We start from the raw sequence: 248,424 nt of genomic DNA, 5'->3' as shown, positions 1-248,424 counted from the left end.
CAATCGATCGAGAACAACTATGGCAGATTATGCACGAATACGGATTCCCGGATAAACTGATACGATTGATCAAGGCGACGATGGATCGAGTGATGTGCGTAGTTCGAGTATCAGGGACACTCTCGAGTCCCTTCAAATCTCGCAGTAGGTTACTGCAAGGTGATGGTTTTTCGTGCTGCATTGCTTGCTTTGCTGCATTGCTTTAGAGGATGTAATTTGGAGAGCGGGATAAACACGAGTGGGACGATTTTCACGATTCCGTTCAGCTGCTTGGTTCGCTGATGATGTTGATACTATTGCTCGTAAATTTGAGACGATGGCGGAAACGCTATAGTCTAGGACTGTGACATTTATAATTTCATGCGACTTCAATGCTAATTCTTAAAGTCATGAGTTTTTCTTTCATTTTAACAACTTCTTATTTTAACATTTGAGATTTACTGGTTTATCCCACTGTTCCAATTCAACAGCTCAATTTTCCACTCTCAGCCTATAAGAACCCAGACGCCTGCTATCTGTCGTCTTCATTGTTATTCTCAAACTGATTTCCACTTCGCACTGCTGCTACCTACCGACTTCGAAACCGGAGAGCCTCCAGCTACCGATCTCCCAGTTTCCATTCTGCCGGCAACGAAAATGAAAAATTATAAAACAATAAAGACTATAAATTAACGTGATTGTTTCGCACTCGTTCAGAATTTCCCGGAGTATGTGCTCGGTATCCTTGACGGTGATGATGACGGTAGCAACGAGCAGAGACACGTCGTCGTTTCCTCCTCCACACATACCATACATCCACCGAATGGGAAAATTTCCTCACGAGATTCCCACCACACACTACCCACCAGACTACCAACCCCCGTGTATCTAGTTGTCGTTTGACTGCTTGTATCATCATCAGCCCGGAGAGGCCTTGATAGCAGGCAGTAAATTATGCAAATTTCTATACCGTGCCTCTTCCGCTTTTCTCATCACTCACCTACCGAGTTATTCTCCCGGGAAAACAACGGCTCACGGTTGAATATTCTGCTGAACATTATATCTAGCCTACGATATGGAGGGCGCAGCAGAGTGTGACACGCCGTCGTCGTCGTCGTCATGATATTCTGAGGATCTGTGGTGATCACATTGAAAATGACGACATGCTTCCCGTTCACGTATTGTTTCCTATAGTGGGGAAGCTTTTCACACACATGCCCGGGAAAATGTGGAAAATTTTCAATATTAGACGCTGGAGACAAGGCAAAGCACTTTCAAATATGGGCAAATCACACGTGCTTTCCCCTTTTGTGCTGGTGGTGATGCTATTTACCTATTAATTCGCTTATAGTGCTCATGATACTTTTGAGATGAGAAAGTTTGTCCGGAGTTCGAGATATTGAGCTGCTGAACGACGGGCTTGATGGTCCACCGCTTCTGATTCGTATGCAGAAAGTCCTGGGTTCAATCACTGGCCCGTCCCTTTCCTCCTACTTTGTATTTTTCTATTCACAATTCAGTTGAAAATCGGAGTTTTCGACTAGCGAAGTTGGATTTTACTCCAAATCTGTGCGTCGGACCTAACTTCGGAAGTGGTGCGCTGTATAGTTAACCTGGTCCGCTATACAGCGCATCACTTTCGAAGTTGGGTCCGCTGCGCTGTCAAACATCAGGATTGCCAACTGTCCGACGACTGCTGTCATATTTCTTTGTCGCCGGATCTGGCGCTGGGTCTTCGGCGCGGAAACCCAAAGGTGGGAATAAAATTTTGGTGTTTGCGCGCAATACCACCTTAACTGAACAGGCGGCGCTGCCTAACTGTGTCGCATTATCGTCAGAGTGATAAATATACTGGCATTTACGCGCCAATGTGTGAACCCATTGCCAAACATGTCCAACCAACACTCCAGCATCCGCTTGAATTTGTGCAGACCAGGGTTATTAACGTTAATCAACGATTAACGCCGTTTCGCTAATTCGTTATTGTAAATTGTAACGATCAACGATTATTCCGTTGATTTCTTGGAAGCGTTGGTTAACGTTAACGAATCTGTTAATTTAACGCTAATTGTAGTACATATTTAATTGATTCTAGACTGTAAATTTGTCGGAATGGTGTGCACTAATCAAATTATTCACATTGTTCTGTGAGACTATTTTTATTTTAATAATTAGAATGAAATAAGGCAGTGATTTCCAGTAAATATCTTCAGGGATTTAATATTTACCTACAACATAGAAGAACCTGGGCTACTTAAATTACTTTGTTGACATTCGGATAGATTTGGCTGAAGTGGAACATAAAGTGAAACAACTCAGACTGGCTCAAATATGAAAGAAGTAAACATTTAAGTATAAATTTAAAAACACTTTTTATCATTTTCTCGGCATTTCTACATAGAATTCTTAAAGTAACTTTTAAGGATTATATTAAGGATTTCTTCAGAACATCCACCAAGGGCTCTTTCAGAGATTTGTAAGCATTTTAATATTCTACAAAACAAAAATAAGAGGCTTCTTCTTTTCTTCAATTATACCTGCAATAATTATTTCATGAATTCTTACACAAATTCCTCTATAAAATCCTAATTTCTTTCAGGTATTTCTTATAGGAATTCTACAGCAATTGGTACAAGAATGCTTTTAAGAGGATTTTCCAAATAATCCTTTAGCGGGTTTTCCAAGTATTTCTCCAAGTTTTTCTTCGGGAATTCATCCAAAAATTTCTACATGAATTTCTGAAACATTTTTTGCAAGATTTCAACGTTTTTCTTTTCTTTAAAAATTCTTACTCAAGAACCCCTTCAAGGTTTTTTTACAATTTTTTTTAAAGGAATTCCTTGAAATATTTTTTAAAGGATTACTCTAAAAATTCTTCAGAAATTCTTCCAAGGATTACTTCGAGAGGTTCCTTCATAAATATATTTGAGCATTTATTCAGGAATTCTTTCCATAAATCCTTTGGATACCCCTCAAGGGAATTCTTAACCAGTTCCATTAAGAATTCCTGAAGAAATTTCATTATGGATTCTTCAAAGAGTTCCTCTTTGAAATCCTTCAGAAATACCTCCAAAAATTCCTTAGGCAGTTTCTCAAATCTATAGAAACTACATGCTTGATTTATTGAGTTTTTTCTAAAGGTTGAACTCCTAAATCAAAAATATCCTTTTGAGATTTTTGCATATATTGGCTAGAATTCGTATTTGTAAGTATTGTAAGTATTTGTTCGAGTATTCCTTAAGTAATTTTTGTCTAGTTCCTCCAGGAATACCTCAAGAACTCCGTACGAAAACTCTCCAACAGTTAATCTGGAAGTTCATACAAGGATATCAACAGACATTTTTTCAAGAATTTATTCTGACAAAGATGTTTTTCAGCACATCCTCCGAGGATTTTTTCCAAAGGTTCCTTTAGCGATATCTTCAACGATTCTTTTAAAACTTCTTCCAGAAATTCCTGCAAAGTTATATTGAAGTTTTTTCTTTTTTTTTTCAATTATCCCTTCAGATTTTTTTTCATGGGGTTTGCTTATGATTCCTCCAAGCATTCCTTGAAGGATTTCTTATCACAAAGGAGTGCTTTTAAGAATTACTCGAGAAATTCGTTAAGGAAATTCTTTAAGGAATTTCTCCACATAATCTTCTAGAAGTTTTCCATCGACAACATTAGAAACTCCTCCAAGAAGTTCTACGAGAATAGCGATTGTACGACATTTCCCCGAAAACCAGTTCCCCGAATGAAGTTTCCCCGAAAGTTATTTCCCCGAAAAACGATTACCCGAACGAACCGTTTCCCCGAATGGACCGTTTCCCCGAAATATTTATGGTAATATTTTTAGTACTGGTTTCTGAACATTTTCTTGAATAATTCCATTGTCTGCACTAGTTATTGAAACGAAATAGCGGAAAGCTAGCCTGAGTACAAAGTGTGCCGATGTGTAGTCTTTAGAAAGATGTCAAGATCATGGAAACTTTCACACCTCATTGATGTTGTGCATTTCCTCTTATCATGATTTTTTCGAGATATAATGTTCTTCATGATGCTTCAATGAGGTTTGCTCTTCTTTTAACCCTAATAGGGATACCTTCATGGCCTCAGTTTCGTCACCTCGCTGAGTGTGTTCCATCAAAGACGAGCTCTGAAAGGCGCCTGGGGCCCAATGGACCCCAGGTATCCCTTTTAGGGTTAAATATGGATCGTTCTTTACTGTTGTACTGATTGAAAATGATATGGCACTCAACTAAGATCACGCTCATCATTATTTTCCCTTCTTTTATTCATAGGCTGTTCTTTCTATTTATTTTTGAATATTCAATCGATGAAAACGCCCTTTAAACGCATAATACCTTTAAAACGATTCATCGTGATTGTGGTAGTAATCTGCTAAAGTACATTGTCATTGTAAAACACATGATCCAGATAAGTTAAACTTTAAGTCTTAAAGTATTCTTGCTTGCAAAGGAAGTGTATGAGCACAAGTTTAATGTGCTTTAAAACGAAAAGTCAATGGATATCAATTTGTTTGACAAATAGATCTGAAGGTAAGCTCTCTTCAGTTTTTTTTTGTAAATCAATGGATCAATCATGACCGAAGTAGCATTTGGAATTGAAATTTCTACAGAACATATTAGTAGTTAGACTGCCAACAATATTTTGAAAGAACAATGTATGATGAAAGAAGGGAGAATCTTTGATACAGATTTCTACTATAACGCCTATAGATACTAGAACAGTTGGTCACAAAAACAAAAAATAAATAAATAAATATAGCAGCAGTCAAATTACTGATGATTAATTGAGCAGTTCAACTTGAAAGAACAGCCTATGTTTGAAAGAAGGAAAATTTTAATAAGTGAAAGGTTATCAATTTAGCCAAAAAGACGGTGTTGGATCTTCAGGCAGAAGTATGTAAGGCCGAAGTACGTTAGTTCATTAGGCCGAAAGTGTCATTACGCTGGACGGGCATCAGTCCGGTTGAGTTGAAAGCCATAAAAAACTCAGTTTGATCATATATAAAACCTCATATTCAAAAGAATAGCCGACTTCTCAAAGAAGGTAAATCTGTCCTGGGACAGTTAGTGGTTTAATAAATTACTACCGTCAATAAGGTGTACAATATTACTACTAAAAACGACTGCGTGTTTTAAAAAGAAGCGAAATTTTCAGATGGAATGTTGGCAGAGTGATCAATTAATCATCAGTACTTCGGTATGTGAGAAAAGGGAAAGGATAAAAGAATATTGTTAAATCATGGAAATATATCCCAGTATCCATAGAATGCCCTAGATTCGAGGACTGTAAAAAAACTCAAGGGACCTAAATGAACTGGTTGTCTAGGACTTCGAAAACATATTTTAACTTTGTTGATGGAGAAAATGAGAAAGACGGCCTACTGATCCATTCTACCCTATGAACTTCAGCTGAGCAACCCATTCGGCTTAACGTACTTCAGTCTGACGTACTTTGGCTAAGTGTACTTCGTCCTAAAGACCGGATCCCCCTAGTTGCGCATTGGGTCAATGCTAAATGGCATATGCAATAATCTTTTCGGGGAAACGGTACATTCGGGGAAACATTTTTCGGGGAAATGGTACATTCGGGGAAAAAACTTTCGGGGAAACTTCATTCGGGGAACTGGTTTTCGGGGAAATGTCGTACAATCAGAATAGCATCAAAGCTTTCATAAGGATTATCTCAGAAAATCTTCCGTGGGTATTTTTTATTCTTCAATCACTTAACCTAGTTTACAGCTCTTTTGTCCTCTAGGGCACTTCGCGATCGATTCCAATTGGGAGCTGTACTTACACTTTGTACAGCGCCGAAATGTATTCTATTCTTATTCTACTATTTCGAACTGGTTGCCGTTGCGCTGCTTTCGCTTTCTACCCCTATCATGGTAGAATGGTGTGGTGAGTACTCGGATATGTGGCTGTAGGTTGTTTCTTTTTCCAGTCCGATTGGGGGTCCATTATGAATTGCCGTTTGCCGATGTCCAAGTATGGGGCTGTCCATAAACCACGTGGTCATTTTTTTGGGACTTTTCAAACCCCCCCCCCCCCCCCGCGTGGTCATTAGTCCATACAAAAAATTTTATTTGTCCATACAAAATGGTCATTGGCTGAACCCCCCCCCCCCCTCTAATGACCACGTGGTTTATGGACAGCCCCTATCCGGGTCCATTTGAGCCATGGGGCTCAGAAGAGGGTCAGTGTCAGCTGCTCTCAGGGGGGCAAAGAGCAACTGACGAAAGTGCCGGAGCTGGGATCGAACCCATGACCATCTGCTTATGAGGCAAATGTGTGACCAATAGGACAGATCGGTGAAGTACTAGATTTGCAGTAATGAGCTGAATTTTTGTATGGTGAGAAGGTCAGTTCTCTGTTTCTGCAATGAAATGGTACAAAAACGTGGGTATTATGATTTCTTGTCTAATTTGATGCTGTTTGAGCAAAACTTTGGTTGACTGTGTTGTTGTTTTCTCCATTTCTTGCAACATAAACAACATAGTTATCCAAAGTTTTGCTCAAACAGCATCAAATTAGACAAGAAATCATAATACCCACGTTTTTTGCACCATTTCATTGCAGAAACGGAGAATGGACCTTCTCACCATACTAAAATTCAGCTCATTACTGCAAATCTAGTACTACACCGAACGTGCCTCATTGCGTTACGGTCCCAGCCTTCCGTTTTTTTTTCTAGGAGCTCTTCTACAGATACTTTTTGTTGTCAAGTTATATGTTTTTAAATATTTCTCCTGGACTTCCTTCAAGGTCAAAGATTTTTCAAGAATTAAGAACTTTTTCAAAAGTCTCTCTAAGTAATCATTAAAAGATTAATCTCAACCCGGGTAGACGGGAATATCTAAATCATATCTCAAATCGAACATTTTTGCTGTCATAGCTCGATGCGATTTTTGTGTGTTATTCAAAAATCTAATGAATATCGCACGAATAGCTTAATGTGATATGATATCAGTTTTTAGTTTTTGTCGAAATAACTGAAAATTTTTACATAAGAACAAGTTTAGCTCTTCTGCACGAAATGGAACACATACACCCATAGAGATAGCTCAATGTAAGTGAAATGCCATGTGTCCCTTTCTGAGCTATGGAAACGAAGAGCCTCATGCTTTTATTACCATGTTATTTACAACAGCGAGCCACAGTTGCGTGATAAGCATCATCGACTGTGAATCCTAAGGTCATAGGATCGATGCTGGATGTTGGCATTTTTTTTTTCAAGAAAAAAGGCGACATATCTTGTCTGCTATTGTTTTAATCTTGTTATATCTTAACGAACTATTATTGAGTAGTTTACCATATTAGATTTTGCAATTATTTCTGATCTTTTACCTATTATATCAATCAAACCAATATCAGTTTTTGCTCTTCAGTAATTCAATCAATAATAACTGAATATGCTATTAATCAGATTTTTTCACCTTCTCGGGAAGATTTCATTACCGTTTTCTACAAGAACCCTCTAAATAGTAAATGTAAGAATGCTCACAGGTAAAATGCCGTTGAAAGTATTTTATAAGACTCCTAAATAGATTTGTTGAAGTATTTCTCCGTACAGTTTGACCCATAAAAAATGCGAAATTACATTTTTTGCGGTATTTGATGATTTTAATGAAATAATCCTAATGAATCAAACTTTTTTGGATTAGGATACAATATGGAGGTCATTGTCATAAAGGATCTCTAAATTTTTTGTCAAAATATTCATTGGTTACGTATATGGGATACCTTATAATTGTTAACAATTTCTAAATAAAATCAAGTTTTCCTCTAATTTTCAGAGCAAAATGAACTAAGATTAAAACTTTTTTTTTTTTTGCTGAGAGCAAACTTAGGGAAGATCAGATAACCAACTCCAATGGGAACTTTGGTGGTGGGCTGACAGGGAAAGAGAGCTTTTCTTCTGGACACTTGACATTTTTTTCTCCGGGAGGAGCGACTCACAACAGCGTCTGTTCTCCATGTTAGAGGCGGCTGATCAATGTCCGGGTGCCAGTGAAGGACTCTTAGCACAATTGTGCACTCTGGTCCTTCGGCTATTCAGAGGATTGGTATCAGGCCCTGCGTGCCAGGCGTAAAACCAACAAGCAGCGAAAGGGAAACTACATTAACACATGTCAATTGATTAGTAGCATTTTATTAATTTCTCTATTGGAAACCGGAAATTTGAACTAGGTTCTTCGCTTGGTTCAATAGTAGTAGTTAAACGGTTCGAACAAATACGCCATTATTGTTGTGATTCTGTTGGTTAAGTGTGCAAAAATCCGCACGGGGGTGCAATCCTTGGCTCAAACTCAGATGCATTTGCCCAATATAAATCCGCTGGATCAAGGCCCTGGTATTTTTCGTCCTTTTCCTGAAAAGTAATCAAGCAATGTTACAAAAAACACTATCAGCAACAATGTCGTAAAACAGCAACTTACGCATCTTCAAATCCTAGCCTGGAACCTTGTCTGAAACCTGATTTTTGCGTTTACTGTGGTTGAACGAGCTGACGTGATAAAACTAAATAACAAAGTACGCTTGACAACCGTCGTTGGCAACGTTGCTTTGATTGGGGAATACTTATTTAAAATACTACAAATACTAGTCGTGTACTATTAGTAGAGTTTAGTAAAAGTTGAGAGTTGCAGGCCCCTTGTTTAAACACATGAAAACCATGAAGAAATATGAACTCTTTAATACGATCATGTTTGAAGAATATTTTAAAAATAATTTCAAATGTTTAGGAAACAAAAACTAAAAAAGGTGCTTACATAATTTAAACCGTATTTAAGATAAATTAATAAAAAAACTTAACACTGTTTGAACATTTTTCAAAACAATTTTTTGTCGATGAAGGCATATAAACCTACCTTTATGATAGGTACAAATACTAAGTACTTAAAAACTATTTCATGCTTAAAACATAATATTTTCTAAAAATTATCATTTGTCAAATAATTCAATTTTCAGAAAATGTCTCTTAATTTATAAGTTAATATTTTTTTCGCCTTTGTCCGACGAACCAACGAACTCCTGAAGACCTTATTCAGCCATAAAAGTCCTATATTGAAAATAAAATTTGATTGAATGTGATTGAAAGCAATTGAAAGAAAATTATATCCTTAAAAACGGCCTCTGGCGCGTGGACGATTTCGACATCCACATGTTCAACGTTATATTTCCTAAGGTATGTGCATGAAATCAGTCTATGTTCCTTTGCCACTATCAGATAAGTGGCTCACTATACTATCCAATAGATACATACAAGCAGGCTTGTCCGCACTGAGCGCATGAAAATTCTGCTCTTTGGATTTACACCATCAAGCACATCATATATTAGAAATCTTTTCATCTTATCAGATAGAAGGATGTTAAAATATTGTAAATGTCATTTCAAACTGTAAAAAAACCGCACCGCAGAGCCACACGGAGCGCGCAAAGAGATTTTCACCCGGGTGAAAACACTCTAGTGAATTTCACTTTGAACGGCCCGTGCGGCGCTGCGGTGCGGTTTTTTGACAGTTCGAAATGACATTTACAATATTTCAACATCCTTCTATCTGATAAGATGAAAAGATTTCTAATTTATGATGTGCTTGATGGTGTAAATCCAAAGAGCAGAATTTTCATGCGCTCAGTGCGGACAAGCCTGCATACAAGGTTAATCAGTTCGAAGTAGGGGAACGATGACTTTGAAAACTTTCGCATTTTTTATGGGTCATACTGTATCTCCGTCTTTTTAAAAAAAAAATCAATATGGATAAATTTTACAAAATTTCCACTGATTTGTTTCGGAAATTTCATCATATTATTAAAGATACGTGTCCAAAATATTCCATTGCATTTCCAACTGAGGATGAAATTTCTTCACGGTGTGTTTCATAAGATGTTTCATTAGAAACTTTTAAAAACTTCATCAACTAATCCTCCAAAGAGTTCCCAGGAATTTCTTAATGAGTTCCCCCAAGGATTTCTTCAAATATTTCTCCAAAGGTTCACCTAGGTGCTTCTTCAAAGGTTTCTTAAGCACTTCTTCCAGTTATTCTTTTAGAAATTTCTCTCAGAATTCCATCTTGTTTTTAAGGAATGCTTAAAAAAATCCTTTATAATTCCATCAAGGATTCTTGAAGGATTCTCATTAAAAACTTCTAAAACAATTACTCCAAATTTTCTTTTAGAAACTCCTAATAGATTCTGCTAAAAAAATCAAAGGAACTCTTTGAAAATGAATTTTATTGGGAGTTCTTTCATGAATTCCTTCAGGAATTTCAAAGATGCTTTCGGACATTCCTTCAAAAATTCGTCCAAGGATTTCCACAGACATACTTCTCAGCAAGTCTGTGGGAGTTCTTTCTTTCGAAAAAGCATTCTGGAGTTTCCCTGAAAAAAAAAACCCAGATTAATCCACCTAGTGGTGATAGTGCCTTTCTCGTCGAATATGTACTCAAGAGCCATAAGCCGAAGTGTTCCTGAATTCTGAGAATACTCTAGAACGGAACAAATCTCATTTTCTTCTTTTGTCACAGTGCTCGTTGACTTATCAATGGGGGAGTAGAGTTGATAAATAATTAATGTATTTGATGAAAAAATACCCAAACAATGAGCAAATCCGCTTAACTCATCGGATTTGGTAATAAATTTTCTGGAGGACTCTAATTTCACTTTAAAATTTAAAAAAATATTGGTTAAGGGGGATAAGGGGCATAATGGACACCCTAAGCAAATGAGTACATTAACGTTAGGCCTGTATAACAAAGAAAACCTTAACATATTATCAGTTGGCTTACAACTTTAGTATGATTCCTACGTATTTCAATCTTATGCTAATTCTTTGAATACATTGATCAGTTAAGCAATTTGTCCACGGAGATCGATACCACAGATAAAATACTCCATCATAGACGAGTTTACAAAACATCAAAGTTAATTAAATAAACTTTAGGCTAAAATAATCCAATTGATTTTTTCCAAACACTCTTAAACGCCTAACAGTATGCAATGCGCGTACATCCATTCGTAATTGCCAGTGTTCATTTCGCCCCAAATCGACTACAATATTGAAATTTCTATTTTGAGTAAATTCTAATCACAAATAAAATATTTAAACCATCCATTGCTAAATCTACGTATACATGCAGATAAGGTAGCAATTCACTTGTTTTTATGGTGGACACACTCAAACACTCGTAATACCTTATTTGCTGCTGCGTTGAAATTATAAGAATTTCACCATATGGAAAACATATTTCAATTTCATTGATATTTAGGTTATTTTGGAGGCATATGAATGGTACTTTTGAAAAATAGAACGATGACTTGTTCCTTTATACTTATGCTTTAAAAGTTTAGCATAAAAGTCAACGGTTGCGGCAAAAATAGGGGTGTCCATTTCGCCCCAGGTGTCCATTACCCAAGCAACACACATGTTATAATAGAGTTATGACAGCGCAAGTTTTGGTTGTATAGAACTTTATTTTACGTAATTCTAACATTGTGTTGAAATAACGTAAAATAAACTTCTATACAACCAAAACTTGCGCTGTCGTAACTTTTATATAACATGTGTGTTACTTGGGTATGCCCCGATCTCCCTTATTTATTTGTTCCCATCCTCAAAATGATGAATTACGGATAATATTTCCAAGGAAGGCCCCTCTTGACTTAAGAGAAAATCGAAATTTGTATCAGCCTTATTCAGAAAAGCAACAATTATATCAAAGCCATAATCGAATTTGGCAACTTATTGATGGCTCATAATCCGAAGTTATGTATTTTGTTAAACGTATAAACAGAGCTGAAAATATCAAACCTCTCAGTTGACTGCTTCACCACCTTCACTAGCACTGGATGCCGATCATTATCAAGATGTTTCGGCAATTTTTTTCTGCACACTTTAGCCTTTATTTCATTATCATTGGTTATAAGATTTATTTAAAATTTGACAAAAAAAAGTTAGTGAAATTTTTCATAATAAAACTCATTTATATTTCAACCGTGTTACAGATCGCGAGGGCTCAACCAGTTGCATCAAAATTGTGCGTAGTAATTTTAACCGTAAAAGGGGATTGATGCTATAAAATTAAAATTTCCCCATACAACGTTGATTCATCCTACTGTATAATTACGTCTCAGGAATCTAAAATGGTGTGATTTGACAAGATCGATTTATTTTTTATTAAGATTGTGTTCTTTTACGCATATTTATCGCTTGCATTGATGTTGTTCACCTTCGTAATTTCAGCGATGCATTCAATCCTGATTCTGCAACACTACTGGTAATCTTAGGTGTGGTCAGAGACTATTTTCTTGCTGCCCGTTTATCTGGTTATCCAACATTTTTGATGATTTGATGTTTCACTTGTTTAACGGCAGCTATATTATCGCGCAATTAAAAATTAGAAATAGGCAATAAATTTGATCAAAATCGCCTAACATTTTGTATGGGCGAAGCAATAAAAATTCAGGTTTTTGTTGAATTACTGGGAATTCTATGAATATTTTTCAGTAGTTTTTCGTGCAGATGATAAAAAGAAGGAACATCTCTCTGTTAACAAAGACTTGGGAAATTTTCATCAAAGTTTTTATGAGATATGGGCTATTGCTAGTTTTTGCCGTTTCAGTACGCGTTAATATTTTAGTCCTTTTTTAACTGGCCACTTCCGGCGGGACACCTGGAACCGGTTCCGGAACACAACCGGTTCAGATATGTTATTTGTGGATTGATTGGTAATTATCGGTGACAAATATCGGAAACAGTTTGTTAAGCATTACGCGTTTCGACCTTCTCTTATTCGGTCATCGCATTCAGTTGGATTCACCCGTTCAACCTTCGTCAGTTTAAAGCGGTTCAGATATGGTCTGAAACTTTTTTCCCGCTTGCCGTTTATCTGATTATCAATAAAGCCACTATTTGGTGTATCACAAGCATAGGTTTGGTTCAGTTTTTTAATTGGTCACTTCCGACGGGATACCTGGAACCGGTTCCGGAACATAACCGGTTCAAATATGGTATGAAACTATTTTCCTGCTAACCATTCATCTGATTATCGAAAAAGCTGCTCTTTGATGTGTCGGTCGCATGCATGGGTTTGGTTCATTTTTTTAATTGGCCACTTCCGGCGGGAGACCTGGAACCGGTTTCGGAACACAACCGGTTCAGATAAGGTATGAAACTATTTTCCTGCTTACCGTTCATCTGGTTACCGAAAAAGCCGCTCTTTTATGCGTCGCATGCATGGGTTTGGTTCAATTTTTTTATTGGCCACTTCCGGCAGGACACCCGGAACCGGTTCCTTAACACTACCGGTTCAAATATGGTCTGAAACTACTTTCCTGCTTACCATTCAACTGGTTATCGAAAAAGCCGCTCTTTGATGTGCCGCATGCATGTGTAATGTTCACTTTCATATTTGACCACTTTCAGCAGGACACCCGGAACCGGTTCCGGAACACTACCGGTTCAGATATAGTCTGAGACAATCTTCCTACCTCCCTTTCATCAGATAATCGAAAATGCCGTGGTTTGATGGGTCGCATGCATGGGTTTGTTGCATTTTCATATCTAGCTCCTTCCTGGGGTACCGATCCGGAACACCTAAATGGCCATAACTCCGGAACGGCTGGACCGATCCGAACCATTTTCAATAGGAAACAATGGGACCAGATTCCGCGTCGAATGAACCGTCGGTTGATAAAATCGGTTGATGTTTACTATCTAAAAGTTAGGTGACCTTTTTTGTACACACACACACACACACACACACACACACACACACACATACGCACACACATACATACACACACACACACATACACACACACAGACATCATCTCAACTCGTCGAGCTGAGTCGATTGGTATATAACACTTGACCCCTCCGGAGGCTCTATCCAATTTTCGTTTTTGGAGTGAACATATAGCCTTTCGGTACACCTTGGTGTACGAGAAAGGCAAAAACCATTGAATTCATCTGAAGAATTCTACAGAAATTCCCTCAAAGATTGGGGATTTTTTTAAAGATACCTTTGAGATTTATTTTCCTTAAATTCCTATTGCGATTTCATTCTTAATTATTTTAAGAAACTATTTTAAAATTATTCTCAGATTTTTTTTTAGAAATTTCTGCAACTATTACCCTAGGAGTTGCTTCAAAAGTATCTTGAAAAGCTTAAAAAGTTTCCCCAAAAATTCTTCCACGTATTGGGTAAAATATTCCTTCGGGAATTCCTTTAACCTTTCAGGACCCGCGCCTGTATGATGCTAAAACTGCATATACGACGAACGCGGTTTTTTGTACTGTTGTACTATTTACAACGGCGCCCGTTCTGATGGTTTAAATAATCCTGTAGTGATTTGTTGAAGGATTTATTCAGAATTTCTTTAGCACTACTTTAGAAGATTCCGGCATGGAAATCATCAAACATTTCTCCAATTATTCATTCAGCAATTTTGAAATTTGAAAATAATAAATGTCTCATTTCGAGAATGTCCTCATAGGTTGTTTTCATTAATCCCATCAAGGATTCCTGTATGAATTTCTTGAAATTCCTCAGAAAATCCTACGAAAATGTTTATACATTTTTTTTAGAAGTCGATCATGTATTTTATCAAGAATCCCTCCAAGGATTCCTACAGAAACTCCTCTAAGGAATACAGTAGAAATGTCTTTGCATCTGTCAGGTTGGGCAAAATCAAGCCCAAAGGTGGGAAAATTAATAAGTTTCTTAATACAAGACAATATGTACGTGCAACTACTCTGGAGCGAGTTATAGAACCCGTTTTACCCCAGTTCCCCCTAAAATTTGAGAATTTCTACTATTTCACGGTATTTGTTATGATTTTAATGATTTTTTCGCTGGGATACCATCGCCTCAACTCCATTGAGTAACGTTACATACAAAAAGTCATTAAAATGTTGGAATTTTAGGGTAATGTGGGGTAAATTAAGCAATGGTATATTTTCAAGGTAAAATTTCATTTTTTATTTTTATTTATGATTTTTTTACGTGACAATAACTAAATAAATGATCGAATACACATGGATTATTCCTCCCTCCCCCTGGATATTCAATCTTGACGCGATGGGAGGGCTTAACCCATTAGCATTTTAGCGCCAGTTTATTCTCCACTGCTTGGACTTTGAGCTAGATATATCTGGTTTACGAGTTGAGCGCAAGTGAAGGAATCGGCCGTAAGGGGCTGTCCATAAACCACGTGGTCATGAGGGGGGGGGGGGTTTCGGCCAAAGACCATTTCGTATGGACAAATAAAATATTTTGTATGGACTAATGACCATGCGGGGGGAGGGGGGGGGAGGTTGGAAAGTCCCAAAAAAATGACCACGTGGTTTATGGACAGCCCCTAAGTGCTAATGGGAACCAAGGAGTATCCGTAGTGCATTTATCACAAGTTATAATTCAGCTTGCATAGACCTAATCTTTGCATTCTTTAAATTTTCTCAAATTTAACAATAATTGTTGAATTTAACGTAACGCAAGAGTGGGTAGGGGAGGTCTCTGCGTTACACTCATCATTCATCACTTGAATTCGAAAGTACACAGGACAGGGGACGCTAGGATAAGTTGACTTACAGCCTTACAGATTAGGTAACGTTAACAATTAAATTTATTACCTTTAGAAAATTCTGGACCCTAATCAGTCAAAACTGCTGTAGAAATGAGTTTATATTTGTATTTCCTCTTTTTATAGGTTTTGTAGGGATGAATATATAGAAGTTGACTAGTAATCTTAATCATTTAAATTTTTGACACAAAAATCAGCTGACTGAACTTTTTTGTTTTATATTCTAGACGGTATTATAACACTGACCAAAAAAGCAGGAATTTTGTTACATGTTTCTTTAGGACTTAGGACGGTTGACAATCTAAAGGGTTACGGTGGATGTAATAATACTTCGGACTTAGATGATCACAGATATGCAGAAGACGACTAGACGAAATTAAGAACACAATTTGACACATTATAGACTATATTTCGACTCGACGTATAGGGTTTGACTGATTGGGCCCATATAGCCGAGGCGGTAAACGCACGGGTATTCAGCATGACCATGCTGAGGGTGACGGGTTCGATTCCCGGTCGGTCCAGAATCTTTTCGTAAGGGAAATTTCCTTGACTTCCTTGGGCATAGAGTATCTTCGTGCCTGCCACACGATATACACATGCAAAATGGTCATTGGCAGAGGAAGCTCTCAGTTAATAACTGTGGAAGTGCTCATAGAACACTAAGCTGAGAAGCAGGCTTTGTCCCAGTGAGGACGTTACGCCAAGAAGAGAAGAGGAGGAGGTTTGACTGATTTCATTACAACATCGAATGGAAGCTCAAAAAGTGTTACCTAACACTAATATGAGAGTTATTTGGGGATGATGCTGGTGCTGTCAATGACCAACATCGGTTATTGACACTATTGGTAATCAGCTTGAAATAATTTTCAGAATGTATTGTAAAAAACTTAGGTTATTATTTGATTTATTGTTTAGAGATGCTAGTTGCCCATATCGGCTAAAAACGCTAGCTCTGGCAGCTGTCTCCGAATAATTTTCAAAAATATCAAACCTGTAAACATTAGCTATGACAAATTTTTTGCTCTTCTTTGTAATATTTCTCAGGAATAGTGCCTTGAAGGCGTTAACATGTACAGCTTTTTTTCTCTCTGAATGTTGTCCAGTGATCTCGGAGATTTTCGATTATTGGAATATTGTTCAATTATCATATCATCTTTGGAGCTTCCATTGGGTCAAAACAATAGTGCGATGGGAATAGTTAAAACACAGTAATTTTAAAAACTACTACGACCCAATACTAATTACTACACACTTTGCTCAAGTTGACGACATCGTCTAGTCCATCGTGGGTATTGGTACTAGTAGGGGGAAAGTTGGGAAAGGGTCCAGGCTTTGCTATCAGCTGTCATGCAGCTCCACCTGATCACTCTACAAAAAAAAAGAATACACATGGATTATTCCTGAAGAAACCATTTCTGGCGAGTTTGATCTCAAAGTATCGGTAATATTTGAGTTTTCACGCATACAAATATGAGTAGTTCTCATCCTAATACCACCGATTCCAAACATTTCCAAACGATGGGCCATTGCTTATGTACTCCAAAAAGCCTCATAGACGGGAGGTGGCGGCAGCATATAGTTTTAGAGCTTAGTTTACCCAAGCTCCTCTATAAACTTATTTTCTATTGTTCTTAAACAAAAAAAAAACTTTTTCCTTATAATGTATATGCATGATATGAGTTAATATTGATGAAGAGTTAACCAGTAATATTTTGCTTCCTATAAAATTTGGAAATTTAGGGTAAAATAGGGTTAAATGAAAAAAAATCCTAGAGCTTGAATGACCATATAAGTTGGCAAATAACTTGTTTGATAGATAATTTCCAAACAAATGATTTTTGTACTTATGACATCTCTTTTGCGAGGTGTAAAGCCTGTTTCACCCCAATTCCCCTAAAAGTATAATCAAGTTGTGCTGTCATATGCTGTTGCTTGATGAGGAAATTTAGAATCAATTCGTGAAATAATATTATTAGTCCATGTCGCACACTTCCATTATTCACCATTCGGAGTGTTTCATGATGAAGAGCTGTAGCGTGTAACACGCCAGCCTGCGATGTTGTCGGGATTAAAGTAAGGTGGCTTATGCGCCACTCCTTTCGGAGACCACCTACCAGTTTATGGATTGCCCGGCCGTTGAGACCCCCAGGGAATGGGTCTAATTACTCCCGATCAAAGATACAAACGAGTCGGCTGACGTCAGACTTCGGGAGACAATAGGGTTTTTAAATTAAGAAAAATGTAATGATTTTTTGATTTTATACGAAAGAGCACATTTTTCTGAACCACCATGATTTTTTTCAGATTTTTAGAACTTTATTTTGGTACCTAAAATCGCTTTCGAAGAGATTTTTCGAAATCACCTTTTGACAGCTGGCCAACTGCTTGACAGCTCCGCCCAGTACAAAATGCGACGAGGGGTGATTCGACAAATCGCTCCCATACAAATTTCAAACTGATTTTTAAATAGGTTCCCGGGCACCAAAACTCATGAAAATTTGGATTTCGGCTCAGTTTTGCATGCAGATTCTGAATATGGAATTATCTCAACACCGCTAAAGAAGCCAAATTGGAAGGAAAAAAGAAAAAGGGATCTTATTTCTTGAGACGAGGAAACGAGACGGTAATAATATAATAAGTTCGCTAAGTTTTCATCACTGGCTGACTTAACCAACCCTCGAACCATCCAGTAGGAAATTAGGGAGTAGTCTCGGTTGTTTCGGGGAGCCGCCCCAGTAAAATAAAATATGAACAAGAAATTAAATTACGAACGGAAAAACATGCTAAACCTTCATGTCACTTTATTGACGACTCTTCCTTATAGTTTTATCCAAGGCTACGCCTAAAAGTATTCCCACCTCAAAACGTCAGTACGGCATGGACACAAAACATTCATTTGTGCGGGGTACTCTTACGTGCAAGAAGTGCTGTTCATCCGGGACGGTGTGCGTGTGTGTGCGTGCGTGCTCAAGAGGTGGCCACCGGCGCGAAAGCGGGTACTACGGTGGGCCACGTGATTCGAAAATTACGCTATCTACTTTAGTAGCTTCAATAGCGGGGAAAAACGAGCCATGCGCATGGACTTATCTACTATCATGCATGATTTTTGTTACTCACGGTTTGACTTGTACGTACGCTTGGAGGCCTGCTTACGATGATCTACCCACGGCGGTCACTCATCGAGCATGAACTCGCCGCTGGGGATCGCGCGTCGAGGGGTGTCGAGATGGACGCTGCTGCAGAAAACCTCCGGTCTGTGTGTTGGCCGACGGGGGCGGCCGTCGCGGCGCTGCCGATGAACTGCTTCGACGGTTGGCGCAATTTGCTGATGAACTTGGGTGTCTCTAACCTTCGCCTAGGGCGCGATTGACGGACGCTGGCCCTCTTCCGGTTTCCGCACCTCCGGGAAAAACCTCGTAGCTGACGGTGGGGTCAGAAGCGATCTTAGCTTGGGGGTGTGACGTGTCGGTACTGCAGACGGCCACAGACCTAGTTGGGGAGCACGTGGTGTCATACGACGACCAAATTAACACACATAAAATACACGCAATTGCACACACGGTTTACCTGCACAAATCCAATTCAACGCACAATCTCCTTCTTTGCAACAATTTCGCACAAACTTAACAGCACTACTAGCTAAAGGGAAAGACTTAATTAGTTACAATGAAGACAAAGCATGTTCACAAGAAAGACCTTCAAATACACGTCACGGCGCGACACTTAAAAACGATCACTCCTGCCTCTTCCACTAGTCAGAACGAAGTGGTTGATCAAAGTCCTAGATGCCTCAGATAAGTCGCGAAATGCAATTACCACCATCAGGTCTGAAATATTTCCCGAGAGAATACCGCAGATTTTCGTTTCCACGCTCGCGAAATTCAAGGTCAGGGGGAGGAGGGTGGTCTGCATCGAAAGTCTTTCGTCATACGACTCGTCTATATCTCCGACCCAAGAGAGAGTCAACCCATTCGGCAAAGTTCAACATCCTTTGAATGCAACTTAGGGGGGTCAATGCACAGCGCCGAGCGCGCAATTTCGCAAAAAGTGTTAGCACTATGCCTTTTGGACTGCAGGTCACATGTGCGTGTTGGCTATAGTGGGAACTCATTTAACTTGTCCATCTTAAGAGGTGCCACTCGTGAACTCGGAAGAATGTTCATGCGGAAAGTTTGATAATGTCTTTTAGACTGGTTCAATATTTAGTCTATATCTATGGGAATAATTTTATTGAAGATTACGAAAAACATTTAGAGAACAAAAAACTACATATGTATACCCGTTACAAGCGTGAATCGGAGAATATCCAAACTGCTGCTTGCCGATAGACTTTATGGGGGAGTAACAGCCTCAATTCAAACATCAAATAGGTATTTATTTTGTTTTTCTATATGCTAATAATTTGACAGTCTAATTCCACTTAGCCAAGTATGTATATCTTTTACTATTACTCGATACTAGATTTCCTGAGTACATCTGATCATAATTGGAATCACTCTCATCTGGCGTTGCGTTCATTGTAGTAGAATCTTTCCGTTTTTGGCGATAGTACAGTTTGATCGTTTTTATAGAGACATACTGCCATGTTCAGCAAAGTTGTCTCACATTAATGTGGATTACCATAGATAATGGGACAGCAATGCTACATATGGTTGCATAGTCCTTAGATTTTGAGCTAGCAGCTCTGAAGCGGTATGTGAATGATGATAGTTATGGGTCAGACCAGGATAATGCATTTGGGGACGATTTCCTTAACAGATGCTCTCGCGCAAACTTATGTCGTTTATGCAGTCTTTCGCCTTCTTACAAAACAAGGAATACAAACAAATACAAAAGAAAAGTTTAGTAATTAATCAAGTTCAATTTAACAAATGACAAAACTCTTCAGGTTAGATATAATTTCCACAAGATGTTTATATTGACTTGATTTTGTGTATTCGGCTTGGTAGTTTACTGTATGCACTGTGTACAAAAACTTACTCGATTTGTATCAAATTGAATAAGTTATAGAAAATAACCTTGGAAATATACCATTGCCTAATTGACCCCACAATACCCTAAAATTCCAACGTTTTAATGACTCAATGGAGAAAAAAAATCATTCAAATCATAACAAATGCCATGAAATAGTACAAATTCTCAAATTTTAGGGGGAACTGGGGTAAAACGGGTTCAATAACTCGCTTCAGAGCAGTGGCCCGTACATGAATCATCCACCAATAAATTCTTGAGAAAATTTGCTTTCAAATAACCATCGTTGGTTACATAGGGTCCTGTATTAAGAAAGTTAATTTTTTTCCTCCTTTGGGCTTGATTTTGCCCAATGTGCACTGTGTCAGGATTACTGATTCCTTCCAGAATAATTAAAGGTGTACGGCTTCTGAGTAAACTCAATCATTTCCCCAAATATTCCATAAGAAATTCTTGTGAAATTCTTCGGGAAATCCTTTGAGAGTTTCTCCAAGAATTAATAGGGGGTTCGTACTATTATGTCCGTAGACATTTTTTAAGATTTTCTTCAGAATGTTATCCAAATTTTTCTTCCAGAAAGACCTGCCAAGAATTTCTTCACAAATGTCCACAATAATTCAACAACTACTTAACGTATTCCGTTGCGGATTTAACTAAACATTTTTCTAGGAGTTCCTTCAAAAATATCTTAAGACTTTCACCAGAAATTCCTTCAGAAATATCTTCGACAATTTTTCCAATATCCTCTCCCGTAGAAAGTATTTCAAAAATGCCTTTTCTAATTCCTGCGAGGTTTCCTTCTGGCATTTCTACAAGTATGTACTTTTCTGGACGTTTCAAAACAGATAGTATTAAATGTTCCTCTAATAAGCTTTATTCGAAAATCAACTTATAGTTAGATTTTGACATCTTTCGATGCATTTCTCGTAAAGTTGACCATTTTTAAAACATGAAAATTTTGAAAGTTCTAACGATTTTTTGCATTTTCTAATTACTTTGTTGATCCTCATATGTCTGAAGCGGACACGAATGCCACAGGATTATTAAAGTGTCGTTAATAAATATTAATAATAATAATAATATGTCTGCGGATAAGTTATAAGAAAGACAGCAATCAACAATTTATAAAATACGAAGCCGTTTAACAACTCTCGCTTCACAATATAATAAATTCAGTAGCTGTAAGACATTGGGGTCTCCAGTTAGCCTAGCAGTTAAGGCTATGGATCGCCAATCCGGTGACGGCGGGCTCAATTCCCGTTCCAGCCGGGAACATTTTCTCGACTCCCTGGGCATTAGAGCTGTTCACTTTTTTTGACCTACCCGTGTCACATCAAATTATCAATTCACATGCAAAAACAAGTCTTCAGTCCAAAATTGAGCCAAATTGATAAAGGTTTAGAGGTGTATCAAATCGATTTTGTGTGTTTTCGAGCATTTTCACAAAAATGTACTCCAATATCCAGAAAATTGCACCGTAAAGGTACAGAAAACATCGTTAAAATATAGTTGGAACAATACTCTACAACTTTGCCGAAGACACTACGGTGTTTAAATTGCTTATTTCAAAGTTATTCAACAATTTTCGTTAAAAAATCGCGAAAAAATACAATATTTTTACGGTTTTTCATGTAAAAATCATGTAATTTTACATTGTTTTAAATGACTAATTTATTTAGCTATTTCTCCTATATGTTACGAACATTTCATCCTTACATCATTTTATTGTAGGAATTCGTTTTCATTGACTAATTATCAAAAGTATGTCACGTTGATACTAAAAATCGCATAGAGTTGCCAGCAAAATTAAACAAAGTTACCCATGATTAAAACGTCATTACATTTCTTTGTCGCATCTGCATCAGTTTCAATTTGGTGTAGATGGTTGAGCATGAGACTGCCGATTCGAAGATTCAAGGTTCGAGCCCTGGAATAGGATTTTTTGCGTCTCGATCCTGCTATAAGTTAATGAGACTACACTCTGCATCACATTGCAATTTGGCATCATAACCTTGTTTCGAAACCGTAGAGTGCATAGTAAGAATGAAGTTTTCCTTCATCGTGTAGTTGTGTAGCTTGTGGGGGGTCATTCAAATATGACGTCCATCGTTTAGGGGGGGTCTGAGAAAGTGTGACACTCCATGTATAAGGTATACAAAATAGCGTGACAGAGGGGGGAGAGAGGGGTCTAAAATTCCCGAAAAATGATGGACGTCATATTTGAATCGGCCCTGGCTAGATAGATGCAAGTAATCTCCACAGTTGTATGATAAATTTTGCATCCAGAAGCAGTTCCATCATCGTATTGAATTGTTTTAGCTATATTAATCGGTATCAAACAGATGTCCAATAGGTATTTCGTCCAGCTGATCTCGTCGACACGATTTCTTGTCAACAAGTAAACTAAATATCTAGCTAGTCCTGGAATGGGCTTAATTGGCAGGTTCCGATCATCATTATTTGGGAGATTGCGTGTAAGTCATGGGGCATGGCTCATGGCAGATTCATCATCTTAACTGCTATAAAGAAAGAAAAAAAGTTTATTATGAATTTGAGTTTGAACCTGGGACCTTCTGATCCGCAGGCTCGAGCCTTATCATCTGCGCTATTTCTGATACTTAAATCGAAAGACATTAGAATACGATGGCATGACGTCTAAATCATGGGTAACTTTGTTTTAATTCGTGCTGGCAACTCTACGCGATTTTTAGTATCAACGTGACATACTTTTGATAATTAGTCATTGAAAACGAATTCCAACACAAAAACGATGTATGGACGAAATGTTTATTACACAAAGGAGAAATAGCTAATTAATTTAGTCACGTAAAATAATGTAAAATTTGTTACTACCGATGACGCCCACGCGTCTGTGGCATGGACGTCCGTACGCCCTAGCCAGCTCACCTCTTATTAGCCTCTCAGGGTCGGCTCACGTGCTTGGGAGTACTCACCTGTAACAGACCTGTAAAGTTCTCAACCTGAAACAACTTTCTTTCAGCGCTCGCACAGAACCAAATAGCAAAATTCTAATAGGAACACCAACCCAAGAAATTTATTAAAACTGCTTCTTTTCGCTACTTAACCTCACTCTGTATATTAAAAGGCTCTAGACTCACTCACTAGTTGTAGGGTGTTCGCTTCGACACCGATGTCCTCGTCGTATGGTCCTCCACGTGACACAGGATCGCCTCACTGTTGGGCACTGGAACGCTGCTACTCCGGATCGCTTCACCCTTTCAGGGCCACGTGACAAAATGCTACGCCGTGTGATAACGTACGGCTCGGTCGTATGGTAACGGACGACCGTTCAGAACATCTGGGAGCGGAAACACTTCACTAATCGGTCTATTCGAGAGGAATTACACTTAGCTCGCCATGCGACACCTTATCTACGCGGTTCACTAAGCTTTCGGACAGTGTTCTTCTGCTATGTCGACTTCTAACGTAGAACCGGAAGACGACCTCTTCATTCACGAACTGGCCTCAGCGTTGGCGATTAGGAGTACCAGAATTGCCGCAAAGCGGCCACTAAAAGCACTAACTATCACTTTTAATGTTCGGACGAGCTAAGATTAAGGAGACTCTACTCCTAAAAATGTCTATTAAACTTCAACGTGATATAAATCACTACTGGCACTGCCAGAACTAGAACTTCCGGTTTAGATTCGTGGGTAATAATCACTTACTAAACTTCACGCACCGATATTATTCGCTTCCCAGGATCAAAAGAGACCCGATGCAGGGCCTGGGCATGCTTATATATCTCATAGGTAGAAATTTTGGGAGCATCAGCTGATAATCATCCGATTTTACTTATTGCACTTATATCATTCCGGGGATGGTATGATGGTATGGTCGAATTTTTGGTCCCACAAATACTCCCATGTCGTCGAGCAGTTGGATGATGAGTGTGTTTCGAGCAGCAGAGCCTACCTTCGTGAGTAACTGATTTCGAAATGCCCTATCGACAATTTCTATTCTACTACTTCATTATAGGGGAAATGGTGTATTGTGGACTTCAATTATGATTGGTTATTACATTTAATATAATCCAAATTAGGTTCGTGCGTAAAATTTACATTTACTTTCAGTCATAATATTCTTTGGGCAAATCTAACACTGAAATGAAGAAATCTTAGTTTGAAACATTAGTCAAATGTTACAATGTTCCCTCCTTCGGAATAAAAATTAGACAATAAAATTTTTATTGGGTAATTTTTTTCTTGGTAACTGATTATTGATTTCAAAATTACGTTCTTTCACTTTGGGCAGTAGGTCCGGATCGTTCATTTAATTGATTATTGTTGACGAGTATTTAACGAGACTCCTTTTTGACGTAGGACTACGTCTCTCTTTTCTATACCGGGTGTCATTCTAAATTTTCAGAAATCAGCCGCGTTACGTTTAAAGTGGAGATTTTGAGCGGTAATAGCTCAGTCATTTCTTGTTGAATTTTCAAAATTTTGGCACCAATCGATTGCAAATCTTTACACCAATTATGTCCAATAATAATATTTGCTGTTTTTCAATAACAAACTATTGAAAAATTGGGAAAAGTGAACCCATGTTTATTCCAGCCAATCACGATCGAGCACATTTTGGAGCACATTTTGGATGCTCCCGTCGAATATAAAAGCTACTGCTTCTTCGCATCTTCCCTCATTTGCCTTTGTCGTCTCGAGGTGAACGCATCGAACGAGAGCTGCCCACTTTCTTCGTTTGCGTTTTCGCTCATTATTCTTTGACGGCCGTGTTGGCTCGGCGTCGGTGGTTGTCGGCAAGGGTGCTGTTGCACATTCGCCTTCTAACCGTCTAACGCGGCAGACGAAGGAAAGAATACGTTTCATCGATTGCTCGGCGGTGGTGGCAGAGGCAGCAAAATCCACAGAAAGATCAGCGACATACGAATTTGCGAGTTGCGTCGCTGTCCTCGGGGCTCGGTCCTTTCGCCGATTGATTGGCGGTGGCGCATTGATGATAGCATCAGGAACATCCAGGGCAACAAGCGGCGGGCCAATTTTCGACGGCGTTCAGCATTCAGCACGGAGGAATCCAACACGCATTGCGTGGCATGATAAATTCATGTCATTTTTTGTCTAAAATCTTTCAATATTCAATCGGTTCTTTTCAGGACCAAAATTATTCATCAAGAGTTGTGAATCAGATAATTATTTCATTCCATCATGGATCGGTAAAAGTGTGGTGCAACCGAAAAGTGAAAGATTGAATGCTTGGTGGCCCCGCAAGAATGATGATGCCGGCCACTAATGGTTCCATCCGGAATTTATCAACCCTATCCGAACCATTTTTCGTGAAACATCGATGAATTATAACGTTGTTCGAGTTAAAATGATCTTAACCTTACAATATTTTGATTACTTTATTCGTTAAATGGAAATTTTCTCATTTCTCGGTTGATTAACCGTTTCAAGCGTCTGGTGCATGCGGGGCGGGTCATGCAAATAAAATATACTGAAAAGCCAGCCGAATGGGAGGAGCTTCATCTGCTAATCTAGGGCATAAAAGCTGCTCCCTCTGATTTCTTTCGTCATTTTCGTTGGATCAGTCAAGCAGGGTGGATGTCACCTCCACACCTGAGCACTACCCATCGGCGACTCTCGGCTATCGTGCTGATAGCGTCATGAATCTTATCCACGGCAGAAAGCGACCTACCAATTTTCGGTGGCATCCTGCAGGATTAGCACGGAGAAAACCAACACGCATTGCGTGGCAAGGCGGTTTCATGCCATTTTCTTCCTGAAATCGTTACTTTATCAAACGGTCCTTATCAGGATCACCAAAAAATGATTCTTCAAGAGTTGTAAATCAGATAATTTTACTCCATCAATCGAGAAAAGTGTGGTTCACCCGAAAAATGAATGATTGAATTCCGGCCACTAATGGTTCCACCCAGAATTCAGCAACGCATTACCTTATCAGAACTATTTTCCGTAAAACATTGTTTAACTCTAACAATTTTCGAATTAAAATGATCTAAATCATCCAATATTTTGTTTACTTTAACGCTTAATGATTTTTTTTTCCATTTCTGGGTTGATTAATCGTTTGAAGCGTCTGAAGCAGGCGGGGCGGGCCATGCAAATGAAATATTCTGGAAAGCCAGCCGAATGGGAGGAGCTGCATCTGCCAATCTAGGGGTATAAAAGCTGTTCCCTCTGATTTCTTTCTGGATTCCGCCAGACTGAAAAAATGTCGAATGTCGGGTTAAAGTCGGGTCAATTTTTATCGAATGTTGGGCCACTGTTGGACCAACATCGATCAACTATTGGGTCTATGTTAGGTTTGGTGGCTAAAATCAAAATAGGTGAATGATAGGTTGATGTCGGGTTTGACGTCATCAACTATGGTAAAAGCTTTAAACCTACAACACCACAAATTTATGCTTCCTAGCTGGGGCTCAATTGAATGATGTGCCTTGACTGAGGCTGGAGCTGAACATTAGTAAAAGCTCGAGATCAGTCTTACCCAACCAATCACAATCAAGCATAGTTCTGTGAGGCGACACGACGAAACTTATATAAGTGGTGCACACACTCATTTCGATCATTTCATCGGCACACACAGCAGCGGACGGACAGCACCGAGCGGCAGCAAGATCCCAAAAAAGATCCGCTTCAACGGATGAGCAAGCGGGTGGCACCGCCCTCTGTCCAATGAAGCCTCGATTCTTTTCGGATCCATCGGCAGTGGAGGCAGCAGCGGAAGCAACATCCAAAGAAAAATCCGCCTCGGCAAACGAAAATTCGATTGGCGTCACTTTTCGTTTGCCGGGGCCCCGATTCTTTCATGGATTGCCGGCGGCAGCAGCAGCGAGATCCCAAAAAAGATCCGCTTCAACGGATGAGCAAGCGGGTGGCACCGCCCTCTGTCCAATGAAGCCTCGATTCTTTTCGGATCCATCGGCAGTGGAGGCAGCAGCGGAAGCAACATCCAAAGAAAAATCCGCCTCGGCAAACGAAAATTCGATTGGCGTCACTTTTTGTTTGCCGGGGCCCCGATTCTTTCATGGATTGTCGGTGGCAGCAGCAGCAAGATCCCAAAAAAGATCCGCTTCAACGGATGAGCAAGCGGGTGGCACCGCCCTCTGTCCAATGAAGCCTCGATTCTTTTCGGATCCATCGGCAGTGGAGGCAGTAGCGGAAGCAACATCCAAAGAAAAATCCGCCTCGGCAAACGAAAATTCGATTGGCGTCACTTTTTGTTTGCCGGGGCCCCGATTCTTTCATGGATTGTCGGCGGCAGCAGCAGCAAGATCCCAAAAAAGATCCGCTTCAACGGATGAGCAAGCGGGTGGCACCGCCCTCTGTCCAATGAAGCCTCGATTCTTTTCGGATCAATCGGTGGTGGCGGCATGGGTGGCAATGAATTATACCAAAATGGTTCTTTTAAGGGCCCCAAAGCTCCCGAAAGAGTAATTTGGAGCATTATTCAATTATTTCTAAAAATTCAACTAATTCTAATTTTAATAGTTTAGTTTATCGATAAAGTTTAATTTTTATACTAAATATACACCGCTGTATATTTGGTATTTGAAATTCCAAATTTACTGTCAATGTCATTCCAATCGAGTAGGATACCTGTCAAATGCGCTTTAAGGTTGAAGGATTCGTCATTGACATAATCGTCATCATTGAAAGTTCGAAAGCAGTTTTCTCATTCTAAACTGAAATTTCTGCAGTGAAAATAAGTTCACTGTACTCCAATCTTCAGCCGCAATACAGTGAATACATTTTCACTGCGGAAATTTCAGCTTTGTACGAGAAAACTGCTTTCGAATTTTCAATGATGACGATTATTTCAATGACGAATCCTTCAACTTTAAAGGCATTGCTCGGCAGCATCATCGTCATGATACGGGAATCATCACAGAGCGTTAATGATTAATCATAAATTTAATCATGATTAATGATTAATGATTAAGATTAATCAAAAATCAGTAATCATAATCACCAAAATTTCTCATTTAATCATTAATCATTAATCTTAATCACACTGATTTCGCAATTTAATCATTAATCAGTAATCATAATCATAAGAAAAAAAATTGATCAATCATTAATCATTCATCACCAAAAATTTTTCACCATATAAAATATATGATCCAATTTGAATTGGTTCAAATGCTGTTCTTCTTGATTATTTTTTCAATAATCTCCCAGACAGAGTTACCTTTTACTTTTGGAACTTCAAAAATATTTTCAACAATAATTATATTTTAATCATTTCCTGTTTTTTGTGATTGATTAATCATGATTAATCATGATTTTTAATCAATGAGCCATTTTTAATCATTAATCATAATCAATAATCACAGATAAAATCAATTTTAATCATTAATCATAATCATTAATCATCCCAAAAATCAAATTAATTATTAATCATAATCAATAATCACCGAAATTTGAATTTTAATCACCAATGATTAATCATGATTAAAATATTTGTTAATCATGAACGCTCTGAATCATCATTACCAGCAACAATCGCCAGATTTCGAGTCTTTAGCATATAGTGATTTTACTCTGGCCGTTATTTTTGCTGAATAGATACACGTTTACTTCATCTGTGAGCCCCAAATTCTTTATTATGCGTTAAAAATTAGTCCTACGTCAACATTGCGGTTATGTCTCAGACATTACACACTCCTAGTTTTTTTTTAAAGTCATCGTGGTTTACGATATGATATGCTCATTTTCATTCTCTCTTCCGAGAAAACATCTCTCTCATTATGGAAATAATTCTACTCCCTCAACCTGTGGGGGACATTTATAACTTTGATGGGTTTCTAGATTGCCTACCATCCGATATAACTCTAAATTTCATTCACATTACATTCATTCGGGATCCCTCTATTTTCGCATCCATTCCACTCATTCATCCAACTCATTCATTCACTAATCTAAGAATTATCACTAACTGTACAGATGAAAGAGTTTTTTACAAACATTACTTTTAAACTAACCAAACTAACTTCTCCTCATCATAGGTACTTTTAGACGCGATGGTCTAAAGGCAGAACTCAATTAATGTTCCAGTTGAGTTTCTAATCAAGTTTTCCGTGTGAACTTATCTAATCTTTCTTCTATAGCCTCTATGAGCGTGGTGAATTCACTTGAATGCCATAATACGAAGAGGTGAGATCGAAGCTCATGTTTCGAACTCACTTCTCAATGCAAACTTAATTTTCAAATCATAGACTGATTTAGACACCAAGACATCGCCACTAACTTTAAGGAGGAAAATCGTGAAAATTCTTATGTTTTAAGGCATGGACCAAATTGTCCATGGTCAAAACCACTGATTACAAAACTTTACGCCGGCTTTAAGTGGGAGCCATGCCATATTCCCAAAGACTTCCCATTGGAGTCTTCGATTTCGTATGACGAAGATCCAAGTTTAGATTTGATGCGACCAGGCAAATACATTGGGCCATACTTCGCATTATAATTTTGCACTGCGCTGGATTGTTTCATATTTTTATAATATATTTGTTGTCCTATATCGTACCCTTTAGCATGCTGTCGATGCCTAAGATTATAGCGATGCTTACATGATTCATGAGCAAGTTTTAAGTTGTGCTCAACGACACCGTAGATTTTGTCAAACAGTTCTCTCTGTTTTTCTGAACGTTGTTCCAGAGTTTGATCTTGCTCCACCGGGAGATCCTTGTGATCAGAACCCTTAATGAACAGCTCATGGCCGTGGGTTATAAAGTATGGGGTCATTTTTGTAACGGAATGTACAGAAGAGTTCAATATGGTTTCGATTTCCGAAAGTTTGGAATCCCACAATCTTTGGTCTTCCTTGACGTAAGTCCTTATAGCAGCATTCACAGTGCGGTTAACCCGCTCTACTGGGTTCGCTTGTGAATGGTACTTGGCATTCAACCAGTGCCGTATGTTAAAACGTTCTAGAAGGGATTTGAATTCTTTTGAAAGAAAACATGAGGCGTTATCTGTAATGATAACTTCCGGAGTGGAATTTCTAAAGAACCATTGATCACGCACAATGGTACATAAGGAAGTGCTGTCGATCTTGCGCACAGGAGTTATCATTATCCACTTGCTAAAAAGGTCCAGAATCACAAGTATGTATTGGAATCCTTTCTTGCTGCGAGGCAAAGGTCCAATAAAATCCATGGCAATAATTTGCCATGGGTGTTTTGTAATTCGCTGATCACCCATTAAAGGGATCACCGGTACCGATGCACCCTTAACTTCTTTGCACGTCTTGCAATCTTGGATGTATTCGCGCACCTCAGCCGCTAATCGAGGCCAAAAGTAGCGTTGCTTAATTCGGTCAATGGTTTTGTCCACACCGAGATGCATTGCTTCATCGTGATTTTCACGGATAATCTCACTCCTATCTAAGACTGGCGGGACAAATTTCCATTCGTACCTGTGGTCGTACGGTAAATTTGGAACAGATACAAATTTGAAAAGGTTGTCATTTTCAATTTTAAAATCGACGAAATCATCAGGACTGTTTTTCACTTCTTCCATCATTTTATCGTACCATACGGAAGAGGATCGAGTTTCCACCACAGCGGTGCTCCTGGAAAGAGCATCCGGGACAATGTTGTCCTTACCCTTTCGATGTATCATGCTCATGTCGTATTGCTGAAGTGTTAAGCACCACCGGCTGCAGCGTGAGGCAGTTTTCCATTTGGTGGTCATAATGTGGGATAAAGCTGACGAATCTGTTATCAAAGTAAAGTGGGCTCCTTCAATATACCCACGAAATGCTTCGATAGCCAAAAGCGCCGCCAGGGTTTCTTTCTCACACGCGTGGTAATTGCGTTGAGGGGTCGTGAGTTTGTGGGAAAAATATGAGATGACTCTTTCAGAGCCATCCTGTACCTGCGTGAGGACGCCGGCTACAGCGACGTCGCTCGCGTCGGTTTGAATGCAGAACTCCTTAGAGAAGTCTGGACTCATGAGAATCGGAGCGGAAATGAGTTTCTCTTTTATGTTGCAGAAAGCTTCTTCTGCGAGATCACTCCATCCTAAAATTTTACTTTTAGTTTTGAGGAGATCTGTCAGTGGTGCGGTAGCGCCACTAAAATCTTCTATAAACCTCCGGTAATAATTACACATACCTAAGAAGCGGCGAAGTTTGGTTACCGTCGTTGGACGCTCGTACTCTACCACGGCTTTGACTTTTTCGGGGTTCGGTCGTAGACCTTGGGTAGATAGTAAATAACCCAAAAATGGTAGTTCATCAACTCCAAATTTAGATTTTTCTAAATTGATTGCGAGATTCGCCGCGCGCAGGCGACGGGCGACTTCTTGCAGTAGCTTGACATGCTCTTCAAATGTCTCACTAACGATGACAATGTCATCTAAATATACAAAAACTCGGAGTACCAGTTCACCGAGCCCTAAGACTTGGTCCATCAGACGGGACAATGTCGCCGGACTGTTAACCAAGCCGAAGGGCAAACGAGTGAACTGGAACATTCCTTTGCCTTGTACACTAAAAGCCGTGTATCGGCGAGAGGAAGCTTCGAGGGGAATTTGTAAAAATGCTTCCGAGAGGTCTATCGTACTGAGGTATTTAGCTTTGGGTAACTGGGTTAAGATTCTCCCAGGGTGGGGTAAGGGATACGCGTCCCGCACAGTACGCTCGTTTATTTTACGTGCGTCGAGACACAATCGCACTTTTCCGGTGGGTTTTATTACCGGGACGACATTGAGTGACCAGTCGGAATTGCATCTTTCAATGATTCCTATGCGAAGCATTCTTTCCAGTTCGTCAGATACTTTCTGTTGAACTTTGGGAGAGACTGTGTAAGGATACTGTCGTATGGCAGGTTTACTCTTCCACTTGTCTTGAATTTCAATTCGATGTGTGATAAGTGGAGTGGATGAAATTTCGTCAGACACTGCCACTTTGAAAAGTTGTTTGACGTTTTCTAACTGTTTTATTTCGGTCTTGGTCAATGGAGACCTTGACACCTCCGGGATAGGGTTCTGATCATCCTCAATCAAGTCACATCGCTCAATGGATGGAGATATCTTAAACTTTCTCCAAAAATCCATTCCGAGCAGACAATCTTGAATCAAATTTTCAATCACCAGTGTTGATATAATTTTAATTCGACTATCAAAAGTGATAGGTATGTACAATTTACCTAGTACAGTCAAATTCGTCCCACTAGCAGATCGAATGTCTAGGGGATTCTTCAAATCGTGCAACTTAGGTTTGTTCAACTGTTGATAAATGCGATCACTGATTAAGGTTAAATTGCTCCCTGAATCTAGCAATCCTTTTACTACCTGACCATATAGTTTAACTCTCGCATAAGGTCGGTTGTCGTTGGGGATTGAATTCAAAATGACTTGAACGTCGGGGCTTCCTTTAGAATACATCTCATCTAAAGTGGGTTCCCAAAATTCAAATGGAGTGTTGAAATTATGGAACGTGTTCACGCGGATGACGTCGACGACCGGCGACTTTTGGTCGTCTGAAATCCGTTTTTTAAACAGAATGGACAGTTCTGGGTATCGAACCCTTTAAAACCACACATTCGACAAAAGAGTCCGCTGATAGATCTGCACTGATCAACAGTGTGATTAGTGAATCTGCAAAAGAGGCATTGATCCATTTGAGGGGGCTTATGAGCGGATACCAAACGGTCCAACGAACGAATATTATTGTTGTTCCCCTCCTGAGGATCTTCTTTGCCCACTTGAGGCTTAGAACTCTGGTCTTTAGAAAGAACTTTCTTAGAATCTGGTTGTGGTTTGGTCTGTTCTTTGATTGGTTTGTTGGGGCTCTTATCGAAAGCTTTTGGTTTGGATTTATCAAACCATTTCTTGTCGTTTGGACGTGGGTTCTGAGACTTGGTCTCCTGTTTCCCTAGTTTAATTTCATTTACAACGTTGGCTGATTTTTCCGAGCCAAACATCTTGTTGTAAAGAGAAAAGTTCGAAGCATCAATTTGACGACCAGCGTCTACTAATTGCTGTAGCGTCGTCGTGGGTTTCCAAAGGAGATACTTCTTATAGTCACCACGCATATTACGCTTGACCACGTCTAATTTCTCTGCGTTACTCATTTGTGCCGTCATCGATCTGAACAATTTCTCCATATCGTAATAGTAGTCTTGGAACGACTCGTTCCTTTGTTGACGACTCTGATAAATTTTTGAACGCACCAGAGAATCTAGCTCTGGATGCACGAATGATTTTCTCAATTCCGCCACCATGTGATCCCAGTCTCTCAATAAACCCTGCGAACTCATTGACATAAACCAATTCAACGCAGGTCCAGTGAATAGATGGAAAGCCGAGTCAAACAATTCTTGCTCTGAGATTCTCTCAGCGAGCGATAATTGATGAACCAGTACCAAAAATTCGTTTAACGTACTACCTTGATCAGTACCCGCATATTTGTCCAGTTTCCATTTGGAAACGGGCAGTGATTTGTGACTGTACGACGCATGAGGTGGGACAGGCGGGAGAAGCGGTGGTTGTACGGGAAGAGAGACTACCTGCGGCATCAACGATAACGATGCGGCAGGGTTCGAATATGAAACTGCTGGTGTGATCGACGCCGGTGGAGTGACCGTGGTATTAAACATCGGTGCAGAATATGAAACTTGGTTCGGAAAATGAGAAATTTCTGGATAGTTTGAATATCCCGGTACGTTTGTACCATAAACATTAGAACCCCATGCTGTAGAAACCATAGGATTGCTATTCGCACCGAAGAATGTGCTCGAATACGGTGTCGAGTAGCCATGTGCTGACGTCACTTGAAGAATATTGCTGTGGGGCTGTCCATAAACCACGTGGTCATTTTTTTGGGACTTTTCAACCCTCCCCCCCCCCCCACGTGGTCATTTTTCCATACAAAATTTTTTAAATGTCCATACAAAATGGTTATTGGCCGATCCCCCCCCCCCCCCTCATGACCACGTGGTTTATGGACAGCCCCTGTAGGGATATGGTGTTGAATAAGGAATCGAAACATTCGGCCTAGTGAAAACTGTACTATACTGCTCCGCTGAGCTTGCCGTGAGCGACCTAGGTACTCCAATCGAAGTCGTAACTCTAGGCGAAACAAGTGAATTCACCACTGTCGTAGACGGGTTAGAAATTCGAGTAGTTGAGGTTACCTCAATCGATGGCGTCACAGGGGTAGTAAGAAAAGATTTTGTACTACACTGCGTTTGTGACGACTGTTTGTATTTTCGCAACATGTACAACTCATGTTCAAATGTTAGTAAGGCATCGCGAACATCCTTCTTCAGATCACCTGAGCTACTAGACGGGTCCATGCAACCTAACCTTTTCAAACACTGAATCATATCGTCATCATCCGGGTCTAAAACTGAAATGGAACCCTTTTCCTTGTCTTCTTGAACGTTTGAGGGAGAAATTGGAACTAAATTTACACTCGTTGGAATTTGTGGGACTGATAGCAAATCTGCGATAAAAAAGTCACTTCCTACGCTGTCCGTTCGTGGTCTATCCCGCTTTTGATAATAGAACCGATTCAACAAGTCAATAACCTTTTCGAGGAACGTTTGTAAATTACGTCTTTTCCCCTCGTCTATGTACTTCATCAATCTCCCCATCCTAACCCCTAAATGTAGCAGCGTTGACTGACCACGTGGTGAACATGTTTTCGCGCCAACTAAGCTATCGATCAATCCGTTATACTTCTCAACACAAAAGGCATAATCTACTTCTGGATCTAGCTCGTACCTAAACTGAAATCTGAAATCTACATCACGCTCTCGCTTGAGAGCTTCTCTGAGATTACCGCGCTTGCGCACTATTTGAGCGCCTTCTTCGCAAACGATACCTCTGATGTGTAACTCATAATCGAGTTCCTCTTCGTTCAAAAAATCCACTCGAAGGTCACCGAAATGTTCCTCTAAATCCTCTAGGTTTGTAATCATATTACTACCACCAGTTGCCATTATCATATAACTTTCCTATATAAAAGAACCTAAAAATTTGATAGTGTGATCTAGAAACGCACCGAAGTGTCCAAAAATCGTGCCACTTTGCGATAAACAACTCTAACCAGAGATATTGTGGACATAATTATGATTGGTTATTACATTTAATATAATCCAAATTAGGTTCGTGCGTAAAATTTACATTTACTTTCAGTCATAATATTCTTTGGGCAAATCTAACACTGAAATGAAGAAATCTTAGTTTGAAACATTAGTCAAATGTTACAAATTACATGACTTTTATGTGTAAAATCGTAAAAACATCGTGTTTTTTCGTGATTTTTCAACTAAAATTATTGAATAGCTTCGAAATAAGTAATTTAAACACCGTAGTATCTTCGGCAAAGTTGTAGAGTTTTGTACTAACTGTATCCTAACGGTATTTTTGGCACCCTTTCGGAGCAATTTTCTGGATTTAGGAGTAAAATTCTAAGAAAACGGTTTAAAAAACACAAAATCGATTTGATACACCTCTAAATCTTTATCAATTTGGCTCAATTTTGGACTGAAGACTTGTTTTTGCATGTGGGTTGATAATTTGATGTGTCACGGAGAATCGGAGAAAAAAAGTTTCAAAGTGAACAGGTCTACTGGGCATAGTGTATCATTGTGCTTGCCTCGCAATATACAAATTCATGCAATGGTAGGCAAAGAAAGCCCCTTAACTATAATAAGCTCTGGTAGTGCTCAAAGAACACGAACTTTAAGCGAGGCAGGCCAAGTCCCAGTGGGGACGTAGAACCATAAAGGAGAAGAAAAAGATGAAACCATGATCTGTCTACCAACTTAAAGAACTCACATCAAGAGTTCAATTTTCTAATTTGATGTCTACTTTTATCATCGTAGATGATGCCTATCATGAAAACCTTACTCTACATAAATAGACCACAATAAAACAGCTCTCGTCATCAAACATTTAGATATAATAAAAAGCAATTTTATTGCCCCGTAAATCGACTTATCACGTATCACTTAAAAGAAATAATAAAAATAAAAAAAAGTCCAATCTCACTAGAAGACACCTCTGACCGACGACGACGGCGAGCCAAAAGCAAAGCACCTAAATCTAATTACGACGATTGCTGCAACAGTTCCAGCTGCTGATCCAGCTTATCCAACTCGTCTTCGATCCAACTTCGGTAGGTGGTCACGTTGGTGAACAGATGGGGCGCCCGGTTGATGTCCGTCGACCAGGTCAGTAAACCGCGTAGCTCCACCCGGGCCGTTCCGTCGTCACCCCGCTCGGTACAAATCAGTGGCGATCCGGTTAGGTCCTGGAAGAAAATAGCAAAATGGGGTTGAATTTCCAATATTGTCAACTCTGAGTTAAATGAATCCTAGAAACGACCATTGCATTACCTACATTAGCGTGGCCCACACTTATATGAAAAACAAAAACTTCGAAAAATACCAAGTCTTACCTCCTAAATCAGTTGTTTTGGACTCCCAGAAGCTACGTTCAAAATTTGAGCAAAATCGGTTGAGCCTAAGGGGGCGCTCAAAACGCTCAAAGTTTGTATGGGAAAACTTGGCCAAATGTATGCAGAAATTTTAAGTTTTCGAATTTTGTCGCTAGGTGGCGCTGTAAGCGTTCAATAATCAAACCCTTTGGTATTATTGTAGATGACTATATGCCAGAGAACTTTGTCGAAGACAGCGAAGTGATCCGACGGCTGTGAAAAAAGTTATACCCTAGGTAAAGTGAGGTAAAGTATTGAGATTTCATTATTGATATTATTCCTTTACATGTATTGGAAAAATAATAATAAAGTTTATCCTCACTTTTCTTAGACTATAACTTTTTCCACAGACGTTGGATCACTTTGCGGTCTTCGACAAAGTTGTTTGGCATATAGTCACCTACAATAATACCAAAGGGTTTGATTATTGGGCGCTTACAGCGTCACCTAGCGGCAAAATTCGAAAACTAAACATTTCTGCATACATTTGGCCAAGTTTTCCCATACAAACTTCAAGCGTTTTGAGCGCCCCCTTAGGCTCAACCGATTTTGCTCAAATTTTGAACGTAGCTTCTGAGAGTCCAAAACAACTGATTGAGGGGGTAAGACTTGGCATTTTTCGAAATTTTTGTTTTTCATATAAGTGTGGGCCACCTTAACCTACATCCTTCCCATGTAAACACTACCCCACCGACTTAGATTTGCCAAATAAGCACCCAATCCCAACAATCCTTACCACATGCAAGCTGCGACTTTTGTCCACCGGTCCGGCACACAGATTTCCCTGGTGCTGCAGATAGTCCCGGTGTTCCCGCCGGCACTCGCTCCCGTTGTTGGCCGGAAAAATGCTAATATTTGCCGTTATGTAATTAGTGCCATCGTCACCACCACCGCCGTGACGGCCGTTGTTGCTTCGGTTTTGTCGCACCATGGGTCGGCTTCGTTGTCGTTGGTTTTGCCGCTGCCTCCGGTGGCTTCCAGTGCTTCCAGTTGGCGACCTGTGATTTCACGGACGGAGAAAAACAGCCACCGGAAAAAGATAAATGTGATAATTGAATAAATAATGCTCTTTCGCTAAAACTATTTAATTTCACTTAAGCAAATACTGGCAATAGGTACTATCAACGCGAGCTATGCGGTTCTATGGCCGGGGATGTCGTTGGCTGATGCCAAGTCGCGTCCCAGATTTGGTGGATTGCACACGGTGGCCAAGGAACAGAACGGGTGAGATTGTTTGTCTGGGCAACAGAGTCGGTAAAGTGGTAATGCAGTTAAATGTTTCGTTGGACGAGGACCAAATTTCAGCGGAGATCAAAAAGTGGTCGTAAATGTGCCAGCACGTGTCGGTTGTCGGTGAAAGTGTTCTTGATTTAACTAATTTAACGACGGTATCGTGACTTTTCAGTGTAGATACAACGTAGAGTCTACACAAATGTCATTAATGTTGCAAGCAGATTTCTCTGAAAAGTATGTAGGTAAGCCAGACCAAGGAAAAAATCACGGAAGCTTTTTAATCGAGCAAAACTTTCTGGACAATGGGATCAATATAAAATGGCCCTTACAACTTATAATAAAGAACTAAGAAAATCACGTAGAATCACCTGGAGGTCCTATTGCGGAGAACATAGAAAAAACCCCAGATGTTGCAAAATTGCAAAAAGTTCTTTCCAAGGACCATTCAAATGGTCTGGGAAATTAGAAGAAAACAAACGGTAGTTTTACTATTGACACAAACGAAACACTAAAAATAATGATGGAAACACATTTCCCGGGTTCAAAATTAGTTTTGGAAGATGATGTAAAAGATGCAGAAGTTGTGGAAAATCATAGGCGTTTCAGGACTATGAATGACTATTTATCCGTACCGGATACTATCTTCACCCAATCGAAAGTTGAATGGGCAGTAAATTCTTTCGAACCTTTTCAATCTCCTGGTAAAGATGGTATTTTTCCTGCACTTCTGCAGAAGGGTGGAAAGGTGCTTCTTAATTCTCTTACCAGAATATTTAAAGCTAGTCTGTCACAAGGTTACATACCTACAATATGGACTCAAGTTCGTGTTGTATTCATTCCTAAAGCAGGAAAAAGAGACAAAACAAATCCAAAATCTTTTAGGCCTATTAGTCTCACATCGACCATACTTAAAATTATGGAAAAGATTCTAGACGAATACATAAAATCAAAATATCTACGAAACAGTCCTCTCAACAGAAATCAATTTGCTTATCAACCCAACAAATCAACGGTGACTGCTCTTCATGAGCTAGTTACAAAAATTGAAAGCACACTTGACAGAAAAGAAATAGCTCTTGTAGCATTTCTTGATATTGAGGGTGCTTTTGATAATGCATCATACAATTCTATTGAAAACTCAATGGTAAAGAGAAATTTCGAGCCTTGGGTCAAAAAATGGGTTATGGAAATGCTTAATAGTCGAAAAGTATCTGCTGAATTGGGAGAATCATCTATTACAGTAAAGACCACAAGGGGTTGTCCTCAAGGAGGTGTACTTTCACCCTTGATATGGTCGCTTGTTGTAGATGATCTTCTCAATAAATTAGTGGGAAAAGGCTTCGAAGTTATAGGCTTTGCAAATGACCTAGTTATAATATGTCGTGGAAAATTCGATAATATCATCACAGATAGAATGCAATCTGCATTGAATTACACTTGGCGGTGGTGTCAAAACGAGGGGTTAAACATCAACCCTTCAAAAACAGTTTTGATACCGTTCACTCGCAAAAGAAAAATCACTATGAAAGCTTTAACAATAAACGGAACTGTCTTACAATATTCGTCGAATGTAAAATTTCTAGGAGTAATTCTAGATGACAAACTAAATTGGAACTTACACTTAGAGAAGGTAATTAACAAAGCCACAGCTGCTCTGTGGATAAATAAGAAAACTTTTGGAAGAAAATGGGGACTTAAACCAAAAATGATACATTGGATTTATACAGTTATAGTCAGACCTAGGATAGTTTATGCGTCATTTGTATGGTGGCCGAAAACTAAACAGCTTACTGCACAAAAAAAGCTTGAGAAATTACAACGTTTGGCTTGTATAGCTATAACAGGAGCAATGCATAATACACCGTCAAAAGCCTTGGAGGCGGCTATTAATAAGCTTCCACTGCATCAATATGTTAAAATGGAAGCTGGAAAGAGTGCACTTAGGATAAGGAAAACTACTATCTCATTAGAAGGTAATCTTTTCGGGCATCTGAGTATACTGAAAGATTTTCCAATCAATCCATTACTAGTGATGAACGAAGACTGGATGGATAAAAAGCTGAACTTAGATATATCGTTCGAAGTGGTTGTTACTGACCACCAAGTATGGGAATCAGGGGGGGCCAAATATCTCACCAGGATCGGTTATATTCTATACAGATGGATCAAAAATGAATGAAGGCACTGGAGCTGGAATTACAGGCCCAGGGCTTAATATTTCAATACCAATGGGGAAATGTTTTCCTTGCAGAAATATATGCTATTTTAGAATGTGCATCTGTATGTCTAAAACGAGGATACATGCATACACGAATATGCATATTCTCAGATAGTCAAGCGGCTTTGAATGCGTCATTCATATGCCAGTCCAAACTGGTGTGGGAATGTATAGGACTGTTGAAAAAGTTGTCCGCTATGAACCAGGTTAATCTGTACTGGGTTCCAGGTCATTGTGAAATAGATGGTAATGAAAAAGCTGATTCACTTGCTAGATAAGGTTCAGGTGTTCAATTCATGGGGCCTGAACCTTTCTGTGGCGTTTCTAAATGTGAAATACAGTTGGAAATAAAAAAAATGGGAACATCAAATGATACAGTCGAATTGGATTGCAACGAAAAATGCAAGGCAGTCAAAACTGTTTATAAAGCCAAATAGTAAAATTACAGAAAAATTACTAAATCTAAATAAAAAAATCTCTGAGCATAATCATTGGACTCTTCACAGGACATTGCCCGGCCAGATATCATTTGAAAAAGATTAACCGGTGTCAAACTGATATCTGTCGTTTTTGTAACTGTGAAATTGAGACCTCAAAACATTTATTATGTTACTGTCCAGTATTAATTGTGCGTAGAAGACAATATTTCAACAAGGAAGTCGTAAGTCCTTTCGAAATTTGGCTGGAAAATCCCAATTTAGTTGTAGAGTTCATTCTTAGAATTATACCAGATTGGGCAACTTTGTATCCTCAGCAAACGACGGTTACCCTAAATGGTGACTCGTCATCTATATGAATGCAAAATTAGACAGGGGTATACCACAATAGATCACAATAATGGTCGCATTGGTTCAAATCCCAACAAAAAAAAAAGCCAGACCATAAAAACATCATAGCACCAGAAATGTTAGATACTAGAAAGACTGCGAGTTTACAAAAAAAAAACATGAGTTTCATAACTGACACAGCTATACATCTGAATATTTGAACAATTTTTGAACATAAATAAACCAAATAAGGACTAAAAGACTAGTAAGCAAGGCAATAAATAATCCGATAACTTTTTTACCCGAAGGGGTACCTGCACATTATCATGAAAACATACACGAGAGTGCAGTGTACGGAGTTCAAGAATTTCAAGAATTTTCCTCTATATGGGTAAAAATTTCAACCCGGTATAGCTTAATTCGCCGAGAGAAAATATTACATTTTATAACGTCGTATTAAGTATCAATATATTGAGCATTGAGCATGAGCATGAGCATAGATGACCGCACAATTCGTAGTTGCTACTCCGTGATTGACCAGAGCAATCGAAATTGCACAAGGAACCAATGAATAGGACTTGGGACTAGCTTACTATTCTCAATGTACACAGGTCGAGAGCTCTCAACTTTAATAAGGTCAATAACGGCGCCGGCCACGTCCTTACGGTCATCGAGGATGGAAGGGAATGTTAGTAAGACAAACGTTGTTAAAAAGACCGCGAATCGCTGCATCTCCACGTTTGTCTCAGGAAGGAATTTTTGTTAGTAGGGTAAGGTACATTGTCAGTCCGGGAGTCACCTATGGTTGGTGATATGATTTGACAATGGATCAATATACACAAACCGCCGTTAACAACCGACCACTTTTCGACGCAAGAACTAGCCAAAAAGAAAATTCTATCGCGCGTCTCCACTCCACTAGGGAGCAGAAACCTTTAGTCTATTCCACACAGAAATACACTGAACGCGACTCACTTGTCGGCGCCCGGATTTTTTCTCGACAGGCGAACCCGAACTAACATTTTTTCACTCTTTTGTGTAAATGCAAAAAATGAAAGAAAATATTTATTATCAACTAAAAGTGTATTGGAAACTAGCGCCGAAGGGAAGCGAAAAATTCGGAACCGACTCAACCACGGCGCGCGCACACTCGTCCCGTCGTCGGAGCCCCGCAGAGGGAAGAGAAAAAAAAATCGCAAAAATCTAGCAAAGCGAGCGCGCGAAACTTTGCTGCTGCCGAACTACCGCACACTGACACTACTGACTGCTTGGCGTCCCGTCGTCGATGCCCCGCAGAGAAGAAAAACAAATCGCAAAAATCTAGCAAAGCGAGCGCGCGAAACTTTGCTACTGCCGAACTACCGCACACTACTGACTGCTTGGCGTCCCGTCGTCGACGCCCCGCAGAGAAGAAAAACAAATCGCAAAAATCTAGCAGAGCGAGCGCGCGAAACTTTGCTGCTGCCGAACTACCGCACACTACTGACTGCTTGGCGTCCCGTCGTCGACGCCCCGCAGAGAAGAAAAACAAATCGCAAAAATCTTGCAAAGCAAGCGCGCGAAACTTTGCTGCTGCCGAACTACCGCACACTGACACTACTGACTGCTTGGCGTCCCGTCGTCGATGCCCCGCAGAGAAGAAAAACAAATCGCAAAAATCTAGCAGAGCGAGCGCGCGAAACTTTGCTGCTGCCGAACTACCGCACACTACTGACTGCTTGGCGTCCCGTCGTCGACGCCCCGCAGAGAAGAAAAACAAATCGCAAAAATCTAGCAAAGCGAGCGCGCGAAGCTTTGCTGCTGCCGAACTACCGCACACTACTGACTGCTTGGCGTCCCGTCGTCGACGCCCCGCAGAGAAGAAAAACAAATCGCAAAAATCTAGCAGAGCGAGCGCGCGAAACTTTGCTGCTGCCGAACTACCGCACACTACTGACTGCTTGGCTTCCCGTCGTCGATGCCCCGCAGAGAAGAAAAACAAATCGCAAAAATCTAGCAAAGCGAGCGCGCGAAACTTTGCTGCTGCCGAACTACCGCACACTACTGACTGCTTGGCGTCCCGTCGTCGACGCCCCGCAGAGAAGAAAAACAAATCGCAAAAATCTAGCAGAGCGAGCGCGCGAAACTTTGCTGCTGCCGAACTACCGCACACTACTGACTGCTTGGCTTCCCGTCGTCGATGCCCCGCAGAGAAGAAAAACAAATCGCAAAAATCTAGCAAAGCGAGCGCGCGAAACTTTGCTGCTGCCGAACTACCGCACACTACTGACTGCTTGGCTTCCCGTCGTCGGTGCCCCGCAGAAAAGAAAAACAAATCGCAAAAATCTAGCAAAGCGAGCGCGCGAAGCTTTGCTGCTGCCGAACTACCGCACACTGACACTACTTACTGACTCGTCGTATTAAGTATTAAGTATCAATATATTGATGATAAACTTTAAAAAATTCATTCAATTTGATTCACTGGTTTCCGAGATATGACACCTCAAAAATGAGTTGTCTGAAAAATAGTGTTTTGCTCGAACGGTTCTAACTTTGCGAAACATTAATCAATCGCGCCCAAATTTGTACCAATGATGCACACATAATAGGATGACAAACAGTCAAAATTTGAGATTTTTTGATGCGCTCTATGAAAAGTTATAGCTTGTTGAACTTTTTTGTGAGAGAAAAAAAGTTGCCTATCCCAAACATTTTGGCCATGCCCTGTATGTATACACTCCTGATCAAAAGTTTGGGGTCACCCCCTCAAAAATATTCAAAAGATTAATAAGTCAAAGAAAGTTTGAACATGATTGAAATGAAAAATTTTCAAAAATATTTGTAAACTTGCTAAAGTTGTCAAATTTTCTAAAAAATGAATATAAATGTATGGCAGTGTCGCTGGAAATTGAGTCGACCAAATTTTAAAATGAGAGCGATAATATAACCTGTTTTCTATTAGCTAACAACTGCTTATTACCGAACTAAAAAAATCTAGTAAAAAAGTTATTAAGCAAATTAACTCTTGATGTCATTGACCAAAAGTTTGGGGTCACTATCGTAAAACATGGAAAAGTGATTTGTTAATATTATTGTTTTCTTTCATTCAATTTTAACTCTTCTTGGCTTACTTGAAACATAATAAATGGTACTTACTGTATAAATATTAAATCACACGTATTTGTTAAAATTTACATACTAAAAATTAACGTAAAATTGCCTCATTTTTTGAAATGTGGTAAAATGTGTTAACTTTACCGTATGCGTGATAATGTTTGCACCATCGTCCAAAAAAGATTCCCATATCACCTGCACACACAATGTCTTGGTTTTCTTTGCATCCACGTAAGCTCTAACTCATATCATAGTAGGCTGCGGGTAAAAAAAAAACCGTTTTCTTCAGATTAAAATTTGCACCATGAAGAAATGGCAGCGGTAGTCGGGATTTGTCCACACGCAAGAGTTAAAGAAGACATTTCAGGAGTGTTCAGCTGGACCGTAAAACGGAAAAAAAGCAAAGGCAACTATTCCCGAAGGTGTTCACTGGTCGTCCAAGGTTAACATGGATAAGGTAGGCTATCGCTACCACCAAAAAAAAGATTTGGGCGAATTATGAGCGCTCAATTAGAAAAATGGCAAAGAAACGCGAAATCAGCGACTTAACGGTACGCAGATCAAAAAGGAAAATTACGGTGGCCTTGATGATCTTTCGACCATAGAAAAAAAAAATCAGATAAATACCACTTGCATCCGGTAGCTACGAGTAGTACCATATAAAAAAGTCTTGAATTTGTCCGAACGCAAATCCGTTTTTTTCATTCTCCGACGAAATATCGATCCCGTACCAAATTCCAGAATCAATAGTTATATTAAATTTTGTTTTGTGTTAATCTCTACTCCATTAGGCAATGTCAAAATAAAAAAATTAACTCAATTTTAATTCTTGACTGTGGCACTACCACGAACACTTTTCGACATTTGCGCGTGGACAAATCACGAACTAGGTTGCCACTTAGTCATTATGCAAGTGTTAAACTAAGAAAATCAACACTTTTTATTCACAGCCTACTATGATATGAGTTACAGCTTAAATGCCTGCAAATAAAACCAATATATTGTATTCACAAGTAAAACTGGAACGTTATTTAATGATGGTGCAAACATTATCACGCATACGGTACATAACATTTTTATATGTATAAAAATCGTTGAGTACGTTAAATTAAAGACATCAAACGTAAATTTAGTTAATTATCTTTGAAATGTGCCAAAAAGAATTAAAATTGAACTATAGATGACCAAAATATCACCAAATCGCTTTTCCATGTTTTTCGATAGTGACCCCAAACTTTTGGCCGATACATCATTTTGAGGTTTGATCCCAAACTTTTGGTCGATGACATCAAGAGTTAATTTGCCTAATAACTTTTTTCCTAAATTTTTTAACTTAGTTCGGTAATAAGCAGTTGAAAGCTGATAGAAAATAGGTTTTATTACCAAACTCATCTTAAAATTTGGTCGACCCAATTTCCAGAGACACTGCTATAAGTTTACATTCATTTTTTTAGAAAATTTGGCAACTTTAGCTTATGTTTACATACAAATATTTTTGAATTTTTTTTCATTCATATCATGTTCAAAGTTTCTTTGGTTTATTATCTTTTGAATATGACCTAGGGGTTTGAAATCAGACGCAAATTGGCGGAGGTATTGAAACGATTTGGTTCCATTTAAAACTTTTACTTTTTATTTAACAATTCAGGGGATTACAATAAACAGTAGAACTGTATAGTGCTTATATAAAAGGCGACCGAATAAGCTGCGGTTCAAACCAACACTGATCTGTAACTCGTCCAAATGATCGTTCGATATTATACAGTTGATATGCTCGGTTTGTCTCGTTACAATATGGACCTAAAAAAATGACATGTTTTTGAGTGGGTGACCCCAAACTTTTGATCGGGAGTGTATATGAACAAAAACTAAATTGAAAAAATCAGGGTCGCCTGATTTTTCGGAAAACTCCAGTGGAAAACAAACATTTTCCACAGAAACCACCTACTTTGAAAAATTATAACTCAAGATCGAAGCATCGTAGACACATTTTTTTTTGTAAAGCACATTTTCGCAACAATTGAAAAAAAAATACAAAATGAAAATTGATTTGCACAAAATTTTACATTGTTGAGGAAAATCAGTTGGAAAAGTCGCAAAAAACTATTAGGAAGTCCGGGAAAATTCCCAAAAAAAAATATTTTTGGAAGGAAATTTCATAAGCTATATTCTGTGAAATTTCCAAGTTGTGGTTTTTCTCCGTTCCTGAATTATCATCAATTTTGTGGCAATAGTTCAGATGTACTATATGAGCCATTTGTTTAAAAAATTATAACCAAAGAACAAAGCATCATAGACACAATGTTTATCGTAAGCAAATTTTCTCAGTAATCAAAAAAAATACAAAATGAAAATTGTTATCCACGAAATTTGCCAATGTTTAGGAAAATCGGTTGAAAAAGTCAGCAAAACTATTTACGAAGTCCGAAAAAAATCTTAAAAATAAATATTTTTGGAAGGAAATTTCATAAGCTATATTCTATAAAATTTTCAAAATCTCCTTCGAATGGGATTAGAGAACATCTCACACGCAATTCATTGTTAGAAAAAAAATCGTCAGCTTTCCATAAATGGTTTGAATAAGCTCAAAATGTGAGATTCGTGTTCGTGGGAAAGTGTGCTGATTTATGACTTGCTGGTGACATCCCTTCTGTAATTCCTCCAGGAATCCCTTCCGCGGTTTCTCTACAATTTTGCCTAAGTTCTGGGTGTTGCTGGAAATGGAAGATTATTGAGAATTCCTTCAGAAGTTCGCTCTGGGAGGAATTTCCAGGAATTCCTACTGATAGCAATCTCAGGCAAACAGGTTCCATCTGATATTCATCCAGAAAGAACTAATGGGATTCCTCCAGAGATTCCTTCCGGAATTTCATAGGTAATTCTTTCTGAAGTTCTTCTCAAGGTCAAACGCTTCACCTCATCTCCATCCCAGATATTCTTACGTGCTCTTTTTGGAATTCCTCAAGCATTTTATTATGATAGGAAAGTGGAACCATCTCGGCAGGGGCCCTATTTTGGGCACTTTTCGGCTATAACTCAGCCAATTCTGAGCCAATTGACACAATTTTTGGAACGCGATGAGATACGTATAGTATATAGCCGCGTACACGTCAATTGGCTTGGAATTACCTGAGTTATAGCGAAGAGTTCCCAAAATATCGGCCGCTGCCCAAGTGATTCGCTACCCTATACATACCAAGAGTTTCTCCTGGGATTCTTCCAGGAATTTCACCAGAGATTTCTTCCGGGATTCCTCCAGAAGCTTGTCACACGGGGAAAAATCCACTGGCATGAGACAAAAATTGAAAAATTCCTATTTGGAAGAACACGTGCAGAAGTGCTGTTCTATCAGAAAACAGCCTGAACAGGTTCGCGGCTTGGCTCAAAAGTTTGCTTAACGATTCTAATCCGTGAATCACCAGATGAATAAAAGAATATTGAAATTTTACATGCAAAAACCCTTTTATTTCCCCCCAAATTAACTTAAATCTAAATGGTTGTACTTATCTGCTAGTGTTGTAAATGTGTAGAAGTATATAAGTGTATCCCAACGGCGAAGTCATTGGGCCCCGGACGGTGTCCACCGGAGCTACCCACGTGACGCCACGGTACGACTGCGGTCCGCACATGCAGTTTGTCGACCTTGGCCTTCACCGGATCTTCCTCGACGACACTTTCGGTGGCATTAACAAATAGGCCTAGGGTGGGATCAATGCGTATATAAGTTTCTTGGCCATTTCACTATAATCCAACTTCTTACCGATCTCATTTCAAGCACTTTTAAACTACTCCAAGCTACGCATGCTATGCATGCAAAGTTCCGATAGAAAAAATGATCTAACAACCCCAGAGGGGACTTAATCTTGTTCACTGCACTTGTTAAAAGAAATACTAATAGGCACAATACTGTGTTCTTTGGTGCAGCACGGGTCGGTCGGAACTGATCGTAGAAAAATTGGTTTAGAGGATTGAACTCAGATCTCATACGGATCGATATGCACCACTGCACGATGGAAATGTTGTTCGGCAATTGAGTGGTATCAGTTTTAGTACAAAACGATCGATACTGAGTTCTGTGCTTGAATATCGGGTTTTCAGGTAGCCAGAATTCTGAGACCGGCCTAATGGTCTGTTGTCCCACCGCCTAGACAGGTAGTTACTCATTTGAGTGTTTCGCCGATCTACGATCGGCTATCGACGATGGGTTCTGTGGTTCTGTTGGTAGGTGTTCTGCGGTACAAAATTGAGAACCCCAACATTCTTTTTGGTCTGGGATCATCCATTCCACGGCTTTATGTATAAAAATCTGTCGCATGCTATTTTGTAGCAGGTGACAAGCTCTATCTTGGATTACTTGAGTGAGGAATTAATTTCGGAGTTCCATCAGGAAGGCCTTCCAAAACGTCTGCAGGAGTACCATTCGAGATTATTGCAGGAGTACCTTCTGAGATTTCTTTGGAAATTTCTTAAGGAATTCTGAGATTGTTCTAGAAATACCTTTCGAGAATCCTCCGAAAACTCCTGGTGGTATAACCAGCCGAATGAACGTTTTACTTAACTCCATAAGCTAGACTTTACAAGCACTGTCGTTAGTGAGAATTGGGCAAAATGTAGTGGAATTTGTTTTTTTTATTTATGTGTATTTTAAAATAACGCTAATTCCACACTCAGTGGAATTTGTGAAAAAGTTACTCATCCTCTTAGTGAAGCTTGAACTCACGACTTCTACGTTACCAATACACCACGAGAAGACTCAAAGATGTAGTGATTATAAATAAAGTTCTTTTGTGGTGTAGTGATAACGCCCATGTCTAGTGAGTACGAGTCGTAAGTTCGAGTCTCACCGAGAGGACAAGTAACTTCTTCGCAAAATCCACTCCAATTTGTCCATTTCCCACTAACGCCAATGTTTGTAAAGTCTAGTTTTTAGAGTCCTTCCGGAATTCATGCAAGAACTTCTTCTGTGATTCTTCCAGGAACTCCTTCCAAAATATTACTTTCAGGATTGCTTCAACAATTCCTCAGAGAATTAATTCCGGAATTCTTCCAGAATCTCCTTCTCGATTTCTCCTAATTCAAGAAATCCTTTCTGAATTCTTCTTGATGCTCCTTTCGGGATTCCTTTGGGTATTTCTTCCGGGAGTCCTCGGAAATCCTACAAAAACTTCTCCCAGTGTTTTCCCAAGCATTTCTTCCAGGATTCCTCCGACAAAAATTCCGGGATTTTTTAGGAAACTACTTCCGGAATTGCATCAAGAACTCATTCCGGGATTCTTCCACGAATTTCTACTGGGATTTCTAAGAAAAAACTTCTTACGAGATTCTTCCAAGAACCTGTTCCAAAATTCCTTCAGGACCTTCTTCCAGGATTCATTCGGGAGCTCCTTCCGGTATTCCTCCATAATCTCCTGCCGTTATTCTTCCGTAAACTTCTACCGAAATTCCTCTAAGAACGTCTTCCGAAAATCCTACTAACGGGGTTCTTTGGCGAACTCTTTCCGGGGTTCTTCCTCGAACTCCTTCCGGAATTCTTTCAGAAACATCTTCCGGTTTTTTTTACATGAACTTCATCCAGACTTCCTCTAGGACATGGTTTCCCAAACTGTGGGTCGCGATCCCCCAGGGGGGTCACCAGCCTTCATCCAGGGGATCGCGAGGGACAGTCGAATATTTTACTGTAACAGACAACAAATGAGGGAATTTCTATGGTGGTTCGCAAGAAACACGTCTGCTGGCAAAAGAGGGTCGCGCACCTGAATGATTGAGAACCTAGGCTCTAGGAACCCTATTCTGGATACCCTTCAGGAATTTCAGTAGATTCTACCGGAAGTCTTTCCGGAATTATGTCAGATGTTCCTAAGATGATAATCCTCCAGCAGTTTATTATTATTCATTGTTGAATGCTTCTTAGAATTACTCAAGTATATATTCATAAACTTCCTTCAGGAGTTGCTTGAGGTATTCCTTCAATAATGTCTTAAAGAATTCCTCCATCAGCATTGTATGAAACTCCGTAGTTCGTTCTGGGTTTTCTCCAATAATTCTTTCCGGGATTCCATTATTCCAGAAGAAAAAAAACTTTTGAAACTATTTCATAAGAAAGTATTAGGAGTATCTCGTTAGAATTTTCTGGAGGAATCTCGGAAACAATTCTCAAAGGATTCCCGAAACTCCGTGAGAAATCTCGAACGCAATCCCTTGAAGTCCCAGAAGGAGCCTCAGAAGTAAACTTGGAAAAGAGGGACCTCAGAAGGAACCTCAAGTAGAATGTCAGATAGAGATTCCTGAGGAATTCCAAAAGTCCTAGAGGAATCCTAGAAAAGCCGGGCCCGTAGCATAGTGGCTACACGTTTACTTCATAAGTGGATGGTCATGGGTTCAATCCCAGCACCGGCACTTGCAATTTTTCGTCAGTTGCTCTTGCTGTTCGGAGGAATCCTGGAATATATTTCTGGAAAAACATCGGAGGAACGCTTGAAGAAATCCTGAGATTCCTTCTGGGACTCCCCTGAGGAAATCTTAAGTCTTTTTACATCAGAGTCCCACGAAGACAACACCTTTAGATTGTTGCTCTGTTCTTCACCAAACTTTGTTCTCTTATTTTATTTTTTTTTTTTTTTTGCATGCTCGATAGGGAAATCTGTGTGGAAAAGTGCCCCACACAATGCATCTGTTTGCGTATGCGTGACAGTAGTTTGACACATTTTCCATGGGAATACTGTCAAAGAAACGCAAACCTCGACGAAACGGGCGCTATGTGTTCCAGCCTTAAGCCTATATGACAGTCCGATAGGTAGATTTGGTTTCATTTTTTGCGGGACTCTGATATAGAGATAGATAGATTCTATCCGAATAGATTCTATCCGAATTAAACACAAGGCCTCGAAACGCCTAAGACTTTGCCTTGAGCAACCGCGGCATGCAGTGCTATTGTTGTAGTGATTTGACAACTTTTGAGTTCATTCTAGGCTCATAAATTGGTTTTATTGCGAATGTGTTAATTTTCTTTCTCGCTCATAATAATTTAAATATTTCCACTCTACTATACATTTCTTTTGTAATTCTCCTAGAAATTTCTAAAAAAAAAATCTTCTGGGAACTCTACTACAAGCTCCAGAGATTTCTTCAGAAATTTAGGATTTTTTTCTGTATTCCTTCGGAAATGTCTCCAGTAATTCCCCCTGGGAAACTCACAAAAATGCATTTAGGAATATTTCTTTGGGATTCCTCAAATATTTTTCTATGAATTTCTTAATAGATCCGCCAAAGAATTCCTCCATGAATTTCTCCAGAGGTTCCTTCAGATATTATTTCAGGGATTCCTTTAAAAAAGCATCTTTTGAGGATTTCCTCCATAGAATCTACCAGAAATGCTTGGAAGGATTCTTCTAGTGATTTCTGCAGGTAGTCCTCCAGAAATTCCCCTGGGGATTCTTACAGGAATTCTTTGAGAAATTCCTCCATAAGTTCAATCTGAAATGCCACTGGGATTCTTAAAAAAAAATCGCCCAGAAATTTTATTTAAAAAAAATTAGAGATTCCTCAAGGTATCCCTCCAAAAATTCTTTATTAATTGAGAAACGCGATTTTTTCTGTGGAAATACTTCAAGGATTCCAATAGTAATTTCTCAAAGACTCTTCTAAGAGTTACTCCAGGGTTTTTTTCCAAAAGTCATTTTAATAGAAATGCATCTAGAAATTTTTCACAAATTTTTTTCCCGTATTTATTTGTTTTAACTCAAATCCGCTTTGAGTTGACTTGTTCTCGAGTTCTTCCAGAAGTATCTTCAGGAATTTATCCAGAGATTATTTGTGGATTTTTTTTTTTCAATAATAAATCTAGGAATTCCTGGGTATTTCTCCACAAATTCATCAAGAAAAATCTGAATGAATTTTTCTTCCTCCTTGAGTTTCTCCAGAAGATCCTGAAGAATTTTCATCGGGGATTTTTTTAAATTACTGAAGGAATCATCCAGGGATTCTTCCAGAGTGTCTCCCAGGAATGCTTCATTTTTACCTAGGATCTCCATTCTGCATTTTCTACATGGATTTAAAAAAAATCGAAGATCCTCCAGGAATTCCTCCACAGATTCTCTCAAGAATACCTTCATAAAAACATGTTTTTGAGAATTTCTTCAAGAATTTTTTGGAAGTTTATGCAGAGTTTCCTTCAGAAATTCTGTCAAAGTTTCTATTGCAAAAACCTTGAAAAATTAATAACACTTTTTTATAAAAGGTTTTTGTTTGAAGTGAAAAATAAAAAAACTGTTTTTTTAAATTACCACAAAAGAGCACCATTTTCTGAGCCACTATATTTTTTTTCAGATTTTTTGAACTTTCATTTGGTTATTAAAATCAATTTTCAAGATCTCTTGATATTACCTTTTGAAAGCTGGGCAACTGCTTGACAGCACGCATCATGAAAAATGCACGCTTGTGGTATACAGCGTGAACGCGGTGTCGCTGCAGGTAGTCACAGCCGCGACTGCTCGAAGGTTAACTGGTCGCAGTGACTTAGATACCCGACACGGATTTGAGAAAAAAAAAAGCGTTTCATATGTCTTTCAGGGACTCTTTAACCCTTCAGGACACGCGCTGTTGTAAAAAGTACAACACTACTAAAAAAAACTCACTCGTCGTATACAACGCGAGCGCGGTGCAGTTTCGATTGCTTGATGGCGCGCGTCCTGAAAGATTAAGGAACTCTTCTTGCGATTTCTACATTAACTCCACCTGTCTTCAGGATTTATATAATAAAATTCCTGAGGGGTGGCTTCGGAAGTTTTTACAAGAACAACTCGCCATGTTTTGTCAGAAACTACTGCAAGAATTACTCCAAAGATTCCTGTAGGAATTTCTCCAGCGGTTCCTACAAGAATTCCTTCAGAGATTCTTATAAAAATTCCAAAGATTTCCTTCTTGTATCCTTCCATGTATTTTCCAAGAAATTCTTCCTTCAAATATTTTTTTACAAATTCGTTCTTGAAATTTTTCAAGGGTCTTTTCTCTGGGATTTCTCTACAGAATCTACTAGGAAACACTCCTGGGATTCCTCCTAAACTTATTTCAGGTATGTATTATCCAAAAGTTATTATTATTATTTCTCCAGGATTACTTGGATCGAATCTGCATTTTCTGGAATTCGAAAGTAATTTCTATTTCTATCCCAATGACTGTTCCTATAAATGCAGCATGTGCACCGCCCATTAGGCAAACTCTTATCACCAGTCTAGTCTAATTGAATACACGACTTTTATTTTTAGCACCATTCAAGAATTGGAAAAGTTTGCAGCATACACCATTAAAATTATGCAAACAGTTTAACCACCTTCAACTACTCTGAGAGACGAAGCTGCGAGCGGCGGCGTTCGACGGTAATAACGTGCACTTGCTCATACGCCACGCCGCCGTTGGAAGTAATCGTTCCCGCCTCAAATTAGAACCAAAAATAAGATGTACCGGAAACTTTGCCAGGTAAAACAATTTCAAAATTGAAATAAAAATGCAAATTCACCTTATTCCCCGGCATCATTATCGTTAAGCCCATCACCGTGGGCGACTTGAGCTTTCTGTACAGCAGCAAAAGCAGCAGCAGCAGCAGCAAGCAAGATAGCCAACCCCCTGCTGCTACTGCTGTCTCAACGGAAACTCCTCATCAGGCCACTTTCTACCAGAAAGTGGAAGCAAAAATTTTGCTGCCAGTCCGTCTCTTCAACTGAAGAAAATTGAATGCCGTCAGCGTGAAGACCAAATATAGAAAGTTTGGTAGTTACGAAGTTAAACATTACTCAGCGGCTGGCGAGAGACCAGATTCCCGCTTCCGGGAAGGGTCGTTCCCGGGAAAGTGCAATGATTGAGAATTTCCCGACTCGACATGGTGAGGGAAGATAATTTAAATTTGGTACGGTAGATGACTCCCAACTTGGCCTTGGGGACGTCCATTGCCATTGCGTTAGTGAATTTCGATGGAAATCCTTCAGTGACTTTTTTTCTGTGCTTAATTTATATCAGCACTCGCACTGCCACGTTTTGAATCCCGTAGTGTTCAAGATGAATATCAAATGTACAAAATATTGTTTGCGTGAATTTTGTATTTTTGAGAACCCAAAAACTCGGAGCAAGTACGGTTTAGGACTGTTTGGACACTTGCTGCAATAACTCAGTCAATTTTGGACCAATTGATTTGAATCCGGTGCATGATCCGGTGTTTGCTACTTTCAGTAAAAATGAAATGGCAAACTCACGTGTCATGCCTCGAGCATGTGTGCTTGTCAATAACGCAATCGTTGCTACACTCATCTCTGAACTAACTACTAGAGATGTATGTGCTATCACAATCGATGTAGGTATCTGTTGGAAACCTCAACAGGAAATACGTAATTCCGCTAATTGGTGGTAGTGATGCTAATGCTTACCATATAATCTGGGCAGCTCAGACATCAATTTGAGAGACTCCAGTTTAATGGAATACTTAAATAGTACAGATCTTAGATTTTCTTAACATAGGCAACCGCCCAACCTTCATGGTATCTGCTAGAGAGGAAGTGTTAGACATAACGCTTTGCTCTAGCAGAAATAGTCACGAGCTGACCAATTGGCATGTGACGGATGAAGAATCTTTATCTGACCATCGCTACATCTTGTTTGAACATGTGAATGTTACTTCGCAAACTTTGCGTTTCAGGAACCCCCGCTCAACCAACTGGGATCTCTTTACCGATTTGCTAGCAGCCAAATTTCATGGATACTCACCATCCATGAACACTCCAAGTGATTTAGATAATGCCGTTGATACTACAACGGCCTTTTGAAGAAGCTTGCCCTCTGCGGTATGTGAAGACCACAAGAGGAACCCCTTGGTGAAACTCTAATCTGGTGAAGCTCAGGAAACAATGTAGAAAGAGTTGGAACAGACGACCCGACTAGATGGACATTACAAAATTATAACAAGCTGTGTTATTTTGTTACAATAAATTTTTATAACAAGGGTTGTTATAAAACATGTACCGTTAGTAGTTAACCTTCCGTAACTCGCGCGGTTGGCTACCTGTGTCAGCACCACACTAAAGCGGAGTACAAAAAGCGAGCTTTTTTCAACGTGTTGTACAAAATACAACAGCGCGATTACTCGAGGGTTAAAATAACAAAAATTATAACAAAGTTCCCACAAGAAAAGATTAAAAATATAATAACTTTTGTTCTGATCATAACAAAAATAGTACAACACTTGTTCCATGAAATATGAAAGAATTTAACAAAATTATAACAAACTGTGTTATAATTTTTTGGCAACCTTTTAGGGTAAAAACTAAATTTTTATACTCATTTTTGGGTAAATATTTTTAAGTGTGTTGTTCTATTTTTAGAAAAAGTAGATAACATAAAAAAATAGTTTCCAGTACGTTATAAAATTTTCGGATCCGTACGGGATTTGAACCAAGACACCTACCATTGGTAGCAATCTGATGCCTTTGCCAATGAGGCCATCACAACACTTGAAGAGGGCGGTGATAGAAGCTTTACTAGTTCTACGTATTTCCAGTTTCCTTATTCAAATCCTTGTTTGTCAGACGCACACGAGCGGGGTAGCATGACGTCACATTGAGCTCGTTGACGTATAATAGACTTGATTTGTCGTTAGTGATTTTGTTTTAATCTATCATAATTATATCACATGCAGATATGGTAACAGCTGTAGATATAATTTAGTTATACTCCACATTTTTTTTTTATTTTAAGCAATGAAATGGAATCTATCACATAAGGGATCATCCATTAACTTTATCAACACTTTTATAGGAGACAGGAAGGGTTGAAAATTTCCAATTTTATCGTGACGTAGGGGTATTAGGGGCATAATGGACACCCTAAGCGAATGAGTATGTTAGGCCTGTATAACAGACAAAAACTTAACATATTATCAGCTAACCTACAACTTTAACTTGTTTCCTACGTATTTCAATCATTTACAGCTGGTAAAATTTCATTATTGTGAAGAAATAATGAATTGAAAACCGTGTGTTTTTTGGGGCTGGCAGCAAAGGCACGGGGCGAAATGGACACCCATCGGGGCATAATGGACACCCCTGCACATTTTATGCTGTATCTTTGAGAATATCGACCAGTTAAGTAATTTGCCTACGAAGATCAATACCACAGATATAATACTCCATCTTAGACAAGTTTACATAACTTCAAAGTTAATTAAATAAATTTTAGGCTAAAATAATCGGATTGTATTTTTTCAAACTCTCTAAAACGCCTAACAGTATGCAATGCGCGTACATCTATTCATAATTGCCAGTGTTCATTTCGCCCCGAATAGACTACAACATTGAAATTGCTATTTTCAGTGTGTTCTGATCAAAAATATAATACTTCATCCATAGCTAAATCTACGTATACATGTAGATAAGCTAACAATTCATTTGTTTGTATGGTGGACACACTCAATCTCTCGTGATACCTTATTTGCAGCTGCTTCGAAATTATAAGAAATCCACCATATGAAAAACATCCTTCAATTTCAATGATATTTTGGTTATTTTAAAGGAATTCAAATGGTGCTTTTGAAATATAGAACAATGGCATGTAGCTTTACACTTATGCATTGAAAGTTTATCATAAAAGTCAACGGTTTCGGCAAAAACAGGGGTGTCCATTTCGCCCTGGGTGTCCATTATGCCCCTAATCCCCCTACTTAAAAGAGGCTCCCTAAGGTCGAAGCAAAATACGTAGAATAAATAAATTCCATGTTATAATTATGGGGGCATCCATTTAGTACGTCACGCGAAATTTGGGAATTTTCGACCCCCCCTCCCCCCTTCGTACGGGATTTTCGTATACCTAATGCATTGCTTGTCACACTTTCCTGGACCCCCCCTCCCCCCTCTGAGCGTGACGTACTTAATGGATGCCCCCTATTTAGTTCCACTTTTGTTTTCTCCATGTTCAATAACATTCGCTACTTGGTATACTTTTTGGCGAAATTAGAACAGCAATACTGTTTTGGTATTTATTGTAATCTAATGTTTTCGCGTGTAAAGATACGCCATTTGTGTAAAATTCTACTCAAAAGTATTGGAAGGCATACAAAACGTAGATCCATGTAACTGAAACATTGTTCCTCCGGTCGCAAATTGCAGTACATGCAATATCCGTCGTTTTAGATAGGATGACTTTGGGTATTATCGACAGGATTGTTCTATTCGTCTTGCGGGTTGTTTTATCGGCCAAATTGCCTGAAACATTCCGGTCAACCAGTGAGAGATTTTCGATATCGATGGATATCGATTTATATTGAATCGATGGCGAACACTATCGTCAAATGAAGCTTTACACTGAACGAACAATGGCTTGCGATGAAAGTTACTATTCTGAGGGTCAATTTAAATACACAACGCCACTAAATTTGTGCAGACTAAGGTTTCGTTTCAATTCAACAGAATTATGTTTTCAATTTTACCATGGGCTCTATTTTCAATTAAAAAAGTTTCCGTTGGCAACCGGATTCGAACTAAGAACCTTGACATCACCCAGGCTCGCACGCTACCCCTCGGTTATCGAACCGGTTGATGTGAGAAGAAACAAAACACACACAAGAAGCATTGATGGGTCAATGATCATGTTTTGCCATGGTAAATTTAAAAGCATTTTTGTGCTTGTCATTACTGTAAGCCCGCCTTTCAGTGTATAAAGGAAATCCGAATCTGGTTAATAAGGATGTTCACGCAAAAATGACGCTTGTTTAAAACAATAAAACGCATGATTGATTTACAAACTGAGAATTCACTTATTCCAAAGTTGTATTTCTTTGTTCTTCCTTAGAGTTTATCGAGAAAAACAACCCATTATCATCATTTCACGTTAGAAACTTCAATTGTTTCTACAAAATGAAGTTCACAATCTTCCTATAACTTTCGAACTGTTCGTCCAATCAAGTGAGTGATTGTTTTTGGGATATACAAATGTGTTGGAAATAACAATGTTGTTGATGGAGCATCGAATAACTTATGAAAATAGCGCATCTTCTTACATATTAAGAGACTCATGAAGTTAAATTCCGAATATCTCGGAAACGGTTACTTTCAGAAAGGTTATTACAGTAGACGTTCGGTCAGTGCAAGCGGTTTAACTGCAACCACCTCGAAATGTCAAAATGGTGCGCCAAGTTAGTCCAAATGAACAGACGGATGAAGTTCACGTTCATTTAACGTCAGTTGATGGTTTGTTGATACTGTCAGGCGTTCCAGTTATCGGATTTTTGTTCGCTAAGTGAAACGTAAACATGTTATCGAACGTCTACTGTATCTTTGATATCCTACTAAAATTTGAAAACGGTCTGATAAAAAGTTCCAAACATTTTTTCACGTTGTTTACCCGACCACCTATCGCGTAAGAATACAAAACTAAGGTAAACAGAGAAGAAAGAAAAGCTAATGATCTGATGAAGAGGAAGGTTGTCATTGTTTACTTGTTTTGTTTCATACCAGACAAGACTTACCAATTGTGCCACAAAACTAACCCAACATCATCTAGATTCTAGAAAATACTGCGTCAACAGGTTCTTCGCCAGAAGAAAGTGTGTTCTTTAAAACGCTACAAAGCACTGCTGGTTTGGGAAGAATTTGCAGATTATAACTAAATGATAACTCTGTTGCAGTTTTTTTTAAACAAATATGACGCCGTCTCCAAATTACGCGTCGCTCAAGGAAGAGGGAAAAGTACAACCGAACGTTTTGGTCCATACAAAAAATTTAGGACTTTCATACAAAAAAGCAAGCGTAACGGCCCCCCTCTTCCGGTGTTGTTAAAACATGACGATTTTGACGGTGTTGTTAAAACATGACGTTTAGCTCTAAGTTTTGTTTTATGGCTTTTGACTCGAGTGATCAATATAACAAAAATGATCACACTATTTCGCGTCAATATAAAAAACCTAACACATTTTGAAATTATTTTGTTACAGAAAATGTAGCAAATACTGCAATAAATGTGTTACGATATTTTGTTATAGGCCATTATTTTGATATGCATTATGTTACAAATGCTGTTATATATCTGTTTGAATAAATGATACAAGTTTTGTTATAGTTTTGTTTTTAAAATAATAACAAATTTTGTTACAATTTTGTTATGGCTATTCACATATACGAATCCTTCCAACAAAATAATATCAAATTGTGTTATTTCCAACAACGGTTGTAATAATTTTGTTATAATCTTGTTAGGAACTTCTGGTCGGGGACGTTCGGCTGGATCGGAGGCTTTCAGGTCGGCTCGCAAGGCCTGCCAGAAAGCTCGTCGGTCTGCTGAACGATTCGGCTGGATAAACCTTTGTAAAAATGTGTCCAGTCTGAGTGAAGGCAGTCGGTTGAACAAAATCCTAGCAAAATCTAAGGATTTTCAAGTGAACGAACTTCGTTTGCCTAATGGTGACAAATCATCCTCTAATGAGGATGTTTTGGAATGTTTATTTAGTACACACTTCCCCGGATGTTTTTTTTGTAATAAGGGGCCGTTCATAAACCACGTAGACTTTTTGGGGGGAGGGGGGTCTGGCCAAAGTCTACGCTCCATACAAATTTCAAAATTTTTGTATGGACGAAAGTCTACGAGGGGGGAAGGGGGGTCTGAGATGGCCAAATTTTGGTCTACGTGGTTTATGAACAGCCCCTAACGTGTATTTTAACTTAAATGTTAATTCTACACGTATTCCTCGGATGTGTGGATATTACATCTTCGGATGAACCTGATGCCTTTTCTTGTAGTTATGATTCTTTAGCTTCAGCTCAGAGTATCATAACTTGAGAATCGATTGAATGGGCACTTAATAGCTTTGCTCCTTTCAAATCACCTAGGGCAAGTGGGATTTATCCTATTTTGCTTCAGAAGGGATTTGATTATTTCAAATCCTGGCGGGATATTACTGTGAAGTTTATTCCGAAAGTGGGTCGTGCGTCGTATGAAGAAGCAAAGAGCTTCAGACCTATCAGTTTGACATCTTTTCTTCTGAAATGCTTAGAACGCATTGTCGATCATCACATTCGTGATGTTCATCTGGCCAATGTGCCTCTTCATGTGAACCAACATGCTTACCAATCTGGCAAGTCCACTGTGACTCTTTTACACAAGGTTGTTTACGATATCGAGAAGGCATTCGCTCAAAAGTAATCCTGCTTGGGTGTTTTCTTAGATATCGAGGATGCCTTTGACAACGTGCCTTTCGATGCCATATTGGAAGCCGCACGGGGTCATGGTATATCTCCAATGATTTCCAATTGGATTCACCAAATGCTCAAAAACCGACATATCGTCGCGTCATTGCGTCAAGCGGCGATTAGGAAATTGAGTGTTAGTGGATGCCCCCAAGGGGGAGTCTTATCACCACTTTTGTGGAATCTCGTAGCAGATACGCTTTGAGGTAACTCAATATGTAATAGCGGTTTTCCTACTCTTGGCTTTGCCGACGACTACCTAACATTGTTAGTCGGTATGTGCATCAGCACCCTTTTCGACCTGATGCAAAACGCTCTTCAGGTAGTTGAGGGTTGGTGTCGCCAATATGGCCTTTCGGTTAATCCGAAACATCTATTATTCTTTTCACGGAAAAGCGAAACTGTAGAGTAGAGTGGGGCAAAAGTTCGAGTGGGGCAAGAGTTTCTATTGAAGTTTTTGTGCTCAATTCAAATTATTTCTTTCTGGTGTCAAGGTTGATCGAAGCCTTTTTGAAAAAGAGTCTTTCACTCCAAAAATTATGAAAATGGATCAATATTGCGAAAAGTTATGACAAAATGTTGGTTTTAGATCAAAAAATTGTAATACACGATGGTCCTTCCAACACATGGATTGGAATTGTAATAAAATCGAATTCGATATTTTATTTTGGGGCGTAACTAGGTATATTTTGAAGATGCTTTACCATGTATAACTTTTTGCAAAAAAGATTTGGAAATCATATTTTACACATATTGGGGCAAAAGTTCGAATTTTGGGGTAAGAGTTCGAGTCATGTGGCCTGGCAACTTTAAGTAAAAACCTAAAATTCTGCTAAATATACATAGGGTATCGCGCCACTTGGGCGGTGGCTTCTATATTCGTCTGTTTTCCACTATAACTCAGTCAATTTTAAACCATTTGACTTGAAATATTGTACACGGGTAGATACTATACCTATCTCACCACATTCCAAAAGTTGTGTCAATTGATTCAAATTTGACTGAGTTATAGTGGAAAACAGACGAATAAAGAAGTCACCGCCCAAGTGGCGCGATTCCCTATGTATTATCTCTAAAAACGATGGAATTAGTGAGAAAATTCGATCAAAGTTGAAAAAAATGTTGTTTTATCTGAATTTGGTGGACAATTACTAATTTTTGGTGTAGTACATTTAACCCTGATTTGGGTAAAATCCAGTTCGAACTTTGAAGTGTATTCCAGTTCCAACATCAAATATTAATTGGTTTTAGGTATTCCTATTACCAAAGTGTCTAAATAGTGTGCTACGGTTAGCGAAATTCCACAAACACTAGATTCGAACTTTTGCCCCAGTGGTGGGTACAAAAAGTTTTGTTACTCATAATTGAAAAGACATTTGGCTTAGCTTTGTTCAGCAAAACTTTAGCCCATGGATGGTAGAATCACCACACGATATTCATTTATTTTTATCAAAAAAAATGAGTTTTCAACTATGGTCGCACTTTTGCCTCACCTTACTCTAATGGTGTTCGACCTTTACGTCTCTTTGATTCTGAAATCAATGTTGCTGAACAGGTGAAATACGTTGGAGTTATTCTTGATTCCAAGCTTTCCTGGACACCTCATGTTGAGTTCAGAATCAAGAAAGCTTGTATGGCCTTTGGGCAATGCCGGCGAACCCTTTGTACAACTTGGGGACTTAAACCCAAGTATATGAAATGGATTTACACAACTGTTGTTCGTCCAATATTGGCCTATGGATGTCTTGTGTGGTGGCAAAAGGGAGAAATGAGAACGGTCCAATCAAAATTAAGCAATCTCCAAAGGATGTGCTTAATGGCGAAGTCTGGGGCGTTCTCTTCAACTCCCACGGCAGCGCTCGAAGTTCTCTTTGACGTTGCTCCACTATTCAAGTATTGAATAGTTTGGAGTAACTCCATACATTTTGTTTGAGATGACAAATTAGTAAAAAAGTTTAAATCACACTTGAAAGTAGGTTTTGTCACTTACACCCCTTTGCTTCTAACCCGCTCATATTGGAAATTTTGATTAATGGCTCAAAGTTTCAAAATTGCAGCCCAATGGGACATCCATTTTGAAACTTGATGAATATAGGTGAATATATTGTTCGGGAGATGAAAACAAACTTTTGATCGGGTGTGCATGCCTAGAAAACGAAACCGACTAAAAGCTCTCATAACTAATTTTCTATGAAAACCCACTTGATTATTACTACACCATGGAACGTACCTGGCAGTTTTCCGTAGTTTCTTCCAAGAGTAAGTTTGACAAATATTGGCCATTGCCGACGGAGGATGATTTATAATTGATGATAAGCAAATATACGAAGACGATTCCGGTTGGTGGCTACCAGAAGGTGCAGAACTCTCCGAAGGGGGGTACTGCGCCGGGGGTGGTGAAGAGTTGTTTCTTCGATTGCCAAGGGCTGCCTGCTGCTGGGTGGTGGACGGAGCATCTACTACAGGGATAGGGTTGGCTATGCCGGCAGTTCTGCTGATGTTGCTGAAGAGAGTCTGTTTGAACACCGAGTTATCTTCCTCATCGGGCTGTGGCTGCTGTTTGCCTTTGTCCTGTTCCAGAACAAGCAGGGCCTGAAAGGACCAATGTATTGTGTATGCGTGAGTGAGTGATTAATAATTCACTCGTTTGGTTTCTGCACGTTTCGATTATTATTACTACAATATTTACATTATGGATCTGTTAAGATGTGGTGCTGCATAAATTTTGCTCCTGTTTGAGGGATTTGTAGAAGCATAAATATTTCATTTGGATGTGTTTCCATCGAGATGACCATTATTGAATATTCACACGTTCATTGCGTAATGGCTTAGAGCCTAATGGAACGAATTTATGATTATTTATTACCAGAACAGGTGGTCAGAATAAAGCAAATGAATTATTTTCCTGGCTGTAAGCTATCTTACGAGCAATCTAATGCAGTTCCTTCAACATACCTGATTTCATCTCAATAAATCAATCACATATCTAATCCTCACATCTTGTGCTGACTGCCATCAGTGTGTTAGTCAATTTCGTTGAAAGGTATTATCATGCTCTGAAATCCCTCTCCCATCAATCAAATTATAGCCCCCAATTGAGCAATTTCGTAGCCATTACCAAGCCTCCAGCGCTATACCTACAACATTGTTTTCCAAACGCTCGAACGTTGTCGCGTACTGGTCCGGTATGACGATCCTCGTAATGGCACGCGACTGTTCATCGCCGGCAGCCATTCGGTTGATTGCGGTTGACTGACGCCGCACAATTAACTGGTCGGGATTTTTGCTAGCGGAGAAAAACAAACGGAAAAGAAGGATATTGTTATCATAATTGTTCTCAGGAGTTAGAAGAAATCGAATGGATGACGGTTCGCGTAAAAGTTCTCCAGTTCAACATAAAACAACCCCCTATATCCAAGAATCCCAAGCGCCAAGCCTATTCACTAAAGTGGAGAGGTTTATTTTTCCAATTATCATTTGGTGTTTAGTGCCCTAGTTGCCTAGTTGGCATCGAACCATATTACCGCAACCGACGACTGAGCGAGCAATCTAAGCTGGTCCTTGATTGCCCCTAAGACGATACACAATCAGAAGAGTACCCTGCTGCAGTGCGTCTCAGTCATCAATGAATTCAAGCTTTCATCAGATAGCACTGCTCCCCAACGCATTCTAAGTAAGACAAACGCCACTCTTATTCTATATAAGACTAACAATGTCGACGGCGCCACTTTTTCCACAAGACGTTTCAGCATCAGCAGTGCAAAGGCGGACGACGGACGGTATTGGAATTCGTAATAAAGCATTGTCCAGTTAGAATCCGGACGCAAAGGATAATTTATTGTGACACTCTCAATGATCATAATCATATTTTTTTACAGCAGTCTGATCATAAACAAGTCCTCTATTGGTGGTGAAAATTTCATCGATTTTTTTTGCTACGAGTGAAAAGTTATTTGAGATTGAAAACAAGTGAAGGAAAAAAATCTTGCACAAACACACTGAAAATTAAGCGTGGTCAGGTACGACAGTCGCGAAAAACGTTAATGTCTCCAAAACCATCATGTGTGATGTGCTCAGATGTTGTTAACCATGCCATGAGGAAGTGTCCAAGGAAGATTGAAGCTTATAATCATGGATAAATCTGCTTGAAATTCCAATATTTGCCAGGAAATTCGATCTCTGGACATCTTTTTTCACATCACGATTTTGACACCAAATGTGTACAAAGATGATAACCTCAAGAATCGCGTGCTGCTTTTCAAAAATGCACATAAGGGATCTGTAGAGGTTTGAACTAATTTGGTGAGCTATCACGACAGCCTGAGATGTGTAGTGGTGTCATCGCTGTTGGATAGTGTTTATTAACGAAAAAACACTCAAATTTCGCTTCTTTGGAATTTCAGTGAATAGCCCTTAATTTCGCAAGAAGATAAATATTTGGCAAAGTTTCTTTGGAATTCTAATCAGACTGGTAGAGGGTCTCAGGGCACTACAGAGATGACCTGATTGTTAAACAAATACGCCGAAGAGGTTGATGTTAAAATTTACTACCATTGTGCAGATTTTTAAGGAAGTTATGACGGAAAAAAATAGAAAATGTATTAAAAATTAAATTAAATGATTTTAATGATATTTTTCCATGAAACTACAGTAAATTATCTTTGTTTTGAGGGCTTCACCTTTTCTGTTTGTTATTCCACCTCTGAGATATAAGTGATTATCTGCGTCCGGATTCTAACTGCACAATGCTTTATGACTCTCCCCCACTAAATAATTAACAGAAATTAAGCGGAAGATTGCTTTCGCTTTACTTAAAGGAAGTATCATCCTGTAGAAGACACAGTGGACTTCGTCGAAACGGATTACAGACTCATTGCATCTGGGAATGTCTTATTGCGGTAAAGAGCCTTGGACTAGCTGGGTACCTTTAACTAGTGAATTATAAGAACTTTAGGGTAATTTTCCAATTGTTGCTCGGCCAAAAATTCGCCAATTATTGCACACCCCGTAAGAATAACATGGAGTGTGCAACAATAAACGAGTTTTTAGCTGTGCAACAATTGGAAAATTATCCTACATCAGATTTGCTTGCTTAACGGTTCCTTACCCCCTTGAAACCGGATTTTTCCCAAGCGTTATTTTATAGTTTTTTTTTCTACATATTTCGGTAGTTATGGTGCTAAACAGTATAAAAAGGGTAGAATATGATGTAGAATATTTTTTATAGATACCCTAGGTCATCCAACCTGTTCTTGAGTTTAGATCCTAAAGTCTACGGGTGTAACGGTAACTACCCTGGGCTGAAAATCTCGTTAATAAAGATAATAATAATAAACGGTAACTACATTCATTATACAAAGCAACAATTTGTAATATATCAAAATACAGTATCAGATCTGTTGGCTGTTTGGGCTCGTTTGGAAGTCGACCATCAATGTTAACTTCTTTTCCCGATCAGTCTAGATAGCTGTGTAGTGTCGGTAGCGGTTGTCTCAATTGGCTAAGAATAACACTACGGAACGCCTGATCCAGTGGTAAGAGTCCACTAAACAGGTGACCCCTAATTCATGGTGTTATGCGGCTTTATGCTTACCGTGCCAAGGAATGAATGGTTAGGGGGGTCTAATAAAAACCTAACTACAAACGGAGCCTGTGGAGTACTAGGGCGTCCTCCACAGTATTTTGCCCTTACTGCGCTAACCGGAGCAATGGTGCAGTTGACCTTGTGTTTCTCCGAGATAATCTGCTATCCTTCTTAAGCCTCAACTGCGAGGCTCAATAAGGGTGGGATTATTAGTATGTTGTTTATTAGCTTTAATTATAACTTATATGGCTCTTCGCATTATGCGTTCTTCACAGTGTCCTCTGTGTATGTTCTTCTCGGACGTTCTCTAATCGATACCGAATTGGTTGTTATCGCTGCTCTTTTTTCATTTGTTGTGATTGTAAGAGTTTAATCGTGCCTAGTTTGGGTAATGGCTATGGTTATGACAGCTCAGATCAATCTTCAGCATGAAAGAACAGCTTTGGTTCAAGAACCTTACTTTCGTAGGGAGGATTTCTATGTAGATGTAATGTTTTAATTAACACCTATATGGTTCCGCATTTTGCGTTTGACCCGATGTTTGCTACTTTCAGTAAAATTGAAATGACAATCTTGCGTGTCATGCCTTGAGCCTCAAAATGTTTTGATAAAACTACTTGTTTGCAGCCTTGCTATTCCCGAATCTTGGTGGGATTATACTGTCAAGTTTATTCCGTAAGTGGATAATGTCTTCGTATGAAGATCAAACCTATCAATTTGACCTCTTTCTTCTGAAATGATTAGAACGCTTTGTCGAGCATCACACCCATGATGTTTTTCTAGCAAACATGCCAAAAACAATTTTGTTTGGGTGTTTTCTCGGATTTCCATGATACTTTTGAACACGCTTTCGATTCCATATTGGAAGCCGCATGCTCAAGTACCAACATTTCTTCTCGGCATTACGTCAAGCAGCGATTAGGAAATTGAGTGTTTGTGGATGCCCCCATGCGGGAGTCTTGGCATGAGTTTTGGAGTCTTGGCATGAGTTTTGAGGAATCTCGTAGCAGAAACGCAATTGAGATAACTCAATGTGGGTTTCCTACTTATGATTTTGTCCATCACAAGCCTCAACAGGCTGCTTCATTTGTATATCTTAGCTGAGAATCCGACTGTGGAACTTTGAATTATTTGATATGTATCCGCAGGTAAACCAACAATGTAGAAAAATATATTACGCCTTAAAACAATTGAATCTAACAACTAGGCATCTCGATATCCAAACTAAGATTAAACTTTTCAAAACGCTTATATTACCTCATTTTATTTTCTGTGATTTTATTTACAGTAATGCGTCCTTGGCTATAATGAACAGATTGAGATTAGCTCTGAATAGATGTGTACGTTATGTTTATAACCTCTCAAGATTTTCAAGAGTTACACATTTGCATAAAACATTACTTGGTTGTTCATTTTGGAGATTCTTTGAATATAGATTATGTCTAAACTTTTATAGGATAATAAGTTCTGAGACTCCAAGCTATTTATTCTCTAAAATAACTCGAATGCAATTACCGCGCACTATGAATTATAGTATTCCTCATCATAACTCTGTGTATTATGGCCAATCGTTTTTTGTGAGAAGCATTGTACATTGGAATGCGTTACCCATCAGTATTAAATTGTGTACTTCTCTTATTGGATTCAAGCGGAATCTTCTCTCCACATTCTGCAACATGAATTAGATAGTGTATAAACGGAACCTTCAGGAACAAGTTAAAGTAGTGTACCATTAAGAAATGAATTATGTAATATTCCATATGAAATCATTTTGTGGCAACAAAAAAAGACGAAGTCTTACGTCACAAGAATTATTATGAATAAATAAATAAATAAATAAATAAATAAATATGTAACTACCCAGTTTTTACGCAACTGCGTTTCCGAGTACTCGGTAAACACTTGACTAAGTGAAACTGACCTAAGAAGCCTGAATCTTCAGGATGTTCTGTTGTTCTGAATCCGTTGTGGCAAATAGACTTACTTTACGCTTTATGCGTTTTTGAACCCGATGTGGTACTCTTATGCGATTATGTCGACCCTATTCCCTTACCTTCCCTTAAAATATGTAGAATTACTCTATGTAGCGAGAAAGAATTGTGATACAAGTGTTAAATCAAAGGCATGACGAAGCCACATCTCGAATTTTCAAGAAGACAAATCTGAAAAGCCAAATAAGGGAAAGTCCATAAATTACGTCACGCTTTGAGGGGGGAGGGGGGTTCAGAAAAGTGTGACGACCTATACAAAAAATTTAGAGATCCCATACAAAAAGTGTGACATAGGGGGGAGGGAGGGTTGAAAATGGTCGATTTAGCTATTAGTCTTAGAAGAATATTAGCAAATATGGCTCTTTGTGTACCATTATTCAGTGTAGCAGGCTAGCATTGCTAGTGTAGATATAAAGTTGGGTACTCCATGGACGATTGGATGACCTTAATTAGCACAAAACTATCATGAAGAGACCCTTGCGAGGTAAGAGGTTAAGGGATCCTATTTGGTTGTGTAACGTTGTGTATCTAAAACAGTGGTCACCAAACTGCGGCCCGCGGGCCGCATGCGGCCCTCGAGAAAGTTTGGTGCGGCCCGAGAACTGATTTTGGAATATATAAAAAAGTGGCCCGCAGAAAGAATGAATAACTTTTGAAAAAGGATTTTTTCAATACTTTTTGACTTATAAGAAAATATAATCACCTTGCAGAGTTATTTTACTCTACAAGGATTTTCTGAATTAGTATCGTTATTTCTTCAATAACTCTGGAATTCACTACATTTTTGCCACGAAAAATTATTGATCCTTCAAATGTTTGGTGTGAATTTGTAAACAAGTTTACTAATTCGGAAAAAAAAACATGGACGTACGTTTAATTCGCAGACTTTTGCATGGGAACTCTAAGAGTGCTTTTAAACTACTACAATACTGTGGTAGTTTTACGCTCTTCTAAATAATCAATTATCTTCATACCAACCGGGAGCTCTCTTAAAAATATTGAAAGCGCCTATAATTCGGCAGCTCATTCTCAAGCAACACACATGTTATAATAGAGTTACAACAGCGCAAGTTTTGGTTGTATAGAAGTTTATTTTACGTAATTCTAACATTGTGTTGAAATAACGTAAAATAAACATCTATACAACCAAAACTTGCGCTGTCGTAACTTTTATATAACATATGTGTTACTTGGGTTATATCATTCTCAATGATAAATTGCTGCGTTCAATAATCAAAACATTTTTTTCCAATAATTGAAAATATATATTTTTTTCAATAGTTTTTCTTTATTTCAATAGTGTCGTGTTTATTTTTATACTGTTGCTTATTGATTGTTTCATCCCACATTTGACTATATTCGGCATTTCCCACAAAACATCAAAGGCTGAATTGCTAAATCAAAATATATATATTTTTTAAATTTAGCCTAAATTTGGTGTTCAAAACATCAAAATGAGGATAAATTAACAAAAAATTATCTTGAAATAAACAAAGGCAATATCCTTTTTTATTGCTGCTTGATCTTGTTAACATCATATACAGTACCTACTGACTAAATTTTGTGGCAAGAGAATCATTAAGAATTATCATTAATTAAAATTCAAGAATGAAAAAAAAAATAAAAAAATGTAGCGAGCGAATACTTTGAACAAAACCGTAATGTATAATCTTTTCGTTGAAATTAATCATACCGAAAATTCTCCTTCAGATAAATGGCCCATTTCAAGATCGATGATTTTTTTATATTTGTCCAAATTGAATTTTTAAATACTTTGCGGCCCGCAGTCTCACTGCAGAATTCAATTTTGGCCCGCATAGACACTAAGCTTGAGGACCACTGATCTAAAACTAAAATCACCTCATGTTACCGTGGTTGTCTTTATCAATTAAGCTCCATAACAGTAAGGATGGCCCATAATATTCCAAAAAATATATTACCACGCTTATAGTTCCTTGAACTTGATTGGTAGTTCATTTGAATATGCAACGTTTCTCGTTAGAGCAGATATGGCTACTGTTACGAGTGTAAACCTAATGTTCAGAACTCCATGGTAGTTTGACCTATCTGGAATATTACTTAAGTGTCTCTAAATGACATTTGAGATTTCAAAAGCTTCACGGATCCCAGCAGATTATGCAATGCCATTTTTATGGCGAAAACACATACAGCTATTCTTGCAGATTTGAAGGACTTCATTGAAGAACAGGTTGGACGACAGTTTAAGGTTCTGGATAATAGGTTTATAATAATATCACAGGTTTATAATAATATCAAGTAAACTTCAGATTGGTCCAGTATCCGCGATTGATTATGCAACGTTACTCAGTGTAACAGATATGGCTACCGTTACGAGTGTATACCTGAAGTTCTGAACTCCAAGTAGTTTGGCTCACCAGGAACATTCCTATAGTGTCTATGAATGACATTGTAGCTTTCAAGAGCTTCTGAACTTCTGAAGAATTTTCAGAAGAAGTTAAGGATTCCCAGAAAAGATTTCATACGGACTCCCATCAATTTTGAAAATAACTCACTAGGAACTCTTGCAGGATTTTGTGAAAGAACGCCAGCAGAATTCCTAGAAGGAACTTCTAAAGGGTTCCCACAAGCAATTTCTTAAGAATACCCACAAGGAAATTCTTGAGTATTTTCAGAAGAAACTTCTGTAGTATACCCAGGAATAACTCCTGCAAGGATCGGTATATTCGCCTCACTCCATTCATATTCACTCCTCTTTGCTGAAGCGAATCGAGAAAGATGCAGCAAACGGATTGTCGTGATCAAACACGCAACCCCATCACCAGTGGGAAGCGAAGCGCAAGTTGGTTGACATGGATATTCGTTGCCGATCGTCGCAGTTTGGATCGCAAGCGAATGAATGAATGGCGTATGGTGACGAATGCTGGTGAGCGATCGAAGCGGCTATTATCATAACTAGAAGAGAATTTCTGCATGTAATGCATACATTTTTAGTGTATTGTTGTTGAAATGCTAGATTAGCAAAGAAAATAATAAACATTTTTTGAAAACTTCAAAAATTCGTATGCGTAATATCATTCACGAATCGCATCACCGCTCGATCGCTTGCGATGCGAATGTGGACGAATGTTTAAATTTCAAGTGTGGCATCCCACCGTTCACCGGAGTTTGTTGTCGTCGCTGACAAGCAAACACACAAACTAAAGCGACAACCGTTCGCTGCTGACTGTATTCGAATGTGGAAGAAGATAAAAAGTGGAAATCAGGAACCCTGACTCCTGGAAAATTAATATAAGCTCCCAAATAGAAATTCTGGAGGGCTTGTAGAAGGAACTCCTGGAAGATTCGCAAAAGCAACTTAGTAGACATAATACAAAATCTCTAGGAAGTATTCAAAACCTATGTTTCAGCGCACAAAATCCTGCAGGAATCCTACATAGAACCTGTGAAGAAAGTTTAGGGTGAGATCCAGTAGGATTTCCTAAAAAATACCAGAAAAAAAACTCTATAACTTCTTGAGATCCCGGAAGAACTCCCGATGAAATTCAAGAAAAAGATTTAAAGAAATTCGAGGAGAACCCTAGAAGGAGCTCCTGGAGGAATTTCTGGAAGGATGACAGAAAATAACCTTGGAAGAATTCCCATACGAAACTATGAAGAATAGGAGGAAATCTTGCGAAAATTTCGGAGAAGAATGGCGAATCTCAACAGCAATTCTTGGATGATTTCCGGTTTCCTGAGGATGATGGTTTAAACCCCATTATTTTCGTAATGAAACCCAATTCCAACAGAAATTCCTGCAAATCCCCGACGGTACTGATGAAGAAATTGAAAAGGAACATCTGAGCAAATCCAATAAGGAACCTCTAGTAATTCACAAAAAGCAAGCAAAGCAAAGCAAAGATAACCGTACACATCGTAGTTGCTACTCCGTGATTGACCAGAACAATCGAAGTTGCACAGAGAGCCAATGAATGTGAAAGCTTGAGACTAGCTAACCATTCTCAATGTGCACAATTCGAGAGTTCAGCTATTTAAAGTCAATAACGGCGCTGGCCACGTCCTTACGGTCATCAGGAAAGGGAAGGAATGTTAGTTCGACAACCGTTGCTACTAGAAACCGTGGAATCCACAGCATCCCCACAGTTGTCACGGGAAGGAATGGTGGTTAGTAGGGTAGGGTAAGGTGTGGATCTAGGAGCCACCTCTGTTAGGTGATATGATCCACTAGTTATATGGAAATACACGTCGCGGTCTTCATCACGATTATGATTTATTTGATCACGATGACCACTGATCCCGGATTTCGTGCTCGCGTTTCCATCGCCCTACCGTGGAAACCGACTGATCTACGATTATTGTAGCGCGATTCTGAACCCGGATTTTTCACTCGCACTTCCATCGCCCTACCGAGAAAACCGACTGACCAACGAATATTGTAGCGCGATTCTGATCCCGGGTTTTTCACTCGCACCCCCATCACTCTTACCTGAAAATTGTCTGCCATTCGAAAATTCTCAAGCTAATCTGATTCCGCATTCCACACTCGCGCTTGCATGGCTCTACCGAGAAAACCGACTGACCAACGAATATTGTAGCGCGATTCTGATCCCGGATTTTTCACTCGCACTTCCATCGCCCTACCGTGGAAACCGACTGTCCTGAAGAGTCAAATAACGGTTTGTGCTGAATAGTTGATCGATTGGTGATCCGCCGGTGGTGAGTTTAGTTATCCTGAAATCTCTTAAAGGTATTTTGGAATTGCTCTGAGTTTCACAGAAGTTCACAGATCTGGGTGGGTTAGACTAGGTAACGTAACTTTTTATAGCACAGCTAATGACTACAACGAAAACAGATTTCAAAAAATCAGTTTCCTAAAAGTTGAACAACCTTAAATGTTTCAGAGGTATAGAACAATACCTACTAATCTTTAAAGAATATTAGTAAATATGGTTCTTTATGTATCATTATTCAGTCTAGCGGGCTAGCATTGCTAGTGTAGAAATAAAGTTCTGTACTCCATGGACGATTGGATGACCTTAATTATCACAAAACTATCATGAAGAGACCCTTGCGAGGTAAGAGGTTAATGGATCCTATTTGGTTGTGTAACGTTACTATCTAAAACGAAAATCACCTCATGTTACCGTGGTTGTCTTTATCAATTAAGCTCCATAACAGTAAGGATGGCCCATAATATCCTAAAAATATATAACAACGCTTATTGTTCCTTGAACTAATTTGGTAGTTTGCTTAAAAATGCAACGTTACTCATTATAGCAGATATGGCTACTGTTACGAGTGTAAGCCTGACGTAAATACATACAGTTATTCTTGCAGAATTGAAGGACTGCCTTGAGGAACAGTTTGGACGACCCTGAATGTCCCAAAGGTTTATAGTAATATCAAATAGACTTCAGATTGGTCCAATATCTGCGGTTGATTATGCAACGTTACTCAGTATAACAGATATGGCTACGTAACAGTAGACCTGACGTTCTGAACTCCAAAGTAGTTTAGCTGGAATATCCCTATACAAAGTATCTATGAATGACATTGTAGATTTCAAGATCTTCTGAACTTCTGAAGGATTTTCAGAAGAAGTTAGGGATTTTTAGAACAGATTTTTTTCGGAATCCCATCAATTTTGAAAATAACTCACCAGGAACTCTTGCAGGATTTCGTGAAAGAACTTCAGCAGAATTCCAAGAAGAAACTTCTAAACGATTCCCATAAGGAATATCTTGAGTATTTTCAGAAGAAACTTCTGTAGTATTCTTAGAAATAATTCCTGGAAAATGTTCATAAGGGACACCAGAAGAGCTCCCAAAAGGAACTTCTGAAGGGCTTGCAGAAGGAACTCCTGAAAGCAACTCGGTAGGAAACTCAGTAAACTTTTAAGACATAGTACAAAATCTCTAGGAAGTATTCACAAAACAAATCCTGCAGGAACCCTGCATCGAACTCGTGAAGAAATTTTAGGATGAGATCCAGAAGGATTTCTTTAAAAAAATACCAGAAGAAACTCTGAGATCCCGGAAGAAATCAAAGAAAAACGTTTACAGAAACTCCTGGAAGAATTTCTGGAGGAATTTCTGTAAAGATGTCAAAAAACGATCTTGGAAGAATTGCCGTACGAATAGTAACTCTTTGATGATTTCCTGAGGATGGTTTGAACCTCATTATTATCTTAATAAATTCTAATTCCAGGATGAATTCCAGACAATCGTTGAAGAAACTCCAGAAGGAATTGAAAAGGAACATCTGGGTTGATACAATAAGGAACCCCGAGAAAATCCCAGAGGTAAAAAACTCTTGAAAACTTCTCATCAAATTCCCGAAGTGCCGGGGCCCGTGGCGTAGTTGGTCACACGTTCGCTTCATATGCGAATGGTCATGGGTTTGATTTCCAGCCCCGGCACTTGCAATTTTTCGTCAGTTGCTTTTCCCCCCGAGAGCGGCTGACACTGACCCTCTTCTGAGCATACAGCTCAAACGGACCCGGATACCTTGACATCGGCGAACTGCAACTCATAATGGACCCCCAATCGTACTGGAAAAAGAACAACAACCACTCATCCACATCCTCGTGCTCTTCATTCTACCATGAATAGAGTAGAATAGTGAAAGAAGCACGAAGGCAACCAGTTCGATATAGAAGAATAGAATAGAATACATTTAAGCGTTGTACAAAGTGTAAGTGCAGCTGTCAATTGTAATCGCTCACGTAGTGCCCAAGTGGACAAAAGAGCTGTAAATTAGGTTAAGTGATTAAGAATAAAAAAAATCCCGAAGAAACTTCAATATGGATTCTATAGGAACCTGACACAGAAGACACTCGTGGAGAATGGCTTTCGGAATGAAGGAAACATATCCTTGTTTCGAAAATTTCTTTAAGTATTTCCCAAGGAGTTACTTTACGTTATATTTTTAAAAGCCGGGGCCCGTGGCACAATTGGTCACACGTTTGCTTCATAAGCAGATGATCATGGGTTCGATCCAAACCCAAGCACTTTCGTCAGTTTCTTTTTCCCCCAGAGTGCAGTTGACACTGACCCTCTTCTGCATGGACTGCAATCGAACTGGAAAAAGGAACAACAGATAGGGTAGAAAGTGAAAGCAGCGCAACGGCAACCAGTTCGATATAGTAGAATAAGAATATGATACATTTAGGCGCTGTACAAAGTGTAAGTACAGCTTCTAATTGGAATCGCTCACGCAGTGCCCTAGTAGACAATAGAGCTATAAATTAGGTTAAGTGTTTGAAGAATAAAAAATATTTAAAAAATCTATCAAGGAATCATTCGGAATTATTCCTCGGAAATTCCTTTAGATATTCCTTTAAAAACGTCTGAAGCTTTTGTTTTAAAAAATCTTATATCTGAAATTCTTCAGCAGTTCTTTCAAAAAATCTTCGAAAGATTTATTTTGAAAACCATTCATGAAAATAAAATAAAAATCCTGCATTGATTTAAAAAAAAATATTCGGAGATTTCCTCAAGCATAACTTCAGTGATTCCATTAAAAGGACTTCCACGGAATCTTTAAGAAATTCTGCCAGAGACTTCTTCTGATACTTCTCTGAAAATTCGCACAAGAATTATTCCAGCGATTTCTATGGAAAATCCACAGCATCATTCATAAATTTCATTGAAGTTCCCAAAAGATTCATGCAGAAACTAAAAACTAAACAAACTAAGATTCCTTTAGAAAATCTTTCAGAAAAGTTCCCCAGGGTATATTTTATAAAAGCATCAATTAATTACTACAAAAATTTCTACAGTTTTCTCGGAAATCGTTTCATGGACTTTTCCGAAATCTTTCGTGAGATACTTTCAGAAAAGTCTTCCGGTGGTTTCTTTATGATAATCAAAAGTGCTGAATTCCTTGGGAAATTTCAGAAAGGATTTCTTTAGAACATCTTCCGAATCTTCCTAAACAAAAATCTATCGCGGATTCCTTGATACAACTCTTAAAAGACTCATTGAGATAACCTCCCAGGGATTTATAAAATAAATTAGAGACGAACCAGCCAAGGGTTGAAAGTCTCTTTAATAAAGATATAAAAAAAAATCAATAAATAAATTACGCGAATTCCATTAAAAGCATCCGCAGGAATATCTCCAACATTAATCCAGAAAATTCAGCCAGAATCGCTTTCGGCATTCTTGCATCATTACTTTTAGAGATTCTAGAAAGACTTAGCAAACATTATTGTCATACCGTCTACCCCCGTTGGTTTGACCGCATCTTATCTGAACACTTTTTAATTTGACCCCCTCTAATCTGCATATCGTTCAAATTAAAAATGGATCAAACGTCATTCTGATAATGGAACGGGGTGAAACGGAACGCAGAATCAAAACAAAACAACAAATAAGGCTGCCAGCAGTGTGTTTTTCCATCGCCCACAGGGTTGCTAGAAGTGCAAACTAAAAATGAACCCCGTTGGTTTGCATGAGGTGTCGTTCAAACCAACGGGGGTAGACGGTACAACAGATGAATAAACTGCTCTTATGCCTAATTTGAGAATGTTTGGCTTGATAAGCTGCTGCAGGCACTCTTTTAAAGTTTACTATTGCATTCTCTGGGAGTTTCACCAAGCGTTTTCCAAGAAGTTTCCTCTGGTATTCCCTCAGGAATAACTGATGAGATTTCTTCACGAATTTCTAAGTGATTCCTTCAAAAATAACTTCAGAAATGTTTACAGAATTTAGACTAGACATTTCTTTACAAATATCTCCGTTGATTATTTTAGTATTTCTTAGAGAGTATGCGATATTGACTACACATCAATGACGATTGCTTAGACCATCCAAATCATTCTGGAGTTAAGGCCTTTATGTCTACACTCGTAACAATGCACCGGTTACATTTCAAACTTTGTACTATACTTTGGTAATCTAAGAATATCATTTGAATCATATGATGCTTGTATATATATCCTAGGGGCATCCTGAATCATCGAAATTATTCTGAAGTTGAGATGTATGGTTTGTATCAGATTTTACCCATTTGAGTCATACATGCAATACATCGAAGAAAGTTTTCCAGAGCGTCAAGGATATCTGGGGTCACCTATAATATTATGTGTTTAAGGCCTCTAGATCTACACTCGTAACAAAGCATTGTGCACACCCGAAACTTAGTACAGTGTATTTTAGTAGACATAAATTATTGGTTTATCCGTGTTTGAGAGCTGGTCCCTTCATTTCCTTTCTGAGTGGACTGTATTAGGAGGTAGTACGCAATGCTCTAGGTTCGTCTGAGACATTCAGTATCTTGATTTCCTCGCACGCGCAGATAATCACAATCCATTAGAGTTTCCTATTACACATTTCTTTTATTAGACACACACTTATTTAAAACAAACTACATTTATTACATACTAACAATTTAATATTTTGGATTGGTTTCACAGAATAAGTTGACTCCTTCTAACCATTGCAGACGAGAATTTACACTAAAGATTGGTTGTACATACTACCGTCTAGTTTCTTTGGATCTCTCATGGGTGACGCATAAACGGGGGGTTCCTTGATGCGGTCTTGCGCTCGAACAATCTGTATATAATATAACTTAGAGTTGTTCCAGATCGTCCAAACCATTCTGAAGCTGAGATATTCGGTTTACATTTGTAATAACTCATCATTAACAGTACACGAATATCAGAATTCATCCCATTCAGTTTGTACATGTAATACAAGTCGTTGGAGATGAATTTCCAGTACGTCAGCGATATCTTCCTTCAGTATCACGTATAATTTTTAGAGTTAAGGCCTCAAGATCTACACTCGTAACAAAGCAACGGCTATATAACTTGACGGTAATTCCGTTTCCCACGACTTGCATTACTCGTATGAATCAAATGGGATAAATTATGATATTCATGCACATTTATAGATAGTAAATAGTAATCTCAGCTTCAAAATAGTTAATATGATCTCTAAGTTATATGATATATAATTAAACTAATCATTTATGTCTACTAAAGTACACAATACTAAGTTTTGGATGTGCATGATGCTTTGTTACGAGTAAAGGCCTTAAACACATAATATCATAGGTGACCTCAGATATCCTTGACACTCTGGATTTTTTCCCATGGCTTGTATTGCATGTATGACTCAAATTGGTAAATTCTGATATTTGTGTACCTCTGTTTAAAGACCATTCTAAATTAAAACCAAATATCTCAACTTCAGAATAGTTTGGATCAGTGGTGCTCATCCTGCGGCCCTTCAAGCCTTAAGATGCGGCCCGCGGAGTACTTTAAGACGAATCGAAATTTTTGGACGATTATTTGAAATAACTCGTTAAATTTATTAAGAAATCAAACAAACAAAAAATTGCTGATCAATTTTCACAGTGTTGAACACAAATTAAATGATAAATAAACAAAAAGAACAATCCGTTCTGGTATGATTCGAAATAGCAACTCCGAAATATTTCGGCATTTCAGCTATGCCACGAAGGTAGCTTATAGTTATGTAAGAGTGGTACGAATCAAATGAAAGTTTGTTAAAAATGTAACCTTGAATCATTTAAAAATTAGTTGCAGTTTATAAGCGCAGTCAATGCAACGCTGAGTAAATTTTTCACTTTTCGCCTTTCCGAAGAACATAAAAACACAAAGCATGAAGTTTTGGACAAAATTCTCAACTTGGTTGCCAATATTATTTAATTTTCACTGTTTGTTTTAATTTCTATTATAAGACTCACACACTTTTCGAAACAAAACTTACAAATCCAATTTGAATTGTCCAAGTGAAAATCCGGAACGAAATCTCAGGCGAGATTCATGAAGCGTCTCCTGTGCCCTTTTGTAGAAACTTTTGGATACATTTTTGGAGAAAAATTTTAAGCAACTCTAAGTGAAATATATGGAGAAACTCAAATCATCCTGGAGGAAATAAACCTGAAGAAACTCAATGAGAAAGTTGTGGCGATACTGCATGGAAATTATAGGAACATCTCCTAGAAAAATGTTCTGGTGCCACTCTAACAGAAATTTCTTAAACAACTTTAGAATAAATTCCTCGAGCAACAGAAACAGAATTTTCAGGAGTAGCTACAAACAAGATTCCAGGACCAACTTCATCAAGACACAAAAGATGCCTGAGGAAAGATTGAACAATAAATTTGAAGCAACTTATGCAGCAACTTTAGAAGATAATTTTGAAGAAATTTCCGGAAACAATTGTTGAAAATCTAATTTTCTGAAGAAAGTTATTGATGAAGTATTTCACCAACTTTAGAAGACTTATGGAAAGAATTTACTAAAATCTTCAAGAAACTCCTGGAAATTTTTCGAAAAAAAAAATACGGAAGCTATTCTAGGAGAAATTCTTGGAAACGAATAATGAGGAATTCCGGAAGTAGCTTCAGGGCAGTTACAAAGGCAAATCTAAGAAGAGTTCTTGGAAGTGTTCCAAGAGAATTCTAGAAAAACTAAAAGAAACTTCAAGAAATTTCTCGAAAATCTTCTGGAGCAGTGGTGCTCATCCTGCGGCCCGCGGGCCGCATGCGGCCCTCCAAGCCTTAAGATGCGGCCCGCGGAGTACTTTAAGACCAATCGAAATTTTTGAACGCTTTTAACTCATTAAATTTATTAAGAAATCAAACAAACAAAAATACTGATCAATTTTCACAGTGTTGAACACAAATTAAATGATAAATAAACAAAAAGAACAATCCGTTTTGGTAGGATTCGAAATCGCAACTCCAAAATATTTCCGCATTTCAGCTAAGTCACGAAGCCAGCTTATAGTGATTTATAAGTGGTACGAATCAAATGAAAGTTTGTTAAAAAAAGTAATCTTGAATCATTTAAAAATTAATTTCAGTTTTTAAGCGCAGTCAATGCAACGCTGAGCAAATATTTCACATTTCGCCTTTCCGAAGAACACAAAACACGAAGTTTTTGACAAAATTCTCAACAAATCTCAACTTGGTTGCCAATATTGTTTAAGGACTGTTCAATTTATAAAACGGACAACTTGCTTGTGCGATATCTTTTTTATTTTTCAATAAAATCATTATCAATTTTTTGCGTAACTTTCTATAGCTATTCTCGAATGTAGGAAAAATATAACATTAAGCAAAATGATCTTTATTGTGTAACTGAAGCGGTTTTCGTAAAACATCAATAAAACCCCATTTCTTAAAATTCGACATAACTTTCCACATACTTAACATGCACATTTTCATGAAGTTTTTAATGGATTGGAAGCTTACACTATTCTACTAAAGGTAAAGCTCAATAGTTGATCAGTAATAATGCACCAAGCAGGCTCCAGCTTGATATAGTGAGTTGCCTTGTTTTCATAGAAATTATTAAAAAATGTTCATTTAAGTCCTGTGTTGCAATAACATCACGGATTCGGCTAAAAATTTGTCCAGAGTAGTAGAATATTGCTCTCTGAATGATACAGAAGAAAAAATAACTTTTAATTGCATTTTTCATCAAAAATTTAATCCATAAAGATGGTCATATTAAAAAATGTCATACTTTTTGCTCCATTGATGCAGATTTTCGACTCTAGCGAATCTTGTTATTATATATTTCCAACAAAGTTGGTCCTATGTTATTGTACATCTTATTTAATATCAATCGGATGCAAAGTTTTTATTTCCAACATCATTGTTATGCAAAATTTGCATTAGGTAGCATTGTTATTTGGAAGAACCATCAAACAACGAAACTGTTTTGATTACTGTATCTGTAATGGCGCACAGTAACCAAACCAGCAATGATATTAAGAAGCGTTTTTCTGCATTTAAAACCACATTATTTCCACTTTCGACTGGATGCATAAAAAAATTGATTATTTAATATTTTCATGACCTTTTTGCTTCACAATTGAATTTTATTCAAAAAATCGAATCTAACTTGTGACTTTAATATCTCAACACTTAATTTTCCAATTGAGTTTAAATTTTGCCAGAATGTTTATAACTCATGCTGCTGCAGCATGGAACATACTTTTCTGGTATTAAAAAAGATATACCATACGTGAACAGTAATTTTATATATATTTTAAATTTTCAGCAATCGAAAAATTCACCTCATTTAACATCTGGCTGATTTTCTATAAAATAAAACTATTTTTATTCGATTTAAAAATGATTACTATAATGAGAGATGATGTTCTGAAAAACGAAGCAAGCGTGGTTAAATTTGAACTATGCGTCTTCTTTTTGTAGCCTTATAAAGTTGTCCGTTTTATAAATTGAACAGTCCTTAATTTTCACTGTTTGTTTAAATTTCTATTATAAGACTCACACATTTTTCGAAACAAAACTTACGAATCCAATTTGAATTGTCCAAGCGAAACTCCTGAACGAACTTAGAGAAAAAAAATCTCAGGAGAGATTTATAAAGCGTCAAGTGTGCCCTTTTGGAGAAACTTTTGGATATATTTTAAAGAAACTCCAGGAAACATTATTGGAGAAAATTTATAAGCAACTCTAAACGAAACATATGGAGAAACTCAAATCATCCTGGAGAAAATAAACCTGAAGATACTCAATGGGAAAGTTGTGGCGAATGGGAATTATAGGAGCATCTCCTAGAAAAATGTACTGGTGCCACTCTAACAGATTTTTTTTTATCTGTATTAACGAGATTTTTAGCCCTAGGTTAGTTCATCTCGGGACCCACGCTTTACTTCCCTTCCGAAGGAAGAACTCACATTTTGCGAGTTTGTCGGGAGTGGGATTCGATCCCAGATCCTCGGCGTGATAGTCAAGTGTTCTAACCATCACATCAGGTCCGCTCCTCTAACAGAAATTTCTTAAACAATTTTAGAAAAAAAAAATTCTCGAGCAACAAAAAGAGAATTTTCAGGAGTAACTACAAACAAGATTCCATGACCAACTGCATCAAGACACAAAAGATGCCTAGAACGCCTGAGGAAAATCAATTTACTAAAATCTTCAAGAAACTCCTGGAAAATTTTCGGAAAAATCCGGAAGCTATTCTAGGAGACATTCTTCGAAACGATTAATGAGGAATTCCTGAAGTAACTTCAGGGCAGTTCCAAAGGCAAATCTAAGAGGAGTTCTTGGAGGTGTTCCAAGAGAATTCTACAAAAACTAAAAGAAACTTAAAGAAATTTCTCGAAAACCATCTGGAGCAACTCCACAAGAAATTTCAGGATAAAATCCAGCAAACCTTTTTGGAGCGATTCAAAAGAAATTCTTATAAAAGCTGCTTGACAAGTTCTTGAAGTGACATCAAGGCAATTCTAGGGGCAACTTCTCAATTGTTTGTTTGAATTTCAATTTGAAGCTCGAACGTTTTTCTCAACCAAACTTATGAATCTAAATTGAACAGTTCAGATTTTTAATAAATATGCTTTAGAATTGTCCTTGTTGTTGTTTTTGTGCATCAATGTTTTATGCGGCCCGCAGGTCGATCTCAAATTGCAAATTTGGCCCGCGGTATCCTCCAGCCTGAGCACCACTGGTCTAGAAAAATGCAAAGAAATAATGTGTGGAGGAATTTCCTAAGAAATCTCTTGAGTATATCTTGATAGTATTTCAGGAGAATATATGGAGAAATACCTGAAAGAACCTCTTTAGGAATATGCAAAGGAATAAGCAGTAATCTCTGAAGGAATGAATTCCTGCTACAATTTCTAAATGTAATTCTGCAATAGGCCGTCCCTTATTTTGCAAAAATTGGAAATGTTAAAAGTTCGTTAGTGGAAAACGATCGTTTTAGCTAAGAAATGATCGTGTCAAAATTTGAAGTTCGTATCTCAAGGCTAAGTGGTCCCTCAAGGGGCCTAAAGTTGTCAAAAATTGTATGAGACCAAAAAAACATGAAATTTTTTTCGTCAAAAAAAATACGCTATTCCACTAAAACCGGTGATTTTAGGACCCTGAAGGGCCAAAAATGTGCTTAGATTTGCGATATCTCAACTCGTTTTTGAGTTATTGAACAAAATAGGATAAGTTTCCTTCGGAATCTACAAAAAATTGTCAAAAATGCTGATTTTTCAGTTGTTTTTTGTCAATATCTTGGAAACGAGTAGAGATATCGCAAATCTAAACACATTTTTGGCCCTTTAGGGTCCTAAAATCACCGGGTTTAGTGGAATAGCGTATTTGTTTTGTCGAAAAAAATTTCATGTTTTTTTGGACCCATACAATTTTTGACAACTTCAGGCCTCTTGAGGGACCACTTAGCCTTGAGATACGGACTTCAAATTTTGACACGATCATTTTTTAGCTAAAACGATCATTTTCCACTAACAAACTTATAACATTTCTAAATTTTGCAAAATAAGGGACGGCCTATTCTGCAAGTAACTATCAAAAAATTTCTACTGGAACGACACGACCTGTAGGAATTCCTTGGAAAACCCCTAGAGGATTTCCAGCAAGAGCATCTCGAGAAATTTCTAGAAGAATTCCTGGAAAAATCTATAAGATGTTATATTAGAATCCCTTAACGAACGCCTTCGGAAATTGATGTAGAAATACATGCACGAATTTCTGAAGCAATCTTTGACGGAAAACTAAGTTCAATTTGAGAGAAATAAGTTTCACAAGGTGGATTTTATTCATTTTTGTTTTAATATCGTCCGTATTAGCAAAAACCTTCTAAATAATGTGCATAACGTGCAATACTGAAGTCATTTCCATGATAGCGTACCAGTATTGGGGACTCTGAAAATTGGAAACCATGAGTAACCAAACAAGCTTGGATTTTACCATGACAGCACTGACTGTGTGTTACGCTACCAAACCACCAATCGTTACCCTGATATCGATAATTATGTACAGCAAAAACGCCAACCAAGAAAAACATGCAGACAGAGAGGCGCTACCCAAGGCAGGATGCCTCGCACATTCTCCAGTTCTCCTAATGGAGCACGACTTTATCATTGTTAAGCAAAAGAGAGCAGGATTTGCTTCTTTGTAACGAAACGAAAGCTACATTCACAGCATCCACAGATTCAACACAAAGACGCTTGACTTGCCTAGTTACAGAATTTGCAGGCAACAAATATTTGTATCCATTTGTGCTTGAAGTGAAACTCTCCATAGAAAATGAACGTCGGTACATTTCAGGCTTCGTTTTTGCATTAATGTTGAAATCAGAAAGGATAAATAGAAACATGAATGAAGATAAGTTAGACCTTGTCGGAGCCGAAAGAGCATGGATACAAAACCACGACTGGCTTTCTTCAGTCATAAAGCATGACATCGGGGAGGAGGAGAATGCCAACAAACGAAGATGTTCTCTGAGATGATTGATTAAAATAAATATGATTTGTGTTGACTGCCTTTGGGGATGGATAGCACTGGTAACAAATGCGATACTGGTGAAATGAGGTACAATGTTTCATTTGAAGCACTGAATAAAAGGATTCTCAGTTCAACTTTTTTTTCAACTCCAGAGCTGCAAGGTCAACGAAATCTCCATATTTTCCTGATGGTCACGGTCAGTGCAAATGAACCAACTTCCTAACATCAAAAAGTAATCCAATTATTGCTCACGGGTAGCTAGAATTTATCGTCTTCCCCAGCGGATATAATTAAAAAAGTTTGAACAGCCCTTTAGAACCGAGTACGAATTCGCAAATCCAAATCCAACTACCTACGAAATATTCAACAAAAAAACTCACAGCCAAATACGCAGAACTCTCAACTGCAGCAGCTCTTCACACAAAACAAACGAACAAAAAACACCAACGATTCGCTCAGCTCTCCAAAATTATATTTACTTTTACTCAACCTGTAAATCGTAGTGCAAAATTGCATACGAAATTGTTTTCCTTTTTACCCCGGTTTCCTATTTTCGCCTCCTTTCGGTTGCTGCTGCTGATGGCGGGGAAAAAAGTGTTATCCTCAACGGTGCACCATCGTCGCCGTTCCCTTCCACGGTTGTGGTGGTGGTATGGTGGAGGGCTATGGGTCCGTTCGGCATTAGGGCAGAAGAGCACCGAAAAGATAATGGGACTAGAGTTGAAATATCCTAGAGCCGCGAGCTGAATTGGCTTTGCGTTGGAACACTGGAGAAGATGGCCCAGAGCATATCGTTTTGTGTTACCTGGACTTAAAGGGAAGATCAGCTCCCATTTTGAAACCGGATCTGTTCAAACAAGCTACAGTGATTATAGAACCTACTATTCAATAAATTTGCAACTCAAATACTTCTGCTTCATTTTTTTCTGAACAGATGTATAACAAGAATCTGAAGATTCTTGGTTCGAATCTATTCTGCTATACTTTTTATTTTGTTGCGAGTTTTTTTTTTTTCATATGGAAAATATGTATTCAAAATTTTCTAAAGGATAAAATACTAGATTTGTTGTTTCTTGCTGCATTATTGAGACCCACGACTTTACTTACTTCCCTTTCGAAGGAAAAACTCACATTTTTGTAAGTATGTCGGGAGTGGGATTCAATCCCAGGTCCTCGACGTAATAGTCACGAGCTTTAACCATCATTTGTCATTTTATGTACTGCCGTTCTACGCCCGATTGTCCCATGTTGTATGGGAATCCCATATAACATGGGACAATTATGCGTAGAAAGGCAGCGTATGTATGGCCTGGAAAACATTTGTTATCAAATTATTCTTATGAAATATTCAAGCCTTAGTGGGCCCATTTCACATCATTCACTCCTACTTTGCTTTTCATTAGTTGCACTCCTAAATTGGCTCCGCTTTTCGAGAGCTGTGCATACACAACACTTCCTCGTTCTACGGGTTATGGTGAGTGAGTGGTGGAGCAAAAGCCGGAAGATTGTTACCGGTGTTTGACTTATGCAGGTTTGGCCGAGAAGAATGAATGATTGTTTTTGTTTTGGTAAAAGTTGAGAGGCTCTAAAACTGAAGAGCTTCCTCGTTGTACCAAGTTTTGAAGAGAGTTTTATGTTTCCTAAGTCCAGAGCTTAGAATGAGGAGACTACGGCAATCGATTCTACTATAAATAAGTAGTGCACTGGAACCTCTCTAAATCCGGTGCTCTAGGGGTGCAGAAACTCATAATGTACTTAAATTAGGTCAGTGTTTTCAATTAGGTAATTTAGTTCACGAGAACACGGTTTTGCTCCGAGGGGCTTGAAATGGCCTCAAGGAGGTTTCCAGGAGTGTCAGGAGCGCATGAAGGAATTGCAAAGCCTTTAAGAAGTTTCAATAAGTTTTATGTGCGTTTCAGGTGAATTCCAGGAGGCTCTCAGAGAGTTTTAAGGGTGTTTCAAAGAGGTACAGCGAGAATGCATGGCATTACCGAGGCTTTTCGTTCTAGCGGAATTAAAACGTTTTTAGAGCGCTTCATGGGATTTATAGGGCGCTTAAAAGGAATTCACATGGGTCTAACCAGAAAACCTTCTAAATCTCTCTAAGACCTCATGAAATGCTCATAAAATGTCCTATAAAACCTACTAAAACTCACTGAAACGACATTCAAACCCCCCAGTAACGGTCAAAAATCTACATAAAAACCAACTAAATTCCACGAAATGTGCTTGATACTCCTTGAGACTTTTAGAAATCCCTTGAACCACTTGATAATCCGCATGAAAACTCCTTAAGGACCACTTAAACGTCGCTGAAACGCTCAGAAACACCCGAAGAATTGTTTCCTAGCGCTCCATGAAAATTGTATTCCCTGAAACGCTACTGAAACTTCCTGAGATACCATAGAACTCTCTGAGATACCCGAGAAACCCCTCAAAACACCTCTAAGGAGCACTGAATCAAAGTTCAACCGTACAACAATAATGAAGCCGGGGCACGTGGCGTAGTGGCTACACGTTTGCTTCATAAGCAGATGATCATGGGTTCGATTCCAGCCCCGGCACATTCGTCAGTTGCTCTTTCCCCCTGACAGTAGCTGACACTGGCCCTCTTCTGAGCCAATGGCTCAAATGGACCCGGATACTTGGACATCGGCGAACGGCGACTCATAATGGACCCCCAATCGGACTGGAAACAGGAACAAGCAACAGCCCCACATCAGCTCCTCGTGCCAACCAGTTGGATATAGTAGAATTAGAATAGAATACATTTAGGCGCTGTACAAATTGTAAGTACAGCTTCCAATTGGAATCGCTCACGCAGTACCCTAGTGGACAAAAGAGCTGTAAATTAGGTTAAGTGATTGAAGAATAAAAAAAACAATAATGACAATATCGCAATCAGCATTTGATGTAACAATCCACCTAATTCGACATAGGTTTGTTTTAACTTGAACAGAATAATGTGAAGAACGATCACCGCGCGTTTACAGTTTTTTTTTCAGGAGTACCTTATTAATTTATTTACGTTTTTTATATCCTTATTAATTTATGTATTTATTCATTAATTTATTTGTTTAATTATTAATTTATTTATTTACTTATTAATTAATTTATTTATTTAGTTCTACGAATTGATAAACCTTGCATCACTGTTAAAAAAGATCTAACAGTTTTGATTTTAGATTCCTGATCATTATTTATTCTCGAATTGAAAAGTACCGAACAGATTTTGCTTCAATTTTGTAACAACCCAAGTAACAATGAATGCTGAACAGTGAGAGTGTTAGCTGAACATTGGCTGGTTAATGATGTCAGTGGCTGAACACAATGACAGCTGAACATTGGTCTGAAGTATGGCTTGTTCAACCTCTTTAATCAGCAGTACATAGATTGCTGAATATCAAGTTGAATTGAATATTATTCAGCTGTGTAACCAGCTTTGAATCATACAACAACAAGTAGTTTTATTCATCTGTTGTTCAACCTTTAATCAATTATTTTTTAACAGCTGATCCAAGTGAGTTTTCGTGTGAAGTCCACATCGCTTCTTCATCCTTGATACAGGTGTAGCTCAACCTATGTTCTTGACTATTCAGACGCAACACGTGATGCTCTTGTTTTCGAGGATACGTACACAATTGTGTGTGGTGTAGGTGCTAGTGTGATTGACTATAAATCAGGAGGTCCGAGTTCAATTCCCAGTTTTCCCACAGATTAATTTTGTATATATTCCGAAACATCTCTTCTGGAAATAGAAGCCGGTAAAGGTAAAAATAGGATCACGAAAGAGTTTTTATTTTTACTTTTACATAACTAATAAATATACATCCCAAGTAACAATCAACATGCGCTAAAGGTTTATTCATGTATATCTTGGTTTTATACGAGCATGTGAAAAAGCTAGTTGTTCTATATTATCAGGTATCAGAAGGCCGGCTCCATAAGCACGTTATCCTCCATTTGGGACATTTGTGCCATCGCCAAAATAATAGCCTATTTCATCATCTACCTGAGGGAAAAGGAAAGAAATAAGGATAGGGATGGGGATAAGGACAGGTAGGGAAATAGAAAAAGTACCCTGGAAGAGGATACTAACGCATAAGCGTACCACAACGGGTTCAAACGCATAAAGCGAAAGAGAGCCTATAGCTTGTTACCACAGCGGGTTAAGAACAACAGAATATAGTTGGAAATAGTTGGAGAAACGTTTTTACAGCATCAAATAACTACCTAAGAAACAAACATTTTCAAAATTACGTCGGTATTTTCTGTACAAGTTACGACAACTCTGTGCCTATATTATCGTTTATTTTGTGCTTCTTTTATTCTACAATTCTCGTATCTGGTACCTTCAGAAAAAAGCTCTCTGTAAGCCTTTGTGATCCCCGAAAAACACCTGAACGCCCCTTAGACCCGCTAAAACCCTCTGAGACACCTCGAATACTAGGGAGCACAAATCTGGAAAATCAAACGATTTGCGCCGAAAAGTTAATCGGTTGGTTACAACCGGAGGGTTAACCATAACCAATCGATCATGGATTCAGTGCATTTGGTTTTTCAGATTTGTGCTTTTGAAGATGTTATATAGTTAAATCTTCACCTGAAACGCTCCAGAACACCTCTTTAATCCCCCTTTTAATGCTTGAAACCATATAAGACCCCCTGTCACGTCCTGAACGATCCCTGAAACTCCCCTGGAAGGTTCTTTAAATCGCCTGAAACACCCTGACATGTCACTGAAAACGCCTATGAATCGCCTGCAACGTCCCTAAAACCCATCTTGCATCCATTGGAAATCCCCTGGAACGTCCTTAATGCCCGCTGAAACTGTTTAAAACCCCATAGAACTACCTGGAATTTCCTGAGCCTCCTCAAATGCCCTTTGAAACGCCTATGTTAGACCCATAGATAACCCCTTCGAAACCTTCTGAAACCTCTAGAACTTGCCACAGAACGTATTTAAAACCCTCCCCAAGTCCCATTGTTGTTCTTCCTTGAGATTTATACCCAGAGTATTTTAAGCGGTTTGTCTCCGAGTTCCTCCTGGAATATTGCCCAGAGGTTCTTATGTGATAACTTTGGGCCTTCTTCCTATTACTTCCACAGGAATTCCTGTAGGTATTTTCTCGGGGTTTTCCCAAGGCTTCTGTTTGAGGTAATTCGGGATTTCTCTTGAGATTTTGTATTCCAGAAACTACTGCGAGATGCTCCGAGAGTTTTTTTAAGAGCCTAACGCGGGTTTTCCTCAGGATTTCCTCCCGGGACATTTCCCAGAAGTTCTCGTAAAATTTCTTCCGGACGTCATCCCAATACTTCCATATGAGTCCCGGCTTGGATTTTCACGAAGCATTTTTTTTTTCAATTTTTCGAGATTTCTGCTGGTGTTTCTCCCCATATTTGTACAAGAGGACCTTCCGAAAAAGCCAAGAAGATGCTCTAGGGAATTCTCCAGCAGTAGCTTCCGGGATTCCCTTGGATTCCTCGCGAAAGTTACTCCATGAGCATCTCCCGGGATTTCTTCCCGAGCTTCTCTCTGGTTGGTTTTCTCCAGAAGTTTCTCCCAGCAGATGTTAACAGCATTTCTTCCTAAGTTATTCTCGGGATTTCTAGAGCAGGCCCATCATCTCCTGAGATTCAATCGACACTTGTTTCGGGAGTTCCGAAAGTTTTGTCAGAGTTCTTCTTGGTGTATTTCTTCAAAGTATATCCCGAGGTTGCTGCAGGAGTTCTCAGAAAGATTTTCCCGCAATTTCTCCTAGAATTTATTGCAGGATTTCCCCCAGAAGTTCTTCCTGAGATTTCTTCAAGAGATTTTTTCGCGGCAGTTCGCTCAGAGTTTTGTCAGGGATTACTAAATGAGTATCTCTCGGGATATTTCCCAGAGGTTTCCCATGTAAGTTTTTTTAACTTCTACACAATACTTCTGCAAGACGATTTTTTTCGGAGTTTTTCCCTAGATTCCTCTTCAAGGTTTTCGGGGTACATATTTTCCAAAATGTCTATCAGTGTTCCTCACGGTTCCTCTAGAAGTCTCTCAGGAGTCTCTCTCTCTCTTCCCCCTGGATTCCTTCTTAAATTTGTTAATGTTTTTTGGACTTCTTTCCGAGACTTCTTCCAGGATTTATCTAGAAGATTGGGAGATTCTGCCTATTTCTCCCAGCAGTGGTTCTCGGATTTTTTTTCCAGGGATTTCTGGGAATTTCTACAGGAGTTTCTTCTGATATTTCTAATGTAGTAACACCCTGTATTTCTTCCAGAATATCTATCGGTAACTCTCTCAGAGTCGACTCTGGTATTTCTTACGGAGTATTTTCTGTGATTATTCTCAGAGGCTTGCTCTTAACTGCTGTCAGGACTCTTTCCGGGATATATCGGAGGTCATCGTCAGATTTCTCCATTAGTATCTCCCAGAATATCTCTAGCTATTCCCTTTCGAGATTTCGTTCGAAGTTCCTTTCATGGTTTACCACGAAACTCCATATAGAATATCTCCCGGAGTAAGAGGAATTTCCATTTTTCTTTAATATTTTTACATTCGTGAATTTCACCATAGGTTGGCTCATCACGCAGGGATTTCCATTAACTATTGTCGAGATGAATTAAAGCACCAAGTTTCTTGAGAAATCTTGAAAGAAAGCGTAGTGAAACCTGGTGAGTAACTCGCTGGAGGATTTCCGGTAAATATTCAGACAAGAACCTCATAGAGAAATCTGGGGAGCAATACCGGAAAAACTTTTGGAAGAGATCCCGGGAGGAACATCGAGAGATATCCCAGTTTCCAGAAGTAAATCTGGAAACATACCCCGAGGAAACTCTAAATAATCCGATGAGGTAATATTGAAGAAATTTTGTGAGTAACATTGAAACCTATCCCACGAAAAACTCTAAAATAAATTTTGGAAAAACCTTTGGCAGAACCCGGAAGGAGCTCTGGTAAATCATGTACAGAGTATGAAAGTAAATCAAGAGATAAAATTTAAAAAAAAAAACCTTGAAAGATCATGCTGGAGTCATCCCGAGATGAACTTTCGAAGAAATACTGGAAGGAAATTCGGAAAATATCTTAAAAAATCTCTGGAAGAAATCGCAGAAGGAATTCATAAGAAGAATTCATTCAGAAACCATGGATGGAACTTTTCAAGAAGACTAGGAGGAACCTTTCGAGCAATCCAGCATAACCCACTGAATAAATTCCTAGAAAAACTCTAGGGCATTTCGAGAAAATTCATGAAAGAGTGTAGAATTAGCTATAGTTTAAATACACAAAAATAAAAATTTAAAAAATCATGAAAAAAACTGGGATGAACTCTGGAAGCAACCCCAGGACTGAAAGAAACCTCGGAAGGAGCTCAGGTTCAAATTCTGCAAAGATCTCCTAGACCTAGAGAAATCCCAAGAAATTCACTGGAAAATGTCCTGGGAGGTATTCTGATAAAAAATGGGAGATTTTTTTTTGTAATAATCTCTAGCAAATTTCGGCAGAATATCTGGGAAAATCTTGTAAGATGTACAAAGTATTCTTTACCGCGACAATATTTGGAAGAAATCCTGGGAGAACCCCTGATTGACATATCGGGTGGAAGCAATTCAGAAAAATTTTGTAGAAAAAAAAAACAAGGAAAAAAAACATTGGAACGAATACTGCTAGTAACTATGAGAGCAATGTCAAGAATGTCTATGGCAGAGTCATCTATGGAACTCCTGTCGAAAATAAAAACCTCCTATAGAAATACTGCAAAAACCTCTGGATAGAGTAGCAACGGGAGAAGGAGAGCTCCAACAAGACCAAGTGGACATACTTGCTGAGCTTGTCCAGATGGTAGAACAAAACCAAGGTATACTTCCATCAAACCCAAATTCAGCCCGATCATGGCTTAGCAGCAGACAGATAGACAACTGGAATGGGGTAGCTGACTGATATGTTTAAACCCCTTTACCCGAAGTAATACCGAAAGGTGGCTCTGAGGAGGATCACGGCTTGTGTCCATCATCTCTTTTTTTATTCCTGTTCGGGTTTATCACTGCGACCAGTTTTTAGATCTATTGTGACATTACCCGTATCCTTAGTGTAGTGCATGTCGCATTACTCAATTGGCATTGAGGGGCAATAGAGTATCAATTTTGATACAGTTTATGTTTTGTTTTGTTTTGTTTTGTTAGAAAACAAAACAAGAGTACTGATATTGGCCATGCATCGGAAACCAAGCATCACCCTTGTTTTACTGCTAAATTCTCCCCAGGTTTAGGACCCGGGTTTTAACATTAGCAGCAATATCATTCCAATAATGGGACATGTGTTCAGTAATAAGGATTCTAGTATGTTCCTTGCGTACTAGCACTTTCCAGTCTTCGGAGAGTTAGTACATACATGGATCCCTAACCCAATTTGATTTCCTTTGCATTGAGTTTAGCCTCAGATGGTGAGGTTTTTAACTATATGCAAAGTAAAGTTGGTAAAGTTTTATTCAAAAACTGGAAGTCTCCAAAACATCAGTAGTAAGGACTAAATACTATAATTCCTTGAATTACCAGAACACATATTCCAAAATTGAAAAATAGCCTGACACCTTGGATTGGGGTTACCTGTTTGATGGACTTTTACCCCCGGAACAGGTGGTCCGTAGTGCTAATCTAAGCCGGCAGCTACACGGGCACCATCATCTCTTAGTAAGGTGGCTCCGGTGAGGATTAGGACATGTGAATCGCGAACATTCCTTGGTCATACGTCTCAATCCTCCCCGGAGCCACCTTTAGTGGATCGACTTTTGAAATCTAACCCTACACTAACGTGATCAATCCTGTAGACAGGTATGGCACACCATTCCATAGGTCGTCGCAAGCGTTTTCCTGTATAACCAGTGAAAATCACATTCAAAACAGGTATGAAAAATTTGTGTTTCAGGTGCATCTATATTTATTTTTGTTTCCTCAATGCAGGTACATAAATTATTCACAGCATCAATTAAGAAAATAATTTCTATATATGCTATGGTTTTGGTAAGCTAACATCCAATGCAGCTTCTCTGAATAAGTTTTCGGGTAAATGATGATGTTTTTCTTTGGAGGTTTGGTACAAAGGGCCCACGTGTGATGGCCTCCGAACCAGTTTCTTGTCAGTTCTTACCATACTGGTACCTAATATCTTCCCGACCTAATATCGTAGCTCCGGTGAGGATTAGGGTGTATGATCCTTGGTATGATCCTCATTACTTAGTAAGGTAGCTTCGGTGAGGATTAAGGCATGCGATCCCCGATCACCCTCTGAATACATGTCAAGATCCTCTCCGGAGCCACCTTTACTGGATCTGTATGTCGAGGAACCTGAAAACTCTCGTAAAAAGAATAATATAAAAACAAAAGAAATGCTGCACGTCAATTAAACCTGATGTGGCTAAAACTAAATGGCTGCTGTTCTTCTTCAACAGATGCTTGCAATGTAGTTCATGCATGACAGCCTCGCAACTGGATCTCTAACGCTGAGCCCCATCGTCAAAATTACCAAAAGCCGATATTTACAAATAGAGAAAAATGAAGATGGTCGAGGCGAAACCTGCAAACCAGCTTTATCGCAGCAGATGCAAGCCCATAAGCTAATACAGAAAATAAAAATTAACAAGCGGAGCTAAATATTTTAAGTCAGATTTCAATGTGTAATCATGAGAGAAAACAATATTACAAAAATTTTATATCTCTTATTTTACGAGCATAACGTGAAGTGGAACAAATATGTGGAAGTTTGTATCTCTGACCTTTCTTAGAATAGGTTATCGCAATTAAACGTATCTTTTGCTCTTACCATCAAGAACAACAAGAACCACCTAGTGCTCAGCAAGCAAGCACAGTCAAATAATTAAAACATCGAAAGAACCTGCTGACAAAAGGTGAACTCCCTTTCCAAACAAAACAAAAAAAAACGATGAGACAAGTTAAATTTTTGATTCCTCGCCCTAGTTAGCTGCCCTATCTATGGTATGAACAGTGAGTGGACAGAAAGCGATAAAACAGCGGAACTGACTCGTTTTGAGCAAATTTCCCGACGACCATCACCGTCCGGCCAAAAAGACACACCACCCACATATGTTTGACTCTGGGACGAACGACCAGGACTCCAGTGACAAAGGTAGTCCTGCAGTCTACTCGAGGAGAGTACATTCCAGGGACCGGAAGATTTGATTGCATTGTTTTGGGCCCTTCCCCGGCAATTATTGCTGTCAGGAGTCTATGTGACTTTGCGGTATTCCATAAATGCACGTATAATGGACCCTTTGTTATATGCCAGCTCTTTCAGCGTTGCTGTTGGGATGGAAATTTAAAACTCACAGCTTCGGGATCCGTTGGGGAAAAAGTTACGAACCGGAAACTAATAATGGCTTTTCTTCCCCTAAAACCCCACACCGCAAGTGCAGTGGAATCCATTTTTCTCCGACCGCTCCGACTGGTAACGATCTTTTGCCCATTTGCACCTTTCTGCACCTCGAGGGAATAACCGAAAGTCTCATTTATTTTGAAATTTAAATTAATGCATTCATATGGTGCACTACTACCGGCGGCGATGGGATCGTTTGCACGTTTGCGAATGGGTGAATCCTTCCCAAATTTGGTAATGTTGCTATCTCTCTACTCCATTCCTCCTCGAAGCTGTCAGGTGAAAAGTTTTCGCAAACAGAACACAGATGTATCGCCTTTTGCTGTGTGTGACCGCACGCAATTGCAAACGAGTGTTTTACTGTATTCGGAATTTTTGGCGAACTCATCTGAACAAAGCCGGTGGCGAAGTGGTTTATAAGCAATAGGTTTCAATTTAAAAGTTCGTCTATGCTCGGGCACAGGTGTGTATGGGGGAGGTGGGGTCAACCGACATGTGGTCGCTGGACTTCGCGAACAATATTGATCTCATCGGCATCGATCGTTGGGCAGTGGAGATAGCTTTTGTCTCCATTCGACTTGGTCCATGGCTGTGCGTCTCCAGTCACGCACTCTGTAAAGGTTCCGCAGATCGTCCTCCACTAGATCGATCCATCTCGCTCGCTCGGATTTTCCTCAAGAACCATTTTTACCGGATTGCGATCTGACATCCTGGTGGCGTGTCCCGCCCACCGTAGCCTCCCGATTTTCACAGCTTGCAAATGCAAATGAAATTCACTCTACATATGACGCTGATTCTTCCGGTTGCCCTCTACGGTCACGAAGCGATCCCTACACGTTCGGGTAACTGGAGGAACATCGCTCAAGACCGACGAAGATGGTGTTCTGCAATACGCTCTGTTGGAGCAAAGTTACTTTGTAGTCAACAAGGCATCAAGGTAGGTAATACATGGTAATACATTACTTGTCACATATTTGAGAGAAACTACGCTGTAGCCATCAAGGTATCAAAGTTCCGAGCTTAAATTCCAAAACAATCAGGACAATCTCGGTCATTTCCATAACTCAACATAACTTGCCGTTTCCGTAAGTTTTCGAAACTTTGCTCATTTTGCCCCGTCTACTCCACTTTATGTTCGACTGTGTCCTGCTGTTTCACGATGTATGACTTTCATCTGAGTAGTAGTTACTTTTTAACTTCAGTGGCCTACCGTATCCACAGGCAACTCCGGTACGAACGAACTTATGTCAATCCACGTAAAAGTTCCTCCTCTCAAAACAGTTAGTCTAACTGTTCAGTCCCCAAACGAACCTCGGTCTTTCAGAAAAGATTGCCCAATTTTAGAGAAGAATGTCCAATAACACTTACTTTATCACGCAAACTGCAGTGGTTAGCAACACGCTCGGATGGATTAACGTGCCAGCGCAAATTGTGAGTCCCTTTTCAATTAAAATCACCCGGTACAACCAGGGAAGATTCTGTTGTTGTTGCTGCTGATGCTGATGCTGGTGCTGATGTGGTTGCCGTACCGGATGAGCTTGGTTGGTTCCGGTTGGGTCTTCGCTGCTGTAGTGCTGCTCAACGCTCGGAATTGCAATTTGCTGGGAATGAAATGAAAAAGAAACAACAGAAAGAACGGATATAAATTAGCATTCCACGTTTATTTCCTCCGGATCAGAGCGCAACCTTCATTACTATTGCTACTTATGCTATACGCTATTCGGGTGGAATACCGAGCGCACTAACTGCGGCCGGCCGGCTACTGTAGGTGTAGGTACTGACGACCTGGACCTGGCTATAGCAGCACAAGGTCCGATGTCATCACTTAGAACGGTTGTATTAAAAAGCATCCTCGTGTGAAGCCATCAGGCTGGATGAGAAGTGTTGGTTGTAGGTATCCGGTGGGGGAGTGGAATTACTGATGAAAACGTTCATATCCTGACTTTTGGCCCTTGGGGCATCATCAGCAGCCAGTCATGGAAGCATCAAAGAGAAAAGTGATTCGACATAACATGCATACTGTATACACAGCCTTCCCGGTGGGGTGTGTTTCTGAGTGTTAAATTGAAATGTTGAATTGTGAGCGCATTGAATTGTCAATATTTGAGTATTTTGGCTTAATACCCTTTTTATTTTATTTCCATTTATTTGATACTTCATAAAGCTACCATTCATTCAGTTATTCACATCCATTTGCACATCGTAACAATTGCATTCATTTTTTGATAGTTTTTTTTTTTTTTGTTCTAATCGACATGCAGGTTGCGTCTTCTTCTTCTCACTCTTCTTTTTGTCATTCTTCTTCTTCTTTTTCTTCTGCTTCTTCTTCTTCTTTTTGATTGCTTAAAAAAATATTTCCATACTTCATAACTTGCAGTCTAAAAAGCCAAAAATCGCATATTTTGCCCTATAAATTGAGGTATAGCTCAAAATTGTGACGTGACACATAAGTTTGCTCTTGAGACAAAAAAATGTTGCGCTGTGTAGTCAATGAACATGAACTTAAACGGGCCTAATTGCAGCCATGAACCATCACATACAAATTGTCACTCTATCACCTTCGTATTCCACAGAGAAGCATCAATTGAACAGCATTTTGTTGGCCATACGAAGCCATTTAAAATATTTCAACTATTTTAATATTTTGCAGAAGAACAACCCATGCTACTCTGCACATACCACCAACTTAGAAATGCATTCCAGCTGCGTGTGCTGCAGGGTAACGCAAATCCGTCGGATATTTTCATGTGCCCTACAGCAGCTGACGTATAGCCTGTGTTACTTGTTTTACGCATATCTGCCCTATGTGGGTAATCGAGTTTCCACAGGACAAATTTAATAAACCTGCGTTGAATCGCTAGTATCCAAGCGTTTTAGTGCTTAGAAAAACCAAAAGCTGAGCCCAGATTTTCCTAGATTTTGTTTTACAAAGGCCAACTATACGAATTATTATTATTATTAGCTTTATTAGGGAGATTTTCAGCCCGAGGCTGGTTCATCTCCAAACTATACGAATAGCTGCGATGCAGTGATTATGATTTTTTTCTCGCGTTTTGTCATACGTACATTAACGGTGCTACCTTCGCATCTCCGCCGTGCAGGTGATTGGCGTGCCACCATAATCGGTTGTTGAGCCAATTGCACTGATGACGACGACGATAAAGAGCTCAAGGATGATGAGGATGTGGCCTGCCCACCACTGACATCGGGTGTGAATTTATCGGTGGGTGGCGACGTAGCGAGTGCCTTGTGGCGGAAGGCGGCAGCCACTGCATTCTGTAGCGAAGGGTCGATCGAACGGTTGAATTTCTTCTTCCGACAACAATAGTCACGACACGTTGTGTGTATTTTTCTGTAAACGAAATGAGAAGAGATGAGCGATCAGAAAGGTGTCCACTGGCTGTATGTGAGGAGCCGCAACGAAGGACATCAATAAGTTAATAGTTATCTTGACGGTGTATCATTTAAAATAATAATCACGCTAATAATGTGGTGGCATTTAACTGTCTTCGACCGTTCATGAACCATTATACAATTATAATTGACTGCTTCTACCGGGGATGAACGTCTGGCTTCACCATCATTGGTTGAAAATGAAGAGTGATGAAACGAAACATAACTTCATTGCCTTGCAAATGACTTTCAAGCGTTTCCACTCTCGTTCATAACAGAGTACCATGATGGATGAGATGCTAACATGCAACGAGTGATTTAGCTGTCACCATTAGCACCCTTAGTTGTTGTTATTACTAATCAGAAGATTTTTGATGTGTTGATAATGATAACAAACACAATCGTTCGACTTAGATTGGTTTGTTTGGATGGGGAATTTGAATTGATTACAGTAAAGACATAATACACACATAGGGTCATGGTGTCATTAAGAATCTTACGCTTGAATCATGATGGGCCTGGGCATGTTAGTCGAGTCAAGTACAAGACACTGAAGACGACCTTACAGTTGAGTTGACCTTACGGTCGAAATACGTATCAATCAAAGGATGCAAATTCTTAGTGGAATTAAAAGGAGCAGTACTTAACCCGATTTTATTTTTACTTAATCTTACGCTTTCCAATTCAAACTGCGCAAAAAACTTTCGGTCATCAACTAGGCAGCATCCATTTATTACGTAACGATAAAATCGGATTTTTTCAGCGGTATCGCCCGCCAAATCGGCGTCGCAGAATCCCGTCAGCAATAGTTCTCGCTCTTATTTCGTTTCTAGCCGTAGCCTGTAGTCGATGATAGAAATCAAGTTACGGATGACTCTCTTGGTTTCCTTCCAATCTACGGTGGTAGGACAGCTCACACAGCGGCTCAGGATACCTACACAAGCTGCGATGTCTGGAAGACTATGTATGGCCAGATATAGCAGACAGCCGATGAGCCTGTGGTACTCGCCGTTATCCTTGAGCTTCTCACTGTTGACTCTTCGCTTGAAATAATTGGTGCCCATGGGATACTTTGAGCTCTTTGCTCCTTCCAGTCCGAAACGTGTCATCTTCTTGAGGAAATGATCCTGCGACAGATTGTAGAACTCATCACTGTTTTTCACGATCCGTATTCCCAAGAACCAGTTGATGTCGCCGAGTGTCGTCACCATCAGTTTGCGTCGAAGAGCTTCTTCTACTTCCTTGATCCTCTCACCGTATTTGCAGACATCCAAGATGTCATCTACATATACAAGTATGTAGAAGTATCCACTGGCCGTCCTCCAGGCGCTTCCGGAACAGACAAGTATCAGATTGGCACGCTTCGAAACCCAAATCCTTCAAAATCGTAGTCATGGTCCTGTGTCACACCCTAGCGGCCTGTTTTAGGACGTACATACTTTTGCGGAGTCTGCAGACCTGATGTTCCTTGCCTGGAACCATAAAACCTTTGGGCTGCCTCATGTGAATCACTTCCTCCAACGTCCAATACAAATATTCGGTTTTGATTTCCAGGTGTTCAACCTGCAGCTTCTGGTGTCCAGCTATGATCAGTAATACACGAAAAGTCCCGAATCCTTGAGCAACGAGTCGAGCCTTGAACCGATCAACGTTGCCGGCAGCATCTAGCTTTTTCTTAAATATTCACCTTAAGACGATTATGTTGCAGCCATCCGGGGGATCTACAAGCTCCCATGTGCTGTTCGAGATGAGAGACTTGTGCTCCTCGTTGATCGCCTCCCACCAATTATCCTTCTCTTAGCATGTTGTAGCTTCTTCGAATGTCGCTGGTTCACCATAGTCCTTGATCCTCTCACCGTATTTGCAGACATCCAAGATGTCATCTACATATACAAGTAGAAATGTCCACTGGCCGTCACGCTTCGAAACCCAAATCCTTCAAAATCGTAGCCATGGTCCTGTGTCACACCCTAGCGGCCTGTTTTAGGCCGTACATACTCTTGCGGAGTCTGCAGACCTGGTGTTCCTTACCTGGAACCATAAATTCTTTGGGCTGCCTCATGTGAATCACTTCCTCCAACGTCCCATACAAATACGCGGTTTTGTTGTCCAGATGTTCAACCTGCAGCCTCTGGTGTCCAGCTATGGTCAGTAATACACGAAAAGTCGACTGCATGACAAAGGCCACCGAAACTTCCTCATAGTCCCATCCGAACTGCTGCCCGAATCCTTGGGCAACGAGTCGATCAACGTTACCGGCAGCATGCAGCTTCTTCTTAAATATCCAGCTACAGCCGATTATGTTGCAGCCATCCGGGGGATCTACAAGCTCCCATGTGTTGTTCGAGATGAGAGACTTGTGCCCCTCGTTGATCGCCTCCAACCAATTTTCCTTCTCTGAGCATTTCGTAGTTTCTTTGAATATCGACTCCTCTGGTCGCCCGCAATCTGCTAGCTCCAGAACCGGACTCATCCTGCTTCTTTTTCGGCACTGTCGTAGTTAGAGGCATTTTCTGCGCCTGCCACTTCGGTTGTTTTTTCCGCAGATTGCACCGGACCTAGCTCTACAACAAACTCATCCTGCTTCGTAGTCGGTTCAGCAACTTTCGTCGGCGGCTCTGTGACTCATATCACATCTTCCAAGATCTTTACATCCCTGCTGATAACTACACGATCGTTCGATTTATCGAGAAAAACGGTAAGCTTCCGTGCCTTGACTTCCATTTTCTTCCGCCGCTCAGCTGGAATCTGAACCCATGCTTCACATCCGAAAATCCGAATGTGTTTATACGATGGCTTTTGCTGGTACCACTTCTCGAACAGCGACATTCCCAGCGCCCGGGTTGGTACACGGTTCTGTATGTACGTGGCTGTAAGGATGGCTTCGCCCCAAAATCTCTCCTCTAATTTAACATCTTGAAGCATGCATAGAACCATTTCCTTCAAATAATGGTTCCTTCTCTCCGACACCCCGTATTGTTGGGGAGAATAAGGTGCTGCCAGCTGGCTCACGATACCTTCCTTCCGCAAGAAGTTCGTGGCTCCCGTTTTCAGTATGCGTGGCCAACAACTTACAGGCACAAAGGTCCTTTCATAGGGGCTATGGCCATAGCCACTACGTCACCATCAGTGTTATGAATTTCACCGCCATGCTCGTTTAACCCTAAAAGGGATACCTTCATGGCCTCAATTTCGTCACCTCGCTGAGTGTGTTCCATCAAAGACGAGCTCTGAAAGGCGCCTCGGGTCCAATGGACCCCAGGTATCCCTTTTAGGGTTAACATCACCCGAAAGTTTTTACTGGTAAGGGTACTCACCGAGATAAGGCAACTCGTCAGTTTGGGTGCGTACAATATATCCGCCATGGTAATGTCAGTGGGATCACCATGCCCGTTGATCGCAACAAGAATACCTCCTCCAATACCAGCCACTTCCGCCTTTTCACCGTCGCCTTCCATATGTTTGGTACAAAGATATTTGTAATGGAGGTAAACAAATATTTCTTATTAGGGTAGGACGGGGCAAGATGGCCACCCGGGGCAAAATGAGCACCCCTCTGTTTTACTACTTTTATGGTGATTTTTATCCAAACAACTTCATAATCCATTAGAATAAAGTTCATCCTGTTTGTAAACCTGATATAAGGTACTTCATAACGAACTAATCGAAAAATATCGTCAAATTAGTCGCTAGCATGGATTTTGAGCATTTTCTTATAAGAAATCATCAGAATGAAATAAGGTTTTTATATCACAATATATTTTTTACCGTAATTCTGGTTATCAGCCAACAGTACTAGCTTACTGCAAAGCATTTTAATTTACATTAGAAAATATTTTCTAAAAACAAACATTAAAATTTATTCAATTTAAGTTATTACCCTACAGTGGGGCAAGTTGAGCACCCCTGATGGGAATATAGAAAATATTTTGAAATTATTGTAATCCAGTTAATAGTGCCGAACTGTGCCGAGCACAAGTTTCCGTATCCTCTACAACTATTTGGTTGCGTAAATTTAAAAAAATAAGCCACTTAATAATCGTTTATTGTTTTTCGGGTCATTTTGTAAAAAGTATTATAACTACATTTTTTTTCAATATTCGAAAAAGAAACTGATCATTTTGGAACATGATACCATAGCTATGAACAAGATTTACTATATCAATCACTGTGTGGCCAATTTATTGTTAAAATATTAAGATTTTAATTAAGTGCTCTTCTTGCCCCGTAGGGGTGCTCGTCTTGCCCCGCAGCATGTTCGGACTGACCATAAAACATCTTTTTTGTTTAGTCAAAAAAATAATCCTTGTTGTGCATTTTGAACCCTGCCATGTTTATGGGTGGCAGAAAACATGATATAGAAAAGAACTACTGAGAGGTACTTTGAAAAATTGTGATCACTTCCAATAAACTCAACGTGATCCTTAGGGTGCTCATCTTGCCCCGCCCTACCCTAGTTCGACTCATACATTTGCAGCACATACTCTCCATGTGCTGATTTTCCTGAAATGGCGGGTATTAGTTGCACATACTTTTCACGTCAAACCACATCGTGCGTGACTTATTAGTGAAAGTTCTACCACTGATCTGTTGATGACCTTTGTCCATATAAAATCTTAAAATTTTCAAACACTGTGGATTTTGCTCAGTGATTAGTCTCACTATAGTTATCTCCTTCATTATCCATTTTATGTATTTATATCTCCATTATGTATGTATATCTCCTTTATTTATCCATTTCATGTACCTCTGGTTGCAGTGGTTGTACATCTCAACACCCCTGCTCAAACGCAGCAACCGTCCAGTCCAATATTGGAACACATTTGCCTAAACGTATTCTTCGGAAGACCCTTGGTCATGATGTCGGCCTGTTGCTCAGTAGTGCGCACGTAGTTGATCTGGATCGTTCCTTGTTGCACCAAATCTCTCAAGAAGTGGAATTTTGTGTCCACATGCTTGAGCCTTCCGTAATCACGAGAATCCTCCGCAATCCTGATGGTCGATTGATTGTCCTCGAACAGTTGAACAGGCACAGTAGGTTTCTTCCCAAGATCACCTAGTAGACGTATCATCCAGATTGCATGGCAGGCAGCCGTGCACAGCGCAGACAGTTCAGCCTCGGTTGATGACAAAGAAACTGTTTGCTGCTTCCTGGTTATCCAGCCAACTGTACAGCCAAACAGCTTGAACACGCATCCTGTGACCGATCGACGATCGACCAAGTCATTGGCCCAGTCTGCGTCGGAGTACACCATCAAAACCGGAACATCTGCATCCACCTGATATACCAGTCCAACCTCCAACGAACCTTTGATGTATCTCAGCACTCGCTTAAGCTGCACCCAGTGGACCTCGTTCGGACAGCTTTGAAATTGGCTGAAATAGTTAACTGTTGCTGATATATCCGGCCTGGTTGTTAGTGAGGCGTACATCAGACAACCGATAAGCTCACGATACGGTTTCGTAGTCCTCAGCTCCTCTACGCCCTTCCGCAGACGTAGCTTGTTCTCCATAGGCGTCGATATTGGCTTGCACTCGAACATCTCAAAACGCCTCAGCAACTCCTCCAAATAGTTTCGCTGGCTTATCTTCATTCGTCCTTCTTTCAGGTTCCGCTCAACTTTCATTCCAAGAAAGTGTTTAATGTCTCCTATGTCCTTCATTTCGTATTCCCTCGACAGGAGCCGCTTCACAGTTTCCAGCACTTTCATTGATGAGCAAGCCAGCAATATATCATCAACATAAAGTACTAGTATCACTTTCTCCAAACCTTTTCCTCGGACGTATAGGCACTGGTCATTGGCACTTCGTACAAATCCCAGTTTCTCAATGAACTTGTGGAATTTATCGTTCCACGCCCTCGACGACTGCTTCAATCCATACAGCGAACGATTGAGACGACAATATAGCTCCTTCCCCTGCTGAAATCCGTCAGGCTGCACCATATAAATCTCTTCCTGCAATTCGCCGTTTAGGAATGCAGTCTTTACATCCATTTGGTGGATGTGCATTCGATCCTGATTAGCAATTGCCAAAACTGCTCTCAGAGTGTCCAGCTTCGCTACAGGCGAGTACGTCTCCGTGTAGTCAAAGCCAGGCTTCTGGCTGAAGCCTCTCGCCACCAGCCTTGCCTTGTACCGGTCAGGCTGCCCGTCAACTCCTCGTTTGATCGAAAACACCCACTTACAGGTAACCGCCGAACGTCCTTTGGGAAGCTTCGCCAATGTCCAAGTGTTGTTCCGCTTCAACGAGTCCATCTCTTCATCGATCGCAATCTTCCACTGCGGCCAATCGTCGCGCTTCTTCAGCTCAGCAATTGTGCTCGGAATATTGTCCACAAAACTCATTGCGTTCAAAGCGAAACCAGCACACTCCATTTCGAAGTCCTTGTGCCATATTGGTGCGGCACGCTTGCGTTGTGGTCTACCTTCACCAGTACGTTCATCCCCAGATTCGTCAGCTTCATCGTCTTCGACAGTACTGTTGTACTCCTCTTCCTCGGATGTCGAATGCCCCAAGTACTCATCATTTTCTTCTTCAGCGGCTTCCGCAGCATCCGTTGCTTCTTCGTGGTCATCTTCCGGTTTTCTCACTCGAAAATAGTCATCCGTAATCCCGCCGTCGATATTCCGTCCGGAACACTCGCCCGTTTCAACAAAATCGACGTCACGAGCAATGATGATACGCTTTTTCACCGGGTCCCAAATGCGATATCCGTTGTGCGAGTATCCAACGAAAATCCCCTTCCAAGTCTTCGCGTCCAATTTCGTCCTGTGCTCCTTCGGTAGATGAACAAACACCTTGCTCCCGAACGCCCGAAGTTTCGACACATCCGGCTTCTTGGACTCCCACAGCTCAAAAGGTGTCTTCTTCACGTCAACTGCGCTCGTCGGACTTCGGTTCGTCAAAAACGCCGCTGTCTGCACTGCTTGACCCCAGAAACGTTTATCGATACCACAATCTTCCAGCATAGCTCTTGTCTTCTCAACCAGTGTACGGTTCATTCTCTCGCTCACCCCGTTCTGCTCCGGGGTGTAAGGAACCGTCCACTCTACCTGGATTCCCTTTTTCTTACAGAAACGCTCAAATTCTTTACTACGGTACTCACCGCCGTTGTCGCATCGCAGGGTTGCGATCTTCACTCCAAACTTGGCGGTAGCCAGCGCTTCATATTGCCGGAAGTATTCCAGCACCTGGTCCTTGGATTCCATGAGATAAACCATCGTGAAATGGCTCCAATCGTCCACGAACGTTACGAAATATTTGGCACCATTCAACCCAACTGGTGTCACGGGCCCACAGACGTCCGTATGCACTCGCTCGAGAACACGCGACGAACGTCTACCCTCACCGACCGAAAAGGGTTTTCTGGTTTGCTTTCCGGCAATACACGGTTCACACGCGACGGTATTGTTCTTCATCGAACTGTTCTTCCTCGGAAGTCCCGACACCATATCGTTTCTCATCAACTCTTCAAGGCTTTTATCGCACAGGTGCCCGAACCGACGATGCCACAGTTCCAGGTCTTTCCGAACACGACCGCACGTCAACAGAGAACTCGCACTATGCCCGACCGATTGAAATTGCAGTTCATACAGTTTATCCCGACGTTCCGCACACGCAACGATTTCGGAGTCACGGTATATCTTCGCTTTTCCCGCTTCGAACACAATCTTCATCCCAGCACGTTCAACTTTTACCACCGAAAACAGATTGCAACGAAGCTTCGGTACGTACAACACCTCTTTGATTGTGCAATCAATCGTTTTATCACCGATCACTGAAACTACTTTCACAGTGCCACTGTGCTTCGCAACGATTGTTTCGCCATCCTTTGCCACTGCGATTTCCACCGGCTCTTCCAGTGGCCGAAGCTCCGTGAACAACTTTCGATCGTTGACCAGATGATCCGATGCCCCGGAATCCAGATACCACCGGACACGATGGCCACTCCGCGATTCCACACCACCACTGACACCAACAAAACAAACACTGTTATCACTTGCTTCCGAGAAATTCGCTTTCGAATTCTGCTGCGGCTTCCGAGACGACTTCTTCTTTTCAGGGCAGTCCACTTGTTTATGGCCCTCTTTCTTGCACCCATAGCACTTAATCTTCTTCTTGAACTGTTGCTTCGATCCGGAAAATGCGGCACCATCGTCCTGGGAGAACGATTCCACACCTATTCCGCGACGCTTAACCTCCTCGTCCAGCAAACGGCATTTAACAAATTCGAGACTGAGATTATCCTCTGGCATAGTCTCCAGAGCCGTTACCACAGTTGAGTACGACGGCCCCAACGTCAGCAACAGATGGCACACGATATCGATTTCCTCCATCGCAGCGCCGGTGTTCCGATAATCTCTGACCAGCCGATCGAAGCGCAGGAAATGCTCCTGCAGAGTGCCACTGCCGAAACGCAAACTCAACATTTCCCGTTTGAGATGCATTCGACTGGCAATGCTCTTCCTCTCAAACACTCGCCGAAGGGCATCCCACACTTCCTTCGGGCTTTTCTTCTCCTGCACATATTCTAGTTGCGAGTCATGGATCCGGGAGATAATTAATGATTTGCACTTCCGATCCTTTTTCTTCCTCTGTTCTCGCAACTTCGTTTTCCCCGCTTTCACATCCGCACTATCACTAGCTAGTTCCTTCAGTTCGTCGACATCGTCAATTTCCACTTCCACACATTCCAGCAGGTCGTGCTCCTCGAGCAACACCTGCATCCGGAACTTCCAAGCGTTGAAATTGCTGCCATCGAACAGCGCCAAATGGTAGCGCTCACTTTGTCCTTCCTCTACCATCGTACCAAGCACTTTCGTCCGTAACACTACCGGAATCGAACTGGGTCCACAACCTAAAGTGGTTTGGTTTCGGATGGACCAAAGAAAAACACAAACACGGATTTAATTCAGACAAAATATAAAAACGTGTATTAACTCTCGCGGGTTTCTTTTAATAATAACAAAACATCATGACAGTTACAGTGAAGTCCCTTGTATAGCGGACAAGATAAAAAACAGTCAAGGCTCCATTTCATGTACCTCTGGTTGCAGTGGTTGTACATCTCAACAGTTACTTATAAAATGATAGCTTTGGGGTACACAGTGGATAGTAGAGAACTTTCCATGTGGCTAAAAAATTTCTACAGATTAGAGTAGTGCGTAGAGCGAGAATCTAAACCACAATTTGAGGCTTGCTGATCCCACGGCCACGAAAGATACTTCGATTGTGAAATCATCAAACAATGAACTACCTGCATCGATTTCCGACACATTTCACCGAAAGAGGCGCTTCAAATATTCTTCAACTCTATCGGAAACTAATGGAAACTATTGAATGTTCCAACAAATTCCAACAGATGGTGACTCTGTAGCGTAAACAAATTTACAGTAGTTGTGCCAGATTAGGGAAGGTTGAATTTTATGTTTTCTCGCTTCTGGTTGAACTTTAAATAACAAATTTGAAACGCCCTTAAGTGCATTGTTTTAAATTTGTATTTTATTTTTCATAAAACGAAGTATTTGTGATATATTTAATTAAAAATGAGTACGGAAAATGATTAATGTTTTTCATTCTGCGCTGAGAACGGTGCAGTACGGTAAACCTACCACAACCACATTTTGACAGTTCCTTTGTGTGGGCAGTTCAGCACCGGAGTCGCGATCGCAGCAGCCAAACAACATAAAAAATATAAACAGTGATATTGAAAACGCAAAGATACTTCGGGCAAGATTATTTCGGGTGATTATTAAGAAACTGACGTGATTGAGTGGATGTATGTGAAGAGCAAATAACCGCGGAGAAAAATAGTCCGATGTAGGCGATTATAAATGTGATTCTGTCGCTGGAGACGGTGGGGCTTCGCAAATACTATCTACTGGTGGTCAAAACGATGCACTTACTGTACTGTAGGAAGATGCCGGAAATCGCCTTTTCCAGAATGAGTACGCAGAGCTATAGCTCTAGAGAAAGCTGCAAATTCAACAGCCTGCCAGCCATGGTAAGTTTGTGGTACCAAAACTATCCACGCCCAATACTGAACTCATTAACGTGTTTTTTTTAGTTTGGTGAACAAGTACCTCCTGGAGTCTAAGGAAGATGAAGGAATCGGCCGAACATAAACTCTGGCGCGGAAGCTGTCCAGGTTCCAGTGTGGCTATGAAGAACCCAAATAAATAATGAGCAGTAATTCAGACATGTTTGCCCGGAGTCTTATACCAGTGGAATCTGTGGGTGGCGAACACGACAAAATATCCGAGCCGGCGCCGCTTGGGCATCGTGAAAACCGACACCCACCTCTACTCGATGACCACCATCTGCTACGGCAATTATACAGAGCAGCCTAATCTGGTTCCGGATGGTCGCCGTAACGTTCACAGTTCCGCCGAATTGCAAATAGTATTATGCCAACCGAGGATTCTTCGAAACGTGGTTCATCGCCCTGCTTGGTTTCATTGAACGGCGACATCGGAAGCAAACTTTTACTCGAGTGTTATTGAATCAAAACATTGATTAAATTTTTACATTTCAATCCATACACCAGCTAATCTGAACCCATATCACAGTCCTACAACTTTTGCTGTACCATTTTCGCTTGCCGTCGAAGTTCCTGTTTTGGGATTTCAGTCCTAGTCACCTCGCAAGTTGGGAGAACTTGGTGAATCAAATTTGATTATGTGGTTAAATGATAGAATCACTTAACCGTTTCAAAGTTTTAGGAGGATGAATCTAGTACCTAAAGCGTCACCTCGCAACTGAGAGAACTTGGTGAATACTAGTCACCTCGTAACTTGGGAGAACTTGGTGAACCAAATTTGATTATGCGGTTAAACGGTAGAATCACTTCAGCGTTTCAAAGTTTAAGGAGGAAGAATCTAGTAATGCGTCACCTCGTAACTGTGGGAACTTGGTGAATACTAGTCACCTCGTAACTTGAAATTTAATTAAGTAATTAAACGAAAGAATCACTTATGAACCGTTTCAAAGTTTTAGAAGGAAGAATCTAGCAATGCGTCACCTCACAACTGAGAGAACTTGGTGAATACTAGTCACCTCGTAACTTGAGAGAACTTGGTGAACCAAATTTGGTTATGTGATTAAACGATATAATCACTTATGAACTGTTTCAAAGTTTTAGGAGGAAGAATATTGTAATGCGTCACCTCGTAACTGAGAGAACTTGGTGAATTTTAGTCACCTCGTAACTTGGGAGAACTTGGTGAACCAAATTTGATTATGTGGTTAAACGATAGAATCACTTAACCGTTTCAAAGTTTTAGGAGGAACAGTCTAGTAATGCGTCACCTTGCAACTGAGAGAACTTGGTGATTACTAGTCACCTCGTCAGTTGGGAGAACTTGGTGAACCAAATTTGATTATGTGATTAAATGATAGAATCACTCACTTATGAACCGTTTCAAAGTTTTAGAAGGAAGAATCTAGCAATGCGTCACCTCGCAACTGAGAGAACTTGGTGAATACTAGCCACCTCGTAACTTGGGAGAACTTGGTGAACCAAATTTAATTATGTAATTAAACGAAAGAATCACTTATGAACCGTTTCAAAGTTTTAGGAGGAACAGTCTAGTAATTCAAAGTTTTAGGAGGAAGAATCTAGTAATGCGTCACCTCGCAACTGAGAGAACTTGGTGAATACTAGTCACCTCGTAACTTGGGAGAACTTGGTGAACCAAATTTGATTATGTGATTAAATGATAGAATCACTCACTTATGAACCGTTTCAAAGTTTTAGAAGGAAGAATCTAGCAATGCGTCACCTCGCAACTGAGAGAACTTGGTGAATACTAGCCACCTCGTAACTTGGGAGAACTTGGTGAACCAAATTTAATTATGTAATTAAACGATGGAATCACTTATGAACCGTTTCAAAGTTTTAGGAGGAACAATCTAGTAATGCGTCACCGCGCAACTGAGAGAACTTGGTGAATACTAGCCACCTCGTAACTTGGGAGAACTTGGTGAACCAAATTTAATTATGTAATTAAACGAAAGAATCACTTATGAACCGTTTCAAAGTTTTAGGAGGAACAATCTAGTAATGCGTCACCGCGCAACTGAGAGAACTTGGTGAATACTAGCCACCTCGTAACTTGGGAGAACTTGGTGAACCAAATTTAATTATGTAATTAAACGAAAGAATCACTTATGAACCGTTTCAAAGTTTTAGGAGGAACAATCTAGTAATGCGTCACCGCGCAACTGAGAGAACTTGGTGAATACTAGCCACCTCGTAACTTGGGAGAACTTGGTGAACCAAATTTAATTATGTAATTAAACGATGGAATCACTTATGAACCGTTTCAAAGTTTTAGGAGGAACAATCTAGTAATGCGTCACCGCGCAACTGAGAGAACTTGGTGAATACTAGCCACCTCGTAACTTGGGAGAACTTGGTGAACCAAATTTAATTATGTAATTAAACGAAAGAATCACTTATGAACCGTTTCAAAGTTTTAGGAGGAACAATCTAGTAATGCGTCACCGCGCAACTGAGAGAACTTGGTGAATACTAGCCACCTCGTAACTTGGGAGAACTTGGTGAACCAAATTTAACTATGTAATTAAACGAAAGAATCACTTATGAACCGTTTCAAAGTTTTAGGAGGAACAGTCTAGTAATTCAAAGTTTTAGGAGGAAGAATCTAGTAATGCGTCACCTCGCAACTGAGAGAACTTGGTGAATACTAGTCACCTCGTCAGTTGGGAGAACTTGGTGAACCAAATTTGATTATGTGATTAAATGATAGAATCACTCACTTATGAACGGTTCCAAAGTTTTAGAAGGAAGAATCTAGCAATGCGTCACCTCGCAACTGAGAGAACTTGGTGAATACTAGCCACCTCGTAACTTGGGAGAACTTGGTGAACCAAATTTAATTATGTAATTAAACGATGGAATCACTTATGAACCGTTTCAAAGTTTTAGGAGGAACAATCTAGTAATGCGTCACCGCGCAACTGAGAGAACTTGGTGAATACTAGTCACCTCGTAACTTGAGAGAACTTGGTGAACCAAATTTGGTTATGTGATTAAACGATATAATCACTTATGAACTGTTTCAAAGTTTTAGGAGGAAGAATATTGTAATGCGTCACCTCGTAACTGAGAGAACTTGGTGAATTTTAGTCACCTCGTAACTTGGGAGAACTTGGTGAACCAAATTTGATTATGTGGTTAAACGATAGAATCACTTAACCGTTTCAAAGTTTTAGGAGGAACAGTCTAGTAATGCGTCACCTTGCAACTGAGAGAACTTGGTGATTACTAGTCACCTCGTCAGTTGGGAGAACTTGGTGAACCAAATTTGATTATGTGATTAAATGATAGAATCACTCACTTATGAACGGTTCCAAAGTTTTAGAAGGAAGAATCTAGTAATGCGTCACCTCGCAACTGAGAGAACTTGGTGAATACTAGCCACCTCGTAACTTGGGAGAACTTGGTGAACCAAATTTAATTATGTAATTAAACGAAAGAATTACTAAAGAACCGTTTCAAAGTTTTAGGAGGAAGAACCTAGTAATGCGTCACCTCGCAACTGAGAGAACTTGGTGAATACTAGTCACCTCGTAACTTGGGAGAACTTGGTGAACCAAATTTAGTTATGTAATTAAACGATGGAATCACTTATGAACCGCTTCAAAGTTTTAGGAGGAACAGTCTAGTAATGCGTCACCTCGCAACTGAGAGAACTTGGTGAATACTAGTCACCTCGTAACTTGGGAGAACTTGGTGAACCAAATTTGATTATGCGATTAAACGGTAGAATCACTTCAGCGTTTCAAAGTTTAAGGAGGAAGAATCTAGTAATGCGTCACCTCGTAACTGTGGGAACTTGGTGAATACTAGTCACCTCGTAACTTGAAATTTAATTATGTAATTAAACGAAAGAATCACTTATGAACCGTTTCAAAGTTTTAGAAGGAAGAATCTAGCAATGCGTCACCTCACAACTGAGAGAACTTGGTGAATACTAGTCACCTCGTAACTTGAGAGAACTTGGTGAACCAAATTTGGTTATGTGATTAAACGATATAATCACTTATGAACTGTTTCAAAGTTTTAGGAGGAAGAATATTGTAATGCGTCACCTCGTAACTGAGAGAACTTGGTGAATTTTAGTCACCTCGTAACTTGGGAGAACTTGGTGAACCAAATTTGATTATGTGGTTAAACGATAGAATCACTTAACCGTTTCAAAGTTTTAGGAGGAACAGTCTAGTAATGCGTCACCTTGCAACTGAGAGAACTTGGTGATTACTAGTCACCTCGTCAGTTGGGAGAACTTGGTGAACCAAATTTGATTATGTGATTAAATGATAGAATCACTCACTTATGAACCGTTTCAAAGTTTTAGAAGGAAGAATCTAGCAATGCGTCACCTCGCAACTGAGAGAACTTGGTGAATACTAGCCACCTCGTAACTTGGGAGAACTTGGTGAACCAAATTTAATTATGTAATTAAACGAAAGAATCACTTATGAACCGTTTCAAAGTTTTAGGAGGAACAGTCTAGTAATTCAAAGTTTTAGGAGGAAGAATCTAGTAATGCGTCACCTCGCAACTGAGAGAACTTGGTGAATACTAGTCACCTCGTAACTTGGGAGAACTTGGTGAACCAAATTTGATTATGTGATTAAATGATAGAATCACTCACTTATGAACGGTTCCAAAGTTTTAGAAGGAAGAATCTAGCAATGCGTCACCTCGCAACTGAGAGAACTTGGTGAATACTAGCCACCTCGTAACTTGGGAGAACTTGGTGAACCAAATTTAATTATGTAATTAAACGATGGAATCACTTATGAACCGTTTCAAAATTTTAGGAGGAACAATCTAGTAATGCATCACCGCGCAACTGAGAGAACTTGGTGAATACTAGCCACCTCGTAACTTGGGAGAACTTGGTGAACCAAATTTAATTATGTAATTAAACGAAAGAATCACTTATGAACCGTTTCAAAGTTTTAGGAGGAACAATCTAGTAATGCGTCACCGCGCAACTGAGAGAACTTGGTGAATACTAGCCACCTCGTAACTTGGGAGAACTTGGTGAACCAAATTTGATTATGTGATTAAATGATAGAATCACTCACTTATGAACGGTTCCAAAGTTTTAGAAGGAAGAATCTAGCAATGCGTCACCTCGCAACTGAGAGAACTTGGTGAATACTAGCCACCTCGTAACTTGGGAGAACTTGGTGAACCAAATTTAATTATGTAATTAAACGATGGAATCACTTATGAACCGTTTCAAAATTTTAGGAGGAACAATCTAGTAATGCATCACCGCGCAACTGAGAGAACTTGGTGAATACTAGCCACCTCGTAACTTGGGAGAACTTGGTGAACCAAATTTAATTATGTAATTAAACGAAAGAATCACTTATGAACCGTTTCAAAGTTTTAGGAGGAACAATCTAGTAATGCGTCACCGCGCAACTGAGAGAACTTGGTGAATACTAGCCACCTCGTAACTTGGGAGAACTTGGTGAACCAAATTTAATTATGTAATTAAACGAAAGAATCACTTATGAACCGTTTCAAAGTTTTAGGAGGAACAATCTAGTAATGCGTCACCGCGCAACTGAGAGAACTTGGTGAATACTAGCCACCTCGTAACTTGGGAGAACTTGGTGAACCAAATTTAATTATGTAATTAAACGATGGAATCACTTATGAACCGTTTCAAAGTTTTAGGAGGAACAATCTAGTAATGCGTCACCGCGCAACTGAGAGAACTTGGTGAATACTAGCCACCTCGTAACTTGGGAGAACTTGGTGAACCAAATTTAATTATGTAATTAAACGAAAGAATCACTTATGAACCGTTTCAAAGTTTTAGGAGGAACAGTCTAGTAATTCAAAGTTTTAGGAGGAAGAATCTAGTAATGCGTCACCTCGCAACTGAGAGAACTTGGTGAATACTAGTCACCTCGTAACTTGGGAGAACTTGGTGAACCAAATTTGATTATGTGATTAAATGATAGAATCACTCACTTATGAACGGTTCCAAAGTTTTAGAAGGAAGAATCTAGCAATGCGTCACCTCGCAACTGAGAGAACTTGGTGAATACTAGCCACCTCGTAACTTGGGAGAACTTGGTGAACCAAATTTAATTATGTAATTAAACGAAAGAATCACTTATGAACGGTTCCAAAGTTTTAGAAGGAAGAATCTAGCAATGCGTCACCTCGCAACTGAGAGAACTCGGTGAATACTAGCCACCTCGTAACTTGGGAGAACTTGGTGAACCAAATTTAATTATGTAATTAAACGAAAGAATCACTTATGAACCGTTTCAAAGTTTTAGGAGGAACAGTCTAGTAATTCAAAGTTTTAGGAGGAAGAATCTAGTAATGCGTCACCTCGCAACTGAGAGAACTTGGTGAATACTAGTCACCTCGTCAGTTGGGAGAACTTGGTGAACCAAATTTGATTATGTGATTAAATGATAGAATCACTCACTTATGAACGGTTCCAAAGTTTTAGAAGGAAGAATCTAGCAATGCGTCACCTCGCAACTGAGAGAACTTGGTGAATACTAGCCACCTCGTAACTTGGGAGAACTTGGTGAACCAAATTTAATTATGTAATTAAACGATGGAATCACTTATGAACCGTTTCAAAGTTTTAGGAGGAACAATCTAGTAATGCGTCACCGCGCAACTGAGAGAACTTGGTGAATACTAGTCACCTCGTAACTTGAGAGAACTTGGTGAACCAAATTTGGTTATGTGATTAAACGATATAATCACTTATGAACTGTTTCAAAGTTTTAGGAGGAAGAATATTGTAATGCGTCACCTCGTAACTGAGAGAACTTGGTGAATTTTAGTCACCTCGTAACTTGGGAGAACTTGGTGAACCAAATTTGATTATGTGGTTAAACGATAGAATCACTTAACCGTTTCAAAGTTTTAGGAGGAACAGTCTAGTAATGCGTCACCTTGCAACTGAGAGAACTTGGTGATTACTAGTCACCTCGTCAGTTGGGAGAACTTGGTGAACCAAATTTGATTATGTGATTAAATGATAGAATCACTCACTTATGAACGGTTCCAAAGTTTTAGAAGGAAGAATCTAGTAATGCGTCACCTCGCAACTGAGAGAACTTGGTGAATACTAGCCACCTCGTAACTTGGGAGAACTTGGTGAACCAAATTTAATTATGTAATTAAACGAAAGAATTACTAAAGAACCGTTTCAAAGTTTTAGGAGGAAGAACCTAGTAATGCGTCACCTCGCAACTGAGAGAACTTGGTGAATACTAGTCACCTCGTAACTTGGGAGAACTTGGTGAACCAAATTTAGTTATGTAATTAAACGATGGAATCACTTATGAACCGCTTCAAAGTTTTAGGAGGAACAGTCTAGTAATGCGTCACCTCGCAACTGAGAGAACTTGGTGAATACTAGTCACCTCGTAACTTGGGAGAACTTGGTGAACCAAATTTGATTATGCGATTAAACGGTAGAATCACTTCAGCGTTTCAAAGTTTAAGGAGGAAGAATCTAGTAATGCGTCACCTCGTAACTGTGGGAACTTGGAGAATACTAGTCACCTCGTAACTTGAAATTTAATTATGTAATTAAACGAAAGAATCACTTATGAACCGTTTCAAAGTTTTAGAAGGAAGAATCTAGCAATGCGTCACCTCGCAACTGAGAGAACTTGGTGAATACTAGTCACCTCGTAACTTGAGAGAACTTGGTGAACCAAATTTGGTTATGTGATTAAACGATATAATCACTTATGAACTGTTTCAAAGTTTTAGGAGGAAGAATATTGTAATGCGTCACCTCGTAACTGAGAGAACTTGGTGAATTTTAGTCACCTCGTAACTTGGGAGAACTTGGTGAACCAAATTTGATTATGTGGTTAAACGATAGAATCACTTAACCGTTTCAAAGTTTTAGGAGGAACAGTCTAGTAATGCGTCACCTTGCAACTGAGAGAACTTGGTGATTACTAGTCACCTCGTCAGTTGGGAGAACTTGGTGAACCAAATTTGATTATGTGATTAAATGATAGAATCACTCACTTATGAACCGTTTCAAAGTTTTAGAAGGAAGAATCTAGCAATGCGTCACCTCGCAACTGAGAGAACTTGGTGAATACTAGCCACCTCGTAACTTGGGAGAACTTGGTGAACCAAATTTAATTATGTAATTAAACGAAAGAATCACTTATGAACCGTTTCAAAGTTTTAGGAGGAACAGTCTAGTAATTCAAAGTTTTAGGAGGAAGAATCTAGTAATGCGTCACCTCGCAACTGAGAGAACTTGGTGAATACTAGTCACCTCGTCAGTTGGGAGAACTTGGTGAACCAAATTTGATTATGTGATTAAATGATAGAATCACTCACTTATGAACGGTTCCAAAGTTTTAGAAGGAAGAATCTAGCAATGCGTCACCTCGCAACTGAGAGAACTTGGTGAATACTAGCCACCTCGTAACTTGGGAGAACTTGGTGAACCAAATTTAATTATGTAATTAAACGAAAGAATCACTTATGAACCGTTTCAAAGTTTTAGGAGGAACAGTCTAGTAATTCAAAGTTTTAGGAGGAAGAATCTAGCAATGCGTCACCTCGCAACTGAGAGAACTTGGTGAATACTAGCCACCTCGTAACTTGGGAGAACTTGGTGAACCAAATTTAATTATGTAATTAAACGAAAGAATCACTTATGAACCGTTTCAAAGTTTTAGGAGGAACAGTCTAGTAATTCAAAGTTTTAGGAGGAAGAATCTAGTAATGCGTCACCTCGCAACTGAGAGAACTTGGTGAATACTAGTCACCTCGTCAGTTGGGAGAACTTGGTGAACCAAATTTGATTATGTGATTAAATGATAGAATCACTCACTTATGAACGGTTCCAAAGTTTTAGAAGGAAGAATCTAGCAATGCGTCACCTCGCAACTGAGAGAACTTGGTGAATACTAGCCACCTCGTAACTTGGGAGAACTTGGTGAACCAAATTTAATTATGTAATTAAACGAAAGAATCACTTATGAACCGTTTCAAAGTTTTAGGAGGAACAGTCTAGTAATGCGTCACCTCACAACTGTGGGAACTTGGTGAATACTAGTCACCTCGTAACTTGGGAGAACTTGGTGAATCAAATTTAGTTATGTAATTAAACGATGGAATCACTTATGAACCGCTTCAAAGTTTTAGGAGGAACAGTCTAGTAATGCGTCACCTCGCAACTGAGAGAACTTGGTGAATACTACCCAAGTAACAGAACTAGCTGAATAACAGTTTCTTAAGCTAAAGTTTGCTTAAGAGTGCTTTATTCCATTCTTGTGCAACAAATATGTTTGTTGGGTAGTCACCTCGTAACTTGGGAGAACTTGGTGAACCAAATTTGATCATGTGATTAAATGATAGAATCACTTATGAACCGTTTCAAAGTTTTAGGAGGAACAATCTAGTAATGCGTCACCTCGCAACTGAGAGAACTTGGTGATTACTAGTCACCTCGTCAGTTGGGAGAACTTGGTGAACCAAATTTGATTATGTGACTAAATGATAGAATCACTCACTTATGAACCGTTTCAAAGTTTTAGAAGGAAGAATCTAGCAATGCGTCACCTCGCAACTGAGAGAACTTGGTGAATACTAGTCACCTCGTAATTTGGGAGAACTTGGTGAACCAAATTTAATTATGTAATTAAACGAAAGAATTACTAAAGAACCGTTTCAATGTTTTAGGAGGAAGAACCTAGTAATGCGTCACCTCGCAACTGAGAGAACTTGGTGAATACTAGTCACCTCGTAACTTGGGAGAACTTGGTGAACCAGATTTAATTATGTAATTAAACGAAAGAATCACTTATGAACCGTTTCAAAGTTTTAGAAGGAAGAATCTAGTAATGCGTCACCTCGCAACTGAGAGAACTTGGTGAATACTAGTCACCTCATAACTTGGTGAACCAAATTTGATTATGTGGTTAAACGATGGAATCACTTACGAACTGTTTCAAAGTTTTAGGAAGAAGAATATGATTAGTGGACTTGCAATGCGTCACAATAATAACAATGGGTCACCTCGCAACTGAGAGAACTTGGTGAACCAGGTGATCAAAATTACGTATGCACTATTACAAATTAGTAGGCGAAAGTGTATGATTAAAAAATAGACATTACTGCATCACATCGAAGCTTCATACTTTAAAAATAGATACATTAATCACTTACCCGCTTTTTGATAGTTTTAACATAGTAAAACCTACCCGTGAATTTTCGGATTTTTTTATACAGCCCAACAAAACACCCCCACCCCTAAGGTTGATTTTATTGGTTATAAAAATAATAATAACAGTAAAATAAGGATGTTTTTTAAACTAGTTCAATGCTGTAGGTGGCCAGGAGGGGGATGCCTATGAGAGTTATTTCCAGACGAAACTGTAAGAAATTAAAAATAGGTGAAAATTACTACTAGAACGAATTCGTAACTGTTGTTAAGTTTAATATACTACAGGGAGTGGCCAAAATGTTTGGGATAGGCAACTTTTTTTCTCTCGCAAAAATGTTCAACATGCTATAACTTTTCATCGAGTGCATCAAAAAATCTCAAATTTTGACTGTTTGTCAACCTATTATATGTGCATCTTTGGTACAAATTTGGGCTCGATTGATTTATGTTTCGCAAAGTTAGAACCGTTCGGGTAAAACACTGTTTTTTAGACAACTCATTTTTGAGTTTGAGCTGTCATATCTCGGAAACAAGTGAACCGAATTAAATGAAATTTTGAACGTACACGAACTGTAAATGTAAATATGTAAATGCTTCACAAACTGTTATAACATAGGTACTTTTTGAACGTTGAAAAAAGTTATCATGGATTGATATTTTTTGGATGTTTTTCAAAAAAAAAAATGTAATTTTTTTACATCATCTATATCTATATGAAAATGAGTTAGAAGTTCCTCTGAGGCAACAAAACTCAAGAACGGATGAACCGATCAGCACGACTCTTGCAAGGCTTGATGCGTATTCGTGGTGGCTGTGTTTATATGTACCTACAAAAAGTTACGTAAATCAACTAGAAAAGTAAGAAAATTGATAAAGTACATATTTTTCATGAGCTGGTAAGAAAATCAACACGATAGAAATAAAACCAATCTAGAGTGCGGTGATGTTATGAGCTCAACAGTTGTCAAACCACACAGCTTGGCACATGGCTTGGCAAGACAACGTTTGCCAGGACAGCTAGTTGTCAATAAATTGTAGTGTTGATATCCAAAAATTTTCCACTCCTGTTCTCAAGTTATCTCTAATCAGATATATTAGAGCCCATACAGATTGAAGAAAGAACACATTTAGTAGTTTTTGTGTGGTATTGTAAATTTGACTTATTTTCCTCTATATGGGTAAAAATTTCAACCCGGTGTAACTTAATTCGCCGTGAGAAAATATTACATTTTATAACGTCGTATTAAGTATCCATATATTGTTGATGAACGTTAAAAAAATCACTCAATTCGGTTCACTGGTTTCCAAGATATGACAGTTCAAAAATTATTTGTCTCAATAATAGTGTTTTACCCGAACGATTCTTACTTCGCGAAAAATTATTCAATCGACTCTAAATTTGTACCCATGATGCACATATAATAGGTCAAAATTTGGGATTTTTTGATGCACTCTATGAAAAGTTACAGCATGTTGAATTTTTTTGTTGGGGAAAAAAAGTTGCCTATCCAAAAAAGTTGCGTTCCAGCTGCAATGGACTTACGGCACAGAAACGATCAGCAAAGAAGGATAAAGGACAATTATTTCCAAAACATATGCTGTATTTGGTCAGTGTTAGTTGGCCTTTCAATAAATAAATTTACTTTAAAATCCTAATTACAGATGTGAAATGAATTCGATTTGATTTTGTATGAGAACTTATTGGACACGGTGTATTGAACATGTTTTCCTTCGAACCTCTCTCGAAATATTCTGAAAAGGCAATATTGACAATCTTAAAACTTTTGATCAAGTGCTTCGTGTGTCCGCTTGTTTCCAAAAAGTGCACCGCGAGACAAAAGGTCTGAAAAAATCCGCAGAAACTCCTGGATTAAACCAGAAGGTACAGAATCGGACAATAAAAATGCACCAAAGCCGTTTTCCCATACAAAAGTCAACTTTGGATTGCCATATCTCAGTTTTTTCTCAACCGATTGTTTTTATTTTTCTGTAACGAACTACAAGTTACAGAGAGGTTGAATTTTAACAATAAAAACGCACCAAGACAAAAAAAAAACAAAAACTAATTGTCATTATGGTGTGTGCGGTAAATATGTTTCTTTTGTGATGACGAATAAATTTGCTGAAGAGACCAACATGATTTGACTTCAGCATTTTTTACTATATTTTTTGTCTTAGTGCATTTTTATAGTCAAAACTCAACCTATCTGTAACTTTTGTATCAATAGTTTTCACCGAACTTCTTCATTAGTTTTTGAAAATTGAAGAGTTTAGTAGTTCGTCAAAGAAAATTTAAAACAATCGATTAAGAAAAAACTAAGACATGGCAATCCAAAGCTGACTAGTTTGTGTAGGAAAACATCTTCGGTGCATTTTTATTGTTAAATACTGTATCTGTGAAAAAAATCCTTCATAAAGTTCTGAAGCAGCTCCTGGAGGAATCCCTGAATGAACTCCTTGAAGATTTTCTAATAGCCTCCCTTGATGAATTCCTAAAGGAAATCCCGAAATAAATTTTGAAGGAACTTCTGGCGGAACGATTTCAGGGTATTCAGGGAATTCCTGAAGAAAAACTCCACGGGGAATACATTAAAGAATTCTAGGAAGATTCTCTGGAGGAACTTCTGGAAGAATCGCTAAGGGAACTCCTTGAGCAATCCCTGAAGGAACTCCTGGATTAAACTCTAAATGTATTCCTGAAGGAATCTATCAAGAAGCTGCTGGATAAAATTCTAAAAAAAAACTCTTGCAAGAATCCCTAAAGGAACTCCTTGAAGGTTTTCTAATTGCATCTAATAGCATTAAGGAATTCCTAAAGGAAATCTCGAAATAAATCTTGAAGGAATGATTTCTGGGTACTTAGGGAATCCCTGAAGAAATTTTCTGTAAAAACTCCACGGGGAATCCATTAAAGAAAGAATCCCTGAGGGAACTCCTTGAGCAATCCCTGAAGGAACTCCTGCATTAAACTCTAAAGATACTCCTGAAGGAATTTGAGAAGAAGTTGCTGGGTAAAGTTCTGAAAAAGAACTTCTGGAGGAATCCCTGAAGGAATTCTTTGAAGAATTTTGAAGAAATTCCATCGAGGAGCTCCCGGAACCAATTTTGTAGGAACTCCTGGAGGAATGCTTGCCGGGAATTCAGGGAATCCCTGAATAAATCTTTTGGAAGAACTTCAGAAGGATTCACTGAAAGAACTCCAAGAGGAATCCATGAAAAAACTCTAAGAGGATTATCTGGAAGAACTCCTGGAAGAATCATAAATGCAACCACTTGAAAAATTCTTGAAGGAACTCCTGCAATAAACATTGAAGAAACTATTGAATGAAACTGTGAAGAAATTCTTGGATAAGTCCTGGAAAAATTCTTGCCGTAACTCCAAGAGGAGTCCCTAAAGGAGGAATTTCTGAATGAACTTTAGGAAGATTCACTGAAGGAACTCCTAGAGACCTAGAGGAATATTGCCAGGAGGAAATCCCTGAAAGATTTCTGGTAGGCTACCTAATGGAACTCCTAGAAAAATCCAAGAACCTCCTGGCATGAAAGTTGAGGGAACTTCTTGATAAAATCCTAAAAGAACTCCTGGAAGCATCCCTACAGATACTCTTTGAGAAATCTTTAAAGAAAATTCTGGAATAAACCAAGAAGGAAATTCTGGAGGAATGCCTAAAAAAACTGAGGAACCGGTGAAGGAATCCTTGGAAGAAGTCCAGGAGGATTCACTGAAGGGATTCCAGTAGGAATCCCTGAAAGAAATCCTGGATGAGTTCGTGTATAAACTTCAGGAGGATTCTCTGAAGAAATCTCTGAGGGAACTCCTGGGACGATCCTAATGGAATTCTTTGAGAAATGCCTCACCAATGGAACTACTTGAGAAATCCCTGAAGGAACTCCTGAAATAAATTTTGAAGGAATTCCTGGAGGAATTCCCAAATAAATACCGGGATAACATGTGAAGGAACCCGCTCGAATCACAGAAAGAACCCATGCACATATCCCGGAATGAGCTCCTGGCTGAAGGAACTGCTAGAAGAATCTCTGAGAAAATTTCAGGAGGAATTCAGTGGGAATCTTCAAATATAATCTAGAAAGATTCCATGATAGATTTCTTAAAGGAACTACAGGAACCTCCTACAAAAGCCCTGGACAAATTCCCAAAGGAACTCCTAAAGGAACCCTGGAAAAAAAAAAATGATTCGCTGAAGGAAGTCCTAGAAGAGTATCTTGCCGAAAGGAACCGAATTGGGAATCCCTGAAGAACTCCTGAACGAAATTAGGAACAGAAAAAGGTGATTTGAACTAGGTGATGTCACGGTAACTTGATTTGTATTCAAATAATTATCAGGATCCATTTTTTCGGAAAACCAACTTACTACCCCGGCTCTTCGTATTTACGTATTCCTCCTACCTTGCTGCTGTGTTGTTGATTTTCTCCGATGTTTGAGCAGATCACTTCCTGGAATTAACACGAAAATACTCAACACCTGGACAATCTGCATCAGCAGACCGCCATCGGAAGTTTGCTCCGTCTCGTCTAACCACGCATGGGTCGGCGTACCAGCATTCAAGCTCTGATGGTTTCCATCAAACACTTCCGGCTCGATCAGACGCACAAAACATTGTTTTCCTACAAAAAAAAGACAAACGTATGGAACTGTATTTGCATCATCCAAAAATAAAGCTTTTTTCACCAATGCTAATCCAAATTTATCTGGATTTCCCAAAAATCTCCACAAGCATAACTAAGGTAAAATACACACCTGATACAAATTGAAACGCCAGCGACAGCCGTGTATCCGCGGACGACGGAGATTTGTTGATCGATACTCCGGAATGCACCGTTTTTACTTTTTCACTCCAAATCTTTCTTTTTTACGTTCCGGGAATAGGCCTTTTCATGTGACGTCTTAAATCAGCTGATTTTTCGGGCGTTTGACAGTTCTTCTATGAAGATGACACGTTCCAATGAGGTACAGATACAGGTGGCGCAGATAAACATTGCAAACCACTGATTGTCTCTTTTGTTCTCCCGCTGATCAAATGCAACTCAATTAGTGACGTCACTAATTGAGTTGCATTTGATCAGCGGGAGAACAAAAGAGACAACCAGTGGTTTGCAATGTTTATCTGCGCCACCTGTATCTGTACCTCATTGGACACGTTCGTGTTAGCAGCTGTTGTTCAAGCTTTGTAAACAAATGCATGCACGGATCTGTCACATGAAAAGGCCTATTGTTGGCGACTGTGGCCGTTGCAAACTTTGCTTTCGTTTTTTTTTTGTTTTCATTTGACAGATGCATAAGTAAACATGTCTCCATGTATATTCGTGATGCCATGGATGCCATGTATAAGAAAAGGAAGAGCAACCAATATCGAGGCAGAAGTTTTCGGCCGACAAAATGTATGGAGATTTGAACATTTTTTCAAATATTTCAAATATTTCGAATTTTTGGCAAAAAATATTTGGTAACGCAGATTGCTATCAAGATAGCCTACAACCTGTACCAAATATTTTTTCTGATAAAATTCTTTATTAGTGAAAAAACTGATTTTTATTATTTTCTTCATACATTTTCAAAGGTGAAAAACTCCTGCTCACTCGCGCCATCTGTTGCAATTTCCGCCGAAGCTGGTAATCCATTATGGTGACTTAGTCATGCTTATTTTCTAATACTCATGTAAACTGTCCAATTGAGCTTTTTGAGCTTAGTTAACAGAAATACTGATAGATTTTCGAATATAATAAGAACTTTTATGTATATTGTGCTCTGATTTTGCTGGGCTCGTTGCTTTACTAACAAGTGAAAAATCATCCAATGAATACATGTTGGACACATAGGGCCGATTTCTTCACCCTGGCTTAAGCGTTAAACCAGGTTATATATGGGTAAGCATGGTTTACCAATTAATCCGAGGTAAAGAAATCGGCTAATAGGGAATAGAGCGATTCCACGAACAAGTGGGAAATTTTTCCAGATTTTATTTTTTGTATTTTTTGATTTGCATGGAACCTTGCATACAAGTTTTTGGGGAACAAAAACGCCGTTTTGCATACTTGGTTCACCATTTTTAATCTAGCCTTACTTATGAGAAGGGCCTATGAAAAATGCACATGATATCTTCAAAAAATTGTATCTCGAAAACGGTTTGTCCGATCGGTTTGGTGTCTTCGGCGAAGTTTTAGACAATTGTTGGTGCTATATGGAGAAAATATGCACGGTAAAAAAATATGTTTGGTTTTTGTGATTTGAACTAAAATATAGATTTTCCCTCAAAAGTGACATGTCAATATTTTTTTTATTATCCTTATGTTATAGCTGACTGAAAATGGTACCTAGTGCACAGTGGGTTGTTCTGGAGAAAAATAGGTTACAATGGAAAAAAAATGTTTTAAAAAATTACGGTTTTCAAAAAAAGCTATTAAGTAAAGTCAAAAAAGTTTGTCGCCCTAATTTTATGAAAGTACATCAAATTTGCAAGAAAAAAGTACTTCGGTAACATTTTTCTAAGATGCACCGTTTAGAAGATATTACTAATTTAATATTGATTTTTTTGATAACTTAATAAGTTTTAGCCCTTTTCGAATGTACTCCGTGTTTCTCCAGTTTCAAAAGTATTTTTTCGGAAAGATTGGAAAATTTTGAGTTAAAATGACGCTGACAGCTTAAAGATTTGAGTGAAATTCTCTGCCTTAAAAGTATTTTGAAAAACAAGTTACAAAATCCCACTATCAGGAACAATGATTTCTTCCAGTGGTTTTTGATGTATTGTGTTGAAAATGAGCATTCAACTCTTGCATATCACAAGCTCCTCAATTAGCAAGATTCAAAAGAGCGAATAAGGCTTATTTTTCAGGGGTGGTATTTGTGCGCAATAAAAAATAACATTATACTTTGTACATCAGTTTATTTTTATTCCTGTATTTTTATCAAATTATTGTTTACACAACTTTCTTAACAATATCGAATATTTTGGCATCATTGTCAGGGCAGTTTGAATAAAGCTTTGCCTTTATTGTATTTTCTGATAGAGGAAGAAATGAGTGGAATTTTTGAGTTCCTTGAATTGTTTTTGCATTATTATATTGATTATTTAGCTGCAAAGACATATTTTCGTATTCTTCTGTAGTAGAATAACAAAATGACAACTTTGTAAGTTCTTCTTCTTTTCGTTTGTTTGCCCAATTAAACACCTCTCTTGCAGTCTTTATCGGGTGTTCGCGTTCTTTGGCTAAACTTGCTCTGGTAGCCATACGTTTTATCGTACCTCCAATAGCATCGCATGGACCTTTTCCGTGCGATGTTGCGAAGAAATGCCATTCAGCGTCAATACCATACTTTGACTTAAACTTACAAAGGCTAGAAAAGTTTTTTCGGTTTTTATACTGTGAAGCAGCACCATCTGACATAAAATAATTTTTTTTCATGTTTTTATTTTGATCAATTTGTTAAAAGTTCATCATTTTATCAATAAACAAATTAACAGCGACTGAATCATGTCTTAGTTCTTCTGAAATTATAATGAAGCTAAAATGTTTAATTTGCCTATTTTCAGTATAATATATTACGAAAGGATGGATTATGGCCTGTTGCACGTTCCAATGGTGTGATTGAACTTCATCCTGCAAAACGAAGCTGTAATTTTCAGAAAAGTCACAAATAGCCAAAAATTCACCATCTTGCAAGTTCTGTTTTGTAGTTTTCAAAAAATTGGATTGTTCGGTTTTTACAAAATCATGCGGAATCAAACTTTCTAATTTTGAGCTGAAAAATGTAACAAAGTCATCGGTTTGCTTTACAATAGTTTCTAAATCACATCTGTCAGTGGTAACCCATTGTTCGAATGAAAGCTTTTCTACAAAGTTTTCTTCCAGTTGTTTCAATAAACTGTCTTCTAAAACTGAGGTATCTGGGCAGTTTTTACATCTTCGTAGATGGCAATGAGTTGTCTTATTTTCGCAAAGTAATCTATTCGTTAATGTTTTTAGATCATTCAAGACATTGTATTTTTTTAAGCTATGTAGAATTAAATTGACATTTTCATGCGTAGTGCAAACGCAAACATTATGTGTTCCTGTGACGGGTTTTGGGTGAGGTGAGCTCTTGAATCAATATGTAGACGGCAAGACGAACAAATACGAAAATCCTTGGTGTTCAGTGTGGATACCTTGGAAAATCCAATTGACTTTAGTTTTTGGATGATACCATCCGTGAGATATCGCAGCTCTTTCGAACACTGAATGTCTTTGAATGGACGAATACATCTGATTTTACTCATTTTGTAATCTGTAACATAGAAAATATTTTCCAATTGTTAGTTTTGAACGAAAATATCACAACACATATAATTAAAATGTGTATTTAAAACTTACCTTTGCACCAAAACGTGTTACACTTTCCTTTACAATTATTATGTTATCAAACAACACTGGATCTAGTTCAAAAACACTGGATTATTAGCTGAAATTACTATGAAATCACTATGCTTCTAGCAACCTTTCTGCATTTACTGTTTGGTTTTCCCTAGTACATACTGGATGAATTCAGAACCGAGTCAGACATTATTATACAGCTCACGGGTATAAATCATAGAATGCTGGGTAAAGACTGCTGGAAGATAGGTAGAGTTGAACGCTCAGGTATCGTCAGGTACGAGTTTGGAGAGTTGGAGCGAGGTAGATTTGCTGGCGTAGGTATATTGTTATTGAAGAAGATTGTAAATTGTATATACCTGGAATGAATAAAGAGTGCGGCGGTTGTTGATTGAGGTATCAGTCGGCAGCCGTCTAGTTTGATGGAAGGTGACTAATATTATACTATTAGCTTTTAATTACTCTTTCGGCACACGCCATTGATACACGTACTTTAAGGTAAGCATATGTAATATTTTTTTTACCATCAATGTTTTGGAAATGTCATAAAATATTAAAAAGCAACAAACAGTGATGCGCAAAGTGTACCAAGATTTACGTAATTTGAGGTTTCAATACAACATTTTAACAACTGTTTAACAACTTTTATTAGTTCTTTTGTGCTTCTTTTCGGAATTATTCGATGATATTGACACATTTTGATTGCTAAATAGTTATAACACATGGAAGATGGTTGAAAGGTATCGAATGTACGAATGACTTTTGTAATTCAACTCTAATGATTAGTTCCCACTTTGTAAGTACAGTGAAGTGGTTTTTCGGTTTTATGACTTAGTCGTTTTAATCACTATTCCTTTTTATTTCGATTTTGTCATACTCCGCAAGGACAAGTGACATTTCTCCTCATACTGAATATGTTGTCAAAAATACTTCGCATAAAATGAAGAATTTTACTCTGTAAAAAGGTGATTTATTTTATGCAGTCATAACATTGGAACCAAAATGCAAGTTTTTATCAAGAGCAAAGTGTCTTATAAAAAAAATTACAGATGGCCCAGACAAATATATGAAAAAAATCACTGCACGAGACTACTATTATTGAAATTTTATCAGATTACTTGCAAATAGATATGTTTCCAATATATTTTAGGCATATACTATAAAATGTCATTCACATTGACATATATGAGGCATCGCATGCGTTACATTCGGTGGGATAAATTCTTAATTGAAACTTGTGATGTTTTGAAAAAGATTTCAATACAATTTCTATAATTAACCTTGTCCAAATGATTGTTCGATTTAAAAAAAAAAGTTATGACATTCAAATTGCTTATCACTTACAAATTGCTTATCAATTTTACTCTGTAAAAAGGTGATTTATTTTATGCAGTCATAACATTGGAACCAAAATGCAAGTTTTTATCAAGAGCAAAGTGTCTTATAAAAAAAATTACAGATGGCCCAGACAAATATATGAAAAAAATCACTGCACGAGACTACTATTATTGAAATTTTATCAGATTACTTGCAAATAGATATGTTTCCAATATATTTTAGGCATATACTATAAAATGTCATTCACATTGACATATATGAGGCATCGCATGCGTTACATTCGGTGGGATAAATTCTTAATTGAAACTTGTGATGTTTTGAAAAAGATTTCAATACAATTTCTATAATTAACCTTGTCCAAATGATTGTTCGATTTAAAAAAAAAAAAGTTATGACATTCAAATTGCTTATCACGACTCTAGATAATCACGTTAATCCACTGTTTCATCTAACTCCACACGTTTCAACTTGACCCGGTGTACCTTATTTTAAACAAAATGTTGAATAATCGTTTTTGAATCCATTAACATAAAATGACAACGCCAATCTTATGTATTTTGTGTAAACTTTTTGTTATAAGAGTCTCAACAACCCACTTAATCCTAAAGGTATCATTTTATATGTAACCAGGAGATAACTCCGGTGAGACTGTTCGCTGAACAAAATCTACAGTTTTTTTTTTAAATTTGATGACTATATGGACAAAAGTCCTCAACAGATCAGAGGCAGATTTTTTACAAATAAGTCACGCACGTTCAGTAAGTCGACTCATACTTTTTGGCAAATATTAATGGGGATGTGGTTTGACATGTAAAGTATATGCAACTAATAAACGCCATTTTAGGCAAATTGACATATGGAGAGTATGTGCTGCAAATGAATGAGTCGCACCAATAAGAAATATTTGTTTACGTCCATTACAAATATCTTTGTACCAAACATATGGAAGGAATGTAGACTTTTATGATTTATTACTTTCGGCAGACTGTAGTGGGCTGGACACATGAAACGTATGCCGAACGAATTTAAACACGTTGTACAGACTTTTACATTCGTTTCTCTCTAAATGGTTATAGATTTATTATTAGAAAGGGGACTCTTTCTGGTGAAGTTTAGTTTGTCAGATTTGTGTAATACCGTATTATATAAGAAAAGTCGTAAAATACTAAAATCGAATTTATTTTAATTTTCCCCGATGAAAGATTTTTTAACCTCCAGAATCTTTTTCTATACAGCTAAGGCTAACTTATAACGAAAAAATATTTTAGGTTCATGAAAGTGCGATAATAATCCTGTTTCAACACACCGTGCGTCGCCCGTTCGTTATTCAAGAACCGTCACTAATGCGTCGAAGGACTCGGGAAGCGAACACAATACCATTGCAACCTGCCACTTCTCGGTAATCTCGTCGTCCCCAATGTCAGCGATGCGCTGCACCAAGTCGGTGAACTCCTGCAGGTACTGCTCCATGTCGCCTTCTTCTGCCAGTTCAAGATGAGTTAACTTTTTAAGCAAATAAACCTCTGACCCCTTGTCGTGGTAGTCTTTGAGGGATTTCCACGCTTCTTTCGCCGAAGTGCATCGCCGCACCAAGCTCCTTTGACCGTCGTCCGAGCACAGACCGATGGTAGCTCGTGCCTTGGTATCCGCCTTCGTCCCTCGATTTGGCCCCTGTAGAGGACTGCTGGAGAACAGTAACAGCAGCCATCAACGACGCAGCCAAGAGCACCATCGGGTATGTGTAAAGAAGTCGTCGAGCGATTTTGAAGAAGAACGCTGCACGGGTGGTAATGTTGCAGTAAGGAACCCGGCAGAACGTTACAAACAGAAGCGGAAGCAGCAGACCCGTCTCTTTCGGGGGAAAAAGCGCCGCCTGGAAGAAGCGGAGTGCGAGGAAATGGTACTGCTGTGCCATTCCAATGAAACACGGAAGTTCTACGAGAAGCTCAACGCATCCCCCAACGGCCTCGTGCCGCGAGCCGAAATATGCTGGGATAAGAACGGAGGCTGTCACCTAGAACGAAGGAGTTCGTGGGGAGTTATCAAACCGGCTTCATCGACCGGCCGGTCGACAACGAACCACATCTTCACCGTACAGCAAATCCTCCAGATATGCCAAGAATACCAGGACCCAACGCATCACCTGTTCATCGACTTCAAAGCGGAATTTGTACGATAGTATCGACCACACACAGCTATGGAAAATCATGGACGAAAACAGCTTTCCTGGGAAGCTGACTAGACTGATTGCAGTAATGATGGACGGTGTGCAAAGCTGCGTAAGAGTTTCGGGTGGATTATCCAGTTCATTCGAATCTTGCCGGGGACTGCGACAAGATGACGGATTCTCATGGCTTTTGAAGGTATAATGCGACGAGCCGGGCTGTTTGCCAGTGGTCTTGAAGGAAAAGTGCTGTTGTTTATAGAGAAATGAGGTACATACAAAGAGTGCGCAAGTTTCACCCCATTCTGATTTGGGATCTAATGGAAGACTCTCGGTGTTTTCTTTTCGCGATTCCTTAATGCGTCAAACATCGAAAGCAGGCAGAAGTTTCGTGTGAAATTTCGATCAAATAGTGCGTGTGATGTGGCCATTCTCAAGTTGTCATTCAAATAGATTCAACTATCAACGTTAGGCCTTGGACGTACGAAAAATCATTTCTTAAGCGGATCTACGGATGGGATATTCGAATTCGGTGAGAGCGTTTCATGCTTCTTGTATTGTGAATTTTCTCAACAAGATTATATATATTATCTCATAGCGGTATGTCCACGCATCGTTCCTCTCCTGTAGATTCTAGAAGTGATTCTGAGCTGAAGTTTATTGAACTCGAATCATTTCAAAGAATCATCTTTGCGGTAAATACTACGCAGTAGGCCTGGCCGCTTTAACGCTTGTGTCATATCTTCGATATGCTGCAAGCATCAATATTGACATCAATATTGAAACGAATTTGCATTACATCAAATTCAAGATTAAACTGAATCAACTATATTTCTCCATAATACATGATTCGAGGCTGCCGCTCTCCATCATCGGGCGCACCCAAGGTTCGCGAAGTCATGCTTCACCTGGTCCACCCATAGTGCTCTCTACGCTCCACGCCTTCTTGTACCAACCGGATGGTTAGTAAACACCAACTTTGCAGGGTTGTTTTCAGGCAATCTTGCAACATGCCCTGCCCACCATATCCTTCCGGCTTTGGTCACCTTCTGGATGCTGGGTTCGCCGTAAAGTGCAGCTCGTGGTTCACCCTTCACTGTTCACCTCGAATCTGAACAGCTTGACTACAGCTTCTATATTTCAATATACTAACGTGGCACACAACCGAATGGATGCATAAAAGCAACAAGAGCTCCCTTTTCAATTAGATTGATCCCTACATCTATATTGAATGCAAACCCTACCAGATGGAAGCTCACTGTATTCAATTTTCTATCGAACATAGAGACAACGCATAAGATGTTGTTCATAAACCCTGTGAACTACATCTACCTAAACGAACCTTCGCCAATGCAGAATATGGAAAATGGAGTATAGAATGTTGTAGACACATGCTCGGTTATCGTTCCTCCCCATAGCTTCACATTGTCGACGAACTTGCCCCAAAAGCCTAGACGAACGTCATCCAGGCATGCTCACTTCAGATTTTGTGTGACAGAGTAAATTGCATCAACTTCCCACGTACACATTGATCTACTGTCGAGGTAAGCTCTGCCATGCCATGAACAACCCGGCAGAACGCACTTGATTTCGTTCAAATATCAATTTAATTAAATCATAAATAATAAATCAGTTCCATTGAACTACGGACAGCGAGCGGCTCCGAGTGCTTTCACTCACATAAGCACGCATAGAAGGCCTCTACAGCCTATGTAGGTACGCAGGAATACGACACAACCGGGAAAACCTCTTTTCATTAGACAAAATGTGCTTTCCATAGCTCGCTCTGGCGGTTCTTTTGTATCGTGTGTCTGTGCGTTTGCTTAATGCCTCTGTATAGACCATTCATCGGATCGGTTCATTCATTCGGAGCGGAGGGCGTAAAACAGGAAGTGTTCCCATCCGTGATGACGGCGCAGTGCAGAGATTGAAGGGGTGGGGATGGTAGAAATTGCATATCCCGGGTAGAGCTTAATAGCAAAAGAATGGCAAATTTTACCATTAAAACAGAATGTTTGAATGGCAAAATATGTTATTTGTTTGTTTGAAATAAGAGTTAAAATAACAAAAATAATAACAAAATTTTGGTAGCAGAAAAACTTAAAAATAACTTATTTTGCCATTGTAATAACAAAGTAATGGTAAAGCATGCGGATTAAATTGAAGAACAAAATAAGTTATTATTGAGATATTGATAACAAAATAAGACCCAAATTAACTGTTATCGGTGAATAACAAAATATGACATTCTTGAGTTATTGATAACAGAATAAGAACAAATTTAGCTGTTTATGTTGCGATCAAAGTAATGGTAGGTTTAGTTGTTCAAATTCAATTTTAAAATAATGGTAGATTCAGTTATTATTTCAAAGTAGCGAAATACGTCGAATTGAAAAGTTATGCTTGAAATATACAATATACAAACATTAAAATATGTAATGGTGCCTAATGTTTATAAATAATTTCTCACAATATCAAAATAATGGCAAATTTAGCTAGGAATGTAAATTATGTTATTGTTTTGATATTTTATACAATTCATTATAAAAGGTGCTAAATTGCAAGTTTTACCATGATAGTAATTTTTGTTATTGATGTGTTATTTAGCATTATTCATGAATAACATATCAATGACAAGATTTGCTATGATTGTATATTTTGCTATTGATTTGCCATTTTAAGTTTTTCATAATAACAGAAGAATGGCAAAACGAGATATGATGGCAAAACCAGTTATTATTTTATCCTTTGTTTGCCATTAGCCTCTATCCGGGATTGGATTTATGTGATGAATTTCCACCAAAGCCGTACGCAAACTTCCGGTGACGATTGAATTTCTGGTAAATTGCGAATGCTGCCGAGCGGAATCTATTGATGAGGATGAGGCTGGAATGGAAATCAACCAACGCCAACGGTATGGGAGTAATTCAAAGCGCGCTGGTTGCCGCGGAGATCCGGTTGTGTTTGATGTAATTTATGTAATGGCACGGATGCGACACAGTTTATTGGATTGCCACCTGTACTCGACGGGCTCTTCTTCCACTATGTACTGCTAAAGCGTTTTCGATCCCATTCAAGGGGTAATGAATCATGATATTAGTTTTCTGTGGCATAAAACTGACTTGCATTCGTTTTGAAACCGTGTTGAACGGGAGTAGTTATATATTTGGTTTTAAATGGTACCACTCCATTGATCTAAGCCAAGTAATGGGCAATATGCAACACCAATTCAATCGACAGATAAGAATGCCGTTCTGAAAGTAAACTTACTATTTGCCTTACGAAATTTTTATTTGAATCAAATTTAGGTTTATTTCTTCTACTTCTTCTTTTCTTCTTCTTACTTACCTTACCGATCAGGCTAAGGCCGGGGTGGCCTCTGCTGTACATAGTAGCCGCCTCCATTCCACTCGGTCCATGGCTGTTTGTCTCCAGTTCCGCACTCTGCGTAGGGTCCGCAGATCGTCCTCCACTTGGTAGACCCACCTAGCTCGCTGCGCTCCACGTCTTCTTGTACCGGTCGGATGACTCTCGAGAACCATTTTAGTCGGGTTGCTATCCGACATCCTGATGACGTAACCCGCCCACCGTAGCCTACCGATTTTCGCGGTATGGACGATGGTTGGTTCTCTCAGCAGCTGATGCAGCTCGTGGTTCATTCGCCTTCTCCAAGTCCCGTCTTCCATCTGCACTCCGCCGTAGATGATACGCAACACCTTCCGTTCGAAAACTCCAAGGGCGCGTTGGTCCTCTGCACGTAGGGTCCATGTTTCGTGCCCATAGAGGACGACCGGTCTAATCAGCGTTTTGTAGATGGTTAACTTCGTGTTACGGCGAACTTTATTCGATCGTAGAGTTCTGCGGAGCCCAAAGTAAGAACGATTTCCTGCCACAATGCGCCTCTGAATTTCTCTGCTGGTGTCGTTGTCAGCGGTCACCAGTGAGCCCAAGTACACGAATTCTTCAACCGCCTCGATTTCATCACCGTCGATATGAATTCGGGGTGGCGGGCGCGGTGATTCCTCCCTGGAGCCCTTTGCCATCATGTACTTTGTTTTCGACACATTAATGACTAATCCGATTCGCCTGGCTTCACTCTTTAGTCGGATGTACGTTTCCGTCATCGTCTCAAATTTACGAGCAATAATATCAATATCATCGGCGAAACCAAGCAGCTGAACGTGAAAATCGTCCCACTCGTGTTTATCCCCGCTCTTCTTATTACACCCTCCAAAGCAATGTTGAACAGCAAGCACGAAAGACCATCACCTTGCCGTAACCCGAGCAAAAGCGAATAACAAAATGATAACAAGTTCTGTTACCTGGTTATCATTAGTTTGATAACTGAGTTTGTTATCATTTAGGTTGAATTAAGAGCCAACATAACAAAAATGATAACTCAAATTTACTTCTCGAATATCAACATGATAAGAAGTTAAGTTATCATTAAGTTCAAATTGATAACTTATTGTGTTATACAATATTTTGCTCAATATTGCATTGAGTTATCAACATGAAAAATACAGCTGATTGATAACTGGTTTTGTTATCAATTAGTTATCATTTAAAGCTATTTTATCGACGAAAATAGTAAAAATCTACTTTACCGACATCATCAGCAATTGAAAAAAGTTTTATATTATTCACAACCCATGTTTGCTACTATTGCGCTCAGCGCTGATCGAGTGATTGCCGGTCGCAGCCGATAGCCCCTATACCAACGGGACTCAGTGAGAGCGAGAGTAATTGAAAGCAACGCTTCCGTACTACAGTCGCATTGAATGTGCAATTAAAGCTTTGGAATATGCGTTTGAAAACTGATAACACATTTTGTTATCATTTAGTATTTTTATGTTATCGCGATAGACCAAAATTATCGATAACCAAATTTGTTATCATCTGGTTATCATCAATTGCAAAAGATGATAACAAAAATAACAAAATGATAACACCGATAATACAATTTATTATCAAAGTGATATCACCTTGTTATCCGCCTTTGCTCGGGAACCCTCTGCGAGATTCGAAGGGACTCGAGAGTGTCCCTGATACTCGAACTACGCACATCACTCGATCCATCGTCGCCTTGATCAACCGTATCAGTTTATCCGGGAATCCGTATTCGTGCATAAACTGCCATAGCTGATCTCGATCGATTGTATCATACGCCGATTTGAAATCGATGAACAACTGATGTGTGGGCACGTTGTATTCGCGGCATTTCTGCAACACCTGGCGGATGGCGAACATCTGGTCCGTTGTAGCGCGTTCACCCATAAATCCAGCCTGGTATTGCCCCACGAACTCTCTTGCAATTCATCTTCTTCTCCCTCTTATTATTATTATTATTATTATTATCGTTATAGAGTTTTGGCACTTCTCAGTAAAAAATGCTGGAAACTTTCATCTACCCCGGGCAATCGGAATGCTAAAGGGAATTAGGCTCTGTGGATCTCATTAGCCGGTTTGTTATGCTTATCCTAATGAGTCTGCTTCGGATGTCAGTTGTGGTGATTCAGGAACCGCCTAACTGTACTACAGATTCCAAGAATCACCGCTTTCAGGATGCTGTTCAGGTCCTTCTTCAGTTCCAGCCCGTCTAGGAACCTTAGGAGAGATTTAGGGACAACTCCTGTTGCCGATAGGACAACCGGAACTATACGGACGTCCTCCAAGTGCCACATCTGCTTCAACTCCTCCGCTAGGTCGTGGTACTTGGTTACCTTGCCGGAGAACGTTGATTGGACATTATGGTCAACGGTACAGCGATGTCGATGAAGGTTACCCGCTTCATCCTTTTGTCGTAAACCACAATGTCGGGCCGGTTGGCACGAATGAGGACGTCCGTAATGATCTCGCGATCCCAGTACAGCTTTATGCAACTATTTTCCAGAACCGAGTCCGGCTGGTACTTGTAGTAGCATACAAATCTGTCGACCAAGTTGTGCTTCAAAGCAAGCTGTTGGTGCACAATCTTGGCAACTTCGTTGTGACGGTCGAGGTAGGCAGATCCAGTGAACACTGAAATATGCCCGCAACTGCTGGATCTGGGAGAAACATAGTGCCTGGATATTGGTGACGCATCTTCCTCCTACTGCGCGTGGCAGGGTGACTCTCTCGATGGACGACTTTGGATGGCGCATGCGGTGCTTGGTGAACGCCACTCGTACTGCTCGTTCTAACGCCTCGAGGTCAGTCTTGGTCCACTTTACCACCCTAAAGCAGTAGGCCAACAGGGACACAGCAAACGTGTTGATCGCCTTCACCTTGTTGCCGGCTGACAGAAAGCTCCTCAGAACACAGTTGACACGATGCAAGAACTTGTCCTGCAGTTCCTTCTTGATCGCTGTGTGGCGAATACCTCTCAGTTGCAGGAAGCCAAGGCATTTGTACGCTTCGCCTTCAATCATATTCCGAATCTCCTCCTGTTCGTTGACGCGGAAACAGCTGGCGTCCACTACTTCATCCCGGCGAAGATGGACTGACCGACATTTGTCAATTCCAAACTCCATCCGGATGTCGTTACTGAACACCGTCACTAGCTGCAACAGTTGATGCAGCCTCTGTACTGATTCCGCAAACAGCTTCAGGTCGTCCATAAAGAAGGTGTGGGTTATTCTTGTACTCCTTCCCCCACTTTTTAGTTGGTAGCCATAGTTGTATTGGTTGAGCGCTCTGCTGAGGGGGTTCATCTCAAGGCAGAACCAAAGCGGACTAAAGGTATCGCCTTGAAATATCCCCCTCTTGATGCTGAGAGCTCTGGACCGCAACACAGCTGTTCCGTCGGTAATTTGTAGGGACGTGCTCCACATCCCCATAGCGTGTTGTATTAGCCTGATGACGTTATCGTCTACCTTGTACAACTGCAGTATCTTATAAGATGGTACGAGTGTGGTACTGAGTCGTACGCCTTCTTGTAGTCGATGTACGCCATGCTCAGGTTCCTCTGCTTTTCGGTGACTTGACCCACAATGACTGCGTCTATGATGACCTGGTCTTTGCAGCCTTGCGTGTTTTTGCGATACCCTTTTTGTTCCTCGGTCATCACGTTGTTGGCATCGCAGTGGGATTGTATCCTCCTCGCTATTATCGACGATAGCACTTTGACCAGATTTGAAAGGCACGTTATTGGTCTGTACTTTGCTGGGTCAGCTGTGTTTTGGTCCTTCGGCAGAAGATAAGTGATACCCCTGGTAATGAACTCTGGTAGCTGCGTGGGGTCTTCTAGCACCATGTTGAAGCATTCCAGCATCCGCCCGTGAATCATCGTGAGTTTTTTATACCAAAAATTGTGCACGAAATCGGGTCCTGGTGCAGCCCAATTTCTGGTATACCGGGTAACCTCACGTATATCCTGGTCGGTTACTACCCGACACAGAGAACAGACATCCAGGCTAGAACAAATTTCATTCAGAAAGTTGTGTGAGGATTTGAATCTTAACTTGAGTGAGGTTGCAAACCAATACACGATGACAACACTTACGCCGCCAAACACCATATTGCCACAGTCAGTGGTGAATTGAAACATTTCAAGTGGTGAATAACATTAGTATGGGAAATTATCCGATTGCAGCGCCATGCTATTGCCACTTGTGTTGCCGATTTCAAATGGCCGTTAAATTCCTTACACAGCTTCGGAACTGGACTTGGATGTCTGTTCTCTGTGTACCCGAGTAGAAGTAAAAATCATAACAATATCATCATTTGATATTCCTCAGTGAAGTACTCAAGATCATAATTAGCTGGATAATTCACCACTTGAAATGTTTCAATTCACCACTGACTGTGGCAATATGGTGTTTGGCGGCGTAAGTGTTGTCATCGTGTATTGGTTTGCAACCTCACTCAAGTTAAGATTCAAATCCTTACACAACTTTCTGAATGAAATTTGTTCTAGCCTGGATGTCTGTTCTCTGTGATTGTAGTAATGAGCTGAATTTTTGTATGGTGAGAAGGTAAATTCTCAATCTCTGCAACGAAATGACGCAAAAAGCCTGGCTGTTATGATACCTTGCCTAACCTAATAGTGTTTGAGCAAAACTTTAGGTAACTGTGTTATTGTTTTCTCCATTTCTTGCAACAAAGTTTTCCAAAGTTTTATTCCAACAGCACCAAATAAGGCAAGGAATCATAATACCCACGCCTCTTGCATAATTTCGTTGTAGAAACGTAGCATTTACCTTCTAGCCATAAAAAATCAGCTAAAAATCTAGTATGTACTTCGCTGAACGTGCGCTATTGTGAACTGTCGCCCAGAAAAGCTTTGGAAACATTTAGAAGATCGTAGTCGTCACGACTATCGTCTGTTCGTATACCTGAGGCAGAATCGCTACGCAATTCGTTGGTTGAAACTCAAAAATCTTGTCGTCTGCAGCGGTATGTTTTGTTGAATCTAGAATTAAACGGTCCGTTTTTCGATATAGGGTGCCTGTACCAGTTATTGCACCACCTAAGAAAAACTATTTCTACAAAAATAAGAAGAAGACCGACGAATGTAAACAATAGGTCAAGTGATTGATTAGTTTTCATACTTTACAGGAAAAATATAAAAACGGAGCCAAAACTGCTTTTAGTATTTATTACGGCGTGTGCCAATGATAGGAACCGTGTACCAGTTATGGACACATTTGTTAATTTGGGTTCCACTTCGCACTATTTACATGCATTCCTTATGGGAGTTGCCATAACTGGTACACTATGGCGAAATAGGGTGCAAGGAGGCCGAAAAGTTAAGGAAAATGATTTATTTCTACCATAATTTGAGCAAATTGTGAAGTTTGAATGATTGCAATCATCTTTTGTGATCGTGATCTGTTGTTCACGATTTTTTTCTTGTTGATTTGTATCTTTAAAGGTTGAAAATCAACTATGGCGAATTTGAGGTACTATAGCCATAACTGGTACACTGAGCCTAGACGTATTTTGCTTAGCGGGCCGATAAAGTCCAATTGTCCGGTGATTGTGCCGATTACTCTGTTTTTTATTTTGTTCAATTGCCGCATCCATAAACCCGCTTATTAAAATGAAGGCCACTTCTACTTCCTTTTTGTCCCAGGCATCGTTTGTAAAATTTGTGGTGTACATAAGGGAACATCTATTTATTATGTAACGCTAAATTCGATATTTTTGAACTCGGTGGTTGGTTCATTAGGATCTGGCGGAATCCATAATGTGCTTTTGTATGATAACTCCAACTTTTTTGTATGGGTCGTAACGCTAGGCTGTATTCACTATTCCCCTGGAGCGTTACGTTATTTGGGGACGGCGCATAATGAAAGTTGAAAACTTAAAATAGTTTTTATGCGAAATGTTGGGAAATTTCTATATTTATACAGCGGGTTGCATTAGGCTTTCCAAAGATCAAATTAAGTACTAATTTTGAAATCATATCACGATGAGATATTGAGCAGATATTTGGCAACTTTTTGAATTTCTCATCAATATCAAATTAAGATATGACATCAAAACTTGATCGTTTTAAGATATGATTATGATATTCACGTCTACCCGGGATACGACCGCGGTCATGTCTCCAACTTCATTACACTGTTGCTCTTCTTCTGCTAAGGCGCCGTCCAAAAAATACGTAACGCTCTAGGGGGAGGGGGAAGTACGATCAAGCGTTACGGTCCATATAAAAAATTTAGGATTTTCATACAAAAAGCGTTACGGAGGGGGGAGAGGAGGTAAAAAATGTCGATTTTAGCGCTACGTAATAAATGGATGCTGCCTAACCACATCCCATCGTCGCTGTGCTGGACAGGGTTCTCCCATAGATTGGCCCAGAACTGTGTGACGTCGCCAATCTCCGGAAGGCCCTGTTCATAATCAGGCTTGTCGTTTCGGATGCAGTTGTAGAACTCCCTTTCGTTAATGTTGAACATCCGGTTTTGTTCTTTCCGCTTCGAACATTCTCCATAACGCCGCAATCGTTTCACAAGAGCACTTAACCGCTGTACATGGGTGTCGAGGATCTCCGTAATGTTGACTTCTGTGGGATCTCGGAGTTCTGCGGGCTTCACACTTTCAGCAACATAACGAACTAGCCTCTTTGATCGATTCCCTTGCTGGTACTGTGTTAATCGACCAATCTTGGTCCGCAATGTAGCGATCCGGTTCTCCAAACGTCGCATCCTCGCGGGTTTATGTGTGCTGGGGCGTGTGCGACCATCACCGTCTCCTTGCGGGCGCGTTCGTAATCCCAGCGTCTTGACAACAGCCACCGCAGCTGAATACACCGTAAATCCTCGAGGTTCTGTACGGCCTCCAAGTACTGTGGCAAAATATCCTGGTTTAGGATGATTACTACACTTGTTAACCGATAGGGATTCTGCAGCTTTGGTATTCGGTGCCGGGACATGGGGTCTGTCCCACGGAACTGTGTGACTGCTGTGGCCATGTGGAGCGCTAGTTCGTCTCAGAGTTGCTGTCGTTGTATATCCGCCGTTGGTCCTGGAGCAGTGGGTGCATTTCATTAGGATTCTTCTTCTTCTTCTTTATGGCTCTACGTCCGCACTAGGACTTGGCCTGCCTCGCTTCAACTTAGTGTTCTTTGAGCATTTCCACTTATTAATTGAAGGTCTTTCTTTGTCTGCCATTGCATGAATTTGTATATTGTGAGTCAAGTACAATGATACACTATGCCCAGGGAGTCGAGAAAATTTTCCCGACCGGGAACGGGAATCGAACCCACCGTCTCCGCATTGGCGATCCATAGCCTGAACCACTGGGCTAAATGGAGACTGAATAATCATTAGGATTATTCTTAGGATTATTTTGAAAATTTTTCAGGGACTTCTCTAAAATTTCCTCCAAAATTTTATTTTGATATTCCGCCAAAAGTCCCTGGGGCATTCCTTCAGAGATTTTTCCTAAGATTCTTCCAGGAATACCTCCAGAATTTTTTTTCATGAATTCCTGCCGAAACTCTTGCTTGAAGCTCTTCCTGCTCCTCGGAGTATATCCTTGGAGTATATTCCTCTGGATTCTTCAAGGGACTTCTCCGCAAATTTTTTTCTTAGTTTTTCTTAACCGTTATGTGTCCGACAAACTTTTTGCTCTTTTCTACACCGTGCTTTTCAAATGGGCGCTGGGTACCCTGGTACCCTGTCGGCCACATAAGGGTTAATGTGTATTTTAACTTAAATGCTAATTCTACACTCATTCTCCGCAAACTCCTACATATACTCCATCAGGATTTTGTACATGAACTCCTTTGGATGTTTCTCAAGATATTTTTACAGAAATCCTCCCCGACCACGAAACAGACTGGGAAAGTGCGTAGCTCGTTAAAACTGTGAGGAAAACTTCCCACTTAAACGCATGGGAGTCAATGTTTATCAGCAATGCCCAAGGACCACTGGTGAATGAGGACGATCTACCCATCATGTAGAGTCTATTCGATCTCATCGACACAAATCACCAGCAATCAGTCGGACATTGACTCTGCTGTACATAGTAGCCGTCTCCATTCCACTCGGTCCATGGCTGTTTGTCTCCAGTTCCGCAGTCTGCGTAGGGTCCGCAGATCGTCCTCCACTTGGTCGACCCACCTAGCTCGCTACGCTCCACGTCTTCTTGTACTGGTCGGATGACTCTCGAGAACCATTTTAGTAGGGTTGCTATCCGACATCCTGATGACGTGACCCGCCCACTGTAGCCTCCCGATTTTCGCGAATCAATCTTTGCAGACTTATGTAAAATGGATCAGCCCAAGTGGCCTTGGTCCAAGAACCTTACTTCCGTAAGGGGAATTTCTATCTAGGAAACCTTGTGAACCCGGTGTTTGCTACTTTCAGTAAACATGAAATGGCTTACTCACGTGTCATGCCTCGAGCCTGTGTGCTTGTCAACAACGCAATAGTTGCTACACTCATCTCTGAACTAATCACCAGTGATGTATGTGCTATCACAATTGATGTATCTGTTGGAAACCTCAACAGGAAATACGTCTATTGGTCGGTTTATTTACCGCATGATGAACCATCCCCTACGGATGCTTTCAAACAAGTCATCGCATACTGTACTTCAAAAGGCCTTCCGCTAATTGTTGGCAGTGATGCTAATGCTCACCATATCATCTGGGGCAGCTCAGACATTAACTTGAGAGGCTCCGGTTTGATGGAGTACTTAAGTAATACAGATCTTGCATTACTTAACACAGGCAACCGCCCAACCTTCATGGTATCTGCTAGAGCGGAAGTGTTAGACATAACGCTTTGCTCTAGTAGAATTAGTCACGAGCTGACCAATTGGCATGTGTCAGATGAATAATCTTTATCTGACCATCGCTACATCTTTTTTGAACATTTAAATGTTACTTCGCAAACATTGCGTTTCAGGAATCCCCGGTCAACAAACTGGGATCTTTTTACTGATTTGATTGCGGCCAAATTTCATGGACACTCACCATCCATTGACACTCCAAGTGATTTAGATGATCCCGTTGATACTATAACGAACTTCATCATGGAAGCTTTTGAAGAAGCATGCCCTCTACGGTCTGTAAAGATCACAAGAGGAACCCCTTGGTGGAACTCTGATCTGGCGAAACTCAGGAAACAATGTAGAAATAGTTGGAACAGACGACGTTCGGCTGGTTCGGAGGCTTTCAAGTCGGCTCGCAAGGCCTACAGGAAAGCTCTCCGGTCTGCTGAACGATCCGGCTGGAAAAACCTTTGTACAAATGTTTCCAGCTTGAGTGAAGTCAGTCGGTTAAACAAAATCCTTGCGAAATCTAAGGATTTCCGGGTGAACGAACTTCGTTTGCCAAATAGCGATCTGACTTCCTCTGATGAGGAAGTTCTGGAATGCTTATTCAGCACACACTTCCCTGGATATGTGGATATTACATCTTCGGATGAACCTGATGTCTTTTGTTGTAGTTACGATTCCCTGGCTTCGGCTCGGAGTATTGTAACTATAGAATCGATTGAGTGGGCACTTAATAGCTTTGCTCCTTTCAAATCTCCTGGGACAGATGGGATTTATCCTATTTTGCTTCAGAAGGGATTTGATCATTTCAAACATGTTTTGAAAAAAATACTTGTTTGCAGTTTTGCTACAGGGTATATTCCCATATCCTGGCGGGATATTACTGTGAAGTTTATTCCGAAAGTGGGTCGTGCGTCGTATGAAGAAGCAAAGAGTTTCAGACCTATCAGTTTGACCTCTTTTCTTCTGAAATGCTTAGAACGCATTGTGGATCATCACATCCGTGATGTTCATCTGGCTAACGTGCCTCTTCGTGTGAACCAACATGCCTACCAATCTGGTAAGTCCACTGTGACTCTTTTACACAAGGTTGTTTACGATATCGAGAAAGCATTCGTTCAAAAGCAATCTTGTTTGGGTGTTTTCTTAGATATCGAGGGTGCCTTTGACAACGTGCCTTTCGATGCCATATTGGAAGCCGCACGGAGTCATGGTATATTTCCAATGATTTCCAATTGGATTCATCAAATGCTCAAAAACCGATATCTCTTCTCGACATTGCGTCTAGCAGGGATTAGGAAATTGAGTGTTTGTGGATGCCCCCAAGGGGGAGTCTTGTCACCGCTTTTGTGGAATCTCGTAGCAGATACGCTATTGAGGCAACTCAATAATATCGGTTTTCCTACTTATGGTTTTGCCGACGACTATCTAGCATTGTTAGTTGGTATGTGTATCACCACCCTTTTCGACCTGATGCAAAGCGCTCTTCAGGTAGTTGAGGGTTGGTGTCGCCAATACGGCCTTTCGGTTAATCCGAGTAAAACATCTATTGTTCTTTTTACGGAAAGGCGAAACCGTAATGGCGTTCGACCTTTGCGTCTCTTTGATTCTGAAATCGATGTGACTGAACAGGTAAAGTACGTTGGAGTCATTCTTGATTCCAAGCTTTCCTGGACACCTCACATTGAGTTCAGAATCAAGAAAGCTTGTATGGCCTTCGGGCAATGTCGGCGAACCTTTGGTACAACTTGGGGTCTAAAACCCAAGTATATCAAATGGATCTACACAACTGTTGTTCGGCCAATATTGGCTAAAATATAAACGACTCATAAAAAAGTGATCATTTTCCGTAACAAAATCAGAAATTGCCAATAAAGAAGTAGGGGTGGGAGCAATAATAAACTATAAAATTTCCATAAACGAATCAAAAAGTGCATAAATAAATCAAAATTTCCCATAAATAATTAATTTTCGAGCAATAAAAAACGTCGGAATTTCCACGAATAATTCAATAATTGCAATAAATAACTACATTTTTTCCACCAAAACAGTTAAAATTTTCCTTAAATAAATCTGATTTTTCCATAAATAATTTAAAAATTCCCAATTGAAAAACATAAAAAAAAGCAATTGAAAATTTAGCAATAAATAGGAACTGATGAGCAAGGTAAAAGTACCGGCTGAGCCATGCGGCGAAGCCGCATAGAGGATTGAGGAACTGAGGCGGCAGAAGGCCGCCGATGTTTCCGAAATCCGATGCGCCGTAACTGCGTCGATTCGGTTCTAGGCAATCTACAGATCCAAGAATTTGCCCGGTATAATGCGAACAGAGATGTTATCCCTTTTTTAAGTCCGACGAGCGTTAGCGAGTTCGGACAGCAAGCGATTGTCTGTTAAATTGCACAATAGTTTCAGTCTTTCTATCATAGTTCTATAATGTAGTATGTTCGAAAATTTTTGTAGGAAAAAATATAGTTTTTTATTGCAATTGTTGATTTATTTGTGGAAATTCTTACATTATTTATTGCTAGAAAATCAATTATTTATGGGAAGTTTCGATTTATTTATGCGCTTTTTGAATTTTTTATGGAACTTTTCTAGTTTATTATTGCTTCCACCCCTAATTATTTATTGGTAATTTTCAAATTATTTATGGAAACTTTTTAATTTATTATGGGACCATTATTTGGCTGCCGGCCAATATTGGCTTATGGATGTCTTGTGTGGTGGCAAAAGGGCGAATTGAGAACGGTCCAATCAAAGTTAGGTCATCTCCAAAGGATGGCGATGTCTGGAGCGTTCTCTTCAACTCCCACAGCAGGGCTCGAAGTTCTCTTTGACGTTTGACCACTACACATTCATCTCAAGCAAAAAGCACTTTCTTGCACTTACCGTCTTCCAGCCATGCGATGGCACAAATGTCCCAAATGGAAGATAACGTGCCTCTGGATCCGGCCTTCTGATACCTGATACCTGATAGTGTCGTGTAATTTTCTAACGAGAAATCTAGTAAGGTTGGAAAATAAATCAATTGCTAGTCATTTAGCACAAAAATCCTGTTGTTGGTGTCGCGCTAGGAATTACATTTTAATTGGTTTAGGTGACAAATCTCTTCTGGTAGCTCAGAGTTTTTAATCCGCACTGCAGAATATAAAACGAATGAATATACGAAACACGAAGACTCTATGCTTAAAAGCAATCAAGTAAAATTCTATTACGAAAAAACCCTTGGCAATATGTTATAATCCTGTATTTCTAATATACGTTTAAAAAGAGTATATTAAATTGATTTGTTAAAAAAAAATACATTACTCCATGTTAAAAAAAAGTACATTTTTTCACAAAAGATCATCATGAAAAGCCACTAAAACAGGGCCTTTATCTTCTCACACAAAAACTTTGTTTCAAAAAAAAAAAATCACCAAAATGAATTTTATTTTTATCCCTCAGTTGAGAATTTTCAAAATTCACGTTAATTTCACTCATTGAAAATGAAAATTTTAAATTCTGGTTCAAGTAAAAATGAACAAGTTCTAAGAACATTTTTTTTTGCTCAGCCCTGATCCCTAAATAGTAACGAAAAGAAATATAAAAGTGGTTTTACTACTCACATGATAAAAAGAAAATATGCACCGAAACTCACTGTAATTGTCACTAACCAAATGTCTTTCCGCGAATACCTAAAAAGATTTGCAATTACAAAAAGAAATAAAACTCAAAGAATGATACTTCTCTTAATAAATTAACCGTGGGTACTCCTCCACGTTTTGCATCGTATTCAAACTACCGTCGGACGAAAAGCACAGCACATACCACTTTGCTGAAACAGCAGCTTGGCCGTCGCTCGCTCGCGGTCGCGATTGAAAGCCAACATAACGGTGGAGAGATGGCAATAAAATTAAAGCAGGGTTTCAAAAAGTGCGAATAATGGCAATTCTACACAATGCAAAATGTATTGCTGAATACGTTTTTTTTAGTCAATAATTTCTGACCAACAGTTATTTCATCTGAATTGTTTTTTTTTTTGTACCGTAAAACGGGGTAACTTTGATAGTTTTTCAGCGAATTTGCAATTATCAATTGCAGTTGGAGGATCCGATAATTTTAAATGTTTGGATTGCCAACAATTTTGCATATGAGAGAGAATCACACTTTTTTATTTTGGGGTAACTTTGATAGTGCCCTGAAAAACAATTCGAATCTTAAATATTAGTCACAGATTGAAATCTTAGGAGTATGAACATGATGGAAGAAGCCGTGTATCATATTTATTAAATATCAAAATATGGATTTTTATAAAATTCCACTAATAAAGGTGAGACTTTGGAGTACTGAGTGGAAAACACAGTTAATTTAGCTATCAAAAATTATTATTTATGCGAGAATAGTTTTCTTTACGGTACTGATAATTTGAAAATTAAAATGGCAGCGTTTTCACAAATAACAGCCCTCCAATGTATTCCACAATTTGATGGGAATCCATATGAATTGGAAGTTTTTATTAGACAAATTGAGCTGTTTGCAGAACAATTGGAAGGAGAAGATCATACTCCGCTTCTGAATGTGGTTTATTTGAAACTTACAGGTAAAGCGCTAAAGTTGATTTCGAAAATTGAGGCAAATACTTGGCCCGAAGTTAAACGCAATCTAGAGGATGAGTTTAAATTCGAAAAGAGTGCCGCTACTCTTATGAAGGAAATTGAAACATTACTACAAAGGGAAAATGAATCGTTCGATGATTACAGAATCAGAGTAGAAGATTTACACAAGTGGGTAGCTAACCAGGGAAGATATGCGACGAATTCGTTACGCAAACATTTCTTGGGAGGATTACGCGATCGAAGTTTAGCTCATGCTGGGAAATCACAAAGAGAAAAAACACTTCCTGAATTCCTAACTTGGATAAAAAAAAGAGATCGATGAGGGAAATGAAATCGATGAAATCTTTGCAAGAGTAACAACCTTAGACTTGTTAGAAACGAAGAAAAATAACAAAATCAATTACAACCAAAACAATAAATTTCTACCAGCACAAAACCTCAGCTTGCGAAATAACTGGTATTCCAATGGCTATGTTGAAAGTCAGCATTATAAGAAAACATACTCAAAAAACGTGATTCCAGGGGGTTCGTACATGTTGTGCGAACACCCCGCACAAATTATTACAGAGAGCGCAACCAAACTAATAATATCAATGGAAAACAGAATTTATCTCGGAATGCAAATTTTGAGAAAAATAATTTTCAAGAACTACCGGAAAGCATTGTAAATGGAATTAAAAATTGTATGCCGGCCCATGAAAGATTGTACATCGAACATTCAGGCAACAATTTATTTTTACTAAATATTGCATCTGTTGCAAAGCCGAAAACAGTGATAAAATATTTACTTGATTCTGGGTCATGCTTCAACTTATTAAGATGGGATACTGCTTTTAGGATTGGAGTAGAAAACATCAACTATAATGATAAAGAAACACTTCTGGGATTTGCTAATTCTCAAACAAAATCAATTGGATCGACGGTAGTGAAACTTAAAATAGGAAACTCTCATTATAATATTAAGTTTTACATTATTAAGAACTTATGTGTTCCAGGCATTATTGGAGCTGATTTTCTGAAGCAAAACACATTGTATGTTGGACCACGGTTCAAATATATTGCTTTAAGAAAAACTGATGAATGTACAAAATTATTAAATATGAATGAAAACTCCTCTCATACTATGAATACATATAATATCAATAAACGTTTAATTAAGTCAGAAAAAGAATGTCAAACCGATTCAGTTAACTACAGCAATGCTGTAAGCCAACAACATGGGAAATAAGATTTAGCACACAGGGTGCATGAAAACAATTATAATAACCGCACAAGGATGGTTACAGAAAATAGTGTTTCATTCCAGAATAAATCTCAACAAAGCATAAGAAATGCAACAAATATTTTTAAAGATACCACAATGGGAAATACGAAACATTTTCCACATAACAAGTGCAACGTCGAAGACAAAAGAGATAATGCAAACAACATTAATATAATACATGATCAGAGAACAAATTTTACTGATAAAAATTTCAATGACGACTCCGCAAATCGGGAAGCGAAAGCAGAAGGACAATCTTCAGATAATAATGTTAACAAATATCTCGTAGAAACAACGACGGATATTGATAAAGTTTTCCTCGAAGATTTGGATTCAGACCAAGACCTCAGCTTATTAGATAACAGAAGTCAACCACAAATGGAAGGTAAAAACCGTCTCACAAAATTAGTGGAAACGATTAACGATTAACGATACAGCGATGTCTTTTATCTGAAAGGAGATCAACTAACGATTACAAATGCAGCAGTACATGAAATTGAGACTACAACTAACGTACCGCTTAACAAACGACAGTAACAGACTTCGAAAGTATAATGATTAATAGACAGATACAACTGTATGTAAATATGTAAGTTTTAAAATATATCTAACTGATTAAAGAAATATAAACGTGAACATATATATACATAAATATCTTTTATTTTGACAGAAGTTGGTCAAGCTATACGGTTTCACATTTTTTTTTCAATCAATTCAATATATTTTCCATGAAGACCATTAACCAAATTATTTTTTAATCCTATGTACATTATATAATATTCTTTAGATTATGATTGATGCTATTTTTAAGTTAATATACAATAATTGCAATTAATTTAATTTAGCGTGGTAAAATAATAATAGTGTATATTAAGAATTAACACTGCAGTGACAAGCAGGGCGCGGAGGCTGAAACTTGCCGCATTTCGTAGTTCCCGCGTTTTCGTATTTTTCTTTGTGTTTTTTGTTCACACTTTGTGTAAACGATCGACGATGGCTCGGTGGCAAGAGACCACATTGCCCGCATCGTGATGCTCGTGTCCGTCGTTATTCCGAGTTCGGAAATGCTGAGACCAAAGCCAAACATAGAAAACCAGCTGGTCAGGATTACCCGGTGAGTTCGTTCCTTATTATTACTTTTTATATTTGAACATGACATATATGGGGATTTCGGAGGGGTAGCCTAAGGAAGTTAAATGAACTGGTTTCCGGGCAAATGTTCGTGGGGTGGCCAGACTTTGTCACGAGATAACAATTATCATGTTGTTTTCCGAAGGTCTCCAGTGAATTTAGCTTACCCTGCTACAACAAACCATCAGGTAGATCATTCCGTTCCGGTATGACTCTGCAGCCATAGGTAATCCTTGCGCTGATGGTGGGTACACAATCATCATCATCATCATCATATTAAGAATTAACACTGTAAGTAACAGATTACTTTTAAGAAAAAAGTAATCTATGCTAGAATAAGACAAAAAAATATAATATTTTAAATATTTAAATCAATACTTCGATAAGCTATTATTTAATTAACAATTAAATATACTACAATATGATACTATAGTAGTGTTTAAGTGACCTACCCAAATATTTAAGCTAAATATCTAGATAATAAAATGAGAGTTTCCATAATAACAAAGAATTTGAGAATATTCAACGGTTTTTATATACTAGTTTAATTATATTGCAGTAAATATGCATATACTGGTGTACATATATTTTTTGATTAATAAGTAATTTAAAGAATTTAAATGTATGTTTTAAATTAATAAAAACATTAAAAAGATTGCGCAAAAGCAATGAAATATAAAACTTATATTTTTTTCCACAAATCTCAATTATAATCAAGCAGAGACTTTCAAAATAAGACCGAGCAACGGTAATGGGAATATTAATATACAAATGGGAAGCATACTATATTTTTTGGGAACTATAATTTCTTTGGGAAGATCCAATTACAAAATGTGGGATAAACAGACTTGAGGGGATAAAGCCAACGCAAGAGATAAATTGAAAATAAAATCTATACAATCAATGAAATTCTAATATTTAAATGCTGGACATACGTGGAAAAATGTGAACTACGGAAGTTCATTATCTAGGACATAATGATCCTTCATATTTTTGTTATAAACAAATACATTATACATTGAAAGTTAACGATATGACTTAAAAGATTATGTGATGAATTATTTTTAGAACAAATTATCGAATATCTGAGAAAACAATGAAACATGGGCCCATATACAAATTCATATGCATATTCAAAACAAAAGACACAACACACTACAAAACAATGACAATAAAATGTTTGAGTGCGGATTAGTGTTGGTAAACTCATGAAAAACTAACTTACGAAGAAATATCACTCACACTCAATGAATACATAGAAATTTCATGTAGAACCACGCAAAATATTAAAAAAAAACAACAAAGAAAATTGAATGAATATATAAAAGTAAATACAAATTATTATATTATTTTTATAACAATCTTTTGAGTCTTGCCAACACTAGTGCTGAAGAGAGTACAAGGGGATCGCGACCCCGGAATGTATTTGTATGTATGCGAAAGAATGTATAACTCACTGACAATACACACACGACAAACTCAACAAATGAATTAGCTTTTAAATATAAAGGAAAAAAAGATAAACAATAATAATTTTCAAGAACGGTATTTATCTATGCAGTTCACCAATGAAATTCAAACTTGTAAGACCGATAATGGAAGTTGGGGGAAATCGGCAGCAAAATTCAAAAACAAATACAAAATGGCATGTAAGCCCAGTGCGAAAAGGGGATACTGGCAATAACCATAAAAAGAAAATAAATGGGGTAATTCAAGCATAATACACTATGTCAATAAAAAAATACGCAGATTATTTTAATACTGTCAAAATAATAATAATAATTATAATAATAATTAAACGTTTTGAAAAACGAGTGAAAATTTGTACTGTATTCCTTAATGGAAAAATTTGAAACATAAATAATGTATTAAATACAAGATCTAAGTCTCATTACAGGATTAAATCATAGTCGGAGAAATGAGAAGCTACAGCATGGAAAGACGATTGGAAGACAGAAAATGATGAAAGCAAGAAATTGTCTTACAGGCTTAGACAATGGATATCCTACACCACCCATGAAAAAGCTGTGGAAAAGGGGGAGTATCCATCCAGATAAGCCCGATAAAACCGAAAAAGTGTAAGTATAATTCTAACGGAAAAGATGCATTTCTATTTTGGACGAGAAATGTTACATTCCATTGGAATTTCATTTTTGGAAATCGTGAATACTACTCAAAATTTGAATCAAAATTGCTTTACAAATGTACATTTTGTACAGATTTGAAACTCAAACATTAATTTCAACGCATTTCAAAATAGTGAAACAACAATCAATAATGGTCAATATCCCAACTAGAATGATTAAAAATTTAAGAGACAAATAGACACATAAAGAGTCAGTAAGGGTCATAAGGGACCACATTAACCAATAAGAGATAAATAATCAGGGAAAAATAAGAAATACATTTTTATACAATACAAAAGCGATCACTAATTAGGGAAAATAAGGAATAGGTATTACCGCGCAAAAGTGACATTACATACACCTTGAGAGCTAGTGATTCGAGAAGACATCATCATTCGTAGCCGGCATATCGCGGAATCGAAGGCAAGCAACATATCAGTCAATCATATAAAATAGCAGTCAACGGAAGGTAGAGGATATGGGATATTCTTTGGAAGAACGAGACCATCACACACGAGAAGGTGCACATATGGAAAGCGAGTCAAAACAATATTCATCATTCAAAAAAATCAAATCGTCAAAAGACGTTTATTGAAGCCAAGTTATGTGCTTAAAGAGAATTAAGGAAGTTCTCAAACCATAGCGGAAATTTTCTGCACTGTAGGTTATTCGATCTATCATTTTTTTTGGAAAGCATTCAACGATTTAAAACCACGAACCTGTTTCACGAACGATTTTGAAACAAAAAGTTTTTTTTAACAAGAAAACAATATTTGCATCAGAAAATTCAATTTTCATGACCAACTGGGAGAAGTGAACGAGAGATGAGCGGGAAATACTCAGAAGAAGGCAACACCTGGAAAGTCGCGATGGATCAGCAGGAACGGAGTAACAGTAAAACTCATTTTTCGAGTAGAGCGGAAGTACATCTTACCCAACTGAGGAACGATTGCAGCATTGATATTGCGACGAAGGAAGTCCATACCTAACACCCAACGTAAGATATTCTATCTGACTGGACAAGTTTAAGTATGTGAACGTGATAAGCAGAACTGTGATGGAAACTTGAGGAACGAGAGGATGACCAATGAGGCGAAGGCGAAGGACAACATGCTCTCAAGCGTATCATACAACATGAATGGTAGAAAGGAAATTGTTTCAAAGTAAATTCCGAGTAAATTTGCAGAATTATTATTTCAGGAGTACATTGGTTACGATAAATTGATCAGGAAAATTGCGTCGTGGATAAAATACTACCAACTTTGTTAAGAAGAATTGTCTCCAAAGATATACAGTGTCGGACAAAACAATAAGACCACCGGTCCTATTTCATACAAAATGGCCAAGTTTGACGATATGGTACTCGGTTTCTAGTAAACCGATTTGGCTGAAATTTTGACAGTCGACTTGAAATTACGGGAATTTTGATTTATATTGAATTGATTGAGTTCTGTTCACTACTTCCGAAGTTACGGATATACGGTGCGACAAAATTCTAACACCAGATTTTCATGATGGTTATTTGTGGTCAATTCAACAAAAATGTTCCTAAATTTAAATGGCATCCTTAATTTTAGTACTTGTTTATCAATAATCAAGTATCAGATACTCCCATATATCCTTCGATCATGGCAATCTGAAAGTGGTCCTATTATTTTGTCGTTTCGTATATCCGTAACTCTTGATGTAGTGAACAGAACTGGATCAATTAAATACAAATCGAAATTCACGTAACTCCATGGGCACTGCCAAAATTTCAGCCAAATCGATACACTAGAAACCGAGCATCATATCGCCAAACTTGACCATTTTGTATGAAAAATGGCTGGTGGTCTTATTGTTTTGTCCGACACTGTACATATTTCATTTCATTTTATAACCTATATCATTTTATAAATTCATGAATAATAATAACCAACGCTAACCGTTTGTATCTTCAATTAAAGATATCAAACAGCTAATTAACGAAGGGGATATTGAACCAACCATAGCCTAATTGATTAATTAATCATTCATTCTTCATTAGTTATTTGCTTTCATTAACTGATCATTTGCATCATCATGAGCAAGACTCAAGCTAGGATGGTGGCTACCTACATACGGTACATTTAAATTATTGCATCATCATATGTGACATGCGCGAAAGCGAAATAAACAAATCATACGCGGTAGTTGATCAGCGGGTGACCTAGTTTGCTTCAGCAGGTCTCTACCTGTTCTAGTTGGCATACGGTAAGCCAAAAAGAATGCATAACTACCGGAGTATAACATAATAAAACATGTGACTCATATAAGGAAGCATTCTAGCCGCTTCCAATTAGATACTAAGTAAGAGACGCGAGCTTTCTCTCTCGCGCTTTAATTTCGCGTTTCGAAGTACTAGAGTGTTGGTACTTTAGTAAAGAGAGCGAGAGCGGAGAATGTGACGCTAGGCGCTTAAGTTAAGTTATGTGGGGGGAGAAAAATAACCAAAAAATTGTAATTATATATAAGGTTTAAAAATTTGAATAAAGGGTTGAGTTGTAGTTTTAACTATGAAAAAGTGAGTCGTCTTCTATATCGGATGACAATTCCCGGTGACCGCACGGTCAACGCGTGCACTATCATTCTCATATCAAAGACTATCATTACAGAATACGTCGCTCAAACAACTTCAAATGCTCGCAGGTCATCCTCAAGTATGACAGCATGACTTCCAGTGATGATGCGTTTTTGTCTTCACCAGTTGTTAATAACCGTTAGCCGGCATCTGAAGGGTATTTCATGGACTGGATGAAAAATATACAATAAATGCTGATATGAAGTCATTAAAAACTATTCACACATTTACTGATTGCCACCGTCAAATGAAGCCTAACCAGTTGAAGCACCACTCTACAGAGCAATTAATCTGCTCGTAAAAGTAATAAAGCTAATGGTTTCGCAAAAGATCAATGGCCCCAGCTTACCAAAGGATTTAACTCCAATTACTTCTAACTCATTAACTTGTAAATGCAGCGTAGATTTACACAAACATGATGTTAATGGGGTGGTGTACGTGTTCCTGATGCGTGTCTAATAGCGCATACAGCATGCGTATTTACTTATGGGCCCCTGCCGCCCAGTGCATATATTCATAACCAACAACGGGTCAATCTCTCACCCACCATGCTGCAAGCTAGCTGGAACTGATCCGGACGAGGTGGTCGTGTCGGATGCTAGTAGCTACCGACCAATGCTCTTGACACCAGAAGCAAAGCTTTGCACACCTTTCTCCGGGTCGGTCGGTCGAATCGGTCCGGTACCGTGTTTTTCTCTAATCCGGCGCTATAATTCACTCTCAGAAGGCTCCCGTTTGGTGATAGATTTCCAACAACTGACTGATGATTTCCACTTGCTTGCTCGCCATCTTCGTTCGTGCTGCTGTTGCGATGCACTCACAGACACACACAAGTCATGATTCTGGTTCCGAAAGGATGTTTCTAGCCTGCTCTCCGTATCTAGTGGACCAGTATCAGCAACGGCTGGACGAGTCAGTCTTTTAGCCTTTCTGCCTGACTATATTAGCATTACCATAAATCACTTTAAAACCATTCCGAGGAGAAGGCTCTCACCTAACCTATAGTCTACTAGCAGTGGTTTTCAACTTGGTCGTGCTTTTTTTAGTTCGATGAAACTTGATTGACTACCTGAAGTTGAACCTCCAGTATTTTCAGATCAGCTACACTGACACAATAAATCTAATGAAAGGTGAGTATGGCGACTATCACGTCAGATTCATGTAACTATGGAGAAATGGGAGGAAGTGATGATGCATTCGCTCGCCCAATGGATAATGGCTACATATTTGACACATGTTCACGTTGATGTGTGGACTGATCCTTGGTTGGCAAATGGTGATAGAATGTGTGTTGAGATTACAGTAAACATGATGCGGCACTGCACGTCGGTTGCTAATTTACAACTATGTAATATGTAAGATTGACTGTAATATGAAGGTGATCAGAACTCAACCCTTATGGAAATGCGAAATTTATGAAAAATATATGAATACAAACAAATGTTTGACGGATTGCAGAACGGTCATTTTATTGCAAATTCGGATGAAAGGAAACATATAGAAACCACTTCCTGCATATGTAATTCCTAATCAAGAAAGGCACAATTCTTTCTGGGTGTGAACTAAACCTTGCTTGAAAACCACTAGACAGCCCCACAGCAGGACCAAATGCCCGGTATTGATGTGTGGATGTCGGAAACGTGTTTTGCATTCGACGGAAAAGTGGCCTTACTGGATGGCGATGTGTTCCTTGGTTGCACTGTGTGGATGCTAGAAGCACTAGCATCAGCAGCAGCAGCAGCAACAGCAGCAGCGTCACATCCAGAGTGATTGGATGGAGTTCTGCGTTCTCGAGAGCCGAGCTAAATCATTCATTTATTCATCAAACATCACAGGAAAAACTTCAGCCACAGGCTCACAATGTTGAAAAGGATTTCAAGCAGATAAGCACCTCTTCGTTGTTGGTAGGCTTTTTCCCTCGCCCCGATGCATGCTCTGCCCGGTGCCAATCTGTGGTTTTGCATTTCCTGATTCGGTACTACGAGCAGCAGTGCAGGATATGTGCGTGTCAAATCAAATCCGGTCACAGCACCTGAATCATCGTTTCAATCACCAGGCCTACGGTTGAGCTGCAGCTCACCGGGACATGTGTGTCGTACAAATGCACTGACTGCACTGTCGTTCTGCAGTGGAAGTTATGGTCCTGTGGCTGCAGTTTTGGAAATCATATGATATAATCAAAGAAAAGCTAATCAGATATTTGTATGCAGTCTCCATTTAACGTCAATTTTTAAGCTGCTTATGCAATCAACGAGAAAAGATATTGAATGTTATTCTAACTTACTAACAAAAACAAGTTAGCCTTACCTGACAACAAGCTGATCACTTATAAGGATACGACTGCTGGTCACAGAAAACAGACATCCAAGTTTTAAAAATTTCCCAGAAAAAGATTTGAAAATGTTCAAACTAAAACACGTTTAAATCATTCAGCTGTCAAAAATCATGGTGCGTCAGTCAGTGGACAAATGTAATATCGACACTAATGTCTGATAGAATCCCTAGAGGGATACTGATGGAATCTCTAGGGGAAATCTGATGGAATCCCCGAGGGATTCTGATGGAATCCCTAGAGGGGTTTTGATGGAATCCCTAGACAGATTCTGACTGAATCCCTAGGGATTCTGCCGGAATCCCTAGAGGGATTCTACCGGAATCCCTAGAGGGATTCTGCCGGAATCCCTAGTGGGATTCTGCCGGAATCCCTAGTGGGATTCTGCCGGAATCCCTAGAGGGATTCTGCCGGAATCCCTAGAGGGATTCTGCCGGAATCCCTAGAGGGATTCTGCCGGAATCCCTAGAGGGATTCTGCCGGAATCCCTAGAGGGATTCTGCCGGAATCCCTAGAGGGATTCTGCCGGAATCCCTAGAGGGATTCTGCGGGAATCCCTAGAGGGATTCTGCCGGAATCCCTAGAGGGATTCTGCCGGAATCCCTAGAGGGATTCTGCCGGAATCCCTAGAGGGATTCTGCCGGAATCCCTAGAGGGATTCTGCCGGAATCCCTAGAGGGATTCTGCCGGAATCCCTAGAGGGATTCTGCCGGAATCCCTAGAGGGATTCTGCCGGAATCCCTAGAGGGATTCTGCCGGAATCCCTAGAGGGATTCTGCCGGAATCCCTAGAGGGATTCTGCCGGAATCCCTAGAGGGATTCTGCCGGAATCCCTAGAGGGATTCTGCCGGAATCCCTAGAGGGATTCTGCCGGAATCCCTAGAGGGATTCTGCCGAAATCCCTAGAGGGATTCTGCCGGAATCCCTAGAGGGATTCTGCCGGAATCCCTAGAGGGATTCTGCCGGAATCCACAGAGGGATTCTGCCGGAATCGCTTTCCTAGAGGGATTCTGCCGGAATCCCTAGAGGGATTATGCCGGAATCCCTAGAGGGATTCTGCCGCAATCCCGAGTAGGATTCTGCCGGAATCCCTAGAGGGATTCTGCTGGAATCCCTATAGGGATTCTGCAGCATTCCCTAGAGGGATTCTGCTGGAATCCCTAGATGGATTCTGCCGGAATCGCTTTCCTAGAGGGATTCTGCCGGAATCCCTAGAGGGATTATGCCGGGATCCCTAGAGGGATTCTGCCGGAATCCCGAGTCGGATTCTGCCGGAATCCCTAGTGGGATTCTGCCGGAATCCCTAGAGGGATTCTGCCGGGATCCCTAGAGGGATTCTGCCGGAATCCCGAGTCGGATTCTGCCGGAATCCCTAGAGAGATTCTGCTGGAATTCCTATAGGGATTCTGCAGCATTCCCTAGAGGGATTCTGCTGGAATCCCTAGATGGATTCTGCCGGAATTCCTAGAGGGATTCTGCCGGAATCCCTAGTGGGATTCTGCCGGAATCTCTAGAGAGATTCTGCCGGAATCCCTAGAGGGATTCTGCCGGAATCTCTAGAGAGATTCTGCCGGAATCCCTAGAGGGATTCTGCCGGAATCCCTAGAGGGATTCTGCCGGAATCCCTAGAGGGATTCTGCCGGAATCCCTAGAGGGATTCTGCCGGAATCCCTAGAGGGATTCTGCCGGAATCCCTAGAGGGATTCTGCCGGAATCCCTAGAGGGATTCTGCCGGAATCCCTAGAGGGATTCTGCCGGAATCCCTAGAGGGATTCTGCCGGAATCCACAGAGGGATTCTGCCGGAATCGCTTTCCTAGAGGGATTCTGCCGGAATCCCTAGAGGGATTATGCCGGGATCCCTAGAGGGATTCTGCCGCAATCCCGAGTCGGATTCTGCCGGAATCCCTAGAGGGATTCTGCTGGAATCCCTATAGGGATTCTGCAGCATTCCCTAGAGGGATTCTGCTGGAATCCCTAGATGGATTCTGCCGGAATCGCTTTCCTAGAGGGATTCTGCCGGAATCCCTAGAGGGATTATGCCGGGATCCCTAGAGGGATTCTGCCGGAATCCCGAGTCGGATTCTGCCGGAATCCCTAGAGGGATTCTGCTGGAATCCCTAGAGGGATTATGCCGGGATCCCTAGAGGGATTCTGCCGGAATCCCGAGTCGGATTCTGCCGGAATCCCTAGAGAGATTCTGCTGGAATTCCTATAGGGATTCTGCAGCATTCCCTAGAGGGATTCTGCTGGAATCCCTAGATGGATTCTGCCGGAATCCCTGAAGGGATTCTGCCGGAATCCCTAGTGGGATTCTGCCGGAATCTCTAGAGAGATTCTGCCGGAATCCCTATAGGGATTCTGCCGGAATCTCTAGAGAGATTCTGCCGGAATCCCTAGAGGGATTCTGCCGGAATCCCTAGAGGGATTCTGCCGGAATCCCTAGAGGGATTCTGCCGGAATCCCTAGAGGGATTCTGCCGGAATCCCTAGAGGGATTCTGCCGGAATCCCTAGAGGGATTCTGCCGAAATCCCTAGAGGGATTCTGCCGGAATCCCTAGAGGGATTCTGCCGGAATCCCTAGAGGGATTCTGCCGGAATCCCTAGAGGGATTCTGCCGGAATCCCTAGAGGGATTCTGCCGGAATCCCTAGAGGGATTCTGCCGGAATCCCTAGAGGGATTCTGCCAGAATCCCTAGAGGGATTCTGCCAGAATCCCTAGAGGGATTCTGCCAGAATCCCTAGAGGGATCCTGCCGGAATCCCTAGAGGGATTATGCCGGAATCCCTAGAGGGATTATGCCGGAATCCCTAGAGGGATTCTGCCGGAATCCCTAGAGGGATTCTACCGGAATCCCTAGAGGGATTCTGCCGGAATCCCTAGAGGGATTCTGCCGGAATCCACAGAGGGATTCTGCCGGAATCCACAGAGGGATTCTGCCGGAATCGCTTTCCTAGAGGGATTCTGCCGGAATCCCTAGAGGGATTATGCCGGGATCCCTAGAGGGATTCTGCCGCAATCCCGAGTCGGATTCTGCCGGAATCCCTAGAGGGATTCTGCTGGAATCCCTATAGGGATTCTGCAGCATTCCCTAGAGGGATTCTGCTGGAATCCCTAGATGGATTCTGCCGGAATCCCTGAAGGGATTCTGCCGGAATCCCTAGAGGGATTCTGCCGGAATCTCTAGAGAGATTCTGCCGAAATCCCTAGAGGGATTCTGCCGGATTCCCTAGAGGGGATCCCGGCATAATCCCTCTAGGGATTCCAGCAGAATCCCTCTAGGGATTCCGGCAGAATCCGACTCGGGATTCCGGCAGAATCCCACTAGGGATTCTGCCGGAATCGCTAGTGGGATTCTGCCGGAATCCCGAGTCGGATTCTGCCGGAATCCCTAGAGGGGTTCTGCTGGAATCCCTAGAGGGATTATGCCGGGATCCCTAGAGGGATTCTGCCGGAATCCCGAGTCGGATTCTGCCGGAATCCCTAGAGAGATTCTGCTGGAATCCCTAGAGGGATTATGCCGGGATCCCTAGAGGGATTCTGCCGGAATCCCGAGTCGGATTCTGCCGGAATCCCTAGAGAGATTCTGCTGGAATTCCTATAGGGATTCTGCAGCATTCCCTAGAGGGATTCTGCTGGAATCCCTAGATGGATTCTGCCGGAATCCCTGAAGGGATTCTGCCGGAATCCCTAGTGGGATTCTGCCGGAATCTCTAGAGAGATTCTGCCGGAATCCCTAGAGGGATTCTGCCGGAATCTCTAGAGAGATTCTGCCGGAATCCCTAGAGGGATTCTGCCGGAATCCCTAGAGGGATTCTGCCGGAATCCCTAGAGGGATTCTGCCGGAATCCCTAGAGGGATTCTGCCGGAATCCCTAGAGGGATTCTGCCGGAATCCCTAGAGGGATTCTGCCGAAATCCCTAGAGGGATTCTGCCGGAATCCCTAGAGGGATTCTGCCGGAATCCCTAGAGGGATTCTGCCGGAATCCCTAGAGGGATTCTGCCGGAATCCCTAGAGGGATTCTGCCAGAATCCCTAGAGGGATTCTGCCAGAATCCCTAGAGGGATTCTGCCAGAATCCCTAGAGGGATCCTGCCGGAATCCCTAGAGGGATTATGCCGGAATCCCTAGAGGGATTATGCCGGAATCCCTAGAGGGATTATGCCGGAATCCCTAGAGGGATTCTACCGGAATCCCTAGAGGGATTCTGCCGGAATCCCTAGAGGGATTCTGCCGGAATCCACAGAGGGATTCTGCCGGAATCCACAGAGGGATTCTGCCGGAATCGCTTTCCTAGAGGGATTCTGCCGGAATCCCTAGAGGGATTATGCCGGGATCCCTAGAGGGATTCTGCCGCAATCCCGAGTCGGATTCTGCCGGAATCCCTAGAGGGATTCTGCTGGAATCCCTATAGGGATTCTGCAGCATTCCCTAGAGGGATTCTGCTGGAATCCCTAGATGGATTCTGCCGGAATCCCTGAAGGGATTCTGCCGGAATCCCTAGAGGGATTCTGCCGGAATCTCTAGAGAGATTCTGCCGAAATCCCTAGAGGGATTCTGCCGGATTCCCTAGAGGGGATCCCGGCATAATCCCTCTAGGGATTCCAGCAGAATCCCTCTAGGGATTCCGGCAGAATCCGACTCGGGATTCCGGCAGAATCCCACTAGGGATTCTGCCGGAATCGCTAGTGGGATTCTGCCGGAATCCCGAGTCGGATTCTGCCGGAATCCCTAGAGGGGTTCTGCTGGAATCCCTAGAGGGATTATGCCGGGATCCCTAGAGGGATTCTGCCGGAATCCCGAGTCGGATTCTGCCGGAATCCCTAGAGAGATTCTGCTGGAATCCCTATAGGGATTCTGCAGCATTCCCTAGAGGGATTCTGCTGGAATCCCTAGATGGATTCTGCCGGAATCCCTGAAGGGATTCTGCCGGAATCCCTAAAGGGATTCTGCCGGAATCCCTAAAGGGATTCTGCCGGAATCTCTAGAGAGATTCTGCCGGAATCCCTAGAGGGATTCTGCCGGAATCTCTAGAGAGATTCTGCCGGAATCCCTAGAGGGATTCTGCCGGAATCATTAGAGGGATTCTGCCGGAATCCCTAGAGGAGTTCTGCCGGAATCCCTAGAGGGATTCTGCCGGAATCCCTAGAGGGATTCTGCCGGAATCCCTAGTGGAATTCTGCCGGAATCCCTAGTGGGATTCTGCCGGAATCCCTAGTGGGATTCTGCCGGAATCCCTAGTGGGATTCTGCCGGAATCCCTAGTGGGATTCTGCCGGAATCCCTAGTGGGATTCTGCCGGAATCCCTAGTGGGATTCTGCCGGAATCCCTAGTGGGATTCTGCCGGAATCCCTAGTGGGATTCTGCCGGAATCCCTAGTGGGATTCTGCCGGAATCCCTAGTGGGATTCTGCCGGAATCCCTAGTGGGATTCTGCCGGAATCCCTAGTGGGATTCTGCCGGAATCCCTAGTGGGATTCTGCCGGAATCCCTAGTGGGATTCTGCCGGAATCCCTAGTGGGATTCTGCCGGAATCCCTAGTGGGATTCTGCCGGAATCCCTAGTGGGATTCTGCCGGAATCCCTAGTGGGATTCTGCCGGAATCCCTAGTGGGATTCTGCCGGAATCCCTAGTGGGATTCTGCCGGAATCCCTAGTGGGATTCTGCCGGAATCCCTAGTGGGATTCTGCCGGAATCCCTAGTGGGATTCTGCCGGAATCCCTAGTGGGATTCTGCCGGAATCCCTAGTGGGATTCTGCCGGAATCCCTAGTGGGATTCTGCCGGAATCCCTAGTGGGATTCTGCCGGAATCCCTAGTGGGATTCTGCCGGAATCCCTAGTGGATTCTGCCGGAATCCCTAGAGGGATTCTGCCGGAATCCCTAGTGGGATTCTGCCGGAATCCCTAGTGGGATTCTGCCGGAATCCCTAGTGGGATTCTGCCGGAATCCCTAGTGGGATTCTGCCGGAATCCCTAGTGGGATTCTGCCGGAATCCCCAGAGGGATTCTGCCGGAATCCCTAGTGGATTCTGCCGGAATCCCTAGTGGGATTCTGCCGGAATCCCTAGTGGGATTCTGCCGGAATCCCTAGTGGGATTCTGCCGGAATCCCTAGTGGGATTCTGCCGGAATCCCTAGTGGGATTCTGCCGGAATCCCTAGTGGGATTCTGCCGGAATCCCTAGTGGGATTCTGCCGGAATCCCTAGTGGGATTCTGCCGGAATCCCTAGTGGGATTCTGCCGGAATCCCTAGTGGGATTCTGCCGGAATCCCTAGTGGGATTCTGCCGGAATCCCTAGTGGGATTCTGCCGGAATCCCTAGTGGGATTCTGCCGGAATCCCTAGTGGGATTCTGCCGGAATCCCTAGTGGGATTCTGCCGGAATCCCTAGTGGGATTCTGCCGGAATCCCTAGTGGGATTCTGCCGGAATCCCTAGTGGGATTCTGCCGGAATCCCTAGTGGGATTCTGCCGGAATCCCTAGTGGGATTCTGCCGGAATCCCTAGTGGGATTCTGCCGGAATCCCTAGTGGGATTCTGCCGGAATCCCTAGTGGGATTCTGCCGGAATCCCTAGAGGGATTCTGCCGGAATCCCTAGAGGGATTGTGCCGGAATCCCTAAAGGGATTCTGCCGGAATCCCTAGAGGGATTCTGCCGGAATCCCTAGAGGGATTCTGCCGGAATCCGTACAGGGATTCTGCCGGAATCCGTACAGGGATTCTGCCGGAATCCCTAGAGGGATTCTGCCGGAATCCCTAGAGGGATTCTGCCGGAATCCCTAGAGGGCTTCTGCCGGAATCCCTAGAGGGATTATGCCGGAATCCCTAGAGGGATTCTGCCGGAATCCCTAGTGGGATTCTGCCGGAATCCCTAGTGGGATTCTGCCGGAATCCCTAGAGGGATTGTGCCGGAATCCCTAAAGGGATTCTGCCGGAATCCCTAGAGGGATTCTGCCGGAATCCCTAGAGGGATTCTGCCGGAATCCGTACAGGGATTCTGCCGGAATCCGTACAGGGATTCTGCCGGAATCCCTAGAGGGATTCTGCCGGAATCCCTAGAGGGATTCTGCCGGAATCCCTAGAGGGATTCTGCCGGAATCCCTAGAGGGATTATGCCGGAATCCCTAGTGGGATTCTGCCGGAATCCCTAGTGGGATTCTGCCGGAATCCCTAGTGGGATTCTGCCGGAATCCCTAGTGGGATTCTGCCGGAATCCCTAGTGGGATTCTGCCGGAATCCCTAGTGGGATTCTGCCGGAATCCCTAGTGGGATTCTGCCGGAATCCCTAGTGGGATTCTGCCGGAATCCCTAGTGGGATTCTGCCGGAATCCCTAGAGGGATTCTGCCGGAATCCCTAGAGGGATTGTGCCGGAATCCCTAAAGGGATTCTGCCGGAATCCCTAGAGGGATTCTGCCGGAATCCCTAGAGGGATTCTGCCGGAATCCGTACAGGGATTCTGCCGGAATCCGTACAGGGATTCTGCCGGAATCCCTAGAGGGATTCTGCCGGAATCCCTAGAGGGATTCTGCCGGAATCCCTAGAGGGATTCTGCCGGAATCCCTAGAGGGATTATGCCGGAATCCCTAGAGGGATTCTGCCGGAATCCCTAGTGGGATTCTGCCGGAATCCCTAGTGGGATTCTGCCGGAATCCCTAGAGGGATTGTGCCGGAATCCCTAAAGGGATTCTGCCGGAATCCCTAGAGGGATTCTGCCGGAATCCGTACAGGGATTCTGCCGGAATCCGTACAGGGATTCTGCCGGAATCCCTAGAGGGATTCTGCCGGAATCCCTAGAGGGATTCTGCCGGAATCCCTAGAGGGATTCTGCCGGAATCCCTAGAGGGATTATGCCGGAATCCCTAGAGGGATTCTGCCGGAATCCCTAGTGGGATTCTGCCGGAATCCCTAGTGGGATTCTGCCGGAATCCCTAGTGGGATTCTGCCGGAATCCCTAGAGGGATTCTGCCGGAATCCCTAGAGGGATTCTGCCGGAATCCCTAGAGGGATTCAGCTGGAATCCCTAGAGGGATTCTGCTGGAATCGCTAGAGGGATTCTGCCGGAATCCCTAGAGGGATTCTGCCGGAATCCCTAGAGGGATTCTGCCGGAATCCCTAGAGGGATTCTGCCGGAATCCCTAGAGGGATTCTGCCGGAATCCCTAGAGGGATTCTGCCGGAATCCCTAGAGGGATTCTGCCGGAATCCCTAGAGGGATTCTGCCGGAATCCCTAGAGGGATTCTGCCGGAATCCCTAGAGGGATTCTGCCGGAATCCCTAGAGGGATTCTGCCGGAATCCCTAGAGGGATTCTGCCGGAATCCCTAGAGGGATCCCTAGAGGGATTCAGCTGGAATCCCTAGAGGGATTCTGCTGGAATCGCTAGAGGGATTCTGCCGGAATCCCTAGAGGGATTCTGCCGGAATCCCTAGAGGGATTCTGCCGGAATCCCTAGAGGGATTCTGCCGGAATCCCTAGAGGGATTCTGCCGGAATCCCTAGAGGGATTCTGCCGGAATCCCTAGAGGGATTCTGCCGGAATCCCTAGAGGGATTCTGCCAGAATCCCTAGAGGGATTCTGCCAGAATCCCTAGAGGGATTCTGCCAGAATCCCTAGAGGGATTCTGCCAGAATCCCTAGAGGGATCCTGCCGGAATCCCTAGAGGGATTATGCCGGAATCCCTAGAGGGATTATGCCGGAATCCCTAGAGGGATTCTGCCGGAATCCCTAGAGGGATTCTACCGGAATCCCTAGAGGGATTCTGCCGGAATCCCTAGAGGGATTCTGCCGGAATCCCTAGTGGGATTCTGCCGGAATCCCGAGTCGGATTCTGCCGGAATCCCTAGAGGGGTTCTGCTGGAATCCCTAGAGGGATTATGCCGGGATCCCTAGAGGGATTCTGCCGGAATCCCGAGTCGGATTCTGCCGGAATCCCTAGAGAGATTCTGCTGGAATCCCTATAGGGATTCTGCAGCATTCCCTAGAGGGATTCTGCTGGAATCCCTAGATGGATTCTGCCGGAATCCCTGAAGGGATTCTGCCAGAATCCCTAAAGGGATTCTGCCGGAATCCCTAAAGGGATTCTGCCGGAATCTCTAGAGAGATTCTGCCGGAATCCCTAGAGGGATTCTGCCGGAATCTCTAGAGAGATTCTGCCGGAATCCCTAGAGGGATTCTGCCGGAATCATTAGAGGGATTCTGCCGGAATCCCTAGAGGAGTTCTGCCGGAATCCCTAGAGGGATTCTGCCGGAATCCCTAGAGGGATTCTGCCGGAATCCCTAGTGGAATTCTGCCGGAATCCCTAGTGGGATTCTGCCGGAATCCCTAGTGGGATTCTGCCGGAATCCCTAGTGGGATTCTGCCGGAATCCCTAGTGGGATTCTGCCGGAATCCCTAGTGGGATTCTGCCGGAATCCCTAGTGGGATTCTGCCGGAATCCCTAGTGGGATTCTGCCGGAATCCATAGTGGGATTCTGCCGGAATCCCTAGTGGGATTCTGCCGGAATCCCTAGTGGGATTCTGCCGGAATCCCTAGTGGGATTCTGCCGGAATCCCTAGTGGGATTCTGCCGGAATCCCTAGTGGGATTCTGCCGGAATCCCTAGTGGGATTCTGCCGGAATCCCTAGTGGGATTCTGCCGGAATCCCTAGTGGGATTCTGCCGGAATCCCTAGTGGGATTCTGCCGGAATCCCTAGTGGGATTCTGCCGGAATCCCTAGTGGGATTCTGCCGGAATCCCTAGTGGGATTCTGCCGGAATCCCTAGTGGGATTCTGCCGGAATCCCTAGTGGGATTCTGCCGGAATCCCTAGTGGGATTCTGCCGGAATCCCTAGTGGATTCTGCCGGAATCCCTAGAGGGATTCTGCCGGAATCCCTAGTGGGATTCTGCCGGAATCCCTAGTGGGATTCTGCCGGAATCCCTAGTGGGATTCTGCCGGAATCCCTAGTGGGATTCTGCCGGAATCCCTAGTGGGATTCTGCCGGAATCCCTAGTGGGATTCTGCCGGAATCCCTAGTGGGATTCTGCCGGAATCCCTAGAGGGATTCTGCCGGAATCCCTAGTGGATTCTGCCGGAATCCCTAGTGGGATTCTGCCGGAATCCCTAGTGGGATTCTGCCGGAATCCCTAGTGGGATTCTGCCGGAATCCCTAGTGGGATTCTGCCGGAATCCCTAGTGGGATTCTGCCGGAATCCCTAGTGGGATTCTGCCGGAATCCCTAGTGGGATTCTGCCGGAATCCCTAGTGGGATTCTGCCGGAATCCCTAGTGGGATTCTGCCGGAATCCCTAGTGGGATTCTGCCGGAATCCCTAGTGGGATTCTGCCGGAATCCCTAGTGGGATTCTGCCGGAATCCCTAGTGGGATTCTGCCGGAATCCCTAGTGGGATTCTGCCGGAATCCCTAGTGGGATTCTGCCGGAATCCCTAGTGGGATTCTGCCGGAATCCCTAGTGGGATTCTGCCGGAATCCCTAGTGGGATTCTGCCGGAATCCCTAGTGGGATTCTGCCGGAATCCCTAGTGGGATTCTGCCGGAATCCCTAGTGGGATTCTGCCGGAATCCCTAGTGGGATTCTGCCGGAATCCCTAGTGGGATTCTGCCGGAATCCCTAGAGGGATTCTGCCGGAATCCCTAGAGGGATTCTGCCGGAATCCCTAGAGGGATTGTGCCGGAATCCCTAAAGGGATTCTGCCGGAATCCCTAGAGGGATTCTGCCGGAATCCGTACAGGGATTCTGCCGGAATCCGTACAGGGATTCTGCCGGAATCCCTAGAGGGATTCTGCCGGAATCCCTAGAGGGATTCTGCCGGAATCCCTAGAGGGATTCTGCCGGAATCCCTAGAGGGATTATGCCGGAATCCCTAGAGGGATTCTGCCGGAATCCCTAGTGGGATTCTGCCGGAATCCCTAGTGGGATTCTGCCGGAATCCCTAGTGGGATTCTGCCGGAATCCCTAGTGGGATTCTGCCGGAATCCCTAGAGGGATTCTGCCGGAATCCCTAGAGGGATTGTGCCGGAATCCCTAAAGGGATTCTGCCGGAATCCCTAGAGGGATTCTGCCGGAATCCCTAGAGGGATTCTGCCGGAATCCGTACAGGGATTCTGCCGGAATCCGTACAGGGATTCTGCCGGAATCCCTAGAGGGATTCTGCCGGAATCCCTAGAGGGATTCTGCCGGAATCCCTAGAGGGATTATGCCGGAATCCCTAGAGGGATTCTGCCGGAATCCCTAGTGGGATTCTGCCGGAATTCCTAGTGGGATTCTGCCGGAATCCCTAGTGGGATTCTGCCGGAATCCCTAGAGGGATTCTGCCGGAATCCCTAGAGGGATTCTGCCGGAATCCCTAGAGGGATTCAGCTGGAATCCCTAGAGGGATTCTGCTGGAATCGCTAGAGGGATTCTGCTGGAATCGCTAGAGGGATTCTGCCGGAATCCCTAGAGGGATTCTGCCGGAATCCCTAGAGGGATTCTGCCGGAATCCCTAGAGGGATTCTGCCGGAATCCCTAGAGGGATTCTGCCGGAATCCCTAGAGGGATTCTGCCGGAATCCCTAGAAGGATTCTGCCGGAATCCCTAGAGGGATTCTGCCGGAATCCCTAGAGGGATTCTGCCGGAATCCCTAGAGGGATTCTGCCGGAATCCCTAGAGGGATTCTGCCGGAATCCCTAGAGGGATTCTGCCGGAATCCCTAGAGGGATTCTGCCGGAATCCCTAGAGGGATTCTGCCGGAATCCCTAGAGGGATTCTGCCGGAATCCCTAGAGGGATTCTGCCGGAATCCCTAGAGGGATTCTGCCGGAATCCCTAGAGGGATTCTGCCGGAATCCCTAGAGGGATTCTGCCGGAATCCCTAGAGGGATTCTGCCGGAATCCCTAGAGGGATTCTGCCGGAATCCCTAGAGGGATTCTGCCGGAATCCCTAGAGGGATCCCTAGAGGGATTCAGCTGGAATCCCTAGAGGGATTCTGCTGGAATCGCTAGAGGGATTCTGCCGGAATCCCTAGAGGGATTCTGCCGGAATCCCTAGAGGGATTCTGCCGGAATCCCTAGAGGGATTCTGCCGGAATCCCTAGAGGGATTCTGCCGGAATCCCTAGAGGGATTCTGCCGGAATCCCTAGAGGGATTCTGCCGGAATCCCTAGAGGGATTCTGCCGGAATCCCTAGAGGGATTCTGCCGGAATCCCTAGAGGGATTCTGCCGGAATCCCTAGAGGGATTCTGCCGGAATCCCTAGAGGGATTCTGCCGGAATCCCTAGAGGGATTCTGCCGGAATCCCTAGAGGGATTCTGCCGGAATCCCTAGAGGGATCCCTAGAGGGATTCAGCTGGAATCCCTAGAGGGATTCTGCTGGAATCGCTAGAGGGATTCTGCCGGAATCCCTAGAGGGATTCTGCCGGAATCCCTAGAGGGATTCTGCCGGAATCCCTAGAGGGATTCTGCCGGAATCCCTAGAGGGATTCTGCCGGAATCCCTAGTCGGATTCTGCCGGAATCCCTAGAGGGATTCTGCCGAAATCCCTAGAGGGATTCTGCCGGAATCCCTAGAGGGATTCTGCCGGAATCCCTAGAGGGATTCTGCCGGAATCCCTAGAGGGATTCTGCCGGAATCCCTAGAGGGATTCTGCCGGAATCCCTAGAGGGATTCTGCCGGAATCCCTAGAGGGATTCTGCCGGAATCCCTAGAGGGATTCTGCCGGAATCCCTAGAGGGATTCTGCCGGAATCCCTAGAGGGATTCTGCCGGAATCCCTAGAGGGATTCTGCCGGAATCCCTAGAGGGATTCTGCCGGAATCCCTAGAGGGATTCTGCCGGAATCCCTAGAGGGATTCTGCCGGAATCCCTAGAGGGATTCTGCCGGAATCCCTAGAGGGATTCTGCCGGAATCCCTAGAGGGATTCTGCCGGAATCCCTAGAGGGATTATGCCGGAATCCCTAGAGGGATTCTGCCGGAATCCCTAGAGGGATTCTGCCGGAATCCCTAGAGGGGTTCTGCTGGAATCCCTAGAGGGATTATGCCGGAACCCCTAGAGGGATTATGCCGGAATCCCTAGAGGGATTATGCCGGAATCCCTAGAGGGATTCTGCCGGAATCCCTAGTCGGATTCTGCCGGAATCCCTAGAGGGATTCTGCCGAAATCCCTAGAGGGATTCTGCCGGAATCCCTAGAGGGATTCTGCCGGAATCCCAGGAGGGATTCTGCCGGAATTCCTAGAGGGATTCTGCCGGAATCCCTAGAGGGATTCTGCCGGAATCCCTAGAGGGATTCTGTTGGAATCCCTAGAGGGATTCTGCCGGAATCCCTAGAGGGATTCTGCCGGAATCCCTAGAGGGATTCTGCCGAGATCCCTTGAGGGATTCTGCCGGAATCCCTAGAGAGATTCTGCCGGAATCCCTAGAGGGATTCTTCTATTTCTTCTATTTCTTCTACTTCTTCTACTTCTTCAACTTCTTCTACTTCTTCTACTTCTTCTACTTCTTCTACTTCTTCTACTTCTTCTACTTCTTCTACTTCTTCTACTTCTTCTTCTTCTTCTACTTCTTCTACTTCTTCTACTTCTTCTACTTCTTCTACTTCTTCTACTTCTTCTACTTCTTCTACTTCTTCTACTTCTTCTACTTCTTCTACTTCTTCTACTTCTTCTACTTCTTCTACTTCTTCTACTTCTTCTACTTCTTCTACTTCTTCTACTTCTTCTACTTCTTCTACTTCTTCTACTTCTTCTACTTCTTCTACTTCTTCTACTTCTTCTACTCCTTCTATTTCTTCTACTTCTTCTACTTCTTCTACTTCTTCTACTTCTTCTACTTCTTCTACTTCTTCTACTTCTTCTACTTCTTCTACTTCTTCTACTTCTTCTACTTCTTCTACTTCTTCTACTTCTTCTACTTCTTCTACTTCTTCTACTTCTTCTACTTCTTCTACTTCTTCTACTTCTTCTACTTCTTCTACTTCTTCTACTTCTTCTACTTCTTCTACTTCTCCTACTTCTTCTACTTCTTCAACTTCTTCTACTTCTTCTACTTCTTCTACTTCTTCTACTTCTTCTACTTCTTCTACTTCTTCTACTTCTTCTACTTCTTCTACTTCTTCTACTTCTTCTACTTCTTCTACTTCTTCTACTTCTTCTACTTCTTCTACTTCTTCTACTTCTTCTACTTCTTCTACTTCTTCTACTTCTTCTACTTCTTCTACTTCTTCTACTTCTTCTACTTTTTCTACTTCTTCTACTTCTTCTACTTCTTCTACTTCTTCTACTTCTTCTACTTCTTCTACTTCTTCTACTTCTTCTACTTCTTCTACTTCTTCTACTTCTTCTACTTCTTCTACTTCTTCTACTTCTTCTACTTCTTCTACTTCTTCTACTTCTTCTACTTCTTCTACTTCTTCTACTTCTTCTACTTCTTCTACTTCTTCTACTTCTTCTACTTCTTCTACTTCTTCTACTTCTTCTACTTCTTCTACTTCTTCTACTTCTTCTACTTCTTCTACTTCTTCTACTTCTTCTACTTCTTCTACTTCTTCTACTTCTTCTACTTCTTCTACTTCTTCTACTTCCTTTTCTTCTTCTACTTCTTCAAATTTTTCAAAAACTTCAAATTCTTCTACTTATTCTTCTTATTTTTCTACTTCTGCACATTTCAACTTCTTCTGTCCCTCCAAGGCGTATTAAATTTTATTTATACAAGCTGTCAAAGGATGCAAATTCTCAAACAGTACTCAACCTGATTTTCTTTTTACTTACAAACTTATCCCGTTATCAGATAGAGCGGAGTCTGCTCTATCTGTTACTGGTCAGAGATTACATGAAAAGGAACATGAAGAGGAACGGGAGAAGCAGAAATTCAAAATGGTTGTTACGCCCTTTTCAAATGTTAAGCTGCCAGAGTTCTTCACAAAAAAAGAAAGAGCATTCTACAGGGTTCATTCAAATATTACGCAACGCAAAATTTCACAAATTTAGACCCCCTCCCTCCCCCACGTAACAACTTTTGTATGGAAAATTTTGAAATTTTGTATGAAGCGTAACACAGCGCTAGACCCATTCCCTCCCCCACTGCGTTACGTAATATTTGAACGAACCCTACAGCATAGTGATACAAATTTTAAATTATTTGTGGATTACAGAATCTTCCATTAACTTGTGTCATCTTGTTTGGTTATGCCTCAGTTATATAACGAGAGAAATAAAATTAATAGCTAATGCTTTTAAATTTGACACCATCACCAAACGACTTCACACCTACCTCTGATTAACCGAGTTGAAAGGTGATGAACTCGACGATGAAGTCAGCAAATCTTTACAGGAGTACGTCTCGCAGGCACAGTGCTTGGTGGTGACGTTGAGCGGCGACGAATGCGCCAGGCAAGTGATTAATTCCAGCGGCGGTGGCTGCCGTCACGACCCAAAACCAATCAGATAGGAATCGCACAGTTTCCATCGTCGTCGTCGTCGTAGGTGACCACAGTCCGTTCGTCCGATCGTGATGTCGCGCATCCATGAATGAGCCAACACCGGGAACCGTTCGTTCGGTGTCCAGCAGACGGATGATTATCGGATGAGAACGTAGAGCATACACGGGCGAGAATTGATGGCAGAACATGAAATGAAACCAGAAAAAGGCAGGAAAAATCATCAGCAATCAATTATGTATTCCTCGCTTGCTCGCTCGCTGATCATTATTTGCGTTCATTTGGTGCTGGTTCTTTTTTTAATTGTATTGATTTCTTGGTACATGGTGGGGGTCCCTACTGCCGACGACAGCATGCTGTTCACGTGCACACTTTAGCCACGAAGTATAATGAAGGCCATCTGTATCGGCAGAGATTCCTAACCATTTGGGAGTTTGCGATTCATTTGTTCATGAAAATATTAATATTAACTACTCGCGCTTGATCGATCACAATTACTTTACCCAAAAAGCTTTATACGTAATACATCGGAAATCCACGTGTTTCGCTTGTATATTTGATTACCCATACTCAACCGAGTTCTTGGAGGCCCTGAACAGTCATTGAACTTACTACTGAGCGATTCCAAGCAACAGCATCAAAATTAAGGAAATTTTTTAATTCATGATTTTCTATTGAACTGAAACTTTGCACAGTTTTTCAGTTCCATCTAAATCGCCATTTTTCGATATCAAATTTTTATTTTGAATCACGACTAACTTTTCGAAAGGGTGTATGTGAAAATGGTTCAATAATATTCAAAAATCTGTACAGCCAAAATGGTTCGTTCGATTGCTATGAATTTTTCAGCAAAGTTAGATAACTAAATGGTGATTCCTATGAAAATATACACTGTGAAAAAAAACATCTTTTTTAACATTAAAAATATCATTTTTGTCACTAAAACTCAAATATCTCAAAACCCTATCTTTTTACCAACGCATTTTTTTAGGGAAGACGGTCCATTGTATTAGCAATCTACCATAAAAATTTGGTGATGGTAAACTAATAAACAAAAAAGTTATAACATTTCAAACATTTCACAATTTTCACATTTGGTAAATATTTTTTTCTGTGTAAATTATTTCGGTCAGAAATCGCAGTTTGATGCTGATTTTATTGTTCAGCAAAGTTAGATAACTAAATGGTGATTCCTAAGAAAATATACACTGTGAAAAAAAATCTTTTTAACATTAAAAAATATCATTTTTGTCACAAAAACTCAAATATTTCAAAACCCTATCTTTTTACCAACGCAATTTTTTTAGGGAAAACGGTCCATTGTATTAGCAATCTACCATAAAAATTTGGTGATGATAAACTAATAAACAAAAAAGTTAAGACAATTCAAACATTTCACAATTTTCACATTTAGTAATAATTTTTTTTAGTGTAAATTAGGCTAATACAAATTTCGATTTTCTCTTATGTCACCGCCCCCTCGGAAAATTTTGGTCGGAATTCAACATTTTGAGGGGGGCACAAATAAAATGTTCAAGAAAATCAACAAATTTAAGGTGTAATTCGAGTTCCACAGAAACTTTCTTAATAAATCCGATGAGTTTATCTATGTTGCCTAATTGTTTGGATATTTTTCCATCGAATACATTTATTATTTATCATCCTCCCCCTTAACGAGTCAACGAGCGCTGTGACAAAAGAAGAAAATGAGATTTGTTCCTGCCTTTATTTCGGCCGGAAATCGCAGTTTGATGCTGATTTTATTGTTAATGGCCTTGCGTGAGTAAAACAAGCTGTTTTTATTATGTATTATGTATATTATATGTACAGTAATGTTCCGATTTTATCACGCCCTCCGCGCATTAGTCGTTTATTCATTATTTGCTGTTACATTTGAGGACAAGTGTTTTCCCTCTTCTTCAAGATGAATGTTGAAAGCGTGTTTTGCAACGTTAAAAATATTGAAATGGGTATAGATGTTGAAGAATATTTCAAAGCATTTTTGAAAAGGGGCGTAATTAAATTGTTTAAACAGATGTCGCTGATGGTACGGTGACATGACTCTCTGCACTTAGCACTTCTGGCAATTTCTCAGTTGTTGTCGTTTTCGAACTTCCTACGCCCTGCTTTACCGATGATATACAGATGGCTCGTTTGTCAAAGTGTAGACGGCAGGACGTGCAAATGCGTAAATTTGGATTCAATTTGGGCATAACCAGTCTCTTTCAGATTATCTATGGTGCTTTCGGTGAGATTTCGTAACTCCTTTGATCATTTTTTTTTCATCAAACGGTCTACAAGAGAGAGTTGAGTTGAAGACCTTTGAGAAAGCGACTGTTCATGTTGTTCGTTTGATTATAATAAACAAAATCACTTATTAGTTTTAACTGACTAGTTTGGTGTTGTTTGCTTGGCTGAAGAAAAAATTTACTATTTAATATCCATAGCGGTAGTATTTTTTTTTTTTTGCTTTTTCGTGAGCATTGTCATGGTATGTATACAGACAAACAAACGTAACACTGACGAAATTTTCATTGACCACGCCTTTAACGATCATTTTGAATCTTGGTTGTGGCTTTCATAACCAGAAGAGTGCCCATCATTTTTCTTTGCGTTTGACGTTTCACACTAGCGCCTTCTGATGACGATATTGCACATCGCAGTATTTCGTGAAACATTTCCACCAGGTGGGGGTAGTGTGAACTGGGCGATGGATTTTCACGTGGTAGGTAACTCTCATGCATTTGTTGTTGTTGAAGTTACTCGCATTCTTCCGATCATAAAGTCTGTTCTCTAAGAGGTATTTTTTTGAAGATAAACTAGACGTATACGCGTATATAAAACTTTTATTATACAGCTTTTGTCTTAAAAATAAGTTTAATTCCATTTTTCTTATAATCAACAGCTTTTCACACTATCAAGGGATTTTTTCACCAGTCACGTACAATAAAAAGTATGACACTCTCAATATTTTTGATCAAAACACTGGATCGCGTCTAAGTTTCAAATAGATACTATAGAAATTATGAATAATCAAACAAAAGTATCATGAAAACAACTTGTTTAATTCAGGCGGTAGCCTTTACAATAAAATCAGCATCAAAAAATAATTCTCAAAATAATTTACACAGAAAAAAAAATTTTTTTTTGTTACTAAATGTAAAAATTGTGAAATGTTTGAAATGTCATAACTTTTTTGTTTATCAGTTTACCATCACCAAAATTTTATGGTAGATAGCTGATATAAAGGGCCATTTCCCCTAAAAAATTAACGTTGGTAAAAAGATAGGGTTTTGAGATATTTGAGTTTTTGTGACAAAAATCATATTTTTTTTAAGTAAAAAAATAATTTTTTTACAGTGTATATTTTCTAAGGAATCACCATTTAGTTATCTAACTTTGCTGAAAAATTCATAACAATCGAAAAATCCGTTTTTGCTGTACAGCTTTTAGAATACTTTTGAGCTGTTTCATCATACACCCTTCTGAAAAGTTAGTCGTGAGTGAATATGAAGGTTTGATATCGAAAAATGACGATTTAGATGAAATTGAAAAACTGTGCAAAGTTTCAGATATTTTTGAAATGGTCGCTCAGGATCGACTGACATGACTCCGTGGAATTCCTCTACTTGATATAACATAGTTGCCTGAGGTTGTTCGAGTATAAACTTTAAACTCATACTGGTTCAAATAAACACTGCTTATCCTTGTAGACCCATTAATCCATACTCCAGAGAGTTATTGGATATCCCTAAACTCTCTGTGCCTTCAACATCAACTCGCCCTTCAGCTTACCCTGCGTCCCTTTCTTATAAATCCTCCTTAAACCTTACCTTTAGTATCTCAATTGCTCGCAACAGAATAAATTTCCCTAATGAAAATACCTGAATGGAATTCACCTTGGAGTTTACCCAAATTGAGGTTCCAGTGGGCAGAGTTGTCCTTCAACTAATTCAGTTGATTCTTGCAAGATTATTAGCTTACTATATTGCCCAACTACACACACAAAAATCAGCTTAATCGAATTTAAGAAAAATGAGAAAACGCGGTGGGCGTGAAGTGGGTTGTACCGTGTATAACAAATTCCGACTGTACCTAATTTGAAAGCCCTTGAGACCCCTAAAACTCATAAACCTTCTTGTATGATTTCCTGAGACAACCTGAAGTATCCTTGAAACCTCCCGTGAGTCTTCCCGTGACCCCCTCAAATCCTACAATACCATAGAGCCTCCTGCAGCACTCAGAGACCACCTGAAACCCCCTGAGACTCCGTAACACACTCCTATAACTTACTGAAACCCCTAGAAATCCCCTTAGGCCCTCTGAAACCTCCTTATGGCTGAGTAGCCCATCATCAGCATCGGCAGCCATGTTGGATATGTGTTTTGAAATAACCAAGTGATAAATCTCAGCCAGCAAAACGAATATTTTTATGAAAAAGTATCACCCAACATGGTCCCCGCAGTCAGTGCGATGAAACTTTTTAGCAGCGTGGATGCAGGATTACCCGTTTTTAATCACTTCAAAAATGCGAATGAAAAAGTCGACGAATCCTATGACAGCTTCGTGATGCACAATATCACCTTAAAAGCCTCTGAAGCCCCCTAAGTCCCCTGAAACCCTTGAAATCACCCTAAAACACCAACGAGACCCTAAAGATCACTGGAATGTCCCTCAGACCCCTTCAAACCACGTAAAGCCCGAGACCTTCCTGTAACCCCTTGAGACCTCCTGAAACGCCCCTGTAAACCTTGTAAAGCCACCTGCGACCGCCTTGAAACTCCATGAGATCCTCGAAGAAACATCCTGAATATCCTAGAATTTCCCAGAATCCTCATGAGGCCCTCTGAAACGCAAGTCGTTAAGCGTGCGGTCGTACCGAACTCTTGAAGCATACTAAATTAGACATCAGTCAGTATACATACCTTTTGGTGGCTAGGTATGAGGAGTACAAAAGTAAATCTCGGCAGAATCGTTACTTGTTCTGTGGCTTAGTTGGTTAAAGTGCCGGTCTAGCAAATACGGAGTCATTGGTTCGAATTCCACCAGAACGCGATTTTTTCACAAATTTATCTTTCAATTTATTAAGTAGCAACATTGTGTGACTTCAGATTACAAATATTCCTCTGAAACGCCTCTGAGACTCCTCGAAATCCCCTGAATCCCCGCTAGAATTCTACAAGACCACCTCAAACGTCCCTGAACCCCGTCTAATTCATTCTGAGACCCCATGTAACGCTCCTGAAACCCCACTGAATCTATCTAAGAACTCCCATGAGACCCTCTCTAAAACCCCCTGAACCCTTTTGAAACTCTCCTGAATTCTCATGAGACCCTCTGAAAGTCTCCGGAGATCCCTCGAAATCCTCTAAAACACCGCAACAATCTTCCTTCTGAGACCTCCTGAAACGCCCCTGAAACTCTCATTCTTAGACCTTCTGAAATGTCTCGAAGCCCACTTAAATGCTTCTGAAATACCTATTAGCACACATGTTCGAGAAAAAGTATAAACATGCAACTTTTGTCCTTACAACCCTTAAACCCTTTTAATCCTCCTAAAGCTTGATAGAGTTCTCTGAGACCACATGAAATGCCTCTGAAATCCCTCTAAATTCTTATGAAACCCTAAGAAATAGTCCTGAGGCATCCTTAAACGCTGCTGAAACCGCTTTGAATCCACTTGAAATCCGCGAATCTGAGCCTCCTAAGGTCCTGTTGAACTCCTGAAACACCCTCCCCCCTGAAACCTTCAGGAACCCTATGAAATGTTTGAAGCTCTCCTGAATCCACCTAAGGCCCCCTGAATTGCACCAGAGACTCCCTGAAGGTATCAGAAAACCTCTAGAATTCTCATGAATTCAAATGAAACACCCGTGAAACTCCCTTGAGATTTTCTCTGAAACCCCCTAAATCACCCTGAACCCTTCTGAAACTTCTACAAAACCTTCTGAAATGTTTTGAACGCCCTCGAAATCACTCCCCTGTAATCCTCGAATCCTCCTGAAGCCCATGAAAGCATTCATGTACCTACCCTTCTAAAGCACCCTGAAACGCCTCTGAAGCCCACGGATATTCTCGATCCCCTGGCAATCGTATGACTCATTTGCTGGTAGCTCAATTCAGAAGCCTTACAATCAAATGTGGTGTTCATCAAACTTGAAGATTAGCATTTTTCCTAAAACTTTCATCAAGGACGCCATATTCTAATTGCTATATATACGGCGTGAATTCTACAAGCTTTCTGAATGCCACATTTTAATATTAGGCTTTTGAACTGAGTAACAGGCAAATAAGTCAAACGATTGCCAGGTGATCGAAAACATTCTTGCTGAAACCTTTCTGAAGCTCCCCGAAATACATGTGAAATAATTCCAAGACTCTCTATTGCTTCTCCTTAACCCTTTGAAGCCGGAATTTTTCCAAGCGTTATTATGGAGTTTTTTCTACGTTTTTCTGTAGTTTTGGTGGTTAAAAACAGTAGAATATTATGAAGAATATTTTTTCTGGATATCCAAACTATTCTTGAGTTTAGATCCTTAAGTATATGGGTGTAACGATAACTTGTTTCATTATACAAAGCTACGATTTATAATCTATCATGTCCAGTAACTCTTCTGAAAGGTTTATAGAGGTTATCAGAACAGGCAGGATCTAAACTCAAGAACAGTTTGGATGACCTGGGATAATCCAAACTGTTCTTGAGTTTAGATCCTAAAGTCTGCGGGTGTATCGGTGACTTCTTTCATTATACAAAGCTACGATTTGTAATCTATCATGACCAATAGGTCTTCTGAAATGTTTATAGAGGTTATCGGATCAGGCAAGATATCCTAGGTCATCAAAACTATTCTTGAGTTTAGATCCTAAGGTCTGCGAGAACTTCATTCATTATACATAATATCCCAAAAATGAATATCAATGCTTATTGTTCCTCTAACTGCTTTGGCAAGTATAGTGGATTATGTAATACTACTTAACGTAGTGGCAAAAGCTATTATCACAAAAGTAGACCTAAAGCTATGGTCTTCGGAGTAGTGTTGTTGAACTGCAATATCTGAACACTATCTTGAAAAATGCCAGGGGGATTACAGATTACAGTTTAAAGTTCATTTTGAGAATAACTACTGTTACTATGAAGAGCTAAACTTCAGGATAATTTGGACGACCCTCAATGTCCCAAAAGTTCGTAATAATATACAGTGAACTTCAGATTGGTCCAGTCACCACGATTGATTATGAAACGTTACTCAGTATGTCAGATATAGCTGATATTACGAGTGTAAACCTGAATTTCTGAACTTAAAAATAGTATGAATGACCTAGAACATTTCAATAGTGTCTCTAAATGACATTTGAGGTTTCAAGAGCTTCACAGATCTCAGCAGACTATGCTATGCAATTATTTATGGCGAAACACATAAAGTTATTCCTGTAGATTTGAAGGACTTCATTATATAACAGTTTGGATGACCCTGAACGTCCTAAAGGTTTATAATAAGCTAGTAGACTTCAGATTGCTCCAGTTACTGCGGTTGGTTATGCAGTGGTACTCAGTATAACAGATATGGATTCTGTTACGAGTGCAGACCTGAGGTCCTGAGCTCCAAAGTAGTTTGGCTGACCTGGAATATCCCTGTAGTTTCTCTAAATGACATTTGATATTTCAAGAGCTTCGCGGATCCCAGAAGATTATGCAACACAATTAGTTATGATGAAAACACATATAGTTATTCTTGTAGATTTGGAGGCCTTCATTAAAGAACAGTTTGGACGACCCTGAATGTCCCAAAGGTTAATAATAAGTTAGTAAACTTCAGATTGCTCCAGTAGCTGCGGTTGATTATGCAACGTTACTCAGTATAACAGATATGGCTACTGTTAGACCTGAAGTTCTGAAAACAAGGTAGTTTGGCTGACCTGGAATATCCCTATAGTATCTTTAAATGACATTGTAGATGTCAGGAGCTTCACGGATCCCAGTAGGTTATGCAATGCTATTATTTGTGGCGAAAATACATAAAATAACTCATGTAGATTTGAAGGACTTCCCTATAGGACAGTTTGGACCACCTAGAACATCCCAGAATATTTTGACGAAGGCTAAATGAATACATATAAATAAACGTAACCCACAACCAAGTTCAGCTTTTAGATCAACTGGTATGTCAATTATTTTGTTTTTCCAAATTACATGGTGTTCAGGATGTTCTAGGTTATCATTGAAGTCATAAATACAAATATTCTCATTTTTCCCTAATAAAGGACTCAATTTACAACAACTTTGCCGAAGACAGTATTCTGTTTTATCGAATGGGTGAATTTATACAGCCGTTGCTATGTTGGGGTCATACATGACCCCTCCGGCTTCAAAGGGTTAATGTTTTTCATTATGTAATTTATTTGAGTTGCATAATGTTCGTGATAAACAATACAACTCATTTCAGTAGCATAATGAATTAGTACGGAAAAATTGGTCATTATGATACTGAATCGTATAATAGATATTTATGTAACGAGTCGTACATTTATCCGACGAGGCTTGCCGAGTTGGAGACATACGAAAAGTGCTGAAAAATCAAATTTTGCAACGAGTTCCATACAACATTTTATGCAATGATTTTTTTCATAATGCAACTCATTTTAGTAGCATAATGAATCGGTACGGAAAAGTAGGTCATTACAATACTTATATGAGTTGTATAAAATGAAAATTATGATATTGAATTGCATAAAATATATTATGCTAATTTTCTGTGAATCTGCCCAGTGTCCGTTCCCTTCAGCAGAACAGTTTGGAACATCTAGACCGGACAATTAATTTTGCATTTCAATTTCTCATCGCCATCGCCTGACCCTAGATACAAAAAAAAAGTACCCAACCACAACCTAGCCTCAAAACGACGTGCATGACAGGAAGCTGATTGAAACACTCTCGCTGTCACTGACTGGTCCGCTACATCCTATGGACATTCTGAGCCGAAGTCATTGGTGTAGCAAGGGCGTCGACAATTATTATCGGCACTGATTCGGACCATACAGAATGTTCTCTGAGCTATTCGAGGCCCGCTAGTCTACACCACCGACTATTCACATTGTCAGCAGGACTTTCCTTCATCCATTCCGCCACCTAATGCTCCTTGTGCTGTTCAATGAAAAGCTACGAAAACAAACTCCCCAGCCGTGTCGTCGTCAGCTGCATGTCGGTTGTCGGTCCTGTTCGAACAGTTGTTATAAATAATGACTATAGTAAATAATCTGTCTGTACAAGGGATAATTGATTCCCCCGTGAAGGTCATTTTTCCGTTTTCAATTTCAAGCTGTCGACGGCGAACAATTTCCCTGCGATGACGGACGACGTCGTCGGGTCGGGCTGCGCTATCATCGCTGCTTTATTTCGAAATGAGTAAAGGGATACCTACGTGTACACAAATCAGCGCTACATTGTGTTACACAATGTAGCAGCGCGCTTTTGCACGTTGCAAGCTATGTACAGACACAACAACAATGGCATCGACATTTTATCGAGGGAAGATTCAGTCGGTGATGTTTCCGGATTGTAATTCATGCCATCATTACACGGTAATGTACTCTTGTTAAGTCGATTAAATGTAAAAACCTTATGGTGTCAATCAGGTGGATTATCGGATTCAGGATAAAGGCAGATAATGCCATAATCATAATGTGTACAGGATCGCATTACGTTTTCAACTGCGATTCTGATTGTAATGGGCTCATGACACGCGAGCTCTTCAACGTTTTGATACGTTCAGCTTTTCTATCGGAATTGACTCTTTGTGAATCAACGCGATATTTGAATACATGGTGGTACATACAGATATTCGATTAAGTGCTTCATTCATTTAGTTCTATATCTTTACTAAGGTAAGTCAATAAGTGTATGCCACATTGCCACACAACTCGGTTCGCAGTCCCCTTCCAATTTCGTCGTCCACACCGTGAAGCAAACAAATTGACCGAATTTCGTGAAAATCGTCGCAATACATTTTCCATTCCATGCGAATGTTTAAAAGCAGACATACGAGTCTATAAGGCGTTATCCATAAACTATGTATACTAATTTTAGTCATCTCAGATCATTCCCTCTTAAGCATTTCCCAAGTAACAATTTCATTGCTGATTGGTTTTGTTTGATTTTAATTAGGGTTTTATTACAGCAATAATTAAAACTCGCAGTTTTATGACTGCTTTTATGAAAACCATTGATAAAATATTTTATAGTATACTTGAAGATATCCATAAAGACACATTTTAAGAGTAAACAAAACTTTCCGATTTGTAAACCTTCTGGCAATCATTATTACCACAATAAAACTGTTAAAACTCTCAACAGATGGCGATTCGTTCGATTAGTAACGACATCTGTTGGTGGAAAAGCAGAACTACGACATTTTTAGGTTTATTGCGGTCATCATAAAAGTAAACTTGCTTTCGTTTTATTTTCGCTGATTATGGTCGACGCCATATTGAAGAATTAGTTTACGTAAATGAAAAATAGTTAATTGTGCTTAAATTAGCAATGAATTGATAGTTTGCCACCATTTTCATAACATGCTCACAAAAATAAACTCTCTCTGCTGAGTTTTCTTGTGATTCGAGATAATTTTACTGAATTCACAAATTGATTTATTTCATTCCAAGATGATAATATTCACTATTTTCGAAGCGCATTAATTTAATGATTCTGCAACCCCAATATTCACGGTAAATTCGAATGCGCATAAGCCTACCAGCACAATAACTACTAAAATACTACTTTGAAATAATCGCTTTCTACTTACGAATGATGTATCCTCCTGAACTTTACGTGCCATCGAAGAAGCTTTACTGCATCTTGAGCTGTCATAGTTTTTGTTGAAAAAAAAAAACAACAACAATCGAGAATGGAAAATATTTCAACTAGGTTTTAAAACGGGTTTATTGCTACTCTTAATGCGGTTTGCAAAACCTCTTCGAGAGTGGTCCACTTAGCCGGAAGATACTCTTAAAGAGGTTATCAAGAGGTTTTGATGTATGATTCAGTTTTATTGCAAGTTTTATAAAATTGGCCATGAAGATCTCTTGTAGAGCCGAACAAAACTTAAAATGTTACTTGGGTTGTCCATACACTGAAACCTCCATGTAGGTAGGATCCATTTAGGTAAAATCTGTTTAGGTCCCTCCATTTAGGCAACGTTACCTAAATGGAATTTGATTATGTTCAGAGCAGTTGGAGTACTCAAGATTACAGAAAAAACAGAATTAAGAGTAAAGGGACGTTTATGGAGTGTTTAAGGGTTAAAAGTTTAAGAGTATCCGAGTACTCCCTGGAGTTTAGGCCATCTGATCTACAAGCGTAATCAGTGAACTTGAACTATAAAACTATTATGAATGAAATGTATGCTTCCACAACCTCTTGATGCTGTGTGTTGTCAAGTGCTGAGTTTGTTGTCAGTTTGTGGATCTCCAAGAACTTCCTTGCGTATAGGTCATCGGATCTACCAATGATTCTTTGAGGTTCTCCAAGAACTCCCTTGAGTATAGGTCATCAAATCTACGAGGGAAGGGCTACTAGTTGTATCTAAGAGCATTAAAAATGTGGTTTATACTCACACAGCCCCAGGCATCTATGTTCTATCAAGCATATCCGAGAATTCACTTGAGTTAAGGCCATCTGATATACAAGCGTAATCAGTGATCTATTGGAGTATTATGAATGAAATTTAAGCTTATATAGCCTCATGTAACTATACGCTGTCAAGTGGTGAGTTCGTTGCCAGTTTGAGGATCTCCATGAACTTCCTTGAGTATAGGTTATCGGATCTACTAACTATTTGGTTGTTTCTAAGAAATTTACGACTAAGGTTCATACTCACACAACTTCAGGTAACTATGATCTATCAAGTTTTGAGTTCGAAGAATCTTTGAGGCTCTCAAAGAACTCTCTTGAGTATAGGTCATCGAACCTACTAGGGCTACTAGTTGTATCCAAGAGCATTATGAACGAGGTTTATACTCACACAGCCTCAGGCATCTATATTCTCTCAAGTGATGAGTTCTATGATTGTATAGGAGTATCCGAGAACACTCTGGAATAAAGGTTATCTGTTATCCTCTGAAACCCCCCCCAAGCCCATCTCAAACCTCCTGAAACGCATTAAAACGCTCTGCAACGCCTTGAAACGCTTTGAAACGCCTCTTAAACAACTATAAAATCTCTGTGAAAATTACCTAAGAGCTTCTGAAGCCCCCTAAAACCCCTGTGAAACCTCCTGAAATACCCTGAAACGCTCTGAAACGCATTGAAACGTCTTGAAACACTTTGAAACGCTTCTGAAACCCTCATGAAACCTCCGTGAAATTCACCTGCGAGCCTCTTAAGTCCCCTTAAACTCACCGGAAGCCTCCTGAAATGCCCTGAAACGCCCTGAAACGCTCTGAAACGCATTGAAACGCATTGAAACGCCTTGAAACACTTTGAAACGCCTCTGAAATCCTCAAACTTGAGTGAATTTCCCCTGAGAGCCTCTGAAGCCTCCTAAAGTCCCTTTAAAAACTCATGAAACGCTTTGAAACGCCCTGAAACGCATTGTAACGCCTTGAAACACTTTGAAATGCTTCTGAAATCCCTCTAAAACCTCCGTAAAATTCACCTGAGATCCTCTGAAGCCCTCTAAAATCCCTGTGAAGCCTCCTGAAACGCATTGAAACGCCTTGAAACGCTTTGAAACGCCTCTGAAAACCTCATGAAACCTCCTTGAAATTCTCCTACGATCCTCTTAAGCCCAAAATTAATTGGAAACCTTCTGAAATGCCCTGAAACACCCTGAGACGCATTGAACGCTTTGAACCGCCTTTGAAATCCCCATGAAACCTCCGTGAAATTCACCTGCGAGGCTCTGAAGCCCCCTTAAACCTCCTGAAACGCCCTGAATCGCATTAAAACGTCCCGAAACGCCTGGAAACGGTTTGAAACGTCTCTAAAACCCCTATGGAACCTCCGTGAAATACACCTGCGAACCTATGAAGGTACCCTTAAATTTCCTGAAACATCCTGAAAGACCACGAAACGCATTAAAAAACCTTGAAACGCTTTGAAACGCCTCTGGAACCCCATGAAACCTCCGTGAAAATCACCCAAGAGTTTCTGAAGCACCATATAACCTGTCTGACACCTCCTGAAACGCCTCTGAAACACAAATGAAATCCATGTGAAACGCACCTCAAAGCCTCTGAAGCCGCCTAAAATACCTCTGAAACGCCCTGAAACGCCTGGAAACGCCTCTGAACCCCCCTCAAATCCCTTGATATCCTTCTGACCCTCTCCCCTGTACATGTGAAAGCCTTGAACCCCTCTCCTTTGCATCTGCAAGCCACTTGGCCTTCTCAAACTTCTTTGCAACCTTGAAATCCATTTAGGTTAAGAACTGAATCCGTTTAGGTAAAAATTCTATTTAGGCCGTCCAGACTTGTTACCTAAAGGGAGGTTCGGGTGTACAAAAATTTGAACATGTGTTGGTTTGATCAGTCTACTAAGCCTCCCAGGAAAGCCGTTCTCATCCATGATTATCCATAGCTCTGAGCGGTCGATATTGAAGTTGATGAATGATGCGTTTGGACCTGGTATTCACGGCGTTTCTTAAAGACTTTTCGTTTGAAAACTTCTCATGCATGATTCAGATAACATAATATGGAGAATTACACGGTGTTCTTTTGCAGAGGAATTTCAGGTACAGTCGAGACTCTTATAAGATCACTGGTCGGGGGGCGCAATAGGAATCCGCTTAATAGGAGACTAAGAGCTTATGGGATTTCGGCTTTTGTGGGGGTGGCCTATTATCTCGGGTGTGTAAAAAGTTAGCGCAATACTTACTTCAGCAAAGTTTTAGGGCTTGATAAGATCTACCATTTAGAACTTTGGTTCATATGATTAGTTGGCAACTTGGCCGCTAGAGGGACCATCAACAGTTTGATGCTAAATTGCACTACAGGAACCATATCAGGTTGTCAAGCAAACGTTACGATATGCGACAGCTCAAGACCCTGATAATTTGGAAGGATAGTGTCTTCGGAAAAGTTGTTGGGTACGCCAATAACTTACTGACGATGAGTTGCGAAGTACGAAATTCCTCCACTGAGCAGCGCTAGTGAGCAAGTAAATTTTCAAAACCTCATATCTAAGAATCCTGATAACTTAGAAAGTTGATGTCTTCGGCAAAGTTGATCAGAATGACATAAACTTACATAAAAATGAAAACTTGTTTCAAATTTCTGCCACTGATCATGTAAATTTAGAAATCTCATAGCTCAGAATCCTGATAACTTAGAAAGTTGGTAACTTAGGCAATGTTGATCAGAATGGCAGAGACTTACATGAAACGGGACACTTGTTTCGGAATTCTGCCACTAGGAGGCGCTAGTAAACATGCAAATTTTAGAAATCTCATTGCTCAGAATCCTGAAAACTAAGAAAGTTGGTGTCTTCGGCAAAGTTGATCAGTATGACAGAAACTCACGTCAAGCGGGACATTTGATTAAAAAATTCTGACACTAGGCAGCTCTAGTGAACATGGAAATTTTTAGGAATCTCGTAGCTCAGAATCCTGATAATTTAAAAAGATGGTGTCTTCGGCAATGTTGATCAGTATGCTAGAGACCAGCTTTTTACGCTATGATGAGGGGTGATTCGATTTTGACAACTGTTGCCGACAGCCCATGCAGCATCATAGTAACCGAAAATTTCAGTTCAACTTCGGAAAATGTCAAAAATTTTCACTTTGAATGTTTTATGTGTTTGTGTGCATCGTTCAATGAAAAGTTCTTCTTTAATTTTAAGTTTGTGAACACCACCTTCTTTTGTATTACCGTAATCAATGCAATTGAGCATGCACAGGAAGGAGATTTGTCGACGATGAAACACCAAATGTGTTCAAATAGCCGCAACCCATTACAAACCCCACCCGCTCAGCACTATAAACTTTCAATGCAGGAGCCAATTGAGGTAGCGTTTGGCCCAGGAAGTCGATCGTGCCAGCCAAACAAAGGACCATGCGGAAACCCCAATGTGCTGGTCCTGGTAGCCAACGGCAACTTCCGGGTGGGCTCGAAAGGCCTTTTTGACTCTCAGGTTCCTGTGCGTGTTTAGAATGGGGGAGCTTTCGATAGGGTGGTCCTAAATTGTGAAAAAATATTTGCTTGATCTTTTGTTTTACTGTGCTCGCATGTCGCATGTTAATGGCGAGTTGAAGTCGGAAGAGTCGATATCTCGGCGGGTTGGGATCAGATCCACCGATCGGCTGATGGAAGTGTGGTTGGTGCATGGCCGGGGAGCGGAGGTACGCCCATAAAAGAACTAAGATGCGGGAAGGGGCTTTTATAGGGAAACACTACGTACAAAGCAAAATGATCTAAAAAATTACTTTATAAAATTGATTTTAAATGGGTAACGTTGGTATGATTGACCATGGGCACTTCTATTTCCTTTTTGTCTTTATAATACTAAAATCCCATCGTCTGGCAACATGACCTGAAGAAAAATCTTTTTTTTTGTAGGAATCGGCAAAGGACTTCGATAGGTTGGCAGGATGACCGTAACAAGTGTAGGGAATTTGATACTTCCGAGCGCCTGAGGGTTAAAGTGGGTTGATAAAATTGCGATTTTTAAAAGAGTCATTCAATTCCTTGTCGTCAACTCTTTCCTCTACATGTTCTATACCGGCAATCACCTAAAATTAAAGAAAAAACGTTAAATAGGTACCTACATAAAGAAAAACCTAGAAAAACTTAAAAACATCCGAGGTGAAAATTTTTGACACTTAGGTAGACTTGAACTGAAATTGAACCGACTACTCTGATGAGCTCTGATGCTGCAAGGGCTGTCGGCAAGAATTGTCAAAACTGCATCACCCCTCATCACAGCATAAAAAGCTGGATACAAAACAGGACCCATGATTCGGAATTCTGAAACAAATTTTGAAAATCTCATGGATCAGAATTCTGCAATCTGGGAGAGACTGTTTTCTTCATTGATGAGATACTTGGTTTGAAATTCTGCCCCTGGGCAGCATGCACATTTTATTAATTGTATACCTTGATGTCAGTCGGACTCGAAAGGAATCCTCCGTGGAAGTATGCCAGTTGAAGCTACTAGACGAATAAAAGAATCAAAAAATTATAGAATTGCGAAACAAGTGTTTATTTTAGTGTATGTCTATGTCATTCTGATCAACTTTGCCAAAGACACCAACTTTTTAAGCTATCGGGAGGAGCGACACTACTTTTGCTGAGCCGAAAAAACCTAAAAAAAGTCGAAAAAATACGAAAAACCCGTTTCCTTGCTAGGGGCTTCAGAGGGCTTCAGTGGAATAACTGTTTCGGGTATGCAAGAACTCTTTTGAGTAGAGATGATGGAATCTACAAACGAAACTTATGACCACTCGCTCTATTGCGAATAAGGTTTGAATTCACCCCCTGAAAATCTCAGCCTTGAAACATCTTAGGAAAGCTCCCATGGGATTGCCGTAGGTTTCTTTAAGCCTTCCTGAAACCCCCTAAAACCCACTAAAATTCGCTGAAACGCCATGATCCGCATTGAAATCAGAAAATCCACCTGAAACTTTTGTAAACTTTCCTTAACCTCTACAGAAGCCCCCTGACACCCCTTAAAACTCTCTGAAAAATCTCGAAAAGCCTTTGAACCCAGTGGACCCCCTGACTTCCCTTTAATTCTACTGAAGCCTACTGAAGCCTTTTGAAAGCTCTCAAAATCCTTGAAACGCCTCTAAAATCCTCAGAAACCTCCCTGGGATTTTCGTAGGCTTTCCTTGTATTCTAATAAAGCAACCCACTGAAATCCACTGAAACGCCTTGAAACACTTTGAAACCCCCAGAAAACAGTTTTCCGTTCCAACTCTACCGCTTTTCATCTCAGAGGGTTTCAGAAGGCTTCAATAAAGTTTAAGGAAAGTCTATCGGAGCTTCACTTAGGATTTCTGAGGGACTGCAAAGCGTTTCGGAGCGTTTCAGTGAATTTATTGGCGTTACAGATGGGGAGGTGGGTAGAAATGTAGCTGGCTTCAGTATAGTTTTAAGTGAGTTTTCTTAGAGGTTTCAAAGTGTTTCAAGACGATTCAGTGGATTTCATGTGTCTTCGGCTAAGTTGATCACTATGCCCGTGTAGCTGCCGGCTTAGAATAGCACTACGGACCACCTGTTCCGGGGGTAAAAGTCCACCAAACAGGTAACCCCAATCTAAGGTGTCAGGCGACCCGTGCTGAGGGATGAATGGTTGAGGGGGTTTAAAAGATGCTCAATCTTTAACGGAGCCCGTAGCGTGGGTAGATCGCCTTTTTGGGTTACGTTGCGGTGATAGATCTACCAAACCGAAATCTAGTGTCGTCCTATTTTTCAATTTTTGAATATGTGTTCTGTTAATTCAAGGAATTATAGTATTTAGTCCTTACTACTGGTGTTTTGGTGACTTCCAGTTTTTGAATAAAACTGAGTTTACCAACTTAACTTTGCATATAGTTAAAAACCTCACCATCTGAGGCTAAACTCAATGCAAAGGAAATCAAATTGGGTTAGAGATCCATGTATGTACTAACTCTTCGAAGACTGGAAAGTGCTAGTACGCAAGGAACATACTAGAATTCTTATTTCTGAACACATGTTCCATTATTGGAATAATATTGCTGCTAATGTTAAAACCCGGGTCCTAAACTTCCTACTGGGGAGAATTTAGCAGTCAACAAGGTGATGCTAGGTTTCCGATGCATGGCCAACATCAGTACTCTTGTTTCGTTTTCTAAGAAAACAAAACAAAAACTGTATCAAAATCGATGCTTTATTGCCCCTCAATGGCAATTGAGTAATGCGACATGCACTACACTAAGGATACGGGTAATGTCACAATAGATCTAAAAACTGGTCGCAGTGACAAACCCGAACAGGAATAAAAAAAGGTGATCCCTATTTTGAATTATTTTGAATATTCCATTATATTCCATAAAACAATTCTGGGGAATGGAGGAGGAATGCCGGGATGTGATCCCTAAGTAATCTCGGAAGGAGTTCCTAAAAGAATTCTGGAATAAGTTCTAGGAGACACCCCCATATTTTTTTTCCTGGACGAATTCTTGGAATTTCTGAACAAATACCTTCTTAAGCAATCCCGAAGAGAACTTCTGAAGGAAACCTGGAATAAATTCAGGCAGGGATGGGAACACTCACTTTTAAAGCGTTACACTCACTTGCAGTTTTCTCAGCTCAGAAGCGTGCAATCAAGAAACGATGTATGGACGACTTTTGCCTTGTGGTTTTGTCTAAAACTTTGCCGAATAGAGTAGGGGTCGCACACTAATCCCAAAGTCGTGACAGAGCTGTAAATGTGACTCTCCACGAGGTGAGTGTAATTTACATTCACCTCGTGGAGAGTTGCCTTCGTAGTTCCCTCACGACTTCGGTATGCGTGTGCGACCTGTACTCTATTCGGCAAACTTTTAGACAAAACAACAAGGCAAAAGTCGTCCATACATCGTTTCTTGATTGCACGCTTCTGAGCTAAGAAAACTGCAAGTGAGTGTAACTCTTTCCAAGTGACTGTTCCCATCCTTGAATGCAGGAAAAATTCCTGAAGGTATCCCACAAGGATCTTTTGGTGTAATTTCCGGAGAAAATCCTGAAAGAATTCCCGAAGAAAATATGGGAGAACTTTATGAAGGAATTCTAGAAGGAGTTCCTGGAGTAATCCTGATAAGAGCTAATAAAAAACTAAAGAAAGAACTCTTGGAGACATCTCAGAAGGAACTTCTTAAGAAATTTCTGAAAGAACTCTTTGAGAAAGTATACAAGGAACTCCTTGAGGAATGCAGGAAAAAATCCTGGAAGAATTCCGGAGGAAAAATCTGAGAAAAATCCCAGAAAACTCTTGAAGAAATCCAAAAAGAAAGGAGTGAATTCCGGAAGAAATTCCCAGAACGATAAAGCTTTGAAGGAACTCTTGGATAAATCCCAGAGGTAACTTCTGGTCAATTATGGAAAATTTTGTCAGAATCCCAGAAGAAATTCAAGAAAGTTTTCGTAAAGGAACTCCTGAGGGAACCCAGACTCTAAGAAACTCCTTGAGGAATCTCATCATCACAGAAGGAACTGCTGGAAGAATTCTTTAAAAGGAAGGAAAATATAAAATAAATGGTATTTTTAAATTTTAGAGACGCATGGTGGAACAAAACTTGAACATTTCTTATTTTTTGATAAGTTATGTAAAAATAGTTATACTTTCGTCCAAAATATGAAAAGTCTTTGTGGTTCAACATTGTGAAAATAAAAAAACTGATATTTTAATTGTTTTTGCATATTATAGTTCACTTATTTTGTTTTCCGATATTTTTTTCAGTCTAGAACTAATATTCTTTTCATCCACAAAAATACATTGAATATCGGTTAATTGGTTCAAAAGTTATGACGGATCAAAAATTAAAAATAAGAGAAGTGTCGTTTTTGGACGTTGCAAGTACCGAAGGTGGCGTGGTAACAGATCTTGGAGTATGTGCACAGGACGAAAGACTTCCGGCCCCTGACCTTCAAGAGATTGAGGAGGAGGTTGGCCGGTTGAAAATAACAAAGCCGCTGGAGCAGATCAACTTCCAAGCGAGCTTCTAAAATACGGTGGAGAAGCACTGGTGAGAGCACTACACTGGGTCATTACCAAGATTTGGGAGGAGGAAGTATTACCGGAGGAATGGATGGAAGGTATCGTGTGTCCCATCTACAAAAATGACGACAAGTTGGATTGCAGGAACTATCGCGCGATCACACTACTGAGCGCTGCCTACAAGGTACTCTCCAAAATTTTATGCCGCCGTCTATCACCGATTGCAAGAGAGTTCGTGGGGAAATATAAGGCTGGATTCATGGGTGAACGCGCTACAACGGACCAGATGTTCGCCATCCGCCAGGTGTTGCAGAAATGCCGCGAATACAACGTGCCCACACATCACTTGTTCATCGATTTCGAATCGGCGTATGATACAATCGATCGAGAACAGCTACGGCAGATTATGCACGAATACGGATTCCCGGATAAACTGATATGATTGATCAAGGCGACGATGGATCGAGTGATGTGCGTAATTCGAGTATCAGGGACATTCTCGAGTCCCTTCGAATCTCGCAGAGGGTTACGGCAAGGTGATGGTCTTTCGTGCTTGCTGTTCAACATTGCTTTAGAGGGTGTAATAAGGATATTATTGCTCGTAAAATTGAGACGATGGCGGAAACGTACATCCGACTAAAGAGTGAAGCGAGACGAATCGGATTAGTCATTAATGTGTCGAAGACAAAGTACATGATGGCAAAGGGCTCCAGGGAGGAATCACTGCGCCCGCCACCCCGAATTCATATCGACGGTGATGAAATCGAGGCGGTTGAAGAATTCGTGTACTTGGGCTCACTGGTGACCGCCGACAACGACACCAGCAGAGGAATTCAGAGGCGCATTGTGGCAGGAAATCGTGCTTACTTTGGACTCCGCAGAACTCTACGATCGAATAAAGTTCGCCGTAACACGAAGTTAACCATCTACAAAACGTTGATTAGACCGGTCGTCCTCTATGGGCACGAAACATGGACCCTACGTGCAGAAAACCAACGCGCCCTTGGAGTTTTCGAACGGAAGGTGTTGCGTACCATCTACGGCGGAGTGCAGATGGAAGACGGGACTTGGAGAAGGCGAATGAACCACGAGCTGCATCAGCTGCTGAGAGAACCAACCATCGTCCATACCGCGAAAATCGGGAGGCTACGGTGGGCGGGTCACGTCATCAGGATGTCGGATAGCATCCCGACTAAAATGGTTCTCAAGAGTCATCCGACCGGTACAAGAAGACGTGGAGCGCAGCGAGCGAGCTAGGTAGGTCGACCAAGTGGAGGACGATCTGCGGACCCTACGCAGAGTGCGGAACAGGAGACAAACAGCCATGGACCGAGTGGAATGGAGACGGCTACTACATATGTACAGCAGAGGCCACCCCGGCCTTAGCATGATCGGTAAGTAAGTCGATTTTGGATCACACACATATGTTTTTTGAACCTTTTAGGACGCGCGCCATCAAGCAGCTGAAACTGCACCGCGTTCGCGCTGTATAGGGTGAGCAAGGTTTTTTGATAGTGTTGTACCTTTTACTACGGCGCGCGTCCTGAAGGGTTAAAATTGCCACCCTAATGGCGGAACAAAAAAATACGGGTCTCATCGGTAACGATAATTCCTACAGAATTTAAGCAATATCGGAGCACTTTTATTTTCGAGTCTATTCTTTTTTCATGGAACGGCTGATTATGAATGATTTTGGATCAATTGCATTAAATTACAACTTTTGCAATGATCAATCATTGATCAATGATTGATTCATTTGTCTTTATCATAAAGACTTTCAGTTCTTGGCTACAATGACAGTAATATTTGTAATTATTATGTTATTTTAGACTATTCAAGACTATTTAAGATTTATGAAGGGCAAAGCATTTCTAAACATGAAATACGCTTTGCTCCAATTACAGAACAACATTTATAATATGTTCAATCCATGGGATGATCTTTTTAGAAATAACTGATTTTTTTGCTTACTTTTTTCTCAATAACTCTGTAATAACTGATTCAGTTATTCTGCGTTTAAAAATATGTTGTCCGTAGTTTGTTCATATAATGATAATATGAGTTGTTGTTGAGTTATTGTCCAGTACAAAGTCAGTTATTAGTTTAATTCTTTTGGCTCTTATTTTCATGAAACCAATCTCAAATTTTTCCAAGCAGTTATTCATTTTTAATGGCTTAAATATGCTTATAAGTATTTTGTGATCAAGGAGCTGCCATGCTCTGTATTAGCCCAAAAAAGCCAAATATAGTGCTAACAGGTACTTTGGTGTACCAAATTTTCAATATAATGCAGAATTGAGAAAGTGAGATTGTTGAATTTTCCATAGAACAGTTGACTAATTAATGCATTTGCGTTAGGCTGCGGCTTATTTTTAAAAAGTTGTTGAAACCTGGAATTCGAAAGCTCTTCTGAATTTGAGTCAAAAATATTGAGATTTAGAGGCGGCGCAATCGCCTTAAAGTTGAATTTTCGAGTAATGAAAAGGTGTTTTCACTTCAAGTGCCATAGCTTTTTCAATTTAAAAAAAAGACGCGGTCATCGGCTGCACAGACTGAATGAAACTTAGCATTAGACAAGGGACACATGGAGCATGCACCAGTGGATACGGAGAAGAAACTATTCTCAGGAAAAGTTTCATCGCCCGGAGCGGGAATCGAACCCTCACCCCACAGCATGATGCGATTAGAAGTTTGGTGACCCTAACCACACGGCTTCGAGGCTCCACACCGATTTTCAATCTTTTTTTATGAATCTCTCACAAATTAAATTTCGAAAAAAACTTGTAGAACAATAAATTTTTCTAAAGTCACGTAAGATATGAGTTTTTAAAAATTAAATTCAATTTAATTTAATTTAATTTCGGGCTTGAAATGAAAAAAATACTCTCAATAATCATATGGAAGCTCTAAACTTCAATTTTGCAGTGTTCGGAATCAAAAAATATGTTCATGCTCTAAATGCGAGGAAAAAATATTTTGAAAACAATCCTCCATGTGTTCCATATCCCTAAATATGATGCTAAGTATCTGGTTTGGAGTAAAAAATTGCAAATTATCGTCAAAAACTCCAATTTTACATTAAAAAAATCAAGTTTTTGATGAAAAGTATCATAAAAATGACTACTTTGACGAATAGTTTATTCGTGACAAAAGGTACACAACAGAAATATCTACAAAAGTACGCTAAAATATTTAAAATTTATCAAACGGTTAAAAAGTTATCTGACTCAAAAGTTTAAAAAATATGAAAAAAGAAAAAAATTAAATCTTCAAACACTTATATTGTGCGTGACTTTGGAAAAATTTAATGTTCTACGAGGTTTTTGAAATTTAATTTGTGAGAGATTCATAAAAATGATTGAAAATCGGTTGAAAATTGAAAAAGTTATGGCAGTTGAAGTGAAAACACCTTTTTATTACTCGAAAAGGCGATTCTCAATATTTTTGGCTCAAACTCAGAGGTTTCTCTTTCTATGTCATATGAATCCAGAAGAGCTTACGAATTCAAGACTTTAAAAACTTTTGAAAAATAAGTCGCAGCCTAATTTGCATGCTCTTAATTGATAGTTTTACTCGAATGAATTACAGTATTTTGAAAATTATACATATTTGTATCTTTTTCACATATACTTATACAAATCTTCTTTTATAAATAAAAATGAAAAAGTGTTTGTATGTCACAATTTGGCTCGAGAGCGGGTCAACAGATCTCAATAAATCTTGTACTGTTGCGTTCGTGCAGGGGTCCGACTTGTTCGCACAGAAAAATAATTGCAAAAATAGATCGCGAAAGCAACAAAAACGGGAAAATTAGAAGTTCCATATTTTGGACTATTTCTTTCCAGAACTGCATGTCCAAACATAGCATAACAAACACATCAGACAATACGACGTTTGCCGAGACAGCTAGTTACAAATGAATTCATGGGGACTTAAAATGATTTTTTAAATCATGCACAAAGTGCCTATTATACCCCTTGACACGATGTGACAACTTTAAATCATTCTAATTGTTGTTGCGCTCTCCAAGCGATTAATTCCACCTAATTGATTACAACCTAACTGACACACGTTAAACGATAACATGCAAATAGCCATCACTTTCAGATAGTGCTTGTGAACGTGCTACATATATAAAAGAAGCACCACCTCATCGCATCGCCGGGATTGAAAACCTGCATCGAAATCAGAACATCACATTCATTATGCCAAACAGCTAAAACAAACTCATGAATAAATAATTCGCAGTTCTCGCGCTATTGCTGGCCTTGCCTTCTTGTCGTTCCCTATTCTACACGGGGTTGTATCGGCAGAGTATTCCGAGACTGACGTACCATCATGGCGTAATGATGCTTGAAAACAAAACCGATAATTGTTAAAAATCCGTGTTCGAAGTTATTTGGTGGCTATGTTGAATTAAGCTCAAAAGGTAAAATTGAATTATTACAACTGTTTGTCATATTCAAGGAAAGTTTCTGACAGAAACGTCACTTTGGAACAATTCACAAGACTTGTCAAAGGAAGCCCTATCAAATGCAGCCATTGCAATGCATTGCAAATGGGACCCGATTGGACCGACACAAGAGCACAGACAATAATCCGTTGTCAGCCAGCATCCAAACAAACGGAAAAGGCTAATTCATACATGGTTTCCCTGGTGGTATGTTGCTACCTCTCAGTCCCATTCCATTCCCTATAGTCTCTAGCTGCATTCGCGTCGGAAAACGGCCAATTCCACATGTCTTCCTATATCTGGATTCCGCAGAATTAAAAATGGAAATGCACTCATAATAAAATTAAATACCCACCTTCCGTGCCATATTGCTGTGTCTACAGGAGAACATTGACGGTGCAGAATGGACGGACATATTGTGGACGGACAACAGCCAGAGATCCCGCGCTTCGTTCGACACATTGTTCGCACATACCGAGAGAGGAGCAGTAGGAATCTACTACTGTTTGGTATGTGTTGGGAATATGCCACGGTTTCCTTCGGAGAGCGGTGTACTTGCTCCTGGCTGTTGTTGTTGTTGCTGCTGCTGGGGAGCAGTTGTTGCCGTTTGTCGTTTGCTATCGGTGCTGATTGGTGCTTACGGCGAATCTACAAACATTGCTTTTCCATTGGGGGGATGATGAACGATCAGGGTTATAGTTTGATGTTACTAAGCATCGTGATCTATTTGGGCAACATAATTTTGGATAAGTCCTGTTTTTGACATACATAACACAAACTCAACAGTTCTTTCAGAAATTTCCTTAGAAGTTTCTTTGGAAATTTCTCTTAGAATTCCGTCAACAATTACTCCAGTAGTTCTATGAGAAATCCATCAGGAGTTCGTTAGGATATTATTCCAGGAATTCTTTCAAGAGTTTATTAGAGAATTTCTTCAAGATTCTTTTCGAGAATTCTTTGATAGTTTCATCAATAATTACTTCAGAAGTTTCTTTTAAAACAATCCCCGAGAAGTTGCCTTTAGGAGTCTTTCAGGAGTTCCTTTGGGAATCTCTACAGGAAATTCTTCAAGAGTTCTTTTGGGAAAATTTCCTTCAAGAATTTCTGCAAGATCTCTTTCGAAAAGTTCTTTATGAAATCCCTCGAGAAATTCTTGAAGAGTTCCTTCAACAATTACTCCTAAAGTCTTATCGGAAATTCCTTCAAGTGCTAAATCGGGTATTCCTCCAGAACTACCATCGGGACATTCCGCAGGAGTTTCTTTGGGAATTTCTTCAGTAGATCTTTAGGGTATTCTTCCAGAAGTTTCCTCTATATTTTTTTAGGAAATCCCTCAAGTATTTCTTGAGGAATTATTCCAACATTTACTTCAGGAGGTCTTTAAAGAAACCGCCCAGGAGTTCCTCCAGGATTTTTCCAAGAGATCATCACCATAATTTCCTTCAAAGATTTCTTCGACAGTTGCTTCAACAGACTTTTCGTAAACGTTTTCAGATGTTTCCTCGAAAATTTCTTTTGAGTTCTATAGGCAATGTTTTCAAATGTGCCATTAGGGATTCCTTCAGGAGTTCCATAGGGAATTCTTTCAGGATCATTTTCAAAAGTTTCTTCGGAAACTTTTCTAGAAGGTCCTCTAACAATTATCCCAGGAGGTCCATCAAAAATCCTCCAGGAGTTTCTTCGAGAAATCCACCAGTAGTTTCATCGGGAATTCCTCCAGGAAATCCATAGCAAACTCCTGCAGGAGTTCTTTGGGGATTTTTTAGGAGTTTATGCGAGAATATCCCCAAGTGTTCTTGTCAAAATTTCTTTAGGAGTTCCCAGCGGGAATGGCACTTCCATTGCTAAGTGCAAAAAAATGTATTTATCCGTTTCTATCCGTCACTGCAGTGGTTAGGTTAGACGCGGTTGACGATGGATAACAGTGGACAAATGCGGATTTTTTTCCGGTTGGCTAAAGAAGTGTCATTTCCATTGGGAAATCCTTCAATAATTATTCCAGAAGTTTCTTTTAAAAAAGAGTTCCTTCTGTAGTTCCATCGGGAATTTCCTCTAGAGATCTTTCGGAAATTCCTACAGGACCCATTTGGATTTCCTTCAGAAGTTTCATCCGAAATTCTTCCAAGTAATCCAACGTGCATTCATTAAGGAATTCTTTCGAAAATTCTTCCACGAGTTTCCACGAGAGTCCACGAGTCACTCCAGAAGTTCTTTCATTTTTTTTTTAAAGTCTTTCAACGTGAATTTCCCCAAGAGCTTCATTGGGAATTGCTGAGGAAGTTCTTTTGGGAATTCTTGCAGAAGTGTTTTTCGAAAACTTCCTGAGAGTTCGTTTGCAAATTTCTTTAGAACAATTACTTTGGAAGCTCCTTGAACTGAATTCCGATGCACAATTTCTTCAAAAAGAAGAAATTTTCTTCCATTGCTCACCAGCAAGAACTGTTTTTCTTCGAAGCAAAATTGCGCCGGAATTTGTTTAATACAGGTGCTCCTCCGGGGATTCCATCAAACGGCTGTTCCTTTGAGAATCTCTCCTGGAATTCCATAGAATTCCATTGGGATATCCTTCAGGAATTCCACTGGAATATCGCGAGTTGTTCCCAGAGTTCCATTGCGGCCTGTCCATAAACTACGCAGATCTTAAGGGACGGTGGGGTGGTTTGGGTCCTGGTCAAAGTCTATGGTCCATACAATTTTCAAAAAAAATGGGACAAAAGACTATGAGGGAAGATGTTGGGGCAGGGGAAACCGAAATTATCAAAAAATAAGTCTACGTAGTTTATGGACAACGCCTTGTGAATTTCTTCTGGAGTTTCACTGGAACTTCTCCAAGAGTTCTTTTCGGAATTCCTCTGGGAGTTTAGTCGAGGATTTCTCCAAGATTTCTTCCCAAAATTTCTTTAGGAGCTCCTTCAAAAATCCAGAAGTTTCTTCAAAAACCAATCTCTCTAGGGGTTCTGTTAGGAATTCCTCCTCAAATTTTTTAACGAAATATAACTCCAGGATTGCCTTCAAGACTTTGTTTCAAGAATTCTTTCAAGAGTTCAATTCAAAAGTTTAAATGATTCTTTTGAGAAATTTCTTCGGTAATTTTCTTTAGGAGTTCATCTGGCAAAGATTCTCCATAATTTGGTCAGACATTGTTTTGAAAACATCAACTAAGAATTTCGGCAGAAATACTCCAAGGGTTTGCTTAATCTTCTACCACAATGTTTATTATATAATTCAATGATTTTCATCATAAACTAAAAAAAATAATTATAAAAAAAGTTAAGGTCAAATTCCTAGAGTAAAAAATGCTCTTATTGTTTTCTCCTACACAGCAATCAAATCAGAAGATTACAACCGTAAGATTTTAAGCACATAGGTAAATTTCTACTCAATCACACAAAATTTAACGTGACAGAATTTCTTGTCTGGAATATTGAATGCAAGCTTCATACTGAGAGCAAGTTTTAAATTTAGAAACGGATGGAAACATATCGCACACATGTTATGACGGGGTCCTTTTGTTACAGGTAATATGATGTAATACTTTTCAACTGTGTAGATAATAATAGAGCTTCCAGTACTTCCAGAGAACTTTTCCGTATTTTTTTGTTATCAGAACACAACGATTTTTTTTAAATAACTCGATGGTTGCCCATGGAATTTTTGAAGGAATCTTGTAGAAATCTAGTTATAAAAAAATGATACATTTTCTCATAATTTTCTAGAAAAACCTCTACAAAAACCCACGAGGGAATAGGGGAATTTACGTATTTTCGGCAGTTTTGTTCTCTTCGTCATGGGGGGTTTTTTGAAACCTGTTGATCTCAAAGTTGGCCTCAAATCCTTCCTAACCAAGCTGAGTTATATGCCTAAATTTCAGGCAATTCGGCCCACAAAACCCCCAAACCCCCAATCTTTCATAAAATCTTTCTTCAGAAAACCCATCAGGTATTTCTTCACGAACATCTCTAGGTTCTTACAGGAATTCCTCAAGGGTCTTCTCCAGGATTTTTTCCTTCGTGAATTCTTCCATGGGCAACTTGCAGGGTTCCGATAGTAATTGTTTCAGGGTTTGTTCCAAGAAATGTGTCATGAATTCTCCCACCATTCTTCAGATTTTTTTACGGATACTTCTGCTAAAATGCATCGATGAATTCTTCCAGAAATTTTGCCATAGTTTCCTTCAGTGATGCTTTCATGGATTGCTCCAGAGATTTTTTCAATAGCTTAAGAGGTTCCTCCAGTGATTATTCCAGTGCATTTTTCGAGGATTCATCCAGGAAGTTCCCTAGGGATTCCCAAAGGAATGTCAAAAGATATCCTTTTAAATATTTCTGCAAGTGTTCCTTCAGAGGAAAAGGAAGGTGTTCCTGGGATTTCCTAAGATTTCCTCATTGCTCATTGGATTGCTTCCTGGATTCCTCATGGGATTTATTCAGGAATTCCTAAAGGTTTTACTGAAGAACTCCTCCAGGGACTCACCCGGGAATTTCTTCTGTGTTTCTTTCAGGAGCAACACCAAGGATTATTTAAAAAAATCATCCATGGATTCTCACAGAAACTCTATTAAGAAATTCTTCAGGAATACCTCTTGGAATTCTTTCAGGAACTCTTCCAGGAATTAATCCAGTACTTCCTTCAGGAAATTATTGGAGAATCCCTTAGGAATTCTCCTTGGTATTGCTTCCGGAATTTCGTCTGTTTTCTTTTTCAGAAATTCCTCTAGGGATTTATTCAGGAACTGCTACAGGGATTCCTCCTGGAGTTCCTCCACGATTTCTTCTTAGGATTCAGGATTTCTCCAAGAACATCATCTGTGATCTCTTCGGAAATTCTTTACTGATTCCTCTAAGAATTATTCCTGGGATTCCTCTGGGAGTTGCTTCAGGGATTCTTTCTAAAATTCCTCCAAAGGTTCCTCCAGAAATTCCTCCAGGAGTTTCTCTAGAGATTCCTCCGAAAATCTCCAAAGGCATTCCTCTAGGATATCATTTGTAGATTCTTTCTGGAACAACTTTTTTTTTTAATTCCTTCAAAGATTTCCCCAAAGACTCTTAGGATTGTATTCTTTAGGATTCTTTTAGGAGCTCCTCCAGGAAACAATTTAGTACTTCCTTCAGGAACTGTGAAGGGATTTCCTTAGTAATTGCTCTTGAAATTGCTTCCGGGATTTTTTCTGGAATTTATTCAAATATTCCTGTTTGGGTTTCCTTAAGAGCTGCTACAAAGATTCCTCCACGCTTCTAAGCATTCCTGCAGAATTTCTTGAAGAAATCCAACTACGATTTTTTCGGCAATCATGAATTCCTTAGTATATTCCACCACATTTTTTTTTTTCAGGAATTGCTCCAGGAATTCCTCTGGGAATTCCTGCAGGGAATTCTCTAAAAAATCATCGAGAAACTCCACTAGAGATTCCTCCAGAAATTCTGCAGAAATTCTGTCAGAAGCTCTGCCATGAATATCTCTATGAATTTCTCTAGAGATGTTTCCAGGAGTTCCTATGGAAATTTCTTCTGTAATTCCTACAGGCATTTCTCTAGGGTATCCTCCAGGGATCCCTGCAGGTATTCAAACAAAAATTCTTTCAGGGATTCCTCCAAGAATTCCTCCAGGGTTTCCTCCATGCATTCCTTCAGGACTTCCTCCAGGGATTCCTCTCAGAATTCCACCATGATTTCCCATGGGTTCCTCCTATTACTTCCAGGAATTGATCCAGGCATTGCTCCTTGGATTCTTGCCGAGACTTTTCCAAAAAATATTTCAGCGATTCCTCCAGAAATTATTTTAGTGATTCCTCCACATATTTCTCCGGGAATTGCCACAGGAACTCCTCCAGCAATTCTCCTGAAGTTCTTCCAGGAGTTTCTCCTGAGATTGCTTTAGGAATTCTTCCTGGGATTCCTTCAGGAATTCATGCAGGCATTCCTCCCGGATTTTATCTAGGAATTTATCCAGGGTCTCCTCAAGGATTTCGTCCAGAAATGACCCTAGGATTTTTTTCAGAGATTCCTCCAGGAATTTCACAAGGAATTAATCTAGGAATTCCTTTATAAATTCTGTCAACAATTCATCCAGGAAATTCCCCTGGAAATGCTTCAGGAATTTCTTCAAAAATTCTTTCAGGATTTTCTCTAACAATACCGTTTGGAAGTTTTTTAGTACCGGAGTTCCACCATGAATTCCACTAAGAATTCGTCCAGCAACATCTTCAGGGATTTTTCCGGGGATGTCTCCACGAATTTCTCCAACGATTCGCCCAGGGATTCTATCAGAAATTCCTTCGAGGATTTTTTCAAGAATTCCTCCAGAAATTTCTCAAGAAATTCCTCCAGGATTTTTTTTTCAGGAATTTCCCCAGAAACTCCTCCATGAATTTCTCCAGAAATTGATCCAGGAATTGCTCCTGGACATCCTCTGAAGATTTCTTCAGAAATTCTTCCAGGAAATTTTCCAGAAGTTTCTCAGGGATTCCTCCAGGCATTTTTCCAGAAATTTCTCCAGAGATTCCTCCAGGCATTTCTCCAGGAATTGCTTCAGGGATTCTTCCAGGGATTTCTCCACGAATTTCTCCAGAGATTTCTTCAGGAAATTTTTCGAAAATTCCTCTAGGAAATCCTCCAGGAATTCCTTGAGGGGTTCTTTCAGGAAATCATCTAGGAATTTCTTCAAAAAATGTTCCAGGAATACTTCCAGAATGTTTTAGGGATTCCTCCAGTTATTCCTCCAGAGATTTCTCCACAAATTTCTCCAAGGATTCCCCCAGTGAATCCTTCAGGAATTTCTCCAAATTCCTTTAGAAATTTCGTCTGGAAGTTGCTCCAGTAAGTTCTACTATGAATTGTCTCTACGTATTTGTTCTTGCTCTTGGTATACTTTGGAAAAATACAATTTTCCGTGCAAAAATGTTGCAGGTACATCATGAGTTTTTTCATAAATCTCTCTCTCTCTTCTTGGCGTAACGTCCTCATTGGGACAAATCCTGCTTCTCAGCTTAGTGTTCTATGAGCACTTCCACAGTTATTAACTGAGAGCTTCCTCTGCCAATGACGATTTTGCATGCGTATATCGTGTGGCAGGCACTAAGATACTCTATGCCCAAGGAAGTCAAGGAAATTTCCTTTACGAAAAGATCCTGGACCGACCGGAAATCGAACCCGTCACCCTCAGCATGGTCATGCTGAATACCCGTGCGTTTACCGCCTCGGCTACATGGGCCCTTTTCATAAATGTTCTATGGAAATTTCTCTCACAATTATAGAATTGGATAAATTCTTGGAAAATAAATCTTAAATGTTTGATAATGGCTAAAGATTACGGGGAAGACATGAGAAAATATTGGAATAAGTTGTAGAAAAACTACCAATCGATTTTCTGTAGACGTCTTCGAAATTGGTTCTAGAGTATTCCTGATGAAACCTCCTTGAAATATTAACTAAACCATCAACTAAACATCCAGGGACAAATTTCTCGATAAATATTTAGAAAAATATCTGAAACATATTAAGAAGTCCCAGATTATAAATAAGCTTGCAAGAACGTAATAGGAAAATCGTGCACAAATCTTGGAACTTCAAGAACTTCCTTTATTCATTTAAAATATTTCTAGAAATATTTTTGAAGAAGTAGTTATGATTGATTACGTAGGATTAAATGAATCTCAGAAGAAGCTTCCGGGTAAATAAGTAAATTTTGGAATGATGTCAGGAGCAATTCTTGAGGAATCTGTGGTACTCAGATAAGATATAAATATAGAAACAAGTCTTAGGTAAACTTCTTTGCTAAATTGAAGAACTGCATACCCGGCAAATCATGGGTTTGAATCTTCTGGAAGGTGACTATTTCTTGAAAACGCCTGCTTTAAAATGACAAATACTAATAAAAACGCATCAAATGCATCCTGAATAATGAAGACATGCCGCACGTTATAATTTCGAGTAATTAAAAAGTGCCTAGTTTCCGCTGCGGACGCTTCTGGTAGGTCACAAACACTACACATATCTGAATCCTCAAAATATCCTCATGGAAACTCATTCCTTCTGCTATCTTGAACACCTTTGACATCGTACCTTCGAACCGGCGGTCTCTACGCCATTCAAGTGTTCTTTGAAGTACTGCTTCCATCTTTCGATCGCCTTACGTTGAAAGTTTTGTTTAACATCTTAACGAGTAGATCATAGATATTGTAGCAGTTGGTAATCTACTTCATCCTCTCTTCCTTCTACTTCGTCTTGGCGTAACATCCCCATTGGATCCAAGCTTACTTCTCAGCTTCCATAGTTAATATCTGAGGTATTTCTCAGCCACCATCAGCATGATTATGCGAAATATCCACGCCTTGACTACTATGGCTATAGATCTTTGTGGTTATGTCCACAACAATTTTGATCATTTTAGAAGTAATTCTGTACATAAACACCCATGCTCCACTACATCCCTGTGTTGCCATTTCTGATTCGTTGACAGAACACAAATTTAACGCAAACCGGCAGCAATTGTGAAAACCGGACCACTTCCACCAGTTCAGCTCTTCATGTTTCCGCTGTTCGACAGTCATTCGACAAAACATGTGGCGCTCTATCTGGAAGCTCTTCTGCCGTTTAGGCGGCTGTGATGTGGACATTTCGACAAACGACAACCTCAGAATCCACAACAACGGAGGAAAAAAAAACTCCGCTTTGGCACCATTGTGAACAATTGCGTGAAATAGAAATAATCGTCATGGAGCAAATCTATACGGCGGAAGCCTACATCGGGACAGTACACAGCAGCAGTCAAACGTCGTTCTACGTTCACGCAATATGTACACATAGAATATATATGCATTGGGTCTCCGCCGGCAATGAATGCTTGGCGAGGATTTTTGGCGGATAAGCAAACAACAAACAAACACAAAGTCCAGAGTTGATTGCAGCCGACCGAAACTGGTCCCCCTGCATATGTACGTATTTAGAGAGTGGAGTGTAGACGGTCAGGCCACGCACAGACTGGGTTGACCGTGTCCACGTCCAGTGTCCTATAAGCATGGTACCCTAAAAGCTTCGCAGTCACTATCCAGCTGAACTAGAGAGAACTAAAAAATAGCAAAAGTTATCTACAGCGTTTTGGAGAAAAATGGATTGCCGAAAAAACCCGCAGTCTGCTGATTTATTGTGAATAAAATATATAGAAAATAAAATCGGACGTGAATAAAAATGTTAATAGAAGCAGTTTTAGATGGCCCGCCGCCGTAGCTGTGCAGTTGGGGAACTAGATTCTACTAGTCGAGTTCCTATACCTCTATAGCAATAGCATGTTTATTTGGTGTGCCAGGTTGCGATGTTGGATTTTTTCATCCATCAAGGCTTTATTCTAATCTATTTTACATGAACATGGCGTGGCTCTAAAACTATAAAACGGCGACAAATGGGATAGCGCCATTCACGGAGCTTAGTTGTAGAAGAGGTCATCAACCACTCCACCACCGCACCGCACTGCTTCGGTTTGTTGATGGGGATATGTTTTATGTAAATTTCCGTTCGGTAAAAGTGCTTTCTACGATATGTGATGCATTCATGAATACAGTAAACGGAACATAGCTTTCGTTTTATTTACGGTTTATGATGCATTTTAACGATTTGGTTCGAAGGATTGAGAGGCAAAGAAGGAGTAAAGGTAGAACTTTTATGGCACAGTGCCACCCTTCTGTGTAGTGTGAGATTTAAGAAATGAGCAGTGAGGTATAGCAATAAAAAATACGAAGCAGTGAGAAGTGAGCAGCGAAAAGTTAGAAGTGAGGAACGCAAAGAAACAAGTGATGAGTGAGCAGTGAAAAGTGAGATGTGAAATGAAGGGAATGCGCAGTGAAGTAGTGAGAAGTGAGAAGTGAAGAATGGAGAATTTGTAGGTAAAAAGGGATCAGTGAAGAGTGAGCGGCATGAAGTTAGTGAGAAACAAGCATTGAAGAGTTAGTATTGAAAAGTGAAGAGTGAGGAGTGTATGAATCAATGAAGAGTAAGAAGTGTGCAGCCTAGAGTCAGAAGTGTGAAGTGCAGTTCAGAACGATAAATGAAAAATGCAAAACGAGGAGTATGTAGCAGTGAGAAAGTGAAAGTGAGATGTCAGGTAAAGAGACAGAGAAATTAGAAGAGAAGAATGAGAAGTGAGTTGCGAAGAGCAAAGAGTGAGCAGTGAAGAATAAGAGGAGTGTGAAGTAAGGGCAATGAGGAATGAGCAGTGAGAAGTGTAAAAGAGTTGTAATTGAGCAGTTGTAAGTGAGCAGTGAAAAGTGAGAAGTGAAGAGTGAAAGACAGAAGCGTAGAGTGAGAAGTAACGAATATTGACCACCATTTGTGCAGATTTGAGCTCTTGAAAATTCATCATTTACCCGAAGGAGAAGGAAATGAATTAGGGATGAGATGGGGAATATAACAGGATGGGAAATATGATCGTCACTAACGCATTAGCGTACCACAATGGGTTCAAACAGTGCTCTGAAAAGTGATGTCTTCGACATTTTCGACCTTTTGATATGGAAGCCATGTTGAGAAAATCCATGGATGCTGGATTCGTCAATGCTTTCAGGACCAAAACATCTGATTTTTGATTTTCAGTATTTATTGCTCCAGAAGCGCTTTGTTGCTTTCGGAATTTCTATATCACTATGCACTTGGCGCAGCATTTGAAAGTTCTGTTAGACAAAAACTATATTCTACAAGCTATGTCCCAATTGTCATGAAACATGCACGAAAATTCCTTTCATTTCAAATTATTAGATTAACACAATGAATCGTAAGATCTTATTATCAATTTATCGTATGCTTGAAGTGTTCTTGCATGATCAATATTCATAATATTCTTGTGAAAGCGCTAAGACAAATTTGAGGACAATTTATCTGAATGTCTTCTTATCAGGGATGGAAAAAACGATCAACGATCAAACGATCAAATCTGACTGTACATGTCAATGGTTGCTCCTCCGTGATTGATCTGAGCTGGTACCAATTGCACTGAGATCCAAATGAATAAGGGCTGGGACACTCCTAAGTGCAATTTAAGCAGCTCATACATTTTTGATCAATAACGGCGCCGGCCACGTCCTTATAGTCAGTTGGGAAGGGAAAGGAATGTTAGAGTGTGTTGGTTGTTGCTACTAAAGACCGAGATCACCTCTGCGTCCCCACAACCAGCACGGACTAGGGTATTTGTTAGACGGAAAGGATGGGAGATCTGGGAGTCACCGTTGGGTCGGTGATGCGATCCATGGATAGGAGGTTATTTATAGTGTTTGTAAAGTGATATATTGTGTGGTGAATAAGGTGAATAAGGTGAAGCGGCACAGCACGCTTTGGTTGCATAACTTGTAGGCGTTATATATACACTGTGCTTTGAGTGGAAGTTGGAAGAAGGGAAACGACTTTTTTTCAATTCGTTTCTGGTTCTAGCGATGGCTATGAACATATGAAAATACATGAGTTGTATATGTAAAGAAGAGAGAGCAAGAGAAAGTAGATAGAAAGATACAAAGTAGGATGAAAGTGACGGGCCAGGGATTGAAGCCATGACCTTCTGCATACGAATCAGAAGCGGTAGTCACTAGATCACCAAGCCCGTCACTGTTTTCTTATCAGGGATGGGAAATGTCATAAAAATGTCATTTCGTTATTTGCTAATTTCACTGCACCTATATAGTAGGAAATGTTAATCGACAGCATCATTGATTATGCATAACTTAGCATTGGGCAAATCTGTCCGAGACATCGATTTTTGTGAATCGATTCAAATCGGATCAGCAGAATCGATTCACCGATTTGCTTTGAATCGATGTTTTTACATCGATTCGATATTATAAAATATTACAAAACTATAAAATAATTCGTTTGCTGCATTATTTATATCTGAATAAATTCAATATCAAAATATTAGAACATTTCGCGACAATATAACGTTAAAAAGTGCATTCTGAAGAAAATATATAAAACTAGCTGTCCCGGCAAACTTTGTCTTGCCATTTTTGTGGTGGTTTGACAGATTTTCAGCTCATTTATGCACCGCACTCTAGATTGGTTTCATTTTGATCGTGTTGATTTTCTTTCCCGGTCATAAAGAATCAGTATTATCTATTTTTTTCATATTTTTAGTTCATTTTCGTAACTTTTTGAACATATAAACACAGCCACCATGAATACGAATCGAACCATGCAAGACTCATGCTGATCGGTCCACCCGTTCTTGAGTTTTGTTGCCTCAAAGAAACTTCAAACTCATTTTTATATATATATAGATAGATTTTATGTTTTTGAAACGAAAGAAAAATCCCCAGAACTCTGAGAAGATATATAGTACTGATATAAATTCCCGCATACTGCTGAGAGATATTCCCCCAGAATATTTAAAGAGACTCCCACAGAATTCTGAAAGAAGTTCCTCTAAAATTATTAGAGAGATTTCTTCAGCATACTGAAAATGATTACACTAGAATCCTGCGCGACATTATCTAGAAAAGAAAACAAGACTCTTCCGGTTTGGGAAGGATTGGAAGGAGTTCACTCTGAATTCTATTAATGATTTTCCTAGAATCCTGAGAGAGATTACTCTATATCTATGAGACGGATTGTCTCATAGTCCTGAGAGGAATTCTCCCGGAATCCTGTGATAGATAGTCCTAAGAGAAGCTTTCCCTTGGGATTCTCTCAAAATGTTCCAGATTTGTGAAGAGGATTATCTTAGAATCCTAAGATGAATCGATTCAATTGAAATGAAATGAATCGAAAAATCCTTCCAAAATCATGAGAGGGATTCCAAGAGCTTTTCTTTCACATTCTTGAGATAAATTCATCTAGAATTGTGAGAGAGATTCCCACAAAACAAAAAAGATTTTTGGAATTCTAAGATGAATTCTCCAAGAAATTTAAAAGAAATGACCCAGAATTCTAGAAAGCGTAGCTTAGAAGCCTAAGAAGGGTTCCAAAATTCTGAGAAAGGTTTCCTAAAAGTACTGGGCGAGTTTGCCAAAGAGAGATATGCTCTCACAGAATTCAGGAAGATAGGATTTCTCCAGCAACTTGAGAAAAATTCCTCCAGAATCCCTTCAAGTATTCTCCCAGAATTCCCCTATAAATTCTGGGTGGAATCCTTAAGAATGCTGCGAATAAGTCTGCCATAATCCGGAAAGGTATTCTCTAGAATGCTACGAGTGATTCCTTTGAAATCCTGAGAGGGATCATAAGAGGGATTCTTCCAGATTCTCGAGAGAAATATATCTGGAAACCTAAGAGAGATTTTTTCGAAAATTTGATGAGGATTCTCCCTGGAAGGGATTACGAAAACTTCTAGAATGCACTTCTCCAGCATCCTGAGAAGGATTCTCTGGAATTCTGAGAGATATTCGCACATAAAACAAAAAAAATACCACAGATTCCTGAAAGACATTGCCCAGAATCTTTGAATGGATTCCCCTAAACTCCTGAAAGGAATTATTCCTGAACTCTGAAAGTGATTCCTCTAGAATACTTTAAATTATTACACCAGTATCTCAACAGAATCTTCCTATAATCAAGTCAGGGATTTTCCCAGATTACTTAGAGGGTTTCTCCTTGAATCCTGAAAGGGATTTCTGGGAGCAACTGCTCCAGAATACAGAAAACAGAGTTCTACTGGAATTCTCGTAAAATGCTGAGAAGGATTTCTTTCGAACCCTAAGAGGAATCGTAAAATGTATGCGAGGGATTCTTCAAAATACCAATTTCTCTAGAGAACTCTGCCTAGAATCTCGTGAGAGATTCTTCAATAATTGATAATTCTGAAAGATAGTGCCCCAGAATCTTGGTAAATATAGCCCCAGAACCATGAGACAAATTCCTCAGAATCTTGAGAGAAATTTACCCAGAATCCTGGTGGCATTAACCCAGAAAGCCGAATTTTCAGAGAATCTTGGGAAGAGTACTTAGTAATATTCCCCCAGAATCTTAAAAGGATCTTACGCAGAATCCTGAGAAGGATACCACAAGTATCCTGTGTAGGATTCCATCAGAATCCTAGGAAATATTCCCACAGAATTCAGAGAGTGATTTCGACACAAGTCTGAAAATGATGTGTATGATTCTCCAAGAATTCGAGAGGAGTTCCTGAGAATGCTAAGAAAAATTTCCTCAGAATTCTAAGTGGGATCCTTACTGAGGGTCTTCCAGAATACTTAGAGGGATCAACCCAGATCATCCAGAAATTACTAATAATCCTGAAAGGGATATCACCCTTGGTAGCGAACACTTCAAACCCCTGAAATGATTTCCCTTAGAATCTAGAGAGAGATTCCCTATAATCACAGATAAACAGACGTAACACTCTTCGAAAGCCCTTGGTACATACATGGATTTAACGATGAATTCAAATTTCGTTTGATTTCCGCGATCCTCCCACCAGAGGTGCTAGAGTTTGATCGCTTTGACGTTTGCTAGTGTATACGTTCCTGAATGATGCAACCGAAATTTACAGGAGATTTGTGTAGTAGTATGCGCAGGGCCGGATCTTAGGGGGGAGGCGGGGGATCCAGGGCTTCGGTCCCCCACATTTTAGGGGCCCCACAAAAACTATTTTTGCTTGTTAAACATGAACTTATTTTTTTTATTTTGCTCAAGTAGCGTAAACCGGGGTCAAATTGATATCCGGGTTGAAATTGATCAGACGCAGAAAACGCACACTTTTAATTGTTTCCTTACAACCAACGTAACGTATCAGATTCCAACAGCACGATACTTGTAAGGAAACTACTTAATGTATGCTTTATCTAACTGAAAGACGTCTGATCAATTTCGACCCGAAGATCAAATTGACCCCGGTTTACGGTACTTTTCAAAAAACAAAGAAAAACTTATTTGTTCATCGCATTTGTTTGCTCCGGCCTCGGGCCCCCACATGGGCACCAACATGGGTTGCCTCAGAATCCTGAGAGAAGTTTTTCCTCGGGATTCTCCCAGAATGCTTAGACGGATATCCCTAAAACTCCCTGGCGGAATCTTCCAGAATCCTGAGAAAAATTCTCCTGCAGTAATAAAAGGCATCCTAAGAGGGGATCTTCCACATTATTAAGAGTAATTCATCTAGAATCCTGAGAAGGATTCTTAAAAAAAAATGATCGGAATGATGAGAAGATACGCGAGAACCCTGAAAGGGACTCTCCAGACCATAAAAAAGATTCCTCCAGAGCCGAGATGAACTAGCCTAGGGCTAAAAATCTCGTTAATACAGATAAAAAAATCCTCCAGAAACCTGAGAAAGATTCACTCCTGGGAGGGATTGCCCAAGAAACCCGAGATATACAGGTATACCTCGATTTAGAGGACCCTCGATTTTACGTACTTCGATTTTATGTACATTTTTTAATAATAAAAAAAAAATTATATTTTCAAATCGAAAGAAAAATCGAATGTAAAAAATCTATTCGGTCGATTTCGTGGGGCTTCAACATCGATTCAAAAAATCGATTAATCGGAACAAAAACATCGATGTTGCGAACATCGATTCAAAATTTCCCAACGCTAAATAACTACTCAGTATTATGGATTGGTGATGCTTTCTAAGAAAAATTTACACCGGAAGTTGTGTAAATTGGAAAATGTCAACATTTTGTTCATGAAATTCTGTGACATTTTCCATCTCTGCTTTTTATTGCTTAAAACATTGATTGGAGATTATTACTTCAAAATGAGTAAAATAATTGACAAGTTAAAGCTACTATTCACATGCACACATAAAGCAAAAGCTGGGTAAATCATCGCACAAATGGAGCTAGTAACTAAAAGGAAAACTTTTTGCCAAGACAAATTGGCACGCCTGTTTGTCGGTGGGCTACATGAATTCCCCATAATCCATCGAAAAGCCATCATGAAATACTTCTGAAACCCCCCAAACGCTTCCCCCTCCTGAATCTTCCATGAAACCCCCTGGACTAAATGAAATACCTCTGAAGCACCCCTAAATCCTGGTAATCATCATTTAAAATTGAAAAAAAAAATTAAAAGATTTGAAAAAATATCCCGAAACTTCTAAAACCTTCACGTATCTCCCCCTGAAGCACCTTAAAATGTCCGTGAAACCCTTGAAACTCTTCTAAAACCCCCTGCAATGCCCATGAATCTCTGTAGAAATCCGCCTGAAACGTCTTCGAGTCCTCCTGAACTTCCATGAAGCGTCCTTAAAACCTCCTGAAACGCACCTGCAGCCCACTAAAATTCCCTGAAATCCTCTCAAATCCCTGTAACAACACCTCATCATAAAACCCTTTGAAATCCCCTTGGGAACTTCCCCAAAGTCTCTCAAAATGTGACTCCAGCAAACAACCATATCAGATTGAGTGCATCTATGCAATCAAGTAAATCAAGGAATATGTATGTGGAAAATGTGCATTAGTGTGGGTCATCGGAACCGTTTTCTCAGATCAAAGCTTTTTTGGTTACGTTTCGGGTCCTGAGTATCTGTGCAAAATTTGAGCACGATCGGTTGCGTCTACACTTTGCGCATTGCAATTGCAAATTTGTATGGGATTTTGTATGGGAAAACATACTTTTTCACATTTTTGTCATAAGTTGAAAAAGTTTGTCTGAAACTTTTTAACCGATACTGTAAAATGATAGCCTAGGATGTTCTGAAAAACTTCGTTGAAGACCGCAAAGCGATCCGATGGTTGTGAAAATAGTTATAACCAACGAATCGCATGCATGTGTTTATGTTTTAACATGTAAAGGAATAACAATAGCAACAAAATCATGCTGATTCGCCAAGCAATGCCAACGCTATAACTTTTTTCATATGCATCAGATCACTTCGCGGTCTTCGACAAAGTTTTTCAGGACACCCTAAGCTATGTTTTGACTGTATCGGTTACATGGTTTTAGAAAAATTCGAGCTTGTTATGAGAGAAATGCAAAAAAGTGTGTTTTCCCATGTAAAACCCCATACAAACTTCAAACGCGATGCGCAAAACGTAGACACAATCGATCGTGCCCAAATTTTGCACACTCATTTGGGTCCTGAAATGGGATCAAAAAAGCTTTGATCTGATGGGATACCATTGAATTATTCATTTTTCCATATAAACGATGACCCACTCTAATGTGCATGCACACGTCTAGACGGTTCAAACCGTATGAGATCTTTTATCTCATTTTTAGGCGTACTAAAAATAGATGAATAGTCCAAATTGGTATAAAATCCGCTATCCTATCTGCTCCTAAGTGCTTGTTGTTTGCATTTCATTTCATATAGAAAACAAATACACTCAATTAACTTAAATGCAGTAGAGCAAAAAACAAATCTCCAAACCTTTGTCACATAGATTTGAACAATTGCATCATATTGAAATATCAATGCGTATGAATACTAGCCATGAAACGGTACTATGGCAACTCTATACTCTCGAAGGCGAACGTGCAATAAAACGTTGCAATTTGTATAGCTGATGACATCAAAATACAGTTTTGGCAAATAAAAAACCAGCACAAATCACTATACTACTGCTTTTAACATCCATCTCGCAGCTGAACCTGCTGAAACGCAGAAAACGAAGAATGCACACACTATTCCCCGGACGGGTTGTTAAAATTGAGATTGAAACAAACTAGAAGTGGTATGCTGCTGCATCGTATAGGCAGCCGATAGCACTCCAGCAGGGAATAGAAAATTGATAGAATTTTTAACTAGGTCCAAAGGGAGCTTCGGGAGGTAAATTTTTCAAATTTTCTAAATTGAACAAAGCCGGCCGGTCATTTGGTTCGTGCATGCATATAAATTTTGATCAGAAATCCAAATGGATTGGAGTGTGGAAAGTTTTTTTTTTGCTCTCCCGGACCTTGACTCTTCTTTCTACACAATCACCACCATCAGCACCTACCTATACGTTTCGATCTAGAATGATTTCGGGACTCATTTAATTTCGGATCACGAGAAGCAATTTAGAACGCGCTCGCGCACGCTGTTGGCTAACGGATATCGAAGAATTTATTAGGCAGCGTCCCGAAGGCTTTCGAAAGTCGTTCGGGCGGGCGGGCTAGCTGGCTTATGCATTCCCAATTAGTGGCAGGGTACGAACAAAAACACAAAAGACAAACATTCTTTACCTGTGATAAGTGAGTCATCAATGCTTAAAGATTATTGAACTCGTTTTAAGATGTGTACACTCTTCAACTTCTCCTTTGCATAACGTCTCCACTAGTTCAAAGCCTACTTCTCAACCCGGTGGAAGTGTTATATGTGCACTTCAACAGTTATTACAAAGTCTTTGGTTATTAGCTAGGAGACTCCTCTACCAATGATCATTTTGCAAGCCATTTTGGATGTGTATATCGTATGTCAGGCACGAATATACTTCAAGATTCCCAAAGAAGTCAAGAAAATTGCCTTTACGGAATGTTCCTGGACCAACCAAGAATCGAACTCGTCACCCTCAAAGTGGTCATGCTGAATGCTCGTGCTCTTACCGCATCGGCTATATGGGCCCCTGTGGTAAAGTTATTAAATTCATAGCAGCAAGTGGAGGCGATATAGGGCACTGCATTGTTTTGATTTTGTATGGGATTTTGACGTTTCTTGGCCTTGTTGTTTACAAAATTTCTGTAAGAGTAAAAGAGAAGGAAAGAATTTCATGCAGTGCCCTATAGATAACGCAAAACCACACAGATTGGAATAGAGTTATAACTACTCAAATATGGTCCGTAAAGCCACAGCCGTAAGGTGTGGGTATTCACTATGAGCTGGAAATGCGGGGGGGGGGTGGCTTTGTTCCAGTTGGGACGTAAAGTCGACATGACGGGCAATCGTCTAGGATGAAAATCTCTCACTGTGGCATAGAGGGCCAAACGGGTGCACCAGACTGAAAGAAAATTCTCTCGAGATATTCCTGATTTTATTTTCAATTGCTCTCGGAATTTCCCCTAAGAAATATCAAGAGGCTGTAGAGAACCCGGGGTATTGTCCAATTGTCTTGATACTTTGAAGAACCGTCGAGTTCTCTAATAATTAACTTCATTCTCCAATCTTGTACCGATATTTCGAACCCTCCAAGCAGAATACCCTCTTCGAATGAGTGTAATCAGTTTTGTATCTTTTAATTCCGCCCTTCAATTAATATTTGTGGAAGTGCTCAAAGAACACTAAGTTGAAGCGAGACAGGCCAAGTCCCAGTGGGGATGTAGAGCCATAAAGATGAAGAAGAAGAATTCCACCCTAATTGCTTATCCTTTGACAGATGCGCGTATTTCGACTACCACTTGTAATCTTGCTCAGTGTCAGTTATCCACTAGTGGGAGGAAGATTACAAGTGGTAGTCGAAATACGCGTATCTGTCAAAGGATAAGCAATTAGGGCAGAATTAAAAGTTACAGAACTGATTACACTCATTCGAAGTTCATTCTCCAAGTTTGCATTTGCACAAAGGTGTTTTTAATGATTTCAACATTATTTGTCACTAAATACCAAAAATTGTCTTACATTCGCTTTCTCAACTAGTTGTCTGAGGAATGCCTCGATTAAAATCTGGGAAAATCGATAAAGGCATTTCCACAAAATTTCTTCTGAGATCAAGTTTCTTATGTTTTCAGGTTTTTTTACGAAACATAAGAGCTACCACATAGTTTCTTAGCTTTTCTGAACATAATTAATTTAAACTAATTTATTTTTTCAGCTCATTAAATTAAATATTTTATTTGCGAGATTTTTTCCTTTTCTACTATGCTACATTTTTTGAACACTTTTTGTAACTTCAAATTGTTATCATCTAGTTTACAGAGACGTATTTTTTAACTATTACAAGAAACATAAACAAAGTTGGTATTATAAGCTTCGTTAGCATGGTTACTATAAGAGCTAGAAGAAACTTTTTTACATATTTTACTCAAATTGAAATGGCAGTCAATCGTAAGTGTATATGAAATTTCTGAACAGTCCATAACTTCATGTAAAGTTATCCAATCGAGCACAAACTTGTACACTGGAACCTTTTTCTGTCAATTGGCTTGGGGTACATAAATCTAAAATGTGCGTAAATTAAAAAGGACATAAAAAGAGAGAATTTTGAGCATAAATTAAGTTATTGCTATTGTTATTATTATTTATTTGACTTCAATATTTTGAAAGAGAAAAAAATCTTTTTGAGTGATTTCCTTACTGAATTGATTGAAATCTTTCTCAAACAGGCACAAAACCTCTTTATCTTTTCAAAAAAAAAAACGTTACAATAATAACTTAAAACTGAAGGCTCAAACGGCCGTGAAGCATAAATTAGGTCAGGAAACCTAGTTCGCGAGGAAAGGTTTTGCTCCTGGGCATTTGAGATGAGGCCGAGGGGTTCCAGCAAGTTCCCAAAGAACCCAAAATAGGTGGTTCTACGAGGCTTCAGGGGGTGTTGTAGGTGTTGGTGGGGGCGATATTTTACACCCGCCGCCAATGGATGTTCGGGCTGACGTCGCCGCCAACTACGCACGACCGAGAGAGCACAAAACAAATACAGTCATGATATTGTAATCATTCCACAACCAACCGTATCCCAATAAAGTCGTTCATTGAAGTTGTTCCGCTTTTCTTTCTGCTGTCGCGCGTCCCCAGTCGGTTGTCTCCCGTCGTCGGACATTCCGCTGTGCACCTGTTTCCGCCGGTTTGCCAACAGGTAATGTGCCCAGGCTGCGCAGAAGAAAAGTAAGTTTTGTGTTCGCGAAAACGATCGGGGAATCTTCCCGCCGGGTGAAAAGTTTTGTGCTTTGTCGTTGGCGTTGGTTCGGTTTTCGGCGCGTGTGTTGGTGTGGCTGTATCGATCCCCGTTCAGAGCTCGGAGCTGTGAGAGCGGAAGAGTTGGCTGACTGAAAGCTGAAAAGCAGTGCAGTGAAGAAGAACTTGATCGGCAGAAAATTCCGCAATTTGATTGGCTTGGTGTGCAGTTTTGTTCGGTGCGTGATTGTTTTTCTCTGGTGGCTGCTGCGAAAGTGGACTCCGGATGTGAGGACGTTTGTTTTGAAAGCATCCAAGACGATTTCGTTGTGCTAGTAGTAGTGCAGCAGGACTGAGACACTGATTGTAGTAGATTGTAGTGAGACGTGAAGAGTGAGAAGTTGTTTTGGATCAACAGTGCTGGTCAGAAGTTTGTTTACGGTACAGGACGAAGCAAAAATGGCTGAGAAAATTTCGTTCCCGCTCCTCAACAACGGCAATTATTCCACTTGGAAAGTGCGGATGGAGATGTTGTTGACTCGCGACGACTATTGGTTTGCGGTGGAGGACCCGAAACCCGAACCGGTAACCTCGGATTGGAGGAAGGCGAATCAGAAAGCGTTGGCCACGATCGTGTTATTTCTGGAGGATAGCCAGATGAATCTGGTGAAGGGCGTCACGACGGCGCGTGATGCATGGACCAAGCCGAAATCGTACCATGAGAAGGCAAGTATGACATCCCGTGTGTCGCTCTTAAAGCGCATTTGCAGTCTTAACCTGGTCGAAGGACGTGCAGAGGGACCGGACATGGAAAGATATCTTTACGAACTGGATGAACTCTTCGACCGCCTGCAGTGTGCGGGACAAGTGCTGGAACCGTCGTTGAAGATCGCCATGGTTCTCCGGAGTCTCCCAGATTCCTACGACGTTTTGGTGACTGCGCTGGAGAGTCGGAAGGACGAAGATCTAACGATGGAGATCGTCAAGCAGAAGCTGCTCGATGAATGGCAGCGCAGAACGGAGCGGTCGGTAAGTTCCTCTTTCGGTACAGGCGAAAGCGCATTGAAATCGGTAGCAAAGCGACAGGAGGAGAAAGTTTGCTTCCACTGTCGGAAGCCGGGACATTTCCGGCGAAATTGTCGTCTGTTCTTGAAGCAGCGAGGCGACGACGATGAAGGTACCGCGGAGGCCAAACAAGCAACGGAAAAGGAAAGAAGCGTATGTTTTGCAGTCAGGAAGAATCGACAGAAAGGTCGTTGGATCATTGACAGCGGCTGTTCAGGTCACATGACCAATGACAAGGAATTCTTCAGCAAATTGGAAAAGGCGGACGTCGACGTAGTACTGGCTGATGGTTCCGTTGTGAAGGCTGCTGGTGTCGGTGAAGGATCAATCCAGTGTATTGATGGAGCCGGCAATCCGAAGAAGATTTTTGTCAAGAATGTGTTGTTTATACCGAGCTTGTACAGCGGACTGCTTTCCGTTCGCACACTGCTGCAGAAAGGATTCAAGGTGGAGTTCGGAGCATCAAGTTGCAGCATCGTCGGTCAAGCAGGAGGTGTAGTGGCTCTTGGAGAACTACGCGAGAATCTGTTCGAGCTGAAGATGGGAAGAGGATTGCCGAAGAACGAAGCCAAGTGTTTGCCAAGCTGCAGTTTGGTCAGGAGCGAGAAGCCGAAGAAGGTGAACGTCAAGCAACAGGATTCTGGATCCGGAGATCGAAGTCAGGAGGAGCTGAAGGTGCCGCAAGAAAGTGAGGAGTTCCAAGATTGTGAAGATGAAGATTTCGAATACTGGATGAAGGTCATCGATTGTCGCAGGAACGGATTACTGAACAACCAAGTTGAGATGGGGAAGATGCGCGTGAGCGATGCGTCGGCCATCAAGATCGAGTCTTCGCTGTATCCATGATGAGGCAGCGAGTTCCGAAGGAAGTAAGGTAGGATCGGCAGGATGAAAAGATCGAGGAGGAGTGTTGGTGGGGGCGATATTTTACACCCGCCGCCAATGGATGTTCGGGCTGACGTCGCCGCCAACTACGCACGACCGAGAGAGCACAAAACAAATACAGTCATGATATTGTAATCATTCCACAACCAACCGTATCCCAATAAAGTCGTTCATTGAAGTTGTTCCGCTTTTCTTTCTGCTGTCGCGCGTCCCCAGTCGGTTGTCTCCCGTCGTCGGACATTCCGCTGTGCACCTGTTTCCGCCGGTTTGCCAACAGTAGGGGTTTTCTGGATCCTTTTAAGGTCATTGCATGAGATTTCGGTAATGGGATTACGGGAATTTTAGGGGCGTTTAAATACTACTAAGAAAGTTTCGGGGGCGTTTCAAGGGGCTTTAAGGGCGATTAAGGAGAAGGTCTTAGGAGCCTTAAAAGAGCGTTACAGGGGGCTTCAGAGGTGTCTCAAGGCATTTCAGAGAGTTCCAGTGGGTCTCAGGAACGTTTTAAAGGAGCGTTTGGTAGTATGTCAGTGCATTTCATGGAATATTCATGTGCGTTTCATGGGGTTTCTGGAGCCGTTTCGAGGCGTTCCAAGTGGCTTAAGGGGCAATCGATAATGATGATTTCAAAGGCGTTTCAATGGGATTACGGTAGGTTCAGTGGCGTTTTGAGACACTTCAGGTCAGGTTCACATCAGGGGAGTTTAAGAAACACCCTTAAAACAAAAGAATTTCAGGGGCATTTCAAATGCATAACGTGGATTTCATAAGCATTTCAATGGGATTATGAAGGTTTCAGGGGCGTTTCAAGGGTTTTTGAACAGGTATCTGTAAAGTCTCTCAAACAGGGTTGCAAAAAAATGAAAGCATGCAACGAACGTGAGTTTTTGTTTTTGTCTTTTCACCACACCGCTTCTAACGTTAAAGCCTTTTTCCTTCACGGAGGCGGGTGAGAAGAGAATACAAATTCTCTCGTCGCTCGCATCGTGGCGACAGGGAGATTCAAAAACAACATTTTCCCTGTCATTGGCACTCAAAAGAGAAAATTCACCACGCTTGCTTATGGGCCAGTCGCATTCATGCGGCCGTTGTTGACATGAAGCATCCATCAGCGAAGAGCGTGTGTTGATGATGGTGGAGTCATTACGTCCACAAAGTAGTTGAGTTTTTCTGTGTTCGCTTTCAAGTATCTCACAGCGGAGCTGAAAATGAATGCCTAAAGCATTCAGTTCAGCAAAATGTCATTCAATTGAATGTGATTTTTCCAACCCTGCTCTCAAACTCCCTGAAATGTCTCCGAAATCCCACTGAAACCTCCACGAACCATGTAACGCAATTGACACCCTCTAACATCCCAGAACACGCACCTATAACGCCTCTCCAGTTAGCCTAGTGGTAAGGCTTTGGACCACCAATCCAGAGACGACGGGTTCGATACCCGTTCTGGTGGAGAACTTTTCTCGACCTCCCTGGGCATAGTGTATCATTGTACTTGCCTCACAATATACAAATTCATGCAATGGCTTTCATAGAAAGCCCTTCAGTTAATAACTGTGGAAGTGCTCAAAGAACACTAAGTTGAACAAAGGCAGGCCAAGTTCAGTTGAAACGTAGAGCCAGGAAGAAGAATAAGAAGCAGAAGAAGAAGAAGAAGAACGCCTCTAAAACTTGTCAAAAATCCACAGAAACTTCCGGAAATGCCGCTGAAATGCCCCTAGGATCTCCTTGGACCCCATGTAACGCACCTGAGACCCCACGAAACTCCCGAAAACTTCTTCTCACGCCTCTGAAACGCACTGAAAATGCCTGCGAATCCTTAAGCTCCCCCACGTAATGCATATGAGACCCTCCGAAGTACCCGAAAACATGGGCGTAACGCCTCTGATACCCACCGAAAATGCTCTGAGACTTCCTGAAATTGGAATAAATTTAGATTACGTTAAATTATACCTATGTGAATCAAAATCGAATGTTTAAATATTGGAGGAATAAGTTATGTATATTAAATAGTTAGGGCCTGCGAAAATGTTCAGTTCATCGGCTTCGTGGCGAACTCACCTACACAGCTAATCGCGTTCGGTAATTTTTACCGAAATCTCAACCGCTGAGCGTTCGGTAATGGATTTTTAACGAAATTCTGTAAAAAAATAACAAATTTCGGTAAAATGTTATCGTTTATCTGTCAAACTCTAACGAACTTCGGTAGAAGTTGCTACCTTTACCGAATTTGTCCTGTAAAACAAACTTAACGGTTGTGATTTCGGTAAAACATTACCGAAGTCGGTGATTTTTTCTAACTGTGTAGGGCGAAAAGCCACGGTTGCCAAATGGCTAAAAGTGATTATTTCCTGTGTTGTGTTTGTGAGGCCCCGCGGAACCTGTTTCAGGTGTTCCGGAGCGGCCATATCAGTTGCTACATACTTCAGTCAATTCTTTCTGCCCCATTCTCTCAAAATCAATAAGTTCGATACGTCGCACTGCATCTTTTGGATGCAAACTAGAAATGTCCCCGATATCACCCCCGTGGAACCTATGCTAGATGTTCCGGGGTAATCATATTAGTTGATACAGACTATCGTTCCTGACTCAGTCATTCGAAATCATGAAGTTTGATATGTCGCACGACATGTTTTGGATGAAAACCAGTAGTGTCCCAAATGAGGCCCCCACGGAGCCTGTCACGGTGATCCAGATGGGTCAACTTATTCAAATATGATTATCGCAGTTGTGTTTTATTATTCGCAATGAAAATTCCGCTGAAAATCGATGGTTCAAACACAATAACATACGAAATAATCATTTTTAGTCATTTCGGCACCGTCCCTAACCCCAGTACAATCCGGAATATCTCCGGAATGGTTCCAGATATTACATGACCACTTCGTTGTAATAAATTTGCACTAATTTATGATCGACAGAGGGCAACTTCAAAAAAATTGGATGAAAATTGAAATGCCAGTAGAGTAAGGTGGGGCAAAAGTTCGACCCTAGTTGAAATTTCAATCTTTTTCAAGAAATCGAAGCAGATCAAAACATATGAATACCGTGTGGTGATTCTACCATCCATGAGCTAAAATTTTGCTGAACAAAGTTACGCCAAATGTCTTTCCAGTTTTGAGTAACAACACTTTTTGTATGTGTGTGTCTTATTCGAGCTCTTGCCCCACCACTGGGGCAAAAGTTCGAATCAAGTGTTTGTGGAATTTCGCTAAGCAAACTATTTTGACACTTTGGTTATAGGAATACCTAAAACTAATTAATATTTGACATTGGAACTTGAATACAGTTTAAATTTCGATCTGGATTTTACCCAAATCAGGGTAAAATTTACTACACCAAAAATTAGCATGCAGTTTTCCGCCAAATTCAGATAAAACAACTTTTTTTTCAACTTTGATAGATTTTTTTCACTAATTCCATCATTTTTAGAGATAATATGTACATTTTGTAGAATTTTAGGTTTTTACCTAAAGTTGCTACATGACTCGAACTTTTGCCCCACAATTCGAACTTTTGCCCCACTATGTGTAAAATATGATTTCCAAATATTTTTTGCCAAACTTTATACATGCTAAAGCATCTTCAAAATATACCTAGTTACGCCCCAAAATAAAATATCGAATTGGATTTCATTACAATTCCATTGCATGCGTTGGAAGGACCATCGCATATTACAATTTTTTGAGCAAAAACCAACATTTTGTCATAACTTTTCGAAATATTGATCAATTTTCATAATGTTTGGAGTCAAAGACACTTTTTCAAAAAGGCTTCGAACAACCTTGACACTTAAAAAAAATAATTTGAATTGAGCTCAAAAATTTCAAAAGAAACTCTTGCCCCACTCGAACTTTTGCCCCACTTTACTCTATTTTGAAAATGAGATGTTGGGGGTCGGCTACGTGAAGGTTAATAACAAAAAATGCGGTCAAATTTCGGTTCGATTCGTGCTAAAATCTAAAAAATCGGTCGATGGGAAGTGCCTTAAAGTGAGTGAACTTTTTTTGCGCACAGACATACAAACATACATGTGTATTCCATATACACATAACATACATCATCTCAATTCGTCGAACTGAGTTGATTGATATATGTGACTTGACCCTCCGAGTCTTCTATCGGAAATTCGTTTTTCTGAGTGAAATATAGCTTTTCAGTATACTTTGGTGAGCATACGAGAAAGGAAAACAAACATACAATATATTAGGAATTACACTTTTTGAAGAGGTAAAATCGTGAAAAGAGTCAAAAGAAGCTCCGCTACACTGTATACGCTCTTCATGACAAAATATTTGATTCAAGACTACAACCAACACGTTTCACCGTCCAATTCTCATTTCTTCCAATTTGCTCAACACTTGTCAACTTTAAATTACACGTTCCACACCGTACCATCCCCGATGGCGGCTAGGAAGTGACACCTACAATACCTGCCTTAAGGCCAGTTCTGCAACGAACTTCGTCTTACTGACTGTGCCACCAAGAAGAAGGTAGGAACTGCAATACACACTTTACAAAACCAGAAGTGAAAATTAAACCCGTCATCAGCAGCAATAACTTAGTTTTAAAACGAAATAAAACTTGGTCCTCCCATCATCGCCGCGTCGTTGTCACCGTCGTCTTCGCTTTATCTTTCAACGGCTTCCCATGTCGTCGCTTGCTTTCCCCTCGTGTTCCACCAACAACTATAATAGAGAATCAACTTTTGTGGTTTACGGTAATTCCACCTTTCCGACAGATCGTCGCTTCGTTCGTCGTTCCTTGGAGCAGCTCTGGTGGCGTATCTACCTGTGTCTGGAGCTGGAAAGGAACGTGCTTCCAACGCGGTGCCTGAAACTAGAACATCTTATAGCGAGCGAGGCTAGACGGGCTAGACCAACCGCGCGCCCGCGTTAAAGGAGACACACAGCAACAACAGCAACAACAGGACAGGTTTCTCCTCCACCCTTTTTTAGTGTGCCGCCGGCTGTCCCCCAGCAGGCTTCCTTCCAGTCAGCCCAGAATGGCTAATCGTTGACCATTACGAGAGTCGTTTGAGTCACTACTGATGCTTCTCGTACGCCACAGTAATAAAGAAGAGAACGTTTTATAATTCACAGCTCTTCAGCCGCGTGTGCGCATCGTTGTCATTGACCCTAAATTTAACAAGATATGGCTTTTATCCTCAGGCACCTTGCGGCAGGTATCCGCGCTGCCGTCGTCGCCACCGCCCGCGGATAACGATAATCATCGGAATTATGGCCTGGATGATGTTGGATTGCAATGGTTATTAGCTATCCAATTATATGCGATTGCAGTAGTTAGGTACTTGGTTGGATGATTCAGAAACATAATATCTAACAAGCCTGGTTTGTAAAGGAATCCTAAGTAATACATTCAACCGCTCGTAAAGCTCGACGTGGAAGCAAGTCAAAATAAACTCATTTGTAGGGATTGCAATTGCAGTACTGCAGTGCTGCCATGGCTAGTACGCCGGAGGAGGTTATGGATGGAGCTGCTGGAGGGTGTTGACAAGAACCGAGAGCTGGCTGCACAACAGCTCGACCTGAGCAAAGATCTCAAGCAGGACATGTTGAAGCTCAGAAAGTCGAAGCAAGCGACGGGGTAAGATCATGATTAGCTCATGACAATGATTAGCATTAGCAAGGCAAGGGAAAGTGAAAACTCCGAAACAAAAAGGCAATAAAGCCTAAGAGTTGGGCCAAGACTTCCAGAAGGTTGGGGAGGATCGGACTGAAACGCCGGTCCTTCTAAGAGGAGGGATTGAAGGGAGTAGGTGTAGCGACCTTGTGCGAGTCCTCATCCACAGGCTGAAGCGGCCAAGGATAGGACACTACTGTTTGAATTCTAGTGGATATGTGCAAGAAGAAGAGGTCAGGCATCAGGTCAGAATTAAGGATACCACGTGTAAGGCCCACGCCTACATATATCTGACGTAGGATATCCTTGGCGAGGATGTTCTTGAGTTGAGAGAGCTCTGACTGTGCTAGGTTCAGGAGCCAACGCCGTCGGGCTTTTTGGGCAGGTGGCCGTAATCAGTGGCTGACGCTAAGGCGTTCATGCGAACCGGAAAGCAATTTCAATGGATGATCTGTCGGTGTTCTCGTTGAGCACTTCCAAGCCACCAGAGGGCAGCAGGAATGGTACTCCAGGGCCTTTCTGCGAGCCAGCCGTGTTGTTGGCGGCTAGAAGAGTAGTAGACACCTAGAATAGGATTACTAATCTCAATTCAAGATGTCAGGCGACCCGTTCCAAGAAATGAGTGATCGATGAAAAAGATGCTCGGTCGTTAACGGAGCCTGTGGTGTACATGAAGGTGTGGGGGTGCCCCCACAGGATATTGTCCCTTACCGCGCTAACGCAGGACTCTGTCGTGGCGGGCCTTTTACCGTGCTACTCAATCAATCAATCATCTTGTGTAATTATATTGGAGAAGTTAACCCCTTCGCGGGTTGCCTAGGTCTCCGTTAAGGTGATGAGAAGGAGGAGTAGCTGTGCACGTAGTGTCAGCGTTGGTAATCGATCTTCTCTCCGGCCGGTTTGTCGGGTGAGCTGGTGGATGAACCGTGGTTGATGAAGGCTCTCAACAAAAATCGAGATGGGCTTTTTGTGATTGATGTGGCTGATGCGACTTCGAAAGTATTTGACGCCAGCCAACCAAGATCATGCAAACTCATGGAAACTTCAGCAGCGGCAGAACCCGCTGCGGTCTTTGCTTTCGCGGGTAGCCCAAAGAGTGTGGCGGATGCAACTGCTTTTGACAAGCATTCGCAGGAGCGGCTGAGTCAGCCGTCAGGTGAGATGCTACCAGGCGGAGCCCAGAAGGCGAGGCGATTACTAACCCGGAAAGTCGGCAGTAATGCCGGTAGGTCAGACCCCAGCCAAGCGTCCCAGAAAGCTGGGAAGGGTGGGCCTGAAAAGACCGGCCCATCCCGGATTGAAGGGAACGGGGGGTTGCGACCATCGAGCGGAATAGTAAGAAGAAAAATCGTAAGTCGAGGAGGGTAGAGACGCCAAACCAGGAAGCCGTAGAGGAGTAGGTGCGAAGCAAGGATGGGAACACTCACTTATAAAGAGTTACACTCACTTGCTGTTTTCTCAGCTAAGAAGCGTGCAATCAGGAAACGATGTATGGACGAATTTTGCCTTGTGGTTTTGTCTAAAAGTTTGCCGAATAGAGTAAAGGTCGCACACGCATACAAAAGTCGTGAGGGTGCTGCGAAGGCAACTCTCCACGAGGTGAATGTAAATTACACTCACCTCGTGGAGAGTCGCTTTCACAGCTCTGTCACGGCTTTGGTATGCGTGTGCGACCCTTACTCTATTCGGCAAACTTTTAGACCAAACCACAAGGCAAAAGTCGTCCATACATTGTGTTTTGATTGCACGCTTCTGAACTGAGAAAATAGCAAGTGAGTGTAACTCTTTGCAAGTGAGTGTTCCCATCCCTGGTGCCAAGCGTGCGACAGGCGACGCGCTCGTCATAAAGACTGAACAGTCTAAGTACTGGGACGTCTTGAGGACGATGCGAAGCGACGCCAACCTCGTGGATCTGGAAGCCGACGTGTGCAGGCGAAGGGTTCGAGGTGAGGGCTCTTACAGCAAAGATTACTCTGAAGGTGAAAAACCTAGACTAGGTCACTAAACCCGAAGAGCTCGTCACAGCACGGCGCCAACAATGCGAAGTGCAGGTGGCCACCGCAGTCGTTTGGCTACATAAGGGCCGGACAGGGACACAGGTAGCGTTGGTACATTTACCTGTGGCGGGCGCAAATAAGTCCGTTAAACTAGGAAAGCTCAAGGTGATCTGGTCAGTATGCCACCTGACAATGCACGAGCCACCGGAGGTTTGCTTCAGATGCCTGGAACCAGGACACAAGTCATGGGACTGCAAAGGACCTGACAGGAGCAAGCTGTGCAGGCGATGCGGCACCGAAGGCCATAAGGCAGTTTCTGAGTGTGGGGCCGGATATCGCCATCATAGCGGACCCATACCGAGTACCCGCCAGCAACAGCAACTGGTTCGTGGATAGGTTCAAAACGGTTCTGATTTGGATAACAGGGTAGTATCTAGTCCGGATCCGTCTGGGTAGTAATGTTACGATAGACGGGGATACTTTCGAGGTGGTGGAGGAATTCGTCTACCTCGGATCCTTACTGACGGCTGACAACAACGTGAGCCGTGAAATTCGGAGGCGCATCATCAGCGGAAGTCGGGCCTACTACGGGCTCCAGAAGAAACTGCGGTCGAAAAAGATTCACCCACGCACGAAATGCACCATGTACAAAACGCTAATAAGACCAGTAATCCTCTACGGGCACGAGACATGGACCATGCTCGAGGAGGACCTGCAAGCACTCGGAGTTATCGAGCGACGCGTGCTAAGGACGATCTTCGGCGGTGTGCAGGAGAACGGTGTGTGGCGGAGAAGAATGAACTACGAGCTCGCTGCACTTTACGGCGAACCCAGCATCCAGAAGGTGGCCAAAGCCGGAAGGATACGGTGGGCAGGGCATGTTGCAAGAATGCCGGACAACAACCCTGCAAAGCTGGTGTTTGCAACTGATCCGGTTGACACAAGAAGGCGTGGAGCGCAGAGAGCACGATGGGCGGACCAGGTGGAGCGTGACTTGGCGAGCATCGGGCGCGACCGAGGATGGAGAGCGGCAGCCACGAACCGTGTATTATGGAGAAATGTTGTTGATTCAGTTTTATCTTGAATTTGATGTAATACTAAATAAATGAAATGAATGGTAGTATCTAGTCCCGGAGTTGGTGTCTTCTTTGTAACAAGTGTCAGTGTAACGTCCAGTATTGATGAGATTTGTCGCGTTTAGTATTCGTTAAATATTGTTTTAAAAAAAGAAAACGTTTGTTGTTAGGTTAAGTGTAACGTCCCAAAAATCCCACGAACGCAGCCATCACTACACTGCTCTATACAAGGACGACGGTAGTTCTGCTAGCCACCAACAGGCTGCACAGGACTGCACGAATGGGCGGCCATGGGGGTGGCGAAATGGGCGGCCATGGGAGGCGAACTGGGTGGCCATGATGAGGAGGAACTTCGGCACTTACGACGGGTCTATGGCCAATGGTTCGGGATCAACGATCTTCAAAACGGAGGATCATTAGCCTGGTGATCTTCAGAGACAACAGTCGTTTGAAAAGTTGATAGAAGGAAAGTTTGTTGAAGAAAAGTAAAGTTGGAAGAAAGTTTAGTTGGAGAAGTTAATAGAAAAAGTTGAAAGCACGGAAAAGTGGAAAGAAGGAGAAAAGGAAAGTGGAGAAGTTGGAGTAATCCGGACATCCAGGTAAATTCCGTAACAATACCCCGAACCTAGACCATCCGTACAGCGCCTAACCCGCCATTGCGATTTTCCCATTGTGCCCACAGGACCTCGCGGTTTTTATTTTAAACCCGAAATTTGCGGTATCGTTAAGAGCCACACCGCAGCGTAGACCCTACCTGCTGATTAGTGACACACTACGCAGCATCCCTGTAACTCGATACATCCACCAAACGCGCCGACGAACCCAGGCTTTTTCCAGTGACTCTACGGATCACTGAAGCCTCGAGTCCGTCACCACACTCGAGGGGCGCACGGGACAGGAGAAGGTCCGTGAGAGGCTGCAGCCAACGGAAGAGAGAGGAAAGGAGAAGAATTACCCGCCCCCTGGCCCAGGAAGGAGAGAAGGAGCCAGTGGACAGGCGAAAGGAGCGGAGCGAAGGCAGTGTAGTGCGCGGGCCCCGAAGAAAGACCGAAGAACGTAAGGTAGGACTAGTCCTTAAGAACGTGTGAGGCGTCGTCCGGTGTTAAGGGCGGACGCCGAAAAGCTAGGAGAAAGCCAGAGGAAAGTGGTAGGAAAGTAGGACGTCAAGAGGAAGTGGAATAAAAGTGTAGCTAAACCACAAATATAGAGGGAGTTTCCTTAGCCGACCTAGAAGTGTTTTCTTTCCGCGGAGTGTCACGAGAGTCTTGCCGACCCTGAGGCTTGAAGACGGGGGTTTCATCCTTGCTGGGAGTAACACGACCCTTGCTAAGTTACAACTTCCTACAAGGGCTTATTGGTCGCCAAAGTAAACGGGGTTATCTTCTGTAGCTGCTAAGTGACTCCCACTCCACAGAGTGAACTGCTTCACTGAGATGCTGGACTATTTGACGACCATGCTGGCAGGGTGAATGCCGGTAGTGATAGCGGGTGACTTCAATGCCTGGGCCGTGGAATGGGGAAGTCGTTCACAGCAAAAATTAATTAATTTTAAATGACATGTAAAACATAAGAGCTGTAAAATTAAACGACTTGAAACAAAAATTTAATTTAAATTTGAGTTGAAATACATGCACATAGGGCACGAGGGCCCATATAGCCGAGGCGGTAAACGCACGGGTATTCAGCATGACCATGCTGAGGGTGACGGGTTCGATTCCCGGTCGGTCCAGGATCTTTTCGTAAAGGAAATTTCCTTGACTTCCTTGGGCATAGAGTATCTTCGTGCCTGCCACACGATATACACATGCAAAATGGTCATTGGCAGAGGAAGCTCTCAGTTAATAACTGTGGAAGTGCTCATAGAACACTAAGCTGAGAAGCAGGCTTTGTCCCAATGAGGACGTTACGCCAAGAAGAGAGAGAGAGAGAGACATGCACATAGTAAGAGCATGAAAAAATATTCAAAGTTACATCAAAATACACGTTATTTTACTACGCATTGATTTTTCAATTGAATAAACTGTAAATTCCAATCGGCATGTCAACTACCGCGTCAGTTAGTTGAGACAAGTATGGCCGTCGCGCTGGATCGTGTGTCTTTGCTGAGTTGTTTCTCGAGGATATTTATATCTGTACCACACGTCGGATAGTTTAATTCGTACTAGCGAGTGCATAAAAGATCACCAATGTATCTGCAGGTAAGAGCTAAATTCATATTCGACTGTGATACCTAAAAGTATGATCCGGAATGATGCTTTCTTCCAGATACCACGATTATCCATCACATCCAGCAAGTAGCAGCATGCGCCAGAGATGGTAGACGATAGTTTGCTGTGTTCTACGCTTTATCAACCAACTTATATATAAATGTTGTGTTTTATTTATGTTAAAATGTTAAACAGTTTTTTCATCTTTCAAATAAAAACATTACCAGTATTACCGCACCATTCCATTGACTCAAACATAAACTGCTGCTTCCGAATGCCGGGGAGAAGTCTGTACGTCACGGGAACAAACGAAAACGGAACGCAAACGAGCCGCGTGCAAGAAAAATTGAAATTTCAACGACGTTTAGATTAACACGTTTGGTCGACGTTCTTGAATCGTGTAGGTTTCAATCTCGATGTAATTTCGTGTTTATTTTCATGCTCCAAATATGTGCATGAAAATAAATTTAAAATTACATATTTGTTTTAACTGTGTTTCATGAACTAGCGGAGTCAGATCCTGCTAAGGGCACTGGCTATGCTTTATTTCAATCAGCCTAATATCGGTACTAAGAGTACCTTTAGTCGGAACAAAGCGGGAGTCGATTGTCGGCATCACTTTTTGTAGTGCTGGCCTAACAAGTAGTTCGGACTGGGGGGTAGATGATGGTATCTGACGGTTCGCTACAGTATCGACTACAATAGAAACAGGCAGCGAATAGAGGAAGAGACGGCTAGGCCAAGTGCAAGCAATCGTATGTGGAAGACAACATACTTCAATGACGAGGTATTTGGGAAGGCGCTCCGCCGTGAGCGAAGCCTACTAGGTCTAAGCGGGGAAGAGCTGGTAGCGATGCTCTCGCGTGCATTCGATGCGAACATTTCTCTAGGAATGGGAGACCACTGGCGTGCTGGTGGACTCTAGCGATTGCGAACCTGCGCTGCGCCTGCCTGCGGGCTAGGAGGTGGATGCAATGAGCACGAAACAAGCGACAGGTGTTGTTCGCTACTGCCACCGAGATAAGGGTGTCTGTCAGAGTTCCAATCCGTGGAGTGATACCTACAGGAACGTGATGGCCAAGGCCAAGACTGTTCCTACAGAGCAGCCTCCTGAGATGCTGGAGGGAATCATCGAGGGGCTTTTTTACGTCATGATCCAACTCCTTGACCTCCTTTCGTAGAACCGCTGGGGACAGAAGCAGGTGATGAGAAGAGGGTCATTAATGAGGACCTTGCGGGGATAGCAAACTCGCTTAGCGTAGGTAAGACCCCAGGTACGGAAGGAGTTCCGAACTTGGCCTTAAAAGTAGCTACTGTAGTGGCTCATGCCGCGGAGACAATGGCACCTGCCACGACAATAAGGAAGGAAGTGGCTGAATGTTCCTCTGCGACTGCACAAAGTCATGCGGATGTCGAAGTGTTGGTGGGATATGGTTGGCAGAGGCTTCACCCATTGGAGCGTGGATATCATGTGATAGATTTGTGTGATTAATATGAAACTAATGCGGAACAGTTCGCATGATTGCATAACTCGTAGGCGTTATTTGATAGATTAACACTGTGCTGTTGAAGTTGCCAAGAAGAGAAACGGCTTGTCAACATTTTCTGGTTCTAGCGGTGGTTATGAACATATGATTATAATATTATACATTAGTACTAGTAAACGGATGCTACCAAATGAATTTCTTCGATTCAACACATTTTCGTCTAGAAGCACTGCTTCAGCGGCGGTGCGCACTTCTAGAGTCAAGTGGATTTACTACTTCCTTCAAAACCCCAAGCCACCCGGAGCTGTCGGGTCTGAAGAGGGAAGACAAGTTTTTTGATCCCCTCAGCAACACCAATTGGCAGCAGTTAGCCAGCAGCGCCGCCGAAAGGAAAGCTACACATAACATTGCATTGCCCGAAAGGGAGCGCAGAAATGGATGGGTACGGCCAACGACGGATGCCGGACAGGCGGGTGCGGGGGTCAGATTTTTATGATTCCACCAGCAACCTGTTTTCGCGCAAGAACCGCCAGCTCTACCTAGCACAACTTCTCTCCCGATGGGTTTGGGCATGTGCGTGGTCGATTTTGGGGCCAGCGCAGCGCAGCAGCGGTCCAAAGCAAAACAATAAAAGGAGAAAATCTCCGCGAGACCCCCTGGTTTTCAGCATTTATTGAGTTCATCAATCATTTGAAGTGAAAAAAACATCGAAGGTCCACAAAAGAGGCACCGATCGATGTAGGTAGAACCGAAACAGGCCGGGAATCGGGTTCGGTTACATAAAAGGCGCTAATTGTGTACTTCGAGAGTTGCACTTTTTTGGCGCAGAGTTGAATTCTTTCACTTCAACAAGCCAGAAGTGATCATTTTTCTTTCAACAGGTTACCAGCGAATCTACAGCAAGCAGGGCTGAAGGCCGACGATGTAAAACGATGCATGGGGAGTGTTTATAACACCTTTTTTCCGTCTCTTCCTTCGGGGTGTATCATTAACATCATCACTGTGCTGTAAATCAGTAAATCGCTTGATACTTAAGGTAGATAGCATGGTAGATACAATTCACATGATGAAACTTGACTTAATCCTTCTATAGTTTGTAGTTTTTCTCCCTTTTATCTGTGTGCGAATTTGAATAGCCTCCGGAAAAAAATGAAACACAGAGAGGTAGATCTTACACCCGGTGGGTTTAAGATCCCATCTTCGTCGCCATTTGTAGAATACGAGGTATTCAGAATATTCAAGAATAATCACTTACTACCATTTACAATAATAAACAACATTATGCACAAATGTATATTTCTGTTCGTTCTCCTGTCACTTCTAACAAACTATGCATTCCCGCGCTTACTTTGATCTCCACAATCGCTGAATTAATGCTGAGTAGGTTAACACATGACTATTACGCCAAAAACTGATCGAATTCCACTCCCGACAACCGTTACGTTAACACAAAAGTGATTATACTGAAATATTGTCTTTGAATCGACTTTCAACAACAAAAAGCAAATCTGGGTTAACTCTCAAAAATATGACTGACTGCTGTAAATTTTTATTGTTCACTAATTTGCCTCTCCAGGAACCTGTTATACTTTTCTCAAGAAAAAAACAACAACATCACACAATCTTCGTACTCACCACATCGTTCAGCATGTCGGCCAACAGGATCAACTTCAATTTGGACAGCTTCGTACGGTAGACATTCTTCTCAGGCACTGCCGCAGAAGACATCAACGGATGCCCACCACTACCAGTGGTGGTGGACTGCACTCCAACCGCCAAGCTGCCATCCTGTATCGACCTTTGTCGTGGCAGTCCCACGTTGGTGGGCGCCACCACTCCCGAGGGTCGCCTCAAAAACAACACTGCACCTCCACCAACCGCACTTCCGGTCTCACCGGTACCAACCGTCGGCGACATCGACGCCGTTACAACATCGGAATCGGAACGGGACACCAGAGTGCCAGCCCGCACGACGACGGTGGCGGTCACCAGCGTAGCGCTCAAAATCACTAATAATCGCATTATCACTGACGACGGAATTTGCATCTCATTTGAATTCGTGATGGTGAGAGCGATTTCTTTTTATCGCGCACTTGCTCCGTCTTGCTTGTTGATCTTCAACTTTATTATGTAGCAGCGGGATGGCACTCGACCACAGGACCACAGAGTGGCACTAAAAGTTTGTTTAACCCGTTCCGAGAAGCAGCTTTAGAGCAGCACTAATGGGAAAACAATCTAGAATCTAGGGCAATTAGGAATTTTGTCTTGGCAGATTTAGCAAGATTTTTTCTTCAATGAGGTTTGCATTCAACGCTTCAGTTCAAGGTGTTATGGATTGATTAGTATTCGTCGGTTTTTAGAAATGGTAATTGGGAAATACATTATTTGTAATGAACATTATTTTATATTAACGAAATTTAAAACACGGAGCTAGTTTAACTCGAAAGCATACTTTTCTTCCCTTCAGAAAGAAAAAATTACATTTTTTTTAGTTTGTTGGGAGCGCAACAAAACCTTTTGGGACAATACCAACAGGAACTACCGAAATGAAATTCCTGGAGATTCTCTTGTAAAAATCGGAAGAGGTTCTTAAAAAATTCACAAAAAATTCAGGAATTTCTCCAAGGACCCAGCTATTAATTTCTCATAGAACTACTTCAGGGTGCAGAAATCCCTAAAAAGTAAACACCCCTACTAACAAAAGTAGCTGCATAACAGCTTATAGAGCAAACACTATTGGAAAAAAGTTCGCTTAAGCTCATATACAGCAAAAATGTTAGTTGGGACAGCGGGAATTGCGTTAGGAATCTCATTAAAAAGTTCTCGTGAAATCATAACAAAAAAAAATTCTAAAATTTTCCAAGACAAAATCCTGGATGAATCTTTGGAGAAATTTCTGAAGGATTTCTGGAGAAATTCTAGCAGGAATTCTTGGAAGAATTCCAAGATAAATTACGATAGGAATTCTTAAAGACATCCGTGAAGAAATACCAAGAGGAATTCTTGGGGGAGTCAGAAGAAGAATATTAGGAGGAATCCCAGCAGCCATTCCTGCAGGAATTCAAAGAAGATTTTTTGGGTGAATCCTTGGAGGAATTCCAGAATACATTCCTGAAGGAATAACCAAATAAAATAAAAACAATCCTGCCGAAATCCCTAAAAAGATAAAGAAAGCAGGTATATCATTCCTAAAGCTCATTAAAAGAGTCCTGTAGGATCATAGCGAGAATTTCTAAAATATTCCAAGAGAAAATCCTGAAGGAACCTTTAGAAAAATACCTAAAAAATCACAGGAAAATTGCTGAAGGAATCCCAGCTGAGATTCCTGAAGGAATTCCAAGGGGAATTCCTAAACGAACTCTTGGAGAAATCTGAAATTTTTAAGCGAATCCTTTGAAAAAAAATCCATTGAAAATCTCTGGAGGTATCCCGGCAACCGCATTCTTGGGAGAATTCCAAGAGGAATTACTGGAGGAATCCTTGGAGAAATCCGTAGAGAAATGCCAAGAGGAATTTTTGGGGGGATCGATAGAGAAATCTCTTGAGGAGTCATAAGAAGAATTTTAGGAGGAATCCCAATAGGCACTCTGGCAGAAATTTTGAGAAGAATTTCTGGGTGAATCCTTGAAGGAATCACAAGGTTTTTTTGTTAGGAATGTTGGTAGAGCTGGACATTTGACATAAAGTGATATGATATAAGGTTATTTGGTATAAAGTCGATTGGCATAATCGAACCCTTCTTTATGTGCCAAGTGTCGATTACACCAAATGCCCATACTATGATGCCATCTGTCCTCTATGACAAGTTATGGTATGCCAAACGATCTTATGTCAAATGACACAATCCCCGCAGGAATCACAGCATGAATTTCTTAAGGAATCCGTAAAAGAAACCTCAGAGAAATCTCATGAGTAATCCCAGAAGGCATCAAAAAGCGAAGCATCTATAAAAGAATTTCGTGGTGAAAGAATCACAGATGGAATTTCTTGTAAAAGCAGGACCTTTTACTTACAGAAATGCATGTTTTGCCACAAGATTCCCCCAGGAACTTTTCTAGAAATTCATACTGCGATTCTTTCAAAGATTTCTCAAAAAAATCATGAAGAAAAAAACAGCTCTGCCCAGCTGGAACAGTGCTGAGCGTTATGCCAAGAAGAAGAAGAAGAAAACGCAGAAGAAGATGTTTATTCACAAAGAACAACTCTGCAGAACACTCGAAAATTGAAAAAAAAATAGCACGGAAAAGTTATAATGAAATAACTTTATAATAAAAAGTCGTCCTCGAACAATTGAACATAACCATTCAATTTGATCTAATATGGCAATAGTTTGTTCGGAAAAGTTTCCAACAAATCATTTTTCTGCAACTTTTTAGAAGACACTAAAAAGTGAATTTCTGTCACTTCTTGGTGGATCAATAACATAGAAAAAAATATTTAAAAGAATGAACATCTTCTAATACTCCGTACCAAGTTTTACAAGAATTATTGCAGATTCTCCGAAAATTTGTTCTTAATTCAGAGATTCCAACAGGAATTTTCCAGAATTACAGAGGTTGCCTCAAGAATCACTCCAGAAATTCATTCTGAGACTAATCCAGGTTTTTCACGTTCTTGGATGAATACCTGAATGAAAAAACGATTGAACGAAGTCTGGGAGGAATCTCTAGAGGAATTCCTAGAGACATATTTCTCCAACATAGGGTATTGGTTCCCTTATTAAGCATGTGGCTCCCATTTTCATCCCACGAAAAACAAAGGATTGAAGCGCTGTTTGTTTTGTTTCTTATTTTTGTATTTTTTGTTAGAAGTGAGCACCCATGAAAACAAAAAGAACGGAGTCAATCGGTGCCGTAATCGCTTGTTTTAGAATAGGATGAAAATGGGAGCATGAGATTACTGATGGCACACATACCCTATCTCAGGGAGAAATCCTGAATCCTGGTTGAATTTCTGAAAGAATTTCCCTGAAGCAATTTCTGAAAAAAATGTTGAAGAAACCTCTGAAAACTGCTAAGTAAATCTCTGGAGGAATTTGTGATGGTTTCCCGGAGTAATTATTGAACAAAAAAATCGGGGTCAATCTCTGGAGAAGGATTCAACTAGAGGAAATCCTTGAGGACTTCGTGGTAAAAACTCTAAAAAAATTTCTTTAGAAACCTCTGACAAAATTTCTAAGGCAATCTTTTCAAAAATTCCTAGAAGATTTTTTTTTCAGGATATTCTGGTGGAATCTCTGCAAGAAATCCATATGGGATTTGGAGGAGTACCTAGAGGAAACTCTGGAAGAACTCAAAGAGAAATGACTGTGGAAGCTCTGAAGGAATTGCTGTAGGTAGATATATCTGAAGTAATTGCTAATGAAATCTCAAGAAGATTTATTGAAGAAACCTTCAATGGAATTTCTGGAAAAATTCCAGGTGGCATTTGTGGAATAAGTCCTGCAGGTGAACTTTAGGATGTTCTTAGTGAAATCTCTGAAATAATAATAGTCTAGATAATACCATGGAGGAATTCTTTTTAAGATTCTCTGCCATCCCTGAACATTCCTGGAAGATTTTTTTTGAGAAACTACCGGAAACTACCGGAGCAATTCGAATAAAAAAAAAACTCTGCAGGATTAGCTAAAGAATTTATGAAAGCATTTCTGGAGCACTCACAGGAAACATTTTCGGAAAAATCTTGGAAAATTACTGAAGAATCCTCCTTAACAGTTCCTAGAAAGTCCTATTAATGAAACTCGCTAAGCATATTTGGCAGATTGCTAAATCTTTGAAGAAATCTGAATGAACTATGTACTGTCATCGCCATCTTTTTCTAAGGATCCTAATCTTTTTCAAAAAAAACTTTATTATCATCGCTAGGAATCGTCAGTTCCTTCTCACAGCAAACCCTTTGGTTTTTTTTGCGTTGCGCGAAACTTCTGAAAGGTTCCACAACACCGTACCATGGAGAATGATGAGGAATTTCTCTTTACGCAACAATAAATCAGAAAATATTAATATTAAGTTATCAAAGAAAAAGAAAATCAGTGATGTAGTTGATCACGTCCGTATGATACTGAACGCCAGAATCATATATGCTGTTGATTTAAAAGAAAAATTTGTTCAAGACTGTTCAATCCCGAAGACTGTGATGAATTGAAACCAAAACAAGACACTTTTATCTGATACAAAAATTTTAAGAAACTAAGTTGAGTTCAATTCTGCATGCTTTTCACTACAAATATCTAAAATAGGAAAACTATTTATCATTCGAAAGATTTTATTATGCATGCAACTTTTCCTTACAATTCGAACTTTCAACAAATTACACTCATTTTCTCAGAATTCATTCACAAAAAAAAACATGGCAATGACAAGAGGCATCTGACAAACTCTGAGCGGGTCTGAAACCCCCTGATTTAGAGTAAGACACACATTTCTACAATGAAAAATCATGTTTGTAAGTAAGGTACATCAATCAATCCATCAGATTATTATAAAGATTTAGGAGGATGAAGAATTGCCCACCAGCTGGTTGGATTGCCTCGTATGCCCAATCTACAAGAAAGGGCAAATGCTGGAGTGTGCCAATTACAGAGGGATTACCCTTTTAAATTCAGCGTATAAGATACTGTCGCGTGTCCTGTTCAACAGACTGCGACCTCTTGAGGAGTCCTTTGTCGGCGAATACCAGGCTGGTTTTCATGAGGGCCGATCAACGACGGATCAAATGTTTATCATGCGGATGATCCTAGATAAATTTCTGGAATATAACTTGCAGACTCACCATCCGTTCATTGATTTTAAAGCAGCGTACGATTCAGTTAAAAGAAATGAGCTTTGGCAGATAATGTCAGAACATGGTTCTCCGGCGAAACTAATTAGGCTGATACGCGCAACGCTGGATGGATCAAAATCAAGTATTCGGATCGCAGACGTATTGTCTATCTCGTTTGTGACCTTGGATAGATTGAAGCAGGGTGATGCTCTTTCAAATTTGCTGTTCGACATTGCACTCGAAGAAGCGATTAGGAGGTCAGGCGTGCAGAGGAATGGCTCTATCATCACACGGTCGCACATGCTCCTCGGTTTTGCGGACGATATTGATCTCATCGGCATCGATCGTAGAGCAGTGGAGGAAGCTTATGCTCCTCTGAAGAGAGAGACAGCGAGGATAGGTTTGACGATTAACTCTACCAAGACGAAGTGCATGATAGCGGGTAGAGACAAAAGCAGGCCAAGTGGGGTTAGTGCTGAGGTAGTGATTGATGGAAAAGTGTTAGAAGTTGTTGAAGAATTTGTTTATCTTGGAACACTTGTGACATGTAACAATGACGTTTCTCGTGAAGGGAAAAGGCGTATTGCAGCTGAGAATTGGGCCTTTTACGGATTGCGTAGCCAGCTTAGATCCCGTAACTTGAAACGCAGACAAAATTCGCTCTGTATAAGACGCTGATTCTTCCGGTTGCCCTCTACGGTCACGAAGCGTGGACGTTAAAGGAGATAGACCGAAAAAAAATAAGAAAATTGAGTGTGGCGCAGACGCATGAATCATGAGTTGTACACTTGGTACGAAGATGCGAATATTGTGAAACGTATAAAATACGGCAGACTTCAGTGGGCTGGACACGTAGTCCGAATGTCTGACGAAAGAATAGCGAAAACAATATTCAGCAGAGAACCCGGTAGAGGTAGGCGACTTCGTGGGCGGCCGTGAACTCGCTGACTGCACGCGGTTGAAGAAGATCTACAATCCCTACACGTTCGGGGAAACTGGAGGAGCATCGCCCAAGATCGATAAAGATGGTGCTCTACTATACGCTCGGCGTTGGAGTAAAGTTACTTTGTAGCCAACAAGGTAAGATAGGTAAGTAAAAAAAAAATCGAGTAAAATACTTTTTCGTTGAATTCCAACTATGTGTTTGCATCCTATGACAGATACGTTTTCGACCTCAACTGTAAGGTCGTCCATTCAAAGTTGGTAAATCAAGCTAATCAGTGACTATTTTTGAAAAGATCGTGTACATTCTAAAACACTATATTAATATAATGAATTCGATTTAAACATATCCAGCTCAAGGTCCCAAGTTCAGGAAAATATCTAGACCATCACATGTTATGGATTGTATTACCTGTTTGACCTTAAAATAAATTAAATTCTATCGAGCGGAGTAAATGCTTATAATAATTAATTTGATAGCCCATGCTTGTTTATGCATTCAATATCCCAGACAACTCCATTTAAAAAACCGCACCATCTAATCCATAACAACCGTATCCCTTTTGCCACACAAGTTAATTAGCGCCACTAAATTCTCACTCTAATATCCACAAAGGCCTTCAGACCTCACAAATCAACGCCACCACGAACCGCTCATCAACCGACGACGAGACGACGACGAAACAACCGACACTAAAAAATTCCCACGGCATTCAAACGGCTACAAACAAATCGATCACAATTACAAATAACAGCAGACAGGCACCGTCCCTAGTCCTATATTCTTCTTCCGGAGTTATCTTCACTCGACCGAAGACCCCAAGAACTCTGCTTCCACTCGCCAGCACCGACCGAACCGAACTAATAGCGAGCAGGAGCTGGACATTGGGGATGGAAAAGATATTCTCCACTTCGATGAAGAGACGCGATCCTCGTCATCAGCATCATCATCAGCATCATCGACATCGCCGTCATCATTCTCTCGATCCGTGCTTGCCTCTTCAAGCTACCCCAGCCCCCAGGGGCATCCCGCGATCGGACAAGCCGAAGAAGTTCTAGCTATCTTTGGGGCTCGCATCTTCCTTTTATACAAGCAAATCATGAGTGATTGAGCGCAAGGTGGTCGGTCGGTCGCCCGCCGCAATCACATCGCGCATCGCGTATACGCGCGTAAAGCCAGATCGGGCGGAGAAGGTTCATCCCCTCGTCGTCGTCCGTCAGTCGATCAACAACGCGCGTTGACGCTTTGGGGCTTGGCGCGTGTTGTTGGATGGGGTACCGTAATTAGGTGTAATGTTGATTGATTTCATTCTACAGATAGATAGATTTAGTTGTACAACATCACAAATTAAGATAGCACTCAATTAACAAAAATACCAAACAAGACTTGGTTTGTGGCAGCCGCCCTCCACCCTCGGTCGCGCCCAATGCTCGTCAAGTCACGCTCCACCTGGTCCGCCCATTGTGCTCTCTGCGCTCCACGCCTTCTTGTGCCAGTTGCAAACACCAGCTTTGCAGGGTTGTTGTACGGCATTCTTGCAACATGCCCTGCCCACCGTATCCTTCCGGCTTTGGCCACCTTCTGGATGCTGGGTTCGCCGTAAAGTGCAGCGAGTTCGTGGTTCATCCTTCTCCGCCACACACCGTTCTCCTGCACACCACCGAAGATCGTTCTTAGCACGCGTCGCTCGAAAACTCCGAGTGCTTGTAGGTCCTCCTCGAGCATGGTCCATGTCTCGTGCCCGTAGAGGATCACCGGTCTTATTAGCGTTTTGTACATGCTGCATGGGTGAATCTTTTTCGACCGCAGTTTCTTCTGGAGCCCGTAGTAGGCCCGACTTCCGCTGATGACGCGCCTCCGAATTTCTCGGCTCACGTTGTTGTCAGCCGTCAGTAAGGATCCGAGGTAGACGAATTCCTCCAACACCTCGAAAGTATCCCCGTCTATCGTAACATTACTACCCAGACGGATCCGGTCGTGTTCGGTTCCGCCTACCAGCATGTACTTTGTTTTTGAGGCATTCACCACCAGTTTGACCTTTGCTGCTTCGCGTTTCAGGCGGGTGCACAGCTCTGCCACCGTTCCAAATGTTATAGCGATAATGTCCATGTCATCCGCAAAGCACACAAATTGACCGGATTTTGTGAAAATCGTTCCCCGGCTGTCTGCCCATATTCGCATAGTCGATGTACGCACCACTGCACTTTTCAACATACTTTTGAAATTTTAACAATGAATAAATATAAAATTCACGATTTTTTCCGCGTTGGCATCTAACTAAGGGTTAGATCTGGTGATCTTTTGAATAAACTGGTTAATAATATGCACACGCGTTAGATATTAGCTTTTGTACGGTGGCATTTCCAATGGTGGTTACATCGACTATGCGAATATGGGCAGTGTTGAGCCCGGCTCGTCGCATCACACCTTCCAGAGCAATGCTGAAGAGTAGGCATGAGAGTCCGTCACCTTGTCGCAGTCCCCGGCGAGATTCGAATGAACTGGATAGTTCACCCGAAACCCTTCCCAAGCAACCAAAAGTTCGGATTCCACTTGAAGAACGAACTCAGAAGTTCAAGTTCGGTTCAATTCCAGGTTTCGTTGAACTTAATTCTCCAAAAAGTTACTCTTGTATTGTTTATGAACTTGGAAGTACATGTACAAGCTTTTGACTTCTCTTCAAAACGACATTAAAGTCGAAAAAAGGTTCAAAAAGAACTTATGTTGAACTTTAAAACAGAGTTCAATCAAATATTAACCGAACTCATGTTGAACTTTTGCGTGCCTTTAAAATTCAAATATAGTTCATTTGAACATATCCCAACAACTTGAAATCATCCGTTCCGAACTTGTTTTGAACTTAGTACTGAAAGTTCGGATAAATATTAATCGTACCAAAAGTGAACTTCACTTGAACTTCGGCGACAGGCGGGGCCGGGGAGAAGTTCTCATTCAATTAAATCACTCGGAAATCGAGCTCAGCAGCCACAGCTTGTGTTAACTCCACAAGTACACTTTGTTCCACTATAATATTTGAACGTACTTACTTGTAATCAACGCAAAGGATCCGTATTGTGTGGATCAAAGGCTGCCCCCGCAGCGGAAAACTGTTCCCCCCAGGATGCCGCCGGGGGGTTTTCGGCTGCGCACAAAAATTTTCCAGCTTTGCTGGATGTTTTCACACCCGTCTCACTTGGTACTGGAGCGCACCGGTAATCGACGCAATCGTATTCACTGAAAACCAAGCTGAAAACTTATAATCTTTTCTTGAAATCGATACACTGGCCTAAATTTATTGCTTTGCACTGAGAACCACAACAAACTGAAAATGTCAAACTGCGTAAGTTCACAAGAAGTTCCACGTGAACTTCTTTCGAACTTTCGACTTCAAAAACTATTCCAAGTTCAGAGAAAGTTCACACGCGAACCTGATTGAGCTCTACTATATGATATCAGCACATTGAGTAAAATCCCACAGTGCATAACAACACATACATGGAGTAGTGGTTAGGCACCGAATTTCAACGAGGAGATCCCGAGTTCAAATCTCAGTAAGTAAAAAACATCAAACATTATTTCAAGGTATTAGTCAATTTGGATTCCACATGAACTAATGGTTCTTAATAATAAATTACTTTTGAGGACTAAACATTTTTTTTTTTTCATTTTTTCGAAGTTTATTTTTAAGCTGAATAGCGTTCCTTTCAGCGACACAAGTGTACTTTTTGTGAACTGAAGTTCGGTTAATTACTTAAAAAGTGAGCTGAATAGAATGCTATTCATATACCTTCGAATAGCTGATTAAGCCCAAACATGCTATTTTATCCGAACTTTTGGTTGCTTGGGTTACGCAGTTATGCACACCGTCCATCGTTGCTTCAATCAGTCTAGTCAGCTTCCCGGAAAGCCGTTTCGTCCATGATTCTCCATAGCTCTGCGCGGTCGATACTGTCGTATACCGCTTTGAAGTCGATGAACAGGTGATGCGTTGGGACCTGGTATTCACGGCATTTCTGGAGGATTTTCCGTACGGTAAATATCTGGTCCGTTGTCGATCGGCCGTCGATGAAGCCGGCTTGATAACTTCCCACGAACTCATTCGTTTTAGGTGACAGACAACGGAAGATTATCTGGGATAAGATTTTGTAGGCAGCATTCAATATTGTGATCACTCTGAATCTGAAATTCTCGTATTCTAAATCGTCGCCTTTCTTATGCAAGGGGTTGATGACCCCTTCCTTCCATTCCTCCGGTAGCTGTCCGGTTTCGCAGAACCTGACTACCGACCGGTGCAGACAGGTGTCCAACTTTTCTGGGTCCATATTAAATTCAGCTGCGATACCATTCTTTCCAGCTTTTTTGTTGGTTTTGAGCTGGTGAATGTCATCCTTTTAACTTCCCTCATCGTAGGAGTTGGCCCATTTCCGTCCTCTGCTGCATTGGCGAAGTCGTTCTCTCTGTTGCCGTAGTCTCCCGTGCCTACGATATCCACGCCATCCAGGTGCTCATCGAAATGCTGCTTCCACCTTTCGATCATTTCACGCCCGTCCATGAAGAGGCCCTTGTCCTTATCACTGCATACTTCAGCTCGCAGCACGAAGCCGTTGCGGAATGCGTTGCGCTTCTGTTAGAACTTCTGTGTTTCATCGAAACGGCACAGCAGTTCCAGTTCTTCGCACTCCGTTTCTTCTAGGCGGTGTTTTTTTTTTTCGAAAGAGCCTGCTGTTCCGCTTCTGCTTGTAATGTTTCACGTTCTTCCGGGTTCCTTGCTGCAGCATTACCACCCGTGCTGCGTTCTTCTCTTCCGACATCGCTCTGCACTCCTCGTCGAATCACCTGTTTCGTCGACTCCTTTCTACGTACCCGATGGTGCTCTCGGCTGCGTCGTTGATGGCTGCTTTTACTGTACTCCAGCAGTCCTCTAGAGGGGCCTAATCGAGCTCGCCCTCGTCTGGCAACGCGGCTTCGAGATTCTGCGCGTATGCTGAGGCGACATCCGATTGCTTCAGTCGCTCTAGGTTGTACCGTGGCGGTCGCCGGTACCGTACATTGTTGATGACGGAGAGTTTTGGGCGCAGTTTAACCATCACCAGGTAGTGATCAGAGTCGATGTTGGCGCCACGATAGGTCCTGACGTCGATAATGTCGGAGAAGTGCCGTCCGTCAATCAGAACGTGGTCGATTTGCGATTCCGTCTGCTGTGGTGATCTCCAGGTTTAACGATAAGGGAGGCTGTGTTGGAAAAAGGTGCTGCATATGACCTGTCCATATTTTTGGAGCCGGTGAAAGCACCCAAGCAACAAACAGTCACGGCAGCGTTGCACAGAAGTCACTGTGACTTACAGCAATCATGTGGCTGTAAGTCACAGTGACTTCTGTGCAACGCTGCCGTGACTGTTTTGTAACCATGTGTGTTGCTTGAGCAATGAGTCGAAGGCCGTTTTCGTTCGTCTGCTGGTGGGCGCTGAACTTACCAATCGTCGGTCTGAATCTCTCCTCCTGAGCGTTTAAATCTCCTATGATGATCTTGACGTCGTGGCTTAGGCAGCGGTCGTACTCGCGTTCGAGCTGCGCCTAAAATGCGTCCTTGTCATCATCACTGCTTCCGGAGTGTGGGCTGTGCACGTTTACTATGTTGAAGTTCAAGAATCGACCCTTGATCCTGAACCTGCACATTTTTTCGTCGATCAACCACCAACCGATCACGCACCTCTGCATATCACCCACCACGATGAAAGCTGTTCCCAGCTCGCGTGTGTTGCCACTGCTCTGGTAAATGGTATGAACCTCTAAACGTTCGCACCATGGATCCTGTCCAACACACCTCCCGCAGCGGTACGATGCCGAACCCGCGGTCCTTCAGTTGATCGGCGAGTATGCGGGTGCTCCCAATGAAGTTGAGAGATCGGCAGTTCCACGTACCGAGTTTCCAATCGCAAGTCCTTTTTGTTCGCTGGGGTCGTTGCCGTTGGTCTCGGTTCGTATTATTCTGTTGCTGATTTTCCGTTACAATGGGTTTTTACGGCTGGCTCATAGGGCCTGACACCAACCTTCTACTTTCCGGAGGACCATAGTGCACAGTTGAGCTAAGAGTCCTTCCCTGGCACTCGGACGTTCATTAGACACTCCTAACAGGTCTGACTCTATTGTGAGCCGCTCCTCCTGGAGAACAGACGCAAACCCCCCCCCCACCCCCTCCACTGTCAGCCTACTACAGTCGACTCTCTACATCTCGATATTGAAGGGACCATCGAGATAGGGAGATATTGAAATGCAGAACAAATTTGTAATGCACACTAGATTAAAAAATACTCCGTAACTAGGAAAAACTGTCAACAAACAGATGTCACTTCACATTCCCAGAATATTCGAACCCTCGAAACGAGATCTAGCAACCTGCGAATATGGGCATATCGACATATGGAGAGAGAATCTAGAACAAAAACGAACTAGTTCGCATCGAGATAGGGAGACATCGAGATAAGGAGATATCGACATACAGAGAGGAAAAATATATGCAGATTGAAGGGACCGATCAAACAATCGAGATAGGGAGAGATATCGAGATGTAGAACATCGACATGTGGAGAGTCAACTGTACCAAAGTTCCCACCGGGGTTAGTTACCTGATCTTCCCTAAGGTTGCCCATAGTTTCCGGCCGGTACCACGTGGAGGTAGGGATAGGAGTTGCTGGGCAGAGGCTAGTGGACACAATGGGATCTGAATTGCGCAGCATACCCAGCCTTTACCGTGCCAACCAACCATCGTCCACACCGCGAAAATCGGGAGGCTACGGTGGGCGGGTCACGTCATCAGGATGTCGGGTAGCAATCCGACTAAAATGGTTCTCGAGAGTCATCCGTCCGGTACAAGAAGACGTGGTGCGCAGCGAGCTAGATGGGTCGATCAGGTGGAGGACGATCAGCGGACCCTTCGCAGAGTGCGGAACTGGAGACAACCAGCCATGGGCCGAGTGGAATGGAGACGGCTACTATGTACCAGCAGAGGCCACCCCGGCCTTAGCCTGATCGGTAAGGTAATTAGTATTAGAAAAAGAGTCTAAAATTATGTATTCACACTTTTACAAAGAAACAAAAAAATAGTCAATATGACTCTGTTTCACGGTACACAACAAAACGTATAAGCACTTGCCTATAACCAAAGACGCTACACGTAGCTTCCCAAAACAGAGAAGAGAAATCGAACAAGAACAGTGCGATCGCGACGAGAGAGCAAATGGTCAGTGGCACACAGTCGATCAACTTATGGTCAAGCTTCTGATATCAATTTGAACTGAAGTATTCCGCTAATGCGACATGCTCGGCTGGGAATTTCAACGGGAGGAGGAAGCGAATGATGATAATGACGACGATGATGATGATGATGACTGACCAACCAGCATCATCATACCCAAGAAAGAGGGATGTGTCGAAGTTGTCACGTTGTGTCATAACACGTACTGTGCCAATTACAGTTACCAATCCGGCGACCATCCAAAGAGGAGCCCGTGTGAATACACCTCGAGCGATCCTACGCGAGAAACAAGTCCGAGACTGACTGAGATTATATCACGATAGTCGTTAATACGGGAATAAAGAACGGACGAATTTTGGGACTGCATTGCCTCACTACATAGGTATAGCGAGCGACCGATCGGAGAATGACCGAACAAACGAATAAGGAAAAAGGTCAATCTCAGCAGGAGTCTTTCCTGAGAAATTGGGAAAGTTATATGCATAATGTTAAATGCACGTAAGTAGACGCTTTTCGGGGGCTTAAATATGTCAAATTAATCAATATTAACGAAGGAAGTGCCGAAGAATGGAAGGTAGTAAAGCGGCGTGTTATCGGTCAATTAGGCGGAATCGTGTTCTCGAGAAACCGTTGGAATTGTTATTCGATCTTCGGAAAGATCACAGACAACGAACATAAAAGCACAGACAAACAGGATACTCAAAGTATCGAGTATGTATAGGAAAAGGCCCATAGCCGAAGCGGTAAACGCGAGGGTGTTTAGCAAGGCCATGATGAGGGTGACGGATTCCATGCTCATGTCGATTCAGGAACTTTTCATAATGGAAACTTCCTTGAGTTCCTTGGTCATATCTTGAAGCATGTCACACGTTACACAAATGCAAAAATGGCCTTTGCTAGAGAAAGCTAGTACTCAACGGATGCTCCTACGTATGTACCTCCAAATATTGATTTTCTACGTCTTACACCTGTTCTAGCAGAAACAAAAAACTTGTCTGTAAAAAAACTAACACTAAATTAGTCATTGAATAAACTGGTAGTTGCGAAACCACTTTTCCCTAATAGACCAATCAGCCAAACAATCTATTAGCCTGTTCAATTATATCAGTGTCGGTCGTACAGCTGTGAAGTAAAGCGACTGATCGTGATGACAGCGCGAATTTCAAGATTCGATCCCTTTCGAAGCATGGCTTGGCAGCAGTAACAAAAACTTGTTGGGGATGCTACTCTTGAATTCTGGGTGCTAGTCATCTCTGGACATGTGTTGTGATACGGTACGTTTGATTCTGTTGGTGCTACTTCGAGTGGATTATAAGGGATAATTTATAATCTTGAGAAGCAACAAAAAACGACAAGCAAACAATTATTCTCGGGCATGGCACTAAATGCGTTTTTCGGTACCGTAAACCGGGGTCAAATCGATCACTTTAACCCTCTAATTGATTACTGCACGAATTATTTCTGGCCTGCTTACTCTCACACGAAATTTGACGTTTGAGCGGTGTCTGCACCTCTCAAACGTCAAATTTTCTGTGAGAGTAAGCAGGCCAGCATAAAGTCGTGCAGTGGACCATACCCAATCCCACCTTTAGACGGGGTATAGTTTGAGCCTTTTTGTAATTTTTGTTTCGTGAAAAATCAAATTTTTTATATATTTTTGGCTGATAAATAAAAAGAACGCTGTAGTCACCGTCCATCTAACTAGACGGCTGCCGACCCTTACAGCGATTAAGTGGCCGCGGAGAGGAAGTCCCGGTAGCGGTGCTGTCGTGGCGTCAGTCTACTGGGTTGGATCTGAGCCCGTGGTTGGAAAGGGGTCCCCGGCAAGGGTCGGGGTAGGTGAGACCCTGTTGTCTGCATCTGATCTGTGGTGCATCTGATAGGGCCTGAAGGGTAGTGATACCCTTCCTTACGGGCAGGTCAGATCGGGTTGCACGTGGGCATCAGTTCTTGATGTTTGCCAAGCAGTTGGGCGCGGGCGGGGTTGACCCTGCCCGCCTTCCGAGGACAAAGGGAGTGGCGAGGACCACTCGAGAAACTGGCTAAGCGCCAGCATGCTACCGTGATGGACTCTCCAGAGCGAGTCATCGATGTTCGTTGCTGCTAGGCTACGGCAGCTAACCTTGTGGGTGCGATATGCACTAGCCCTTCTCTGAAGCAATACCTTCTTGGTGGTTCCGGAGAGACGTAGGGTTTGGCGACCATAGGAATGTGTTTTAGTAGGTCGAGGAGAGAGTAGTCCTGGCTTTTACTAGTGTTGTAGAAGACGGCCTTAACCCCACACTACCCTAACCTTCCTGTTAGGGTGTCTGTTGAGCTGATTTATCCCCCTATGGTTTAGAAGGAAAAAAAAAGACGGCTGCCGGCCGACCGATACTCAACCAACATCCGCCACATTCTTTATTCATTCCAGGTATATACAATTTACAATATTCATCTATCAAAACATACCTATTCCAAAT

The 248,424-nt window shown here is 40.7% G+C and overlaps 1 protein-coding gene and 2 long non-coding RNA genes across 7 annotated transcripts; 1 reads left to right on the top strand and 2 right to left on the bottom strand.

Annotated features, from left to right (window-relative positions):
• Positions 1–15,737: 15,737 nt before the first annotated feature.
• Positions 15,738–16,956, top strand: LOC134291396 (uncharacterized). Its single transcript, XR_009999071.1, has 2 exons — positions 15,738–15,997; positions 16,294–16,956. It is a non-coding gene; the product is annotated as an uncharacterized LOC134291396 (long non-coding RNA).
• A 19,475-nt stretch (positions 16,957–36,431) lies between these two features.
• LOC109410101 (uncharacterized) lies at positions 36,432–239,955 on the bottom strand. 5 transcript variants are annotated; one of them, XM_062842259.1, is made up of 9 exons: positions 239,307–239,955; positions 232,638–233,244; positions 171,715–171,860; positions 97,779–98,064; positions 96,081–96,313; positions 63,671–63,815; positions 62,760–63,121; positions 37,738–37,999; positions 36,432–36,815 (listed from the first exon to the last, which is right to left on the bottom strand). In XM_062842259.1, the coding sequence occupies exons 2-9, from the start codon at positions 233,046–233,048 to the stop codon at positions 36,612–36,614; spliced, it is 2,049 nt and encodes a 682-aa protein (XP_062698243.1). In that variant the 5' UTR covers positions 233,049–233,244; positions 239,307–239,955; the 3' UTR covers positions 36,432–36,611. The 5 variants fall into 5 exon arrangements, with proteins under 5 accessions (XP_062698243.1, XP_062698244.1, XP_062698247.1 ...); XM_062842260.1 differs by having other exon boundaries at positions 232,638–233,237; XM_062842263.1 differs by having other exon boundaries at positions 232,638–233,221.
• Positions 117,207–123,276, bottom strand: LOC134291395 (uncharacterized). The gene is made up of 3 exons (XR_009999070.1): positions 123,097–123,276; positions 122,745–122,963; positions 117,207–118,545 (listed from the first exon to the last, which is right to left on the bottom strand). It is a non-coding gene; the product is annotated as an uncharacterized LOC134291395 (long non-coding RNA).
• Positions 239,956–248,424: the final 8,469 nt, after the last annotated feature.

The sequence above is a fragment of the Aedes albopictus genome, chromosome 3 (assembly GCF_035046485.1).
Source record: "Aedes albopictus strain Foshan chromosome 3, AalbF5, whole genome shotgun sequence".
Classification (NCBI taxonomy): domain Eukaryota; kingdom Metazoa; phylum Arthropoda; class Insecta; order Diptera; family Culicidae; genus Aedes; species Aedes albopictus.
This window is presented reverse-complemented; position numbering and strand designations above follow the sequence as displayed.

Bases quoted from the DNA above. Each gene is read 5' to 3' on its own strand.
- LOC109410101 (XM_062842259.1), bottom strand. From the start codon at position 233,048: ATGCAAATTCCGTCGTCAGTGATAATGCGATTATTAGTGATTTTGAGC. The intron at 98,065-171,714 runs GTAGGTGTGAAG...TTTCGTTTACAG, and splicing joins TTCAACTCGGTTAATCAGAG to AAAAATACACACAACGTGTC. The intron at 36,816-37,737 runs GTAAGGATTGTT...ATTTTCTTCCAG, and splicing joins AAAGTCGCAGCTTGCATGTG to GACCTAACCGGATCGCCACT.